We start from the raw sequence: 273,981 nt of genomic DNA on the forward strand, positions 1-273,981 counted from the left end.
ATAGTATTCACGAACTTTTTTAAAAAATAAATGATTATATTAATATGCTATTAATTTGATTTATCATATATTTAGTAATATCTTTGATTCTAAAGTTATAAAATTCAATTATTCGATTTATATCTATATTTATATTCATACGATTTGTATATGTATCTATTTAAAATAAGTATGTATATAAATTTTTACATCCGACTAATATTTATATTTATATCTATATTTATCAAATAAAATAAATATAAATATAAATATATTAGTATTTAATTTTATTTAGCTCTGCCTTGACCGTGGGTTTGATACTCTTAACTAAAGTCCGGACTCAATCCAACCAAATGGCGTCGTTTCCTATTTTAAGGTTTATCTGACGCAACCCATCCACTGAAAACTATTACGTTTCTTTCATGAAAATAAAGAAAACTATCTTGCTTCGTTCTTCGATGGCCTGATTGGATGGTCCAGTGACGTATTCTCCACGGAGAGTCGGAGAGCTCCTGGGCCGGCTGGCCGGCGAAAAGGATCTTTCATCTCAAGTTTCCCCAATCAACTTTATTTACGAGCGGGTCCATGTCCTGTGTTATAAAGGTATAGTGAGCGGTCAAGCGTTTTGCAACCAACCAAAGAAAGCAAAGCTCGTGCCATGGCGAAAAGCAGGGGCTTCCCTCTCGACCTCATCAACGAGACACTCCTCAGGCTCCCCTCGAGTTCCCTCGCCAGATTCCGGTGCGTATCCAGACGATGGTCCTCTTTGATCTCTAATCCTCTCTTCCTCCGAAAACATCACGATCGATCCCGAGACAAACCTCTACTTCTCGTAGCCGAGATCCACGGCGGCAACCCCTATACCCTTCGCCTCTCCACGCTAAGCGGTGAAGGAGATATTCTGAAGTATTTCTCCATGACCGTGCCGGAGTACGTCAAAATGGAGCACTCCTCCGGTGACGTTATATGCTTGACGAACAACAGCAGCGTCTTCTTGTGCAATCCCGCCACCGGAGAGCTGGTGGCCCTGCCGGCTTCCAGAAGGAACGCCTATCATCGATTCGGCTTCGGATATGTGCCTTCCCTCGGGCAATTCAAAGTGGCGAGGTTTGATTACGGGCTGAGCTGCGACGTCTTCACCGTCGGCACCGACCGCAGCTGGAGGGCGGCGGGGCATCCTCCCTGTCGGGTCGACGGAGGCAGAGGCATGCCTTTTCTCAACGGCGCCCTCCATCTGCTGCCGGCGAGAGCTGGCCCGGCCGACCAGCCGGTTTCGGTCGAATTCCTCCTCGACGACAATGGGACAGCTCAGTATGTAGATGAACTCGTACGAGCTGTCCTCTTTGTCGGCGACGGGATTGCAGCATTCGATCTCGAGCTAGAGGCTTGGAGGACGGTCCCGCTGCCGAGTTTTGACTGCGATGAGATGATAGAGCTAGGCCGAGGTTGGGAGATGTTCCTGCGAGAGCTGAAAGGCTTGCTATGCCTGGGAGTAAGCTTACCTCATAAGTTGGACCTGAGGTTATTGAAGGACTATGAGAGCGGACGGTGGGTGAAAGAATACAGCATCAGCTTCTCCTTGTTGCCGCGCGCTTGCCGCTGGCCGCAAGCCGCTCCGGTGGCGATTATGGATGATGGAAGAATATTGATGGATTGTTCGGAGCTCGGATTGCTGTTTTATGATCGCCGAGAAGAACGTTTTACAGAGATAGAAGGTAGCAGAGAGTGCAGTGCGAGCTTATACGTGGAAAATATCTTGCTTTCCTTGAGAAAACCTTCTACCATATGATTCCAACGCGCCATCAACCTTACCGTCTTTTCCCCTCCAATTAGGATACGGACCGCTATGACTACTTTCTGAGGTAGAAGCATACATCTCCCTTTTCATGCAATGTGAAGTTTGTCTTTGATTACTTTCTTCTTATGAGAGAAAATTCCGTGACGAATTCTCTTGGTTTTGCTCTCTTTTGATGTGTAAATTGGACGAAAAAAAAAATTTGTAGTTTATCATGGACAACTCAAATAGGAAATTGAACATGAAGTAGAAAAAGGTTATGTAAATTATTGTACACTATTCCATATATACTTAACAACCTGAAAGGTGATAAGGAGAGAACAAGAGGATGGTGATTTCAAGGACTGATGAAGTTGATGACCGCTGAAAAAGGGATGATAGGCATACAACACAAAGCAGAGCATCTGATCTTAGAGCTCTATAACAAGCTGCTTCCTTGGAAGTCGATTGAACACTTGAATGCAGGTCACTAATATCCGATAGCCAGTGAATTTATCAACTCAACCATTTCATACGTCCCACCCATTTTGACCATGGACTTCCAATATCTTAGTCAGAGCCATTGAAGGGATCGGGCTGCCCCCAGAGAAGAAGTGCCATGGGAAGTCGGAGCCAATGGATCTAGATTAGGGAACTGCTGAATGTTTATGACAATATATAATAATCAGTATCCATGCAGCAAGGTCCAAAAATTCCAAAATGTCATTTGCTTACATGTGATCTCAACAGCTTCACAAGTAAAAATTGTTATGGTAAGGGTCTTGCTGGTACAGTGATTGGGATGAGGCTAACCCATAACATTTTTGCCTCCCAGACTATATCCATGGTTGCCCTGCTGAAAATGATGAAATGGATGGACGAAACATGACTAATTTGAACATAATATAAATGAGCCAACAGATTCAGGTATCAAAATGATACAACTAGATTACAAACAAATTGGTTGCGAAGCATGTAGAGAGAAGTTTCAGCAATGAAACTTCTAATTATCGATATTTCCTGGAAGGAGCTTTCTTGAAGATCGGAGAGCCGTCGGGTTGGTGGTACCAAAACGAGTTGCAGCTGCAGGGATGATCCGTGAAGGAGATATAACCTCTGCCAATGACACATTATATGAGTCTGTCCCTAAACGGCTTTGCAACCACCCTCTTCCCCCAGAGAACCCATCCGACATGATCCAACAGTTCTTAAAGCCTAGACTTGTGAGCGCCCTTGCAACAATCTTTGCACTGTCAGAATACCTGTAAATTCCGATTGGATACTGTAACTTAATAATGAGAAAAACCTGACTAAAGGATAAACTGAAAGTTCATAATGAGAAATAATAAAGTTGTGTGCTAAAGGAACCCACGAGTCCATTATAATGACGTTGGAACCCTTATTAATTCTCTTGAGGTATGAAATCTTCAGTGCAATTATCTCTGCTTCTACTTTCTTTGCATTCCTCACAAGACCTTTTATCTTGCTAGGGAGTTCCTCTAAACTACAAGAAAACAGAGCCGTCTGCTGTAATTTTTTGCTAATTTCATTATAGTAGACAGCCATAGCAAGAAAAAAAAAAAAAATCTTACGGCACTGAGATCATCTTGTTCTTAGCACTGGAGGGCAGACGAGGAACTCCTGCTTTATTCTTGTCCTTCTCTGATCTTATATCAACCATAAGATAATTTCGCGAAGAAATCAGGTCAAGAGCCTGAGCAGGGCTGAGATTGCCTAGCAAATAAGTTAATAAACTGAAGTTGCATCAACATGAAATAAAGTGCCATCAATTCTGAAAAATTGTATATGTTTCTCCATCAACACATGAAAATTAAAATATGAAATCTCAAAACCTTACAAGTTATTTATAAATCAGTAATCCATGCAACCAATTGAATTCACAAAGGTCCTTACATGTGATAGTAGTGTTATATAACCAAACAAAGAGACTTGGATTTCACCAAATAAAGTAAATCAATTTAACTTATTTAAATTGATAAAATCAAGCTCTCAAAATGACCAAACCAATTTACACAAAATGAACAACAAAAGCATCAGATGGGATTACTAAAAAGGAGGTACTTGGATTCTTATATAGAAAAATCCAGGTTACAAAATTGTTCTTAGCACAAATCATATTATTTTTTTCTTTCGATTCACACAAACATAAACATCCACACAAACACAAAGTTGGGTATACAATTTGAAATGGTATTTGAGTTATTGTCCAGGCTTCTACACCATAGCAGTGATACAGCCACTTTTGCACCAGGCTTTCTGTCCAAATGTTAGAAAAACAATGTTTAAGTGATCAAACATGTATCAGGGTCCTACCTCAAAACCCAGGCATTTAGATGGATGGGTCCAAGAATATATAAGGACCACGAAAGTCCTTAACCTATCTAATGTAGGACTATTATTCCTCAATACCCCCTTTCACATGTAGAGCCCGAAGGATGGAACCGGAACGAGAGATGACGTGTAGATTAGTAAATGAGAGTGTGGAGATTTCAGTAGGTAAGAAGGATCGGTGGGCTTTGATACCATGTTAAGATCCTATCTAAAAACCCGGACATTTAGATAAATGAGCCCAAGAGTATATAATCATCACAAAAGTTCTTAACCTATCTGATGTGGGACTATTATTCCTCAACACCTCCTCTCATGTGTAGAGCTCAAGGGACAAAACCTAGAACGAAGAGCAACATGTCGATTAGTAAGCAAAAGTGTAGAGGTTTCGGTAGGCAAGAAGAATCGGTGGGTTCTAATACCATGTTAAGATCCTATCTAAAAATCCAAGTACTTAGATAGATGGCTCCAAAAGTATATAAGCACTATAAGAGTCCTTAACCTATTCAATGTAAGAAGCTTGCCGAAATCTATAGACTTACAAACCCAGATTTTACAAATACTCTAGATTAAGTGTTAGAAAATTTGTATATCAAAATCTTATTAATCTACAGTTTAAATTTTCTCCAAAAAAACCCTTCTAGATCTTGCATTCTAAATTATATGATGATTACTTGATAAATAGCCTAATTCCCCATATTAATACAGTTTAATTTAGCACCCAAGGGCGGCTTAATTATAAAAAGAAACTAATTGCTTTTGTTAAATTATGCTGGGGAGAATGGATTTATGCATAACTAAGAACTACTTTTTCAAGGTCATATCAATTTCAATATATGTGTTGTAGAATTTTTGAAATGTAGATTGAAAATTAAAGCTATGCTATTAAAAGAATTTAATGTGGAAGGCTTCAATTTGATGCTTATGTCGGAATACTTCTTCTACAACTTTAAGAAAAGTAGCATATGCCATCTGTCGTGATCCATTTAATAAGATACACAGTGTTCCAACTGTCTAAGTTGGGGAAGTCTCTTGTGTTGATACAAGAGACTTGGGTTCAATCCTGCCCTCACTCCAGTATTCAGCCAGGCTTCCACCCATCCTAGTTTCAAAAAACTTGAAATAAAACTAACTACGTACAATCCCATTACGTGATCAAATTTATCTTATCTTCTGTACCACATTCATTTTCTTTTTCCTCTCTTTTCCATACCTAATTTGAATAATAAAGATACAACATGATTCAATTGCAATAACCAACTGGATATGAGCTCAAACCCTTATAAGCGTTCTGAGGTCAACTAGTAAGATTTTTGTTGTCATAGCGATGCTCTTGGCCTTCTCGATCCTTTTAGTTGGATAAACACTTTAAAACTTTTCTGCATCAGTATAACTTGCCATGTAAAAACAGATTTAGATTGTCTGGGAACCACATGACTTACCTTTATAACCACGAAAGTTGAAAGAAATGACCGACCAAATTGGTGGAAGAAGAAGGTATGCAAGGAATAATGATCCAGCTGAGACAACAATCACTGAAGGATCTGAAGTAATTGTTTCCACTGTTCTTGAAGCAAGGGGTTTTGCCCCTTCTATAACTTTTGCTGTCTGCTGTGCTGCATCTGCAACTGTCTATTGACATAAAACACTGTCAATCTTAAGGCACCAATTCTTCTATTTACAATCATGGCACTGAAAGGAACATGGCTCTTCAACATTACACAAACTAAAATATTCAAGACTATGAAGTACTTAGCATCATAGTCTCATAGTCTAAGAAGTTCAGAATTGCCCAATTTTTTTCTTGAATTATTTAGAATTTATTAATATCAATTTTTTTTAGCAAAAAAAAAAAAAAAACCTATTGGCTCTACAAAACTTATTTTACTAATCAGTTTTCTGATGTTTCGATTTACATATTGACAATATGTATTCTTGATTAATATTATCCAGACAAATTGTACAAGGAAAGGGGACAATTTGAAAGAGCTGAATACAAAAAGAGAGAGAGAATGAAGAAAAAAACCTTAGCGGCAGATAGGACAGGGCTGGGATCAACTCCGGCACTCTGGAGAGCTTCTTTGGCCTGCTTGGAAGCGTCAGAAAGCAGCGGCGAAGCAGCCTTCAGCGCCTCCTGGCGAGCACTCTGCAGGACAGGAAGCGCCGCATCTACTCCAGGCTTCAGAGCATCAGTCAAGACCTCAATTACGCTCCGGGATAAGTCCCAAACTCTGAAACCCACATCCCCTACCCGATCAATCGCGTTTTCTACCTTCACCAAAAAGAAAGGAAAATGTCACAAAAACTTAGGCAAATCTACAATGACTTTAAAAAAAAATGAGTTTTGTCGGGGAAAAGAGGAGAGAGGAGTGGTGCCTTCTCGAGGGAATTGAGGATGTCATCTTTGGAGAAGTCGAAGGCCTTGGCTTCGCAGTGGGAGCTGGGGGCGGAGAAGAGGGCGAGGAGGGAGAGCGCCGTCGGTGTCGGGGAGAGCAGAGGAGGAGAGGGACCGGGCTGGGACTTGGGGGCAGGTTTGCGTGGGGGCGGTGGTCTGGTCACCGCCGCCGCTCGGAAGGCCATCGCCATCTCTTCTGCCCCCTCCCTCGCTGGTCACTCGTGGCTGACGAGAAATGTGATAGGACGCTGAAGTCTGAACCATAACAACGGCAGAGTATTAATGGCTTCGATGATTTATTCATTTATTATGTATTTTGTGTGATGGATATCGAAGTAGGACGAGATGGACGAATACTTTATCCGAATAAGAAAGCCTTGGACACCATGACGTTTTGAGTACGAAGTCTCTTCATTTGGCACCTGAGCTGGGATTGGCACAGTAACTGGATGATCTTCGTCCATCTAATCAAGATCATCGTGCTAAATATGGATGGACGTGATTGAAAAATCCACCTTTTTCAATTCAAGTATGAAACAGATAAGATATAAAGCCATGAATTTTTCTTATACCTAGGGTGTGTGAATTCTTTGCCCAGATGGATCGCACTTTTTCAGAGAAAAAAAACTATGAGAAAAATATTATTTCTTAGATCAGAATATTTCACAGTCCGATGTGGCGCTAATAAATGGACTAACCAGTGAAAAAAAAAAAAAATTACACCAATCGCCGTTGTATAAATGCCCGTTTCATCAAAAAAAAAAAAATTACACCAATCTGCCTATGCCACCTCCAATAAGGAGCTAGTTGCGTAGATGTTTACGTGAAAAGTCATAAGTAGAATGTGTTGCTGGAAATTGGACCCAGGGGCGGTCGTCGGTCGAGAAGGGGGAGCGGCAGGTGGACACAGGGGAGTGGCGGTCCGTCGGCGGGCGGCGTCCTCCGTCGGGGTGCCTGCAGAAAAGCCGGTGGCCGGGTTTTCCGGCGTCGGCCCTCCAATGCTTAAGTCAGAGGGGGGCAATCTGTGTTTAAAGGAGAAAGAGGAGAACAGTATTTTTAGAGTTTTCTGTGTCCAACCCCCCCTTTGAGAAGCAAGGGTTCCCTTTTATAAGGGGGGTCGGTTTACCTGTGATGTGATTGGGCGAAACCGTCGTACGGCTCGGCATGTTGCTTGGATTGGCACACGATCGGGTGAATCATTGCATTGATGTCGGAGGTGAGGCCATCGTACGACCCGAGCCGGCACGCGATCGGGTGAATCATCGCATTGATGTCGGAGGTGAGGCCGGGGTCAGAGACTTATCACGGCTGACAGGACTCTGCTGAGCTGATTTGCCGTGGAGAGCTGAGGATCCGTAGATAATGGGAGCCATGCGCATTAATTGTTGAGTAAGCCGGAGGTGCGCATTAATTGTTGAGTAGGCCGGAGATTCGCATTAATTGTTGAGTGAACCGGGGATTCGTATTAATTGTTGAGTGAACTGGGGGTTTGCAGACATCATGCGTAATAAATGCTGGGGCAGTGGCAGGATATGGCCCTCGGCCGGACCTCGAAAGGGTACGGCCGTGGTAGGTGGTCGACAAGGACAGACCTCCGAAGTCGGAAATTCTCTAGGTCGGAGGTTTCGAGGTCGGATGTTCCGAGGTCGGGCGCCGACCTCGGTCGTCCAAGGTCGGCAGCTATGCGGCCTTCTAGATGCAGGGTTACTATATTACTGGGGGAAAACCGTATTCCCCCAACAGAATGCTATAATGCTTGTTGGGATTATACATTGCCAAGTATTTCATATGGTATATATTCTTCTGCCTGATCTTAGCAGCTGGCCGAAGTGATGGCCTTAGCATAAACCAAACTGCCGGACTTAGCAGCTAACTGAACCACCAACCGCAACAGTTAATCGTATTGTTAACTTCTATATTGGCCGAAATGCCAACTGGAACCATCGAGCCAATCGAAGTAGGATGGCTGGCCGGTGGCAACAAGCCATGTGTCTCCTATTCAAGTATTATTTAAAGCAATTAACGGCCATTAAAGGTATGATCACAATTCCATTAATAAAGGAGTGATTACAACTCATCCTGAGTGGATCGACTATTACTGCACGATCAATACAGTTAATATTCTCCACATACATAATGTAGGGACCATACCAAGCAATTAAGACCTACTTTTGTCTTACTCTGTAATGGACATTGATAAAAGAAATATAGTTATCAAACAACAAATAGTTTTTTATAAAAGCTCCGCAAAACGGATCCAGTGAAGTTACTGCCATAGAGCTAGTTTTGGACTTGACATCGGGCTAGGTTCGGGTGCATGCTCGAGCCAGGCTAAATAGATACTCTGAGTGAGTCTGATCCTATGGAGCTGCAACTTAAGTTCAAATTTGATCAGAATTGATTCAGGCCTAGCTCATAGCGTGACCGGAAGCCGGCCTCGAGCCGACCTGGACCCATTCCAGCCCTATCTAGCTACGAGTCTCGTATAGGTTGCGTTAAATCCGGGTCCCCATTGTCCACTCGTGAAGCAGCCCCGACGCTTCTCCATCCAGAAATCGGATAGGACTGTCACGTTAGTTGAGCTCACGAGCCGTACCAACCCAGCAACCAAAACCATCGTTTACATGGGCCTCAACCCATCTCATCTAAACTGCACCCATCAATAAATACAAACTCCAAGAGGCTTCACCTCGGCACCAAGCGACGCATCTCCCATCCAATCTTCCGAGATACACTTTTAACTAAAATGTGCTGGAGCGACAACATCCGTCCGCTGCGGCCGTCTTCTTTGGGTCCCAAGAAGCGTCCGATCCTTCTAAGACAATAGGAAAGAAAAAAGGCTGGCGCCGGTGACGGAGAAGAACAATGGCTTACGAGAGCTTGGATCGGATCACAGCCGAGAAGATCTCGGCCGTCGGCATGCCATCGGACGAAGCGGAGAGACTCCACGGTGAGCTCGCTCGGATACTCCGGGACCACGGGAACTCCGGCCCGGAGACGTGGAAGGAGATCTCGAGGCGCCTCCTGAGCCCCGATCTCCCGTTCCCCTTTCATCAGATGATGTACTACGGATCCTATGAAGGCTACGATTCCGATACTCCTCCTGCTTGGATTCCGGACAAGTGAGCTCTTTGATCCTTTGTCTCTTTCTAGAATCAACAAAAAAAATAAAAGAAAAAAAGAAAAAGAAAAAGGTATTCTTTTAAATTCTGGGGTTTTGGTTATTGCATTTCTTTTGTTCAATTATTTAATTTTGTTTATATTTGTTAAGAACATAGAAAGTATGATTTTTTTTTGACAAGATTTGATTTTGCCTTCGTTTTCTAATAAAATAAGTAAGTAGTACAAAACCATGCATAGAACTCCGAATAAAATGAATTGATATTTCTAGTTTCGTAAAGTTGCATATTTGGGATTCTTGGAGGGAAATAAGTAACTGGAGAACTTATGGTTTTGGTGTAGTTCTTTTTTAAGGTGTATTGGATGAGGGCAAGATTAAAGTAATTGTGGATGTTTCGGAATTGAATTTCTCCGTTATCCAAGAAGAGGCAGGAACTTAGAGCGATAAAAGGTAAAAGGAAGGATCAAACGTTCAAGAACAGTAGTGAATAAGGAAAAGTAGAGATTTTTCGGTTTCTTTTTGTACTTGTAGCTCTCAAACCATCAACAATTCATAATATTGTTGGGTATAGATAAAAGAATAATCTGAATTGTTATTGTCATCTGATGCTCATATAAAGGTAAAGTTGAAATTAATAATGAAAACTTAGAGGAGTGCCCGTTGATATGATTGGAAAAAAAAAACATATTGATTTGTCAGTTGATATTGATGTTTGTAGTTTCAGCTGAAATGGATTGATTCTGGCTGAAGGGAATTAGCATTTCCATGAGTTTCAGTGCTCAAATGGCTCTGACTGATACAGAAGTTCACATAGAGGAAAATCAGAAAGCCATTAAACAAATTATAAAATGGCTAGAATTGCATTTCTGGACAGAAAAAGGGAAAAAGAAAAGTTAAATGAGGACAACAAGAAGAAGAAGAGTCGAGGAAGAGCTACAAAAGAAAGTCTTTATATTCTGTGTATTAGAGCTACCAAATCCAGTACATTTGTATATATTCCGCAAGATCATTACCTCCTTGATTAAAAGCGAAGTGACATCTTGTCTATCCTTTTGCTGTTTGAACATGGCATCAAGTCATCAACAAATGAGTGTCAGTGATGTCCTCTTTAACTATCGGTTTTCTAATACTTTAGCATAAGTACATTCACTGAACAACTAATAAATTATAAAAGTGGGCAAAAACAGAGAGAGTGCAGTTTTGACAAACATTGGTCGGGTATTAGAGAGGCACGGAAAAGAGTTCCTCGGTTCAGGATACAAAGACCCAATTTCAAGCTTTTCTGACTTCCAGAAATTTTCTGTCTCAAACCCTGAGGTACTGGTCAAAGCGCCTTGATATCTTTCCTTTCCTGTGATGTGAACTTCAATTTGTTTTGCATTAGTGCTTTGGTTTACATGTAATGGTTTATTTCACAGGCTTACTGGAAAATGGTTTTTAAGGAAATGAGTATATCATTCTTCGTGCCTCCATCATGTATTTTACATGAACATACTTCTTATCCTGGAGGCCAGTGGTTACCAGGGGCTTATCTAAACTGTGCTGCCAATTGCTTGAGTTTGAGTGATAAAAGAGGCCTGGATGACACAATGATTATTTGGAGAGATGAAGGTTATGATGCTTTGCCTGTCCAGCAAATGACACTAAAGGAACTGCATGCAGAAGTCTGGTATGCTTTCGTGGTCTACATAACTATTTGCTTTAATATGGAAGTTGTTTTGCCTTATAGTAGTAGCCCGACTGTATCTTCTTCTTGTTATCATATTCTTTCGCACACTATTTCTTATTTCTTGCAGCAAATATATACTATACCTATTTGATTAGAATAGAAAAACTGATAGATGCATATTTTATTCAATGGTTAAATAAACACTAATGAAAAAAATTCTTTTTTATCCATGTTCGATGTTACTCCTTGGGTGAAGACATATTTTCTAGTAAATAATTTCTTCTAGCAATTTTACAGATTAATGTTATGATATGTCAGTGAGGAGATCCATTACTTGAATGATTTTAGTAAATGAACATTTATGTTGCGAACAAGTGTTTTAAAGTATATCTCAATATGGCTAAAAGCTTTGTTAGAAAAAGATAGATGGGTGAATCATGCATAGGGTTCAGATGCATTTACTCTCTTTTATCATTTTCCTTTTCTTTTCTTTTCTTTTTGAAAGAAGAGTTAGGGAATCCTAGCCCAATTGTATTGAAATAAATTTCAAAATTACAAAAAGAGGGGGAAGAGATATAGTTAGAACTAAGGATGGAGAAACAGTTGAGTATATATATTTAGGAAGGAGTGAAAGTAGTTGAGATATGGGATTATGAAGTAATGAATAAATTCTCCAAAAAATCAAAATTTTGAATAGACCATCGAATTCTAGTTTTTGCCAAATTGTAATGAGTTTTGAATTACCCTTTTGCTTGAAAATTTTAATCTTTTGTCAGGTTGTCATCCTTGTTCTAGAATCTCACTTCCATTCTCAGTTGCACCAGCTTTTTAATACCTGTTGTCCTGTCATTCTCTATTACTATATCCAGATAATATATGCTTATGGACATTGTTTTTGTTTTCTATTAAGAAAATGGGGGATATGTGGAAATAGGTAGGAGAAAAATACACCACATGGTTAAACTCAATCACTGAAGATCCTTCTTATTTTATCAGAATAAGCTAGAATAAGTAGGTTGTAATGATTATTAAATGCTCGTATAAGATTCCCCTCTCCCTTTTCTCAGGCATGCTTAGGTGCACTGGTATTAATCATGTGCAAGTTATTGTTTCATAGGTGAAAGCAAGTCCATTCAATTTCCTGGGTTGAAAAATCTGTGAAGTACGAATAAATGGAATGCATTGTGATCTCTAAGGATGAGAACTGTAGTTTAAATTAATGTCAATCAATTGTAATGTGGTTGACGCTGATGCTTCAAGCACTAATTACCAGTAGCATTTTTCAATCAATTGTTACATGCTTCTATAATTCGAATGCTGGATTACTAGGATATATTTCATCCTCATTTTCAAACCACAGATTGAAGTTTTGTTTGCCATGCTTGTGTTGGTTACAAAGACCAGCTCAATATGGCACCATATTATGTTATGTCAGTCATGAGTCAGGGAATCATTCACGTAACAGGGCATGATAGAATAATGTAGACTCTAGACCATTGTACAATGCACCATCTGGACAATATTGTATGTGCTGTAAGGTCTAAACTGGTGTGGTTTATACCATAAGATGCACACTTATGCTATGGCTTCTTGACCATTGCTTCAAGAAACAGCAGAAGTGAATTTATTTTTAAATCTATAGGTGTAACTCCTACTTGAGATCAACAATTGCAGAGAGGAAATCTTATCAGAGTTCATCTTCACTATTGGACCAGACAATTCTAGTTAATATATTCGTCATAGAAAATAAATAAATAAATATATATATATATATATATATATCTATATATATATATATCTATATATATATATATATATCTATATCTATCTATCTATATATATATATATATATATATATATATATATATATATATATATATATATATTCGTCATAGGAAACAATTAATTTATAGCTTCAATTTAGTATAAAAGAAAGCTACTAATTTAACGATCAATGTTTTTGAACACTGGATTAATTGAAACAAACATTAACATCTAGATGTGTCTTACAATGCAAGGTTGTGAGTTCGATATTGTATTTTATGTTATTTCATCTTTATATGAATGTGTCCAAAAAGCATGCTAAGGTAGTTCCTCCAGAAAAGTCATTGAATAAATTCCCTTAGTATGCTTTACTTAATGCTCTTGCACCAGTTTTTATATGATGAAAGTCAGATGATGCTTTTCTTTGGTAAGGATGGAGTGATGATGCACCTGAATTGTTAGCTAGTTCTTTTCTGATTTTCTGTCTCAGTTTCAAACCTACTCTTGCTTGCAATTAGATTAGCATCTAATAGTGCAGTGCAATCAAAAATATAACAGAAATTTGGCTTAGATGCCGATTTAGTGGCACTTACTTTGACATCTTATTTTGCAGTATGGTTGCAAATGCAATAGACACAATGGGCTTGACAAAAGGATCTGCTGTTGCAATAGATATGCCGATGACTGTGACTGCTGTGATTATCTACCTTGCTATTGTTTTAGCAGGCTACGTGGTTGTCTCGATTGCAGATAGCTTTGCTCCTACTGAAATATCAACGAGACTCAAGATTTCAAATGCAAAGGCAATTTTTACCCAGGTTGGTGCTTATTTTAGCATAGTCTACTTTTGTTGCGACTCATGTTTGAAACTTTGAATGACTCCAAGTTATGCAATCGTGTCTAAGATCTAACTCATGACATCACTGACTGAAATTTGCTTATTTTGGTGCTATTTTTACTGCAAATGAACCTATCACATAAACCACTAATTATCACAAATTTATATGCTCTTATTAAGATCATGTAGAATTAAACTATGATTGGACAGTTTTACCATGCAGGAGTGATTTCATATTCTTTTTTTCTAATATTCTCGACTAGAAAGGCACGGCTTTTCTGCTCTTCTTTAAAAGAATTAGGGTACTTGTCTGCTTTCATGTGATTTAGATCCAGTATTTGCATTTAGCCTCGTAATATTGCTGGTTGCTGCTGCAGTCACTCTTGCTTTGCTAACCAGTCCTGCATAGCATACTGGATAAGGAATTTTCAAAACTTGAGGGTGGCTTTCTAAATCCATGCATCCAATAGTTGCCTAGAAAATGTTCTCAAAGTGCAGGCATAAGAGTATAAACACAGCCTATGCATTTGCTATTTTACCTTAGCATTAATAGTGATTCTATTGCAATCTATTGCCTGAATCTGGGCGTTCATTAAGAAAAAGAACTTTTTTTCATGGAATCAGGGAAACTGTTTCAAATACAAACTAAATGAAGCACCATGAGTATTGTTTGAGGAATGAGGCTTCAGATTGTCAGTGGGAAGCTTGATTGTTCATGTTATAACAGTTGGAATTCTATATTATTCTAATTTGCAAGCAGCATTCATGATTTACTTCAATTTTTTTTCTTTCTTTTTCTTCAAGGGAATGTGAAGAGGGACCCAACCAATGAAATTATATAGGTCCATATACTTGGAGAAATGCCTCCCAAGTTTTGAAACCTGAACCTCCCCATTTGGAGGGATGCATTCACTGGGCTGTCACCTCATTCACATACCGCTGAAAATTGTTATTGCTTGATTTCAGTATGTTTGTTATGAGAGCATTTTTCAAGAGAGCACCTGTGAACCTACTTGTTGTGCAGCTTGGGACCTGTGTTAGAGAGAGTGCAAGCAATGTGGTTAGGGTTGTCGGTGTCCAATATCATGCCAGCCGTAAACGGGTGTAGCTGGTAATCTCTTACAGTATATCCTGGCCTCCTAATGAAAATAATTGCTGAAAGCTTTGAAACAACTGTGCAGCATATGTCATATCTCCTCGTGAAAATAATTGCTGGAAGCTTTGAAACAACTGTACGGCATAAATATGTCTTCTGCTTTCTACTATGCTATCTTTAAATTCTGTTCTTGTTAAGATATTTGAACATAAGTGGTACCTCCGTTTACACTATGTTTTCAATATAGTGCATCTGTATAGCACTTTAATGTGTTGTGCATGCCAATCTGTTATTTACCGCTCTTTCTTTTCTTTTGCCAGGATTTTATCATTCGCGGCGAGAAGAAACTTCCCTTATACAGGTGATGTTAATGATTTTCATGGTGGAAGTGTAAGATTTGCTTGTCCTTGCAAATGCATTTTCTCATGTTTTAACTTTGGTTGTTACAGTAGAGTTATTGATGCTGATGCTCCTTTAGCAATTGTGGTCCCTACAAGAGGCTCCTCCATCAAGGGATTACGTGATGCTGATATATCTTGGCATGATTTCTTGGGAAGAGTGAAGCATACCAAGTATGATATCTTCTGTGTATGTTTTTTCTTTTCTCTTTCCTTTTTAAATATATGAATATACTGAAGCTCCTTATACTATCAGTCTTGGAATGCCTTGAAATCTATTTTGCTAGCTTGTCTGCATAGCGGCTGTATAAATATTATATATGAATATTTTGGAAAATTTTGAATTTTAAAACAAGAGGTCAAGATAAAGTGAAGCCATTCAAATTCTCATATCATGTGAAGACACTCTAGTTAATCAGAATACTGTTTTGTTATAGATTATGTATGCATATATAATTTTGCAATGCATGTGCGCAGTACCTTTATGATTTGCAAAAGAAATTTCTCCATCTAAAGGAGCTATATGTTATGTGAGATCAGAGGTTGCATAGTAAAAACAAATTCATGAGGGGTCTGTGAGGGCAATGAGAAAGGGAATCTATGGTTGACTGATTAGAAAGGAAAGCTGGAATTAAGGGTATAAGAGGAAGGAAGAATCCATGTTATTAAAAGCCTCGCTGGCATGCAGAGTAGCTTTACGCATGGTGTCTTTTTGTCCTCCACGAAACCTATCAATGCTTATTCATGCTCCTATAGCGTCGACAAACAATCCTCCAAGAATTTGAAAGCAATATGTACCAAGGAAGAATCTCTTATCAATATTATTATGACTGTAAAATTGGGTACAGGGCCTGTAATTTTTATAGGCTCTAGGGCTTTCAAACTGACATGGCACTTGTTAAGGCCTTAGAACTCCTAATAAACAAGACTCCAGAAATCACATTTTTCAGCCTGAATGATTATCTTTATGGGCAAATTGGCAAGATCATAACATCCAACAGTTCAGAATCTTCAGTGACATGACTTTAACTTCCTCCATTCTCCAACTTGTGTGATTCATGAGCTGTTGGGAAACTTGTTAGGTAAAGTATCTAATGACTCTTTTCCTGCCTCTTGATTGAATTTGATGATATGATCTTTTTTAAGCTGCTTGCCCATAGACATTTATGAAAATGTCAACTCCTAATCAGGCTGGGACTTTGATTCAACTTTCTAAGTTATAGACAATACCCAGGATCATGAGCAGTCAGCATCATATCAACTTGGTGCTTTCTGGGACACTTCAGTTACAGAGTCTTTCTGCAATTCCAGCTTCATTGGTTTTGATTGGGTAGGAGTCAGATTGCAATCTGATGCAAAGTCCTCTAGTGTCTGGATCATGAGTCAGGCCTGAAGCCAGTGTGGATACCACCAATGTTGCGTCCACACTGGTTATTTAGTGGACATTTTAATTGGATGTTTGATTGCTAGATGTTGGATATTTGATGGAAGCCTACATGATGTTAAATGCTTTCTGACATGGGGTACTCCTATATTGCACTTTTCTGTAAATAGCTGAAGCTCAGGATCCTTTACTGGCCATTTAGTGACCATCTGGCATGAGCTTTGATGGGCACCGCATGATGTCTTTCAAGTAACTGATGCACATCAACTAATTTGAAATGGTGAGTTGGACTCCTAGCATATGAAGTGGGAGCTATGCAGACTCTGCTTAGTCTATCTTCTTGACCTCTTCATGTGGATATTCTTGGAGGTTTTCTTCCTTTCTGCATTATTTGAAGCTTTTTCATGTCTTCCATGCAACTGGATAATCTTTTAGCCATTAAGGACAAACAAATAAGCTACATTTTATTCTTAGGAAGTTACAGAGCAATCAAACAACCACAACTGCTCTAGGAGGTGGGTTTGGGTATAATCAAGAGGATACAGTAAGCCTTTTTCATTTTCTTTCTTACATTAAGTCCACATAGAAATAGTCCTCTATTCCATGTGGAAATGGTTCTTCTGTTCAATGGATCACCAAATTCTAAAATAGTGCTTCAATTTCACTTCAGATTCACATAAAGTATGTATTATGTACACAAAAATTACAGAGAAATAAAGTATGAGGGTATGAAGATGCATATTACTAATCTGAAACTTATAGTTTGTTCTGTTAAATGTGATTTAATATTCAAATAACTATTTTTTTTCTTAAAAGATCATAAAAGAAAGCTGTTAGTATATATTGGGGGATCATTTGTTATCATCCTTGGAACCAACTCTATTCCTTAAAAAATTATTAGAGATTGAGATTATCTGTTTATGTATAAGTAGCTAATAGTGGGTCCACATGTGAGTATATATTCAGCTGTATTTTATGGAATGATTGGATACTAATGTTCAGAAAGTTCTCAATTTGTATTATTATATTGAAATTGCAGAGCGAATGATTATATTGCAGTTGAACAATCTATAGAGGCATTCACAAACATCCTTTTTTCATCTGGAACTACAGGTGACATTCGTGGCCCTTAGTAACTAAAAGTTCTGCTTTTGCATCCTGTTGATACATATAGTTCCTCATAGAAGTCATGGTTCTAGTGATGTTACTATGGTTATGTGATGGCGATATCCTACGACCTTTAAACCATTGATACGTTGCAAAAAAACACTACTATCAAAAATTTAAAAAGTCATAAGCCTTTTTTAAGTTAGAATATTGTGAATAATGAGCGGTTGAGGGCAAGCTATTAGAACGGCATGTAGTGACATAACAGAAAATTAACGGTCGCACTAACCATTAAATGATGATGTATTGACAGTCTTAAAGCATATAAAGCAGTCATTTAAATACAATATTTGTGCACATCTGTGCAGATTAGGACATTCAGTTGTAGGTAACTATAACAACTCTTAGGAGTTCTATCTCCCTAAGTTAGCATGTCTAAGTTTCTCATCAAAAGAGACTTTTAAGTTGACCCTGAGCTATTTCTAGACCAATATTATCACCCAAAAATTGGATATCCATTTTGTCTTGATGGATCCACCAGATTAAGTTTGCCTTTGCTTAGAAATTTATGATTTTGCACATCATTTCCAACCTTTGCAAATGAATTACTCTCTCTGATTACTTGTGTGCAGGAGAACCAAAAGCAATTCCATGGACACATGCAACTCCTCTCAAGGCTGCTGCTGACGCATGGTCTCATATGGATATTCGTAAAGGAGATGTTGTTGCATGGCCTACTAATCTTGGTTGGATGATGGGTCCCTGGCTTGTTTATGCTACTTTACTAAATGGAGCTTCAATGGCACTGTACAATGGCTCCCCCCTTGGTTCAGGGTTTGCAAAGTTTGTACAGGTACTATTAGCTTTGCTCGTATAAGTTTTTTATTTCATATGTATCTAAGAAAATCTTGCTTTTGATCCCTTCAAGTTTTTTCCCCCATACGGACAATTCAAGGATCTAAACAATCAATTTTTATCATTGAAAAATCATGCTTCTGTGGACATAATTTCACACACAAAATTCTGTTTCCTTCTGAAAACAGTGGAAGAGGCTGTCTAACAAAATCTAGTAATTATTTGCTAACAAGTGTTCAAATTATGCCAACCTTAATTCATGGCTTTTCTTTTAAAAGAACAAGCTATGAGTTTGTCATGAATAATTTCATGAGTGCCAGCAGTCCTTTCAATTAGCTGTATTGTAAGAATCCTTCATGACTCATGAGTACAATGGGAGACATACCCAAGCATGAAGCAGTAGCTATCCTCCTCCCGGATGATGTTCATCTTTGATTTCCATTTCTTCCTCAATGAGTTAAATAAGGCTTTACTTTTCTCCTTCCCTCCTCAATGTCCTAAATAAGGCTCAGAATACCCAAACAAATAAACAAATGTTTGAAATTTCAAAGCTGTTATTTCTATGGTGCTTAGGAAAATTATTCATTCAGAGACAAGAGTTTGTTTTCTCCTGAAAGAGTGTATCATCTATATGCAAACATAAATCTGTGTATATAACATTGATTGCATGATTTATTATGGGCCTGCTTGGTTCCAGGTTTTACTGAAATGAGCTTACACATTCTAAAATAATGGCCTTTTATTGGCAAATGTATAGAACACATGTTTGATTACTTTCCACAAAACCTGTCTTGGCAAAGCAGGTAGGTCATAAAACATTTAAAATGAGTTTCAAGAGAAACATGCTTGCCATTTTTACATAAAATCTTACTTAAAAAGAGGGTTTATGATAACTGCATTAACAGAGTAAAAAACAATTTTACAATATGCAGAGGAAATCAAGGTTTTAAATGTTGGCAGGAAGGCAGGGCATCCCACCATCCCATGTGTCGGGATAGTGTCTTAGAGTGTTGGGATAAGTCAGGAAATGGACTAGGATGGGATGAGACATCCAATGTCCTGAGTGTGGGCATGTGGGGGACAAACATCCTGTTCCATAGAAAAACCAAGACACCCCATCCTGCGGACTTAAAATCTTGGGGGGAATGATCACATTACTAAAAATAATCCAATTACTAAACATAGTCACCTTACAATGGCCTTAATTTCCTGTATTATCATTCTTGTCTTCTTCTCTGACTATTTTTTAAATATTTTTATTGATTAATTAGTTTATTAAGATATGGGTTCTTTTAATTAATTTTTTTCAAGTTTCTGCTTAGAAGTTCCCAATACTAAAGGATTGCCAAGTATATGTACCTGGAAATTTACATAGAGGATATTCAGGAGCTTTCCCCAAGTTTGCAACAGTTTAATCTTGGTTTTTTTTTTTTTTCAGATTGTAGCATGATATGTTACATTATTGTTCTATATTTCAAGACAGACATGCAAGTATGCATATCTGCATGTGCATGCTTATTCCTTATTCTGATATCTTGGTATTCCAGCACCTTTAATTGGTGGCCTTGACATCCCTACCAATTTCTATGTGACATAGTATTTCTCTTGTATTAGTGTACTGTAAGTCTTGAAGGCAATTTTGGTTTGATCAAAGAAACTATTCTCTGAAATGGGTATCACCTACTTCTACAGATCTTGTCTTTCGTAGTTCACCATTTTACTCTCTTTTAGGAACTTCTCCTTGTCCTTTTCCTCATTGGTGACCCTTGTTTTTTCTAAAGCAGCAGTCATATGATCATCACAAATTCATTCTCTGTACAAAGCATTGCCAGTTATTCTCTCTGTCTGTTTGTCTCTCTCTCTCTCTCTCTCTCTCTCTCTCTTTCTCTCTCAGTGGTATGCATGGTGTAAGTAAAATGAAAATTGTTTGTTTTCATCGTTTCAACAAGCAAGTCTCCTTTTTCTTGAGGTAAGTGGGTGGTTCTTGATAGTATTTTGTCTCACCTCTTCATTGGTATGTGACAGACCTAAAATATCCCCAATTTTTTATAATTGTTTCAGGAAATTGCCCATAATCTTTTTCCCTATCAAACATGATATTCAATTTTCATAAGACCCATGCCTTTGTACCAAAAAAGGCTCCATTTTTTTTTCACTTCATGACTGCGCCACCCAGTTTTCCAAAAAAAATATTTTTCCTCAAGTCTTCTTACTTTTCTGCTTCAATCCAAATATTATTTCTCATATACTCTTGTTCAAAGTTCAACAGCCTGTTATATTAATCTGTATTTCAGCTGCAACAGTTAACTCCAGTTTTTACACTTCTCTGGAATTCTTTTCCATAACAATATGAGAAGAGGATGATGTTCATGATCATGATGAATTCTCTTTTGTCCTTCCCAACTCTCTTGCCAGATCAATTTAACTTGAATTCCTCATGATATCTTGAATTTGTTTGAAGAGTTATCTTGCCGTATTTATGCAGTAGAAAGGTATTATTTTATCTGATCATATATTATAGCAAGGTCCGCCGAACTTGTACCGGGGCTCATATCGGTCGGTGGGCGAGTCATTACGATACCGGTTTGGTACTGTATTGACATAAGGCGCGCTTGGGCATGTCAATTCAGAACCAGCACGTCCAATTTTTTTTTAAAGTTTTTCAAGTTTGATTAATTGGTAATCAATTTTTTTAATTTTTTCAATAATTTTAATTACGATTTGATGGTTTTTGATGTTTTTGATATTTCTATGATCTCGGTATAATCTAAATGATGCATCTTGTTGTTTTAAAGTAATACAAAACATAAAATCATTAGTAAGATGTTGCATGCTATAAGAATCCATATGAAATATCCTAAAATTAACAAGTGAGGTAGAAAATATAAAATAATACAATCAATTACATATATTTAAAGTACAACATACATATTGATATCTAAAATTTCGTCGAGTGGTGCTGCCTCTCATAGATATCCGAATCATTAGCATAGTCAGGAGGCACATCAGCCCAAATTAATACAATCAATTACATATATTTAAAGTACAACATGCATATTGATATCTAAAATTTCGTCGAGTGGTGATGCCTCTTATAGATATCCGAATTATTAGTATAGTCAGAAGGCACATCAGCCCACCCCTCTAATCAAGCGGCATTGTAGTCTTATATGTTCATCCCATAAGGAATGCCGCTCTGGGTTATATCACTCTCGGATCTCTCGCCGAAGCTCTAGCTCCGAGAGGTATCCTCTGGCTCATAATATGGTTGTGGATGGTCATAGGCTGGCTGTGGTTATGGATAGGGTAGTAACCATCGGAAGACGATACCTCAGATGCACCATATCCATATTCGTGTTCATATGGGTCATAGGCTGGCTGTGGCTACAGATAATAGGATCCAATATATGAGTTGGAATCTGATACGTTTATGGATCCTACTCCACGTACGAGGTCATCTGCAGCTACAGTGTGTTCTCCTAAATGACCTCGAGGAGCCCATCTCCTATATACAATCATATCCTCGCGGGCTCTACCAAATCGTGCATCGTGGTCTCTATCCTATGTAGCATGTATAAACTGGGACTCACCGATGAATCAAATTCCACCCCACGACTGTCTCATGTCCACTTTCTGGTCAACAGATCCATGACCATTATCCTCCACACTCTCCTTGGGGGCTACATGTGCCTTTTCTTTTTTTTTTTGGGTGTGTTAAGCAACTGCATGCTTATCCTTCATGCTACTCTACCTGCTTACCCTTCGTGCCCCTCTGTCTAGCAATGTTGGGAGGATGGATGTCGCTTTCGTGACCGAGTCGACCGGATAGCGTGGTGGCCTCGTCTAAGCATCTCTCGATCATATTTCTAAAAGAATGTTTCAGACAAGGAGGGATGTGATGACCGGCTCCCCAGTGACCCCTATGGTTGTGGCTGATCAGCTAGAAGGATGCATGGAATGTTGCGATCTACTTATTGTCTTGCATCGATTATAATCTCACTAGCTACAAAATTGGCCGATTGTGGAGACGATCCTTGCTTATCAAGCTCCGGCTCCTATTCCTGGCCCATAATTCATCTGATCATAGGATCATCCTTATCGTTAACAAAAGCATTATGAATCAGATCTGTGTACTTTAGTTCTACTTCCTCCTAAATGCACTTTAGCCTTAATCTCAAATTGTAGTGAATATATATAAGATCATTGAAGCACTCCTGTCTTAGACGGTTCCTCTGTTTGCATGGATTAGGGCGAAGATGGACCAGTGCGCTCAGCCACTCGGACAAACTAAAATGAATCCGCCATTCAGCTGCAAAACATTGAAGAAAATTATATATGAGATAGTATCATATTAGTAACCATCTAACGCCAGGTAATAGTTATTGTTGATGTGTAAAATATCTGGATTTATATTTTTCTTATTTACGACAGCTGCTGAGACTCCAACGCTGTCAGTGCCCTCTCTAAATATTTTGGTCTGTGAAAAAGAAACGTGCTATAATATGTTAATAATTGTAGATAGTAGTTAACTTACGCATGCCACTTAAATTAACTTACCTCTTCTAAACATAGGACCGCGACTTTTAGATCAGGATCCATCTTGTAAATCATATTACGTAAAGCGGCCAGAAGTTCGACATCTATATCGATTTCAGGTACTGTGTACTGAAACTTCGGGTTTAGGTAGTATGCTACAGATATAATTCATAATTGTCTTAGTAAAATTGTACAAATATAGGAGTAATCTAATTTTCAATGTTCTTGCTTACCTGCTAGATGCAAGTTCCTACCCATCTGGTAGTCCCACCGCCACTCAATGATACAGATATACTCCTAGGCATACGTCGAATCTGCCTCCTTGATTTGAATCTGTCCCCTCCATTATATGATACAAGAAGCCCATTTGGGGGTATCTCTTGTTGTTCACGATCCGAAGCATTTCATACAATGGTTTAATAGCCTTCGCTATCTTCTCGGCCCGCTGCTAGAATGTTTGCCTTGTCCCTAAGTCCTCGATAGTGCCGGCTCTCGCAAATCTACTTTTCTGCTACTTAGGACTGACAAACATCTGATGTAGGCTGCTTTCCTCTCAAGAAAGCTATGTGCAACATAGTTGGTAGCAAACCATATCACTCTATCTTAAGATCTTTTCCCCTACATACCTCCTCATCAGTGATAGGACCCATGGATGGTTATAAATATATCTGGTGATGGTTTAGGCTGTCTCCACTGTCTGTTGCACTCTATGAATCTTCGCCATGTCCATCAACATGAGGTCAATACAATATGCAACACATGAGGTCCAAAAAATATGTGGGTACCGCTTCATCAGGATCTCTCTGGCGGCCTTATATTATGGCCCATTATCAGTGATGACCTGCATGACATTCTCCTCTCCAAATTTGATCAATCATCTCCTCTATCTATCAGAGGATGTATATGGCGTCGTGCGCCTAATCGGAAGCATCAACCGATTTATGAAAAGTCTTCGTATCACAATGTGTCAACAAGTTGATAATGCTTCGTCTAGTAGGACTGGTCCAACCATCACACATCACCGTCAGTCCATATGTGAGCTACTTGCTCTTGTATGAGGCAATTTCACTTCTCTTGCTTCTCAATATTATGAGCTTATTGAGAAGCTCATCGTAGATGTCCTTCGGTCTTGGAGGATCTACACCGGGACTGGCAGCCTGTATAGAGAAAATGATAGACCTATATCGAGAAGCTCATCGTAGATGTTCTTCGGTGTTGGAGGATCTACACTGGGACTGGCAGTCTGTATAGAGAAAATGGTAGACCTATAGTACGTATTGTCTGTTCCATTTGCTGGAATGTGGCTAAAGTAAAATCAGGATCCAATAGCTCGCCATATATCCTTCTTCTTATTCTTCTTTAGTATTGTGTCAACCCTCTGCTGCTTGAAATCCTTGTCGAGGAAGGCATGTGGATCTAAATCATGGATGGTGACTCCTAGTGGAATCTTCTTGGAAGACTTCTTTCTACTACCAAAAGATCCCAACATAGATGCAATACGTCCACCGCCTCTGTTGATAGCCTCCCTAATTGGGGAGGTTTTTCTGAACTCTGAATTTGCCCTGCTGCTCGTAGAACCGGAGCCCGATTCGCAGTATGAGGGCCCAAATCGAGCTTTATGTCTGGCCACCTCATCCTGCTACCACTGAACATCCAGGCTTGCCTGAGTGATAGCCTGGATCTGTCTCTCCTCGTCATCTGAAGCGAATGCCTCCTCTGACTTTCTAGAGTGATAGGAAGGTGGTTCTACCATTCGTCGGTGCACCTCCACTTTCTTCTTGGAAACCATCTCCTTTGCTGCTTTCAAAACAGCGAAGTGTTTCTCCATCAGCTGTCGAACCTCTTGTGGGCACGTCTGACATATAGATACATCGAGGTAACCACCAACTAAGTGCTGCTTCAACTTGGTTGTTTCTCCCTTTTTGAACTCTGTGTTGCACCAATTGCACTTTCAATGGTGTCGACTCGAGAGCATTTGCTCATGATCTCAAATGATGTCGCGCTCTGGTCTCTTTTTTTATTGATGGTTCTATTCTTACAGATTTATCAAGTACGTTAGTTTATCAATTATTTAAAAATAGATTTTTTTAGGATTAAGATAATATTTTTTTACTTCAAAAAATACATCTTATTTACCTAATATATAGTACTAATTTTTTATATTATATATATATTAATAATTTTTAAATTTAAAAAATATTTAAATACCATAATTTTAGAAAAATATGTTTTTTACTTCAGAAAATACTTGTGAAATATGTATTACATACTACTAATTTTTCATCATTTTTGGTATTAATTTTATATTTTTAATTATTTTTAAATTTAAAAATATTTTTTAATATAAATATTTAAAAAAATAATTTGAGCAAGAATTCATGTAGAAAAATATAATTGATGATACATATATTTTTCTAAGTATGTGCGCATGCATCAAAGGCTACTTCTTTCTCGATTTTTTTTAAATTTAGGCCGAGGCTACTATATGCAAGATCGCATCAAAATTCGAATAAATAGACACCAAATTTAGCTAGAGAGTAGCTTGCATGTCCCTAAATACTCTTCTGATTTTACAGTTTATATTTTAATTTTATTTTTTAAAATCTAAAAATATATTTTTAATTTTTAAAATTATATATAAGCTAAAAATTAAAATTTTTTATTTTATCATGTAGATCATTCATAGATCTACAACATATCATAAAATCAAATCCAAATCAAAAATTTTGGTATGATGTCTCTTATTTTGCAAATGTTAAGGTATTTTTTGGCCTAAAAAAAGAGAGAAAATGAGATAGGAGAGAGGAAGCATCCCTTATTTAGGGTTGGATTTTTCTTCAATTGTGTTGAATCAGTGTATTTTTCGTCGTAGAAAAACGAGAGGGGAAGTATTCAGATAGGTTGGAAAGGCCTGAGAAACTTCTCGGGCCTTTCCAATCAACCTTTAAAACAAAGGGAAGAAAGGTTGGGGGGGGGGGGGGGGGGTCAGTCCAACTCGGTGCGAACCAGACGGTTCGCATCAGTTCCGCACGGAACCGGCCGGTTCAAACCGAGTTCGGGCAGTTCGCGACCGGTTCCGGTTAGTTTCTATCGGTTCGGAACCGGTTCCGGCTGGTTCCTATTGGTTCGAAACGGATTCTGGCCAGTTCTGAGCTGGTTCCGAAAAGAAGAGATGAACCGACCCGGTCCCCCACCGGGTCGGCTTGCTACAGGCTGAACCGGGCAGTTCGGCCCGGTTTGGCGGACTTTGCATTATAGTGTTACAAAAGCCTTGACCAATGAGATATGTGGTCTCCATTTGCTTAATTGTTGCATCTTGGTAAAGGTTTCTTGGTAAATGGTTCTGTTCTCTCAATTACTCACAGTGACATGTTTCCATTCTGAATCATTTCATTAATTTGGATGCAAAGCATTTGTTTGATGTGAAAACAAATTTGGTCCCTAAAATTCTCTGTTTGGGTGTCATTTGTGCATCTTATACTCGGAGACTGTTATAATCATGCAAAACATTATTGGTAGACATGTTCTGTGCTGTCTGTATTGACTCGTGAATGGTCTAAGGAACATATCAATTTTAAGGCTATTGCATTTGTCTTTCATAATTAAAGTTATTGTGAACTAATTAGTACTCTAAAATATCCAGGATGCTAAGGTAACTATGCTTGGTGTAGTTCCAAGTGTTGTCCGTGCGTGGAAAGATTCATGTTGCACTGCCGGCCTTGATTGGTCGACCATTCGGTAAGATCAATTTCTGGATTATCCTGCTATTCTTGTTTATGTCCTTTCTGTTATAAAGTAATAGAAATGGTGATATATCCAATGTCCGTCTGATTCCTAAATGAAGAAATGTTCTACATCACTATGCAGAATGAGTTTGTCAGCATTTTTATTTTCACTCGAATTATGATAATATGTAGATGCTTCAGCTCCACTGGGGAGGCATCTAGTGTAGATGAGTATCTATGGCTGATGGGAAGAGCTCACTACAAGCCTGTCATTGAGTACTGTGGTGGTACAGAGATTGGAGGTGGATTTATCTGTGGATCATTGTTGCAGTCTCAAGCATTGGCTGCATTCAGTACACCGGCTATGGGTTGCACCTTATTTATCCTTGATGGCAATGGAATTCCACTAGTAAGTATAATTTTAAGTTTCTACTCATGATATGAAACTTTCATAATTTTGTACAAGTTCATCTCGAATTCTCAATAGTTGTGGCATCTGGAATAGCTCGGAAATAGGAGCATGCAACTGTTATACACACAAATGCGCATAAGGACATAAATGCCCTCCCTGCACCTGCCTGTGGATCACAAGCCTCTTATGGCCTCTATTCCAGTTCAATGAAGGGATGATATCCTGCATAATGAGCAGCCCCTGTATCCAATATTTGTGTTTTTGTAATTGATATGGAACTCCATTGCCTAAGTACAAGATAAATATAGCCAATCCCATCACCCTGGATTGAGAATTATAACTGAGCAGGGAGGGATTCACCCCAATCATCCTTACCTTGGTGCAACCAATAACCTGCCTTTCTGCCAACCAATCAGCTGGCTGGTTCCCTCTTATATCTAATTTTTCACCTAGCAGATTATCTGCAACTGATCATCCTGTTGCCAAAGAGGGGCCTCCAATCTCCAAATTGAGTCAACAGATGCCTTACAAAGTTACAAGAAAATGCTGATGGCAATGATTAATGGCTATCTGCTGTAAAGATATTAACTGGGTTAGTCGTGGCATTAATAACTCCTGATTATCTTTGCTTTCAATAACAGCCACAAAGCAAAGCTGGCACTGGAGAGCTAGCCCTTGATCCCACCATGTTTGGAGCATCAACAATGTTATTAAATGCTGATCACTACGATGTCTACTTCAAAGGCATGCCGGTTTACAATGGCAGGGTAAGCATTTCTTTCACACTTTTAATTTGTAATAATGCAACCAATTGATATGTTCTAATCTAGTTTGGCAATGCAGCACCTTCGAAGGCATGGAGATGAATTTGAGCGTACTCCTGAAGGATACTATAGGGCACATGGTCGTGCAGATGACACGATGAATCTTGGTGGCATTAAGGTAAAGAATCATAGCAAGTGATTTTAAATCAAGAGTCATGACTTAAGCATTCTAACCAAATTGTCATAATTGGTTCATGCTCAGGTAAGTTCCATCGAGATTGAGCGTATCTGCAATGGAGTTAATGATGCTATCCTAGAGACAGCTGCAGTTGGGGTGCCACCTTCTGGAGGTGGACCTGAGCAGTTAATTGTAGCTGTTGTCTTCAGAGATCAAGATTTTGTAGAAGAAACTTTAGACCAGCTAAAATTAGCATTCAATTCTGCACTGCAGAAGAAATTGAACCCTCTATTTAAGGTATTATGTTTTGTTTGCTGGATATTGTTCCATTTTTCCCATTTTGGAAGCATTTCTGCAGAGATCTAACTAAATATTCTCTCATATTATTCTGCCTCTATGCAGGTTTCATCTGTTGTGGCTGTCCCATCTCTTCCTCGAACTGCTTCGAATAAAGTCATGAGAAGAGTTTTGCGGAAGCAATTATCCCAACGTAGAGAACGTGCCAAGTTCTAAATCATTAAGGGCTTGTCCATCAAAGAATTAAGAGCATCTAATTTCTTCATGACTGTCCACCTTCTTGTGAAAAATTTGCCGATCTTGGATCTCCATATTGTTTGTTGTTTTCTGTTTGTTGCCTTGTGTCCTCTATCATAAATATTTGTAATACCTTCTTCAGAGGAATTATAGTTAGTCCACTCCAATATATCTTTTAATTAAAATTGTAAAACCTTCAATGCCGAATTATTAAAGCATAATTTAGTAATAATGGCAATTCAACCAGAATCCGACATGCCAAATCATATAGGTCAAATATATTAAACTGTTCTCTGTAGCGTTATCGGGTATAACTTATAGAACTGTGCACTGCCAAGCATGCCTTCATTTTATTCATAATTTAAGAGAAAAGACAATGTTGGATTAATATCAATTTAGCATGCAACTCTATTGATATGTTTGAGTAGAGCAAGTAGAAATTATAGCATCATTATATGGACGGGAATGGGCTCTTTATCTGGCCTGCTTCCAAGCAAATTTTATCTCCTACTTTAGTCCTAATCCAGCACTTAGATACTTAATCTTGCTTTCCTTTTTTATTTAATGAGATTGATAGTCTTTGAATACTTCATATTTATCATCATAAGTACGTGTTAATTAAAAATTAGTGTTAATTATAGAGGGTATTTTAGATATTTTGCTAGGTAAGTGTCCTACCAAAATCTGGAGAACCAAAATCAGGATTGTTTGCTTTTAAGAGTGCTATGGATATCCTGACGCGGCGAGGAGTTGTAATATTAAGGTTATACAAGGAGTCATATGTAAAAATGTGAGTACTGTCAAATATCAGCATACAAATTACATTTACTCTGCTATGGGACGTAAATATCTCATAAAAGTTTATTATTGTTATAGAATAATAATATGTGTAAATCAGGTAAGACATTTTATATTAAGATCAAACAATGTCACGTCGGTATAGATATTGCCGACATTAGCTAAACTTGGCAATATTTTTTTATATTTAAATCTGGACATTACCAAAAAGGTTCTTAGACAAAAGAGTATTTAATTTTAGTACATGGTTAGCCGATTCTAGGGGTGCAAATAGGTTGGCTTGGATCGGGTCATAAGTGATCCCGATCAGATCCGATTTCTTGTTTCGATTCTAATATTGAACCCAAACCCAACCCAATAGAATATTGGGTCGGGTCCATGGCTAAAATTTTTGATCCAATGGGTCATTTGGATCGGGACCATGTATAACCTAGCCCAAACCCAAAAAACTTGGGTCCAGGTCAGGTCCGAATTAGGATTGGGTTGGATCCCTATACTTGTCATTCTCTGTAGTTAGTTTTTTTTAAGCCTTAATGTAAAATTTATGGCATGTAACAATACATAAAGACGGTCTCTTCCGTTCCTCTTGTCCCTAAATATAAGAAAAGATTAGAGAAATAGCGAGTTAGGGACCCTTAAACACCCCGTGGGCCTTAACGGTGTACCAGGTTCGGGTCGGGTCGAGTCAGATCGAGGCGGGTTAGAATTTAATAAATCTAGACCTGACCTAAAAAATGGAACGAGTCTAATTTTAGAACCCGACCCGACCCCATGGATCCTTTAAATCGGGTTAGATTGAGTCTAAGCGGGTCGGGTCGGGTCGAGTTGGGTCATGGATCAACCCGACCATTTGCAGCCCTAGCCGATTCCAATTCAAACTCAGGAATACATTTTAACAGACAAGTCCTAATGGAACACAAATATTACCTAATGTTTTAGGTAAACCGTCCCAAAGTCATTGGCATGGACTATATATATAGCACATGATGAAATCTTACCTTTTGTATGAATTTGCAAATACTCTTCTGTATATCTAATTGATGCAATATTAACTATGTGTTTGTCGCATTGTTGCAATGTGGCACACCCTTCTCCCAATTGGGATTAGAATTAGTCGAAGGTGCATGTGTCTGCTTGTCTGCCGATATGGAGGCCAAGATTAAGAGCATATTGAACAATAAAAAATAATATAACAAATTAGTTTTATAAATGCCACACCCCAAATTCGGGATATAATATGGCCTTGCTATCCAGAGGTACAACCCACGATAACACGAAGCTAAATATTTCATTTAACTTTCAAATTCATCTCAAACAAAGTATAATAAATAAAAGTCAAATTTCATTATCCATTAAATGCAATTAATACTGGTTCAGAGCATCTAAATCCAAACATAAATACCAAATCCATAATTCTCAATATTCAAAAAATTATTAAGTACAAATTCATAGTCAATTTAAAATACTAAAGTTCTTCTACAAAATCATCATGCTTGCTAGTACGAACTCCAAGCCTAGACCATCTTTTGTTCCTATCGACCCTATTCGTCTGATGAGAGAAAAATAAAAATAGAGATATATGAGTAACATGGCTCAGTAAGTAAATATTACATTACCTTATCGGATTAGGCAATAATTTTTCCATGTCAGCGCATTATTAAAAAAAAATAACGGGTATCAAAAAAATAAAGCATTTTATAGTACAATATATCAAAACAAGTCATAAAGCAAATCATGCATGAACAAATCATCCATCTTCCAAAAACATAGTTCCAAGTTTATATTGCAAATAAATTCGTAAATCATTCTTCATGCTATTTAACCCTATCACGAATCAAAACATTGCTCACAAATATTTGTACTATGGTCACTATAACCCGTGATAGGGTCATTTCATAATCAACAAGATATCATAGTTCATATTCGTTACCACTTTAATCCGTTGGTAGAGGACCATTTTTGTTAGATACTAGCTCCAGGGTATCGTTTTTTTCAATTTTAGGAATCATACATAGCTATATGAGAGCTTTTAGAAAACTTATATCTTTTTCTTAAAACATACGCATAAATAGATGAAAAACACTAAATGGTATGATCAGATTCATATTTCATAATAAAGTTATTTTCATTAAAACATTCATGGAACTATTTTTTCATAATAAAGCATGATTTTCATAATATATATGCTGATACATAATTTTAAGAAAACATGACATCTTTGTTGGCAATATTATATGCATGAAAAATATGATAATTTGAAAAACAATAAGGAGTGTGAGATCTACTTACCTATTTTGTTTTAGACTGTCAGACTTTGCTAGGCGACTCCGCTAGACCTATTTGAAATATTAATAATAAAATTAATTTTTAATTAATAACTTTAATAAAATAATTCGAGAAGACTTGATAGATTGTACGGTGGTTTCGTGTGGGTCAGGTCTAAACAATTCACTCAATGAATCGAACTCAATTAGGGCCAAGATTAATCAATATGGTTCATCAACAAAAATTATAAGAACATTCAATAGGACCGAGTTGATCAGTCTAGTAGGCAACCCGGGCACCAAGGCGGATCACGACTCTTTGCAGGGTCAATTCGAATTCGTAGATCAGGTCGACAAGACCCGATACTGGATTCCATAGATATTCTAGAGAGAGAAAGTAGAGAGTAGAAAGAGGAGAGAGAAAATAGAGAAGAGGGAAGAATCCTTCTTCTTGTGTCTCTTCTTCCTTCCCCCTCGCCGGTAATAGGTGGCAGCAACGGCGACCCAACTGCCCACCTGACGGCAGTCTCGGACGGCCGCAACTTCGGCCAAACCCAGCAGTCAATGGTGGCTAATCATTGCGGAAGAAGACCAAAATAGAGGTGCTCTGTTTCGGATGAAGCTCCGGCGATTGCCGGCTCAAATCAAAGGGAACGAATGCCCAAAACACTAAAGAAGAAAGAGGAGGAGATGAAGAACTCATATCTCGGTCCGACTTGGCTTTCCAACGACTCCTCTCAGCGGAAGTTGAAGGAAGAATCTCGAGAAGGAAGCTTGAAATCTGGAGAAGGGCTCAAGCAGATATCGGACCACATGTCTGGCTGCCAAGGCCTCTCTTCCCACAAGTAAAGAGCAAATGCCTAAGCTCTTACTGCTGCAAGGGTCACAGTGCACCTCCCAAGCCACCAAGTAAACACCTCCCCTTCCGTCTTGCATTTTTCGAAGAAATTTTCCAAACATCCGGACAACAACTTAAGCAGATTGGTATTGGACAAGAGATAGACCATGACTCAGCTGAGGACAATTCTCACCAATGAGGGATGTGAAATAGAAGAAAAAGTAAAAAAAAAAAAAAAAGGGAAAATTTTTTGTGGCCTTGCTGGTGCCATCACACAAGTATCTCCTTGTTTGCACCTCGAAGCCGTGATATCGACTGCAACGGTGTTTGCGCCTCAGAAGTGGGGATCTGCTGGAATATTAGGTAGGCGTTACTCTGGAGGCCCTCTCCCATTTCATCGTCCCCCATTAAGTTTCCTCCTAGATGACCCCATGAATGCTACCGTTACGAAGGTCTTTAGGCACAAGTAAAATGTTCATACTTTTCTTTCATTGCTTCGTAGCGCAATGAATGCCACCTCACATACCTATATATGGATGGAAACATGCAAAAATTAACTGTATATATAAACAACAAATATCTAACTCGTGCTTAGGACTTGGAGCAAGCATATTAAAAATGATTCCAGTCGTGATATCTACTTGTTCCTGGCACCTGCTGCCCGAGATACAGTTGAAATTAATATATTAGCTGTACCATGGCCCAGAGCCGATCAGATTGACTCTTCTAATCATATTGCGTGTCATCACTATGTGACAGTCATACGAAAGTCCACGAACTAACAGGAGCACAGGCTCTATCTCGGTCGTAAATGGCTTGTTTCACATATTTATGCCCTTGTCGGCCTCGTTGCTAAGAATTAAGATCCACTGTAGCTTGCATGATGTACATTTTGCCTTGTGGTGTAGCTGGGTGCTACGAAGGCGTGGAATTATATCCAAAGGTCTTGGACACCCACGTCAAGTTGTGTATCTAAATTTTAAGTTTGCATTTTCTGTGGCATGGCTTTTATACTTTAGAATTTTATTTTATTATAGATAGCCACCACATCATTTATCTTGAAAAATAAATAATTTTTATTTGTCCCATCGGTTGTTGTCACGGTTTTGGCCTTCATAATAGAATTGTCAATTGATCCCCACCTTATGAACTATTAACTAAGCAATGAAACTTCAACCCACCCACCCTTTCACAAGCTCTACGGTCTACGCCATGTGGTCCGAGATATCTGTACGGCAGAGCAATTCGGTTTAGACTTAAACGTTGTCAAAATTAAGTTTAATTGTTTACTTGAAAAATAACTATGACTCGTTTTTTCTGAGAGACGAAAAATAACTATGACTTGTTGGACATTTTTTTGTACGTACCTCGAAGAATTGAGGGTACCGTTGGAAGCCGAACTAGTATAAGAATATGACAACCCCGAGCAAGTTCAGGCTCTACCTTCCTCTCCCTCTTACCTGGTAACCAATCTCTCCTCCATCTAGGTTCGCCTCTCTCTCTCTCTCTCTCTCTCTCTCTCTCTCTCTCTCTCTCTCTTTCTCACCCTCTCTCAACACACGCAGACACATCTTTGTAATAAGCTTTATCACTCATACCCTTTCACACTCTTGGTTAAGCTCACATATATTGAATCATGTGTTATTACCACAGGTTGGAACGATGGTGATGATGGGCCACCAACTGGAGAGGCTGGTGGGCAGTCTCAAGTCGAAACTGAAATCATTGAAGGCGAAGAAGCCTTATGACAAGATGGACAAGACAGACAGCATGAGGGTGGAGATCCGAAGCAGGAGGGCTCGGAAGCTCATAGCCAAGAACCTCAAGACGGCCGATTCCCTAGGCCACAAGGGTTATGCCTTCTGATCTACATGTGTAGCTCTGTACCTGTTTTGATTTGCACACAACTGTGCACCATGGTCCCTTTATCTTTCCCCACACACCATGATTAGTTTCATGTTCCATGGAGGTCATGAACAAGTATGGTGCTTTCTATGTATAAAAAAAACTAGTATAGTTGTATATTTTATCTGGGTTTTATTAAGATTCAGCATGTGATGCCAAGAATCTTTGTTCTTTTTGATTTGCAAACAAAGAGTATGAGTAGATTGGAGGTCTTTCAAGGATCATCATATAATTTGATTAGATCAATAAAAATTATATGCTAACTCGGCTAATATTAGCATGTTTATATTCACTGTCATTTAGCAGCTTTTTTTTTGAAAAAATATCGTTTTTTCTTTTGAATTATGTTTAATAAATATAACTCAACTGCTCCAAGGCTCATACGTTGATACAGGCTCTGGAAAGAACAGTTCTTAAGGGGAACCATGCACCAGTGCCTCTTTTCCTAGCTTATTTTGCTAGCTACTGAGCTGCAAAAAGTAGGGCTCCTATCTTAAATGGCCACCGTGATTTTTCTGGCTTACCCTTTATTCTCCGCCAGTAACAAGATAGATAAAGCAGGGAAATGGAAGCTGCATATCCACTCCGTTGCTTTCGGGGACTCGGTCTGGAAAGATAGATCTTGAAAATTTAGGCCAACTTTTAATGTTAGTCGTCCTTTTGTCTGCGGCCAGAAATTTATGGTGGCCTGAATATCGATAACGATTTCCTTGGGGCTATCACTATCCTCCAATTTAAAATGAAAGTCTAATACGAAAGTTCCGGGTCAGACATCCGCATCTGGTCTTGTTTGAATGTCCAGGCTAGAATTTATGAAGTTTTCTGACTTTTGTCTTATGAAGTAATGAAGTAGTTAAAAATTGTGGGAAAAAAAAAGGTCCAAACACAAACTAGTTAGTTATGTATGCTTTTCCTAATTGATTGTGACAAATATATTATTAAATTTCCTAATTGTACTGAAGTATTTGATTTTTAAAAAAATCCTCTTTTTCTCATACTTAAAATTTGGATGCTCTGCTTGTCTATTTTAATTAGATGTTAGACTGAGGAAAAAGGGAACCCTAATACCAGTTGCTAGTTGAAAGATGTGTAGAACAGCGTGCTATTCGGTGTAGATCGAATGTATCGGTCTAGGATTTAAAAAAAAACATCAAAACAATAAGAAAAGATATTGGAACAAAAAATTAGGAGAGAAGAAAACTATTTTACTAAAAAAAAATTATGCCGAGATTCAAACTTGGCTCTCTCACAAGCAAGGAAGCCACAAGCTCTCTCTCTCTCATGCCTCGCGCGCGCACGAAGTTGCCTCACATTTCTTAAGAAGAGAGCCCCTCATACTTGCTCAGTTCCCACCCAAATTCAAAACCCAATGGGAGGCTAACGACCACTTTCCAAGCCTTTGACAAAGTCAAACTTTAATGCTCAGCCATCCACATAAACAACCAATACTCATAGGTATATTGAGCCTAAGCCTCAATATAAGGAACCTAGACAACCGCAATTCTTATAAAAGAAAAAACTATTTAATCCAAGAGAAGTTTGTAATGACTTCACCACTCTTCCTCATTACAAACTCCATGCTAGCAATGTCGAGCTTGTTGCGTAAATCTTCAAACCGCTCAACCACTAATCCTTTAGTAAAGATACGTACTAGCTGATTCTTTGTGGAAACTAGAAGCAAATCAACAATTTCTCTTTAATGAATTGATAATGAATCTCAATGTGTTTTATGCTTGTATGAAACATCATATTTCTCACTGAATAGATAGCACTCTCATTATGGCAATAAAGAGAAATAATATAGTCGGTATCCTAACCTAAATCACCAAGCAACCTTGTGAGCCAGGCCAACTCTTGAGCTGCTATCACTGCAACATAATACTCTATCTCTATGGAAGACAATGCAATAGTAGGGTGTCTTATACTACACCAAAAAACTATTAGAAATTGTATCCTAAGAGTCAATCATCAGTGTGCTGATGATTGACTTTTGTAAATGAATTGACAAATTAATAAAATGTTATTTAGCATTGTTCATCATTTCATTGTACATCTTCAAATAAACTCTTATATGATGAAGTCCTTAGGACTTGTTTTATGATAAAGAAGGATTTATCTTCAAGTCCTTAAACCTGTTTGCGACCAAATAATTTGCTGTTAATAAGACGATAGCATTGTCGAGATTAGGTCGTTTTGAGACATATACGTTGGTACGTTGTCCTCTTAACCAAGGAGTGTGGAGACACTGATATATCGCACAGGTGAAGTGTAGAAGTATATTTCATAGAACGTGACCAATTCCGAAACACTCTACTATCGAAAGATGTTCCGAGTGGATATAGGTATAAGTATGCCTCAGACCTGAGATCACCACAGTGACTAGTAAGCAACTCGCTGTACTTTGGTACCGGACTAGCAGAATTTCTAATTCTGGAACGGAAGGTTACTGGGTGCAGTCAAGTACTTGCGAAATCAGTGCGTGAGTCAAGATGAAATTGACCCCTTCTGAAAATAGGAGATAATGCTTTGTGTTCAATTTAGCAAAATCTTGACCAGAGTAATCCTTGTGAGGAGTTATAGGATTTCTAAAGTTGATCACATAGAGGATGTACTTATTACAGAGTTGACAGAACTCTGAAGTTATCCTGGCATTAGGAGTCGAAGGGATAAATTATACAGTAACCATAGTCCAGGATTTCAGAATATTTGCTTCGCATATATTCGGCCTATCCGGACGTCGGGTACCATTGTTAGATGGTCATTTCGATTAGTACAAGAAGTTATTTTGTGCTACCGGCTTAGGTTCGAACCTATGAGGTCACACGTATAGAAGTTTCTAGGTTGATCAAATGGCCGATTGATGATTAAGAATCATTCAGGGATAATTTAGTCAATTCAATTGACAAATTATCCTAAGCAAAAGTTGCATTAAAATAATTATTGAATTATTGGAGGGTTAATTAGTAATTGAATTACTAATAAATTCAATTTGATTGAATTATGGGACTTTAATTAAGCCAAATTGAATTAGATTCAATTTAGGCTAAATTAGGGTTTGACCTAATTCGATCGGATTCGATCCGAGCCGATTGAGCATAACCTAATTGATCGGACTTGATCCAATTGGATTGGGCTTGACTCAAGTCAATTAAGAGTCCTTATTTGATGAGGATTAAGAGTCCGAATAATCAAAATTTATTATGGAGAAGAATTCCTAAAATTTAAGACCCTAGTTTTCTTTCTTGAAGAAGAAAGACACCTCATCCTTATCCCTAAAAGAAGTGGTGCCTATCCTCTTTATTTTGGCCAGTTTTTGGCGTGAGAAAGAGGAGACGTGGGGCTATTTTTTAGAAAAATATGGCACCTAAAATCTTCCTAAAAAGATAGGAATCAAATCCCTAATTTGTAGGGACTGCATGATGCATCAAATAGGGTGGCGTGCAGCTGAAATTTGGGGTGCAACAACCTCCTGATTTTTAGGGATGGATTCTTAGCACAAGATTAAAAGAGAATTTGTTCATCTCTTAGCTGCCGATTCACTAGAATTTTTTGAAAATTTTATCAGCCAAATTTGTCGGCCAAAAGAGGTGTGAGGCGTGGGGGATCTTTTGGCTATAAAAAGACCCCCATGCCTAGGGTTTGAAAAAGATGGTCTTTAGAAAGGGTTCAAAATTCTGAAAAAATTCTGAGAGCCAGTCACTTTCTCTCCTCCTTCTTCTCCTTCATCTCCATCCTTCATCCTCTCGAAGAAGAATCAAAGTTGAGTACTTCGAGGGAGAAAAGTTCAGCCACTGCAGCACCTCTGCACGAGCTAGCACTCATGCCGTTGTGGATCTTTCTAGAGCTTTGCGTGAACTATCCGTAGAAGCCGGATACGTGTGCGGCTATACAAGGTAATCAAGGCATCATCAAAGTTCTCAAAGCAAAAAGGTATGAGATCTAATCTCATTAAAAATTAGGATTAGAAATCAACTAGGTTGCTGAAATTCTGCATGACTACATGTTAGACATGGAATCATGCCTACTTATTTAGGATAAATGTTTAAAATTCTGGATCTATTTTTGTTGTAGAGATATGATCTCTAGCATGCATAGAAATTAAATAGTTTAATTCATGATTCCACTATAAAATTTTTAAAAATATATGTATGCGACCACTAGAGTTCCCAACAAAAACAATGCTGGATCTCAAGCTGAAAGAATAACCAGTGGTAGATCTCCATGTGTCCACATTACCAATATAATTTGTATTCTGCCAGCCTAGATAAAGAATTATTAGTATATAAAATACCATAATCAACAATCTTAGCAATATACCTCAGGATCTGTAAAATTGCATCCAGATATGGCTACCTAAAACTCTGCATATATCGGCTAACAATGCCAATAGCATAAAAAATATCAGGCTTGGTGATAGTCAAATAAATCAAACTATCCACAACTTGTCTATACATGATAGGATCATTAAAAAAAATGCATTGCTTTTTGCTTAACTTTAAATTTGATTCAATTGGTGTGTGCATATGTTTGCAATTAGCCAAAGATGGAGAAGACTCTGGCTATTGAGCTGCAGAAGAAGAAGAAGGTTGACAATTTTTTTTTGGGGCAACATCCCTCTAAGACATGGTCTTCATCAACAACTGGTTTAAGTTTACCGATTGGAAAAGAGAATCCATCAGAACATCAACCAAAAGAGCTCTCTTGAAAATAGTATGTTTGGAGATATAAATCTTTATTGTCTTAGAAATAATGCATCTCCAACCTTTCCTAATCTCATCATTGCTAAGAAACATGCATCGGACATACTTCTTATCTAACTTATTAGAGAACTCATCATAATCACACACAAAGTACATGAAGATGAGAAATATTAGGACGCTTTCCAAACAATTTTTCATGGGTAGTCATGTGGTCAATAGTTCTCAAAGGTGTTTTGTTAATAACATATACTACTATTTGTATGCATTCTATCCAAAATTTTTGCTTCATATTCTTTGCATGAATCATACTACAGATAGTCTGAAATAGATGCATGTTCTTTCTCTCCGCCATACTATTCTGATTAAGAGCATGTGGGCAAGTAAACTGTTTACATATACTATAGCTAATCAAATAGAGAATTTGTTTGAAACATATTCGCCACCTCCATCGATTCTTAAGCAGGTAATTTTTAATTTAAAAAGATTTTCAAGCACATTTTAAAATTGACAAAATTTCTTAAACACTTCTGATTTTTTTTTAACAAAATAGATCCAGGTATAATAAAGATAACTATATACCTTAAACAATGAAATATAAAGTAGTCGTCCTACCCGTGAGATTTGAATGTATATATTGTAACAGCCTAAAAAATCTTGTTTGGCTTTCTTTAAAAGATAGCTTGTGCATCTTTTTATATTGACATCCAGTGCAAATAGTGCTAGTATTCACCTTTATCTTGGAAAGTCCATTAATCAGCCCCTTGGTCTACATATCTTGAAGTTTATTATAATTCATATAAGCTAATCTAGCATGCAATAAATCAATAATATCATTTTTAAAAGTTTGATAAACATAAGAATTGCTAGCAAACATAACATAAAGCTTGTTCATTTTCTTACCTTGAGTAATAAGCTTTCTAGAAGCTTTAATATTAGCATAAATCTCCATAGCATTAGGCCAAAATAGAACAGAATACCATGTGTCCAAGATTTGTGAAATAAAAATCAAATTTTTCTTCATGCCAGGCACATAACATTATTTATAAAAATAAAAAAATAATAGGATGTAAAAGATAAATCACCAATATTTTTGACAGGATAAAACGAATCATTAATAGTAGAGATAGCATCAGAATCGATATAATCATGTAGATAATTAAATATCTCTCTAGGGTCAGTAAGATGATTAGAATATCCAGATCAATAATTTAATCACGACCAAAATCAATATTTGACACATCCGAGAAAATAGAATCACATACATGTTGGTTATCAAAACGATAAGAATCAACAATAGAAATAGTGAAAGCCCAATTATCAGTCTCTTCCCCATGCTCTGATGTAAAGGACACAACATTAGATTGCTTTAGCTTCCCTCTACAATCTTGAATTTTGTTTCCAAATTTTCCACATCTATGATAATTCTTCTTGAATTTGTAATTTTTTTCTTATTAGAATTTTTATTCTTCTTATATTCTCCAATTAGCCTATTTTTGAATTTTTAAAATTATTATTCTACTTCTTATTTTTATTTTTACTATTGGAAAATAAGATCTCTTCCTTTTGAGGGGATATAATCAAATCATGTATCAAAATATTAATTGTTTTTTAATTAACAAATATATTTTCTAATTATACTAATATAGATTGTTTAGGCTATCCAAAAATAGCAAGCATATAAGCACGATACTTCTTTTTCAAACCCTGAACCAACATTTTACGTTATTTATTTTCATCATAATGAGAATTTCGATCAAGTGTGCGGAGCTTATCAAATAATTTTTTTATTTAACACAATATTTGGAATGTAGTAAGATTATCTTATTTGAGAGCACTAAACTTGTTCTTTAAAAATTAAACCATAGTCTTATTAGATTTTGAGTGGAGCACATCAAAAATATCTTGTACCTTCTTCATCTTTTCTATATCTTGAATATGTTGATAATTGTCTTCATCGATATTCATTATGAGAATATGTATAGCTTTTCTAGCTTTGATCTTCCAATTTTTTTCTCTTTTATGCATTATCAGAAGTTTTCGATGGCAGCGCCGTATCTATGGCGTTCATGATAAATTATTTTATTAAAAAAATTATAAATCAGGATTCAAAATTAGTTTTCTCATAAATAAGAAAGCTACAAGCTCGAGCGCTCTCTTTCTCACGCTTCACACACAAAGACAGCTAACGTTTCTTAAGAAAAGAGCCTCTCATACTTTTCGGTTTCCACCCAAATTCAAAAAATCAATTGAAGACTAGTCATTACTTTCCAAGCAAATAAGCAGTACTCATTGATCTACCGAGCCTCAGGCTCAATACAACTACCCTAAACCACCACAATACTAAAAGAATTTATTTAATTCAGAAGAAGTTTGCAATGATTTCAACAAGATTGGTCACACTTTGAAGCTTTTCTTTCCGTGCAAAAGTAGGCAACAATTCTACCGGTTCTAAAGGACAGAGTTGAAGTACAACCGTTCGAGAAAAGTTTGTGCGCAATTGTGAGAGACGTGGATAGGTTCGAGGACAAAGGAGAACGAACGGCGCGCGCGGATTAGCTATGCTTTGACATTATGGACGCATTGATATTAGACATGAGTGTCTCATCCTTGAACTCAGACGTATTGCCAATGTCCTTTTCTGTTAAGGTCACCTGACCTTTCAAACCCATGACTCTTGCGAGCGGAAGGCATTAGAAGAATCAAAAGATATATAGGAGCCACCATTTTGCTCAAAAAGGTGGGAAATCTATCAAGGCATCATATCAGGTCCAAGAATGTAGGAAAAATGCCTGAGAAATTAAATAAAAAACAGCAAAACCAATCTGCTAGAACATGGTATATTGGGAAAGCCGAAACCCATAGTTGGCAGGACGGATTACTTGGAAAAAAAAACATTTAATAGTCTATAAAATAAGCACACAAATTATATACTATATAAATATAGAATACTCAAAGCATATAACAATTTAGGACCTCACCCAAAATAACTATAGCTGAAAGATATTTTTTAGGTTTCTTTTTCTTAATCCAAGATAGACTAAACACATGCTTGTATGGTCCTCACATACTATTTCTATTTAAGCCCCGACGTTCTTGTCAGACTAAGAGTCTAAATCTATTCAAATCTAATCACAAACACCACGATCAGCTCGTGATCGGCCTCAATGAATCCATACTGCAGTGTTCTTTAGTCCGCTCTGATATCATTTGTAACAACTCAGAATCTCACCCAAAATGACTAGCCAAAAGATATTTTTTAGGTTTCTTAGTTCTATATAAATACCCAAGATCTCTCCATCTATTTTAGGTTTTTTATTTTAGTCCTAATAGCATATCTCCCTTTATTTAGGTTTCTTACCGCCACCGCATTTTCTTTTATTATGATTTTGAATCAATGCATTCCAAATCTCATAAGTAGAACCGCCTATCACTTGCTCATGTGGTATCACCTTTTGCCACTTGGGCAAGTAAACGAGGGTTTGATGCTTATTAAAATTGGCCCTTAAGGGTGAGGCGGATACATGAGAATAGAAAAAAAAATTATAAATAAATCAAGATACACCATCTCAGTTCCAAACCTCGTACCAATGCTATACTGTCACTATGTCGATACGGTATAGAGCCAATTTAGTGTCAGTACAGTATAGAGCCAATTTAGTATACTGAATATTAGTACGTTTTTCGTATCATGTATTAGTATCAAACTAATATGAAGAAAAAGAAGAAAGAGTAGAAGAAGAAGAAGGAGAAGAAAAAGTGATGCCTCACACTGTCTGATTTGGTATGGTGCAACATACCATAAAGTGAATTTCTTGCTTTCCATTATCTCCTTTCTTTTCTCATCCTTTCTTACCGCATGTTACCGCTGGTTGTATCTTCATAATTTATATATATAGCATGTGCCAAAACTCTAGCGATCACTCAAACTATTTTGGATCATAAATTAAAATTGAAAGGAATCCTTCAACTCTGGGACAAAGAGAATCACACCAGCATTTGTCTGGCGTCTATGTTTGCCTGCAAAAGCACATCATTAGCCATCTAAGTAATTTACATGAAATTAGCATCGATAAATGACAAGGCCCTAATCTCAACAACACGTGAGAGACCTTTTTCATATAAATAAAATTACGATCCTATAAGAGTCCCATCGTTGTGGAAATAACTATAATATTGAACAGAAAATATAAACTTCAAATTGTTGATTTGATTCCAGATCTTCTTGAATTGAGTTCCAAGTAGATCCAAACCTTTGATCAATTTGGGCGTACAAGGGTACAGCAAACTTGCACAAAATCAATTTTGATGAAGCAACCAAAACAACGGTAAAATACTTTGGTTACTTCCCTGCCTCCTAGATTGCAAAAATCCACCTTAACTCGATCCTAACCTATGACCGTTCCCCTTACATGGCCCGCAAATTATAAGCCTCGGAATTCCTTCGACGTATTTGTACCAAAAAAATTCCTTCCGATTTCATGAAATAGGATGGGGATGGAGTACCTGGACACCAGCCTCTTCTTGCTGGAATTTGAATTGCATCTTTTGCAGAACTAGACATATCTATAGAGAAGAAAACAATGAAGCTAACAAAGAAGCTGATTGAATGGCATCATTTATGACTAATCATGGTGGAGCAGTGCTATGGACGGCGGCATTGTTACCTCAAAAATTGAAGAACATTTCGGGAGGCGAAGAGAGCTGCTGACAGGATCGCCTCCTTTGTTGCTCATCATTCTGAAGAGATTTTTTGGACCCGTTGTATACTTGTCCCTCCACCACTATGGAGTATTTTGTTTTTTAACTTAGTAGGCAATACTCACGCAAGATTAGTGTGACCTGCCGGGGTACTAAAAAAATAATATAAAAGAAAAAAGAAAGAAAGAAAGATTGAAGCACATCTTGCTGCGAGACGGGTCTGGACATCGGGTGGAAGGTGAGCCTGCCATTCGACAGATTCTGCTTGATTTTTTCCGCGCCAGATGGACGGAGGATGAGAATTCCGGCGACGGAGACCACCCCCCGAGGGTGGATGTGGGAATCAAGGACAATGAGAATGCAACCCTGGTCCGACCGGTGTCGGCACAGGAAGTACAGGAAGCAGTCTGGGCTTTGGCTCCAGACAAGGTCCCGGGACCTGACGGCTTTCCCCCGTTTTTTTTTCGACAGTATTGGGGTATCATTCGGACAGCGGTGCTAGGGGATATTTAGTGCTTCTTCTCTCAGGCGGTGATACCGGAGGATTGGAAGGCTACCTTCATCACGCTCATTCCGAAGCGTGAGGAGGCGGCAGAGCCCTGTCGCTTCAGGCCCATAAGTCTGTGCCACAATCCTGTATAAGGTTATGGCAAGAATAATGGTAGGAAGGATGAAGTCCCTTTTGCCTGGCATCATTAGCCAGGAGCAAGGGGCGTTTATAGCTGGCAGAAACATTTCCCATAATGTTCTATTGGCCCAGGAGATGATGTGGGATTTTCAGCGAGCATCGAAGCGACGTAGCTTGATGGCTATTAAGCTGGATATGGAGAGAGCTTACGATAGGATCAGATGGAGATTTCTTCAGCAGGCACTAGAGGCGTACGGATTCCACAGGCAGTGGATCGGTTGGGTCCTGGGGTGTGTTAGGGGGCCAAATTTTTTTATCTTAGTCAAAGGCACACCGTCACCTTTCTTCGAGTCCACCATGGGGTTGCATCAGGAATACCCTCTATCACCATATTTGTTTATTATTTGTGCTGACATTTTGTCTCGTGATTTGCAGAGGGTGTGTGCCCGCCGGGAGCTGGAGGCCTATACCCCGCCCTGGGGGCTAGTCCTCTTTCTCACTTACTTTTCGCTGACGATTGTTTTCTCTTGGCCAGGGTGCGGGTTTCTGATACACGGGTCCTTCGTAGGGTGGTGGCGGATTACTGCGCGGCGTCTGGTCAGAGAGTTAATTTCCAAAAGTCAGCTGTTCACTTCAGCCCGAGCATGGAGAGCAGGATCAGACAGGAGATTCGAGGGATTCTGCAGATACCTGAGCAGGAGGAGACATTGACCTACCTGGGAGTTCCCATCACAGGCCGCGGACTACGGGTGGCAGAGTGCTCCAGTCTGGTGCAGCGGGTAGAAAGCAAGTTGGGAGGATGGAAAGCGGCCTCCCTGTCTATGATGGGGAGATTGAAATTGATCAGATCAGTGTTGGGGTCCATGCCAGTATACCTCATGGCCAACACCGTAGTTCCGAAGACGACCTTGCTGAGGATCGAGCGACTGCTTCGGTGCTTCTTGTGGGGGTCACACGGCGGAGGCCGCGGGGTGCATTTTGGTAGCCTGGGAGCAGGTCTGCCGGCCTACCAGTGAGGGTGGCCTCGGGGTGCCGTCCCTACTGGAGCGGCGAGGTTTTTATCGCTCGGCATGCAGCTCGATTCCTGTTAGAGCCACACGGATTGTGGAGTCAGGTGATGGCAGCCAGATACGGCCGCGAGGGCTCAGAGGAGGCATGGAGTGGGCGGCGAGTCTCCTTCATGTGGCGTGAGATTGGGAGGTACTTGCTGACGGTGTTGGCAAACACCAAGTGGCTGATAGGTGATGGGCGGAGTATTGATGTGACTGCGGACCCATGGGTGGATACCGTTCCACTGAGGTGCTAGCCGTCTATGGTCGATGCTGAGGCAGTGGAGGGGTTGCGGGTCTTCGATCTTCTTGCCCCGGGAGAGTCAGCATGGGATGACGCCAAGCTACAACAGTTGTTCGGAGGATACCTAGCTGAGAGGATCCGGTCCCTTCTGGTGTTAGGATGTGGGGGGCCAGATATCAGAGTTTGGGGCACCTCTTGCCGGTCCAGTGTCAGACTAGGAGACCTTTCCCGTGTTATCCAGCGGGAGCATGAGCCAGGGCAGGACTGCACTTGGATCTGGAGGTCGGGGCTTCACCCGAGGGCGGCACTCTTCCTATGGAAGGTGGCGTAGGACCGCCTTCCGACGAGAGTAGTGCTGAGCAGGCGAGGCTGGGGGATCCCAGCGGAGTTCGGGACATGCAGTGCTGAGGAGTCGGTCGACCACGTGCTCTTCCAGTGTATGTGGGCGAGATCGGCATGGCAGTGGGCAGGGATCCCGCAGGAGGCCTGGTGCGGGAGGCTTCAGTTTCTACAGATAATACGGAAGTGGTTGGCACGCCCTCGGATATGTCAGGAGGCTATCAGAGCGACCCGCACAGCACATCAGATCTGGATGGCAAGAAACGCCCACACCCTCGGCGAGTGCAGGGTGTCACCGAGGTTTATTGCGGAGTTCGTTCGAGTACAGGCATTGGAGATCAGGCCCTCTTCAGATGGACCTTTGATAGCTCGGGACACCTGGGGTTCCCTCTCTGCTCAGGCAGCTCCTCAGATGGTGTTCTTCACCTGGGAACCCCCACCCCCGAGTTTCCTCAAGGTCAACTTCGGCGAATCGGTTCTGGATGGAGGCGTGCGGGGTGGTGCGTGCTTTGTGATACGGGACCCGCACTCTAGAGTAGTGGCAGCAGGTGGCTGTCAGTTGTTCGGCACGTCGGTCCCTGGGGCAGAGTTGCGAGCTGCCTAGGCGGATCTTCGACATGCGTGGCAGGTATTGCGGGCTTGCTTGATTGTCCTGGAGGGCGACTCGGCCACAGTTATTGGATGGATCCAAGAGGGGCTGAGGGGTGAGGGCACAAACCACCCCTTGGTTCGGGATATAGGGATGATGTGCAGGGATGGGGTGGCCGTCCAGGCCAAACATGTATTCAGAGAAGCCAATGGGGTGGCCGATTGGGTGGCTGCCTTTGCAGCTCATCATTCAGGGTACACCCTTTGAGTGGGGGAGAGGGAGCCGTGAGTTAGTGTTTTTGGACTTTATTGGATGTATTCGTACATATATTGTATGAAAACCCATTTTTAGCCACCTGAAGGTGATCCGTGTGCCTATTCTGGAACCGTGCAAGCAGCCAGTTTGCCAAAAAAAAAAAAAAACCTTTGGCGAACGAACAGGATTCATGTTGACCCGATTTAAATGGATCTGAATCGGGTTAACTCGCTTAGACACCCGAATTCCTCCTTCTCGCTCATCCCAGCCGGCAGTGCTGGGCCTTATCAGAAAAAACCCCTCCTCCTTGCTCTCTCCCTCTTCCCTGGGTTCCTTTAACCCTGTCGGTTCCTTTCTTTTACACGGGGGGTTTAGGGCTCAGGGACCTCGTCGGGGAGATGAAATTCCCCCTCGCCGCCAATTCGGCGAGCTGTTATGTATCCCTCGCCCCCTCTCATTTTCTCCGCCACAATCGCCGTTTTTGGTCAGTACCTCCCTTTTTTTTTTTCTGAATTCTTGATATCTCTATCCCTAAGATGCTCGTGTCATTTTCTTGCTTTGTTGATTTGTGGAATCGTTCTTATTTTTTATTTAATCGTGACAGGAATCTAAAGGAACCGAGGAGGGTAGATGGTATGGTTATTAGAAGTCCAAGATGTACGATGGATGTTTCTCTTGGAGGCAGCTATAACTATGGTAAGCTTGGAGATTTTCCATATAAATTAAGGGAAATGGAAAAGGATATACTGATAGTGGTGGATTTTTACTTCCCTCTTTCATTAGGTAACATTAAGTTAGACAGTTTTAGGTCTAAAATTTTGCTGTCTTTGATGAACAACTTGGTGTGCGTCTTGTTGTCTCGTTGTTGAATTTGTTGGAAATCATGTTTGTTTGGCTATGTAATGATGCAATGAGACTAGTTGTTAGATTATTCTCTTTTTTTCAAAAAAAAAAGGGAAAGAACTACAAAAAATTAACAAATATATGGCATGTTTTTGGAGGGTACTTCCTCAGAGTAGAATTTTCCGTTCCCTTGTGCCAATATATCATATAGTGGACCTCTCTAGGGTTGCATTATATATGCTCTTATGGGTTGCCTTAGAGCAATTACTAATCATTCTGTAAAGAGAGGCAATTGGAAATGAAAGAAAAATAACTCTAGAAATATAGATGAAACTTTAAATGATGATATCCTCATTTTGATGTACTAGAAAGTTCAGAAGTGAGTTCTTGCTTGGTAGGTTTAGAGATCATTTTTGCTAAAACTAGTTAAGTCACTGTCAAGATTTTTTTACTATCTCTCATATCTATGAGAAGAGTTCCTTTCATGTTTATCTATGACTTATGCAAGGCTTGCTTTAAAAAATTCTAGGAATGGAAGTTTTTGAATGTCCCTCTGACTCATCCTTGGAGAAACACATTTTCTTGTTAGATGTATAGACACCCCTTCATCACGACTGCAGGTTTTGGAGACATCTCGGTGAGAACATCTACCTAGGAAATTAATCGCTTGGGGAAAGTCCAAGATCCCTTCAGAAGAAGAACATAAAAGGAATTGAAACACTAACTAGTGACTAATAATTTACTTAACAAAAGTATTAAATATAAAAACAATAAATAAATTCTAAAAGTCCAACACATGATTTAGACCTTGAAATCATACTAAAGGTATTCATGCAAGCAAATATTACTTCCAATGGCTGAGGTTACTGTGTGGATTTGAATCTTTACTTAATGGTGAATTGTTTTATATGCAAGAACTCATAGTGAATATCTTGAAATTAGGATCTTTGGCGCAGAATTGCATATTTCAGAAGCAACTTATGTAGGCCTACTTTGGGTTAGCATGGCGTTGCATTAATTCCTTAATGTTTTGAGTGTTATAAAGATAGGCCAATCTCGGAAGTTGCAACCTCGCAATAACATTGATCAGTCCATGGAGGGTGTGTTGTATGTAGAATAATACTTGACTCAAATGACCTTCTCATCGGGATTAAAAATCAGTTGGTTGGAGTGCCATTCGGGGATGATTTATCTCGGAAAACAGTCCCCTTCTACTTGATAAATATGTTACTACCCTTCTCGCAAACCTCACTAGATCTGTAATTATTTATATAAGAACTGATATATCTCATATCTATCCTTTTATTTCTCGAGATATTTAACATTTTTAATTCCAGACTTGTGTCTTCGTGTCACCTTGGCTATAGCTGCTTGATGTATTGATATAAGGATTTAGCAACATCGCTTATCTAATGTGGGAATTTTTGTCAATTCCCAAGTAAAATATGGCACTATGTTATCCATAACAACAAATGTCTCCACAATCCTTATAAATTTATTGATAAGGATAAGCAATAATTAGATATATAGTTCACATTCTCCTTGTCTCTTAACATATGAACTGTATAATTTAGGGCCTTTTTGCAAACATCATTTATTGGATGATTGGTGTTCAGTGCTTTACTTTGGTATTTAGTTAACTTGAAAGTGTTTTAAAGCTTCTTAAATGCAGCACATTCACGAGGAAGCCAACTTAAATGTGCATGTTTAATCCAAGGAAGGTTTTATCTTTGATATGATAACTAGAAACAGAATACCAGAATTATTTTGAATTTGGTATTCCCATTATTACAACGTATATCTGAGAGGTATTTCATCATGAAACATTCTTTCTTCCTTTTCTGTTCTTCTCGTTTTGCTTTTATTATTCGTTTTCTTATAATTTTTGCATACTTTTGTTTATCTTGGTACTACATAATAATTGCATTTCTATTGATAAAGGAAGAATTTCACTTGTACATGAAGAAATGGTGAAGATATATGATACTTTTAGCATTTCCTCTGTGGAAGAAGGCTAGAGAAACATTAATTATTGGGCAGTTCATCAATAATGAAATTTGTATTAGTTCTAGTCAAGGTTCTGCACCTTGGTATTGGATCATGTGCTGATACCTTACAAGTATGATACAGCATCATACTAACACAGGGTAAAGGTGCCAAGTTGATATGCTACCTGTACCATGTGTTAAGCCCCGGTACTCATACCGGTTCCCTACTGGTATAATATCATATGCCTGGTATGGACCAGTGCAGTCCAGTATGTAAACCAAGGTTTTGTCCCCTGAATTGATCAAGCAAATTTATCAAGTTAGATGATTTTCATAACAGACATTTATTATGTGAATACTTTAAGGCAGGTTATGGCCTGTTTCTTATTCTCTCAGTTATTTGCATTTTGGGTACAAATGCTAGTTTATACTATATAATGCAAATGCAGGTGTATCATTGACTGTTTTTTAGGCTCCATATCTAGATTAACTTTCTAGAGCTATCAAACCCATTATATGATGGAATTGTTATCATAAATTAGCTAATCACCTATATGTACTGGTTAACTAATTTTTCCTGTATGACATCCATCCAAACAAATATTCGACTTCTACGTCCTCTCTATCTCCAATTGGAGCTATTTGTTAGCTTCTTGGGGCGGATAAACGAACCTTCATTTAAGCCACATGATAGTTAATAGTTAGATGCTGTAAAATAAAATTAATATCTGATTCTGCCCTGATGTTCGGGAGCCAACATTCAAATCATGTTGTCAACACCAGTGATTGGTACTTCTTAAGTCACAAGCTCCATTCTGTCCATTATGAGTCCACTATTCATTAGGTTATTTAGTCCAATCTTCTGAATAGGTTTTTACAACATGGACTTAGGTCTCTGTAGTTCTGATCCAACTTACATGCCTTCATATTAGCACATGAACATACATAATGATGAAGCAAGTCGCTTCCGGCGTCGGCTTGTAGTCTCTGCAGTCGGCACACGCACGCGCCCGCCGGGATATTGTCGCTTTCCCCATGTAAAGCTTCGGCCGCAGCCATAACATCTTCGGGACTCCTGTTAATCATCAACTCCCCAAATTTATCGTGTATATCAGATTGAAAAAGAGTTCCAAATAAAACTTGAGTTGATTAGTGGAATCATAAAGCTACTTATATGATGTTGTTTAGTGGAAGAATTATGCTTTTCCTTATGCTTTCTTCCTATATTTCTTTGGAACATAAAAATGATTTTGGTTAGATAGTAATCCTTGATATGGGATCATTTATAACTTGCCCTTCTTTTATGCAAACACCGTGTTCTTTTTTCAGCAGAGAACATTCCTAAATTTCCTCGTATGAATGTATGGGATCCTTACAAGCGTCTCGGTGTAAATCATGATGCTTCTGAAGAAGAAATCAGAGAAGCAAGAAATTTTCTTTTGCAGCAGTATGCTGGGCATGAGAGAAGTGAGGAGTCTATTGAAGCTGCTTATGAGAAGATACTAATGGCGAGTTTTAGAGAACGCAAGAAATCAAAAATTAATCTGAAAAGCAAATTGAAAAAAAAAGTAGAGGACTCACCACCATGGGTAAAAATGTTGATTAGCTTTGTTGAACTACCTCCAACTGACATTATCCTCCGAAGACTGTTCCTCTTTGCTTTCATGGGGGCATGGAGTATAGTGAATTCTGCTGAGAGTGGGCCTGCTTTCCAGGTAAGCTTTTTATCTATCTGTTCTATACTTTCATCTGAGGAAGAGAATATGTTATACATGAATGAGAATCCATAAAGCTAACCACAGATAGTCGGGAAAAGGCTGGATGGTTATGGTTTAGCAACATGCTATACACAAATTGACACTATTGTTTGGAACTCTTGCTATTGTTAACACTATTGTTTGAAAATTTTGTTGGCTTTTTTTTTCTTTTGCTAAAACGGGTATTTCATACATTATGAGTATGGATACACCCAATAAAATCAGAAAATAACATGTTACGAGGTGCCCCAGGCAACTCCCCCTTCCTAGCCCATAGAGTGCCCCGGAGTGGCTGGCCACTTAAGCAGCCACTCAGTCCACGGCCTCATTGGCCTCTCTGAATACATGCTTAGCCTGAAAGGCCACCCCATCCCTCACCATCTTCCAAATGTCTCGAAGCAGGGGGTGACCCACTCCACCGCTCGAACCCCCTTGGATCCAATTGATCCAACTGCATAATTTTTTTTCAGGCTTATTCTGACTCGAACTTATAAGGACGAGGTCATGTGCTTCATGTGCTTTTCATTTCCTAGATTGGAAGTGACTATGGATGCAGCATCATTAAACCTTACTAGATATTATTTAGTGGATTTGATGCTATTTTTTGGTTGGTATAACCATTGTTTTGATGGTAATTGGGATCTCTAATTTGTCATAGTAGCTTGATATGAGATTGTTGGAAATCTTTTTAGTTGGCCAGTGCTATGCACTAGTGCCTTTTTAGTCTTTTGCTTTCCCTTCCATACTCATTTTTGTATTTAGTTCAGGTATAGGTTATGTTATGAAGATAATCCAAATCTTCCCTTCAGATAATTTATACGTTCAATAGTCATGAGGTCTGCATCTTATTCTAATTAAATAAGAAAAATAGCCAATATTTATTTGCATTCCCCCTGTATTTTGGTAGTATTCATGGGTATTGTTATATATTTTAAAACCATTTAAAGTTGTATGCAGCTTTGCATGGTTGTTTCTTGCTCCATTATTCTTTATCCCCGCCACCCCAACCAAAGACTTATTAGGTCTCCTCTTCAATGCATGGGGGAATGAGTCATAGCCATTTGTAGTATCTTGTCAATTACTTTTTGTTGGCTTCCATATGACTCTTATGACCTACAAAGCAAAGATGAACAAAGCTATTGCCTTTTGGAGTAATTGTCACTATTTATTTGCTTCAAAGAGTGATCAGTATGGTGCCTATTTACACAGTTGTCAGTAATTTATTCTAAATGACTCTGGTTTAATATTATTATTTTATCCTGTTGGTGGAGTTAAATAAAGTGAACATGTTCTTCCTAACATTTATCTGCCCTAACCTTTCCATTAGAGGTTCAGCTAGGCTAGTTAATGTTTTCACCTATAAAAAATCAACTATGTTGCCGACCTAAAACTTTCTTTTGGCTCTACATTATATCTTCTCAGGGAAGCCTCATTGCTGACCTGAGTTTTTAGTTATTTTGGCTACTTGGACAAGATAGAGGTTCAGTTTTCATTACGTTTGTCCGCTATTTTGTGGTCATGCGCACTTGACTAGTTCCAGATGTACATATTATTGGTTGGTTATTACTACTTTATCATGTGTTGGGTATTAAAGCTGACATTGTTCTTCCTGACATTTATCCTCCATAACCTTTCTCTTAGGTGTTCAGCTAGGCTAGTTAATGTTGATCAACTTGGAGAGAACTTGTATTCCCCCTTAAAGTATGTTCGTTTCAGTTATTTTGAAATCTGACTTAAACGGAATAATTTTAGCCTATGAATGATCAGAGCCTACCTCATGCTTTCCTTTGGTTCTATGTAATATCTTTTCATGGAAGCCTAATTGCTTTGAAGTGAGTTTGTCATTTTTTTTATTTGGAAAAGAAAATGGTTCGGTTTTGCTTATGGTCGGTTGCTATTTTTTGGTTATTTGCACTTGACTTGTTAGAGATACACATATCTGTGAGATGCAGATATTTTTTTAATACTGAGAGCAACTATTGTAATTTTAACCTCAGAAGGAGAAACTACTATCAGAACCTGCATTTACTAACATACTCTGATTGACTTGTGTCCGCAACAGGTTGCACTCTCACTTCTTGCATGCATCTACTTTCTTAATGACAAGATGAAGAATGTTGTCAGAGCTTCAATAACTGGGTAAGTGAAAATTTCACGGAAGTAATCCACATTATGGCGGCAAAACATATCTAACTTCTGTTCATTCGCAATATCCTCTTATCCAGATTTGGTGCACTTGTTGTTGGCTGGGTAGTTGGTTCCATACTCGTACCTGTGATTCCATCAGTTCTTCTGCAACCAACTTGGACGCTCGAACTCCTGACATCACTGGTATCATATGTTTTCATGTTTTTAGCCTGTACCTTTCTCAAGTAATTCTCTTGTCTTTCATGCCAATCCGTAGAATGGATTTGAATTTGCATGTAGCTTCCATTGAGATTCAGCAACCGTTACAGCAGCCTTCCTGTTACCAACAATTTTGAACCCTAGGGGAATTTGCTTATCTTAATTTGTCATGCTACAGGCCTAGATATATGAATCCTGTGAAATACAGTTTTATACCATTTATCATCCTTTTTGTAATCTCATATTGTCCTCATGCAGTAAAATTATAGGTCTCAGTCTTGCCGATTGGTGAATGCCTGTTACTCGAAACTCGTGAGGCCCCTATTTTCATTTTTCGTGTTTTCTTGCCTTGCAGGAGGGTTGCAATCTACTTCTATATATGAATAAATATGCCCGCAGTTTAGTTTATATTTTATAGGGTTTCAAAAATAATTGGGAACTATTTAGTGGGTATAACTAGGGCTGTTAATGGGTCAGATTTGAGTCGGATTATGATGTATCCATGCCCAAACTTGATAAGAAACATGTTAGATTCAAGTTCGGATCCATCAAAATGAGTGAACTCCGAACTTGCATCCAAACTCAATTAATAATTGGACTCCAGTTTGATATCTATTTTTTTTTGGGGGCCAACTAGTCAAGGGTTAATAATTTCCAAAAAAATTAAAAGGATTCTTACCACAATAGTCTGTGGCAATTGACTAATCATAAATTGAAATATGATTGGTTTTGGAAAAAATTCAATTACTTTTTAAACAAATCTAAATTTCTATTTATGATTAGTCTAATTAAAATATAACCACAATCTAAATATTAGCTAGAATTTTGGAACTAAAATAGCAACCGGCAAAAATTAAGGAGCGCATGAGAAGAGTCGGTGACTCCAAATTTGAAGAAACGAAGTTAACGCAAATCATGAAGCCAATTTTCTTTATATTCATGTATTTATATATAGTGTACTATATATATCTGTTTTTTTTTCAATATTCGAGTTATTGAGTTTTTGGATTCAAACATAGCTAAATCTGAGTTCAGTCCAAAAGAAATTGGATCCTATATAGTTTCGATTTGATCCAGTAAGGTTATTGAAAACTTAATTTGGATCCTTACCCAATCGTTATAAAATAATCAGGTTGGAATATAGGGAAGTGATGAATTGATTGGCCAACTAGGGATGTGCTTAGATTGTTTGACAAACTCAAATCAAACAGAAAAGCATGACATTTAAAAAAAAAACTGTGGGTAAACTAAATCCGAAAATCAAGATTTATCAAGTTTCATTAGCTTGCATATGTTATATTCCATCTTGGAAACACTACTTGCTTCTATGAATAATTAGGGCTATAAAAGAGTTGGACTTGAGTTGGATCTGCTATATCCACATCCGAATATGATAAAGACAAATCAAGTTTGGATTGATGGATCCGTTAAAATAATTAAGATCGACTCTGAACTCGATTAATAATTGGATTTGAGTTCAAATTTGAGCATTTTTGGGATTCAGTTCAACTCATGATTTTATCTTATGCTTTGTTCTCCTTCCACATTTATTAAAAGATAACATTTAATAAAGTTATGGTTTAAAAAAAAAAAAATTCACTATTGCAAGCATAACAACTATTATGGGAAGTGAACGATTGGTTTTGAAAAAAAAAATCAATCACTTTGGAATAGATTTAGGTTTTCATTTATGCTGATTTGATTCAAATGAAATTAGAATTTAAGTGTCAGCTAGGGTTTGGGAACCCCGGTGTTCAGAGACCCCGGCAGGTTGACTAGGTCCTGCTACCAGACCCAACACCTATCATGGGGCAGGTTGTGTAAAAATCTATATACTAAAGATCGCTTGACGTAGCGACCTAGGTGGTTGAACTGTTCGAACTGCCGATTCAGAAAAATTGTTGTTAAAAAAAAAAAATCATGATTTCTCTTTTCGAACGAAAGCGAGACCTGTTTCCCTTCTGACGGATGTGAGGAATATGTGGCAACTTGTTTGGAAAGGATCGGTCATCACATCTGGCGGAAGCGATGCGGCTAATTATGGAGGAAAGCCGTGGTGGTGTAGTTAAATCCAAAGGGAGCGGAGGCGGAGGCGACAAGGCCTCATTCAGGAGGAACGAGGAATGAAGGTGGTGGTGGTGGTGGTAACTATTCGGCACAACAAATTATGATAAATCTTGTCTTCGGTGTAGCGTAACCAAACTAGAAGATTTAGATGCTAGGAAGATCACTCTGCTGGAGATTTGGGATGAGTAAAGGTAATGATTGGCTTGATTGGGGATAGAAGGAAATCATTGATTAAGAGAGGAAGAGTATATGTTTTATTAATGGTTCCTGATCAAACCATGTCTGGCGAAACGATTGAATTGGAAACCCATGAATCAGATGCTGAAGCAGGTCATCCTAGTTTGACGGGTTTCGAAGATTGCTAGGAACTGAAATGGCAGCGAGCAAGAGTGAAGGAAAGCATGCATGTGGAGAAAAACAATAGTCTAGATAGAGAGAAGAAGGAATCAACACGTCATGAACCGATTTTCTTTAGCTTTCTACATTATATATGCGACAAATTATGGTATTTGTTTACATATTCAGGTTATCATGTTTTTAGATTTGAATATAGCTATAACCAAGTTTGATCAAATAAGAGACTAGCTCCTATGCAAGGAAATTCGATTTCAATTCGAGAACAATCTGCCTCACTTGTGGGCACTGGGCAACGAGCAGTTCAACCTGCTCATTCAATAGGCATAGGCGCTGATCGCAGCGGTCCAGGGCCTACAGAAGGCAGCGGCACGACCGAAGCCAATCTAGCCAGAATCCAAGGGGCCACTTACCACTCTCAATCGCCGACGCACCAAATGCGCTTGGTCAGTCACCGCTCTCAACACCAAGATTTAGAGTGGTCTCACCAGAGCTAGTATACTCGGCAGAACAATTTCTGCTGGGATGAGAAACCGCATACTCCAAGGCCCCATTTCGACATGGACTCTGTCAGAGCCTCTTGCCTGAAACAACCCCGGGGCCCCCAAAGGGGAATTCGACGAATGCCTGCCGACGTTCAGATAAGGGAATGCTTCCCAAACCACTAAAGGAAAGGCTCGACGAAGGGAGGGAGATGCGGCGGGGTAAGGAAAACGCTTTCGGAGATCGAGATGTCCGCTCGTAGAGCTTCTACCCCAACAAGACGCCAACCTCGATAGAAGAATTAAGAAGATGGGCCGACAGATTCAGGCCCTTATAGGACAGGCTCCAAGGGAGAACAACAACCTTGACTTCTCCTCGAAGCCCCCATTCATCAAGCAGATTATGAAAGAATTGATCTCGCCTCAGTTCTAGATGCCTCAAGTGGAGCCGTACAACGGCACCACAGATCCCCTAGACCATCTGGGGTGCTTCAAGGCTCTCAAGACGTTGCACGGAGCCACCAACGTCGTACTTTACAAGGCTTTCTCTGTAACCCTTCGTAAGATGGCTCAGTTCTGGTTCTCAGGGCTTCGACCCGAGTCCATCTACTCCTTTAAGCAGCTCACTCGCCTCTTCGCGACGCACTTCATCTCCAGTAGAAGACAGCGTCGTGGCTCAGACGCGCTGCTCGACATCAAGCAGAGGGAGAAAGAGTCCCTCAGGGACTATATTAGCCGCTTTAATATGGCAACGCTGGAGGTCCACAACCTGGATCAGTCGGTCGCGATGTCAGCGGTAAGATAGGCTAAAGCTCCATGCTGCCCTTTTATGAACAAAATTAAACATGGAGGGAAGAGTTGGGCATGACAAACCGAACTTAAACCAAGAAGTGAACGGTAATAAAAATCGAAGTCAGGTACATCAAAAAAAAATTACTTTCACTATCTTTTTTATATACATTAATCTCGGCAAAAGCCACGAGTCATTATCTGACCACTAGTGCATGCCACATCAGCTTAGATAACAACAAATCTAGCTCCCCTATATAAAGGGGCGGCCCAAAGGACCTCAAAAAGGATATTCATTAGAGCACGACACTCTACTTAATATTTCTTTCTCTTACACTATTGTCTTTCTATTCTGACTTAGGCATCGAAGGGTCCCCGCCGAAAACTCTCTAACAAGTGGACTTTTTGCAGGCCATCTCTGAAAGAGACCGACGCTCGACACCACCAGCCTGCTTAGCTTGTCTCCAGCCAACCTCAGGGTCGTCTGAGCTGAACTCCGACCTTGGTCTGGATTCGGCAACAATGGTTAGTATACACCGTACACGATATATAAGATATAGTTTCTTCTTCTTTTTTTTAATTATTCTTGAAATACAATATAGCAATATAATAAATTATAATAAATAGAAAGCTTCAATAACTAAACTTCTATTGCATATTAAGCAATGAACTTTGATAATATTCGATTTGAAACCCCCATCATCAATGCTAACATCCACAAGGTAAGCAAAAAAACTCAACACAAGTTGAGCCTCGTCGATGGAGAATTTTCTTCTTAGCGCACACTTTTGTCAATGGTTTCATGTTCAACTCAAAGTGCAACATTCTTACCCTATTTCATTTGAAAATTGAAAGAAAAAACATCCACAACATTACATAAGTATATGTGTTAAAAATAAGTTGGAAACATTAGCAATTATAAAATAATATTTTCAAAAGCACATGCATATTATGTTCTTATGTAAAACTCATAGTAGGAGTCGATGCAAACAACTAATGTTTTACGTTAATAAGGCGAAGTATCATCATGAATTTGAAAGCTAGAATTAACAATTGCAACAATAGATACAGCCAGCAAACAGAAACAAATACATCATTCTGCCAAATCGACTCAGCGATATGGCCCTCTGTAATAATAACTACTGCTATACTTTCTATGGTGCTTGTTATTTCGCAAGGCACAGCACCCAACACAGTAGACAATGTTGAGGAATACAAGGAGGGCAATGTTGAAGACGGCAAACTGCTTCCATTTATCCTTAACGGTTTCGAGCACTCCTGCCTTGCATGAGTTACACCCGTAGCACAAGCGTTGTTCATCATTGTTCCACATCTTACAATCAACATCCGTTGATTTAAGCCCGGATTCTGGGATTGTCCAATACGTAGCGTTCTTATACACGTATCCGCAGTATGTCGGCGGTTTGCAGCAGCCAGACTGCAACATAAAATTGGTAAGCAAGGTGAGACAACCATCAATTAACTTAACCATATAGCAAATATACTGGTTTATCAATTTAAATAATTAAAAAGACTACTGTAGCTTGCGAACATACACACGTATAGTTGTATTGTAAAAAATACATGCATGTCTACTAATTATTAAGACTGGTATGCACGAGTATGTATGCTCGGCCTTTGTATTTTCAAAAAAAATTAAAAACTAAAACAGGAAAATGAAATGAAAATATTGAGCTCTCTTTGTAATGACTGAGCCTGGATTTTTTTTTTTTAATTTTCTTTAAAAACTGCCTCCAATGAGTAATAAAGAGTGTATATGTTTCTTTTTTTAAAAAAAAAATAGTTTTTATTATATTTTTAAACCCATCTAGACTGCCGGTCATTGTCCCAAAGAGTTTCTTGGTCGTCCCGCCAATACCAAGTTTTTCAGGTAATGAGTCCATGACAGGTGGCATCGGAGATGGGCCCAATAAATAAACGGTCTTTTGAATTTGGATTTAACCAATCGAGATAAAGATAATTAGGATCTATTAGTGAAATTATTGATAGCCAAGCTAGAAAGAAATAATTTTAATTCTTCAATTAAAAACATTGTCAGAAAATATCATTACAAACAGAACAGGTCTTTAGATTGGATACGAATATGAATTCAAAGAGTAAATCCAATAAGGAAAAAAATCCAAAAAACAAATCCTTGATTATCTTATCAATTTCGTATTTGGATCTTTCTCAGATCCAACTTAAACCCAGCATGTCTATACCCTCCAACCGTATCCTTTATGAAATGAAAGAGGAAGGAGAGAAAGCTCCTCCCCGACCCTTGCCAATTGTAGATAAACCTATTTTTCAAATAGATCCAATTGGAACTACATACTAATATACACCTTTTTTTTTGTAATAAGAAAAGATTCATCAATCTGAAAGTGCAATGTGAAGCACCTGTAAGGGTGATAGGTGTCGCTTGTAGAACTCATCAGCCTTCAATCCAATTTCAGTGTGGAACCCCCCGCACACCTTGACATCCTTCAGGCAGCTTTGAATATCCTTCCAAACGTCATCTTCCCCCACCTTTTTCTGTAGCCAACTCGAGTAGTCCCCAAGCTTGTACTCTTTGTACCCCGTCCCTGCTATGACCTGCCCTACGCCCTTATTCGTGACCATGAAAGCAAACACCGTGAAGCCAAGCATCCCAAGTATCAACACAAACATCACAAACAGATAGATCCAGAGAAGGAAGGACACACGACAGCATGAGCCGACCATACCAAAGAGAGACACCACCATTAGAAATATGCCAAAGGAGAGGACCGGCAGCTGGAGGAATTTCCCGCACTCGGTGGACGAGATGAGCTTGAACCATAGCCCGGCGCCGATGATCGGGAAGGAGACCAGAAAGGTGACAAAGTTTAGGAGGCCCAGAAGGCTGTTGCTGAATTTAACCATCGTTGAAGCTAGCTGGTAGACCTCAAGCAATAATACTAACTTGTGCTATATAAAACAAGGATCCAAGCAATGGATCACAAAAGAAGCACCATTAGAAGGAAGAAGGCAAGAGATACGCAAGGAAAGGAGATGATGAGAATCTTTCTAATATTTTTCTCTCTCTCTCTCTCTCTCTCTCTCAATATTAGTGGGAGGGACGGGAAACAAGGAGACCAATTTTCCATACCATAAATAGGGAACCAATTTTGATAGGGTTTCTCTTTTCTAAAAATATCTTTTCTCCGTGGAAACTAGTAAGATTTTCTCCTACATCGTTGGAGCACAATGTAAACGTCCGGTGGTTTTGCCGTAAAACATGGGCGTAAAAAAGGGAGAGGCACTAGGAGTAGTGAAAATTGTTGGAGTGCAGCGAGATAGGATAAAAGGGGCAGTGGCTTGGCTGAATTTTCTGAAACGGTTGGCAACTATTGGAGCAGGAAGAGGGAGAGAAAGAGAGAGAACTGTTGTAATTGGAGCGGCTGCACTGGCTCCCTTGGCAAAATAGCTCGCTGCCTCAAAAGCTACGGTACGTATGACCATAACAATTGGTCCACCAACAGCTATGTCCCCCATACCAATCGTAATTCCATGCCATGAAGAAGCTAAGGTTATCATCATAAATGGGAAGGATTAAGTTCACCGTCACCACACTAGTTCTAGTTTTTACGTCGGGATGTTTCCTATATTCATGGTCGGATACGCCAAGGATTGAGTTCGCTGGTACACTAGTTATTGTTTTTACGTCCAGATATTAGCTAGGTCATGAAGACACAACTATCTCTCTCTCTCTCTCTCTCTCTCTCTCTTGTGTTTGTGGTGTGAGAGAAAAGTGATGGCTTCGAATCATCCGTTATATAGCTGTTAGGGAAAACTCTGGCATGTTGTAGATGTAAATAGCAGTTTATACATAAACATATACTGAACAAAACTTTATGATAATAAAAATAGCATGATATGGTGATTATGATGCCTGTAGCTAACATTTCCATCGTCCATAAAATTATAACATTACCTGATGGAGTAGAATCTAGGCATAATATATCGACTATTAGTGTTTATTTTGAAAAAGTAGCATTTTAGTATCGTATCCACATTTATAAGATATATGAGTATCTCACAAATCTTGCTACAGTGAGACAACTTTGATAATTATAGTTAAAAAGAAACGAAATATTTCATAATTGAGCAAGAGATAAGAAAATAAACAAGGATCGTGAATTAATTTCCCCAGGGAAACTAGCTTCTAGTAAGGCATTGACCTTACCTTTTGCTTGACACAGATGGTAAGTTCATTTAATCGTTCACTGCGCACTATGAGAATGCAAGAGAACAATTTAATGCATATGGAACTGCAACAATTTATAATGCATATGGAACCACATCCATCCATCCCTAATTCTCAGTTCTCACAGAGAGCTTGCCAAAATCCATTCTTTCAAGAATAGGAGTATATGATGGAATGAATAATTTAATAAATCATAAATCATACTTTGTGTCGCCATATCCATCCGGATTAAACTTTGGAATGCGTGCGCAGCCTCGATCACCGATGATCTGAATAAAGATTAGCGAGAGATTTTCTGGAGAGAAAGCTCTTAATGCGTGCTTTAGAGAAGGGGTCTAACAGGCTATTTATAGCCCTCTCCAGGGACCAAACGCTGTAGATGGTTACACCCGTGAAGAGTCACCCCCCATCAAGGTAACCCTTCACTACTGTGAAAATACCTTAATGCCCTTGTGATTATCAGGATTTACGAAATTCAAGGGACACTTGTCAAATGTGGGTTTTAATTAAACGGGATCAAGGTTTAATTAAACGGGATCCAACATTCTCCCACTTGGACCATATTGACGTCATTTGTCAATGTGGGCCACAACTTGACGAGATCCCAACATTCTTCCACTTGGACCATATTGACAAGTGAAATATCCTTAGCACTTGAATTTTATAATCTGTATACACGTGTTCTTTCTATCCTGATATCAATTTGGGCAAACTTTATGTTTGATTACTTTGAGAATAATAATACGAACCATGGCGGAAATAACACCTATTTGATCGGCGTATAACCTTCCATGATCACTATATTACTAAACCATCATAACCAAACCCTTATGAATGAACTTCTCATAAAATTCATTCTTTGGTCACAATTTCTGCTACCTTAGTATGCATAAACCATATGAATTCATTAAAGCAGAAAATACGATATATGTGATTTACAACCATCTAAACTGTGCACAATAATACATCAATTAATTTACACAGAAAAGTCCCATTTGACTGACATGCTCCTTATGCAATCCCGGGGTTATTGCTTTGGTCAAAAGATCTGCCAACATAAACACAGTATTGATGTATTGAACTGAAACTTTATGGTCATCACATTTTTCTTTTATAACAAGATATTTCACCTCCATGTGCTTATTTCCATTGGATATCTTGTTATTCTTTATTGAGGAAACTGCTGCTAAATTATCACAATATAACTTTATGGGCCTTGAAATAGTGTCCACGACCTGTAGGCCTGCGATAAAGTTCCTCAACCAAATAGCCTGTGTAACTGCATCATAGCATGCTAATAACTCAGCCTCCATTGTTGAAGCAGCTGTCATCTTTTGCTTCGAACTCTTCCACGAGACTGCACCACCAGCTAGTAGAAAGATATAACCTGATGTTGATTTTCTACTATCTGGACATCCCGCAAAGTCTGAGTCTGAGTATCCAACTATCTCCAAAAGATCGGATTTGTTGTATGTGAGCATATGATCTTGAGTTCCTTGAAGATATCTCAATACTTTCTTTGCAGCTCTCCAATGTTCCATTCCTGGATTAGCTTGAAATCTCCCCAGTAATCCCACAACATATGCTATATCAGGTCTGGTACAGACTTGAGCATACATTAAAGTCCCAACTAGTGAAGCATATGGAAATGCTTTCATATGCTCCCTTTCAATTTCATTCCTCGGAGATTGTGATTGGCTCAACTTTTCACCTTTAGTAATAGGCACTGGGCTTGGTTTGGAATTTTCCATACCAAATCTCTCCAACATTTTCTTAATGTAGGCTTTTTGAGATAGACAAACTTTTTCCTTAGATCTATCTCTATGAACCTCAATGCCGATGACATATGAGGCTTCACCCATATCCTTCATATCAAAATTACTGGAGAGAAATTGCTTAGTCTCTCTAAGCAATGCCAAATCACTGCTAGCAAGCAAAATGTCATCTACATATAGGACTAGAAAAATAAATCGACTCCCACTGATCTTAAGATAAATACATCTATCAACAACGTTTTCTACAAAGCCAAATGTAGAAATGATGTTATTGAACTTAAGATACCACTGTCGGGATGATTGCTTGAGTCCATATATAGACTTATTTAGCTTGCAAACTTTTTGGCTCTGACCTTCTGAAACAAAACCTTCAGGTTGTTTCATGTAAACTTCTTCCTCTAAATCTCCATTAAGAAATGCAGTTCTCACATCCATTTGGTGCAGCTCTAAGTCAAAATGAGCCACCAAAGCCATAATTATCCTTAAAGAATCCTTCTTTGAAACTGGAGAGAAGGTTTCATGATAATCAATACCCTCCTTTTGAGTAAATCCTTTGGCAACAAGTCTGGCCTTATGTCGCTCTACCTTGCCTTTGGAGTCTCTTTTGGTTTTAAACACCCATTTGCAGCGTACTGCAGTAGCCCCAGGAGGTAGTTCAACAAGATTCCAAACATTGTTTTTAGCCATAGAATCTATCTCATCTTTCATAGCATCTAGCCATTTGGAGGAATTTACTGAATTTATGGCTTGTGAGAAATTTATTGGATCATCTATATTTCCAATGTCATAATCATTTTCTTGAAGGTATACTATATAATCTGGTGGAATTGGAGATCTCCTTACCCTTGATGACCTTCTTAAAGTTGCTTCTTGATCTACTGGTTCTATAGGTGGAGCAACATTTTCAGTGATAACTGGCACAGATTCAAGTGGTACATTAAAAGTAGACTCATCCTCCTCCAAACCATTATTAATGATAGGTAGAGAAATCATTGGCTGCTTATTTGAATCTTGCATACCATACGGAGTTTGCTGTTCCTCAAAATTAATTTCTTGAGGTGTTATACTCCCACTGATTTGGTCATTTTCAAGGAATCTAGCATTTCTTGTCTCCACAATCCTCAAAGTATGATTAGGACAATAAAATCTGTATCCCTTGGACTTTTCTGGATAACCGATAAAATAACAACTAATGGTTCTAAAGTCCAACTTTTTCTCTTGTGGGTTGTACACCCTTGCCTCAGCTTGACACCCCCAAATGTGTAGATGTCTTAAACTAGGTTTCCTACCTGTCCAAACTTCATAGGGTGTTTTTGGGACAGCTTTAGTAGGAACCCTGTTTAGAATATACGCAGCGGTTTTTAAGGCATCACCCCACAGAGAAATTGGGAGAGTTGAATGACTAATCATACTTCTTACCATCTCCATTAATGTTCGGTTTCTTCTTTCCGCAACTCCATTTTGATCAGGAGTACCAGGCATAGTGTATTGTGCAACTATACCTTGCTCTTGAAGAAATCGAGCAAATGGACCTAAATGTTGTCCAGTTTCAGTATACCTACCGTAGTATTCACCACCTCTATCTGATCTCACAACTTTAATCTTTTTATTAAGTTGTAACTCTACCTCTGTTTTGAAAAGCTTAAATGCATTTAATGCCTCAGCCTTATCGTACAACAAGTAGAGATACCCATAGCGTGAGTAATCATCAATAAAGGTGATAAAATATTTATGACCAGTAAAACATGGGATCGAAAAAGGCCCACATATATCTGTATGTATGAGATCCAATAAATTTGTACTTCTAATGACACCTTTCTTAAACTTGTTAGTCTGCTTTCCCTTGATGCAGTCTAAACAAGTTTCAAAATCACCATAGTCAAGAGTTGGTAAAATTCCATCATTTACTAATCTCTTGATTCTTTTTATGGAGATATGGCCTAATCTTCGGTGCCATAACATAGAGGAATTTTCATTTATTAGGCTACGTTTTAATCCATAATGATCTTTATTTTGCAGGGATAAAAGGGATAGCTCAAAGGATGTATCAAGGTCTAATTTAAATAAACCATCCTCTAACAAGCAATTACCAACAATAATATTATTCAAGGAAAGGTTTACAAATGACCGTCCAAATGAAACGGTATATCCAAAATAAACAAGTTTTGAAATAGATATTAGGTTTCTAGAAAATCCAGGTACATAAAAGGTATTTTCTAGGTACAAAATTTGGCCAGTCTTTAAGGTCAATTTGAACGTTCCAACAGCTTCCACATGTGAACGCATCTTATTTCCCATTATGATGCTTCGCTCACTTTCCGTTGGAATTCTTTTGTTCAACAATCCCTGCAAAGTTTTACATATATGGATAGTAGCACCAGAGTCAATCCACCATGTGTTATGAGGTACATCAATAAAATTTGATTCATAACACACTAAGGAAAGAAAAGTACCTTTCTTTTCGAGCCATTTCTTGTACTTGATGCAGTCCTTTTTCAAATGTCCCTGTTTCTTACAGAAGAAGCACTTTATTTGCCTTTTGTCAGTCACTTTGGCTGACACTTTCATTTTCTTCTTCTTAACAGGAATAGGATGACTGGTACCGCCGACCTCTTTATGTCCTTTTCCCTTATGAGAGGTGAGATAAACACTCTCTTGCCTCTCTTGTTTTATTCTCTGCTCCTCATCAACACACATGGCTAGAAGTTGATTCATAGTCCATTTTTCTGTATGTGTGTTGTATGAGATCTTAAATGGTGCATACTCCATAGGCAGAGAATTAAGGACAAAGTGTACAAGAAAAGTTTCTGACATGTCTACTTCCAATGATTTTAATTGGGCAGCGATGTCACGTAATTCCATAATGTGCTCGCGTATGCCACCATTATCATTATACTTTAAGGAAGCAAACCTTGATATTAAGGTGCTGGCTAGGGCTTTCTTTGAACTCACAAATTGCTCTTCTACTGCTGTTAAGAATTCTTTTGCAGTTTTGCAATCTGGAATTGAGCCCCTTATCTTTCTGGAGATATGATTTTGTATGAGTAAAAGACTTAAGCGGTTTGACCGCTCCCACCTCTCATACAACTTTTTCTCCTCTGGCGTAGTTTCCTCCGTGGGGACAGGTGGCATGTCCTCACGAAGTGCCAGATCAATATCCATGCACGCTAAAGTAAATGTCAGCCTTTCTTTCCATTCCGAGAAATTTGAACCATTAAGTATTGGGATGCATGATGTAGATTGTGAAAAAACTGTCGGAAACAAAGCTGCAAAACATATGCTTACTATCAATATGCATGCTATAATTACGCTAAAACCTTATCTAAATCACTAACCCATATTAGCAATTTAGTGAGTAAATCAAAATTAACTTTACATGATTTACCCCTTTAAGATAAAACTAATGCATTAAGTATGATATTTAATCAACTTTATATATCTAGTTGAAAAAATCCAAAGAATAACAGCCAGATCAGCTCCAGATCGGTGGTGGAGCACTAGGCTTACTTAAGTACCAGCCTTTCTTAGGCACGTATACCTTTTTGATAAGCTTTTCTTAGACACCGTTATTCAATGGATAAAATTTTACTAGATATTGTTCAATGTTAATGAAGAATTCAAGGCCTTTGGGCAACAAGATTTCATCATAAATATCATACTAATAACATTATTTCATCCCACCATTAACTTTGTATAATGATTTCCCTTTGAGGCCGGTTCATTATATATGATGCAACTATTCAATTTTATGAGATGATGATAAAAAGACTCTTTATTGATTAAATTAAACTAAAGCATTCTAAAATTTATGGGATGCTTTGGCTCGTCACCACAAATATGCAAAAATTTAATCATTTATATGTCTTTTCCTACATAAGATGCTTTGGCTCGTCTCATGCATATATCATCCTTTTATCATGAAAAATATGAATAATTTAAATAATCATGTATCATCATAAGAAAGCATATAAATTGATCAATTATGCAATAAATTCATTACATGGAGTAATATATAATTGTCAAAGTACTGTTCTGTAATGAAACTTTAGCAAAGGGACCACATAAAAATATTTTAGGACCCTTTTGATAATTCAACTTTCGGCTGGGGACTATATATGAATTTCAAAAGCCCCTTTTTCAGAATAACATATTGTCAGGGGTTTAACTGTAAAAGGTCCAATTTAAGCCAAAAGGATTCGGGTTTCGGGTTGCGGGGCGAAGCCCAATAACCCGAAACCTGTTAATCCCTTCTCCTCTTTTCGTTTGGGGGAAGATGAATAGTGTTGGGTTTCGGGTTTTCTAAACCCACTTGAACGGGATCAGGGTTTAATTAAACGGGATCCAACATTCTCCCACTTGGACCATATTGACGTCATTTGTCAATGTGGGCCACAACTTGACGAGATCCCAACAGTATAACCTTTTTGCTTCTTATAATACCATTTCCTTCGCTTAATGGATAACCATTTGCCCCCAATGGGGAATTGCTTTTCATCTCAAATCTAGGTGAATCTAACCCACATTGAGCAGGTCCCTCAAAGTTATTGAGAATTTCAAACTAGCATCCTCGAAGCCCTAATTATACTGCAGAAACTTGTTAACTGGGTCATATTTATGAAACTTCGAACCTAGGAAAAGTTAACAAAATTACAAAAGTAGAATTAATATGAAAAGATTTCTACCACCATCTACAAGAAGGGTATCTTCTTTCATTTAAGATGTAAGCAATCAAAATCTATATGTAAAATGCCAATGCAACATATATTGCCACATGATCAAGATGGACTAGAATATGGTAAACCGGATTTTAACTCAGATACTATCAGTCCTTACCCGATGATAGAGATTCGATACTGATGATCTAAGTCATTAAATGTAATATACTATCTCTAAACTACTTACTAAAAATCATATGATTTTTGAGATTCCTAACCTATGTGTTGAGGGGTCAAAAATAAATAATGCAGACAATATAAAATATGCATGTTTGTTACCAATTGATATATAGGCTAGAAATCTCCAAATCACATAATTTTTGATAATATAAGCAGTATAGAAATAATAGATCACATTCAACAACTCTGATTGTCAGTATCGGGTAACTATTGTCCTATCAAGACTGACCAGATCCAAATTCAAATCCAGTCAACAAGATTCTCATAACTTACAAACAAAAGCATTAAGCTTGAATTTCTTTCCAACATTTTTACTCTCAATATATTTTGGTGATAGGATTGGCTGTCAAATATGAAAACAGTTGGCGAAATAAATCGGGTAACATTTAGAAAAATATGATTTGGGTTGCAGATGAATCGTTGCATTTGTATTGAAAAAAAATCCACATATTAGCGGAAACGCTGATACAGCATTCGGAGATCCCTGCAGTGCATGCATGTCCAAGGAACCAATGGAGGGTCCAAACAGCAAGAATGTACCCAGTGCGTCTGGCATATATGGCAGCTTACGAGAAGATCAGCAGGTTCATGATTGTGGCATTGATAACAAACAAAATCTGAGGTCTTCAGAAGTTGCACAGAAAACAAAAGGCAGGTTAGTCATAAAAAGAAATTGCTACGCACTGGACGCAAAATAGATGCATACGAATCTTCTGTTTTTAAACAAAAAGAAACACTGTAGATCAAAATCAAGAAACATGTCTTGTTATCTGTTAGCTTATAAAGAGGCATTTAAGGGGATGAGTTCTCTTCTATTAACACAAGAAACCCAGTTTTATTTGAACAAAATATACCGGTACCCTGATATAGATGAAGATCCAAAGTTTTAGATCATAACAGTCATACCCATAAATGTAAGCCTCCACAAGACTAAATTGCATATTGGATGCATAAAAGATGTCCAAACTGAAGCTTACCAGTGTTTCCAGGTTATAATTTCCTCTATCAAATAGCATGAAATCCATGTTTGAAGACCCACAAGGAATAGTTTGCGAGTATATCTTCTGGTCAGGAGAACCAGCCTCCTCCATCTTTCTAATGCTTGCGAAACTAGCTTTGCAAAGAGGGCACGTCGAAACTTTTCCTTTTGATGCCTGGAAAATCATCATATAGTTGTGAGGGCAGAGAAACATCAAGGCATAATAAACTCAAAAAATGATTAGCATAAATTGACACATTAACTAATGTCCATGACAATGTATGTCCCATGCCACTAGTCATACTCCGCATGTCCTTTTATCCAGGACAAGTACACAACCAACATTTATTTCATCAGTGTTTGAAACTAAGATATCATGAACCAGGAAAAAATACACTACATAACAGAACAGCTTTAAACAACAAAACTGAGTGGAGAAACTGATTTAGAAAAAAAAACATATAATTCTACATTGAAGTTGCTTGCAGAAAAGCCCCAGCTTTACATAGCCTACAACAATAATGATGAAGGTTAAAAAACATGAACTTCAATAATTCTCATTGCCTCAATCATTTGCCAATGGACAATCAAAAGATCATGAAGCGCATTTGTTCATGATTGAAACCTAAAAATTCTCACCTCCTGCACAAGTATTGATGGTTGATAAATACCTCTTTGGGCTCGTTTGGTTCTTGGGAAAAGGAGGAGGAAAAGTGTGGTCAACGAAAAAGTAATGAGATGCCTCTTGTTTGGTTGAAGTTTTCAAAGGAGAGAGATAGCAAAGTTGTATTTCCATGGGAATATGATTCCCACATTTCATGAAAAAGTCTTTCCCATGAGAAACATGGAAAAGTTACTTTCCCATAAGGCGGGAATCATTCCATCTTTATTTTTTTCCAAAAAGGCCCTTCAGCATTAAAGAGGCATTAAAGACCTAATTTTTATTAAGAGTATAATAGGAATTACATGCAACTTTTTCAAAAAAGTGGATAGTCAACCAAACATAAGCACTCTGGAAATCTGTCACTTTTTCATGTTTAACCAAACATGCTAAAAGTACATTCCAAGGCATTCTCTTCCTAGGAATCTTCCTCCCATGAATCATATTCCTAGAAGGAAAAATGCTTCCCGCGAACCAAACAAGCCCTTTGTTACAAATTTATGGTCAACAGGACCAAAGGCTTGAATAGATAAAGAAGTTAGCAGATCTTGATCTACAAGAAAAGAAATTCTTTTCAGATATCATAACCTTGAATTCCAACTCAAAACTTTGAAAAGGAAAAAGATCTATAATTTGTCATATTATACAAATTTTTCCCGAAAAGCAGCTCCAACTGCATAAATTTTGTATCTCACTCTGAAGAGTTTAGGGTAGGGGGAAGAAGGAAAAAATAGATTCATCTCAACATTTGAATTATCTCATACAATCCTATCATCTATTCATCTTCACATTTCCAGCATGCAAAGGTAGATGCCTGTATTCTAGATGCAAGGGGAAATGCAAGAAAACAACCTGTAACTCCCTGAATTCGAAACCACGGACTTTAACCCCAGGCAACACCCACATCCATAAAGCATATACCAGAATGGAAGGCTTGTCATCTATGATTACAGTACATATTAGAAATCTGTCAATGCGAAAAATTTAGCTACACATGCATTACTCCTTATGCACCTCAAGGTACAAACAATAGAGGGATATCATCATAGTAGTAAGCAAAGCTACAAGAGCACCTATGAGTGCTAACTACTGCTATCTCCCTAGATTAATAACGTGAAGATAAGCACATCTTAATCAATTGTTGTAGCCAAAAAAACTGGTTGTGTGCATAACTGCAGAATGCCTGATAACATTAACTCATTGTACTAACATTAAAAGTCCTGCTCGTATTTAGATCATGTTTAAGGCCTGTATTGAACATATTTAAAGTGAAGGATACAACAAAAGCTTTTGTTGATGCAGATTCTGTAAATTTTTCCCAAAAAGCAGCTCCAACTGCATAAATTTTATCAATCTGAAGAGTTTAGGGTAGGGGGAAGAAGGAAAAAATAAAATCATCTCAACATTTGAATTATCTCATACAATCATATCATCTTCACATTTCCCGCATGCATAGGTCGATGTCTGTATTCTAGATACAAGGGGAAATGCAAGAAAACAACCTGTAACTCCCTGAATTCTAAACCACGGACTTTAACTCCAGGCAACAGCCACATCCATAAAGCATATACCAGAATTGAAGGCTTGTCATCTATGATTACAGTACGTACTAGAAATCTGTCAATGCGAAAAATTTAGCTACACATGCATTACTCCTTATGCACCTCAAGGTGCAAACAATAGAGGGACACCATCATGGTAGTAAGCAAAGCTACAAGAGCACCTAAAAGTGCTAACTACTGCTATCTCCTTAGATTAACAACATGAAGATAAGCACATCTTAATCAATTATTGTAGTCAAAAAATTGGTTGTGCACATAACTGCAGAATGCCTGATAATAGTAACTAATTCTACTAGCATTAAAAGTCCTGCTCACACTCAGATCATGTTTAAGGCCTGTATTGAACATATAAAAAGTGAAGGATACAACAAAAGCTTTTGTTGATGCAGATTTCGTAAAGTAGAGATAAAAGTTACATACCATACAATCAGCCCATCCTAGAATGCACAAATAACAGAACCGGTGCCCACAAGGTAGAACACCTCTCGTTGAAGAAAAGTCTGTCCAGCATATTACACATGACAACTCAGCTTGTTTATGTACACTGGCCGACTCAGATTGATTGTCTTCTTTACTTTGCCGATCATGATTCACTCCAAAATCAGAAGAATCAATATTTTCCCTTGTGTATTGACAATGCTCGCACTTTGAATTTATTTCATGCTCGGACAATGCATGGCAACTTCTTGAACTCTTTGGCTCTTCCGAAAGAGGATGGTTTCTTGGCCTTTCTATGTCCTCAACCTGTTCAAGCCCTTGTGTCCTACTTCCCTCATAATCAGGCAAATCAAGATGGTTATTGATTTCTGTTAGGCAAGGTTCTTGCCTGGAGCCTGGTATGATATCATTCAAATGATTAAAGGATGCATTTTTCTTCACAAGGCGACGACTTCTGTGAGCTGGTTCACCAGTAACTTCATTTTGCGTAGCATGAAACAGGCTCCTCTTCTTCCTTGATGAGCACAAAGATGGGAAGGAACTAGACTCTTCAGGCTGTGTCCACAAACACATATTTATAATCATACTCAGTGAGTTTTTAAATCAGAGAGCAAGAATTTTCATGGAAGAAATAAAGCACAGTTCAACTAGATTTTGTTAATGATAGAAATCTACGATGGAGTGCAGCTCAGAAAATACCTAACTTTTGACCCAGAAGTGAATGTAATACATGAATCTCTTATCCCAAAATATGTCAACCTAAAAAGCAATCAGGATCCTTCAATACTATTATGCTAAAGAAACCATGGAATTTTGACAAAGGTCTAAGGCAATTTAACACATGTGGCTCCTCATTTGATAATATAGCCTATTTATAACCAATATAACTGCAAAAGTATTATATGCTGTCTATAACATTTTATATCATTGAGCAATAGCAAACAGTAGCATTCAAACAGATTAGAGAACTGTGGCCTAAGACATTCGGGGCTATTGCTTACCAGGCAAAATTACAAACAGTTGTTATGTTCAAACTGATCCATAGCTAACAATGGTCAATTAATTTATTTGAGGGAACTTCAAAAACGACTGTCTTAAGTTTCTGTATATTTTAAGCTCTTCCAAATCCTCTATTCCAACTTCCATCCATTTTAGCTCCAATATTTCCCTCCTCTATCAAGAACCCATTGTAGCACTTCTCTGTAAAAGGCCCCCAAAAACTACGCTGCACATGCCCACACCTAGTCAACCAGTTCTCCTCCAATAACTTCAAGTAGATTACCTAGGTCGGACTTTCACCTCACTGCCAAGAGGCCTTGAGTTCAAAATCATCAAAAGTTAAAACAGAAAATATCACCAAGCCACACAAAAAAACTATGGCTTAAGTTCCCTTATCAGAATGCATTAAGTGCTAGGTGAGGCAGCTCAATCAACTGGATCTAGGAACTATTAGATGCCCGATCAGCAAGGATATGTTTTAAGCCTGGCCAGAAATCCCTAAGATAGGAGCAAACAAATGTTTATCAACAGGGTTTTTTTTTAATCTAGAATATTATGCCTGGTAAATCAAAAGATAATTTGCTTCCATATCAGTGTGCTCTTTAAGAAAGTTTGTTGCATACAAGTAGACTAGTAAATAGAGAATGCCACTAATGAATATTTACCCCTTTTTACCTGTCAAAGGAAACACTCACTGTCACCTCAAGCGAGAAAACTATAAATCATTACCATAACTCCCTATCTTGGAATTAAATCTACAGAGTAATCGCTTTTCAGATTGCTGGCAATATTCATAGTACTCAAATGTAAAAAGCAACTGTTCCCAATGGCTAAATTTGTTGACACAGGAACAAATATTTTGACTTATTTCAGGTTCTAACTACTTTACATGGAGTGGTATTAAAAGATCAATTTTATGTATTATTTTAGGGTCCAACTGATTATTCGAAGACGACGTTTTCAGATGAAAAGCAAGTGATAATGTCTGGGTAATGGTGCCTCTATAAGAAAGCATTGTGCAGACTTGTTCAAAGTAATCTTGTCTGCTGTGGAAACTCCTTACAGAAACTTAAAAGATGTATGCAGCTTCATCTTTGCTCCTAATTTTCTTAGGCAGAAATTTGCTGAACAATCTATTTTTCCTTTGTTGCTTTTTGGAGTTGGTTAAACCTAATAGTCAACACAATCAAAGAGTAGAAAAGATAATTTAAGTCCAAGCCTAACAATACAGACACTGGCATATATCCCAATATTCATGAAATGTCCTTGTTATTGCTTTATTATTTGGGAATCCGATAACATTCCAGAGTCAATTTGAAAAAAATATAGGCACACATAACCCTTAACACTGAACTATGAAGAAGGATGCAATGTGAAAAATAAATTAGCATATCACCTGAGGATATAAACGAATATTAGGTGGACCAAGATGGGCTTTATTGCTTGATGTGCAGCCCTGCTTTGAAGCTTTTCTGATTTTTCTAACATTCTTGGAACCCATCATCTCAGTGTCCCAACTTGGAAAAAAATTCTGCACAGATAAACAAGAATTTTTATAGAAAATGGTGACTATAGAGTTCATTTAGAAATCTAGAAATTCATTAGCCTATTCAGGTTAGCTATTGTCTTTTTGAGAAGATCCAAGTAAGCTAGTGTCATGGTTTAAGCAGCAGAAACTTGAGCAGGCGGAAGCATATTTTGCAGTAAACCAGTTCATTCAACATGATGATATTTTGGTGCATGCCAAAAGGTCATTAGCTAAATTTGCACATTGCCTCCAAATGGAGGACATTCAAGGTTCATAACTTGGGATCTGTTTCCCTTGAGTATTTGGACTGGGGTGACTCCACCAGGTGGACCTTCCCTCCCTTTCTGCATATACAAATCTCTACCACTACAAAGCAAACACTGGGTTTTGGACTCTACCCAATCTTCACTTGTTTTAATATTTTTTCCAATATCAGATGTATACTGCGTGCTCTCTTTTCTCTTGAGCTTCCTGGACTCTATCCAGAACGCTCAACTTAATAGTTTATTGCACTCATGGTTTTCCCTTTCCAAGGGACTCTCTCTCTAAAAAACCTCTTGATTCTTCATGTAGTTCCCATTTCGCACAGGGCTGTCTCCCTCTTTCAAAACAGAAAAAAACTCAGGTCTTTTTTTGCTACGGTCGTTGAGTTTTATCTTTATCACAACTCCTGTGCTTCTTCTCATGGACCATATCCAATGAGGTATTCATAATCACAGGCATAACAAATGCAAAAGTTGAGTAAAATATAAAAGAACAACTATGTAGTATAAGGAAATCTGCAATATCTCTTGATTTGGAGGAGCACTTTTCTGAACCGATATATTTTTTCCACGAAAGTAAAGTTTTTCATATTGTTATTTCACTGAATGTTATAAATACGAAGGAAACCATTATACAGCATAAGGAACTTGTAATATGGCTTGATGTGAGGGAGCACTTCTTCTGAACTAGTATAACCCCTTCCCACAAGAAAGTAAATTTTATTATTGATATTTCATTGCATATTACCAATACAAAAAGCATCACTGGTAGAGGAAATCTGGACTATAGTCATATTTGGAGTAGCACTTTGCTGAACAATTTATTGTTTTCCAGCAAAAGTTGCCTTTAAGCTTTAACATACTATGATCGCAATTAATTGAAAGAATAATGTCTAAAGAATGTATTTTACAGCCATATATTTCAGTAAGATGTCAACATGATACTGGAGTCTTGCCAGCATATTATGCATTAGCAATATACTTAGAACCTTTGGATGAAACATCAAGTACTGAGAACCACACATGCAGAGAAAAGGTGTTAAACTTACTTCTTTTAATAAGTGTGTATCAGACCAATTCGAATATTCTACATCAAAACACCTTGCATCAATCTCTGCTGCTCTGCTACAATTTGAAGCATGAGACTGATCAGATAACACATTCCTTTCTCTGGTTACAACACATTTCTTCTTGTCATGAGTATCCAAAACGGCAGGCACTTCCCATGATATTGGTCCTGCTTCCCACCCACTGCAAATGGCCACAAAACAACAGAAACATATGTATGTAACTATACATCACAAAATGTTATATTTCTAGTATGCAGCTTGAATAGCCATAGCAAAACTAAAATAACCATTCTATGTGAAGGTTAAATCAATTTGGTAGTCTCTTTGTGGCTCATCATTAGATTGGAGAAGAAAACCCGAGGTAAGCAGAGATTCATCGAAAGAAGTCCAAATCCCGGAGCTGATTACAAATGGAATCACTGCATGAGTTCACAATAGACATACTTCAACTTGTCTCTAAAAGCATCACCCTCAGGCAAAATGGTTCAGTCATGGCATGCATAAATAATAACTGATGACTCCTCGACCACTCTGACATAAGCCATGATAGATAACTAAGGCTTAATCTTGTATGAGAGTTATCTGCAATCTGAAGGGGTAAACAAGAACAAGTTGCATCTCTACTGTTACACATAAAGTTTCAGTAAGTTGAAACTATACCAATCTATTCTCACATAAACACTCTACTGCAATTAGGCAAAAAAAAAAAAATCCGTCCGGAATTTTTTGCTAATCACCAATCCCTGAACCAAATTATACTTTTTGATGAAAGCCACATAAGATATCACAATATAGATTTCTAAGATTTTTAGAGAGAGCATGAAATAGAGTAGAAAAAAAACAAGTGATGGACCCAATAAAGAATGCCGTGCTCTAGAATCTAATAACAAGAATTAAAACAAAAGTTCTAGTTTTCCGTGATACTAAGCAAACGATAGAAGTTTTTCTTGAGAAAATGGGATAAAGTTATAAACCTCTGCATGGTGTAAGGTCCCTCAGGTAGGCGTTTCCCTTTCTTCAAGCAAGCCTCAAACCAGCGATGGCTGATTATATGTGCTCCAATATTCCTTGCCAATTCATATTTTTTACCTTCAAACTGCCAGCATACCTGTGTAGAACAAAAAAGATACAGTTAGGATGTATCATCTTATTTTTGAGCATACACGTCTCCAATTGAACGCATAGGATCTCAAGCAAATCGATAACCAAATCTGAGACTATGAATCCAAGCACACCAAATGAGTTGTGGATCTCCCCATAGCTCCCACATAACTAGCACCAGTTTGTGCAATAAGCTTGATGAGTTTGAACCTCTCGGTACCATGGTATCCGCTCACCGTAACGATAACAGACTCCATACCTGGAATTGGACGGATCCCATCACCTGAAAGAAGAATATGATACGCGCTCTATCAGCGAATGAAAGGAAGAGAAAATATATTACCATCAAAATCTGCATTTCTAAAACACACTGTAATTTTTTGAATTTAAAAAAAAAAAGAATGTTGACGAAAAATAAAAGCGGAAAAATTAGCATTATCTGATGATCGCAGATGCTGATCAATTTTAAGCATTGGTATGCACTCAAAACCATGGATTGGAACACTTCGTATGGTAAAATTTCAGTAAAAAAAAAAACATATCAAATTAACAAAACACCGAGTGTCCGACGGGATTGACTTGCCGAGCTATGAAGAGAAATTGAAAGGGGAAGAGGAAATTTTCCCTCTTTCTCGCGAATTTAGTTGTTCCGTGAGTAAAGAATAAAAGGGGGGAGAAGGAAAGGAACCTTGGGAACGGTCCGCGGAATCGTCGTCTCCGAGCATGATGGGTTCCATGGAGCTGGTCCTCGCCTTCTGCTAGCGTTAGGGTTTGCCGGAAATAGAATTTTTTGAATCGGAGGAGAAGCGACGCGGACACGAAGGGAGGGTTTCTGATTTGAAATTGTCCGGGTGGCAAAATTTGTCATCCGAATTTTATTGAAAATTCAAAAATTTGCCGCGCTCTAGGCCCAGGGTCTCGCCCGACCCGGTAATCCATCCGAACCCATCCCAAATAAACTCCTGACTTAGTTTGGTTCTGAAAAGAATTTTCTCTTATATATATAATATTTAAAAAAAATATTTTTATATAGTTGGCTCATCATAGGAAAGTGGCATATTACATATCGGTTTATGTTTAGTTGAAAATCTACCTTTTTTTGAAAAAGTTTTGTAAAACACTTGTTATAGCATTAACATAAGAAAAAAATATTATCTCACCCTATCTAAAAGCTTATAGACATTTTTGAAAAAAAATTATCTCAATTTTTAGTAAGTGAGAATTGTATTTTTCATGTTCTACATAAGTTTTTCTTTTTCATGTAGAAATTTTATTCCTATATAAAAGCTACTTTCATATCTCGCTCCTTTGAAAACTTCAACCAAATATGAGCTATTTTTTTAATTTTTTATTGACCATATTTTTTCTTCTTTTCTACTAGACGAGTCCGTCATAATTGTATCATGTCCAGATTAATTGTAATCCATCCAATTATATAATGATAAAGAAATAGATTTCACCCTCATTAGGGTTCAACGGATTTTTAGAATTTAGTTCTCAAACTTCTAAAACAGTGTTGATATGCAACAAGCCATGCCTTAGTCAATGAATGGTTAGAATGATGGATGTAATTAGATGGTTGTAAATCAAAGTAATTTTTTTTAAAAAAATACCAATTCCTTCTAAAATGAAATTTTCAAAAATATTTATTCTGAACTTTTATTAGCCAATTTTTTAAGAAAGAAATATTTTTTCCTTGCCTCTAATTTCTTTCCACCATCCAATTTGGACAATGACCTTTTGTACTTGCATTATTCATACATCCGCAATAAGTTTTAAAGATGCCTTTTAATCCTGTTATTGTTTTGCATATATTAAAAATAACTTAATATATATTTATCGTATATAGATTCATTATAAGGTTTAATATGCCAAAGCCAAGTCGAGATGCTTATACTTTGGCCAAATCTAATAATCAATCATCGGCGATCATACATTTTGGATGACTAGTCAAAGAATTGGAAAAACTCTATGAAAGAAAGCTACAAAAAACACTAATATCATTAATACAAAATTAAGATTGAAAAATGAGACAGATTCATGTCATATTTGTAGTTGTGATTTACAATAAAAAATAAGTTCAGATTCAGATCCATTGAAATGGATAATATTGGAACCCATGTCCATTCTCTACTAATTATGGTATTTGAGTTTTATTGGGATTCAATATAGAACAAGATTTTAGTGGGCTAACAAGTCAAGTGATGATCCCATTGGATAAAAGGAAATAATTTCTTCAACCCACTGAACCTTGATCTTAAAATTTATGAAAAAAATAGAAAAAAAATTGACAAAAATAAGGCTTACATATGGTCTTCTTTCATTGATAATTCGCTAACTAGGTTACGTAGACTCAATTTATGATAGTATGATTCGTCCGAATATAATTTGGATTGAATTTATCTCCTAGTTTGAACAAAAATTAGCTTTTCCAAAATAGATATGACTACTAAAAATAATTACAAAAAAGCTAAAATCATACAGAAAATAGATTTCATCTTCAGTCGCTCCATCTAAGCATTCCTGGATTAAGATATACGCTCTATCAAGATCTTTTTTGAAAGAAAAATTTTGGTTTGATCAGACTGTTTTGGAGCCTACATGATAGAATCACTAATTATGCCTCACCCTGTGGGTGGTGCCACGTTATGTAGCTCAAAAAATTACTTAATTAAAATAAAATATCATCTCAACCAGACATCGTATGGCTAAGTTATAGCATCCAAAAATTTAACAAGTGATTTAGCTTATCGGTATGGTGGATCTTGCTTCTAAATTCTATCTAACTTTACTTGTACTAACCAAAGTGGTCTACATCAAGCCTAACTAAAGGGGTCTCTTATCATGGTGGTCCTCCATATGTAATAAACTTATAGCAAACTGTGATAGAAAAAGGAGTAGGATATAGAAAGTAAATGGTTAAGAATGTCAAAAAAAAAAAGAAAAAACAATTGCTTTTGAAAATAGATTTTAATTTATATATATGTTTAGTTTGACTAAAGCATCATCAAAATCAAAGTATTAGCCGAGATTTTGAAACTAAAACAGCAGTGCGTATGAGAGTTAAGAAAATATATACAAGAAACGTGCATAAACCTAAACTTGAAGCAATTTAATTGATACAAATCAACAGCCAATTCTCTTTATATTCCTATATATACAAGGGTTATTGGATTCTAACATAGCTACATCCAAGTTTAACCATTGAAAATCCAACATTTAATATAGTTTCAAATAATCATATCAGTTTATCAAGTTTTATGCATCATTTACACCCATGTACATAATGCCATGTGCAACCATTCACTCTCATATTAATAGTAAAGCTTTTCTTTATAAAACATGATCGTTTAAGAGGGGTGGAGATCCCACTTAGAGCCCGGTTAGAAAATTGGACTGAAAAATTTATGAAATTGGTAGCTTGGACCAGTACAACTAGTAACATCATAAGATCGCAGGTTGTGTTAGGCTTATATTTATAAATACCCAAAAGTGGCTTGAATCAATGAAAATACCTCAGCATTGTATTCTTGCACCTCCATTGGTTTTTTATCATCATCATGTTGGGGCTAATTTGCAGGGCTGATAATACCGCCTGCATATAATCTAAAATCTTAATAACTACAAAGGCATCAACAATAGGAGAAGCAAAAACAATATAAGTTATAGGGGCGGAGCTCAGAGCAACATAGGAAGGTATCACCTATGCGAAACGTATTCTAGGGCTGGTAGCATCTACATCGAAGGAGATTTAGCTACAGTAATCGAGTAGATATGGGATGAGGACTGGTGGGAAATGGACACTCGCTGCTTAGCGACATTCGCATGTTGAGAAAAGATTGCAGCTTCTTTTAGGCGATTCATGTGTACTGAGAGGCGAATAAGGCTGCAAATTAGGTAGTCTTCTTTGTTGCTCAGCATTTGGAAGAGGTCATTTGAAAATATTATGCAGCTACTCCTCCACTCTTACACTATCTTTTTTTTTTTTTTTTCCTCTACCCTATTAACTTTACTCATGCAAAATCTTTGATAGACGTTGTTAAAAAAAAAAAAAAAAAAAAAAGCCAATGGCAACAAAATATTAACGCACATCGAATGCTGCGCGGGGCTCGACATCGGATCAGGCTATCGAAATTTTCATACCTCGGCGTATTTAACGGTTCGCTGTCTATAAACGAACAGCCAAGACGCACAAATTACTTCAGGTGGGCGACGGTATAAAGAATCGGACTGGTCCTCACCTTAGCTTGATTTCTCTCCTCCCGCTTCCCATCTCATATCCGCTCCCTTAGCAGCAGAGACAAAGCCGAATCCCCCTCGCCGTTCCGATCCAGGGTTTCGTCTCTCGCGCCATGGCTGCCTCCAACCCTGGGAGTCTCAAGGTAAGTCCCGTCCAAACCCTAACCCTGATCTCTCCTCCGTTGCCCAATTCTTTGATCGATGGATCCTCGAGAAACCCTAGAGGATTTGATGAACTCTTTCAAGAATATTTTGATTTTTGCCTTTCGCTGTCCTGCTTCTTCATATCATTCTCCTTATTGCTGTCTTGCATCTGAACTGTTATGCCTTTTTCTATCGATCTCTAACATCATGGTTTGCCTCTTGTGGATCTAATTCTTGATCAGATATGTATCCTCACATTTTCTCAAGAAACATCAAGAACCGTGAAAATGCATTTTAGTTGGCTGTCGTAGTATTGCGGTATAATGTCGAGGAGTTTGGACTTTATTTTTTTTAGTGTGTTGAATAGTGGATTATGGATCTGTCTGCTAGCATCTGTTCTTCCAAATAAGCTGTATTTTGGGCATTCTTGGTGCTAGATTGATTTTTTTCTTTCAAGTGGAACATTAGATGATGCTGGATTTTTGCTTGCCCCATCAGAAGCGAGAACGAATAATTAGTATGGCAAGCTGTTAATCAAACATCGTCAGTGCTGTTAATTGTTCAATTAGAATAGATGGATTGTATCTGGTTTGTTACACACCTCTTGTTGCTGCTGATATTGCAAGCCTTTTTTAAGTAACCGGCAGAAAAATTCTTGTTGAATCAAGAAATTAATTCAGTAAAATTGCAAGTTATGAATATAATTTTATCAAGAGTAGCAGAAGGGTAGATATCGCCGGGAGTCATTTATTTAGCAGCTCACATGGAACCTTAGGTAGGAGTAGAGCTGATCAAAACCGGGCCGGGCCGGGCTCGGGCCGGGCTCTACAGCAGAAATTAAGCCCGATGGCTATGCCCAGACCCGGCCCGGCCCGACTGTCGGGCTTAAATTTTTGTCCAGGCCCGACCCAACCTTATAAATCTGGTCCCAGGCCCGACCCGACAGGCCTGACCCGAGAGGCCCGACCCGACACCCGACCCGACAGGCCCGACCCGACAGGCCCAATTTTTTTTTTTTTTTTTTTTTTGTTTGGAATCTAGAAATGGGCAAAAATGGCCCAACAGCTTAATGGGCTCTCTAAAACTAGATGTATTTTTCTATCTTTATTTTGTTTCTCCAATGATTAATTGGTTAATGTTAAGGATATAACTAGCCTATTTCAAATAGATAGTGAATAGATAGTGTTGGTGGTGGTTTTAAACTTTGAAATTTGGATATATCTACAAACATTAAAAAAAAAAATTGCATTTTCAAGCCAATAGAAAGAAAATAAAATGTATGAAATACTATTGTCCAGCTGAAAATTACAACCCAACAATAAAAACTACAAACTTAGACAATTACATATTTAGACAAAATACAAATTACATTGTCCCATTAACATTATAACAAACATGCATCTTTGTGCATTCAAAAGTAAATGTAATCATAATTCTTGAAGCCACTTTCATAATAGAAAACTGTAGAAGAACATCCTTGCATCTTCTAACTTTCAAAACCTACAAACACAAAATTGAAACATTAGCTATTGTTAATGATTGAACATGAATAATTAAAAAAAATAAAGTTCCATCCAACTGAAAAAAAAAAGGATCAGAAGTCCATCTCAGGGAGAAGAAACCGAGAGGAGAAAATTAAAAGAATCTCCACCCTCCAAGAAATCCACCTCCAATCCCTCGATCTTTCTTCCTGATGGCCCAGCTGGAACTGGAGCAATGTGAGGGAAGGAAAACCAAGACCAAAACCAAAAAAGAGAAGGAGCTGGAGCTAGAACTCGTAGCCACCTCCCTCCCCCCCCATCTCTCTCTCTCTCTCTCTTCCATCCTGGAACTCGTAGCCGGGATCGAGCTCGAAGAGGAGGAGGACTGCCGGCTCGCACTCGGCCGTCACGGCGGCGATGGTCTCGCGGAGGCGGTCCACGCAGTCGACGAAGTCGAGAAGACGGGGTAAGGAGGAGGTCCTGGATGAGAGGCGGAGGAGGCGGCGCTGGAGGGACTCCACGAGAGCGAAGCTGCGGAGGAGGGAGAGGGCCGGGGGGACGGCGCGGTTGATGCGGGCGTGGAGGGCCTTGGTGGCCATGGCCTGCGACTGTAGCGGTGTCACCGCCTCGGTGACCGCGTCCAGGGAGTCGAGGCCGAGGGAGAGGCGGGCGTCCACGGCGGCGAGGCCTTTGTCCATGCGGGCGGAGGCACGGAGAATGGAGACGATGTTGGAGCGGGAGGCGCGGAGCGCGGCGATCACCGCCTCGTCGTTGTTGTCGACCGCCATCGTCGCTCCCTGCTCCTCCTGGTGCGGCGGCTCTCAGCGAGGGAGGGGGGGTGCGGCGGCTCTCAGCGAGGGGGGTGGTGGTTTAGGACTTTAGTCTTTAGTCTTTAGGGTTTCTCAAAAAAATTTTAATATATTATATCAATGTTTTATGGTCGGGCCGGGCCGAACCGGGCTATTTTTAAAAGTTTCCAGGCCCGGCCCGATTTTTTTGGTCGGGCCGCTTTTCCTGCCCAGGCCCGACCAATGGGCGCTTTTTCAATGCCCAAGCCCGAAAATTTTCGGGCCGGGCTGGGCGGGCCAGAAGGCCCGTGATCACCTCTAGGTAGGAGGCACTTTAATGGTCATATGTGATAAGTTGCTACCATGTCTAATAGGGGGCATTTAAAGTAGTCGTAGGATTAGCATTCTTGAAATAATTGATTTCAAAAACCAAAGATGCTACGCAATAGTTCTGGAAAAAGAAAAAGAAAAAGAAAAAGAAAGAGATGCTACTCAATATGACTGTTCCTAGGGTTGGGGTTGTATCTTTCATGCCAAAGAAGGTTCACCTTCCTTCATTCAAATCCACCACTGGATCACCACATGGTCGCTTGGAGGTCTGTGCAGGTGGATAAATGGTAGAGTTTGGAATGCTTTGAGATTTGCATGGTGGGTGATCCAATAGGGATTTGTGTGAAGGAAGGTAAATCCTTCTTTTGTGCGAAAGATAAGACCCCTATCCTTGTTCCTAGTAAATCCAATCAAACACTAGTTGTCAATCAATGATGAAAATAATCATGTGGATTTTTTTAAAATAAAAATTGCCATCTTGTAAAAGAAAATGGTGGATTTACGGGTAATACAAAGTACAAGAGAGCTGGAATTTTGTTATTTTCTCACCTCTCTTTCCATATTCATCACCTATCCTGGAACCTCCTGAACTACTGCCCCAACCCATATACTCTAAAACGTATCAGAGGATCATCTTTGCTCCCTAATATCTCGAATGTTCCATCTTTTTCATTCTCTTTGATAAGACCATATAGTTTGGTTGCTGAACTGGTACGATCCATTATTATTGAGGCATGCTTTGATTGTGATTGAAGGTCATCACCACCTTCACCTTGTTGTTGTTGTTGTTGTTTATTGGGAGCAATATTGATGCTTTTCTTATAAAATATGCGGGCATATATGAATATGAAGTTAAAGGTGCATATCATATACATGGTTATATGTTTATAAATATATTAAAATATGGATCAGTACTTCTAGGATGCCATGTAACCTTCTATTTGCTCTTGCTGGTAAGCTTGTACCAGCACCAATAATGGCAGTGTTTTCTAGAAGACTTCTTTTTTTTTTTTTGGGGGGGGGGGGGCATTTAACTTCTTGCACCTTTCTCCTTTCAGCACCAACCTGTTTCTTTTTCAATACTAACCTTGATTGTCAAATGGGGTGTATAACTTGGCAGAATATGGGCTTTTAACCTTCAAAGAGAACTTTTCGGCCTTGAGACTTACCCATTTCACGTCATCATCTCAACTTCACCTATTGTCCGGCTTGGGTCGTGATGCTCAGCAAGTTGTACTAGCACCTCCTTTTGATGCTAAATAGAGGCCACAAAGACACAATATGTCCTAAGTCTTTGGCTCCTTTCTGTGGCATGAAAGTTAGAGTTAAATTCTTCTGCTCTGCCATGCTAAAAGATATAGTTATCGATTGTCCAGCTAAAAGAGAAAAACATGATGACTTGATGTCGTCGGTGAAAATAGTGGAGTCGTAATAATACAACTATATTGCAAACTCCAAGCACCCATTTTGTTTTCTAAATCTGAGTATTCTGTTGTACACACAATGCATCAAATGATAGAGACTTGCGCATAGTTTTAAAGCTACAAGCAACGGGCTAGACAAATTGAACTCATTTTGTAACCCTTCAACATTTCTTCAAAATTAGGTCTGGTACTCTATTTATCATGTCCCTTGACGAACGAACTCGTGTTTCTGTTATATATACATTGAGTAGCTACATAATATCATATGTAAATGATATTCAAGATGGGAAAGTGGTCTCCATCTTATAGTTTTGATTTGTCATTGACATTAAGGGGAAATTGTGTGGTGCAGCTTGGAATTTCAAATGTGACCATTTGCGTCTTGCTGTTCCTTTTATGGCATGGATTTTTAATATTGGTAATGGAGCTAGTAAGTATCAGCTATTTGAAGACATGTGATGTTAAGCAGGTTCTCAAGGATGGAAAGTTCAAATAGCTGTACCTTTAGTGCATAATGCAACTTAGGTTATTTCATTAATGATGGTGGATGAAATTTTGTGAAGATTACTAGTTTTCATGTAATTTGCGGTTGCAATAACTCCTTCCTACAGCGCATGATAATGGAAATGGCAATGGTTGCATTTTTTGAGAAAAGAATCAGGGTAGTTTATAGTCTGTCTTCGAAAAAACCTCAGGAAGGAGTGGGACAATTACTTATTGCTGGAAGGTGATAAGAGTATTTTTCATCATTACAGGTTTCCTTTTAAATATTTATTAATGCTCCTCTCTCTCTTTTAAAGATCTATTATAGACAAATAGGAATGACTTATTGAGAGGAGCGGGAATAGACTCGTTAAACTATTACAGTTGGGGCGTTGATGAGTAATTCCAGAGTTTCGTGGTTAGTGGCGCATCAAGACCACAGTTAACCATACTATAATCCCAATTCTACATTACAAGCATCTCTTTTCAAAATGGACTGAAAGGAAATCTTGTTGACTTTGATTTGTTTTATAAGTAAGATATATGGAGTTTGCTAGTCAAATCTTCAAGAAACTGAGAGGAGTGGTGATGAGCACTCTTTTTTTAGTTGTTTTCTGAAAAGAGAAAAAGACAATTGGGCCCTTGTCCACCTCACTCTGTTTTTTTAGATCTCGCTGGAGATTTCGCTCTGGCTGGATGGGAGGGATGAAAGTTGGGAAAGGGAGGACCAGACAGCTCTATAGTCGGGGTGTGAATATAGTAGACAGCACCTCAATCCCTATCACATGAGAACATATAACCCCACATCAGCTGGTTTCATTTTTCAGAAAAAGTGAAAACTTATTTTTTCAGCTTTCGATATTTTCTAGAAATTTTAACTCCATTTTTTATATTGAAATAATGTTACAAAACAAGTTTTAAGTCTCAGTTTGCATGTTTTTCTTTTTCAAAGCTAAAAATTGGAAATGGGAGTGATGCCCAGCATACCTTTATTATTTGGTGGGATTTAGTTGACCTGGTCATCTGTAAATCAACAAAGTTTTCATTGGTTATAATATCTTGTGTTTAGAAGATAACATAGAACTTGCGAGCTCTGGTTTATCTAATTTTGTTTTCACTGCTTGCTTTCTTCATAAGTGGCTTTAGTTATCTTGTATCATCATCAGTTGTTGATGACCTATGTCATGCAATAACTGTACTTCATCAATGTCTTGCTCATATGATGTTCAAATCATGTTTGGACACTAAGCTTTTTCAACTTCATAACATGTACAAACTGAAGATGTCATGTCACTGATGTTGGAATGTGGCTTACGTTATACGTTAGCTTTGCTTTTTATTGACATCTTCTGTTGTGATGGCTTCTATCTGTTGATACTGATGGCAGACTGAACAAGAATCTGAAGGTTCAACACAAAGTACTGCAGATATGACAGCATTTGTAAGTTCTATTTCTGTCACATTCTTGATATTTCAGAAAATGAGCATTAAACTTATAATTTCTTTTTCTTTTCCATGATGATGAAACAATTTGCTTAAAGTTTAGGAGCTTGTTCCAAAATCAAGCTCTTAATTGAACAATGAAAATTTTAAACCTGAAGATGCATCCCTCTCATCTGGAAATGTTTCAAGGATTCAACCACCTAAACATGCATTTAGCTTCATGTTGTGGAGGTTTCAACTTTGGTTTTGATGTCATAAACATAATTGTAAGTTCTTAACAAGAATTTAGCCCTTTGCTAATTTCTTCTTCTACCTTCTCAGGTGCAAAATCTCCTTGTGCAGATGGTGAGTTTCTCACCCCTATTTGGCAAGAATTCCAGTTTCACTTTAAAGCATATAGCCTAGCCTCTTTTTCTAACCTTTGTTGTTTGTTAAACCATCTGCAGCAAACCAGATTCCAGTCAATGTCAGAGAGCATTGTTTCGAAGAATATCCTTTTTTCACCAGTTACTCTCAGTGGCTACCTTTGATGTTGAAGCAGGTTTATGATGGGCAAATATGATTAGTTGGTCCAAGTGCTGTGTCTAATGTGCGTCATATGGTGGCACTAGAATTGTTATGTGCAATTATCCATGTCAGTAGGTAGTCTAAAATTGTTTAAAGCCAAAGGTAATTGTTAAATAAGTGACTACCTAGGTACTGGGATGCAGTAATTGAAGAAGCAAATTTCAGATTCTCAGCAGGAGTTAGAGCCAACCTTTTCTGATCCTAGTTCATAGTAGGGCAAAACAAAGAGTCCTATGCCTGCTGTTCTGATGATATGGATTCGACTTGTCGGGCACATTTTCTGATTGCTTTAACTTGCCTATAGCAGTCACCTATTAGCATTACTCATATTGTGCTTTCTTTCAAGATTTATAAACCTGTCAAATTAAAACAATTACACAATTTTATAGCTTCAATTTCATTTTTAATTTATTTCAAGTTCTATTTTTGTTTTGTTTTCCTCTGATTTAGTATGAAAGCTTAGCTTGAACTCAGAACTCACATTTTGGTGACATACAAGAGTAACAAGAGCCATGCATGCATTATGTATAGTTATAGGGACAAAACATATATATACATATACCCGAGTATGCAGATATGCACTCCCTGTGATAGCAACTATATTTAATTGCAAAGAGTGTTCTTAATCACATTTCTTTGTTCTTCACTTGAAGTAAGTCCTGATTGCAACCCAGTTGTTATTTGCAGGTTCCACAATGGGAATAAGTTGGCCGTATGTTTAGTTCTGTACTTTAATGTGAAAACAAGGGCTTATTTTTGATCAACTCCATAGTCACTTTATGCTTACTCTTTATGTTGTGGATCTAACTAGAATGCTGACAAAGTTTGGCTCTTCAGGAAAATGCAAATATTTGTTCTTTATTATTTGTTCCTTTTTAAAACAATTTCTTGGTATCTTTTTGTCTTCATGACTTGTTGATGCATGACATACTGCATATTTTTTTATTTTTATTTTTTTTAATGCAACTCTGGGTTCTGTATATCTTAACTGCAATGCACTAGATGAAATGGGAAGCAAGATTGACGAACTGGAGCAGAGCATCAATGACCTCAAAGCTGAGATGGGGGCAGAAGTTGCAACCAAGCCAAAATCTGAAGAACCCAAGCCTCCTGAAGAGTCAGCATAAGCTACAGCAAGCAGGTATTTGTGGGATTCCGTGGCAGCTGTTAAATTTAGTCATAGTCCCTTTTGTTGTCATTTTTATCTACAGGTGTTACTGAGATCATGTAGATATTGAAATCATGATGGTCCTTTTCCTACAGAATTTGCAGGTGCCTCTGAGGCCGTACTGATACCAAACTTGAGAGTGGCTTCTTATTGTGATCATTTTTACCAATGTTGGTTTGCATAAGCTTCCTTATTTTTCAGATGATAGGACAAAACAGAGATTAGTGTGTTTACATGTTTCTGGACACTGAAATAGTATGCTCACAACGCTTTATTGCTAAGTTTCGGAAGGTTTCTGAAGGGATTATGTCTTAGTACTGCTAATTCTGCAAGACCAGCTACTCAACATATTATGTGATTGTCATAGTGAATTTGGAAGATCAGAAGGCTCTTTATCCTTGCCATGTGCTTCAAAAAAGTCAACTTTTTAGCTATATGAAGCTTTGCTAGGAAACTGGTTTTATTGCATTTGTATTGATCTCATTTTTCTGAGTTGTTTGGCATATACTTAATCCTGTGTGAGCTACTCTGATTTTTGAAGGCTCTTTTCGGATATTTTCAACTCGTGATTTTTTTTCTAACCCCATCTGTTTTTTTTTTTATGGAATTATTTTTGAAAATGAGAGGAAAGAGGAGGTGAAGATTTGAGACACCATATTTTAAGATCTCTACTGTTAATAGAATCATAAGCAAATGGCAGGCTGATGCAAAGCCTTTACCCTGATATTATAGGATTATTGATCTGATTTTTATGTAGTGCAACTAGGATACCAAATTTGTATGCTTATAGAACAGCATTTGTTGAGTGATTCAGTTGTGCAGGCGGGCATGCTAACACTGCTACAGATCTAACACATCACTATGCATATTCCCCTTTGGTATGATCAGTTTCTCTTTATTCTTCAGAGTTGTCATCATCCTGCTTTCAACTTGTCTCATTTTAGCACAAAGTACAGATTTTCACCACTTCATTACTTATATTTTATCTATGGATCTCTGCATCCATTTTTCAAGATGCAGGGGTATGGAAATGGGACTAGTCTTCAGGATTTGGCATTTGTAGATTTTATTTTATTTTGTAGCTGATGGTATTGATACTATTGTGATGACGAGAAGATAGGTATATCTTGGCTTTTTGAAATAGGCTTGAAACTTTTATCTTTCTAATGTATTTTAAATCTTTTGGTGTATTGCATTTCTTTTAACTGATGGTAACTCGATTGACTCTTATCCTAAATTTTTTTATTAATAGTTTCTACCATGAGTTGGATCATACCATAGAATAGCAAGTAGTGGAGGCTATTGGAAGAATACTTCTGTCCATTTTGTGAGCAAGTAGTGCCTGAACAAATGCAAGAGTTGAAATGATCTAGCCATTTAAGATAATGGTAAATGTGGTTTTAATATCATGCAAGCTAGAAAGCAAATGACATTGGGGTTGTTTGGTTTGGTTGTCAGGTTTAACTAGGATAGTTTTATATCAAATTTAAGTAGAGTTTTAGCATATTCATGGTTGCTTTTGTCAGACCTGTCTTGAAAGATATGATAGGTTGTCAAACTTGGAAAATAAGTTTATATAGCCATGTCTCCTGTCTTATACAAAAGCATGTTCTATGATTATTCATTCCTGTGCAACCTCTCTATAACCAAACAACTGCAATGTCTCTCAAAAAGCTTGGCCTAATAGCCTGTATAAGATTGTTAGGATGCATAGGCTCTTTTTCTTTCTTCCTTGTAATTAAACTTGATGAGGTAAGTACACTATTAACTCTACAATTCTTTGACTTTATTTATAAATAACCAACTTGTTTTGGGTGAATGTTCCAAGGCTTAAAATTCTGCCCAAGATGCTGTCTAGAGTACCTAATAATGGTCGCATACCATGTTGTAGTTGTATCATATTTTGCATTTTTTCACCATATAAGAATATCTTTGACAATTCCATGGAACCATAATCCTTTGACATTTTGTAAAAACACATTAACAAAATGAGTCTGAGTGATATAAAATAATATTAATGAATTCGGTTTTAAAACAAATCATGCTAATATGATTCAAAGATTGATGTCCACAATCATAACTATAATGCTTGTCCTACTTGGGGTTTGCTTGTTTGCCAATAATTTCTTTATGAGTTATAGATGGTACTCCAAGCTTTTTAAAAATTCTTCTATCTCGATTATTACCCAAGTTTTTGCCACCTATGCATATATTCTTCACCATAAATTTAAATACCTTAGCTTTTACTGCATATGCTTAGACCATCTCAATTAAGTCTTTCTTACTTTTTTCACAATTGGTATAAGTCCAACCCAATCGAAGTATCTGTTTCTCATTTTGTCCTTTCTAACTTTACCACAAATCCTTCTGAACATTTCAGTCTCCTACATCGTTGTATTTTCTTGAGCTTTTGCCTAAATATTGAGTGGTTCAAGTTCTATTGTTTTTAATTTTCTTTAAGTTACCATTTTATGCATCAATTAATAGCATTTATAATCACTTTCCATTACATTAACATTGAGTAGCATTTTATTTTACTTGTGTCAGAGCGCGATAAATGTACAATTATTTTGACTACCAAAAAAAATAAATTTTTGTTTTACTTTCTTTCAAAACTTTATCCTCCACGACTTCATAAATCCAACTTAGCGGGCAGTCTCATACTCTTCTTTACACCTAACGTTATATAACTTTCTTATACCCATGTCATGATAATCTTTGTGCACGTTAACGATGAACCCATCTGTGACTAGCGTGTAGGTATATAGCTAGTTCTCAGTTCATTCCCATGACTGAAGTATAGTTATCAAGCTATAAGCACAACTAGTGCTTGTGATTCCTCCAGCGTACAAATTTTCATAAAATTTAGTACTTTACCACACACTTTCATAATGCCCTCCCCGCCCCATATCGATTAAAATCTTCACACATGATTTTCATCTTAGTATACTCATTTTTCTTATAATTTCCTATCGAACTGTTCATGTTGATATCCTCCATTTCCAGCTCTGCACCATAAAGCCTAAATTTTGTTTTGTTTGCCGTCAAATTTTAAGTTCATGCTAGTCAGGAACGTTTTGTATTTCATCTTTTTTACTCTCATAAGCAGTACTCATTTTAGCTTTTAGAACTTCATTGAATAGGTTGATAAACCACAACAATTATCTCATAAATTCCAAATCTCAATTGGTAGTTCATGCAATTTTAAACCTAATTCTTATGCATCTTTTGCTCCGAACAATTACCACAAAGTTCCCAGGCGGCAAGATTATATAAGCAAATTTTGGTAAAATTTGTTGTGACTAAAATATGATTTTATGATAAGAAATTTTGTTTTACGATGACAATGATTGTTGTCAAACAAGGTTTTCATATTATTGTGGCCATAGTTATCTATCATGATGAGATCTGTTGGGATTAAATATTGGAATCTTCTCGCTATTTCTAATAGCGAAGTAGGCAGATATATATTTAATGTGGCAAGATATATATATTTTACCAGCAATATTTGTCGTCACGAGAATAAGAATGTATTTGGGACGGAAAATTGCATAATAGAAGCCTTCAAAACTTTTGTAATTATATCCTTTTGATCGTCATGAAAGTTTTGCAACCAAAATCTTGTCGCTAAAATTTTTAATGATGATATTTTTGCTTTGATTACGACTACTATTATCCTGGAAAACATGTTTTCCTGCTCTAAATAGAATATTTGTCTCTCACTTTCTCAAATATCAACTTCATTACTTCCACTCACTTACTAGTTGTCTTTTTAATGTTCCCGTCAACCAAACAAGAAGATATGAGACAACACATGGGAAGTAGTTTTTGACAATGTCAAATGTTATTTGAATTTGAATATGATTCACCCCTTTATTATTCCTATACCATCCCTTGGCCACCTACCATGTTCATCAGTGTACCATCTCTTGCTTCCACCGACCTCAGCCTACCTCCTCTCAAAGTATGCTTCTAATACGCATTCATTGCCCTTGCTCATTACTTTCTGAACATTCCATTTTCATCCTAGTATTGTCACCGTATGCATCAGTACCAATAGAAAATCTCATTCAAGCCATTCTTTTCTGTGTGAAAGAAAAACAAAATTGTAATATAGATTTGCGTATCCTCAGTCCATCTTAACGTAGAAACTTCTAGAGCTTAAATGGCTAACCAAAGTCTTAAATAAGATGCAAACAAATGCATGATTGAACAAGCTCCTGCGTAGAATGTTAGCCTTAGATTTGCAGGCTATTAATGATGATAGAAAATTTACCGAAACATTAAAAGACAGCAGTAGTTCGTTTAAAAATTATTAAATATCTATCCATGTAATATAGCACGCGTTGGCTGAATTTCCTATTAGATTTGTGAATTGAAAGCCTATTTAAGCATTTGCCCATATCAATCCAACACCCTTAATCAAATCCCGTAGGAAGGTGAAAAAAATCTCAATCCTATTTAAGCATATGCCTATATCAATCCAACACCCTTAATCAAATCCTGTAGGAAGGTGGAAAAATCTCCGAAGACCTATTTGGATATTTCTACCGTAAAAAATGGACATATTTATTTTTACGGGATTAAGCTGAAAATTTTGTTAAAATCGGGCGTGTCAATCCATTTAGCTTATATTTTGAAAAGCCTGTCCAATCCAATTCAGATTCTAGCTTTTAGATGCACCAAAAAAAAATGTATAAAGATAGATTGGGCAGAAATTTTTGTTGATACATGATCATGCTTAAATTGATGGCTCAATCTCTAATTTTGTACAATTTTCAACCCAAGATTCGTGGATTAAGCCCAGCAAGATCACAATCTAAATACTGAATTAGGCATATATTCATAAAATATCTAAAAATAGTTTGAGCGAACCAGCCTAGGGAGAAAAAAAAACTATAGAATTCGACCTAGCTCACTCCAATGCTATTTCTAGACATCTTTCCTACCCCGTAGCCAGAAGTTTCAACCTAATTCTATAGAAAAATTCAAACAGACATGAAGACTTGTTATATGATACGAGTGAGATTGGACCAGCACAACCAACATGGTAATAAAATTACATATTGGGCTAAGCCTATATTCATAAATATCCAATTAATGAGAAAAATCTTATTAATGTAGGCTATGCTCGGTCTACTAAAATCCTATTCTAATCTCATGGACCAGCACAACCAACATGGTAATAGAATTACATATTGGGCTAAGCCTATATTCATAAATATCCAATTAATGAGAAAAATCTTATTAATGTAGGCTATGCTCGGTCTACTAAAATCCTATTGTAATCTCATGGATCCAATGGGATTATCCAAAATGGAATGTATTTTCGAATTGGGAGGAATTTTTTTTTTTTTTCTTGGTGGTTGGTGCCAAAGGCTAATCTGCACTTACCAATCCATACTATCATATCTTACATGCCCCCGTCAAACATTTTCTTAGCCAGTGGTGCCTTTCTGTCTCAAACTCAAAACTCAACATAGCCTCACCGACCTACTAAAAAAGAAACTTCGGCAAGGTGAACAAATGATATTTACTCATAGAATAGGGAAAAGTTACACCCAGCACGGTCCCGTGATTTTTTAAAACTGCTTCACTTGCTTAGAACCTTTTCCACACCAGATCTCTGTGCATGTGTTAGACTCTGCAGTAATTAATAAAACAAAATTATATCTTTTTAGGATTATAAAATCATCAAGGCGGAGTAATATCCTTCCAAAGAAAAAGTAAAATGCAGTGATGCGCTGATCTACCTGGCAAAGATAATTAAAAAGAGATCCATCAGTACTTGATAAGTTGACAAAGAAGTTCGTGAGGAAATCTGCCAACTTGATCTGCCAAACAAAATTGAGTTACACCACCAAGGAAATAGCAGATCTGATGATTTACATGTCTAAGAGATTTTCTGTTCAAGAGCAAACCTCATTAAGAGGATCAACTTTTGTAAGATCATCATCATAGCTATCATCGTCACCCTTGGTAGTGTGGAAAGAGTGGGGGGAAAAGTGTCAAATAAGTCTGCCGAAGCTCTAACAAAAAGCTCAGAGAGAGAGAGAGAGAGAGAGAGAGAGAGAGAAGGGGAGAAAAGGCAATTGCTTCATTACCTCATCAAGAACTTTTGCCATGGCATCAAGATGTTCAACTGAAGGACTCACATGTGATGGGACAGTTGATGAATATAATATTTCTCGTCGTATGCCACCATGATCATCTGGAACTTCTTCCCAGTCACTATCCTGTCATGGTAATTGGTGTGAGTGGAGATTCAAGTTACAATTTTATTTATTGGTTTGTTATAAGATTAAAATTGTATGCAATACCTCATCATCATCATCCAAAGCTTGCTCTTGAATCTCAACTAATGTATCTGATAATAATGAAAAGATCTGCAAAAATATCATATATCAGTTTAAGCGCCAAAGAACAATAATGGTACCTGCTGATCAGTTCACCGGATGGGCAAATCAAGTTAGCAGGTTTAGCAAATAACCAGTCTTAAAAAAAGGCACCAAGATCCAATCTCTCTCCCTCCGGATATAGTTTCATGAAAGTCTGTGACTTGAATTAGATTAAGCAAAGTGCCTGCAAGTTTTCTTGTGCATAGATCTGGTGACTCTGGTTTCATGAATTGTGAAGTCTTACAATATAAGCATTTCACAACAGCTCCATTTTTTCATAATTTTCGGTTGCAAAAAATGCCTAAATCCAAATAAAGAATTTCAACATTTTTTTTGGGTGTGGTGATCAAGAAGCTTCTTTCAAAGAGCTAAATTAAGAAAATTGTCATGCTAAGACCAAACAGCCAGATGACATCAAAAAATTGTAGTAAAGATGTCACAGAGTTGAAATTGACATCGACCTGGTAAAAGTTGTAGAAGTTATCCAATACCTTTGCAGGAAGAGGAATTATGGTCCATTGGTCGGGGGCTAATTTAGCTTTTGAACGAGTAGTTATACCTGCACCAGACTGGATGAACACACTAGGTAAATCCTTAAAATACTTCACTGAAATTCTTGTTTTACTGCATCAGAATCTTCAAACCTTTATAAGATGGCCTTGGACATTAATTTTTGCCAGCTCCACATGACGTGTGGATAACAATAAAGCCAGTGCAGTTGTTGTAACCTTTATCTGGTAGGCTCCCTGGATTTCACCTACACTCAGAGAATAAGAATAAATTTAGATAAAACGAGGAAAATATTTGTGCTCTAAACAATTATTCCTCTCTCTCTCTCTCTCTCTCTCTCTCTCTCTCTCTCTCACTCACTCACTCTCTCTCTCTCCACACATACACCCTCCTAGTAGGGTCCTACCCAACAAATGGTTCAAGACAGTGCTTCCCCTACAAGTTAGAACAACAAAAATAGAACTCATAGAAAGCTTTATTCCATCAATTTGTGAGTAATCATGTGGATCCTAACCCAACACCTAAAAAGATGAAGTGCCAATGAAGTGCAAGAGGATATAGGCTGCTCAATTACCCAAAAATACTTCTTTTGACAACACCAGGACAGGTTAATCATATGCAGACATAAGACTTCATATGACTAGCATTACAATCTTGTCTGATAAATGCACAATTATTCTTTAACCAGTTGCTTCTTGGAGTCTTAACTTTCCAAAGATACAACCAAATACATGACAAAGTTAAAAAAACAACGATGAATCACAAAGGAAATTTGCAATGTGAACTTTTTACAACGCAAGCATTCAAAATAATATTCTCTTGAAGACTGTTCTAGAAAATTTGAACTAGAAGACTGAATTATCAACAAAAAAATGCTTACCCTGTAGTTTTGTCCATTCTGACATCACATAAGCAAATGAACTTTCATAGCCTTTAGCAGGAATTGTAAGCAATAAGTTAATGAATTGATCAACATCTGGGGAACTGAGATGTACCTGCAACAAAAGAAGTATTGATTTTGATCTGATGATACAAGGACATCGGCAGCATCAGAAGGTTCTATTGACACTGGTTCCCAAAAAGTGAGGCATACACAGAGCAAAGTATTTCAAGGAATAGAAGGAAGCAAAGCAATGGACCCATGAGGCCCAGAAATGTTGGAAGGATCCATGGTCAAACTCTTTCGACAAGGATAACCTTGTGAGTTATTACAGTTCCTAGCTATTCTAAGACAGACCTAAAATTTATGGCCGAGTCTTGATGTCTTTAATCTTATCAGACAGAAAAAAATAATTTGCCACTTCTAAATGTAACTTCAACAAAGAACATAGAACTCAATTACCTGCATTCACCTGTTGTCCTCAGGAAATATCTCAATTTTCTTTACCATTGTTCGATAACATATTTCAGCTCCATATGCAATTTATTTTGCCAGCTTATCGATAACTGAATTAAGTGGATCAAAATGATATCAACTATATCATTTCTGCAAGTTGTAATAAGATTGGTTTGGGCGCCTGCCATTATGGACCCAGCAGCTGATATCATCGTACATCACATGCCATAAGCTTCATCACCATTTTGAAAATAGGATCCCACTTTGGAGATAAAAACTCAATTGCTCACCAGTGCGACAGATATATATACCATGTAGTTGATGAGAAATGATGCCATTTGACCACAGAAAAATGAGTTGTGCAAATGGCAGTGAATTATTTATAGTGCTAGCCAGCAAAATTCTGGAAACAGCACCATCCAACTAATGGGATTCAACAAGAGAATATTCATGGTGAAATATAATAACAAAACTACATAATAAGCAACTAGTTTTCATTTTTCTGTGGCTTTTTGATATTTTTTGGTACTTTGTCACTTTTAGATATTTAGTTTTGCTGTAATAACTCTACTCAAAGTTGACAAAATCAATTAAAAAATGGTCGGATATTCAGTGTAGAATTGGCGAGATTAGATCCTTTCATCTTTCCAATTTTCCTCCTCCAAGAGGACCACTTTGCGGCAGTTATTTAGTCAATTTGGACATATGCTTTGTAATAAAAAACCAATTGATAAATGATTAATAGATCCCTTTACACTTCTCAGAGATAACTCAGGAAGCAAATGCCTAAAAAATCAGTTATAAACTACTATACAATGAAGAAATATTACAAGTCAGCATCCAACTATTTGCAACATAGCCAGTTTGAGCATGTGCTTTATACTAAAAACCTTTTAATAAAGATCAATGAATCCCTCAAAGGTCTTCATCGATATTTTCAAGAACCAAGTCACTGGCTATTGTAAAAGAAAGGGATAACAAGTTATTATCCATTTACATTTTCTACCCCATATGAACCTCGTCTAATTCTAGCAACATAAAGCTGTTAAGGGATAAATAATGGAAGATCAAGTCATTAAAAGTAAAATTTATACAGTCAAGAAAGATCAGAATGAATCCTTTAGTAAGACAATATATCTTTTTGCAACATAGTGGATTAATGTAGATAAAAGTGAAGAAGTAAAAAGAATGGGATGCACAAACAATAAAGTACTTTGGCCCTTCCAGAAACCACTGCTGTTAGCAAACAATCTCAGAAGTTCACATAATCAATGGCACTTTTGTAAATGGTACATGCAGAAGAAAATACTGAATTGAACATTTAAGTCATTGGAATCAACAACGGAATTGATTGAGAAAAATTCCGATTGTTTGCAAGATAACTCAAGTGTTGCATATCTCAAAAACTTTCTAAGTTAGCATGCCTCATTTAGTGTTGCATTTAATGGGCCTCACAGCAAATCTGAAGCTAAAGTGACAAAACAGATAAATATATGTTTAGAAAATATTTTCTTCCAACATAATAGAGAATCATCTACATAAAAAGTACAACAAAGCTTAAATCAACAAAAACTTCTCATTTGGACTCAATAGAAAAACGTACATAGAATGAACTCACAGGAAAGGAAATTACCAGTCTAGCAAGAATGACAATCAGGGAACTTTTCAACCCTGCTATTTCACAAGACTGCAACCGGCTCACAACAGCAGCGACAAGCTCGCGAATGTGCATGGACATTTGTGATGGCAAATGTAAAATAAGTTGCAAAATATAGCTGCCAACAAAAAGTGATCCTGAACTTTCTAGGTCTGGATCCAAAAGTCTGCAGGAATCAAGAATTAGTAATCAGAATCCAAGGGTTGTCTAGAGCAAATAGTTAATCATCATGACACACTATAGCTGACAGAATATCAAGACTCAGAGTACCACAATGATAAAATACCACCATGATAAAATTACACTACTCTTGGTCTATCAAAGAGATTAACAAACAAGCTTCACCTCAACTGCATTACGATCAGAAAAGAAAAAGATTTATTTTATCATCCTTTGGCAACGTAAACAATCAAGATTCTATATGACTGCAATCTGACCTCCCCCTGCAGGAGAGATTTAAAAACCTAACTTTCATTTAACCTTAACAAAGGAAAGAAGACTAATAAATGCTTGCACCAGTTTCAGTATAGGAGGACTCTGAACATGTTTATTCCTGGATAATCGAGGAAGCCTATTTCTGGTTTTCCATTTAACATGTCCAGATTTCAAGATATTGATATTTTACAAAGCCAACATGAAATTCTCTCATAGCAGGTGATCAAACAAACAAAACAAGGATTTGAATTTCAAAACCTTACAAAGATACAAAATACAGTAGTTCATAGTAACACCGATAATGGTTTCCTTCATTCTTGCATAATTAGATACATGCATAGTTGACCAATCCAGCAAACACTAATTATTTTCAGAAAAGTTTGACATGATATGCCAGTATTAGAAATATTGTAAAGGTCAATAAAGCAATATCAGATATTGGATATACATTTTGGCAAATGTTAATGCTCGAGTTGTTCAAGAAAAACTGGCATCTATCAAGGATTATAACCTTATAGGAAAATAAAGTTGCCCAGATATTTCCATTGAATATATGTCTATCACAAACTGCTACGACATGATACACCTAAAAATATGTCAAAGACAGGCTGTTGCTGCCATGCCATTTCAAGCTGTCAAAAAAAAAGTGCTTAGAAAATGCTTTTTAAATCGTATTCTGTAAACACTGTGCATTAAAATGTCTTCTTAACGCCAGCGCTGATTAGAAAATGCTCACTCCAAACATAACCTGAATTTTGACCAAGCCATGAACATATAAAGCCTATGAAACATGTTTAAGTTTGCACGGACCAACTAGAAATTATATCAAAAATAAAAAAATTAAACCCACTAACCTCTATACCGTTGCCCCACCTCTTTCCCTCTCAACTGGCCCCTTAACCTCATCCTTGAGTCTGGCAGAACCCTCTAACCCACTTCACCAAGTTGTCCCTACTAACATAGATACAAAAGTGCATTACATCCCTCACCTCCATTCAAAGCTGCTTCCCAATGTCATGCACCTGGAGTTTCCAATTTTCATTTTGAGAACTCTATCTACCTCTAAAGAACCCAATTTTGTCCACATAACTCTAGCATCATCTGAAAGTCATATCTCAAGTTCGTAGTGCTAACGCGATGCTACAACTACCACATGGCATCACCCTTACAACCCCACTACCTCAACAAACAAAGTAGCCAATATCTATCTAACCCCTTCCCAAAATCTCAATAAACCAACAATTTCATATCTTGGCCACTTTGTTCATCTTATAAAGCTTATTCAGATATAAGCAATTGTACTTTGCATCTTGTGATCCAACACTACAATGTTATATGATGAGAAAACACCCTTGTCCCCGTTCTGCCTCTAAACCCTAGGAGCTGTATTGCAAAAGTCCAATATTTTGACATATATGACACCAAGTACCTTGGTGCTACCATCACCTTCACTAGAGCTAGCCCATTTGATGTTGCACCAACAATCCAATTGTGCAGCTCCTCTACACCACCAAGGCCAACCCTCTTGAGTCCACCTGGATATATATCACACAACTGTACAACGATCTAGGCCCTGTTTGGGGGAGCTGTTGGCAGTAGAGCTTTTAGAAGTAGAGCTGTTGGAAGTAGAGCTATCTGAAGTAGAGCTTTTATAAAAAGCTGTTTACTGTTTGGTAACTACACTTTTAAAGTGCTGTGGGACTTTAACATGTGTTTGGTAAACAAACTGAGAGAGTACTTTTGTGTGACAAAATGACCATAAAGGACATTACTAGTATTATACAACAGAGCATAATAAAATATAATGTATTAATACATAAATATATGATATAGTATAATATTAATATAATGTAATATAATATTATTATAATATAGTACTATAACATTATGTACTATAGAATAATAATTTAATATAATATTAAATTATTTAACATAACATATCAATGTATTATGATATAATATAATATAATATTATATTTATAGTATAATACAATAATAAATGTATAAAATATTATAATTATTAGTGTAAATTCATTGTTCATCCTTCTGACGACCATTTATCTCTCTAACAAATTTTCTAGTTAGGTGATAAAATTAGTTAAATAATTACTAATATTTTTATTTATTTATTATTTTATTTCATTGAAATATATTTATATATTATCTTATTTATTTATTTATTCGTTCATTTATATACATATTTATTTATTTGTTCATTTATATACATATTTATTTATGCATTTATTAATTTAATTATATATTATCTTTTTCTTTCCTTTTCTTTATTTTTTCTTCTCTTTTTTTTCTTTCCTTTTCTTCTTTTTTTTCTTTTCTTTTTCTTTTCTTTTTTTTTCTCTTCTTCTCCTTATTTATGCATTTATTTATTTATTTTTTCTTTTCTTTTTCTTTCCTTTTCTTTTTCTTTTCTTCCCTTTTCTTCTTTTTTTTCCTTTTCTTTTTTCTTCTCTTCTCCTTCCTCCCTTCTCTTTTCTTCTCCTCCCACGAGGCCGGCGGTGCTGGAAGGGGCCCGGGCCGCAATGGCCGCGGGAGGGGGTCGGGCCATGGCCGGCGGCGGCTGGCCAACGGCAGTCTCGGCGGAAGGGAGCCGAGGCAGCTTGCCCGCCACCACCGCGGGCACACGTCACCGCGGGCGGACGCCACCGCCCAAAAACGCACCCCACGGCCGGCCGCCATAGGAGCTTTGCTGCGGCTCGCCTCCCCGGTCCCGCGGCTGGGACGTCGTTGTCCCAAGGCTGGCGAAGGCTCGGCCACCCCACGGCCGAGCCCGGCCGCTCCACGGGCAGGCTGCGCGCCACGGGTGGCGTCGCGACGACTTGAGGAGGGGTCGCCGGCCACCACCAAAAAAAGAAAAAAGAAAGCAGGCAGCGGCGTTGAGAAGGAGGAGATAGAGAGGGAGAGAGAGAAGGAAGGGTGAGAGAGAGGAAGAGGCGTGGGATGGAGGATTTTGGGAGGAAAAATGAACTTTTAAGTAGAGGTATTTTGGTCAAAAAAAAGCTTCCCGACAAAGCTGAAAACAGCGTTTTCGGAAAGCTCCAAAATGGAGCTTCTTCCAGAAAGCTGTTTTTAGCTTTTTGAAAAAGATAAAATAGCTTTTCCAAATTTTTACCAAACATCCTTTTTCATTCAAAAGTACTTTTGGAGGGCCAGAAAGTGCTTTTTGGCCCTCCAAAAGCTTCTCCAAACAGGGCCTAAAAGTGATCCTCCTTACCCCTACAAAACAACATGGTAAATCTAAATTCTTGTAACAACCCCGAATGCTCATAAACAACTTGACCATGAGTCAAGTAGAAAACCGATGTGCACTTTCATCTAATAGAATAAATCTCCTTAACAGCATACCACACCAAGCAAAGTACCCTCCATGCCATGATTTATCAACTACTCCACCAATATGCAACCTACCACCGCGTTGAAATATCCAGACTCCAAATCCATAGAGCATGGCCATGCAATGTCATGACTCTATGCATGGCTCCTCGACAGGCCTAATGCAAATGTTGCAAGGGCAACAATATACCAAGTCCACATGAGCTGCAACTCCTCAAAGCCATGGAAGATCGCTCGCATCCAAACACCCTCAAGCACTAATATCACGATATCGCTCGTGTTGTTGATATGCTTTTCTCCATAGCCATACCACTCAACACTTCAACGTTCATGACCTGTTTGCACAGACCTGTACACTGTTAGGATGCTCTGCAACCAAATTTGCCCACGAAATATATGTTAACCAAAATTGACAACATCTCTACACGAATCTCCATTCCTTGGAACGATCCACTAAACATCCAGCCACTTGGCCCAACTCATGGCTCAGGCTCACCATGCTAAAATGTCAAGAATTCACTAGCCATACTTTGCTTCATGGACCCCTTCATAGCACCACAATAGTTCACAAAGTCATGATTGTTGCCTATTAAGGTAGGCCAAATCCTTATTTGATCATCTCTTACCTTTTTGTACACTTCGGCGTGCATAGGATAGCTAGAGTAAACTCTGAGGAAAAAAACCCCCCTCTACACCATACGGCTAACTACCCAACCGATATAACCCCATTTGTCTTCATGCAAGCATGTCCAGGCAGCACACCATCTTGCCTTGCAAGCATGCCATGGTGGGCTCATCTCCTACGAGCTTTAGAGAGCTGGGCCCCATTTTTAGAAGGCTTGAACACAATGACTTCTATGCCAGTATCGAGACCAGGAATGCTTGCCTGATGGCATAGTTCATCACGCCCTCGTGCCGTTCTGTGTCAGGCCCGTACTAATACAACAGAGAGGGCGGGAGAGAGGAAGAACAGAGAGAGAGGGGATGGGAGAAAGAGGGAGAGAGAAGGCCGGGGAGTTGCACAAAGGGGTGGAGGGACTCTAACTTCAGTTCTATTTCTAAGGCTGCAATTGGGTCGGGTTGACCTGTGACTCGACCCGACTAAACCCGTTTAGACCCGACCCGATCCGTTTTGGACCCGTGGGGCTGGGTCGGGTCTTAAAATTGAACCCGTTCTATTTTTGGGTCAAATCTGGATTTACTAAATTCAGACCCAACGCGATCCGACCGACCCGTATATAAAATATTAAAATATTACTATAAATAATAACTCTTGCTAGTTACAAGTTCCAACCTGTAATGTAATAAATGTAAGTATTTATGGCTACCGTTTATTACACGTAATGTAATAAATGCATAGCAGGGGCAAGTACAGGGGCATTTAGGACCCATTTATTACCATTTATCACACCTATTTTGCTTGTTCTAAGTATCTTGTTCGGTCTTGCCGGGAGATTTTTCCCCTACGGGCTTAGGGCTAACCCTTCCCCCCTCTTCCTAGCAAAAAAAAAAACCTTCTTCCAACTCTCCACCCAGCAAGAAGAGAAGTCGAGAGCGAGAGAAAAATAGATTTGGCACCGCCTCCTCCGCCAACTCTCCTCTATGCTCTTCCTCCGTCGCCTCCCCCTCGCTGCCGTCGCCGACATCCCCTTGGGCTCCACTCTCACCCCCTCCAACTCCTGGACCTCTGAGAACTGAACCTTCTCCCTTGGCTTCGTCTCCGACTCCGAGAACCCCTCCCTCTTCCTTACGACCATCACCTACTCCACTGCCATCCGCGTCTCGACCCCCCGCTGCGATCGACTCCGCCGCCTCACTTTAGCTCCGCTCCGACGGCAACCTCCGCCTAACTAATGGCTCCGGCTCCATCGTTTGGCAGTCCAACACCTCCAGCAAGGGCATCACAACCGCTTACCTCAGCGAGACCGGCTACCTCATCCTCAAGAACGGCGGTAGTCGACAACCTCTCTGGCCACCTGCTTCACCAGCTCTCGAATTTTTTGGGTTGGGATCGGGTTATACATAGACCCAACCCGACCCGAATGACCCATTGGGTCTCATGTGGACCCGACCTGATCTGATTTTCTATTGGGTCGGGTCTGGGTTCAAAGTTAGGACCCAAACAATAAACCGGATCGGATTGGGGTCACTCAGGACCCGGTCCAACCCGAGCCATTTGCACCTTTACCTATTTCATTCAAAACAGGGATCCCAGAGGGGGCTCCTTTTTATTTTAAAAAATTTCAGTGAAGTCGCCAAACTCCTTGCCGACTTCACTTAATTTTTTTCAAAATTAAAGGAGGCCCCTCTCGGAAGCCCCTGTTTCCAACAAAACTGAAGAACCGGAGGCGAAGCCCCTCCTCCGACCCTCCGATAGATTCCCTAGCCCTTCGCAGACCTCTGTCAGCCGACCTCTGCCGGCTATCCTCCATCCTTCCTCTCCGTCTCCCTCCCCCCTCTCTTTCCTTCTCCCTCTCCCCCTTCGTTGTCGATTTTTCGTTTTACTTGTTGGACCGGTATGGCTTAATACACCAGGAATAGGGTGGTTCGGGATGGTTTCATGTCCTTGCTTGAATTCATCCTTAAAATCCAAATCAGCTTAGATTTTGAATAATCCTTATTGTTGGTCTCTAAGCCCCAAAAGATGTTCTATAAACCACCATTTTCCTTGCAAGCATGCTATGGTGGGCTCATCTCCTACAAGCTTAAGGGAGTTGGGTGCCATTGACCAGGGAAAAGGGAGAGGTGATGTGGGCCCCCTCAATTTGACGTCCAGCCTAGTAGGCGTCAAGAAAGATTTTACATTCCGTAAGTAACTCTGTGATTTGAAAACGGAGGAAATGAAAGCAAAATTCGTTCTCTCCTCCCTCTCACATGTTCAATCTTTTTTTAGCGGTTTCCTTCCATGGCATCAGGTACGTGGCGGGGGAATTGTGCAAATTTAGCAATTGCACCGACAAATAATAAAGAGGCGCACAAAGTAGCAAATAAGGAACTGACCTCGTTATTATAGATCAAGTTATTAGTTATTTCAAACAAATCCCAAAATTCCAAACTATCTGTTATCCAATAAAGACCTAAGATTCTTAATAATAAACCAAAATCTCCTACACCATTAGTTACAAAAGCTTTTTGACAAGCACTTGCGGCAATCGATCGTGTGAACCAAAACCCTATTAATAAATATGAACACATTCCCACTAGTTCCCAAAAAACATCAATTTGTATCAAATTAGAATTAGTAACTAATACCAACATGGAAATATTAGAAAAATTCATATAAGCAAAAAAATCGCAAATATCGTTAGGCTTGCAACCCATCCAGAAAAACCTATGGTCAGCTTAGATCTCAAATAATCGTAGTTGTTGGTCACTATAAGCCCCAAATTTAGTTCCATGAGGCCACGCACCAAGCTATAGAACACCTCCTTGCTACACCAGAGCATTTAATACCTAGCACTTTGCCACCCCGAGGTTCAAAAGATCTTATGGAAGTATATGCACTTGACATGATGGCGACTCAAGCCCCACCACTCTAGTGTTAGGTGGAAACATCATTGCTACTGTAATCTCCTTGGCCACGAGACAAACTCTTTTGTCCACAATTTTTTTGTGCTTCCTATGGTCACCAAATAATCATTTGTCATATGGCAAGAAAGTAGGAATGTTGGTCTATGGTTCAACTTTGAAAAATATACTTACAAACTCAGCCATGTAAAACATGAAGAGCCAAAATTTTGAAGATGGACATATTTGAGTATAATATGGAATCACTTCAAAAGTTCAAGGCTAAATTAGGCATATACACATATATATGTGGGTGTGCGGGTGTGCATAGGTAGAGATAGAAGTTAAATTTATTCATGAGTCTAATTTTAGCTTCCGAATTATGACAATTATCCATATGGAAGAAAAGCTGATGATAAATTCAAAATTTAAATTCTACCTTCTAACTAAATCATCAATTACAAAATGAGTAGTTTAATAGCATCAATTTGCAAACCAATATAACCTTTTAGCTCCCAAGATAAAAGGTAATATTAACCAAGTAATACAAAAGTATGATGAGAAGTCCGTATGCATTGTCTTCATTATTTGTAGCCTCTATTTTATGTGAACACTCCTCTTAACCATTAATAATGTTTTGAGAAAACCATTCAAGTTTATCAAGATTTATCACCTAGGACTCTCGCATTGCACGATCTTGGGCCTTTTCCATTATACGAGAGTCCATTCTTATATACACCAAGTTTCCAAGCATACATAAAGATGTAGTACCCTTTTTTGTCTGCTTATCTTCAAACACATGAAGTCCATTACTATGGGAATGAAATTGGAATACTTTCGATGTTGAGCAAACAAAGAACACCAATAAAGTTTCACCAGATATGCTTGAAGCCTTCATACATATAAATATGAATTTACTTATATGGTTAAAATTCGAGGCCTTGCAAAGTGATATCCCAAGGCAATAAATCTTGACCAACTTGAATAGTCTCCTAAAGACATCACTAATGGTCCAGAAGAGTTTGAATATGAAAGGGAAAGATAGACAACACATGGCTCGATGAAGTACTTAGAATAGATACCTTTTCTCATTAGTTTTTTTTTTCACATAGTTTATGTTACTAACTATATATTGTGGGAGTGGCATGATCCTCTTGGATTTCTTATTGATGCCACTGAATTTACTCGTATTTGGTCATGGACAATTTAATTTGAATATTGAGTAACCTACTCTGAATTTATTATTAGCTCTACATGGATATCTTAATTAAAAAATTGAAATACGAATTGTGATTTTGACCTATTTCTTTATTTATTTAGATGTGTTCATGAAATTATGTCCCCGTACTTTTGAAGCCATATCATACTATACTTTTGAAGCCATTCATATTTTATATTGCTACACTTACATTATATTCTTTAATATAAATCAAATTATACATGAATGTATCTTATACCAAATACTTTCTGAATTCGTAGTCAATCATCTAGCTAGTGCTTAAGATTTGATCAATCACGTATCTCACATTATTTTACACAGAATTTGTTATGATTGTTGTTATAAGGATCATGTTTTTGTGCATGGAAATGTATTTCGGGTATCTTGAGCAGTTGTATTGGGCATTATGCATGTTTGTTGTTCCACTAATGGTGAAGGATAACTGGCGTCATATAGTTAGTATGCTTTACCTTGTTATCTGAGATTTTGAGACTCAAACTTGCTTTTACATCAAACATTTCTATACATGCCATGGTACATTAAGCTACATAAATAAGCATCTTTCAGTTCTCGTGTGCAATACCAATGCAAAATATCCAGGCACTTACATAATGCAAAATATTGGCTTAAGGATTAATTTCTGTATAATTCATTTTATCATGTATGAGGTTGAAATTCATCCATATTTCATTGGCTCACCATGCAAGCAAACATCAAAATTAGAATCTTGATATAATATGCATCAATAAGAACCTTTCATGAACTATTCAGGAACAGAACAAACTAAAACACGCACAAGAGTAAAACAATAGATGTAACAATTAAATCATAAGCATGAAGGAACAAGTTCGCATAGCAAACAAATACTCCACAAGCTACAAAAGAAAGATAACCACCAAAATCTACCTAGAAGCAGCATCAAGCAGACTTTTCATTGTAAGCCCTGGATCACCACCCCATTGAAGCAAGTCTTGCCTTCCACCAGATAGGAATGCAGCCAAACATTCTGTTGCATTCTAAATTTCACAAATGGAGTATTAGAAAGCAAGATGTATTGATACGCATCTACAACACAAATTCAATGCTCATAAACTGACTGCACCATCAACAGGAATCGTATAATCAAATTTTACCTGCATCTCACCGTGATCGTCGCTTTGAAGGATAATATGGATGGTATGATTGAAGCAGATGTCAAAGACTGCCTTCACTACATCAAGAGGAGCATTCTGTAATATATTAAGTTCAAATTAATGTGTGCCAGAGAGGAAGGATGTAATACTGGACACAAAACATATAACATTGTATAAAATCATCATCATACGCAAATCAGGAAAATCAGAAAACATACTTTCAGTATCATTGTCAAGAGGTCCAATGAGCCAGCAACTAATCCAGCAGGCTGCGACTGTGGCTGATGCATTCAGGGAGAGACAATACAAGTATGTAATCCGATAGAGATAAACTCTGATCAGTGATAACATTTCCTTAACTGACTCAAACATAACTTACTTTCTCTAAAATAGATCCAACACATGGTAAAATCCGAGACACCAATGGTCGTATACATCCAGGAGCGTTCTTGATAGCCTGAAAAGCTAGAGAAGTCAGCGAGTGAACTAACTTTAACTGTTTCAAGTGAACATACAAAAAATACATGAGCAACAAGTTGTCCTACAACTTAAGAAAATAAAAAAAAAAAAATTAAATCCAATAATATATAAATGAATAATGTATCCATGATCCCTGCAATAGTGCCTTTTATTAAATGCCACCACTGACCATCAATCCATCAAGAATGAATGACTAATCATTCAATGCTTATGCACATCGCTCCAACATATCAACACCTGCACTTCCTTTACATACTGCTTTTCAGAAGTTTGAACAGGAGGGATCTAGAGACTTGTTGATCCCAATGTAAGTTTGGGGATCTCTGTCAATAGATGTCTCATCTCTTGGAACACTTCAAAGTAATATATTCCTGATACATTAGGAGATGAAGCTACATGCCTTATTTCTGTTAATTGGGCAAAAGTTAAACACTAATAAGTGATCATATAGCTTAAGCATATTTTGCATATGTTGTATAATCATTTCTCACCACATAATCTTGTACTAAGGTATGATGGCAACAAAAACATCAAAGAACCCTGTACATTAATACATAGCTAAATAAATTGAGCATGATCGCCACTCTGTTTTGATGAAGGCTGGAGATCACCGTTCATCTTTAATTGTTGAACATATTAGTAATGTCCGGCAAAGATTTCGTAGTTACAGAACATGATTTCTTAATCAAATCTCACAACACATGAATAATTTGACTAGAGAAAAAGATATCAGATGTACAGTAGATTCATAAACCCACAGCCAAACTTTTCCACAATCTAAGCTCATTCCTGTCAAATTACTAATGTGCTCCATATGTACTAACCGCCACTGATATTAAAAAATACAAGGATTTTGATCAATATTTCTAACTAATATCAACATTTACAATGAAAACTTACCTCCAAGACCTCCACAGCATCGATACTGGTGAATGGATCTGAAACATTTTGCGCCCACACATTGAGGATGATAGGAGAGATAACTGGCTCAATGGAAGTTGATTGTTCATGACCTGTAATTCCGGCAAAAGACACAAGTAAAGGTCATAGTATCACAAATACATCCACAAAAAGGGGGAAAAAACTCAAATCCAAAAAATCCCATGAAGTTGAATAAACAACTCAGAAAATAAGATCAAAACAACTTAGCTAGGTACAAACCTGCTTTGATGGCTGCTTGAAGTGTATCTAGAACAAGATATAGTGTTTCATCCGATGCCTGAGGAGATGATTTCAAATGCTAATGATGTTCGTTTTAAATGACAAATAAGATATCTTAAAATTTGTGGAAAGCATAACTACCTGCCTTAGAAGTTCTGTAAGAGATGAAAGTAAACCTATTATGTGCGGTTGAATAATTTCATGATTAGATTCTGGCAGGAGTTGGGATAATGCCCTACAAGCACCAACTTTAACTGGTGGTGGGCTGCCAAATGACGGAATATAAGTCCTAAGCAGTAAGGCTTTCCTATTAGAAATAACATGTGAAGACTGAAGATGGGGACAAAGTCCTTACACATCTAAAGCTATAGCTTGAGTAGCACTGTAGAGATATTGTTCACAGATTCTCCGATTAATCTACATATTTCTCCAGAATAGGTCAGTCCAAAAATGCAGCAGAAAAATTGGAACAAAATGGAGAGGAAAGGCAATGGTAGATACCACTGAAGAAAACTTGGCCACCGTGGAGAATACACGTGCATGAAGAAATGGATATTCATGTATCCCTGGCATTAGGAAATTAATATTGGTAAATATTTGTACATTACTAGTCAACAAATGTTTAGGTGGATGAAAGCTTCAATTACCCATTCCCATGTCTTCGGTGATCATCTGCTCAAGAAGATTTCCTAAATTGAATTTTGTCAATCCTGAAGCCTGGAAATATATCGAAAAATTTATTACCAACAAATATCAGAGAGAGAAGGGAATCAAGAAGCACAAAACAGTTTCGACTTAAAAAATAACCAGCATTAAATCTTGAATATAAATTTACCATTAAGGGCCTGTTTGGACACCCCAGCAAGCTATCCATGGATTATACCATACATGGTGGGGCCAGGAAGAAGTTAGTGGGGAAGACAGGGAGATTATTTTTTCTGATTTAGGAGGCTTATGGGTTCTGTTATCCCTAAAATTTAGTAATACAGCAGATCACTTTTTTAACCAAGCGGATCATCTGAGATTATCAAAATTGGCAGGACTCTTGGCCATCATGAATCTCTTAACTTCCTCTCTCCTAATACTCTCTTTGCTCTAACCTCTTGAACATCTGGAGACATTATCGTCAGATAACATACTCCAGAATCCAAACAGGCCATAAATGGCGTATATTGTCATCATAATTATGACAGTACCAAAACATATAAATTTAATGAAAATGTCATTCACCATCAAAACCAGAAAAGAAACAGACCTGTGCTTCAAGCAACTGTTCTGATAAAGAAACCAGCACAAAAAGAGATGCTTCACGTAACTGCCACAATGAACTTTGCAAGTTAAGTATAGATGTGCAAAAGGACAGCACAAATCATATAACTTCAGCTTCAAGGAGAATTAGCAAGAAGGAAGCCCATTAGTAGAAAAGCATGACTGCAAGGAATTCCACACTTATTGATGACAAAAATTTCAAATGCCAACCATGGTTTAAGATTTGGTCTTGAGATTTGTATGGCAAATCCATAACAAGATTCGATAAGATTTGTTTTCAAATGCTAACCCATTTCATTCTCCATATACAGCACACCCATTTGGACCAAACCGATAAGTCATAACAACAGACACATTTAATCTCAAAATTTGGATCAAACTGAAGATATGTCATCGAAATTCAACAACCTAATTGATGAGCATGGTCATCAATTAATCGAGCTGTCTGGGAGCAACTCTTTCAACATTAAGTCGCTAGTTGCTAATCAATCTATGTTGGTAATCCCCGGTAGGATGCAAACAAGCCAATTCAAGCCAAATAGTAGGCTGCTCAGACTCAGCTTGCTATAAGAAATACAAGCTTGACATAGTATTTTCAAGCTTGGTTCATTTATCATTTGAACTGAGCTTGAACAAGAATTTAGATCAAGCTGAGACAAACTTCCGCTCGAGTTTGCAACTTAAGGATTTCAATCTCAGCTCATTTACAAGCCAAATTTTAAAACTGTCCATCCTTGGTTCATATTCTAGTCGAACTGAGCTCAAGTGCACCATTACCAAATTGAGTCCAAGCTATTCATGAACAGCTCGGTCCATCAGCAGCCCTAATCCCAGCCAGCATGCATTTTACTTCATACATGCATGTGTGCATACATAATAACAACTTATTTTAAAAATAAAGATTGGAGAATATATCCCAGTTGCTAGAAATCTCCAGCAAATATTTCAATCATTAGATCAATACTCAAAAGCCAAGGTTAGTTGTACTCTACAAAAAGCTCAAAGCCTTGACTCCGCTCCTTTAAAAGAAGCTATCTTAGTTCTTAGTCTCAAGTCTCAACCCTCATCAGCTATCAAACTTATTTCTTTCCACATTTCTTTAACATTGATCCTAGTCCACCTAGTAACATCATCGCTCAGCCTTAAGACATTCTCCTCGCTAGTATTAGTCCTTCTAGCAGACCCAAATATGACCATGATACAACATTGTTGGATATCTGAAAATTTTCAAGGCCATCGCCAGCTAGTACTAGTCCTCACAGTCACTCATTTTGGACTTGTCAACAAACTCATATATATACAAATAAATAGATAGACAGACACACAGAGATACATAGAGAGAGAGAGAGATTGTAGTGATAAAATTTGACCTGAATTCTATCAGTGCAAAATTGATGTTTGGCGATCTAAAAAGAAAGTCCTCACTTTGAAGCAAGATGTACAAGATTTACAATACATGGAAATGAAAACATACTCTCCAAAGATTTTGTACCTATCATAAATGACAAGATACATTTGACTTTATTATGGTTTACAATCATCCAAAGACATGACTTTTGGTTTGTACTTATTTCAAGACGTCTAAATCATGACGGACCAGCAAAGGTTTTGGCATGCTACCCTATTGACACCATCCTTTTGTAAGTCTATGTGGTGCACAAGTGAAAAATTTTCAAACGGTGTGTTTCAATTTGTTAGAATTTCCACGTTAGAGATCATATTCAACAATTACTCACCACTAATTTTGCACTTAAAGGATTTGGAATATCATACCAATAGGATTCTAACTTAATTATCTACATACATACAAACACATGTACATACATGTAAAAAGAAAATGAAAAATAAGGACTGGTTGGAGGGTTACTGGAGGAATGCAGAGATGTGAGACTAACTATAGTTATATTTAATTAAGAGAAGCACTGTCTAGCTTGACACATCGGCAGAGTATAAAAACATCATAAATTGCTCTAACACTGCAAGACAAGTGTTACTGGCTGAAATTTTCTTTGAATTATTTTATCGCCGCATTATGCCAATAGTAATCTGTTATTGTGGATTTAAACAACAAAATAATAGTTTTTGGGACATAATACATATAAGTAAAATATTTTTTGTAAATAAATACTACATATATATATTTTAAATAAATAATAAATATATTTTTTTAGATATAAATGGAAATTTTCAAATGGAAAAAATGTCAAATTTTTAATCATTATACAGCATTGGTGACAGAGGACGAGCCTTGGCGCAATGGTAAGGTTTCTCTATTATGATCTAGGTGTCATAGATTTGAAACATGAAAAGAGTCTCTTCACATAAGAGGCTGGCTGTGTATATATATCCCTCCCCAGAGCCCACGGTAGTAGGAGCTTCATGCATGTGTGACACCCTTCATGCAATATTGTTAATAATGATCAAGACATTAACATAAAGATATATGTGCAAGATAGTACACATTTATAATGTGATTAAGGTTCCTAGAAAGTATAATGGGCATTATAATAATCTAAGAATTTTATTGCCCCTAGTTAGTTTTAGCAACCCATTCAAAGTGGCATACATTCATCCATCATAGCGACCTCCAAATTTCAAACAGGGCACTTGTGGAAATACAAGGTTAGCTGGTAGAGACAAACTGATCAAGATGAGTAAGGGTCACACAGCAACCCATTCAAAGTGGCATACATTCATCCATCATAGTGATCTGCAAAATTCGAACAGGGCACTTGTGGAAAATCAATGCTAGCTGGTACAAACAAGCTGATCAAGATAAATAAGGGTCACACAGTCTCTAGTGTCTTCTTACCTCACATTTTATAACTACGGTGTGTTTTATTAACCAAGTTCGGCTTGTCTTTGGATTGCAGAGCCGTAATCATAATCATGTTGGCAATAAAATGTCCATGTCATGAAAACATCTTGGGCCATTGTGCCATCACAATGAACCTTTCTTTGGCTAAAAAATTAATTAAAGATAAGAGGAACTTTTGAATTGCTGCATTATATCTAATGTTATTAGTCTATATTGATATGTAGTGGATTATAACAAAAAAATAATAATAATACTACCCTTACTCTATAGAAAAAGAAGCCACTTAACACCAAATGCAATAGATATTTCTTAAAAATATATAAATAGTGATAGCATCAAATAGAAGCTGCTATTATTCTATATATTGTAATAAGAGGAAAGCTAGGGAGCCATGCCTGGCTGTCTCACGTCACTTTTCTATGCCATCGCAAAACGGAGAAGCCAATATCAAGAGGGATTATTAAAACTATACCCCTGGAACCCTGATCAGCTCTCTCTCTCTCCCCCTCCCTGCTATTCAGACCTATATATTTCCAAGAGAATCAACCTTCTTTCTCCCTCCACACCTGCTCAGCCCATGCATCTCCAGCAGACCCCTCTCTCCTTCCTCTCTGGTCTCTACTACAGACCCAAAACACCCATTTTCAAGACCCCACATCCACTTCTCAATGTTTTTAATTCCCATCTTAAGGTCCAACTTTTGCTCCACAAAACCACTAAAATAATTATATAAGGCTCACAAAATATAAATATATGGTACTTGAAGCCTAGGAGTTTTTTTTTTTGTGTGTGTGGGGGGTTGGGGGGTGTGGGGGGATAGAGAAAGAAGGGAGAGACTATCTGGCTTATTTCCTTGAGGCTATGAAATAAAAGCTACAAAATAGAACTGACAGGAATGTCCAAAGAAGTGCACCAGTTGTCACATCCTAGACTAAAATAAATGCCAAAATTTCAAATGCAACAAGCAAACCTACATTGAAAACACCACAACCTTACAGAGATTACAAGGCACATTTGCGCTTGACTCCTGTTGCTGCTAACCATTGTTTGAAGAAACACTTCGAGATCATGTCCCATTGCCTCCTGTAACTTGCTGCTATCGAGAAGGGACCGAACTCACAGCCTACAGCAGTAGAGATTGTAGTATATTGCACTTTTGACTCATCTGCAGTTCGACATTAGCAATGCACCAGTTGCCTGGCTGCATAAACCTTCCTTCTCTTTGACAAATGAAGGAAAAGAAACTGCATCTCCCATGGAACCACTAGCTTTCTACAATTAGAGATGGTGGAGCATTAGAGGAGATGGGAGGTGGAAAGAGTGCAGGGTAGGGAGTAGAAGGGAGAGGGGAAAGGGATGGGGAAGAGAAGATAGAGAGAAGAGGGTAAAGAGATAGTGACATGATAAGATGTCAGTAGAAAAAGAGAGAGAGTTGCCGGTTTGATGTGGTTATAGGAGGGTACAATTGGGATTCAGTTTTTTATGTGTTTGGGTCTCCTCTAAGAAAGCACAAAGGTCAGTTCTTCCAATTATTGTGTTATCCAGGCTGGCAATAGCCAATCAAGGGCATGGGAGACCTGGGCAAGGCTGCCTAGCATTCCTCATGTCATTGTTATGGCCAATAACATATTTGTAGTGCCCGTTAAGCATAGGCTACTTTAAATGCTCACATCACAGCTCTCACAACTATTATTCAAAATGACACAAAAAATGACATGTAGGTAGGAAAACCAAATCAGATTTGGGTTGGCTGATGAAAGGATTTGAGTCTCAAACCCGAAAAGCTTTATGCAGGATCCATATCTGATCAGGAACTTGGTGAAGCATGGATCCGTTGAACCTAGACTTGACTGGAAAGTTAGGATTTTAATTGGATCAAGTTTTAGTCCTTAAATTTCATGATCATTGCAACGAAAGTGAATGAAGGACAATAGACTGCAGTATTGCACATTGGTGGTGTGCCGACCTAGAATTAGCATCTTATATACCATATCATGGTGTGCCTTACCAGAGTTGCATGCAAAGCATTGAGCGCCAAGCACTTGCACAAAATTAGAACTATGCCAATGCCATGTGCCATGTATAACAACCCAGAACCTCATCCAAAAAAACTAGCTAAAAGGTATTGTTTAGGTTCATTGGCCCTATATAAGTGCCAAGATCTTCCCAGCGCACAATCAATGCAGAACTAAATACACATTCACACAGGTCCTCACACCGTGTGCAAGCAAGACATTCCCACAGTACATATGACGTTGTGTGATGCATGCCAAATGGCATTTTTAACTATCATAAGGCGACTCAATAGAACAAGTGAAAGAAGTAGGATAAGGGAGAGGACTTGGTGGTGGACAAATGGTAGAAGATGTTGTACCTATTGGAGCAAGGCATAAGGGAAACTTGATAATGTAGTATGGAAGAAAGATTATTGTGAATCACATGCATCACACAATACCTATCATATGTTGGCAGGAAAGGAGCATAACTCAATTTTATGTCCAATTTAGAAAAGGAAAATATTCTCATCCATATCAAGGATATATGTAGTTTGGTGCATGCAACACAATAGCCCATTCATTGTCCAGACCCACTCAAAGTAGATTACTGACACTTAGGATGAAATAATGATAACCAAAATCACTACAATTAAAGAAAAAGAACTTTAGTAGTATTGGATCTAAACAACAACGAACTGAATTCAATAAAGCCTATCATTAGTAATCTCACCAACCATGTCCATGCAAACATTAGTGAAAAATTAATAGCAAACAGAAAACATATATGACATATTCATAAACAGATACCTAAAACTAATTCAAAACATCGAACAATTAGCATAAAAAGTTTCCAAAACCTTTAACTGTTTGATTAGTTGTTCATTACAAGACATACATTGTTTGGAAATCAACAACTTGCATGCTTAGTTCAAGCCTTGGAAGTTGGAATAGTAACGGTTGATATTTACTAGATATGTTCATTACACGAGGAAAAATAAAAAAATTGGTAAAGTTTAATTCAAGCAAGAATAACTTTAACATGTGCCAGATGGCAAGAGCACCATCTTTTTACCCAAGTGTCAAAAAAAGGCATTTGTTTCATTGAAAGAATTTAAGTTAATATATAACCCTCTGAGTCATTAATTTTGGCTCAAAAAACATTAAAAATTCAACACATGATCAGAAAGGAACTGACTATATTTGTCAGATGCATGGAAAGAGAGAGCTAGCCAGCAGAAAAATAAGAAGCGCCGGATCATGTAAAAAAAGCTGCAAGCTCCATTTACTCACTCTCCACCAATCTGCAGAACCAGCAACTTTTGCTTGACGTGACTCATTGAAACGTTTTTCAGAAGCCTCAATTATAGAATCAATTCCTTCTCCATCAAAAACATTAACTATCTCTTCCAGCAGGAGAGAGCCTGAAAATATGGTTAATTATTAAGGGCATAACAAGAAAACAGTCGATATAATAATTCAAAGAAAGTTGACAAAATCATATAAATTCCAGAGGAGAATGGCATTACAGTGATATATGAGGCAAGTAAATATCAAGAAGCTACACATCATCATGTGCAAGACAAGAAAAGATTCCAGCATCTGTGATTAAAAGTCTCCAATTTTAAAATCCAACCAAATTTACTTGACTGGCACACGAATTCCTCATGGCAAACTCATTGAAATATGAGATCAGCTAGGATTGAGCCAAAAAAGAAAAGCCAAAATGTCACTTCATCCAACTGGTTCAGCAAGGGGCAAGAGCTACTTCTATGGGGACACAAGATAATGCAGTTCTAAGACTCCATTTGGTGTCAATGATACAACTTGACAATATGAGACTAAATAAAAAGTCCTTTATAGCATGCATCAAATTTTGATCGAACTAATAAAAGACAGCCATAAGAATATGAGATTAACATGCTAGTCAAAAACATGAAGACAAACTCTGATAACAATGAAAGAATAGAATCCATTGAGCCTTCAAGAAATGATAGTTAAAAGATATCAAAAAAAAATTGAAAGAAAAGAATGATAACAGATGCAGGAGACAGTCGAGAACATCTAGTTCATTTTAATGAGAAAGATTTTACTGCCAGTTTCTATTTTGCCCTATCAAGTAAAAAAGAAAAAACATACGGCAAGGTACAACCAAGCATAAGCCCAGGGAAGACAATGAACATGGTTACCATGCACAAATTGTTACATATTCTAGGGAAAGAAGGTGCCGTATACAAGAGCTGATAGGTATGAAACACTAGTACATTCAAGAATCAGCTTACCTAGGGCACAAAAATCTTTTGAGCTCGTATGAGCATCAATATATTAACCATTACATCTAAAACAATGATAAATGTTCGCATGAGACACTCCAAAGTTTATTCACCAAATTAGTAAGACAGAAAGTAGAACTTCTGATTTGATTTAATTAACAGTAGTATATCAAAGAAAATCATCATATGATAACATAGCAAGTTCATGACCTATTTAGGTTACTCGCAATTACCACAAGCATCCCACTATCTCTATCAAACAGAGGGCCCATGTCGAGAATATGGAAAAACCAAATAAGGTGAGATGCCCTTTTATGCTCCTCACATTTCAGATAGAAAGAAAGGCCACAAGCAAACTCATCAAGATTGATAAAATTCTTTTAAGCAAGCAAACAATCAGCTGAAAAGCTGTTCTATACACATGAATACATAGATAAAACAAAACAAGATTGATAAATTTAGACATGAATAAAAGAAAGTAACAATTCAATGTGGCAACATTATATTAACATATACTGCATGACTAGATGGATTTGTATGCATGTACTCAAATAAAGGGGACAAATAAATACTATGCTCTCTGAAATTCTCAAAGAATACAACCATCTAATGAATGACAAGTCATCTCATTTTAAGCCATGACCTCATAAAGTTCAAATGAAAGACAAATATATTTCATGCAACCTATTAAGAATCTCATGAGATAAAGAATTAGTACCTGACACACGACAACTGTAAGTAGCATCATCCTCATCGGCAACATACTGGTTAGCATCTAACGACCATGTATGTATCTACAAAAAGAAAAGAAAAAGTTGGTTATTACACTGAGAATGCTTAGAAATGAAGAACAAGAGAACAACATAATGAAACTAACTAGCCCGATTCGATGTTTCAATTAACTTGAGATAATTAGTGATAGCAACTTCAGTTTTAAAATCTTAACTATGGGTGAGAGCTTGCTGAAGGTGCAAGTACTATAGTCATTGGTTTAGATTTATCATCCACCACCTACAATTGTGATGAAACAAATAATAATTTTTTGCCGGAACAAATCAGGCATTTGTGCACTAAAAGTTTCACATGTATGTATCAACAAAGTATCAGTATGAAGTTGAACCAATACTGCTCATACCATAATTCCATGTAATACATACAGTGTTAAATAGCAAGTGCATATGTTACAAAAGGAAATTGATATTAATCGAAGTTTTAATTATTTATAAACTCTTTTCATTGGCCTTCTTTCATTTCTTCCAAATCAATAGCACCAAGTATCTCCAAAACCAAAACAAACAACTTATCAGTGTTGATATAACAAAGCTTGTAAACTAATAGCCCAATCAGATATCAATTCATTATATTTTCCTTCCTAGCACATCTATAGTAGGTCTGTAAGTACCCATAAACCTTCAAACAAGTCAATCAACTCTACCACCATCTACTCTGGTAGCCAAAAAAAGTCATTCAGAGAGATTTCACCAGAAGTAGCAATCCATGATTTAGATCTGCATGCCTTCTTCAGCAGAGATTCGAAGTAGCAGAGAGTTGACTTAATGCGGAAGAAGGATAAGAAGAAGGATATGTAGCGAGCTATTGGATTCTGGTTCCACTTTAGCCACATCCCAGCGAATATGACAAACAATACGTACTACATGTCTGTAATTTCCGCCATACAGGCTGCCAATCCCAGTGTAGATTCTTCGAGCCCAAAAGACATCTACGGTGAGCTTCTTGACAGCAATAAGGAGGAGCTAGAGAAATGGATTGCCTCCTACAAGAGCAAGTGGCCCACATATGGACTGACTGTGATGTGTGATGGTTGGACCGGTCCTACCAGACGGAGCATCAACTTTCTGACATACTGTGATACGAAGACTTTCTTCCACAAGTCGGCTGATACTTCTGATCAGGTGCACAACTCCACGTACATCCTCAAACATATGGAGGGAGTGATTGATCAGGTAGGAGAAAAGAAAGCCGTACAGGTCCTCATTAATAATGGATCACAATATAAGGCCGCCAAGGGATCTTGATGGAGCGGCGGCCACATATTTTTTGTACCCCATGTGCGGCACATTGTATTGACCTCATATTGATGGACATTGCGAAGATCCGTAGGGTGTAGCATACAATGGAGACAGCCCAAATTATCACCAAGTATATTTAGAACCATGCTTGGATCTTTTCACTGATGAGGAGGTTTGCAGAGGAAGAGATTTGAGATTAGAAGTCACACGGTTTGCTACCAACTACGTTGCATTTGATAGCCTTCTTAAGAAGAAAGCAGCCCTATCATATGTTTGTCAGACCCGAATGGCAGAAAAGTAGATATGTCTAGCACGACACTGAAGGGAGCAGGATTGAAGACTTGGTAACGAGGAAGACATTCTGCCAGCGGACCACTGTGATAGTAAAGGCTATCAGACCATTATATGAAGTGCTTCGGGTCGTAGATAGCGAAAGGTGCCCTCAGATGGCCTTCCTGTATCACATGATGAAGAAGGCAAAGGCTCAGATCATGAAGGCAGATCTAGCTCATGTTCAGGAGTACATCAACATCATTGAGTGGCAGTGGAACTACCAAATGGATAGAAACTTGCATGTAGTAGATAAGCAAGAACATTGAAAATTAGACTGCTCCTGTACTGGTATAATTTTAATAAGATGATCTTCTCTATGTGCAGCATACTATCTGAACCCCCCGTTCCAGTACAGTGTAGCTGGAATTGGTATAAATGACGAACTTCTGGCAGCTCTGCGTAATGTCATTTACAAGATGGAGTTTGATTTAGAAGTTATGAGTCATGACCCTATGTCTAGAAGAGGTAAGTTAACTTAAGTGGCATATGTAAGTTAACCGGTATCTTCTATTATTAACACAGTACAACACAGTTCTTTTTCACAGACCAAATTATTTAGAGGGCAGCAACAACTTTGGACAGCAAGCAACTGTCATGAGTCAGACAACTATGAATCCAGGTATGTTACACATCAGAAGGACATTCAACTGGCATTAGATGGTTACTATGTGGTAATATCTTATATCTATTTTTCTTCTATTTTTGCAGCTGAATGGTGGATTTATTTTGGGCTGTCCGCGAAAAATCTTAAGCGACTAGCTATTCGGATCCTCTTTCACATGGTCTCCTCAAGTGGCTGTGAGCATAACTGGTCCACCTTCCCCCTCATCCACATTAAGCAGAGAAACTGTTTAACACAGAAGTGCCTCAACGACCTTGTATATATATGTTCACTGCAATCTGAGGTTGAGGCTAAAGTGCATTCAGGAGAAAATGGAGCTTAAGTATACAGATCCGATCTATAGTTCTTTCATTGATGATGACGATGATCCTATGATTGGATGGCTTATGGACCAACAGCAGGAGCCGGAGCTTGATGAGCCAAGATTGCCTCTACGACCGGCTAGCTTCGCAGCCAGCAAGACAAGGATCGATACAGGACAATGGGCTGAGCACAATATTCCATGCATTCCTACAGTTGAATAGCCATAGGAAAGCCAGTCACCACATGACTCCTTGTTCGAGACATCCTCTCAAAGATATGATCGAGAAATGGTTAGACGAGGCCACTACGCTTTTCGATCGACTCGGTCAAGAGGATGACATAGCCAGGCAGAGATAAGCACGAAGGGTAAGAAGGCAGCTGCCCAGCACACCAAAAAAAAATACCTGCAGCCCCAATGAAGAGTGTCGAGGAGTCCTGGAGCAGCAGCGATGCCAGTTCTGATGGTCGTGAATATGTTGGCCATGGAAGGAGTGGAGGGAAGAAGACCACTGTTTATGAGACAATCACAAGATGGCCTTCGATGCACCAGTGAGTTCCAATTTACACAAGCTATATAAGATCGAAACCACGGTGGACGATCTGGCAGAGCCCGCGAGGTTACGATTGCATATAGAAGACGGGCTCCTCGAGGTCATTTAGGAGGACACGATGTAGCTGTAGATGACCTTGCATGTGGAGTAGAATCCATAGATGTATCATGTTTCAAGTCTTATACTATATCATTATCTGCAGCCACAAGCAGCCTATGACCCTTACGAATACGGATAAGGATATGGTGTGTCTGAGGTATTTTCCGGTGGCTACTATCCTATGTAGCCCGGAATATCTCATGGGTCGAATTTTGCTGCCGAAATATTCAGATGGGCCCCTCCACAGTCGTACTATCAGCAAAAGGACACCTCTCAGAGCCAGAACTCCAGCGAAAGATCCGAGAGTGCTTATAATCCGGCGTGCGTTCCTCATGGGATGAACATACAAAACTACAATGTCGCTTGGTCAGAGGGGAGGGTTGATGTGTTTCCTGATTATGCTGATGATCCGGATATCTACGAGAGGCATCGCCACTCGACCTGATTTTAGATATCATTATGTATGTTTGTTGGACTTTAAAAGTATGTAATTGATTATATCTTGATTTGGAGATATTTTATGTTGTTCATTTTATGATTTGTATCATTTCAAAGCAATAAAATGCGCCATCTAGTTTAAACCGGAATCATAGAAACATAAAAAAAAAAAAAAAAATCAAATTAGACTTAAATTTATAGAAAAAAATCGAAAAAAGAGAAAACTTTTCAAAAAAAATTAGGGCATGTTGGTGCATGAACCAGCGTGCTGAACCGGTTTAGTCCGAATCGGTACCGAACCGTACCGAACGCCGACCAGTATGGCACCCAGTACCGATTCGGTGATCCTCGTCTAGTATGCACTATTCCTCGATGAACATCAATTATTTTTCTATTCTCAAACAACCTTTGACTTTTATAGCTTTTGCTTGCTTTCATATGCCTCAACTCATAAAAGTTGACTCTAGGACGTCTTAACAACTAACCACACTGACCTATACAGACATTGGATGGAAGTTGCCACCATGCTCTAAACCAACCTCTTGTTCCCCCAAATAGACCCTGCCACAAGCCATTACATGCTAGTCTTATACATGGCTTTTATGCACTAGCAACCAATTCCTAAAACGTGCCAGATGGGCGACCAACAAGATCCTAAAACTAAGGATTAGACAGAGCTTTGCCTCCATTTAGATTTGAATCTACCTATGCCATCATAACTAAGCATTTATGGCTATTCTATCCACACTTGTTTTACATGAATAAAACAAGCAAACAGCCTTCCAGCAACTCTATTGAAGCATGGGTTCATGTGTGTGTGTGTGTATGCATGTATGAATGTATCCAACCTTCATTATCTAAGGAGAAAAAACTAAAGTCTGCTGATTAATAATTAAGATATTTTTGAGGTTGCCTGTCAAAGATTGAATGACTGGACACATGTTAACAAGTCCGACAAATCCACAAAACCTAGTTTAATAAATCTAGAAAATCTTGATCATGTGCAACCCAATATTTTTTGACTCAATCATTTAAAGATGCATCTTATACAACATGACACAATCAAGCAAATTAAGCAAAAAGAAAACCACCATACTTGTTCTTCAGTCATCTGCAGAAAAGCTATAGTGTAATACACCAGCTCTTTGATGTTCATCCTGATGACCTACAACAAGCAATCCCCAAAACATTATTTCATTATATGGACATGCAAAGAACAAACCCGACTATACAAAGCATTCGAGCAATGTACCTTTGCCAATCTAGAGGTTCCCACCATGGTTAACAAAAATTCGAATAACTAGGATTAACGACAACATGTCAGTGATGAATCATAAAGTTCTTAAGGAATTTTTAAAATTTAAAATAGAAGTAACAGAGAATACTTCATGTTGCAACAAGTATATACATTAATATCTTCAATAAACCTTAAAAACAAATAATGAAATTGTCATGAGTTCACATACACAAACAAAACAAAGGAAACTCATTGATTTGGCCTAGATTCTAACTTTTTTTTGAAGACTGAATATCAAATAAATAGGATAAGACTAAATATACAAGAATGAATATAAATGAAATAGAAACGTGTGCGCGCGCGCGCATATTATAATCACTGAGAAACTCGAAGCATATGCTGAACTTTGTTTCTCTTAGTGCTATTAACTTAAATTCATTTCAGAAATTTAAAACTTTAATTGATAAAAAGACAAGCTGCTAACAGATTCAATAATGCAAAGTAACTTAACCAAATATAAAATAAGAACAACGTTTAAACAAATAAGTTAAACATCTCAACAGTCGCAATATTATTTATCTATTACATGTCAATAAAAAATCTTATCAAAACTCGTGGCAATGGATTTCAAAAGAATCAAAACCATGCACCCTATGTATAATGTAGGAATAAGATTAGTATCACTTTCTATCTACAGTGAGCAATATTCAGTGGTTCACTATTTTTTGATTTAATTAAAAAAACAAATTAAAAAAAGTAATATGCTTAACAAAACTGCAATAAAGTCATTTGTCGATACTTTAGCTGGCAAAAGCTTGAGTCCCAGCAGCTTAAATCATGAACAGGTTATATTTTATATTGTGCAAGAAAACCATTGGCCATGTTTATATTTTGTAAACAAGGAAAACCTGAATAAAGTTGTTTTATTGCTCTATATTCTTTTTTTATGCGACTTTATCCTGTTTTAACATGAATAAATTTGAAAGTCTGTTTGGTAGGAAATTGCGAGTTCACAGGAATACTTACAAAAGATACCATAATGCTATTATTTTCACACTATGACCCACAATCATTGAACCCAGAAGCTAAAAGCATGGACTGAAGTAGGAGTTTGGAGAACAATCGATTTCGGGACTCAAAGATATTATGATGATCACATTTCAAAGAAAGATGGAGCAGAAGAATTTGTCAAGCAGCATTCCTAAGGTAACAACTTTTGCCTATATTGACAATGCCTGGATACTGATTTTGCCCAAAATTTGTTAGCAAAAGAAGTGATATAACTCACTTTTGTTGCACAGAAAAATATTTTACAATCCAGGAACATGATGGAGAAGAGCATCAAAATAAACCCATTAATTGTATCAATGGCAAATAAAGACCTTGATATACTAGGACTAGATCACGAAACAAAATTGCAACAATTAGTTTTGAGTGTTAGTTTTGAGCATCAAAAGAAATCACCTGAAACTGTCAAATTGAGGTTCAGGGAAAAACTCAAAGTTAGATCGACTCATTGCTCTTATTAAGAGAAGAGCAGGCTATTTTTCTCAATTAACAAAGGCAAAAAGATGAACATGCAAAGGAATCATCACAAAAATTGATTGTTTAGTTAACGTCCTACATAACTATTTGACTCATCATTTCTGTAAGTTTTGCTTCAAAACTCAAACAGGTACTTGTCTTAATAAGAGTTATCTGGATGATAAAATAAGAACTTGTTCCCCAAAGGATACTAATACCTGAAGGACAAATGATTCAAGACTTTGTTCAACACCATCAGAGTCATATCTCCCAGAATGGGAATCCTCACTACCTTGGATTGAAGATAACTGATATACTTCTAGAGAAGAAACAAATGTCTGCCACAAAGGTGCAACAATGACTGGACCAAAACCAGATGTCAATTTTCCAGATAAGAAAACATGGAACCTACAGAATAAAAAAAAGGAAAAAAAGATATACTTGCCAGAAAATTGTGCTTCAGTGAGGCTTGGAAAGTTCTGAACAAACTGGAGTAAACATTTGAGCACCTGATGATACAGGAAGAATACATATCAGACAGTTTTCTTTCTCCCTGTTTTGAGGAATGATTAAACAGAGCCTGATCACCACATAGCAGCCAATTTTCATTTGAGCAATGATTTGAGTCTCAATAGATCAAAAGATGCAGCTACCTCCATTCTAATGCTCCAGTCATCAGGATCTTCAGACCGCACTGGAGGTTGTAGAATGATGGAGAACTGCTCCATCAATGAACTAAGCATTGGCATAATCAATGCAATAGTTTCTGACTGCACCAGCAAAATTTGAGTCACTTTATAGGAACACATGCAAAAACATTCATAATACACAAACAAGAAAGAAAGGAAAAGCAGACTACCTTGTATACACCACTCATTGACCCCAGGACAGAAATGCAGGAGTGGATTATTGAAAGAGCTTTTGCACGCAGAGATTTTTCATACAGCTGCTAATAAAAAATAGAAAATCATGCAATGAAGTAAAGCAAATAATAATGCAATTTTAATATGTTGGCAGCCAATTTCATGCTTCATCACAAATAACAAACAAGAAAAAGAAGTGTATGAAGCCAGTTCACTCAGATGATTAGCATGGTTATTTTTTTAAAAAAATGCCACAGAAACTCACATGAGGGGATGATAAAATTGTATTCAAGTATGGGAAAAGAGTGGGGACTAATCTCGGAACCAAACTATCATCCAAATCACCAGAGAGAAGAGCTAAACATCTTAAAGCTCCACGAACTGCAAAGAAGAATGATAAAAAACAGTAAAATAGCCATAATCAAAATTTTAAAAAAACAAAAAATATAATAGATAGATGTTTCTTTATTAAAGATCCATAAGATTCAACTCAAGAAGACCAACATACATTATACTGTGCATTTCACGATGATTTACTATTGTTTACAGCTATTCCAACTATGGACCTGATGAAATTTTGAGAATTTACCTCCACTGATGTTGCTCTGGTCACTTATCAACTTCAGGAGAAAAGGCAATAATTCAGGCCAATCCTCTGGCCAATCACATTGTGCAATCGATACCACTGCCATGCCAACAGCAGTGCGAATTTTCCCATGAGAGTCATCCAATGAGGGAAGCAGAAGTTGACGTATAACTCCCTGATATTTTTTATAATTTAGAAAGAGATCATCTGATGATATATGGAAATTAATGCCAATAATATTTGCAAATGAGCTGATATATAGCCCGAAGCATTTGTTTCTCATGAAACTGAAAGCAGTAGTAAAAGCTTCAGCAAAGCAGTGACCACATGCAGAGAACTACATAAAGTAGCAATGCCAAATCCATAGTGTCAAGAAGTTCTACAAAAAAACAAAATGGCATTGATCATCATATGATCATCATGGGGTCAAACTTTTTCAAAGATATTTTAACATTAAAGCACATTTCCAAATGCTCAGCCCCTTGAATTGGTATAATATATATCATAAAAACAGAAGGAACTGAAAACAGACCTTTTCTGCAGCCGAAACAACAGGATGTATGAAAGTCTCTTCATCTTCCTGCCAATGCTGTTTTATGAACTGCTTTAGCAAGACAGCTGCCAGGTAGCGAATGTTAAGTCTCACAATGAACAATTCTTTCTTACAAGGTTTGCAAGGTATGTTCACTGCTAACATGTTTGTACAGTATCAATATGCCTAGTACTGGGGGCGGTTCAGCGTATCGACACTTGGTATGCCCCCTGTACCAAGTATCATTTCAGTATGGGTACAGTTCGGTATGCCCGGTCTGTAGCACTACACATGAATACTGCAAACCTGGCTTTCTTAGCACAGCACATCAAAAACAATGTGTTAGTCCAAGCTCTGCAGAATTCTTAACGGAATAAGAGGATGAGATGTATGTGCATGCATGTATCAGTATGCATATATAATCTCTATGTACTTCAAAGACCAGGATATCTGACGTAATCCAAATGGAATTTTCTTGTTCACAGTGATCTTGGCAAGCGCAGCTCCAAATCCTTCAAGGAAACCAAAAATATAATATAGCACATTGTATGAGTTTGGGACTTTCGAGCACATAAGGAGACAAAGAAAATTTGAAAACAATGTAGCCAACAAAGGGACAAAGCAACACTTGTCATGGAGCAAATATAAGGAAGAACAGACACGAATACACGTGGTTCAAAAGTTTGGAAAACAGGAACCGAGAATTAACAAAAGAATACCAGCTAATCAACGCTTGCCATCCAACAGCACAAAGAAAACCGCAGACTTGGATGGTCCAAGCCAATCAAGAAAACAAGTCGAAAAAAAAAAACAACCAGCCATTGACTAAGGTATCAATAATCTTGTGTTCCGGGAAAACAAGAACCAAGATGACATTAGAACCTCACAACCTGGCCGTGAGCACGGCACATTTTTTGCCAAAAAAAAAGACGAAATTGCCAGAGAAAAAGAAATACCAGGAGGGTTCTTGTAAATTACCAGCAATATAATCAGGAAAAAACAATCTAAGTGGGGGGCGAGTAATTATAGCATTGGAATTTCGAAGTTTTCTTGATCAGATAATCAGGAAAGTATTTGATGTTGGAGGAATCTTGACGGACATATGAGCAAAACAAGAAGAAAAGGATTCTTGGACATAATCACGAAGAGGTTCTTGAAAAATAATCAAGAATCGTGCCTTCCGGGAAATATTAGGAATTTGAACTTTTCTTGATCAGAGAATCAAGAAATTCAAGGTTTCTTGATTGAAGGAAGCTTGAAGTATAGAAGCTAAGAAGACATACGAGCGAAACAAGAAGGAAAAGATCGAGAGTGAAGCCTACCTGCTTGTAATGAAGCTTGTTGCAACGAGGCCTCGGCGAAGGATCGGACCTCGCGGTTGGTGTCCAGCGTCGCCGTCAAGCAGTCGATAAGCCATTTCTGGTCCTGATCCACGATGGCTTCCATCCAGAAATCCTAACGAGAGGGCCCAAGAACACGGAGATCCCGGTTTCGAGATCTCCGGATCTCGTCGTGGTCGGGATGAGGGGAGGAGTGGAGGTTTTCGCCCGGAGAATTGCGGAGCGAAGTCGCGGAGGGGTTTTAGGGTTTTTATACCGCGTGGGGTGGCCACGGGGTTTAGTTCACCGAACGCACCCGGGAGAACGTCGCGAGCCAAGTCGGTGATAGGGATGTCGATGGGCCGAGCCGGCCCAAGCCGTTAGAATACTGTTTGAAACAAACCGAACTTGGGCACATGTTGAGGCCTTAGAGTCGGCCTGAATGTTGGTACCCTGAATTGAGAGGCCCGGTTCGAAATAACTTCCACCTGTACCGGACTGGGCCAGTTTTAAGCTTTTTTTTTTTTTTTACCCAAACCAAAGTTAGGTCTGCGCCTGACCAGCCTGGCTCGACGCTTCTCTTACTTTCTTCTTCTTTTCTTCTTCTTTTTTTTTTAGCTAAATCGAATGATTCATACAATACGAGTACAGATACGCCCAATAAAATAGAAAAACAAAATATCACAGAGCTTCCAAGGCAGCTCTCCATCCCCCGTCCACATGATGTTACTGGCATGATTAGCCACATACGTGGCCACCCAATCCGCAGCCCCATTGGCTTCTCTAAACACATGCTTTGCCTGGACAACCCCTCCATCCCTCATCATTATTCAGATATCGTGAATCAAGGGATGGTCAGCATCAACAACTCTCAAACCTCTCTGGATCCAGCTGATGACCGTAGCCGAGTCACCCTGCAAGATGACTGAACTAGCTGAGAGCACACATTGAGCATGTCGAAAACCCGCCCAGGCAGCTCTCAGCTCCGCACCAGGAACCATGTAATCAAATAACTGACAGCCTCCTGCTACCACAATTTTGGAGTTTGGACCCTTAATGACGAAACCCGCTCCATCCTTAGTGCCACCATCCAGCACCAATCCATCAAAATTGACCTCATGTATGAAACTTGCTTCACAACACTTCCAAGTTCCAAGCTTGACTTCAAGCTTTTCCCAGAATCATTAGGTATAGGGTCTGAGATTAGCTCTACGGTTGTCTGCTGGTCCTTGTGAGCTCATGTATCAAATTGCGCACTTGGGCAAGGTGGTGGATTCGGCTGAAGTTGGAGCTCGAGCGATGGATACAGGGTTAAAAAAAAAATCCATATCGATCCTTTTAATCTCAAAAAAAAAAGAAGAAAAATCTCCATCCTATATATTAGTGACAAAATTCCTATTTCACTTTTTACATTTTTGTTCCGTATGATTCATTGATTTCAATTGAATCTCGATGATGAGACATTTTTATCTCATTTTAAGTTCTAGTGATGGGTATGGCGTGAATTTCATATTCTGAAATATTTTATAGAAATGTTAAATATTTCTAAATTGTAGAACAATTTTATTGTTCTATATTTTGGATTTAGAATTTTAGAGTTTTTATTTTTATGAAAAGAATGATTCAATAGTTAGGCCAGTTTCCTATGTAAACCAATAAGTACATCCTATAAAAACCAGATACTTGGTTGAGACTTTTTTTGTTCTGTGATTGATTTGGTCAAATTTTTGGTTTTGCATTTTAGTTTAGGCATTATATATCTACAATGCCACAGATTTTCAACCAATGTCACTCACTATTATAGTCCTGCTACCAAACAACAGTTTTGTTATTCTTGGTTCTGGAAATTGATTGCAAGAAGTCTGATTCTACTTTATTTATGATTGGATTTTCAAATTAGACTTATTTGAAATTTTTGAATATACTCTGAACAATATCTTGCTGTTGGTCCAGTTGTATTGAGATTTCTTGATATTTCATATTTTTAGTACTTATTAAGCATAACTTTGTAATGTAGAATATTTGGTATGCAATAAAATTATCAAAAAAAAAAATCTTAAATCATGAAATTGAAATATTTTATATCTTTACTATATTTGTTTTTTCCTTTTTATGTTTACACAACTGCATCATTCAAAATGGTTGTTGAATCTGGGCCTCATGCTTTTTGTAACAAACCAAGACCTCATCTAAAATGGGGTCTTAACATACTCTCTTCGTTTAAGCATTGACGTCCTCGTCGGACTAAGAGTTTAAATTTATATAAATATAAGCACATGCGCCACGATAGATCTGTGGTCAGTCTCAATGGTTCCGTGCTGCAGTGTCCGCTTGGATGCCATTTGTAACAACTCAGAATCTAATCTAAAATAGCTAGCCGAAAGGTATTATTTGGGTTCCTTGATCCTGTATAAGTACTGAAGATCTATCCAGTGAATAATCGATATGGGACTAAATATATGTCCGCACAGATCCTCACACTTTTCATGGTATCGTGAGGGCAATGGCTTTTAAGGCTTGCGAGGAGTGTAAGCGACTGGGACATGTGAACGTACCAGCTTTTTTTCTCGCTGGTTGAACTAGTTACAAGGGTTGGATCTGACTTGCCCTTGGATGAGCAAGCGCCCATTAATAGAGCTATGGACGCGAAGTTGCCTTATGAAGAAGAAGATGTTGAACTTTATCCAAAAAATGTATGTTTTCATTCTATTTTATTTTTCGAATTTTTATTTTATATTTATTGTAGTCAATTAAGTGTCACACCGATTTGTTCAAAAGTTTGTAATCCTCACTTGCTACTCATGAAAAAAAAAATACTCAGACAAATCAATTGAAAGCTGGAAATGCAAGGATCATGATATTGTTGCGACCACTTGGGGCTAGATCTTTGAAATTGTCCACCCAGCATTCTGCATCATCCATGGGGCTATAACAGCCAGTGTTTTGGGCGCTCAATCCGACTTGAAACGTGATATATATCAAGGATTAGACCGATGAGTCTAACATAGTCAGGAGCCAAGAGCGAGATTACCACTTACTAGCAATTACAGACGGAAATTAACCTAAAATTCCAAATATATCTGATAATCTTTAGTGTAGAAATCCTGATTCAACAACTTAAACCTAGGCCAGACGTTAAAAGAGAGATTTGACCCAATCTGAACTATTGACTAATAGGTCAGTTCGACTCGATCCAGTCGCAGGCAAGTTCAATTGGTCTATTGAGTGGTTGAGTTGCCCACTACATGCTTCCAGCTCCAGGCATTGTAGCTGTAATTTGATGACCCAAAGCTGATTCCCCTTAATATCATATGTGCAGAAGGCTCCGAAGAAAGTAAGTTCCCTGCAAAATAACTTTGTTCGATGGAAGCCTTCCTCCTTTTTCAGCACAATCAGTAGGCAGCAGCAGCTGGACTTTGTGGACTTCACGAGTGCTAGACTCGCGCTCGTAGACTTTGGTATTAACATTAGTAGTTTTTTTTCTTCTCGGGACAAATAACAAAAGCGTGCAACATAAACATGGTGAACATAAACAGATACAAACAAACTTTGTTCAGTTTGAGGTCTTGCACGGTCTGATGGGTTGTTCTATTGATTGGTTGGACCCGTCTCTTATCATAGCTACGCTTGTTGTGGCGCAAACCATGAGAAATCGTGCACTTGAATCCATAGCTGAACGTTCTCATGGAAATAGGAACTAAACCGCAGATGTATGAGCTGGAGGTCCAGGTTCAACCAATATACTCGCTTAATACATTGGATCTACTGACGGACTTAAATTTCGGAGCAACGTGACGTGATGACGGCCCTTCTCGTCAAGCACAGCCGGGGACGAGCAATCCTGGTTGAGTCCCGACCCACATTCTTCTCGTTACAATTTTTTTTCTTTTTTTTTTTTGGTACACAGACAGCTCACACTAGTTACATATGAGCACTGTCTATACTTCGTAGAAATGAAGAAATAAATACAAAATGTGTTCTAATTTTTTTTTCAAAGTAATGAACAGCAAAGAAATCAACAACTTTATTCGGCTGCATGATAGGAAAAATATCACACTTCCATGGTAGTTGCCGTGCGTCCTCTAAAAATGGATAGCCGAACACCTCCGGCTCCTGTGAAATTCAAACCATCTTCTTCACCGAGTCCTCCAAGGTGATGTACCGGGCCTCAAAAACTCCCCTCGTTTCTTCACCTACCCATTCCTTTCTGGTACCGTCAGCATCCTTCCACCTAACTACCACAATACAACGTACTTCGCCCAAAGCAAACGCCAGCCCCTCTGCTATGATCGCCCGTTGACGGACCTATCGAAGCCGCCGCCTCCCCGGTTTACTTCTCCCTCTCTTCCTACAAAACAAAACGATCCCAGCTCTCTCTCTCTCTCTCTCTCTCTCTCTTTGTATCCCATAAATCCTATTCTTCATTCCCTCCGTTCCGCCCTCGCCGATGGCTCTCACCCCATCCAATCTCCTCCAAAACCCCTTCCTCTCTTCCAAACCCCAATCCCCCTCCCCCTTCCTATCCTCCTCTCGCTCCTCCCTCCCGTCTCTCTCTCGCTCCAGATCTCGCCCTCTCGAGATCAGAAACTCCATCGCCGCTGCCCCCTCGCCGGCCGCCAAGGCCGTGAACGAGTGCGCCATCAAATCGGTGAAGGCGAGGCAGATCATAGACAGTAGGGGGAACCCCACGGTCGAGGTCGATCTCGTCACCGACGCTCTCTACCGCTCGGCGGTTCCCAGCGGGGCTTCTACTGGGATCTACGAGGCGCTCGAGCTCAGGGATGGCGACAAGAACGTCTATGGCGGCAAAGGAGTCCTCAATGCCGTGAAGAACATCAACGAAGTCCTGGCCCCGAGGCTCATCGGCGTCGATGTCAGGCGAGTCTAGATTCATAATCTATCTTGAATTATTATTATTACGTTACCAAGAAGGGAAGATGGAACATGAAAATAAAATAGCTCCAAAGATTCTTGCTTGATTACAAACTTGAAAATTGTTCTCAGCTTGAGTTTTTTCCCCCTCTTCTTCTTTTGTTTTCATTTCTTTTCTAAAGTTTTTTTTTCTTGCGCATCCTTATAGGAACCAAGCTGATGTTGATGGGATCATGCTTGAGATTGATGGAACTCTAAATAAATCGAAACTGGGTGTTAACGCCATTCTTGGGGTTTCTCTGAGTGTGTGCCGGGCTGGCGCAGGGGCCAAGGGAGTTCCTTTGTATAGGCACATTCAGGAACTGGCTGGAACGAAGGAACTTGTTATGCCTGTCCCGGCTTTCAATGTGATAAATGGTGGTAGTCATGCGGGTAACAATTTGGCAATGCAAGAGTTTATGATTCTGCCAGTAGGTGCAACTTCATTTGCCGAGGCTCTCCGTATGGGCAGTGAAGGTAATCAAGTTTACTTCCATGTTATACTTTAATTCTTCATCGACTCAATAACATCCGTGTCAAGAAACAACAAGTGTTTATTATTTGCTTTTCACATCATCCCACTAATTTAGTCGAATATTTTGTTATTTTGCAACTCTGCTCATTGTCGCTTGGTTAGTTCTTTCATTGAATTTCAGCGGTTGCTGCTGAAAAGCAGCCGAAGTAGTAAATATATTTGTATACTTGTGACAGTTTATCATACTCTGAAGGGCATTATTAAGGCAAAATATGGGCAAGATGCTTGCAATGTCGGAGATGAAGGTGGCTTTGCACCCAATGTTCAAGACAACAGGGAGGGTCTGGTCCTGCTTATAGATGCTATTGAAAAGGCTGGTTACACTGGAAAGGTAGAAGCACGATAGTATGTCTTGTCATCTAGGATGGGTGGTTGATATTATAGCAAACTTTTCCTCTTACCAGTTTTTTTCTGCTGAGAGCAGATCAAAATAGGAATGGATGTAGCAGCTTCAGAGTTCTTCACAAAGGATGGGAGATATGATCTGAATTTTAAGAAGCAGCCAAATGATGGAGCCTATGTTCACACGGCTCAAAGCCTTGGTGAACTGTATAAAGAGTTTATCAGAGATTTCCCTATTGTATCTATTGAGGATCCCTTTGACCAAGATGACTGGAGCTCTTGGGCATCACTGCAGTCTTCAGTCGACATGCAACTAGTGGGGGATGATTTACTGGTTACCAATCCGAAGAGGATTGCTGAGGCAATTCAGAAGAAGGCTTGCAATGGTTTGCTATTAAAAGTAAGCATTTTAGATCTATTATATAACTATCGAATCAAGTTTCTGATTACATAAATGCGTATATTTTTAGCTATACAGGGATTGACCTGAATTTATTAATATTTGTTAAAAATTGCAAGGCTTTGCTGAAATATGTGTAATACCTAAGTTTAATTTGATTGCTCGGAAACAATAGATATGTTGTGCGGCCCCCCCCCCCCGGGTCAATTTTCTTCGTTCCATTCTTTTTTTCTCTTAATAATTTCAAAAAGAGTGTATTGATCATAAATTTGCACATGTTTGTATCTAGAAATATAGGTCGGTACAGGACCTCTCTAGAAGGTTTGTGCTACCAAGTAATGTAACATTGTGTTGCACATAGTTTTTGGATTTGAACAAATTTACAGAATGACTTTCTATAACTGAGCAGTCCCTCCTTATACTTATGTTTGATTTTGTTATACCTATGAAGTGAGTTGAACAGTTTATTCTTTGCCATTAACAAATGACGCCTTGCATTGCTGCTCATCTTTATTGTACTTGTAGTAGATAAGATATTCGGTAAAGGAGAGATTTGTTGTTTTTGGAAACAACAACAAATGAATACACTCTTGAAACAGAAAGATTAGTGGTTATTTTATAATATTAGATAAATGTGGTTGAACCTTGGTGCAACGGTACTTAGAGGCCATGTTCGAAACATGGAAATGACCTCTCTTCACGGGGGTAAGGCTGCACATACTTGACTCTCCCCAAATCCCACAATAGCAGGGAGACTTACGCACTAGGCTGCCCTTTTTTTGTAATATTAGGTAAATGCCTGCTCAGATGTTCATGGTATGTCTGTATTTAAAGTCTAGTTACTCATGCATTGAATAATTATACTATCTCAGCCTGGGGATAACTAGCCAACTTTTGGTTCTTAAATATGATCAATTACTTGGTGTTGAGCACTTAAATTCGATATACCATACAGGTTAATCAGATTGGCACTGTTACCGAATCCATGAAAGCTGCACGTGATTCAAGGGCTGCTGGCTGGGGAGTAATGGTCAGCCACCGTAGTGGTGAGACAGAAGATAATTTTATTGCAGATCTCTCTGTTGGGCTGGCAAGTGGACAGGCATGATCTCTGATACTCCAGATCTTTGTTAAAAAAATATCTTATTGTTGCAGCTGATTGTTTCAATGGTTACACAGTTTGACCTTTGCTTGCCTCTTCTGACCTACAGATCAAAACTGGAGCTCCCTGCCGTAGTGAGCGGTTGGCAAAGTATAATCAGGTAATAAAGATATTGCTGTTCTTTTATGTGATTTTCTCCTAGGAGGTTGTCTATTTTGTATGAATTTCTACACTTAAAATGAACACCTGGCCATACTAGAGTAGATTGGTAGGAAGGTATTCACTGTCTTGCAAATATATGTGGGTGCACAGCATGGATGTAGACATATATAAGTATCCAGACTGATGTATTCTAAGAGGTTATTTTACTTCATATGTTGTAAGAATTCCACAATCCCCTTGCCCCACCAACCTGCTGTGCTATCTTTTAATTGAGTAGGCTGTCTGAAGTCCATTTTAAAGATTACAGACTTATAGTTTCTGAAGCAAGTAGGAGGAGCCTCTTTGTTTGTGTCAGTAAACTGTAACACAACTGTAACCAATGCCACATTCTTTTTTATTTCCATCTTGTAAAATACAATTGTATTTTTGTTGTGTAGCTTTTGCGCATTGAGGAGGAGCTCGGAAATGTGCGGTATGCTGGTGCAGCTTTCAGATCTCCATAGCTGCTGATACAAGGAAGTTTGCATTCTGAATGGAAATAAGGTACTGGACCAAACTCATCTCAAGTAAGAAGTCTGCTGTAGGTCTACAAGAGAGGCCCAAATATTTTGTGGCTTGCCTTGGATGCATTCTGAAGGGGTCATTTCTTGCTGATTGCTGAATTCTTTTTTCTCGAGAGATAGCTTGAGTGTTATCATATTTTGTTCCAGTCTTGCTCGATGAAGTTACTAGCTGGAATTGGGCTCCATTGCTTTCTGTTTACTGTGTGCTGCATCTGTTTGTAACTTTCGCTGGCAATTTTGAATCCTTTACTTGAGATGGGAATTTGGATTAAAGTTGATCAACTGTAGCTCGTCTTACTGGTGCTTATGTGTTACACATAGTTTGTTTCATCCAGTCCGTTGTTAGCAATCTGACAAAACAATGAAATGAAGGTTTTAGGCTAGTGGATGTACCCTTTTCTAAAATCTGACCGAGGGAAGGTCACATACTTTCCCAGATAAAACAAAGACAATACATTTTCAGAGTTTTATCAAGTAGAAAAAAGTAAAATGCACTTGCCAGAGGGAAGATACCTGGTAACAGTGTTGAACAAGTACACCAAGGCAGACCTACACATGGTCATCATGGTCTTAGAAAAGTAAAAGAAGACAAATGACAACATCTTTTTACAGTTTTTAGACTGGCACGGGAAGTGCCACCCGTGATTTTTTTCTTAAATGCATCATCTACTGTCATTGGTTGTTAATCCCAGCCTAGATTTAATTAAATTAATGGTGGGTATGTGATGCAAATTACACATTTTTGTCAAGACATGAACTTCTTCCATCTAGCATCTGATTAAAATTTTTTTTCTGATGTCTATAACTTGATGAATATGCTTCCAGTTTTAAGTGGTAAAGCTGCTCTTTCCCTTGAACCCAGCAAAAATGAATAAAGGTGGGTATATTTATTAAAGATGGAAGTATTCACTAGAATGATGGTTAAAGAATGGTGGAGTTGGGGCCTTGGAGCTTGCAGATACGGTCCTCAGTCCTTCCCCATTGTATGTTCGTAGATAAGTAGAAGTCTATTAGGTATATGTTGGTGTTAGCTTGGTTTTGTGGATGCTGCAATTTACTAATGAATAACTCCATGCTTTTGGATCATTATTTAGAGTAGCTGGCTGCGTTGTCTTCCCAATAGCATCTTATTTTTAAAGGGGATATCCTCAGTCCTTTATCAATCTTTTAACATGTCCGGCAATTAAACGCACAGTTCATTGAGTTGACTTTCATTGCTAAGGGCTTCAATTCATCTAGTAACAGATGGGAAGCCAAGGTAACACAAGGAGCTACATCATGATACCCGATTTCTTGTTTTATGGAACATGTTTCTCTCGTAGATACGGTCATGAACATTGTCTTGCACAAATTTTCTTTTTCTTGATGAGTTGGGGAACTTCTTGTTTTGCATAATAAAACCTTACCTTAAAATCGAGTCTCCTAGTCCATGTACTAATACAGTGAACCTTTGGTGATGTATCTTGCCCTGGTTCATCCTACATACAACTAAATCTCGATGATTTCTTTCTTTCTTTCTTTCTTTCTTTTTTGATTAAAGAAAAGGTTCATAGACGATGCACTGCACAACGAGGAATGCTCTCCTCTAAATACCGATGATCGCTTAAACCCTGTTGAAGGCGGGATTGAATCCCAAATCATTGGTACAACCGCCAAATGTTTTACCAACTCCCAAATATGTATTAAAGTTCTGGATAATCCGTCCTGGTTTAGTAACAAAGCCGACAAGGTTTAAGTTTGTTCAGTGTGCGTAGCCAAACTCAAGTCATTAATGCGTAGAGATTTGTATTCGCAAGCTGGACTCGAATCCTAGATTTGATGATCATAGTCAGAACTGGCTAGTAGGTTGGATCAAACCATGATCCAAGACCAGGATCTGACGTGACCTGTCCTGCAATGCTGGGCCTGTAATCAGACTCCCATCTTCTTGTTCTTTTTTTATTGTCAGAAACATGCTGACGGCCCTTACAATCCATTATTATTTTTTTGGCCTAAGTTAGTGTTGTCCTCATTTCAAGTAATATTTGGGTCGGATCAGATCCTGTTAGGATCAATTGCTACCGTTATTTTTTTTTTATTTGAACAATTACTCTACACAAAATCGAAATAAGTAGTCTCTGAAATCAAAGATCAAATATCCTCCGGGCCCTGTTGCAGCACAGAATGATCTAACCAACACTGGTTTCTGGTTGATCCCGTCGAAGAGGGCATTCGGCGGAATACGACGGGCAATAGCCGTCCTGCAATGGTCCGGCTATCTTTTCTTGGTCTGTTTCAATTTTATCAGCCTGGACCCCTAATTTGAGAATAGGGTCAGGTCCCAGTTTGGTACAAGATCGGGGCTGACCCTGTTTCACGTGCGCCCATAGATTTATAATTATTAAACGCAAAGTGCCACGAATAGAAATGGCATGACCCGGCTGCCCGATCTAGCAACCGACCCAAGATGAGCGGGCTTGGATTTGACATAAATGAATCCAGGCCCTAAAAAGATTGACTTGATTTATTCAATTTGTTAAATAGGTTAAGTACAGATTCCGAATTCTAACCTTTTTAACTCGTTTCGACCCATTTAGACATTAGATCGTGTCAAAATACTTACATTTTGACTTGTTTAGCCTAAAGTTTAAGTCCCGTCTAACCTATTATCATACGCCCTATCTGATTTAATTTCTTTATCAAGTAGGTTACAGGAACAAGGTTGGATTGCTTGTTTGTAAATTTAGCTGGAAATTTTTGATTTGTTTAATAAATAAGATGGCTTCTCTATCCAATAATCTGGGTCAGTCAAGGTCTTGACACAACTTAACCTATTGCTATCTCTGCAAGTCTAGAGTTTTATTGTGTCGCAAAAAACCAGGTGTGTACACACCCACCAGCATTCCACATGTGCAAAAATAAAAATATTTTATACAAAATTTTTTATTTAAATAGTAATATATATTATTTGTATTTTTAATTCATGAATCTTTTGAGTATAGAAGCTAGGTTCTAGTCAAAAAGAGTTTTCGATAAGTGAAACTTTCGATTAAAAAACATATATTAGAAAATTTTTATTTTGGTAGAATTTTAGACAATATATATTTCTTCGTGATGGGATTAGGAAAGAAGAACGAAGTTATTAGAAATTAGTGACGTGTAATGCTTGCTTATTTTTTTATAAAAAAATATATAGAATTTTTGTAGTTATTGGAGAGGATAAAGTTTTCTCTATCTTATCCATTTAATAGGTATATATAAAGGTAGAGATTTGTAGGTCGAAGATACTCGCATGCGCCATGAGCTTTGGATTGCATAAAGGCTTCACGTGTGAATCAGATGAGATCCGCAAAAATATTGACGCGCATGTGTATGTCCTGAGAAATTAGTTTCTTATGTACTTTGTAATATATGTAATACCATGGCAAGTGCAAAAATTGGAGCAAAGCGTCCTCTCATTTCGTCCAATCCCCTCCTGCCCCTTCAGCATCTCTCTATATACGTACATACACATATATAATGAAGAGTTGAGTGCTAACAACTATTGACCTTAAAATATGGACATGTTGGGTGATCTCATGCATGGTGTGCCTGTTGCATAAACCCAAAGTGATCTTCAATTATGTCTTTCTAAAATTTCAATCATTCATACATCTTGTGGCATCCAAGTTTTAACTAACGAGGCGTCTGTGGTTTTGACATATAGAATCAACTATGGGGAATAGAGAATTTTTTATTCTTGAATGCCTCCACTAGTCACACGTTTGGGAGCTTGGGTTTCTTATTTGGAAGATATCTAATAAGTCTTTGTTGAAGTAAATTAGTAGATTCTCATATTATTTTTAAAGCTATAAATAGGTCCGGTTGACTCGTGATCCGACCTGATCCGTTTTTGGAAGACCCATAGAGCCGGGTTAGGTCCTAAAATTGAACTCATTCAATTTTTCGGATTGGGTCTGGGTTTACTGAATTTAGACTCGACCCGACATGAGCTACTTGAGATTTGGATAATTTTCGGTTTTCAATCCTATGATCCAATCCGACCGAAATCTGTAAAATTATTTGGGCTCATAGTCACAGCCCGCGGGGGTGCAAACAAGTTCTGAATCTATGGATGAGTTGAGCCGAACCGGACCCGAATTTTTTTGGGTTGGATCCGGGTTATACATGGACCTGACTTGACTCGAATGACCCGTTGGGTTAAAAATTATAGTGGTGGACCCGTCTCAACCCGATTTTCTATTGGGTTGGCTTTGGGTTCAAAATTAGGACTCAACAAGAAATTGGGTTGGGTCGGGGTCACCCATCACCCGCCCCAACCCAAACGATTTGCACCCCTAGTTATTTTGAAAGATTTTATGGATGAATGGAACAATTTCAAGAGGAGGGTGCCAATGGTTGAGTTGGTGAAGTAATTTAGGGCATCTTTGGATATTTTTATAGGATTGGACTGAAAATTCTATAAGATTTATGAATTAGGCTACCCATTTCTGTATATGACTCTATATCAACTAAATACCATCCAACCTAAATCTCGTGGGACAAAAAAAAGATCTTCATCCTACAGCCCAAAGGTTAGAACTTGGGTTAAGTTTGGATAGGCTCTTAAAGTGTAAGCTAGATGGGCTAATAGTTTCGGCTTCTACAAGATTTCAGCTCAATCTTATATGAATATCCAAATAGGCCCTTAGTGTTCTAATATAGGTTTAATCCCAAACTTACCTTGCTTGCTTGAGCTTCCCCCTATCATGCTTCTGAAAAATAAACCCATTTCAAGTGTGTGCAGGCAACAATCCACTCAATCAATCACCTAATATATTGTTATAGGCTCTGTTGGTAGCGGCTATCCGCTTTTAGCCTAACCTGGTTAAATAATTTATCCTTTGCATGCTTGCATCAACTTCTCTTTGCTTAATTCTTCCATCATCGATTTAAAAAATGAAATATGGCGTGCAACTTTATCATAAGGGTCACATTTCTCATGACGAACTAACTAGTAATTGTTTGCAACTTAATTAAAGAATTCAATCAGCTTCATGAACTCATGAGAGCATCTGGTTCAATTCACACACCAAGATATGTAGGATATTCGCATTTTTTTTAAAAGAAAGATTTGCATATTATTTTAGTTTGGCGAAACTACGACGAAAGATGAGATACTTTGAATGATAGGAAGACGTAGAAATTGGAAGTATAAGAATTATCGGGGGGAACTGCAACTAGGCCATTAAATGACACAGAAGAGTTTCCTTGTATGCTGCACTGTAAGATCAGGAAAGAGCAGTTATGTCAAAACCACTATCAACACTTTGGTGATGCGATCGTCCACAGTACGCTAAGAGGAGATGTGATGGCAAGCCTTAACGTCTAAGAATGGACATGCAGCAACTATTGAAACTAAACTATTGATTTGGTTTGATACTTTTTCAAAATATCTAAGTAGTTTAATTGCTAAAGATGATAGCTCTATTGTGACGCTCTTAAGTGGACAGCAACTATTGACACTAAAATATTGATTTGGTTTGATACTTTTTCAAAATATCTAAGTAGTTTAATTGCTAAAGATGATAGTTCTATATGAACAAAAAAAAGAAAAGGAAAAAGAAAAAAAAAATCTCTGTATGTACTTTTTTTTCCTGTAAATGCTGTAATGTACTTTCGAAACAGCTCCAATAAAAGACAGATGAGGTTGTAAAGCAGCAGAGGTTGAATTAAATTAAACTACCTTTCTTGGCCAATGAAACCGCATGGATACTTCCCTCAGGAAATAAAAAATAGCCTCAGTAATTTTTCTTTTGACCTTTTTCCTTGACATGGGATTCCATCATTTGCTCTTTCTTCCACTGGTGAGTAGATATATGTTAATGGAGAAGTGCCTGCACTTCGAAAGAATCTCACAGCCCACAATAAAAAGGGCGTCATCAAACCTTTGAAGACACTTAATGATTAAGGTTCTAGTTATATAATTTAATAAGCAACGTGATTACACCAAGAAAAGATTTAAGTAATGAGTAAACAAACAGGAAAAGGCTAAAGGAAGATATTTTGCCGTGATTTCCTCCGCTAAGTGCCGTAAAGCAATTAATGGATCTCAGCAGGGCTTTAAGATAACTAAAAGGAAGACAGCTTGCATTATATGCTGAAAGGGGAAGCTTTTGGAGAACACCAACCCAAACCCAACGTTAACCAGCTAGTGCTCAAAAGCACAGATTCAAAGAGAACCTAAAAGTGGCCTTTTGACCAGCTTTCCTTTCCCATGTAAATTACCAATGTGTGCATGTCCATAAGAAACAACAGTAATATCTTAATCAGAACTGTACAAACTTTAGTGACCCCAAAATATATTAGGTGATAATTGCACCTAAAATACAGCAAGTATTAACAGCACATTATATATTTTAACAAAGTTAATTTGTAGGCAAGTGAAGGGTCATAAAACACATTCTAGACAACCAAAGCTTCTTGCAATATTCCTATGGTGTTCAAAAGCTAAAAGAGTGGTTCTAACATTGTGGGTTGCATGTCTCAAAGATGTAGGACTCTTTTTTTTTTTCCCAATACAAAAGATATAGGACTCTAGATTCTTGGACCATAGGGCATAGCAGCCTAGCTACAGCCGTTGCAAGCAAACGGTTCAAACACATTGCTCTCATTAATCATTTTTACCACATTATTGAAAGGTCATCGAGCTCACTCATCCATATTGACCTAATTTGAGATGGAAGTTTATGACCCAACCTGCCAACTTAACTCGTAGCCGACTTGCTTTAAACAGATTTAGGTTTTGTATTAATGGGTCAAAGTCATACATGGATCAACTCATCTGAACTTGTTTAATAAATGGACTGAGTTTAGGTTTTAGATCTCTGACTCATTTGATCTATTTTTGATAATAGGGCCGTATCATAATCCAACCATTTAACCTATTTAAAATCCTCTTAATCCATTTAAAACCTACTTAACCCATGTAAAATCCATGGCAACCATTTTAACAAGTTTAAGATCAACTTAATCCATTTTAAATCAATTTAATCAATCTAAGATCCATTTAATCCATTTATCCTCGTTCGACTCATTTATTATACTAGTTATGCTGGTCAAATTACATGTTTAATAAAAAGTTCAGGTTTGAATAAATGGGTGAGGTTCGAGTGAGTAAATTTTTGACTATATCTGCCCCACCGTATCCAACCCCATGGACTCAATTGCCACCCCCAGTTAACCTCGATACATAATCCTTGTACCACAAGCCTCTATAGAAAGCACAAGAGGAAAGCTAGACCGGAAATTGGGCATAACGCTGGAAATATACTGTCCGGGCACCAGTTCAAAAGCTTAGGGGCTGGCAAACCATTTGGCTCCTCGAATGGTGTTAACCACCCGTTAAACCATGCGTCAAATCAAAAATCTGCGCCGTTCATTTGGCTTTGAATGGTGTGGAATCCAGCAAAGTTCCCACCACCCCATGAGCTCGGGGAGTTCCTTTCCCTATAAATTCAGGAGCGCTGTGCTCTCTCCCTTCAAACAAAGAGAAGCTCCTCACTCTCTTAACAACAAAGAGGAAAGGGAGGAAGAAAAGATATGGGTGGGAGAAAGTCCTCTTCCTTCTTCTGCTTCTTCTTCAAGTTGTGTGGGAGGTCGCGCTACAGGGACGACGATGTCGATTGGGAGCCAAGGTACACAAGAAAGATACGTCCCAGCGACGAGGACCGGGAACGATGGGTTGGTGAGCCAGATGTCGACGAGAAAGCTTCAGACTTCATTGCTAGATTTCATCAATCCCGTACTCATGTGTAGCATGAATTAATTCCCAGTATCATTTGTTTTGCTTTCATCTTTGAATAATTAGCTTGTTGTGTGCCATGTAGTACTGGTATGAGAAGAATAAGATGACATGCGCGTTTGTAGTATATCCTTGCTTTAGTTCTTATATATTTGGCTTTCATTTCTCTACAAGATCCTGAGAAACATAGCACAGCCACAGCCACTGTTACGTGATGCTATGATCTCCTTCAAATAGGACTTCATATAGATGACTACTTGTTCGGATAGCAGCACCTCTTCCGTTTCCTTCTTTGTAGTAAATGCAAGTACCTTCCTCAATATGACAACTTAAAAGAAGATGATTATCTCATGCGACTTATTCCCTGAGCAGTGCAGAATAATCATCTTTACAAAGAACCAATTTCTCTTTTTTCCCCTGGTGCTGGTAATTAATGTGCGAATACCCTCGCGCTACTGATATTTCTGCTTCAGCTGGTGACTTTCTTGCTCAACTTGCTTCTCTCTGGTTTTAGGGCTGGTTTGAAAGAAATGATGTCGAACGCCACCTAGAATGCTGTATTGATCTATGAGTTGCCCTCTGCCTAACTAATTTGCCCATGAAATATCAGCTCTTCTCATTTCACTTGACGAGTTATGTAATACCAGTCTATATAATATAAAACACAAAACGGAGATCATGAGCATGAGCTATTACGTGCGTATCAGCATGCTGTTATTAAATCAAGGAGATCAAGCCTCCATGCGATATGCTTGTTGTGGTGACTTCAGTGTCAGGAAGAGGGTGTCGGACGTAGAAATCAAAGATCTTGGTGGGCTATGATATATGAGTCTGACGCTCGTCTTGTAGGAACCTCCAACCTTAATTATGTTACATCAGTTATGAACACATTCTTCTGTCTCTGAAATGCTTCCGACCTTCTTGAACTTTGTTAGACTAGCTACTGCCATAACTCTAATTGAAGGACTCACGTATACGAACCAACTTTATATTTCTTAAACAACTTACCGCGGCTTTAGTTTAGATATCGATAATCTTCATTAAAGAAAACATGATGCATAGTCAGTAGAAAATTAAAGACCATCACTTCCTTACCAGCATTCACTTCAATGCTCATCTTTCAGCCCTCAGCTTTGTGCAGCAATCTTTTCTCCGTAGTTCTCAAGAAAAGAGGCAACAATCTTGTATACTTGAACCCCATGCTTCATATGCCCTTCTCCTTTCTACCAGCCTCACTTGTCACCTCGATTCTCTTTTCCTTCTGAGAATTTTGTCAATTGTCATCATAGTAATCATCAACTCTCGTAGCAATTATTTTTTTGCCCGCAAGAAAAACGGTGAGGATCTCCGATCTCACCACCATAAATGAAATGATAACGCTTGCAGTACTTCATTACAAACAACTCGGGAGCTTCAACTTGGTTGGAATATATGCACGTATAACCCTACGCATTAGCCCAAAAAGAATGGGAGAATATGTTTGAAATGAGTAGTTGATGGGACAAAAGGAATGCAGTTTGGGCGGCTTCCGTCGGGTTGCAGGCCAACGTCCAGTGCTTCCGTTGAGCTTGGATTTTAACCAGAGCAACAACGTAACCATCCAAATCCGATTTAACCCGTCAATGAACCTATATTTCGAAAACTCTAGTTTAGTACGTTGAGATTTAGATTTCAATTAGAATCTAGTAGGAATTTGGGTTGGGCCGACAATTGTATCCAAGCCTGCTAAATCAAGCCTCATATTGGCCCAACCCAACCAAGACACTGCAAGTTGCCATCCTATATATATATATAGAAATCTAAACCAATTTCGTAGCTGCACAATTTTCGGGTCCATCTTTGGGCGTAATTTCTGCGCCCCTCTCCAAATCAATTTGTAATTAGCAGGGGCTGTTGATCCGATGAAACTTATAAGGAGGCCATACTGGGCGGTGTCGAGATCCTCTGTGGTATACATTTTGCATTATAGAGAGCTGTACATACCTCAATGGCCACTACATCAGATGATTATGGAGATGAATAGCCATCAAACAGGAGGCATATTGCATGCAGGCACTGTAGCTGATCTTCTCAAATCGGATTTCTACTGCAATATGCAAGAGTGAGAAAATCCTATTTTTAGAAGTTTAAGTCGACTTTAAGAAGATTGGGCTGGAGACCACATGCACGGTCGGTCGGTATATTGCTTATGAAAGTATATGTTCAAGTAAGCATCTCAACTCCACGGCTCGTCGTCAACCACCGATCCTTCGTTAATTGTGGTGTAGCGATGGGTCGAAGATTCCCAACAAATCAACGATAAAGGGAGCCCCGAAGAGGATTGGAAGACTCCTTTTTCCTTCCTCCCTCTCATTGCAATGAAAACAGGGAAATGATAGGCCAACATGGCAGCCTCCTTTGAGGGATTCTGTGGATTGCAAGCCGGTCCAGTTCATTGAATCCACACGCAATGTCAAAAATCCTTGCTATCGGCAGCCAAGAATTGGGAGATTGGAAACTGATAATCCTACTTTGGTAATAGTTAAAGACAGATGCTGGTATCTCAACCTATATAAGTTTAGCATGCGTGAGAAAAGGTAAAACCAAAAAAAAAGCTTTTGATGCCTAAGGCTTTTTTTAATCATGAAGAACAACGCAATTGTATGTTTCACGTATTTTGCATCTCATATACAGGATAAAATGCTACAATAGAATTAGCTTGCCCTGGTAAATTGCTTGGGCCCAAAAATTTAAGCTACTAGAAATTGAATCTACAATGTACATCAAACTTAAGCACCATGCGACAATAGATTTGATGAGGCAAAGAAGTGTTTATTATTATATAGACAGCAAGAGTATTAGGAGAAACACCATTGGGAAGTCCTGAAGTGTGCAGTGCTGCAGGATATCAGTCATCGTAGCCCCAGTGAGCTTTCTAGGAGTTTCCTATCTTATGCGTCACTCCTCCATTTTCTTTGGCCACGCTTCCACTCTCTCACCACGTTACAATCTACGGCCGATGATGCTATTTTTCATTTTTTTTATGTGTTAACCATGTGTGGCCGTGCACTAGAACTAGATCAATCGTGTGTAGTAGGAGTAAGCCGTAAACATGCTCTTTCAGGTTTGATCAGGAAATATGCATCTACCATCATATTCATTGATTCTTCCCCATGACTACGATCTAGGGCGGCAAAATTTTGTAGACACGGATCCACACAGTATAACTCATATATGAAAATTGGATCTCAACAAAAGGTTTCCTAATTCAAAACTTGGTTCAGGGATGTGAATTAGAACAATCTTGATTCATATCATAAGGGTTTTGGATCAGTTTCGAGTCCAGATTTCCAAATTCAGACAATCTTATATTCTAACTGGGCTTTAAAAGTGGGTTAGAACCGGGTAGGATCCAGGTCCCTAAATCTAGACAATGTAAGTTCTTGCTATAGAGCATCAAAATCAGATCAAAATTGGGTCAGTCCAGGGTTGACCAAATCAAAATCATACAAGTCAACTCAATCAAGTCATAATCCCAAACTAGTTGGATTTGGCTGTATGAATCCCTTTTCTCCGATTTGCTCCATTTAGGGCAATACTTTCTTAAAGAACCAATTTGAAATTTCTTTCGTCTTGGTCTTATGCTTTGCTTGCTGTTTATGTCAGTCACATTGGGTCAGGTTTAGAACAATCAGCCTAATTAAAATGTCTCTGGTTTCAAACATATAGTGTCATCCTACATTCATGTTTGGATTTGGTTGAAGGTCGAACAGAACTATAACAGGAAGCTCCTGTCCAACCCTAACTCAAATTTCTTTTTCGATGCTGCTAGGGCTGTACCCAATCCAAGGTAGACCAAATGCAGGTTGACGGATCGAAAGTAAACATGATGAAAAATAGCCTAAACCAGCAGCATTAAACACTACTCACAAGGTTTGAAGGTTTGCTATTTTCTATATTACACTCAAATATTTGTCAGATTTTGAAATACATAGTCACAAGAAGATGGATTTTACCATTATTTGCATTTCTATCATCATGAAACTCAATGCAAATCTCTACTCATCCCCTTTTGCCCATCCCGTGATGTTAATATTTTATGTTAATTAAAAGAAAAAAAAAGATAGATACAGTTTAAAATTTCCTTTACATGATCTGACCACTCATTGAGGAAAGTCCAACTAAGCAAACTATATAAGGAAAGACGAGATACAAATTAAACATTTATGCCATTTGTGAGAGCCAAAGAAAATACGACAGACAAAAAGTAATCTACAACTTGACAGATTTAATATACACACATTTTCAGTCTATGAGCCACAACATAATTCTTTGCATATGGTATTTAATCTTTCTACGGGAGCCTCAATTTAATCTTTGATAGCAACCAAAAGATATGGGTCAATAATTTATGCAACATAACTTTCGAGCTTACTCACTACTTAGGAACTTGCAAGCAAGGCAATAACCACCATTATTCATATCCAATCTACCATGATGCCTCGAAAAAATTTCTTTAGACAGAACTGCAATCCTCAACAGGCCCAGGTGAGCCCAAAGTCCAGTTAATCCTCTTCATAATCCTCAAGAGGCACGTTGCTAGCTACTTTTGCATGCATCTTTCTGAGAAATAGAGAATATGTTAATCAATATTAGATTTCTTTGTTCAAGATTTCTTTACTCGCTTTACACCCCCACCAGCGCTGTTGAATCCTCTAGATCAATTGGTTATCTAACAAACCAACTTGTTCTCCATCCAAAAGGGCCCAGAGTTCTTTCATCTCTAAATCCTCGCATATATTAACACTCTCCTGTTCTTTGCTTGATATGATCCGTTGCTTAGCAGCTCTTTCTCATTTTAAATTTCCATGGAAAGGTCGACAACAAAAACAGAATATGGAGGGACAACATTTCTCAAATACATCCTAAAGGACTGCCTACTTGCAACTCTCTCTTTTTCCTCTCCATGGATGCCTTGCATTGACCCTCGTACTCATCCTGCTACCACCACATACATCTGAGAATAACCTAATGAAAACTGTCCGAATCCGACCCACAAGACATGCAGTGTTATTATGTTAAAGTCCGTCTTTGACAAGATATTCCCACAAAGTAAGGTGCTGGAGATAAGCTCGAGTACAATGTTGTGTTGATGTAGATGATCATAAATTCATTTTACCATTATTGCATGGGATCACTAAGAGAAGCTCGTAGACTGGCCTTGTAATCGAAATTATATCATTGTTACGAATTTAAAATGGTTGTTGGAAGAATTATTTTCAGGATTTACAATTTTTACTCTTTTTTTCCCATTTTGCTCAATTTGAATGCACTCATATTTTGCAAAAGCTAAGTGCTTCTGTGGAATTAGATACAAAATCCCCAACTCCAAGCATCTACAGACCCATGCAACTCTGAAGTATCCTCCTCAAGATAAGGCCAACAAAAAAACAAGCATAACTTTCAAGCATCCTCCTAAATATTAAGACATCGACACAAATATATATGTGCCTAAGCCATGCTCGATAACTCAAGAAACTACCTTGTTCTTTTCTTTGGATTAATTGAGTTAGACTAGCTAACATTCAAAGCCTAGTTTAACATCCCAAGGACATATATACCCCTATAATTTAGAGAATATCATTAGCAAGGTTCATTGAACCGTCCCGAAGGGCCTGGTTTGAGGCATACCAAACTGGCATAGTTTCTGGTTTTGTGTAGAAACCGGTACAAACCGGTGCAAACGGAGCCAAATTGGGCTAAAGTAATTGGTTCTGCCTTGTATTAAGGCAGTACTGATCTGATTTGGCTGGGCTGAACTAGCCCCCCTGTACTTATAAAAAAATCTTGTCCCCTCTCACCTGTAATTCTATCATGATCTCGGACCAACCCTTCTCTTCCCGTGTCTCTAATTGTCAGGCAATCCCTACCTCAATGCTGTCCAATGGCTCAGATCTGATGCCCACGACTATCTCGACCACAGCTTCAACCTTGCCGAGGTTGTGTCCATGATCTGTGATCACCCTTGACACCCTTGATCTCCATGGGTTCCACCATGTTTGTCACCATCAGCTTCCTTGCTAGCCACTAGCAGAACCTGGAATCCCATTTTGGTGATGGGGAAGGAAAGGGCATCTAGTAGTGCCTCGACAATTTAAGTAACGAGAAGCCTTGACACATTGACCTTTATGAGTCGCTTGAAGAGTTGCGACAAAAATCTAGTAGTGCAAGGAAATAGTTATTTTTAAAGCAAGCCAGAGATAACGCACCAATGCCTTTTTGCACAAACATAAAGACCCTATTTCCTTGAATAGGGTATCTGATATGACCTGAACACCGGCCTACTTGAATAGCCTATCTAGAAAGTTTATTCATCCTACTTCATTAGCATCACCAAATGTCAAGCTAATGCTTTTAATATCAACTCTTTAGATATGAACTACATGTTGTATGCTTGAATATTTAAATATTATGTTCATCCTGCTTCCTTGGTGTCATCAAAAGTCACATGATAGTCTATCTACTATTTAAAAAGAAAGCTAGAATTGGAATAGTATGTAAAAATGATTACAAGTCAATATTCTTCTCAATCCGACTCAATAGTTGTCAAATTGACGAAGCATAGAAGTGATGTAAGCATCATGTATACATAAAAGATATACACATGAATGCACAAGTCAAGCTTGACATTACTGAGCTTCAAAACCAACTAAATTACCCAGGAATCAAAACCAAAGATTGTTACATTCAATGAATTTACTTACAAGTTGTTTTGTGTAAGATCAGCCCAAAGAAGAAATCGTCTAGGGCGACCCAAAAATCTTGCTTGCCAAGCAGGTTCTTCATTTTCATAAACAAAACCGCTTTTCTGATATAACTTTTGAGCAGCTTCATTGTCCACAGCAACATGAACATATAGATCGCCTATGCCTGAAATGTTTAGAACATCAGTCGCAAGAACAGGCAACACTAAGAGATTTTAGAATCTAAATTCAACTGCAATTATAATGCATGGGCATTGCACTGAATTTAAGCTAGACAATTAGATACAACTAGAGTCATGTACTATCTTTTCTTCAAGTTTTGATCAGTAATCATGGAACTATGAGATTTAGGATATCGGCACAGAAGCATTGCACACTTTTCCCAAGGTAAATGAAGAGACGTTGTGTTTCAAAAGTTCAACCTTTTCCCAGAAAAAGCAAGGGAATTCGCTCTAATCACGAGCTTAAATCAAACAGAAGATTTGCCTTGAATTTCTCAATAATCATCTCCACTCTTAACTGGTTTCCATGAAGTAGAAAGAAACTTGTCACATGGAAAAAGTGAGTAATTTTTAAATAACTTGTATCTGCTGTGTCCCGGGAGGCATAATTTGATGGCTATCTGTTCATTCTTCCTGTACCAGTCCTAGTTTAAACTTACGAAATTATACTTACCATGATGCAACAAGTGCATTAGCTAAAACTGAAGGAAGGAGTCCAACTAGGAGTTCGTTTGGATGAATTCTAGGTTTAAGGTGTTCCTTCTCAAATTTTATAATTTTATGTTTCTGAAAGATGTCTTACATACTTTTTGAAATTGGAGAAGAAAGCTTTGGTTTTATAAGAACAAGTTACAGAGGGTTTAGGTTGCAAGTTAACTTAAACGCACATGATTTTTACAGGTAAAGAAGATGCACTAAGAATTGTTTTGGTATCTTCTTATACCAGGTCTTTGAATAATAGCAATTGTGATAGTATTCTGCTTATATAGATCAGATATGAACAATAAATTTATCTCCTGTCAGGGGTTAAGTGGCAATTAAACATCTCTCTTTGATTCTACTTCCATGAATCAGCATCCTAGAAGCACCATTCATGCAGCTGACAGCATCATTATGGAAACTAAGGGTACCTCCAACTAGAGCCCTAAGCAATGATCAATTACCATGATGGCTAAAAAAATGAATATAGGATAAATATGCCAAAATGATTACAAAGAGTAATTTGATATCCAGCTGTCCTTAAAATTCATATAATTTGTGACAATACAAACTGTTGATCAGACTCTCCTAGATATTATCTAATCATTTTTATGCTCAACTTTGATCTTAAAAGAACTATGACTAAAATGATCCTTGGTAAGAAATTTCTCATTCTCCAATTGTTCTGCAAAACAATCAGGGAAACAAATGTTTTGTTTTATCCATGTTTATAATGACAATTGAAATGATGCAGTAAATATGAAAATTCTGGACCAAGATGTATTAAAAGAAGAGGTAATTACCCCATTCACGAGCAACTTTCTTAGACTTGGAAACTAATGCATAGCCCAAACCATTCCTCTGCAACTCCTTAGCGACACATACATTGCTCAGATATGCCCTCATGAGGTCAGATCCAAGTACCTATCAAATTGTTTGCTTGTAAACATCTAGAACTAAAATTCTATAAGAAATTAATTAGAAAAATCATAGCAAACAATATCAAGTTACTAGTATAAATGCAATTATAGCATTTGAGAAAAACACATAATGTTTCTTTTTTACTTAAGCTTATAAGGTCATAATGAATATGTAGATACAAAAATCAAAAAGGCAGGCTATCAAATATACAAAAAGCAAGATGATCTTTTGATGCGTAATTCTACCATATTTTTATATTTAGATTGATCGATACTACCGTATGTATAAATATAAGCATGTGTTTCTGTTTGTGTGTGTGAGAGAGAGATGGGGAGGGGGGGGGGGGGGATGGATATAAGCCTATGTCTTCATAAGAAATAAAAAGCATAGCATGGAAGGTCATTTTGCTGCTAACAATACCACAGAACTAAAATATCAGTTGAAATGAAATTGCACGCCAAGTAGTCAAGAGTGCAACCTTAAGAAGCTTGTTTCTTCGCTAATATATTGGAGCATGTACTAATGATGCGTAAGTTACCAAACTCCTACTCATATTTATTGCTGGCAGAAACCCAATTACTGATGATGTAGGCCTGTCGGGGATGCAAAAGATTGCATCTGATATATAGTCTTTAATTGGACACTGGACATTTAGACAGTACCCAAGCGAGGCTAATTTTCAGAGGTTCTAGTAAGCCCCAAAGGAGTTGATCAGCTATGTGAGAGAGAATATATCAACTTGGGTGATAAGCTACAAGCCTAGGTGTCAATGTTAGTGCTAAGTTTGTTTCTTATCCAATGTAAAAGAGACTAACAAATTTAGTTAAGAGTTAAGATCCCTAGAGCATCCAGTTATGGGAACATGACAAACGAGAAAAGGTGGCCGTGAGAAAAAAAACAAACTGATATGGAATTGGCATTGTTGCTAATCTTGGCTTTCCTTTTCAATTTTTGAAAGAAGTAGCCATTTTCTCTCAAGTTTCCCTTATAGCTTGCTTCTCCAGGGTTTAAAGTTGACCGGGGCAAGTCAACCTTCTGGGAGAAAAAAATCATGGAAGGGGTTAATGAATAGTATAAGAATTAGATGGACAGTCAATACTTGTATTTTGATCCTATAGAAGGTCCAAGCATATAAGGCGAGTATGGAATGTATGTAATTGATAAGGTGCATGTATAGAAAAACTAGATGAAAGGATAGGAGATAGTTGAGAACAGTTTTTTTGATGTAAGATAGCAAAGAACAGATTTAAATGGTGTATGCAAGTATACAAGAATACCAAGAGGCCTCGGTGAACAGAGGGGGAAAGATTTGTATCGACATGTCAGAACCAAGATTAAAGGATGGTAGCTGCACAAAAAGAGCTTGCAACCAACCCCCCTCCCTCGCCCCCCCCCCCCCCCCCCCCCCCCCCCTAAAAAAAAAAAAACCGGTGGCATTATGAATAATATAAGAATTAGATGGACAGTCAATGCTTGTATTTGCCCCCATAGAAGGTCCAAGTATATAAGGCGAGTATGGAATGTATAATTGATAAGGTGCATGTATAGAAAAATTAGATGAAAGGATAAGAGATAGTTGAAAACAGATTTTTTGATGTAAGATAACGAAGAACAGATTTAAATGGTGTATGCAAGTACAACAAAAAAACCAAGAGGCCCCGATGAACAGAGGGGAAGATTTGTATCGACATGTCAGATCCAAGATAAAAGGACGGTAGCTGCACAGAAAGTGCCTGCAACAACCCCCCGCACCCCCCCCCCCCCCCCCCCCCCCCCCCAACCCCACCTAAAAAAAGGGGGAAAAACATGATAAGAAGAAATTGAGCCCTTAACCAAGATGGATGACAAAGAAGACCTTATAAGTCGAAGTAAAATAGTTAACATAAAGCTTCCATTTGCCTCCCATTTTGTTAGCCTGTCCCATAAAAAGAGTTCCCATTTTATCAATCACTAAAGCACCAGTCCAGGGAATGCAAAATGCACTTGTAGTTCAAGAAGACTTCTTTCATTTGGTGTTTTAGTAAAAATTAGTTCACAGTTAGACAATATGATCACCATGATAGCTGGTAAATGGCTCACAATTTGGCTATGCACATCATGAAGCTAGAGAGGATGAGGGTTGTGTATCACGTTAGGCAGATAATTAGGGCAATAAGGTCACCTGGCATCTCAACTAGAAGCTAAGTTGCTGAATCTCTGCACCACACCAACTCCAAATTTGATTAACAAAAAGATTTGGTTCTTCACATGTTAGCATACATTGCTATCCAAATCTTGTAGTGCTTCCAATTCAGAAGGCTCCTTTTTCAGAACAAACTTTCCCATGTTCAACCATCATAAATTTGGTAAAATTATCTAGAATTATTTAATATACCAGCAGTCTAAACCATTAAATTAGAGATGAATCTGGTGTAAAAATTTTAAAAAAATAATTCATGAATATACAGACACCCTCTTTTATGATAGAATTTGCAAGCACATATATATCTTTTATGAGCTCAACATTAGTATAACAAATACAGAGATGCAAAATTTGCAAGCACATATACCTTAGGCCTCTTTCCAGTCAACTCGTCAGTCAGCCCAAGACATTGATTAAGATCTAAAGTCCCAACCACTACTCGTTCCTCTCCATTATCAGAAAACTGCATATTTAGATGCTTCCGAGTTAATCACCCATAAATGACAAAACAACAGTAATAGCTCTTCATTTTTCTTTTACATTGTGAAAAGGTGTTGGCAAACCAGCCGACTTAACTATGTACAGGTCCCCGATTCCTGTAGGATAACAAATGTAAAAAACAGGAACTAACCAAAAAGGCATTTCATTAACAGAAATCCTAGAATAAAAATGATAAAAATCCATTCCTTCCTTTCACATATTTTAGTAATTAATGATGGAAACAACATTAGCATATAGTCATCAATGACAGAATTTCATTGTAACTTCAAAATTCATCAAGAGTTTTATACCTTACATGCAGAGCATAATTCATCTGCGGAGCCTAATAATGGGGATAATGGCAATGTAGCATTTATGCAAGAAACTCTTTTAAGTCCTATCCTTTTCCCAGCAATGCGATCTTTCAATGCTTCAAATTCCCGCTCTGTTAAGTACCTCCTATAATCCTAATAGAACTTGACAATAAATAAATACCATCAGTACAATATATATGTGAATGCTGGAAAACAACAGATCCAAGAAAGCAATGGACTAATAATTTGGGACGTAACCAGGTTATAATGCAGCCCTGCAAAAAGATGTGTGGACTAGTCCCTCCCATTACATGTAAAAGCACAGGAACATATAAACAGATGGATCAAAATCACCCAAGCCTTTTCCATAAATAGGGAGTCTGCTATGGAGCATAACTTTAAGTTTAGAAGGTAAAATTAAGAAGGATGATGGACAGAAGTAGCAGATTTTTGCAACCTTTCATTTATCTGATGTCAACCCTCAGAATTCTTATGAATAAATGACCACAGGAATACATGCAATGAATCGTTATTGGATTTAGTCTTTGAGGAAAACATGATCATACAATTGAAATTCACTTTCTAAACCAGAACCCCCTAAACCTACATTAACAATGCATATCTGTGCAAAATGCAGATAATAAGATAAATTCGGATTAAAAGGAGCTATTTCCTGAGCATTTTGAGAAAGTAATACCAAAATATGAACATGTTAAAAGAGGAACTTGTTTTAGTCTAGCTCTTGGGCTTATAACATGTGGCTCAAGAATAAATTCATTTCTTTTCTTGAATTGCCAATTCCCCTTTTCCTTTTAGACTACATCCAAGTAAAAAGGAAACCTAGGAGTGTCATTTCCCTTCTCACATAAGCTTTAACAATGATGACAGAAAGATAGGAAACCCAGAGTTCCCTAGCTTAGGAATACACAAATAAATTCAAAGGGTCGATATCATGTTTATAGTCATCGCTAAAATGTTGCTAACTTATGATGGTTCATATCTTAATCCATAAAACAGAGCCAACTTGGATGAGACAGATTGATGTTTTTGGTCAGAATTTATCTTTTGTTTTCATGAAATAGAGATAGTTCAATTGGCACTAGTTCTAAGCATCAATGTACGCCATACCGTACTGAACCGGATGGTATAGGGCATACCATATTATACCAGTTCGGGACCAGTACACGGTACGAGGGATGTACCGACACTCGGTATGCCGATCCGGCCCTGTACTGGGCATACTGATACTCGGTATGCCGATCTGGCCCCGTACTGGGCGTACCGACACAATAACAGAGTGGCCTAGTACGGGGCCCGGCACCAAGACGATATGCCTGGCTAAGCATAGTAAAAATCATCAAAATGGTAGAAGATAGTGTAAACACCACCCTTCAATATTCTCATCAGTTATCAACTAAAATTGCAAGCATCATCAATATACACCATACTATACCAAACCGGATGGTACATGGCATACCATATTATACCAATTCGGTACCAGTACACGGTATGAGGGGCATACCGGCACTCGGTATGCCAATCTGGCCCCGTATTGGGCGTATCAACACAGTAACGGGTGGCCCGGTATGGGACTTGGTACGAAGATGATATACCTCGCTAAGCATATTAAAAATTATCAAAATGGTAGAAGACACCACTCTTCAATATTCTCATCAGTTGTCAGCTAAAATTGCAAGCATACTGTCATTTGTAGAGGTGCACATTGAGCAATTTTAAAATAATAAAAGTATGTGGAATGAGGGGTGGTTTAGGGAGCAAGGGTTTCATTTTTTATAATCAATGAAATCAAATATAGAGCATAAGTCCAAATTTAGAATTTTCACAGAGAATTAACAGAGTGACGAGAGGTGAACCAAAAGTCAATCCTCTATGACGCGGCGCTCATTCCAAATAAATAAGTAAATAAATAAACAAACAGGGTGAGAGGGCTATCTCAAAAAATCCTATAAGGAATGGGTAGGGAAACCTACCTTCTTGGTCATATAGTTAAAGATTATAAAATCAAGAGTTCCCTTTTCTGTGATGCACTATTATCAAAATAGTGAAATATTGAATATGATTTTTGATTTGTTAGTTATGGTTATGTTCATGAAACTAGAACCATTTCGGATGATCTTTAAAATTCAAATAAAACTCATCTGAAGTTGAGATGAAATTTGTTCCCCATTAAGATCCACAGCGAACTTGTCAGCTATTTTCCTTATTCTGCACTGCAATGCCTGCCTATTTAAAAAATCAGTTAAACCCCTAGCAATTAAAGAAACAATTTCGAAATTTTTTGGAGACTAATGAGTTCTTATATCTTTTCACTCCATCCAATCTTATACTATATTTGGAGGACTCCAATTTTAAAATCATGAATTGTGTCATCATCCTAGATTTAAATCATAATGAACCTTGAGAGTCAATAGTTTCTTTTATGGAGATTTTGGGTTGTTAAAATAAGGAGGTTGTTAAAGTCTAAGATGATTAGGGAACAGCATAAGTTTGGGCTTTCAAATCACATATGATTTTGGAAACATATAAAATCACAGAGTAGTGCATCCAAATGCACTCTTGGCCGCTGCTCTCATCAGATGATTTAAAAGTTATATCACTACGAACTTTTTCCCCCCAATTTATGCTACTTAAACAGAACCTTCGAGAACCTGTTTGTGCACAAATAATGTCTGGAAGATGGGTTTTGCAGGTTAAGAGATAAAGCCAACAAAAGCAAATATACCCTATTCTTTAAATACCCGCTTTCCCATTCTACTGTAGGAAGCAGTAGTGCATGCCATAAATCAAGATAATAAAATGGCCTTCAAAAATAACTTTCTTTCCCGCAATCCTCTGTTAGATAAGACAACTGATGCAGAACACTTCAACGGCGTTCAGCATTCATATGGAACGCAGCAGTCCATCAAGAAAAGAGATTAAAGGGGGAAAACAACAAAATTTCTCAAAGAATCAAAAACTTTGGAAAGATTCTTGGCCGATCTGGACGAGGCTCACCTCGATGCCGTAGGACTGGGTGTTGAACTCGTAGAAGGTGCGGACACGAAGGCGGACGGCAGCCCACAGTTCCTCCTCCGACACGAATTCCTTCACGGAGAGGGATCCCCCATCCAGCGTGAGGGCCTCTCGCTCGCAGAGGTGGGAAGCGAAGGAGCCGGGGCGGAGCTCCCTTCTAGACGTAGAGCATCTAAGGTTAGGGTTCGAAAAACCTCTTTGGCTCCGGCGATGGATCGAGGAAGGGGAGAGGAGATGGGCGGAAGGGAGACGTACGACAGGGCGAGCGGCGGACGGGGAGAGGAGCGGGGCCATCATCTCTCCGTCCGGTATCCGCATTGCTTCCTGGGGCCTTTCCTCCCTTAAATGTTTCAACGCCGCAACGGTGTACAAACTCGCGGAGGCGGTTAAGCTAATTGATTTCGCGGATCGTTCCAATTATTAGGAGAATCCTTGACCGTCCGATAGGTGGTCTTCTCGACGGCTCCTGTATATGGATCGAGGAAAATCATTTGGGAAATATCTCCGCGGGATTTTGGAACGGGATATCCTCAGGCTTAGGCTCTTAGCGTGTGGTAGTTGGTGGCCAGCAACGGATAAATTTACGGATGCCGACCCTGCCGTCCAATATTTTAAGCAAGCAAAACAACTGCGCAGAGATTTAGTATGTCTGACCCTTAAAAACAGGCATGCCTTCATTTGAAATATCTTAATCTAGCCTTCAGCTAGGATTCAACTTCACCAAAACCATACTTGATGCAATGTGCAATGCAGATCTTGCTATAGGATTCCAAATCCGAACTAGTAAGTTTCATGTTCTCTTTCCAATAAGTTTCTGTTCAATACATGCACACTTCATCAACTTCAGCCTCCAGCAAACACCATAATAGTTAGTATTGTATATAACTTTCTAGCGATTTGCCGACTTTATTTAAAAATTATGAAATTAGAAAATGACCGGATTCCTGTTTCGTTCGAAACAGGAGATTTGGCCATGGCCTCCACCTCTTGCTCGGGCATCCGTCTCTGCCGGTCCTCCACCATCCTCCTCTTTTCTTCTCTCTCCTTCCTCCATTTTCTTTTTTTCTTCTTTCTTCTCTTTCTCTCTCTTCGGCAATGAGTTTCGTTTCTATTGCCGATACCGGAACGGTTAGTACGGCTAGAACCATCTGGTTTGGGATGGTTCCGCCGACGCTGTACGTCCTCGATGAAGTAAGCTTGAGTCCGTTGATATACATCCATGTAATTGTTTCAAGAAACCTAGCACAAAAGAATGGGAATGAGGATGAAGCTACACCAAAAACTACCAAAAATTTGAAGATTTACAAAAATATTCAAAGGAAAACTATAGCTCTTTAACATAATCATATCAGAACCAAAACATATAATCATCATCTTATACACCGCGGAAACTTCTAGTGTTCTATGATCCATCCTCAATCTCTGGTATTATCAACAATGGTGTTCAAAATCTGTTTTCAGATGCAAAGCATTAACCCAGAATCTAGTAACTTTGGTTTGCAGGTTTAAGATCCACTCTTCATCTGAGAAGTGCAACAAGGCTTGCCTAAATTAAATAGTCTTTGATAGGCGAGGGGAGATTATATATTCTTTTCACGTGCTACTATTGTCAAGAACACATATTTGACCAATCACTGTAATAGCCTTGCAATGCTCTTTTCCTTTTTTTTTAATAGTCAACATTTCCATTTCAATCATAAAATTCTTTTGCTCTCATCTTGGTGGGAGCACTAGGATTACACTTGAAGGAACTAAAAATTAAGAGGAAGAGGAGGAGAAAGGAAGAAAGGGAGAAGGAATGCAATGAGGCTATTGTTTATGGTCAATGGGTATCATTACATGCAAAGTAAAATTATCCTTCTGATTAAATGAGAATATTCCTTCTAACAATCAAAATATCTTGCACCTCACAGAAAAATGGGTTATTAGCCTAACAAGTTGAGCAACATCAATATGGTTAAAACAAAGTTTCTGGCATACAAGGATAACGGGCAGAGAAAAGTGCCAGCATGTACAGGGACGTAGTCACCTGCATGAAATCATTTTTGAAGATGAGTCATTAGAAGATTGATAACTATATTAATTTAACAAATAATATTATGATCAAGATCGAAGAACCAGTACCAGGCACCGTACCGATTCTCCGGTGGCACGAGCTGGTACAGGCCGTGCCGGGCCTGTACTGACAAGCGAGGGCACGATACCATGGGAGAGAGAGGAAAAAAGAGAGAAGGGGAAGAGAGGGAGGGAGGCAGACGCCGTTGGAGGGTGGCGGATGTCGGCAGAGGCCGCAGGGGGCCAACGGAGGTTGCAGGGGGCCGGCGGAGGCCACAGCAGGCGAGGTCGCGGGGTTCTCTTGTTTCGAATGAAATAGGGATCCGAATGCTACTTAAAAAATTTCGTGACTTTTAAGTGGAGTCGGCCGCAGCTTAAAAGCACTTTCTCATTCTCATTGTGGTTACTAAACATATGTTAAAGTTTTACATCAAAATATAGCTGTCAAATATCAAATAGTTTTTTATAAAAACTCTACTTCCAAAAACTTTATTTTCCAAAAGTTCTATTGGCATTAGTAACCCCAAACAAGGACTACTTTTTTATGCATATTTTTTATTTTTTTCTCTCTTTTTATTGAAAGTACAAAGTCATAGAGATAATAATTTATTTCGTTCTATCGAACATCCGATCCAACCCGATCCGAATGGTATGAGTTTTACCCGACACGATATAGATCCGAAGAGGATATGCGTAATGATAAAATCTGCCCTGAATCCAACTTGAATATATTTATATATCTCTTTACAAATTTCTTCTCCAATATAAAAAAAAAAAATTAATATTTTTTTAATAATAATTTTTATATTTTTACTCGATCCGTACCGTTTAAGTGTATCCATTCTGCCTTGCTCCGAGACTTTATATATTCCACCCAGCCGCAAAGCAAATACGGAATGCCTCAGGAAAAAAAAAAAGCAAATACGGAATGGGTACAAGCCATGGTCCACCCAACTCATACTCGATTCCTTTACCCTACGCAAGCATGTCTCTGTGATGGAGAGAGAGAGAGAGAGAGAACTATTGTGTAGTCCGGGGTCTAAAGGGTGTCATCAGATCCTGACCTCACCATTTCCTGTGATCATGTGAGTCTTACACATATTAATCAAGTTGTATGAGCAACCCCTTCCATCCCAAGATGGTAGATTCCATTCTTCACAGGGTTAGCTTTCGTCTAACAGATGTGGTCCACAGGCCAAAAGGAAGAATTGGGACTTTTTTGCTTTTGTTTCTTAGCAAGATTGGCAAGGGAACAATGGCCCTATTTGTTACAATAATGTCAAATGGTTAATGTATTTATAAGCTATGGATCTATGTAGTAAAATGCATCACAGATGAAATATGTGTGCATATGTGGGGGCTGGGTAGAGAGAGAGAGAGAGAAAGGGTTTATTTTGTTAAATACTTTTTAACCATCTTATTGTGTTTATTAGGTTTTCTTTCCTTTTCTTATGCATAAATTATCAAGCACAAGACATTTAGAACAAGTCCAAAATACATTGCAATTTGCGGAATAGAAACTTTTTAGAGAGTACAGATTGATAGATGATAAATTGCATACTATTTCATAAAGTCATATGTGACAACTAGAACTTCTCAAAAAGTATAAGACAACTAGAAAATGATGTTGCCCTAGTTTTAGGAAAATTTAGATTTCCATCTAGAAATTTATAACATTTGATATTTTAAACCTATTGTCTTAGCTTTTTCTTTCTGGACCCTTGATTTTGATGTACAAAGCAAACGAATTATATACAGAATCAAGCATAAGTGCATAACTATATGCACAAGCAAAGCCTAACATAGAATGCAAATGCTTTTAGAAAGGTTAAAAGAGGGATATAAGCTTTGATATGGGAGAGAGCCAGCCACAAGTTTGCATAAGAGCTGGTCAAGATCAGATGCTTTTTTTTTAATATTTTATAACTAGGATGAAGAAATCCTTACCAAAAAAAAAAGAAGAAATCCTTGACTAGCCAAGACTAACCAAAAAAAAAAAAAAAAATCCTAACCAAAATCTAGGTGAGGGCCAACTCCTTGATACCAATTTTCAAAACTTTGCCAATTATAAAAGTTGACACTCTCCTAGCCAAGACTAAGTTATACTTGGAGTACACAAAATTAACTTTATTAAAGGAAAGAGACTAAAAGATCAAGAAAATAAATGTCACATGTGCAAATGTCATGGCAGTGATTGATTTGAAATAATCTATCATAATATGATAATTTTGGTAGAAGCCAATAAAAAATCAACCATGTTTTAAGCAATCTAATATCACCAAATATATTTCTTCAAGCATACCCAAAAATAAATTTAAAAAAACTCAAACAATTCCATTCATGTTAAAATCAATTTTCTCGATAGATGAAGAGGTTGTATACACTGCAATGCAATCAACTATATCGTACAGAACAAAATTAAATATTTCTCATCAATTTATAACTATTAGTAACTTCCATAAAAGTGATCAAGTAAATCAAATATGCTATATCTTGAGCCTACATCATTAGTAAGAGAAGTATTCAATGTACGAGTTTTAAATTATGGATTGGTTAGAAAAATACTAACCATAGTCCTATTCTTGATCAATCACTAATTAAAAATTCTTTTGGATATATCAAATTAAAATCTTTTAAGCGGTTCCTGTTAAAGAGATATGGTTCCTGGCTAGAAACCAGATATATACATCCAAAAGACTGTATCTCACACAGACTGCCTCAGATTTTTTTCCCCCTACTTTTTGGTAAATAACACCGCCTAGTATTCACCTCCCCTTGAGGATTTGTATCTAATCATCACTGGAGTTACAGTATTAAAACCTTGCTTATTTATCATCCCAGCCCATTAATCCTCCTGCATCTCTTTTTATTTTCCTTGCTATTTCCTCCTTAACTGAAATGGGCTCATTCATTTATTCCAATCGGCTGGCATTCCATCCGTTCGTCCACCTTAAAGGGTCTCATCTCTTTCCTCTCCCTGTCTCTCCCTTCCTTATTTATGTTCATTTTTTTTCCCTTGTTCTTCTTGCAGTCCATGGAGAAGAACTCAACCTTGGATTCCACATCATGATATGAGAGCCCGAAAGCTGTCCACGTTCGCTTGTTTGGGCTTCCCAAAAACCGATGAGGCTCCGTGACTGGTGAGTCTCTCTCTCTCTCATTCTCTCCGTGTCTCTCTCTGCGCGCGCGCGCGCGCGAGTGCAAAAAATGGACATTGTTATGCTTGGAAGTACCAAAGAGGAGGACTTGCTTTCTCCAATTCCACACCCATCGCAGCCACGACTTCCTGCTGCTCCACTGCCTTCTAATTCAGAAACTGATTCAGGGCACAAGATCAGTTCCACCATCTTTCTCGTAATGTTGTTATTAGCAGGGATGGGCTTCCTTGTCGGGCTCTTCCACCTCCTTGTGAAATACGTCAGATACGTTCGGAGACCAAATGACAGGAGCCCAGAATACAGAGACAATGCCACAGTTTTGCAAGGCCAACTCCAACAGCTCTTCCACCTCCATGACTCAGGGGTGGACCAGAGCTTCATAGATAGCTTGCCAGTCTTCCCTTACAAAGCCATCATAGGCCTCAGGGACCCATTTGACTGTGCTGTGTGCCTCTGTGAATTTAAGGCGGACGACAAGCTAAGGCTGCTCCCGAAGTGCAGCCATGCCTTCCATTTGGACTGCATCGATACTTGGCTCCTGTGCCACTCCACCTGCCCTCTCTGTAGAAGAAACTTGTTGCCGGGATTCTCTCCGAGCAATGGCTGCAGTCCTGCTTGTTTTTCTCTCGAGTCCCGGGGTGAGAGCTCAAGAAGAGAGTTTGCTTCTGATAGAGTGGAGTCAGGGCTAGAGGCGCCCATGGATTTTCCTGGAGAAGATGGTCTTGGGACTTCTAGCCATGAATGTTCTCAAAAACCATGGGAAACAGGGGACAAGGAAGACTTGGGCTCAGCTATTTCAGAGGCCTCAGAGGAAAAGGTGGTTCCTGTTAAGCTTGGAAAGTTAAAAAATATGGATCTTGTTGCTGGTGGGGGAGAAGGTAGTAGCAGCGGCAGCAATAATATGAACGAAAGAAGGTGTCTTTCTATGGGATCATACAAATATGTAGTGGATGAGAATTCTCTGCTTCAAGTAGCCATTAAACCGCAGAAACAAAAGACATGCATCACAAATCCTGAGCATGGTCGTTCCATAAGTGCGAGATTTAAAGAACTCGATCCACCAAGCAAGTCAGAATCCAGTGGTTATGGTGGAAGCGCCAGCATCAGTGCTAATGCACACAAGAAGGAGAGCTTCTCTTTTTCAAAGACTTGGCTCCGGTCAAAGAAAGGGAAACTGATTGCTCAGGACTTTCCAAGGCGGGCATCCGCTTTTCAGCTGCCACTGTATCAACCAAGTGCTGTGCCAAGGATAGAGCGTGGAGGCAGCTCGAGGACGGTGTCGGAATTTGATATTGCAGGGTTGTGGCAGTGAGATGGGTTTGGATGTGGAGGTTGGGAGCTGCAATAACAGTATAAAGTCTTGGGTGGAGGAGCCACCATCTTTTTTCAAGAAGGACACTTCTTTGGATGATGGGGAGGCAGAGCAAAGTGATGAACCATGTTTGAGTTGGATTAGCTTTTTTATTTCATTTAAGAAGAAAACAGCAATATACAAATTCCACACAGAATTTTTAAACATAACTTTTGGGTTTTTTTTTCAGTTGATGAGTGAATAGCAGGCATATTCCTCGAAGACCAAAAAACCGGTGTAAATTTTAGATAAGTTTAGAAGTTTCTACTTATTGTTATTTCAAATTCATGCTCGCTTATTTTGTTCTTGCCTGGGTTTTTGGAAGGAATTGTTTGCTTTTGTATGTTTTTGTCACCGTAAAATCTTTACTGAAAAAGAAAGTGATCAAGCTATGAGGCTCTGGATTGAAATGCTCACTTGTATTTCTCTTTGCACTCTAGTAGGAATTTTAGTCTTTCAAATACTCTATTTTTGTGCTGAGTAGTCCAAATAGATAAATGGGTGCACGGAAAAAAAATAAATACTGGAACAAAAATTAGTTTTTCTGTTTCTTGAACAGACTTTTTGTGAAGCAAAAGAAACTACTGTTTTCCTCTTCTCAAAAAAGAAAATTTATCATTTTCCATTTATTAGACTGAAACATGGAGAGTTAATAGGCAAGGAAATGTTCGTAAAGATTTTCAATATCTTTGTTAATTTTTTGCTTTTCTCCCCCCCATGAATGATGATTCTTCTTCCACACTTGCAAGTAAATATGTGCGAATACAGACCATTCTACTACAAACTTTCTCATGTGGAAACTGAACTGTATTTGAACAAATTTAGTTGCTCCAAAACTCCTGTTTGTTGCTCCTGCCACAAGTTTTCATAACTGAAAAAAAAAGAAAAAAGAAAGGGATTTCCTACTTGTTTTAAACTTTGAGGTTTGTTAAAAATACCAATTGCCAAAGTGTCATGCGATACAGCAGAAGTTTTTTTTTTTTTTTTTCTTAAAAAAAGGAGAAGGGGGAAGGAAGGGACAAGCCTACCCCAGCGTAGCAGCCTCCACCCCGCCAGGAGAATGTTCGATGCGGGCAGAAATGACCGTGTGTTGGGCACTTCGGCCGGTTTTACTCAAATCCTCCCCACCCGTGGCCCGGCTCGATTACCCCTCTGGGCTCCAGTACGAATACCACGTATAAGTACGTCACACCTGGCACCACCGAGGCTACCAGCAGAGCGATACGCCCTTCCAAACCCCGTGTCCGAGCAGGGAGCATACGGTCTCCATAATTTAATTGACGCCCGTGCGTTTCGAACTCGGAACCACTTGGTTGGAAGTAAGGCCACGCTCCCACTGGACTACCACCTCAGTGGTATACAACCGAAGTTTTCAAATTCGAACTTCTGCATCTGTTCGCTTCTGGGGTTTGTTTTCATCTTTCACTTTCAGTGATCTCCAAAGGTGAAAAAAATTCCAAGCCTAGGAGAGCTCGGTTAGAGGCTGTTGGAGTCATTGCTAAGCCATCCTTTTTCTGAACATTAAGGAAGGATGTTGCTCTTTCATAAGAGTGATTTTTTGGCTATTATTTTGGTGAAGGGTTCACAACCTGCAATACTAATAGAGGCCACGAGCCCGGTGGCCATGGCGGTGCCGTCGTGGTGGCTGTTATGCGAACCTTGGATCTCTCACAAGGTAACATTCATCATCCTCCTGTTGTTATTTTCATGCGAACCATGGCGGTCCACACTTTGCCAGCTTTGCTGCTCTACTTAGGCTTTATGGTTTTGTTTCAGGACCTTAACCAACCTTGGAACCTTATGTTTGTTTGTATTTGACAACCACTTAGATCAACACAAGGATCTCGTGTCACTGGGGCCCCATGCAGACTGCGTCGGTGCATGAACGCAAGGTCTCGGATCTCATCTAACAAGGTCACAATGGCCGGAACTAGGTAGGAAGTAGGAACTTTGATCATGCCAGCTCGGATGCAACACTTGCTCGACTCAGTTGCCGACCTGTTATAGTGTCTCCAATTGTCTTTTTCTTCTTCTTTTTTTCGAGTTTTCTTATATGAGTCTAGTTTCAGCATTCTGATTGAGCCTTTACGCAACCTACAAACAAGTCCCCATATTCTATAAGCATAAACTCCATTAACTCACTTAGGAAATGGATTGAGCTGCCACGAGCCTAAGGTCAATCATTATGAACCGGGTGAAGTTTCAAATCGTCAGCATCATCTCCATATTCTCCTATCAAATTGTGGTGAAGTACAGGGCACAGCCTTTGACACCATCAAAGGATCAAGCTGATTATTACCGTCAGCTGCAACCTTCTACTGGAACTCTTGTCAAACTGGTTAGGTTTATCTTGGTTCAACAATGACTTGGCCTAAACAAACATATGAATCTATCTTGGTTCACTCGAATTTAATCCTCCTATTAACAGACTGCTTTGATTCGTGCGAACTAGAGCCAACTACCAATTGCCAAACCGATTGTGAGCAGTAGTTTCTACAAAGTATGGCCTAGTGGGGCAGGATCATGAAAGGGACGGGTTGGTGTTAGATCATCATCTCCTCTGCTGATCCGAATGATGTAAAGGACCACTGACATCAATGTGGAGGCCATTTAATCAACCACATCATCCCATCATGGCTTATGTAATGACTTTGCCAGCCCTCAACAATACAAAGGGCAGCTTTAGCAAGGAGAGGAGGGAGATCTTAGTGATGCCTGATGTGGTTGAACTCTGTGTTAAGTGGTCGATCTACCAGTGTCTCATCAAGTTAGTAGATTCATAAACTCAAGTTGTTGGGCGAGTTACAACTTACAAGGACAAATCCGGATTAAGTTAATGATTAGGTGATAATATAAGCCGGTAATGTCTTCTTATTGACTTATTATTAGTGTCGGAAACCACCATTTTGAGCAGTTTCAGTATGTTTAGGTAAGCTGAAAATCGATCAGTCTTAGACATTCAGTTAAACCAAAAAAAAAAAAATGATGTAAATCATAGGGCGCAAGCATGATGATAAACCACTAGATGACACGACCTCTTAATGACACAAACCGAGAAATGAACTGAGAATTTTCATATCATTAGGTGGTCATATCTTCCTCATAATTCAAGTGAGGTTATCCAGTCCCACCTAACCTACCAAACCCACTCACCAGTTCCCTTCCAATACATGCTATAAAAGGATTATAAAATAAGTAAATGATTGGTTTGCTATTAAAGAAGCAGTTGGATTTTGAAAGCTTCCGGCTATCATATTATGCAAAAGATATGAATATTGTTCGTATTAAATGCTGAAGCTATTCAATTATAATATATCGACTTGTCATCCCTGGAGAAACTGTCTAGATAAAGATGGGAAATATATAATTGCTTGCATATTAATGGTGACCATAACACCTGAAAAGAATACAAAGGTTCCAATGATTTGTCAGAAACTGTGAACTGGAGATGTGCCTTAATGTTCACATACCTCTCCTTGGAGGAGGCTGTGTGTCAAAGTTGGTGTATTCCCAAGTATTTGGACCTGATAATTTTCTTTAGATAGCTCTTCCCTCCTTTCTCTAAAAAAAGATTTACCAGTCATCAATTTTGTAATGGACAGTCATCTGAACCATTTGATTCTACCTGGTAAAGGGCTTTTTCAGGTATCAAAATCCTAAATACAGAGTAATGATGGTTCAAGCTTTTCTCTCCTTGAAGTCTGTAGACACTACCCAGTGCACCAGCATTTGGATTTGGCAAGGCGTAGAAAATGCGCTGAATTCTTTGATGGACAAGTGCCATTGCACACCTTCATATATAGAACATATAAAGAGAGATCAGAACAGATCCTAATGTGTGAATGCTGCAATTTAAGACATAGATATCAGAACATATACAAGGCAAAATATTCAAAGACAAACTCAGATAAAGGCTAGGAGCCAAAATAGTGTACTGGAATAAAAATTGGAAAAGAATCAGTTTGGACATGCATGACATGACCAGAGCGTTAATTTAGTTTTTAGAATAGAATTGTTTAGCATTCTTGGTACTCAATCATCCAATTCACATTTAAAGCCTCGGAGTAAAAGCAAGATATGGAAGAATCAAAGCATATTTCCAATCTTCATTTAAAAATTTAACAGAGGGGATCATACAGATACTGACGGGCAAATGTTCAATGAAATGATAATAAAGTCGTTACAATTTGTATATAAGTTCATGATATTTTGTCTGAAACACATTGATCTTGATGAAAAACAAAAAGATTTGACTGAAACTAACAGAAATCATTCACAGGCAATCGAAGACTATTGCTCAACAAGTGAACTGCAATATGCTTCATGCCAGATTACTGTATAAGCTTCAAAAAATGGATTGGGAACTTACATTGCACATGGCTCCCATACGAGGTAGATATCAAAACCAGTGCATAGATAAGGTCGCGTTGTTTCAGAAGACAAAGAATTGGTACCATCTTTGTTGACTAAGCTGTGCTCGTTCTGGAATATAATCAAATAAAATTGAGTCAACAAACAATATGGGAATCAACAAGTAAGTATGGAACACGAACAAAAAAAGGATCTGAGGCCTTAGACAGAATGCAGAAATATAACTAGAAATGCTGTCAGCCATTTACCTCCATAAACTATTGTGAAAAGTGAGTTCTAATGATGTTAGTAATGGTCCATATCAAGACATTACCAAATGTCATACATAAGATCAAGTGAAAAGATTAAAGCTCACTTTCAAAACCTGGGTCTTCTGTCGCTTTGCCAAACTGCTATCAGAAGCAAACTTTAAATCATGATCCAGAATAGACAGATTCTTTGAAGATCCTATGCTGGGGAATAGCTGCCTATCCCTTTCAGCAGCTTTTTCAATAGCAATAAGAGCAGCATGCCTCAAAGGATGCCAGGGATAGTTGTTTCCACACTGATGTTCAGAGTGTTGATGGTGTGGTCTTTGTTCTGCCCATCCCCAAGGGTTTAGACAAGAAACGCCAAAGTACAGGTCACTGCATTTATCAGGTGAGAAATTTGGAAATAACCGTTCTTTACTGCTTGCCAGTCCATCTGCATCAGATTGAGTGGAGGTGGTATTTGCCTCCCGTTCAATGCAACTGACAAGTTTTGAGCCAGTTTCATTTGTCAATGTAGACCTTGGGCATGTTTGGTCACAAGCACTTGCGATAATATGCCTACATGAAGGATCAACTATCACAGCAGCATTTACAACCTAATACATCAAAGAATTTAAGTTCCATGAAGTGCATTTAACATCAAATTGAACACAATATAAACAGAAAGAGCTACATGTTAGGTTCAGATGTACGAGTTCAAGTAAAATATCAAAAAAAAAAGAGATTGAACATGCTTAAATTTTGATTGCAAGAAGATATTCCTACAATACTATCAGCTTGGCAACTAATTGTAACTTTATTAATCAATAAAGCTCCACTTTCTTTACTTTTATATTAACATGAAAAATATGGCACAATGTAGTGACGACGTGAAGTGTTTATATAGGCAGTGTTTCTTCAATCGTCAGCTGAAAGCAAAAGTACCTGAATAAGTGAGTAATGTGAAAAATGGAGCTAGATATGGACATATAATGTGAGTCACAGAATGTGAGTTCAGTCACCATATTGAGAAAGCTAAAGTTGGATGCATGAGAAAATCAGGAAGGATAGGAGGGGATCTTGGTGCATATAGGAACACATAAATCAAGGAAAATATCATGGGTTGGCAACTGAAATATCAAGACTGTATATGGAACAAAAATTAGATGAAGTCCTTGCTAGAAGAGTTACTAGGCTTTATCCAATGGCTCATGTATTGAAAGGAAACGCTGATAATCCTGGATTATGTAGTGAGAGTAGTGAGAAAAGATATACAAATTGCACTCACAGAGGAAGATGAACTTGACAAAAGAATGAAATGCAAAAATAGATTTATATAGGTACAGCTAAACATTACATAAGCCCTATTTTTTAAAATTATGGTTATAAAAAGACACATCCAGTTAACAATTTTTCGAACATGAATGAAAAAACAAGGAAAAATCAATTAAAAAAAATAAAGATAAACCTGATAGAAGAATGTAAGAAGATGTTAAGTTTGAACAAAGAAATTTCCAAGTTCCCTGGAGAAGCATGACATATGAAACACAACCTCGAAAGCATCATATGATGAGGTACTATGCTAATATCAAAAGAAGTTCCAAAATTTCTAAGAAAAAAGTTTATGTTAATTGCATAAGCTTCTCCAAGGATGGTGTCCTAGAGGGAGAGTGAACACAACTTCAAAAACCTTCAAAGATCTTTCAAAGAAAAACATGTACCACACAATGCTCTACAAAGTCATTAAAAATAAAAAATTGAAAGCACGGCATTAGATGATTGGTACCATTTTAATTGTACAAAAATAGCTTAAATTTCTTGCATCTTCTCATATTGTATTCAGAACGTCAGAAAGGAATCAAATCTTCAAGCCAAGGAATCAAAATGGACCAATGCAGTAGAAGTGAGAAGCATTATATAAACATACCTTATCACCATGGTAGTGTGTTTTTGCTAAGTCGAACGCAACTTTCATGCATTTGAAGACATATTGTGATTCCTCTTCATTAAACCCAGTGACGCCATCAGCACTGCTATATTTGCAAAGAAGAAAAAATAAATACTGGACATTGATATATAGTTTTCTGTTATATTATATAAACTAAATTCTTCAAAAGTAATTGGTAAACAAGAATAAATGGCATTTATGCTTCCTTTCAGATCATGAAAGCCTAGCATCTGCGTCCATCCTAGAAGCCGAGCATAAAGTTGTGAGCTATCTTTTTCTCTTGGCTGGTTCTTTATTGTATCTCTTAATTTATCCACCGATCAACTTGTCATGCTTTTCCTATTTCTTTTCAAAATTTGTTGAAGACTAGCAATCTCATAACATCTGAAATGTAATTGCTGAGATTCCAATTCCCTGGATAAGTTCTTAAGATAATATCTACCAGCCCCTTAAAAGGATCATATAAAGGATATATCAACTATAATGTCACTAGTCAGAAGAAAAGGTTATAGTAGTCGAAGGCACCTAAAAAAAATAAGGACCTGCAGAAGAAATTGTCTTATCTTATATAGTTAGATGACCATGGAGTAATCAAGTAACCAGCATGCCAAGCATGCTGGCCCAACTCTTTTTTCTTCTGTGTACATTCTGACTCAAATATATGAAGGCCAAACTTGAGCTCAATAACAGAACTGCATGAAAGATACTCCCAATAAAGTCTTATAAATAACAAATAACCACTGTTATGGCAAAATCTTCTCTTTTAAACTATCACTCTAGCTACAGTATAAATATTCAAATGAGAAAACTTGGAAAGGAACTAATGTAATCTGGCCCATCTAAGAATTTACATAAATAATTGTTGGCAACTTAATTAGAAGACTTAATATAACAATTACAAACTTAGTTATAAGGCTTAATTTGTTAATGCATAATAAACAGGATTATTTATTATATCTTGTGAAGCTTAGTTATGATTACACATTTTTACCTGGTTATCCAAATTAAACATTCACCTAAATGAGAAATATTTTTAACCAGGATAATCCATAAGCGTTCTTCATAGCTTGATATCCTGCTTCTTCAGTAGAATAGATAACAATACATTACCTTTACTCTTCAATGTTCAATACAGTTGTTGAGAAATATAAAATATCACATTAAAGCAGCTTGTATAGTGCATGATGAACATTTTCTTCCCAGAGCTGTTTTAGGATTAGAAAGGTAAAGCTTTCAGCATCTTTACTTCAACAACTCTTTAATTTAAAATTACAATTAATTTTTTTTTTTTTTTGAGAAAACAGGAAGACCAGGCGTGTCTGTATAACACAAAAACCATGTACACAGAACCTGTGAAAGCAATGGCTACACTATAACTTAAACTAATGTTCATGATGCACAAGTATAGAAAGGAAAGAAGCAAACTTGGTTGATGGATGGTAGGATGTTGGCCAAAGTTTGCATTGTTCTTCCCATTCTTCTTTTGATGCAGCAGCATACCTCGCAACCTGGAAGCACTTTCCAACATCAATGCATGTAACTCTACTTGTTGTAGAGTTGATTCAACACTCAAATATCATAAAAGCAACACTTACAAAATACCATTCATAACTTAAAAAGCAACTGACTAGTAATTAGTTTTTTGTCGTATAATGTTACTTGTAATAATTAGAAGGAAATTCAGTGGTACAGATACCATAAAACCAGTTTTCCATGGTTTACTAGCAACTTGATAAAACCAACTTAGGAAAAGCTTCTGTAATTTCATTCTCTATCATCCAATTATAAATATCTATCTACACCTAAATAAACATCGCATTCCATTATTTCTAACTTCTTTTTTGCAAAGATTTTTTAATATTAATGGTTAAGTACCAAATAATCTGAAAACCTGAAATCTGAAAGACTTTAACCTTATAATTTAATCATTGCCTATTTTTTATGTGACACCAACTTTGGATTTTTAGAATTTGCAAGTGAAATCCGTCATTAGTTAGTAATTCAAATATAAAAACTAGGATTAGAAGGATTGCTCACTTTTGCATTGAAAGGACTCAACTGGTGGGCGTTTATAAGCTGAAGCACATCATTTGGTATGTCCTCCATGTGGTTTTCATTTTCACTGGAAAGACATAAAATCACTGACAATTCAATTTTTCCTGCCAAGAAAGCAAACTATCACCATAGCCTAGGACAACACCATTACCTTGAATCTTGAAAAAGCAAATCTCTTGTTTTCAAGTTGAGAAGACATAAGCACAATGCAGTCTTAATAATTCTTCCCTTATAAAAGTACATTATGTTACAAAGAGTTATAAGCTAGAAGCTGCAAAGCATGGTCACACATTTAGGCAAATTTTATCACAAAAAAGGAGTTCAGTGAAGATGACAAAATTTGCATGAAATAGGAAAACTCTCCTTCATTACAAGTAATCAACTTCAAAGAAAGAAGTAAAAAAAAAAAACTGGATAAATGGCAAATATAATGATTACCTAAAGATAAATCTGAAAGGAGCTGAGAAGTGAGACAGTTTTACCCATCACAACACGGTAAAGAATAGATTAGATTTTGATGATAAAGTACTTTTATCAAAAGGACAAGGTAGAGCTGTCAACTAAGCAAGCCATTCATAAGCATATGAGCCAATCTGAAAAGTCTGAGAACTGAACTCAAAATAGTTACAGGCCAAGCTTCAGATTTGTTCACCCTGCTCATTTTTGACTTGATTAAGTTTGATAGATAAATGCATAGATAGATATGACTCAGTCTTTCTTTTTTTAAATATATGTTTGTTCAATATCAATATTAATTTAATGGAAAAAGTACATCTAAGTCAGTAAATAACTCAGTTGTTAAATCAAGATCCAACAACAGAATTAGCAGAACGTACACTGTCTGGGGAGTCTACAACTCTCAAAAATCACTTGAACGAGCCATTTGGAACAACAGAGAATATACTTGAAAATAAGACAGCAAAGCTTAATCCTGGAAGTTAGTCTTGAGATTTGATCAGGCTTAGCTTGAGTTCCAAAACGTTACAACACTAAGTTGACCATTGTCTAGCTCACCCAATCTCAACTTGAAAACAACTCTCATACTCAGAAAACAGCCCTAATACTGAAAATACCTAAATGCACATATGAACAATTTCAATAGGGTGCTAGAAGCTCTGTCACTAGGCGAAATAGAAAGACAGGTAGAAAGGCAAAAATAAGGGAAGCTCAGGCAACGATCGTTAATTTGCATAAAAGATAAGGTGAGGGAGGCTAAAAAGGTCACGACTTGGTACTCGAGAAATGCAAATATTTCTTGGCCAAATTCACTGACATCTTCCTCTTAACATGTCACGGTATTTCTATAGCACCCTCCATAAAATCTAAAAATAACCCACCTGCTTCATTCACCAACAAGCAACAGTAGAACTGGATATAACACTTAGTAATATTTTGATGGGAAAAAATTGCACCTTCGACAGACCTCCTTCGGACCCGTTTCACATGGCGAAGATTCTCAAGGGGGCAAACCTGGTTCAGCTGCCTGCCCGATCCAAAAAATCAAGAACACCCATCACAAACAAAGCCCACAAATTCCAACTTACTAAATCAAGAAAAGGAACTTGCAAACTACAATAAACTTTGCTCTTCTAGCGATAGAAAAAAGAAAAGAAAATCCTTTTTTCATGAAGCAATCAATACAGGTGATAACATCTGCTGACCTCACAAGGCTGTTTGCAAGCTTCGGCTCAATATTAGAAGCTAACACATCAACTGAAATAGATATATATATATAAAAAAAATTAAGAAAACAAATCCCAAAAGAAAATTTACTTAAAAAGTCCAGCGAAAGGAGGAGGAGGAGAAGAAAAAGAAGAACGAAGAGATACCGGTGGACTGTTCGAAGGAAGATGTAGGCTTTGCGGGTATGTGAAGGATCTCCCACTGCATCGCTTATCTTCTTTCCTAGTTCTTGCCGGCCGGATTACCAGAAGAAAAGCTAGGGTTTTTTCGCGGAGGACGGGGCGAGAGACAAGACCGAGAGTTCAAGAAACTCGAGTTGGGGAGACGAACGGTCGGGCAGTGAGGGGCCTAAACTAGCGGGCCATCTTCGGTTCCGCGCACGGTCGGCGCTAACTCGGACCGGGCCGCACTCGCTCGGACCACGTTGGGTTTATATAAGGTTAGAGGGAAGGAAAAGGATCCCGTTTACAAACGAAAGAGCTCGGTGAGGAGTTCCAGTAGGGATGAGGTTTTTATTCGGCAAAATGTATAATATTTAAAAAAATATTTTTAGTATATTTAATTGATCATAAAAAAAATAATATATTTTAAAATAATTTATATTTGGTTGAGCATTAATTTTTTTGAAAAAATTATGTAAAATATATATTATGCTCTTAATAAAAAAAATTATCTATTCTATGATTTCTATCTAAAAATTTGAAGATATTTTTTTAAAAAAATCCTAATTTTCAACTTATATAAATATAATTTTTTCATGTTTCATATAATTTTTTTATAAAATATAAAAAATTTATTTCTATAAAAATATTACTTGTTTCAGGAGCCGGTTTTTTCCGGATTTTGCTGAAAAAAGAATAACTGAAGCAGCGTGGGAGGGAAACGTGGCTAGCCCCAGCGTTTGCTGAACATCACCGAGGCTAGGCCTGTTAACGAGCCGAGCCGAGCCCGAGCTTGGGGAGGCTTGGGCTCGGCTCGTTTCACAGAACTCGGGCTCGGGCTCGGGCTCGGGCTCGGTACCGAGCTTTGTATTGAGCTCGAGCTCGGGCTTGTTTGGTAAAAGAAAAGCTCGGGCTTGGGCTCGTAAAGCTCGTTTCGAGCTTGGGCCCGAGCCCCATAACAAAAATTCATATTAAATACCACAACAGTGAGACCTTTTACGAAACGTTACATCCTGTAGATGGTGATGATTATAGTCAGATCTGGGAACAGGGTGGTTCATTCAAACTAAAAGAATATATATTAGGATTTTTATAGTATTATTGGCCATGTGTCGCGACCCAATAGGAGGAGCCTAATACTGACCGAGGGATAATTACTGTTAGCCCTTGTCCTTTGCAAAAAAAGGGCACGAGTTACGGGGTTAGGTTGGCTTGCTGGGGGTGCAGGAGATGGGATGGTGCAGTGCTACAGCTGTGACGCTGTTAAGGGGGCGGCGACGTCTTTTCAAGGGGGTTTAATTGCTGCGGCTGAGTAACAGTGGCTGATTTTTTGCTTGAGGGAAGAGGAAAACTGGTCCTGTACGACATTCTGTATGGCAATGGGGTGTGGGCTTTTAAAAGCTGGCAAGTGCGGGTGAGGGGAGGGAAGAGGGAATAAAAAAAAAAAATAAGATTGAAGCAAATCCAAAGCACAGAGCCCGGCGTGCTCCGTGCTTGATAGCAGACAGCATTAAATCACGAGCTTGTTTGGGCTCGTGAGCTGTTCGGGCTCGAGCTCAGGCTCGAGCTCAAATTTAAACGAGCCTCATTTTAGGCTCGGGCTCGGGCTCGTTTGACTAACGAGCTGAGCTCGAGCCGGGCTTTTAACGGGCCGAGCCCGAGCCAAGCCCGAGTAGCTCGGCTCGTTAACAGGCCTAACCGAGGCTGATGCTTGACGAGCATTGGACGGTTGAAGGTGCATCTCGAGATATCGTGATTCGTGAACGATTGGTCGCATGTAGAATAATTTGTAGGCATATCAGCCGCTGGATCATTTTGGCTGATTTGGTGGTGGGCCCAGGCACCAAATCTTTCTGTTCACGGATTCCATCGTGCTCCGCGAGCAAGCGTTAGGCGTTCTTCAGAGCCGGAACGGGTACAAATTGGCTTCAAGATCCGTGTATGTATAGCCGATAGTACGATTCTTCCGAATCTTAAAGTCCACGTTGAAGCACCCGTTCTGTAGTTGCAACACTGTGTCGTCGTCGTGTCGGAGCTGATCCTCGCCTGCTGACGAGAGCTTCCACTCCCGCGGTATTGCTTTCTGACGAGCACCGGCTACTGACCTCCGACGGCTGAGATTCCTCCACGTGGCACCAATGGGAGGTCACTGCAGCTTGACAGCGATTCGCCGATGCCGACCCTTCTCCGCCCTTCCCTCCTCTCCTCCATTTCACTGCTGCTCCCCTCACCCATGCGCTCCATAGAAGAAGGAAAGATTCGGAGGAGGAGAGAGTAATATATGTTTACCAGATGAGTACCAGTCCCGATTTCTAGCTATCTTTTAGAATCATTTCTCAGTGCTAAATTTATGTTTACGGTCCTTTAATTCATGTAAAAATACCATTCTTGTAGGGAAAGAGATTAGTGCTGCGGCACCATAATCCTATTTCCTGCATTAGAATGATTCAAAGATGGAATTTTTCCACCCAAAGTGCCATCTTTTAGAGGACCAATGCTTTGATTTGCTTTCGAATCCTGAAAGATGACACCTTTTTTATTATGATCGCTGGTTTTCCCCTATATTGGGCGGCCAGTTCTCGTTCTTATAGCCGATGGATAGCGCACAGGGGGGCATCAACCACCTCCCTGCTGGCCCAGGGCATTCTCCTGTGCCGGCACCAAGGGGCCCGGACAAGGGGAAGAGGGACGAGTGGAGTGAGAGCGGTGTGTTGTGCTTGCTAGAGGTTTATGAGTCAAAGTGGCTCCTTCGGAACCGGGCGAAGCTGAAGGGGAGCGACTGGGAGGACATAGCACGCCAGGTGTCTGCTAGGTGCTCGGGAAGGAAGGCGCTTAAGACCCCCGCTCAGTGCAAGAATAAGATTGAGTCAATGAAAAAGAGGTACCGGGCAGAGTCGGCGGCTGCTCATGAACCAAAATCATGCTCTTCGTGGCAGTTCTATGCCCGTATGGATGGCTTGCTGAAGGGGCCCCCAGATTGCATGGCTCAGACTAAGTCCAATCATAATATCAACCTTCAAGCTTTGCCAAAGGTGGCGGCGGAGGTCGAAGTCGAGGGGCGCTTGAAGGATAGCAACCAAGATGATGCGTCAAACGCATTGCCAGTTGATGCTAATGCTGTCAACAAAGACAACGACAGTAAGAAAGAGAGTAAGGGTGATAGCGATGCGAGTGCCCCAAGAAACAAGGAGGCGAATGCCGAGGATGGGGCAGGGAAGGATGGGAATCCGTCCAAGAAGAGGAGGAAGGGATCAGGAGATGAGGTGGCAGATAGCATTAGGTTGCTGGCTCAATCGATTTTGAAAATTGAGCAGGCAAGGATAGAGATGTACAAGGATTCTGAAAGGATGAGGGTGGAGGCAGAGATTAAGCGTGGGGAAATGGAGCTCAAGAGGACAGAAATTATAGCAAAAACCCAGCTGCAGATTGTGAAGCTTCTCGCAAAGAAGTCTCGCGGGAGAAGCAATAAGAGTGAGGGCTCATCTTCAAGAATTGAACTCGATATGCTACCAAGGAGAGATGGAATGGTCAGTAATATCCTATGCTCCTTTCTTGATGGTTTTTAACTCTTTCAGCAGCTGTCCTCTTTCTAAATCAATGATAATTTAGGTTTTGGTTTTTTAAGTATTCTAGTGAGTTATGCAGTACAAAGCTTCCTTGTACTGCTGCTTTCAATGTTTTCCTTATTATGTATAATTTCTGCATTCCATCTATGTTCGAGGGGCTTGTCTAGAATCTTTGATATGAATTGTGAGAAGTAGCTTTCTCAGTTTGTACGATGCAAGTGATACAAGCATGTCAAGGTTGAGTTATAAGATGCCCTTTTGTGCATCGTTGCAATTCAACAAGGAAAGGGCTATAATCTTTATACATAGTTTACTGACAAAACAGAAGCAACAACAATAATCATTGTGACAATTACTTTTTGTACCATTAAATCAACAAGTTCTTCTTGAAAATTATTTTTTCGCTAGTTCTGATTACCAAATACCACTACTTTACTTTCACTATCCTAAAATAGTCTATTTTTTTGCTACACTTAGTTTGAGACTCTGAGTGCACCTGATAACTTTATCCTCATACGTAACCAAGAATGTTTACACAAAAAAGCATGAAGGTTGACTATGGATAGTCTCTTTGTTTTGCAGGGAGTTTGAGGACTGAGTTTTGTATCGTGCCTTATTTTCATCAACAGTTGCAAACTTTTATAAACTTTTATGAACTACTTTTCTGGGTTTGCTACTGCTTGCATTCGAAGTTTTTTTTTTTTAATTTATCTATATGGTTCTATGGTCATGCCTCTCTTTCTATCAGTATATCTAAAGGACTTTACATTAATATAACTTGATGACAGATTCACTAGTTTCTATGAGACACAGATGTTTTCCTGGTTGCATGAGTTTTTAATTAATTAACATGCTACTCCATATGAAATATGGCTTTGAGGTCTCCAGTGTATTCATGTTTATAGACCAACACATAATATCTCGGTATTGTTACTACAGGATTGCTTTTTAAAAGGAAGAGTTAGTAACAGGAAAGTATTGCCCATAACAAGGCAGCAAGCATGATAGAAAAAAGAGAGAACAGAAGAAGACCAAAATAAACAATTTGTAGAACCACATGTTGTCTAAGAGTTATCTTGGTGTGTGTGTGTATATATATATAATATGAACATGTGTGTCTATCAAAATAGGATTCTTGTTCATATACTAATGTTTGATTGATAATTCCTTACTAATATCCTTGTAAAGTTCCGTTACCCTGCCATATAAAAACAGCAGCATGAGCATGTGTTTCTTCAATTATTAGGAGAAGATTGAACAGTAAATAAAGCTCAACCTTCTATTATGCTTTACTAGAAGGGTGAAATTTTGTGCATGGCTTAGAAAAATGAGAAAGGGTTTGATGGCTTAGAGTCAACGATGGCCATAGTTGGGTTTCCTAGGGCTCAGACCTGAGGGCCCAAATAAATAAAGAATGCCAAGAGTATGAAATCAGCAACAGTGAGATAGTATTTAGAAAGCTTGAATTTTGAGTTCATGTCCCCTGATAGAAAGAGAACTTGTGCAGCAGCTGCTTGGACAAAATGCAATATGTCATTACAGCTTTTATGGGAACTTGGTACATCAGCGAAGGCTCATTCTATATTAGCTGAACAAACAATACATGGAGGATTATATAGGAAAAAAGAATGCAAAAAGTAAGTACATTGAATTTGTTTGTGTTTGTAATGTATATGCATTATTATAAGCTGCTACAGATTTTCTCTTTAAGGCTGCCCAAACACATCTCAGTTTGTATGCCAGGAGTTCGCAATGAGAGAGATTGATTGATGGCCATAAGACATTTCAATAATTTGGTTGATGTGGAAGGGAGGATGTAAGAGGACAAGCAGATAAGATGGGACCATGGAATTTATTCTAAACGGTGTGTTGAGCTGATACTGAAGAACACATAATCATAAAAGAGAAGTCACAAGCACTAGAAAGGCATGAAGCAAAAGCTCAAATGTGTGATCTCTATGATAACATAGGTCTGTTAGCAAGCTAAGATGTTCCAAGAGGAAACTTCATGGAAAATGTCCTTCAACAACAAGGACGCATACTATGATAAGGGCCATTGTTTCAAAACGGGATCCTGCTTTGAATAAAGCCAGAAGAGGTGGGTTGCAAAGTCAAAGTTAGTAGATGTTGAAATAGACTATGTTTTGAAGAGTGAAGCAGCATGTCAAGTTGCAAGGAAATGACAGTTTAATATGCAGTCAGGATTTGTTGATGGGAAACAGGTTGTTAAATAAAGGCATGCGTGGTAAAAATGGCATTTTAATCTCATGGCATGGTTCGTGATTTGATTGAGGATGTAGGTAAGAAAATGAAACTAGCATGCATGGAAAAAATGTGGTAAATCTCTCTAGTACTTGACACAGGCATGCAGTGTCTGAAATTATAAGCTATGTTGTAGACAACTGAGGTGAAGCTGATTTTTCCAGCCACCGATGGTAAAGATCCACTTAACAACAATCAGCTCTGTTGAACAAAGGCAAGATACGTTGAGCAACAAAATTAACACTGTAAATGGTTATCATAAGCTAATGGTAGATAACTGAAGCTAAGCAGGTGCCATGAGAAATTCCAATCTTGAGGAAGAAATGCGAGAAAGGATGTACAGCACATAGCAAGCTGAATTGAAAGGTCAAGGTAATGGATGGCATGCTGAATGGGCTGTGAAGCAATAACCTGAAGCAAATAACTTCGGGAATAGCAAATATTATGCAGACTTGCTTGAGGTACGCTACATTATGAAATATGCATATGGAATCAACTTATTATGGTTTTTTTAAGTCCAATCCTTCATCTCATCACTCATACTCTTATGAAGCCTGAATTCAGTGTTGCGGGAAACACATCATTTTAATATTCTTTGTATTTGAAATTCAAGTTTTAGTTCCTAGAACATGTCCTATGAGCTCAATAGACAACCAAAAGTGGCTCCACATTCAAGAGATAGAATGACGAAGCTGTATATCTCAATCACTTGGCTGCCCGATGGTAATGAAACTGGGCTAAAAGCATTTCATTTAGGCTTAGATTCGGCGAGCCAAGAATGAGAATCAACAAAAGAAAGTTCAAGATAAGCTTTTAGATAATCGTGAACTCAAGATAATCTTGTGATTTTACCTAAAGAACACTGAATAAAGAGTGTTGTTTGGGCATCTTTAGAAAATTTAATACAGACATACATATGTATACATGTATGTGTATGTATCAGAGTGCGTCACATGTAGAATTGAGAAGGTATATGAGTAAATTTCATAGTCCAAACTTTCTTCCTTCCTCTCAACTTACATGTTTATTGCATTTATCTATTAAACCAAACATGTACCTCCTAATTTCAATTTTTGTTTTTTTGGGCAATATGAAATGATAGGCTCCTGATTTTGGACGTAAAAGCCCACAATAACACCCTAAGAAATGAATGGAAGTTTGAAGAGAAGAGTAGAGGTCTTTTCATTGAAATGATGAGCCAGGACATCTGGCAAAGTACCAAACCATCAATTTGCAAGGGGAAAAAGGTGTAGGAGATCCATTCAACCAGTAATTCAGGGTAAGTAGGTGAACCTGAGTCAGATTAAGCTGGTTCAGAAAAGTGTCAATTAACCCGGATAATGTGGAATATGGGGGAAAACGATATGACGCTCGCTGTAGATTTCTGGCTCCTGTGAACCCAAATGTTTTCTGAGATCTATATTATAAAAAAAACACTAAGCACTATATACCAAAACAGAGGTGTTTTAATCAGTAGATAAGCAGTAGTCTAGCGATTAGATATGAGACCAAGAATTCTAGCTCTTTCAATGAAAACCAATAAAAATTCACGACCTGACACGAAATGCAAACTTGCAAAGAAGATGAAAACTGATTTTTCCGGTGCAAATGACAAATGGTTGGCAGATTAAACATAATGCTTTCGAAGTTGCTTTAATGCATACGCTCTAATACCATGGAACTTAAGGAGCAACTGCAATATCTTGTTTTTCATTTTGATGATATATTAACAATGACCAAGGATAAAGAACTCTATTTGCCAGACAAAACATCACACTTGATGGAGCAAGTTTTTCTTGTATGAATTCTAGCTAATAAAGTTCTTGTGCAGACTCAGAAATAAGGAAAAGAGAATAGCAAATGCATGTGCTGTATTTTTATATGCACTCGATACACTTTTCTGCTAGCTCTTGTAATAGAAATAAATGTTGAAATTGGAAGTGAATCTAAATATAAATTGGTGGGACAGGACATAATAAATACAGTTGTTGAATTGCTCAAAATGAGATATTATGTGTTTCTTACATGATTATGTTATGGCATATGCAACATTCAAGATTTGTATTCTTTAATTCTTAATTTATTTTAGGACCTTATCTTGTACCTTGTCATTCTTTTTGCGACCTAATAGGTCTTCTGTACTACGAAAGATTCGTCCTTTCGTATGCACTGCTTCTTCCCAGCTTTCAGTGCAAAGCTTTTCTTGCTTCCTATCTCAATACAGAGGTTGTCCATGCCTATGGCTATGGTATTGAACATGGGTGCACTGAGGTTCCCCATTCTTTAAAATCATTATTTCACCTTTAGATGCAGCTTGTTCATGGACTTGGACTGCATTTATGAGCATGTGATTTTGCTGAACCTTGATCTTTGAGATCAACAAGTGAAAAATTTGTGTCCACTCCTTTTCAGATCAAACGAGTTGTGAACATTATCTTGATTCTGTTAGCTTGAAGAACTCCTTGATTCTCTATTTGTGCCATAGGTTTGTTGAATCTCTTCTATATTGTATGAAGAACTATACACTCATCGGTCTGATGTGGAAATGGTGACATGGGGTGCGAATATGTTTCAGGATGATTAGCTGCATGGAGTGGATTATTTTCAAAGCAAAGGTTCATATCACGTCATTCTCTGAAGCACTAATATCCATCGATCCAATCTCCAAAATTCGTATGCTGTATCCACCAATGTATCAATCAGTGTGTACCATCAATAATTCCAAAACTGAGGGAGAATTTGCCTCCCCTCAAAAGGGATCTCAATTGGAGCCATGAGTTGAATAATTAATATAATGGGAGCTAACCCTCAATTGCTGAGAACTTTTTTTTTGGCTCTCAAGAAATGCAGGTAATTGGGGTTCACATCTACAGTCACTTATTGTTGTACAATTTTATGTATCTTGAGAAAACAATGGCAGGTACCTGTTTACTTTATTATGTCCCTTGATTTAGTATTGATCACCTGTTACTGTCCCTTTGTGTAGTGGTTGTTGCAGAAATCTCTCTCTTACTTCTAAAGAAGTGTTCTTCTAAAGAAATAAATAGATAAATACATAACTTGGGCCACTCATGGGCATGCAGATTAATTTCTACTTTACAATTTGTGATCGTGAGAAACAACTATTACTCTGCCCTCAGATTATTGCCCATTTCAGATCAGTTGATTCCAAGAACCGTGCGGCACTCATAATTCCAAGCCTTAAACTTCTGCGTGAACACAGGCGCAAACGATTCCCCCTTATGAGTTGTTGTCTTCCTCTAGTCAGCATTTTGCCTCTCTAGCTTTGTCTCTCCTAGTTTCAAGATAAATTCACCTGATGCAAAACGAAATCATACAATGTTTGCTCTCATAAAATATTCACCATGGCTTAATTAGCATCAGAAAATGATCAACTTAAACCAAAGCTGCAATCTTGAAGCTTCATGCCAAGCTGAGGATCAGATGTTTCCAAGGTAGGACAAATGTCACTGTATTGGATCAGATGTACCGCACAGAGGCCAAATGACAAGGAATTAACTAACGTGATCTAGTGTCAAGCATCTAAGCTTCATCGGTTTGCTCAAAATCATGTTGTGCCTGCAACTAAAGACGGGAGCAACGACTTTATCTGCTGCTGTCCTGCGACTGAAGTCGTATTTCACCCGCTTGTAGCATCGCCATTAGCAAAATCTAACACGAAATCTCGTTAACAACTTTCTCGTGTCCTCATCCGCGTGACTGGCAACTTTCTCGTGTACTAAATTTGCTCTCATCTTTTTTGTCTTTTAGTTAGAGCGAGCGACTTGGAGGCCGGTACCTCATCAAACCAATGGACACCTTAAACCGTTCCCTTTGCCCACTGAAAATTAGAAAACCGGTGGCGCGTGTCGGCAAACCCGTTGACTCGGTCTACAAGCACCTCTCTCGTCCTGCTCCCTCCCCCGCACCGCCTATCAGGAACCATCCATCACGATCAAAACCATCTAAAATGTCTCCACGCTGCAATCAACGCCCCTGATCGAGAAATGCTTTTAATTAAATTACTCCACCGGAGGCAGTCAAAATTAAAATTCCTCGATTCCCAGAATATCCCGAACCTTAGAGGCCGGGACGGCTCCATTTCTTCCTCTATCTTGCTTTTCTTCCTCCTCATCCTTTCCGTCGTCCCGTAACCATGCCGCGATTCGATCGCGACCGTTCGATCAGTGCTCCCCCGTCCGTCGCGATGCACCCGCACCAGGCGCCGGCGAAGCCCAAGGGGGGCGCCCGCGTCCTCTCCTTCGTCCTCCAGGCCATCGTCATGGCGGTGGCCCTCGCCCTTTTCTTCCTCTTCGCCGGCGTCGCCGCCGTCGTCCTCCTCCACCTCTGCGTCGCCGGCCGCGCGCTCCGCCGCCGGCGCCTCCAGTCCCGGAGCCTCCACCCTGCCGATTCCGCCGCCCCCGTCGCGGAGCCTTCCGGCCTCTCCCCCGCCGACTTGAGGAAGATCCGGTGCTTCGAGTACGGCGGCGGCTCGGCCTCGTTGCCGTGGCCGCCGGACTGCGCCGTGTGCCTGGAGGGGTTCCGGAAGGGGGAGCGGTGCCGCGCCCTCCCAGGATGCGGGCATGCGTTCCACGCCCCGTGCATCGACCGATGGCTGGTGAGGTCGCCGGCGTGCCCGATCTGCCGCAGGGGGGTCGCCGCCGCCGCGGTGGTGCCGGATCGGATGATCCGGCGGCCTGTGGGATGGGCTTGATCTGTGGATCTCCTGTAAGTTATCTCGGTTTCTTGTTAGGGTTCGTGTACGTGTACAAAAGACGTCTCCTTTTCATCAATCTAGCTATCTTCTTCTTCTTCATTTATTTCTGGCTTTGGTATTTTGATTCTCTTTGGTTGGAAACTACAGTCAATGGAGAGCAATAACCATTGAGAATAGAGAAGTATAAGAAAATAAAGTACTTTTACGGTTTTACCAAAGGACAAGGCACTTTGTTTGTTCAAGTTTCAGAAAGAAATGGAAAAGAATTTATTTATTGGTGGTCGAATAAGTGATGTTATTGCGAGCAGTTGGCAAGAAGGAAAAATGGTATAGCTTCAGATTCAGAAAAGGTGGTTGAGGCCCATTCAGGATGGTTCATTGGGCATTCTTTTTGTTAATGCACAGTAAGAAATTAAATATAATAATTTGAAATATTTAGAGGCAACTGCTAATATTGGTCATATATCCTAGTGTAGCAGCACGTTAGAGGAAGACATGGAATAACCTAAGTTATAGTAGGATAAGTCATATAGCAGCATTTTTATAATGCTAGTGAAGAGAAATATATGTCTATAATTTAGTTGTTTAGATTTTAGATGTGTTGAGTATTGAAAATGACTTGCATCTGAGGTAGTTGTATTGGTTTTGGTGGTTAAGAATTTGTGTTAAATGCATGATAGCAAAATAGTAGGAAAAGATGTTGGCTGTAAGAAACCATTGGGGCAGAGTTTGATCTACCACAAAAAATGAAACAGTAAAATGTGATTATTGGTGGAGCTTATTGTTGTTGATCAGCAACTGCTAAAATGTGATATTTTTTTTTTTTTAATTTTTGTTGCTATAGGATTCTCTCCAACTATTTTGTGATTTGAATCTCTTGACATTTCAGAGTATGTAAATATAAAACAGCCAGAGGAGTGTAAGATTTGGTTGGTGCGTTAAATGCTCCTTTAACTGATCGAGGTCTAATTGTTATTGGTTAAGGTTCTACCACAAAAAATGAAACAGTAAAATTTGATTATTGGTGGAGCTTATTCTTGCTAATTGGCAACTGCTAAAATGTGATAGTTTTATTTTTTTTTTTTAATTTTTTCTGCTATTGGACTCTCTCTAGCTATTTCATGATTTAGATCTCTTGAGATTTCAGAGTTTGAAAATATAGAAACAGCCAGAGGAGTGTAAGATTTGGTTGGTGGGTCAAATGCTCCTTTAACTGATTTAGGTCTAATTGTTATGTTTAAGGATATAAGACACATCTTTGGGAAGCATATAAAAATTGTCAAAATATGGAGGGAAATGCAGTGGCTGTTAGATGGTTAAATGATATTATACATCATAACTTTGACACCCGTAGGAATTAAGTGCAACATGAACAAGTCATGATTGTTTCCCTAAAACAGAGAAATCCTTGTCTTAAACGTTATTCCCCCATTACTTTGTCATCGCAAACATAAACCCTTTTCTTCTAGGTGTAGTTACAAACATAACTCAAATTTGATATTATTATAATCAAACCGTTCTTGATCGAAGTTCATTTCTTTCTTTTCTTAGGTATGCCATGTCCATTGGACAACTTCTGGGAGCTCATGGCCATGCACGAACAGTATTCTGCTACTAATTACAGTAATTATGACACATCAATGACTACTATGCACCATCACCTGTCAATAGAAGAAGAAGATGTGGCATTTGATGTAGGTGGGAAACTTAGTCAGAAATGTTGGACTAGATTTAGAAAGTTGGCATACAAATCCTGAAGTACTTATGCAAAATCTTTGATGGCAAGGATTTTTATCTCTAATACCAGGAACAAAAAAAAAAAAAAGAAAAACAAAAAGCTGGATCATTTGCCCAGTATATGCATTTATGAGGTTGAATCTGAATGAAAAAGGAGGACAAAGAAGTGCATGGAATTTGGCGAACACAATACATGGAATTTGCTTTGGTGGCACACTTCTTATCTCTGCTATTAAGTTTATGGCTACTCCACCATGAGAAATAGAAGAATAAAAAATTACTTGAGAAAAGTAGGGGTATTTTCCCCCTATCTCTCCCTTTCTCCTTTCATATTCTCTTTTGCTCTGTCATATTCTCTTTTATCCTTACATGAAGGCAGGGCATGTTGTCTTCCATTTACATTTGTTGGATGTATTGTTTGTGGATTCGATTACTGGGCTTTGTCCTGGAATTCAATCTGAAGAACGTTTTATTCTGGTCATGTTTGATTCTGTGAATTCTATCTATCAACGGTCAGCCGTGCATTTACGTGTGGAGGCTCAGTTAATCTCATGAAATTTATGTGTGTGGACAATCCTGTTAGGTAGAAATTTAAATTATCTCATGAAATTTATCTGCATGGAGAATCATGTTAAGCAGAAAATTAAATTGGTGAGCGCATCTGTGCTCCTCTCCTTCATGATTAAGGAAATTTATCTGTGTGGAGAATCATGTTAATCCGAAAATTAAATTATCTCATGAAATTTATCTGTGTGGAGAATCATGTTAAGCAGAAAGTTTAATTTGCGAGTGCTTCTATGCTCCTCTGCTTGTTTTTGGTTTGGTTATACTCTTTTCTTTAAATTTGTTTAAAACTATGTGCTAATGTTTGTAAGAAATATAGCAAACGTTTCAGATTTCAAGTTTGTGTTCAGGGAATTATCATGGATGGGCAGAGTTACATAACTTTTACTTATGACAGGCTTCCATGTGTTGGAAATGGAATAAAAGTTATCACTCTTTCTAACTTGTACTGTTATCTGTGGGCCGGAACTGGAGAAAGAATATCCAAACGATGGAATATGTTTATCTGTTGACCTAGCTCTTTCAGTTCCGTTTTCAGTACACCTAGTAACAGGCAACTCCAAAGGTCAGGTCAGGTTAAACGAGTTAGGCCAATTTTTTAACAATTTAAATAGATTTAAACATGTTAAAAAGGTTAAGCATGTCGGATTAAATATAAGTTAAGTATGTTTTAAACAGTTAAAACAGGTTAAATATATCAGATCATAATTCGATCTAATTATCAAATAGATTAAATAGGTTAATCCAATTCATTTAATAAACATATTTAGGTAGGATGTTTTATTTACGATTCAAATTTATTTATGTCAAATCTAAATTTGCTTGAAGCAGGTCATTCTTAGGTAGGTTGGGTCCAAAATTACCACTTTTAGCCTGAGCAAGTTTCGGTCACATGGCATGCCGTCGGTATTCGATGATGCATTTTGGCAACAAAATGCCACAGCAGTTGTTGCATATGCTTTGAGCGAATGCTTGGCGAGGGTCTTAGCTATTGGAGGCAAATGTATCTCCCTCTTTTTTGTGGGGTTATAATATTGGACTGCCAAATTTGTGTGTGGAGGTAAACTTCCCCGTTCATTTATTGTCACCAGTGCCCGGGACAAGGATTCCTGCCTTTTTATACATGGTGGCCCCAAATTTGCAAATGGGTCGGATTGACTCATAATCTGACCTGCTTAGATCGGACCTGATCCATTTTGGAAGACGGTTAGGTTTTAAAATTAGACATGTTTCATTTTTTGGATCGAGTTTGGATTTATTGAATTCAGACCCGACCCGACTCATTTGAAATTAGGATAATTTTGGATTTTCAATCCTACGATCGACTCGACCCGACCTGAATATGTAAACTTATTTAGGCTCGTGGGCTGCAGCCTGCGGGGTGCAAACAAATTCTGAAGCCATGGATTGGTTGATTCAAATCGGACCCGACTCAGATCCAAAGTGGATTTAAATTTTTTGGGTTAGATCTAGATTATACATAGATCCAACCCGGCCTAAATAACTCGTTGGGTCAAAAATTGTAGCAGCTGATCCGATTCGATCCAATGCAATCTTCTATGAGTTGGATCTGAGTTCAAAATTAGAACCCAAACAAGAAATCGGATTGGATCAAGTCACTCATGACTTTGATTCTATCCTTTTCATTTGCACCCCTAGCCCCAACTAAGAATTCTACATGTACTCGTGCTCTTTCCATGTAGGCGTCTGATCCGAGTCCACCACCAATGGCCGTCCCGAACCATGCGCCTTGACCAAGAAAGGTTCAAAATAGTCACACAGCCGGCGCAGACCAAATTATTGGTCAAAGAAAACGAAAGGATAAACAAAAAAAGCCTCTCCCACTTCGATTCTCTCTGCCGTCCCAGCCACCTCCTCATCTACGCAATGCGGAAATGTCGCAGCCAAGAAGAAGAGCCAACTATCTCTGAGACCGCAGCCATGAAGTCCTTAGGCATTCACCGGCTCCATCACCCCCTGTGGGGCGCCCAGAGAAATGGAAGCAACTCCAATGTCTCAGCCACCCTCCTGGTGCTCATCTCATGCAACTTCGTCCTTCTACTCTCCAAGCTTAATCCCTCACCCTCAGCTGATAGCAAAGAAATGGCAGTCGAACCCATTAGCTTCCTCGGCTCAAGGCTCTCAGCGGTAGTCATGGCCTACTTATCAACTTTTACCTACGTCGGGAACCGCCTGTCTCTCCAAGAACTATTCTTAAGAATGCGGCACACATGGCGGAGGCCTGCGATCACTTTGATGTACATCGAGCTCTTTGCCACTGCCTCGGCTTCCCTTCTCTTGTTGCTTAGAGCCTTCGCGGGGGCAACAAGAGGCATGTTTTTGGAGGCTCTGCTCTTTTCAGGCTCTGTTGCTTTGCTGTCATGCTTGGGTCCGGTCTTGTTTGCTCATTCTGAGATTGCCTGCAAGCTGAGCATAGTAGTTTCGGTCGTTGAAGAGGATTGTGAAGGGATGCATGCACTCAAGCGGGCCCAAGAGCTAGTTAAAGGGAGGATGCTTCAAGGATTTATTCTAACAATTGCTATGGCAGCTGTAGAGCAAGCACCATTCGTGGTGTTTGGGTTCGAGAAGGGTGGTAATTGGGGTATCTTGATGTTCATTGTTGCTGGCCCGGTTCTTCTTGTGACGAAGTTTGCTACTTATCTTGTTTACACCGTATTTTACTATGAGTGCAGGAACTTAACAGAAAAGGAGTGTCTACTTCAAGGCAAGAATTGTAAATTTGATTTTGAAGTATCGAGCAAGAGTGGTGGTGAGTTTTTATAATTTCATGTTACCATGAAACTTAAGTAAACAAGTAATTCGAAAGGAAGGTCTGAGTTTTGAGTTCAAAGTTTCGTTCTTTATTACTCAACCAGCTTCAGGTATCAGAGGAGGTAACTGAGACTGTTGAATTGCGAGGAGATTGGATAATGAAGCCACTTTTAATAAAATATCCGGGAATTCTTTGATTTGCTATAGTCATTTGCCAATTTAGTCTTTTATGTCTGAAAGTTGTTTAATTGGCATTGTTAGTTTGGTTCCTCTGAAATTCCCCCTCATTGAAAAGCTCAAAAGATGGTTGGTACAGTGAGGAAATAAAAAAAAGAAAAAACTAAGGGCTCTCCTTGTTTTTTTTCTTTTTCTTCTTCTTTTTTTTTTGTTTGAGCAGAGGAAAAGCAAGTGAAATATAACAATGATAGAATGCCCTTCTGTGTTTTGGAATTAGTTTTAGTTGTTGGGATCTTCAATCCATCATAAATAGTGTCAAGAATCGGGAAGTTTAAACCTTGATGGGTCAAGTCGCCCACGGAGTGACTTCAACATCCTTGTGCTATGTTTTATTTTGTGTCATGGTTTCATTTTCAAGCGCTTCTTAACCCTTGAGCTGCTATAATACTCTCTAGTTCTAGCATGGCGATATTGTCAGATCAAAATATGCTCCGATTCGTAGTACCTAAATAATCTAAAATGCTTCTAAGTGAAAATACTCCAGTTCAATGACCCTTTTCTGAGAGGATGCTACTTAAACAAAAAATATGGCATTCCCTAATTAGCAGCCCAAGGGAGCTTAACAATTTTTCACATTTCAAAATCAAGGCTCAAGCTAGAAGTAAATATTCTGTCCTCCCCATAAGAGTATAGTCCATCTCTTTTCTGAGAAATGCATAGTCCATCTCTCTAAGTAGGAGGCAAGCATTCAACATAGGATAGTACCAAGCAACCAATCATTTTAAAATTATTCTTAGTTTCTTACCAATGAATCATGTGCTTAAGAAATCCCGTTTACAGTCAATAAGCACCCAATTTAGCTAAATTTGAGGATGAATTAGAGGTTTAGCTAATGACATTCACTGGAGCTAAGCAGCTGCTCGACTAGGTAAGGAGAAGAAGTGCATAATATCCTTATGATTCCCCTTTCATTTAGTGGTCTGTACTGAAATTCCTGTAATACCGTCCTCCCTCCATTTAACAGCAACAATAGACATAAGAATCTGGCAGATAATGCAGTTGTATCAAAGTTTTTGGGCATTGTATTACCATCCGAAGAATTACTGAAGCAGGGAATGAAGGAAAAAGTAAATAAGCATGAGTTGAATTTTTTTTCTTTTTCTTGCTATTTGCTTTTCTTTGACTATGAGGTGGTTTATGCTGTTGCAATACATTTTTTTGCTCAATAAAAAATGCTATCATAGTACATTTTATTACATGCAGTATGGAATATTGAAATCTTTATCAACTAGTCCTGAGTTGAATCTGGAACTATATATAAAACACTCCTATAAATTTCATGGAAGGAGAAGCCGTTCAGCTCCACCTCAAGAAGATAGAAACTGGAAGATATGTCCAACCCAAAGGCAATGGGTGTCCTCCGAGCATTTTCAGAGGCTTTCAGGCTCTTACATACAAATCTGAAGCCTATGATTTCAAGCATGCTCCTTGTGCTTGTACCCTGTGACCTTCTGTCATCATTAGCCCAACAATACCTCCCTCCGCTCCTTGTCCTGGATGTAAACCTTCTCCTTCATGAAACCGTTGCTATCCCTCCAAACAAAATTGAAGTCCAACCAGTTAGTACCATAATCTCAAGCCTCTCGCAGGTAGTTATGGCGTACTTGTCCATCATAGCCTGCTCCGGAAGCAAGCCATCACCTGATGCATTGTTCCGGAGAGCCGGAAAAACATGGCGGAGACCGGCCATCACCGTACTCTATGCCAGGCTCTTCCGGCTGCTGCCTCCTTTGGTACCGACCTCTTGTTTTTGTGAAATTCTAAGCCCATCGGTGGTCATGGGTTACGTCTCGGACTGGATGTTCTTATTAACAAGTTTTATGCTGGTTTTTGGAATGCTTGCATGAATCGCGGTTTCATCTGTGGTGGAGATGTGGGGTCTTGTGGCCTCGGTGCAGGAGGAAGGATGCTACGGACTTAAAGCTCTTGGGAGGGCTTGGGGTTTTATGAAAGTGAGGAAGCTCCAGGTGCTCGTTGTGACTCTGGCAATGGTTCCTCTGGAAACGGGGATCTCCAAGGTGTGCAGCTTTATAAAGGTTGACAGGCGGGAGGAAATGACACCGGCTATACTTGCAGATGAAAAACCAGCCATACAACTGCAGCATAAATAGTCACTGACGAGTGGATAGATATCCATGTGACTACTTTCTTTGGTCACGCTCAGTACCTTATTCTCTAACAAGTACTTGCACAATCACTCCAGTGTCTCTATACTGTGGACTCGAGACTCATCCATCTGATTAAGTGATCTGTGCACTAATCCCAGCGGATCGATCACCGCCCTTGTGATGGATCTATCGATCAGGGACGTTTAGAAATTAATTCCTAATGACACATGCCTCAAATTCTCAATCCTTGAGAATATGTGTCATCATCTTATTAATTTCTTAGGCGATTCATGGACACATACAAACATTAATGAATAACAAATAAATTGCCTAATCTTATTAATCAATAAGAGTTAAATTACAAATTTATGCCCTAGATTACAAATATGTGTCAGCCACATTAGCTTTTAGGGCATACTTTTAACACGAACACCTCGTTCCGCTAGCATCCGCTTGGACAGCCCCAGGCCACCTTTCATATGAATAGTGCCACTCGTGGGTGAATCCAAATCCATCCAGCATCGATCTGCCGAGTTGGATTTCTGCTGAACAGTGCATAAAGATTCCTAGCATGCACCCTAGATCGCCCTGTCGGCACCCATACCAGTCTGTCAGGTTCTCCTCGGAATGGAACAGGAATGACCAAGATCAACTCCGCTAATGCTCCCTGAAGGCCTCTCGGACTAGCCCCTCCCTCCATCTACCCTCATAAGGAACAAGCAGATTACTAACTCTGAGTCCAGCTAACCTGGTCGTATCCACCATGGTCGGTAGTCGACATATCGGCATCTCTGTCACCCATCTATCCTCAAGAACATCCACGGACCGACTATTACTAATGGCCCATCTGATCGCCAGAAGCACTAGTGGAGCTCTGGCACACATCTCCCTCCAAATAGGAGAACTATGACGTCGAGTTCGGGTACTCTCTAATGCCAAAGTGGGCCCATACTTGGCCTTCAACAATGAGGACCATATGCTATTCGGCTCCAACAAAAATCTAGCAACATGTCTCGCAGCTAGGGCCTCCCTCATCGCAACTAATGATAACACCTCCAGTCCGCCCGTCCTGGTTGGCTGACACAGAACCTTCCAAGATATACAAGGGAATACATTTCTCATTTCCAACTCGAACCACAATTATAAGCTAAAGAGTCAAATTGCTCAAATAATCTGTTTTTTTTTTTGAGTAAAAATTAACATTTGTAAGGCACTTGCCCCAGATGTCATTTCTCATGCTTGTTTCTAGAAGTGCATGTATGTTTTAACAGCGGACATTGCATCAGATAAGGTGTGCCTTGCTGCTACGAGGCAAATGGTGCACCTGTAAATGCCTAAAAACTTCTACGGTTATACCAATGACTCTTGTGGGTCCAACCCTGTGAGAATGGAACAGGCCTTTTTTGAGCAAAATGTTTTGGAGCAAGTCAGCTTGACTCTCGAGGCATTTTCTTCTCCTCCTATAACAAACGGCCAATAGAAGGCCGGGACTCTCAGGTCATTCAGGACAAGAGACAGATTTCCACCATATCATGTAAATAAAAGTTTGTTTAATTTATAAATACATCTCATGTATATATTAATTTTAAACATAGGCTTCAACATGATTAATACTATATGCATCTCATGCATATTTTTCAGATCTGAACCTTTTAATCTATTATGCTATTCTCTGAATTTTAGATTATGCATTACTTGATTTTAAACATTATAATCTAATTGCAATTCTAAAAACAAGTCGCAAGATCAAAGTAAAAGAAAAATCTGAATGCTAAAAATTTCAGCAACCTGAAATTTCAGCACGCAGAAATTTCAGTAAGCATAATATTTTAAAATCAGATCTAAAATTGTGTTTAATCAATCCTTAAATTCTAATCTTACTTCCAAAAATCTGGCTCTGATACTACTGTTGAGTTACGCCCCGTGCGATGTGACGATCGCAGCGGAATATCGCACAGGACGTCGTTCATCATATGAACGCGCCACGGATCGTACAGTTCAAAAAATATTTCTGGATCCAAATTCAGAAGATCTTTGAACTCATGAGGGAGGGGAGATTAGGATCTAGAAGAAGTTGATTAAATATCATAAAAACTGAAACAAAAATTAGAAACAAAGATTCGAAGATCCCATCTTCAAACTTTGTGCGGGTGGATAAACACCGCAGCCTGATGATCGTTGGAGGTTCTTGTTGGAGCCGCACAGGCGTCCGGCCTCTACAAGTATCCATATGAGGAGTTAACTATCTGAGATGAGATCTCACCTGTAATGCCTAAAAACTTCTACAGTTATACCAAACACTCTTGTGGGTCCAACCCTGTGAGAGTGGAACAGGTCTTTTTTGAGCAAAATGTTTTGCAACAAGTCAGCTTGACTCCCGAGTCATTCTCTTCTCCTCCTTCTATAATAAATGGCCAACAGAAGGCCAGGACTCTCAGGTCATTTAGGACAAGAGACAGATTTCCACCAAAAACATCTAGCTCATAGCAATGATCACCTTATCCATGACCATGGCAAATCCACCACCCAAGCCTTCTGGCACTCTCAAATTCTCCCCACTTTAAGGACTTAGCTCTCTGACTTAAACCTCATCGCCATTATCCGAAATGAGATTAAAGAGCTTTTAACAACCTACGATCTCATCTAAAATGGCTTGCCGGAAGATATTATTTGAGTTCTTTGATCCTGTATAAGTATCCAAGATCTACCTAGTGAATAATCGATATGAGACTAAACACATGCCCGCATGGGTACTCACATACTTCTCCCCCTGTTTAAGCTATGATATCCTCGTCGGGTTAAGAGTTCAAATCTAATCACAAGCACCATGATCAGCTTGTGGTCGGCCCCAATTGAGCTGTGCTGCAGCGTCTCGTAGTTCACAGAGGTTATGGGTCGGGCCCGCTCTAATATTATTTGTAACAATTCAGGACGTCACTCAAAATAGCTACCTAAAAGGTATTATTTAGGTTCCTTGATTATGTATAAGTACTTAAGATTTATCTAGTGAATGGTGGATGTGGGACTAAATACATGCCCGCTCGGCTACTTACATACATCATGGAAGTGATCTTCCCTATCATTGCCTTCATCATCACTACCCTCCTAATAACTGCAAGCATCCATGAAATCACCGTCTGCAAGCTTCTGCTGGCACCGAAGGCAATGCTCTCTAAGATGAAATGGGCATCAGTAGGGCCTGTCATCATGCGACTCTTTGTCACAATCTTACACTTGGGCTATGCCATTTTATATATTTGTGGTGTCGCACCTCAGCTTTTCATCCTTTCAAAACGGTCGATAGTTTTCTTCTCTTCGTATGCCTTTGTATCTGTGTGGGCACCTTTCCACTACATTTATTTAGCTACAATTTGGCTTTTTAAGTGTGGTGGTTTCGGTCTTAGAGGAGGGTTGCTATGGGATGGGGGCGATCAAGAGGGCCGGGGAGCTCACCAACGGGAAGAGGAGGCAAGCTGCTTTGATCACTCTCTTCCTAGTGGTGATAACAAGTGCTGTCACAATGGCTAGTAGCTTTGTAATGGCTTATGCTAATCGCTATACGGCAACGAAATTGGTGACGGGATTTCTTTATGTCTTAATCGGTGAACACGGTTTTCTACTATGCGTGCAAGACGAGACAAGGAGGAGAAGAGAAGATTGTGATGATGGACAATGACTTGTGAAGGCCTGAGCCCAGGCCACTTGACCGGCCCAGGCTCGGCCCAGGCTCGGCCCAAAAGAGCTGACCACATGTTCACCCCACGTACGTACCAACCGAGAGGAGAGTCTTCCTCCTCCCTGGTGGTTTTGTCGGGGATGAGGAGTCCCAAGGTCGTAGGGACCCTAGGGCTTCTCTGTAAGAAAGAGCCTCCACTTCCATAGCCTTTCACCTCAAGCAATACCATATCTTTTCCTCTCCTTTTTCCTCCTTTTTTTTAGTTGAGTTCATGGTTGCTCGTAGGGGTGGCAATCGGGTCGGATCGGACATAAACGGGTCGGGTCAAATGTTAAACGGATCAGAAAAGTATAAATTGGAATCCGATCTGTTTATTAAACAGGTCGGAAAGTACAAACCCGAACCCGACCGGTTTATTAAACAGGTAACCCGGTTCCACCCGTTTAACCTGTTTAATAAACAGATCGATTAAACATTTAAACGGGTCGGGTTTCCTTCTCTGACCCGTTTAACCAAATATATATATATATATATAGAGAGAGAGAGAGATGGGAGGCCAGGAGGGTGGGCTGGTCACCCTGTCGTCGATCTCGGTCGCCGGTGGGGTTGCTTCTGGCGAGAGAGAGAGAGAGGTGGGGGGTTCGACGGAGAGAGAGAGAGGTAGGGGTTCGACGGAGAGGTGAGACTGTGGTCTGTGGGAGGGTTCGACGGAGAGAGAGAGAGATAGAGGTGGGACTGTTGGAGGGTTCGATGGAGAGAGAGAGAGAGGTGGGTCTGTGGGAGGGTTCGATGGAGAGAGAGAGAGAGGTGGGACTGTGGGAGGGTTCGACGGAGGAGAGAGAGAGGTGGGACTGTGGGAGGGATCGACAGAGAGAGAGAGAGGTGGGACCGTGGTCTGTGCCTCTGTGGGAGGGTTCGACGGAGAGAGAGAGAGAGAGGTGAGACTGTGGGAGGGTTCGACGGAGAGAGAGAGAGAGAGAGGTGCGTGCTTCGATCGATAGGCCACCCCTACTCAGGGCTTGAGGTTGAGGGGGATGGAGTGATAGACTGGTGGTGGTGGCGCCGGAGGAGGGTTTGGTGGTAGGGTTATGGGGTGGGGGGAGGATAGAGGGAGTGAGGCATACCGATTGAGAGGGCGCCTCTGAAGTCAGCAGCGACGAGGTCGGGGGCGGCGATCCTTGGATCTCAGCGGAGAGGGTGAGGCCGAGATCGACGACAACGGAGATGGAAAGATTAAGTTCGGCAAGGCAGTGATTCGAGAGCAAGGTCCGCCGCCACCGCCGCTGGAGCCATGGCCTTGTTTCCCATCTCTTCCTCTCTCCACTCCCTTGACATGCGGTCCCTGATCTTCTGAGGACCTGAGCGAGGCGGCGACTCTGCGAGGGTCTTGAGGGAAGACGGGAGGGAAGACGGGAGAGGAAGAGGGAAGCATGAATCGGTGAATCCCTATTCCCTGAATCCCTAATCGAGTGATCGATTCGTGCCCTCGCAGGCTCGCGGTGAAATCGGGCCGAGGGCCATGCGGGCCCATGCGGTCATGCGGCAGAAAGTTGGGCCGCCCTGAGCCTTTGTCTCTTGGCCCTTATCTACCACCAGCCCAACAGATTATACGGGTTATATGGGTTAAACGGGTCGGACGTCTAAAATCCGTATCCGACCCAATTAATAAACAGGTTAAACGGGTCAACCTGTTTATGACCCGAACCTGTTTAGGCCAAACCCAAACCTGTTTATGGCAGGTCAAACCCTAGTTGGCGGGTTGGGTCATATTTTGCCAACCCTAGTTGCTCGTCATTGTGCTCGCAAGAAAACAGGGTCGCCGATGTTACGCCCCGAACCCAGCACCCGGGTCCGGTACGCGACCGGCCGCATGAGCCCTAGAGCAGTGCCCTAAAGATCATGCAAGGCCTAAGATAAACAAAAAAATTCAATAAATTCACAACTAATTAATTACTTAAATCAAATAGATAAATCCAACATGTCCAGATAATCAATTTGGTTCAATTACAAGATTTTCAAATGTTCATCAATATCAAAGAAAGATACACTAACTAACTAGCTAATAACTTTGATAGTCGCGCTCCGCGCCCAACCCATCCATGTTTATGCATGCTGCAACTCTGAAAAGAGAAAACGAAAAAAAGGGGGGTGAGCTTTACAGCCCAGTAAGAACCTCTACACATCCACACCAACACAATAATAATATAGATTTGAAAACCACGACAAATCGATGCATTTTACGAAATCATAAATAGTTTTCAAAAGATTCAAATAATCAATATAAGTATGTATATCAAACATCAATGAAAGACCAACCACACAAGAATGATATAGCATATGATAGCTCATAAATCTTCATTACTGTTTTCAATGCTTTTTCTTTTCATTCTATATTAACTTGATCCAGATCAAATATCTTTCCGACTTTAGGCTACATGCCGATCACGTTTTCGGCCCGTGACAGGGCAATCGATAGTATCACATTTCCAGCCTGTGATGGGGCAATCGATAGTATCACATTTTCAGCCTATGACGGGGCAATCGATAGTATCATATTTCCAGCCTGTGATAGGGCAATCAATAATAACGAGATAAGCCCAAAGTCCCTGTTCATTTAATCAATTTACAAACACACATCAATCCCTTTTTCCACTTTATTTCCGACTTAGACTAACCATGGTCACGTTTCCGGCCCGTGACAGGGCAATCAATATAACATGGTTAGTTCATACCACCATATCCATTAGTCCAATTATATAAGTGTAAATCATGCCCAGGGTTGTATCCATCATACTATCAATTACAAACAAATATGATCAAAATACGGTTTAATACCCTCATATCATAAGAACCACATTCATAAATCCAATTATGCAGGTGTAGGTTATGCGTAAGCATGCATCCATCATGATACCAATCACAAGCAAAGACGATCAAAATACAATTTAAATATAAAAACTATTTTGCTTTGTCTGGATCATAGCATATCAAACATATATAGTGCAAAATATTTATATCATGTAGGATTGGCGTACAAGGATTCTTACATTTTGTTGAAATGCTCAGACAAACTAATCACCCGTCCTCACGGCGATCTATGAACCGGAATGCGCAGGACTCTGCTCAGCGTCCTCTCGTCCAATAGATTGTTCTCCTACATAACCAAGTCAATATTAAAAATTACCTAAGATATCTGACAATCCAAGACCCCTGTTTGATCCTCTAAAGAGTCCTCTAAAATCTAGCATCTTAGGACTACCCAGGGTCCTCAACAATAATGACCTCTAGATCCAAGTTTAGAGAGAGGGAACATAGCAATAAGAGAGAGACTAGAGAGAGGAGATAAAATAATAGAGAAGAGAGAGCGTTGGTTCTCTCTCTCTCCCTCTCTTCCTTCCTTCTTGCTATCTTCTCCCTGTGGGCATGCTCGGCGGCAATGGCCGCCCTTGGCCGACGACCCCAGCAGTCGACGGCCCAACGTGGTGCCGGCCACGCGCCATGCCCGGCGACGTCGGTCAAACGAAAGAGTGAAAGATCGAAATGGGGGAGTTCAGTTCACATCGATCTGGCAGCTTGCCGGCCGGATTTCCAAGGCGACGGTGGCCCAAAGACAAAGGAGAAGGAGGAGAGGGTGCTTAACTTGCCTCCGGTGAACTCCTCGGGCAGGCTAACGACAAACAATCCAAGCATCTCACGGATCCCCCTTTTTTTCTTTCCTTTTTTTTTTTTTGAAGGGCTCTCGGTTGATTCCCAAGGAAGAGGGGAAAGAGGTCTTTTATAGAAGAGGATTGGTTCAATTTAGGTAAGATTTAATCCCAGTTTTTCCTCTGTTTATTTTTTTTTTCCTTCCTTCCGATGGATTCGGGGAGGAGTTGAAACAGGGGAGGGAAGACTCTGTTCGGGAGTCTCCCTCTCGTTTCATGTGTGTCGGGCCATCCCAACCCCCCAAAAAAATGTGGGCCCTTACACGCTTAGTAAAGTTTGATAATCTAAAGCGGTAGAGGTAAGTAAATCTTATACTCTTTATTATTTTTTAAATTATCACATTTTCTATGCATAAAATTTGCTTGTGAAGATATGATTTTTTTTTTTTAAATTATGGATTAGCATATGTATTATAAAAATCATACTTTATTACGAAAAATAGTTCCATAAATACTTTTTTTAATAAAAATAGCTTGTTTATGAAATATAATATGATCATACCATTTAAAGTTTTTTCATCTACTTATGTGTATATTTTAAGAAAAAAATATGAATATTTCAAAGGCTCTCAGATAGATGTGTATGACCCATGAAATTAGAGAAGATTGACACCCAGAGCTAGCATCTATATGAACACAGGCCCTAGTAGTAGGTATAAAGTTGGTATACGAAACCTGAATCTTTGTCGATTATAAAAATGGGCCCTGTCATGGGTATAAAGTAACCGTGGCACAAATATTTATGAGCAATATTTTGAGCTGTAATGTGGCTAAATAGCAGAAAAATGATTTATGAATTTATTTGCAATATGAACTTGGAACTATGTTTATAAAAGATGGACTATTTGTTCATGCATAATTTGCTTTATGACTTATTTTGATATATTGTACTATGAAATACTTTATTTTTGTAATAACTATTATTTTTTGTAAATGATGCATTGACATAGAAAAATTTATGCTTGATTCAATAAGGAAGAGTAATATTTACTTACTGAGTTGTGTCGCTTGCATATTTTTATTTTTATTTTTCTCTCTGTAAACGAATAGGGTTAGTAAGGACGAAGGATGGTCCATGCTTGGAAATTCGCGCTAGCAAGCTTGGCAATTTGTAGCTGAATTTTAGTTCCTTAGTTGATTATGAGTATGCAGCTTTGTAATTTCTAAATATTGAAGATTATAAGTTTTGGAATTTATATTTAGATTTAGATGCTCCAAACTAATGTTTAATTTATTATTTAATAGATGTTGAAATCAGATTTTTATTTATTATATTTTGTTTGAAATAGATTTGGAAGCTAAATATAATGGTTGGCTTCATGTTATCGTAGGTTGTACCCCTCAATAGCATGGCCGTGTTACGTTTAGGATTTGGTGTGTGATACTAATTTGCCTAATGGTGATCATCATGGAATGGAACTGCGGTGACGGGGTTAAGAATTGGCGTGCTTTGTGTTGCTTTTATCTTTATGTTTTCTTTAAGATCCAGCGTCAATTGGTGTTCATTCTTCATAGCTTATACGTGAATCCAATAGTTTGGGAGTGTAAAACATGGGCTTCTTTCATGCCCACTGTACATGGAGCTTCGACGAGATCTGCATTTATGGTGCTGCTATTCGCATGTTTTTAGTTGAAAACTGACCGAGTAAACTCGACAGACCTCCGAGAGTTGATCGATTCTCACTTAGCATCGTGAAGTTTCAACCAAGGGTGTCCATAATTTTTTCTCTGAAGAATACGTTACGCGCAAACCTTAGAAAAGAATGCGCCCTTGAATTTGTCTTTATGGATATTCTCAGTCATTTTAAAGTATTCTTCTAGATGGAGAGGGCATACCTACTTCTGATGCTATCACATTCCGTGTTTTACTGCCCTTTATCACAAAACATTTGCAGAGAACTCAAAGTTACGTGGAGATTCAGATGTAAACCAACTCACAGATAGAAAATGCCTTTTCAAAAATGGCACCAAAAAATTCATTCAACATCAATGGATTTATTGTCCGATGTTAACCATTGCATCTTTTTTGCAAGTTATGGAAAGCCATGCATCGTTTCCAGCCGTAACAAAATCCGAACCATATAAAGACAGAGACAGCAAAGATTACCTCATCCCCTATCATATGAGATCTAGTACCACTATCTTCAAATCAACCTTGATTATGATCTGTCACAGCTCATGACCTCACCAAAAATGGTTAGCCAAAAAGTATTGTATAGGTTTCTTGATTCTGTATAAGTACCTAAGATATTTTCGGTGAATAACCAATGTGAGACTAAACATATATCCGTACCGGTGTCACATGATTATCAAATAAAGTCACAGCAACAGATGCTTTGGGAATATCTTCTACTTGGAACGAGCAACTGAATAGATACAATGCTTGAAAGCCATGTGCCCAAGGTAAGATTATCAATAGTAGTTGATCTCTTTCCTCGAGATCTGGATGCACTTAATTCTTGCCCATCATTAGAAGAACCGCCGAAAGCATTTCCATTTCCTTGCCCTTGTTGAAGAAAGCCCCTTTCTTTAGATGAAAAAGGAACCTACCCAGATTTTTGATTTCCATATTTCTTATTGCTTTTCTATCTTTGTCCAAGCTAGGCGCCATGTTGTGAAGCTTCTGAAGAGATATAAATATTTTCATATCTTTGAACGAGCGAAATAAACTCTACATAAGGTGGCATGGTAGTCGCAATAAAAACTTCATACTTGCACGCAAGCCCTTGTGACAACCAACAGCTTTTGGTTCTATCCATTACCGCACGGTCCATGGCACTAACTAGGGTGTCAAACTTTGAATTTGCATAAATAAACAAGAGTAGAGATATTGTCACCGCACAAATTTTGTAATCTTGACCAAACAGCAAACTCTCTTACTTTAGAATTTTGAGCAAAATGGTTTTCTAAGGTTCACCATGCTTTGAAGACCCAAAGATCTCTTCAAAGCGAGAAACCTCGAACAAGTCTATCTGACCGCTTCCATGAAGCATCGTCTAGATTGGACATCTTCTGCTTTGCCATCAGGATTACCATCTGGGGTGGAGATGAATTAAATAAGTGCAGACACGCTTCAAACAAGAAAGCCCATCATATCAACTCCTATACTGGTCTTCGATTTGTTTTCTCCAGCCCATGTAGTTTGTAAGAGAGAGTTTTATTAATACAAAATTCTATACGTTGATGACTTGATGTTTAAGGGATATGGAAATTTGGTGAAACTAGCAGACATTATGGAAAACGATGTAGTCATTAGCAGGCTCCGATACCACGGGAAATTTTTATAAAATTTCTGATTTCATTCAATATTTTTTTGGAGTACAATATATATAATTTACAAGGGAAAAAACTTTGGCAAGAGGCTACTATCACAGATTTATGGAAGCTCAAATCAGATTGTAGCCTGAATATCTATTTTTGGTCATAAGGGAATCGGAATTTACATTTTGAATTTTTGAATTTGATTTTTAAATACTCAAATCTTGATCCAGCTCGACTTCCTTGTCGATCACTTGAGAAAATCAGAATTCTCAAAATCTTGATCAACTTTGTTTCAAGAGGATCATATTAAAAGTTTGAGTTTTCCTTTTTTTTGAATGGAAGGAGACTAAGGTTAGAATATAGTCAGCTGAATTTTATTAACAAAGAAAAAATATGTGCAAGAAGAAGGATATGCAGAAGAGAATAGAAAATTTTGTTACTGAAGGGAAAATTAGGAGCCCGATTAAGAAACAGCTCCCAAAGAATAGACCCCAGTTGAGAATCGAAAAAGGAACCACCGAGAAGCTAATTAGAGGAGGCGGTCGCTGTCAAGATGCCTTAGATCCTGTTCCATACTGAATGATAGTGTCATGCCCAATGCCCAATGCCCAATGCCCAAACCCGAGATCGCAAGTCAGGAGTCACAACAGCGGTCGCATACTCATAAAAAATTCTCTTTATCAGCATGTAAGACATCTCATCACGATATAGTAATTAAACAAGCAGCGAAATAAATTTAAATAATCAATGTTCAAACCAATTTTAATGTCTCACGACAATAACACTATTCAAAAGATTTTTCATCAAACTCTCATCAAATCCTAATCTAAATATAAATATATCAAATTTTGCCTTTAGCCACTCTCTCGATCATAACCCCGTGTCATCTTGGTTCTTATAATCTGTAAAAGCAGTAAGATATGGAATGATGAGCTAGACAGCCTAGTAAATAATGAATACTTTAGCTAGATAAATCAAGCAATAAAATACTAAAAATAATATGCTGAAATTAAGTGTTCAAAATATATTGAATTCAAAACCAAGTCGATACACTATCCGGTCATTGTAAATTTCAAATCTTGTTCATAAATCAATTTCTTTCAAAATATCAAATTCATCTCGACATCTATAAACTATGACCATATTTATGCCCTGTGGCTGGGCCAGAATATGAGCTCATCAAAGTACCAACTTATAACCTCCACTAGCCGGATATCGATAGGCTAATGTATAACCTCAACTGATAGGGTGTCGATATGCCAATATATAATCTTTACTGGCTGGGTGTCGATATGCCAATATATAACTCCCATTAGCAAGGTGTCGATAGGCCAATGTATAACCTTAAGTGGCAGGTGTCGGTATGCCAATATATAATTCCTACTGGCTGGGTATCGACATGCCAACATATAACTCTCATTAGCAAGGTGTCGATATGCCAGCGCATAACTTCCACTAGCAGAGTGTCGATATACTAGCGCATAACTTTCACTGATGGGATATTGATACATAGCCGAGTTGCAAGACCAAATCTATTTCGAAGCAAAATTCTTTTTCTTAAAGTATATTCAGTGTTCCAAACCATAAGTTACATAAATCATACGATATTGAAATTAATTGAACATAATCCATATTGAAACTTATACGTTCGATCAAGAATTATACATATTCCAAAAAAAGCATATATAATAATAAAATATTATGCATAAAGTTTATAAATTATGAGTAATTCGATTCAAAAAATATTTATAATTTGCCGATAGATTTAGAAAAAGAGTTACCTTGCAAGCGCAATCCAACTAATAGATCCAATCAATTCTGAAAATTTCTCTTGAAGCCTAATATTCAAAAGTTATATTTTTCATTAAAATTTCATCATAATTATTTTAAAAATTGAAACCCTAAATTTCAACATCCTCATAGGGTTGACCAAGTAGAAGTGCCCGGCATCCCAGTCGGTCCGATTAAGATGAAACTCAACTGATTATATTTGGATTAGGATACAGATGGTTCAATAAAAATCAGGAATAGCTAAATCTAACGATGTTTAAGGGCTAGGGTAGGAGCTGGCACGTTGCCCGACGACTCTAGATTAGGGCCATTCACTAGGATGATCCAAAACTATTGTGAAGAGTCCTTACTGGATCCAACTACCATAGAGAAAGAGAGTAGGGAAAGAAAGTCTAGTGGAGAGAGAAATAAGAGAGAGAAAGGATGGGAAAGAGAGGGAAAAGAAGAGAAAGCAAGCCTCTCTCTTTTTAACTAAGGAAGAGGAAGGAAGAGGGTGGTAGCGATTGGTGCCCAAGGTCATAGACCCATGGCCGACCAACAGGCGGTTGGCGGCGACTGGCGGCCAATAGCACCAAAAAGCATAAAAAATAGGGGTTTCAACCCCTTATACCATGGATCTAATGCATCCCGTTGTCTAGAGCTCCTGCTACAGCTTCCAGCCATCATGAGGGACCAGAGGTAGACCTTCGCAACGAACATCGGTGGTGGGAACAACCGGAATCGAGAAGAAACAAGGGTTGATTGATCAAAATAGGGGAAACAGAGTATCGCTCTTTTTCGTCAAAAATTCAGCGTTTATTGGCCGAAATCAAGCTTCTAAAGATCATGAAAGAGGAAGAGAAGAGTTATCCAAAGATTATCAGGTTCTTACCTGGCTTCTGGCGGCGTTTGGCCACAACAACGACATCAATAGTGGCCGACGTTCTTTGGTAGGATGGATAGAAGGATGGGAGACCAAGCCTTATTTTCTAGGTTTTACAGGTAGATAAGCAAGAGGAGCGCCGATTTGAAGAAATACGAGCATTTCTTTCCTTCAATCAGCACCAAATGAAGGCAACAATGAGTAATAAGATAGGTTACTGCAACTATTTCCAAAGAAAGATACCTTCCAAAAGTGGATGAGTTGGTTCATAACCCTCTCAGAGCTTCTGAGAGGTGAAAGATCTTATAAAAAAAACTAGCTAAAAGATATTTTTTGAGTTTTTTAGTCCTGTATAAATATCTAAAATTTTTCATAAATAATCGATATGGGACTAAACATATGTTTGCACAGATCCTTATAACATATAAATAGCATAGAAGCAAGTAATGATTTATAGATGCCATGGGTTCATCATGGGTAGTTCTATATACACCCCCCCTATTGCTCAGGACACCCCCCAAAAACCAAAAAAAAAATACCCAAACTAACCTTTAGTGTAATTACCATATTGCCCTTGAAATTTTCTCAGTACACCCCCCCTTCCTCCTCCTCCGTTTCATTTTGAAAAGAAAAAAAAAACCCCCCCTCAAACCCCCCTTAAATCCCTCGATCCATTTACATCGTTTAGGCGATCTTTGAAGGAGATTTAAGCCCCATTCGAAGCATGGACAAGCAACTAGTGATTTGGGACGAAGAATCGGCCGCAAAGGTACGTGTTCCACCTTGTTTCGAAATTTTTTTTTTCCCGGTTCGTGCTCCGTTCGGCACTGGATCGCCGAACAAAAGGCTTCTGTTCGGCTGAACAGTGCCGAACAGAAGCCTTCTGTTCGGCTGAACAGTGCCGAATAGAAGCCTTCTGTTCGGCAACCCTCAACCGAACAGATCTGTTCGGCTGCACAGTGCCGAACAGAAGGCTTCTGTCCGGCACTGTTCAGCCGAACAGAAGCCTTTTGTTCGGCGATCCAGTGCCGAACGGAGCACGAACCGTGAAAAAAAAAATTTCGGGAGAAGCCGGCGAGGTGGTTCCGGGAGAAGCCGGCGAGGTGGTCGGAGATCGGGAGAATGCCGGCGACGAGAGGGAGAAGGGGGAACGGGGGGGTTTTGGGCGTTGGCGAGGTGTTTCGGAGGGGAAGAGCGGGGTGGGGGGGGGGGTTTGGGGGTGTAGAGAGCAATTTAGGTGAGGGGGTGGGGAGGGTGGGGGGTAATTTAGGAATTTTTAATTTTTTAGGGGTGTCCTTAGCAAATGGGGGGGTGTAGAGAGTATTTAATTTTTTTTTAATTTTTGGGGGGTGTCCTGAGCAATAGGGGGGGTGTATATAGAACCACCCGTTCATCATGGGGTGGTCACCCACCAAGATACCTACCTACCCATCTTTTTATGGATAAGGTCCCTCATGTCCAGTCTTTTGAGGATGGCAAGCCACAAAAAAACAAAAAGAAGAACCTTATCCTTTTGAATTTTAGAATTTGACTTTTGAATTCTTGAATTCAATTTTTTGAATTTTCAATATTTGATCAAACGCGGTTCCTTAGGAACCACCTGGTCAACAAGTGGGAACAAGTAGCCCGCATTTTAATTCCCGGCATCCTCCATGCAGCAGGAAGTCGCTGGTGACCATAAAAATAACCTCCCTGCAAATCTTTGGTTAACCCACAGCAAGAGCAGAGTTATCTCCCAACAGCAAATAGTTCATAGCACAGATGGGCTTCACCCCCATGGCCATGGCCAACCCTCCAAAGCCTATTGGCACCTGCAAAATCCTACGGGAGGCCCTCACCCTATCCACCAAAAACGTGAGGCTTATCCTTCCCATCCTCCTCATCTCCATCCTCTCCACCTTCCTCCTCGTCCTGGGCAGGTACCTCGCCTTCCGCCCTCTCCTCGTGGATTTGTTTCTCAAGTCCACCTCCTTAAGCAATTACAAGCCAGGGAGCCCGGAGTTCTCAAACCTCCTTGCCGCCATCCAAAAGGACGGGAAAGAGCTGGCTGCCGAAGGAGTCATCTTCTTCATAGTCGCCTTCTTCATCCAATCCCTGCTGCAGATCACAATGATTCATGCCATCACCACAACGTACTCCGGGGAGCTCTTAACACAGAAAGAGCTGTTCTTAAAGGTTAAACGGGGACTGAAAGGGCCTATGATCACCCAAGTCTATGCTGCCTTGTTGAACCTGGGCTATCTTCTTATACTACTGACCTTGGTGGTGGTTTCAGTATTCATGTCGCAGCTTTCAATTGCTTTGGTTATCTTGGGTCTTTTCGTAGTTCTCTTGGCACTGGTATTTTTTCCATATTTAGCAACGGTGTTGTCATTAAGCGCAGTGATCTCGGTAGCGGAGGAAGGTTGCTACGGAGTGGGCGCAATCGGGCGTGCCGTGGAGCTCATCAAAGGGAAGAAGAAGCAAGCGATTTCGATCATCCTTCTCTGTTCTGTACTTGAATATGCGATCGGTAAAGCTCGCATAATGGCTGTAGCTTCCTGTCCTCTGTCTACAGCAGCTCAAGCGGCGGCAGGATTTGTTTATGCCGCTCTGCTCACGGCCTTGACGTTGTTCACTTTGTCGACGATCACGGTGCTCTACGATGAGTGCAAGAGGGACCATGGAGAAGTGACGATTGGAATGGCCGGAGACTATGCGTATACTATTTTGTCTACTGCTGATGCTCCCGTCAATAAAGAACTTCCATGACCGGCTTGACTAGGTTATGGTCGAAACTACTTCGGTGTGTGTCATCCCCCTTCATCTTCTCCTAGTTTCAGACGTTCTAGATTGTATGAGTTACGGTACTTCCTCCACCCCTCCTTTTCTGTGTAACATGGAAGACACCATAAACTATATTATATGTGAGCATGTTGATAAAGAACTACCATGACTGGCTTGACTAGGTCATGGTAAAACTACTTCGGTGTGTGTGTTATCCCCCTTCATCTTCTCCTAGTTTCAGACTTTGTGGATTGTATGAGTTACGGTGGTTGCTGTTCCTGGGTAACATGGAAGACACCATAAACTATGTTATTTGTGAGCATGTCCATGACTGGCTTGACTCGATCATGGTTCATTGATCTTCTTCTAGTTTCAGACGTTGTGGATTGTATGAGTTACGGTGCTTGCTCCGTCCCTCTCTTCCTGTGTAACATGGAAGACACCATAAACTACATTATTTGTGAGCATGTTAGTTATAAGAGTTTGTGTTTTATTGACAGAATGATTGTGATACACATGGGATTTGCATCTCAATTAATCAACTTCTGAACTTACTTCAGAATGATATGATCATTTCAGGAAGTGCACTAAAATCAAGCTGGAAGTAGCCTTTTACACGGAACTAGCAAAAATTAAGAACAAAAAAAAAAAGTTCTACAAACATTACATTTATCATTTCATTAGTATTATTTACAAACTATTCCATCAGCACGTTCATTTCTATCTTTTTTTCTTTTGTTGTTTTGGACCATTTGTGCCGTTCGATATTTGTCATAGAATTAGATATAGCAGAGATGATCAATCAGGTTGTTTATTTTTGTTTATCTTTTTTCACATACGGCCTTCCAAAGTCATTGATTATAGACAAATCTTTCGCTTCACCCTAAAAGAAAATTAATTCTTTAATGACCGTTTACTTATTTAAAAATTATCCAAGTCGTTGTTCTTCCACCGGAAGCTACCACGAACTTTTGTGATGGAAAGTATGGCACTTGGTCCCGCCAATTATTTACGTTCGGTGCTGAACTTTTTTTTTTTTCTTGCTACAATGGGTGATTATACAATACATGTACAAATATATTTAATAAAATTAAAAAATAAAATATCATGAAGCTCTCGATCAGTACTGGATTTGGACTTGGACCGCATAAAAATGGATTGTCAATTGAGCACCGGCTGTTGCGGGTTCTATGAGTCCTCGCAATCCTTTCTTTTTTTTACCTCGACTTTTTTTATGTATTCATATTAGGACAGTACGGTGTATCCCCTTACGAACAAAAACAAAAAGTCAAACCAGAATTCTCGTGTTTTTTACTCTTTTCCTCGGGAAATCGCCCGAGATGTCTCAAAACGTAAGCATCCATCAATCTATTCATTTCTAATCCTCAAATTATTCATATAATAACATGGCAAGGCAAAACAAAGAAGAGAGCGTGCAATGGAGTAACGTGCGAGAAGCCGAGACTGATGGGGAGCAACGCATGAAAGCTTCCCTTGTGAATGCCGAGTCAAGAGAGAGGGAGAAGCGAGGAGAAAAGGTCACGAAGGAAGATGAGAGATTGGCGTGGCTCTGGAACGAGTCTTTCGGGGATGACAGAAGTGATTACGAACTCCACTCATCTTCTATCCACGGTAACATATAATATACCATCCTCCATTGGCCACCGCGAGGTCTCCGTGCCCATCACTCTCAACATGCATCGGACTTCACAGCCGGCATGGACGAAGATAACAAGAGTTGTTGGGGGATCAAAACTGATGGGGTCACCATTGGCTTCGGTTCTCCGCTGGAAGGGGTGACTTCTACTCTACTATGTCCAGACGGAACCGGCAGCGTCCCCACTTTTATTTCAATAAACTATGAGGTATTGATATTGAGGACTCTCTCCATTCGTGGAAAGAATTTTTTTTCCTTTGAATATTTTTTTTTGAAAAATTAATTCATGAGAATATGACATCTGAAAAGATAATTTTAGCATATTTGATTGACAATAAAAAATAGTTATAAGTGACTTATATTTGATTAAGCATGTACTATTCTAAAAAAATTGTATGAAATATGAATTATATCTTTAATAAAGAACCATAGATTTCGATAGCTTAAAAATAGTTTTTTAAAAAAATTAATTTTTAATTAGTAGAAAGTAGCTTGCACATGTTTTTTTATATTTTTTAATAAAATATAAAAATTTTAGTTTCATAAAAAATATTATTTTTTATTTTAAAATTTTTTAACTAAATAAGAAGTTTTTTTTTGTTGGTAATATTATTTTCCTGGTGTGTAAACAAACAAATCCTCATGTATAAACCGATTTGTTTTTAATGGGTCCTCTTTCAATCAGCTCTTCCAAGCTAGGGTTTTGGAAGGATTCTAAGCTTCTAGAACATGGCCAATTGGCAGTCCAAATCAAGGAAGACTTGGTGTCGATCAATGCGCCATCACAAGCATAAAATAGCCACTGCACGACGGTGGGGTGTAAGTACTTTGAAAAATCATTGGTATAAATTAATCACTTTGTTGAGAGATCTTTTATCGATGAGAGCGACGTATTAGAATTGTCATTACAAAAACTAACAAAATAGAACTTGGATGCATACCGTGGCCATCACATATTCACATTTGAACAATGCACAAGAGGCCAGAATACTTGGTTTACAAGTTCTATTATTATGCTATAGTATACAATATTATATTACTATATTATAATAATATTATATTACATTACAGCAATATTATACTATATTATATATTTTTGTATTAATATATATTATATTTTATTATACTCTATTGTATAATAGTATGCAATGTTCTTTATGGTCATTTTGTTATACCAAAAGTACTTTCTCAGCTTGTTTTCCAAATATATTAAAATTTCACAATACTTTAGAAATATAGTTACCAAACAACAAATAATATTTTATAAAAACTCTACTTTCGAAAATTCTACTGTCAATAGCTTTGCCAAACGAGGCCCAAGATGAAGAAAGAAATGTTGAGATTAGAGATGGAAGATTACAAAATAATAACTGTTGCAAGTAAAAACTAAGGGCCTGTTTGGTTTTGCTATTCGTTTTCCTTTTTTGTTTTCAAAAGCACAGTAAGAAATCTGAAAAAGACTGAACAACATGCATGATTTCTACATATAAAAAAAAAGAGTACAAAGAAACCTCTGTTTTTCCAAACCGTTTATAAAATCTTTAGAGATTTTGGTACTGAAGATTTATAGTTTTGAGAAACAACCACAATTTCTATGTAGTATTTTACAAACTTGTATACCAAACAGGACCCAAGTTATTCGCCCATCGAGAACTTCCCATTTCACACGCGGTGACATCACGAACAAATATCACCTCTTGACATCATATACAAAAGCATATGGAAGAGTTTGGCCTGACCAAGGTGAATAACATACAGGATAGAATCAATACGAGTTAAGCCGGACAACCATATGCATTAATGCATACAATGTAGCCTTGTCAGAAAAAAAATAAAATAAAAAAGCTTATACGGAAATTCTTTTGGAGCCTGATGAACCATAGAATTTCTCCTCCAAAAAACTGTAATTGGCTAGGATAAAATTCTCAAATAAGGGATTTCGATAGACAATGCAGGTAGGCAAGAGTGGAAATTGTTTACAAGAAAATTGTGTGCAACCGTAGTCATTTTGATATTTTTCAAATATCTGTGGGTAAGGCATCCTTTTCAAGGTTTGTCGATTATTTCTGATCAAAGAAAAAGAAGTAAAACAATGTTGGCATAAGATTGCGGGAAAAATAAATTTGAAGATAATACAAATACAATGCCCTTCACCAAATAACTCAATATGATATTATGCTACTGACGAAATTACAAGAGTAAAAAAAAATCATAAATAATCGACAACAAGAATCCACACTTCCTGCCTTATCTTCTCCACGCATGTCACTTTCTCAAAATCTGGAACAACATAATTCTTCTCAATCTCCCATGCAAGATGAGACATGGAATTAAATGATGATTTCACACCCTTTTCATCTGCAACTTCTCTAGGAAAAGGGATTCGAGCTGCAAATACTCCTTCCCCAGAATAAATATGCGAGTCAAAATATTCGAGCTGCAAATACTCCTTCCCCAGAATAAATATACGAGTCAAAATCTAGCATATCAACCCCAATCATCTTTGCATCTGTTACCTGCCATCATGAAGACTCACAGATATACAGGAATTGATCAAGACTGCAGGGAGATCGATAATTGACTCATCATGCAATCCTAAGCTACAAACAGTGGTCAGAATAAGAAACAGAAGCATTAGAATTAGCAACGAAGTTCAAATAATTCTAACATCTAACAGAACACAAAGTTTATACATGGAACCAGATGAAAGACCTGGAAGGATGTGAGTGTTTAGGGAATCCATTATCTACTGAAATTAAAATACGATTTTCCTTTTCTCACCAAATGATAGGAGAATTTATTAAACATAAGAAGAAGATATAGCTGATCAAAGCTAGGTTCTCAAGGCAGCGTGATTCCCTTTCTTTGTGTCTGAAGCAAGAGACTTCACACTATTTGCCTGCTGTAGTACAAGACAGAAGAGACCAAAGGAGAGACAATGATCCCACTAGCTTAATATGTAAGATAACAGAGTTTATTAGAATATAGTCTACGCAGCAGTGATCTTGAAGTAATGTATATCAACAATTAAGTGAGCATCATATCTTCATGATAAACCACCTAATGAGGAAATATATAAAATGATGCCACATGGATGGTTACAGGTTCTTGTCTTTTGCTTTTATTATTTTAAGCATGTCTGCTTCTAGTGGTGAAGTCACATTTGGGTTTATTCTATGTAAACAGTTCTCTGCGGCTGACGGGGAAGTCATAATACCTGTTTAGATCTAGGACTTAACGTCAAGTGAGAATGATTAAGTTGGGAAAATAACTGAATTTAGCACATACCACAAAATGTTTGAATCAAATCTTTGCACTTTTGCTAGAAGGAACATAGATGTACACAAGCATACCTAGAAACATTCAAGAATCTATAGAGTTGTTAAGAGATTTGAACCGGAAATCCTGAATCCACATAAACATTGCATAATCGCCGAACATCTCCAGCATGTTGGAGATTCATCTCGTCCATGATTTTTTCAGCAAAGTTCCGGTTAGTATCAGGGTCAGCATTTATATATTCTGAAGAGGTCACCCGTACACCAGTCTGGAAAGAAAATTTATGAACAATGTTTAGCAACTTAAGTTTAAGTTCATACATGTTGTCAAAGTAATTCTGGTAATTATCATGCAGAGAAACATGATTTGAATAAAATATAACCAAAAAATCATCAGTGATTCTAACAGTCAACAGAAGATGTGTCCAATTTGCACACAAATGATAACGTTGTCGCAAAAAAAGAGTAGGTGCTACGGACTAATTATTTAAAAGAATTGACATGCATTTTGTACCCAATAGGAAATATGATGCCCATGATGTAGAGACAATAATCTTTATCAATAATGAAGTCAGACCTTTGTAGAGGAATTCACATAATTTAATAATAATAATAGCAGCAAGTATGTGCTGGAGTCTACACCATCTACGAATTCTAATTAAACGAAACTGTTTTTTGCTAGAATATTGAACACAACTGTGAAGCATTGTTAATGGCTTTGCAATAGGGATTAATAATGAGAACATTAGGAAACATCTAGGAGTAACCATAGGAATACAATGGCAGGGTTTGAAAGATGTAGTGGTGGTTTTAGATCTATAGGTGTGCAATTCTAGTTCAGTAAGTGTGTCTTGCAATATTTTCCTTCTATAATCAAGATAACATTCTGGATGTCGGCTTATAAACAAGGAGAACAAGGCAAGTGCTCATACACTTTGGATTACCTATTCCAACTAACGTCAACAATTAAGTATTGATGAACGGTTTAGTATGTTAGAGTTTGTATTCAGAGACTGAAATCACCCAGGCAAAAATACAAGCAAGTTCCAGAAAAAGAGGAGACTAAGATAAGGTACAAAAAAATAAAAATTATGTTGCAATGTCATGACAAAATAGCATCAAGAAATTCATGTCATTAAATGAACAAATGCAAGCATACATATCAAAGAGCTGGAAAGGTAATACGCTAGTAAGAAAGTATATATGATGCAGTCAAGATTTTTGTTGGACACATGCTCGTTGGTTATATTTTCATTTGTTGATCAGTTCTTTTTTCATTAAGCTTACTACAATTATTTAAGTATATAGAGAGGTTATAGTATTCCTAAGTTAGCACGCTGTGCACACTCTAACTGAAAGGTGGCCCCATATATACTTTGGGAAAAATCATAGCAATTGGATAGAATTGCTAGGAGCATCCCTGAAGAACTAAATCAGATTAGAAGTGAACAAAATAAGAGTCAGCTTCCATGATTCCTAGTTTGAACTGCCCTTTAGGACATCCAAATTGTTTTAGGTCATATTTCGGTACACACAAAAGCACATAAATGCAGACAAACAGGTGCAAGCACATGTACATACATGTATACACAAATGCATGAACATAGGAATTCATGGATGGAGGGGAATCTTAAGATGAAAGTAAGAAATTGAAACTTTAGGGCCTGTTTGGTAGGAGATATAACCGTGGAAAAAGGCTCTTAGCCTCCATTTACACTGCCAAAAACCAAAAATCGGGTAGAGAATAGAGTCTATACACTGTGGAGGTACAAGTAGATCCACACAGCATAATTCTCTTCCACCAAAATGGTGGAGTAGAGTTATACCATGGAAAAGGTGAAACGTATCACCTCCAATTACCTTTTTGCTCCTATCTACTCTTTAACCTAACCAAAAAGTGGGACGGCAATTTCATCTGAGATAAAATCCAAATCATCGCAAAGCCCAATGCACCTTACACTTATCCCTCCACCACGTGCCAAAAAAATCCTGATTTCACAGATTAATTTATATTCCTCCTTAGTGCACAGTCAATGAATCAACCCTTCAGAATTTATTCTGCTTACCCAGTGCTACCTAATTCCTCCAAATTTCCAATTCATCTTTATTTTCTTTGAAGAGAAAGAGAAGGTTGAGATGTGCCCTAATGGATTGAGAAGTCCACTCTCTGCTCCATGAACTAAAGAGCAGAAATACATTACATACCTAGATCAAATTGGCAGCTCTGAACTAACAAACAGGCAAATTCGTTATCTCCTTTGATCTAAATTTGTTACCCTCTGTTTCACTAAGGCCCTGTTTGGGGGAGCTTTTGGAGGACCAAAAAGAATTTTCTGGCCCTCCAAAAGCACTTTTGGATGAAAAAGGGTGTTTGGTAAAAATTTCGTGAAGCTTTCTCAGGAAGTTAAAAACAGCTTTTTGGGAGAAGCTTCATTTTGGAACTTTTCCAAAAAGCTGTTTTAAGATTAAATTATTAAATTATTATGCTATAGTATACAATGTTATATTACTACATTATAATAATATTATATTACATTATAGTAATATTATACTATATCATATATTTATATATTAATATATATTATATTTTATTATGCTTTGTTGTATAATACTATACAATGTCCTTTATGGTAATTTTGTCATACAAAAGCGCTCAATTTGTTTACCAAACACATGTTAAAGTGCCACAGCACTTTAGAAACATAGTTACCAAACAACAAACATCTTTTTATAAAAGCTCTACTTCAGAAAGCTCTACTTCTAACAGCTCTACTTCCAAAAGCTCTATTGTCAACAGCTCCCCCAAACAGGGCCAAAGTTTTTATCTTTCAGGGAGACCCTAAAACCTAATATTATTCATTTCCCTCTTTGATGTTTGCAAAACAGTCCAAATCTGTTCCATATTTAAATCTAGATAGGCAGAAAGAGCTTATGAGTCCAGAACATTGTGATCCGTTTATTGGATAAGTAAGAAAATTAAGATTACAGAATAGATTTTTCAGCATGCAAGTCATAAGCTAAATACTCTAAATGTTCAACTATAACAATGCTTTAATTTTGCATAGACATTTTATCTCTGAAATCAGTTATGATCTACATATCAATATTGAGCAATATAACGATTGCAGTGTGGAAGTGGAACATAAGATGGACGAGTGGCAAAACTGAAAGATGCCACATTACAAATTAGTATCTAAATGCTAGTATAGAAAATAGAGAATAAATTGATGGATAATTGAATTGATCTTTGCCCATGTAAAGGTGAACAATAGACATTTAAGAAGGGATCACCAAGTTATTAAGAAATTGAGATGAGCAGAAAACCTAATAATGGGTTGGTGGAAGTGGTGAGAAAGACTGGATACCGTAAAGGTTTCTTAACATGTGGCCCCTATGTGGGTACTAGGTGCCTCACGTGCTCCGCGTAGGCGGGGGCGTGACATGATGAACACTCGGCCAAAGCTCGTCGGGTACAATTATCATATAAACTACATAAATATATACATACATACATATTCATGTAATGTATCCTGGGTATATTATTAGCCAAGAACCAAGGGATATCCAGCGACGGAAACTGACAAGACTACTAGAATCTTAAAGAATTGGCCAACTCATGAAGATAGATATCAAACCAGGGGTGATAAACACTGGAATAAGTTTTTTCTTCTATGAGGATATCACTTGCGATTGTTAACTTGAGAGTAAGTCAGTTCTTTGTTTTTGTGGTCAGCAAAGTTGTACAGCATCTTCGACGAGCTACTGTAACAAATATGTTGAAGTGTGCCAACTTGATATGGAGACAGGTAAAGTGATTGCTGAATTAATATGGTTAAGAGAAAAATAAATATTAATCTGAATGCACTGCAAAACAATTCTCTGCAACTCCAATCATATTAAATTAAAAAGGTGGTACTTCATATTAGACTTAAAGAACACTACCGATTAGAAGAAACAAAGGAATCCACTCATACCTCACAGAAATCTTCCATGTGGAGCACCCTTTCTACAGAAATTAAATATACAAGGTCTTCATCCACTTCTTCTCCCATTTCGTACAAAGCTTCTACAAAAATACAATCAAGTTTTGAAAAATAATTTATTAAGAAGATTTCCAGGCTAACATGTAATGCAGAAGCCATAAATGGCACTAACAAATGACAGAAGAAATTTGATGAAGTTATCTCAGGTTCATGTCCGATTAACCTTCTAATAGGAATGAAATGACAAGAGAAAACAAATGACAAAAGAAGCAGCCGATATACATTACTGATATACCAGGTAATGTCATGCGTGCAATACTGAACAGCTCATAGTTCAAATAGCAGAAAGGGGAGGGTAGAAAATGATACCTTCAGAAGCAATTCATCATCAGGTTTGCTCGGACTCCCGGGCAGCGTGCACTGTGGAGTCCGTGACCTGCTCTGCCCAAACCGTCACCATTCCGAAAAGCACAGAGAAACCATCAGACACACAGAGAGACCTACAGTTACCACAAGTCATTACGCCCTCATCTCCGTACCAAATTACTCCATCTAACACCAATCCAGAACACGTAAAAATCCAAGCGTTCGGCCAAAGAAGAGAGCCCATCACTTGTACACGGAAGCTGGAGCGACCGCCGGTGGCGAGCAAACTATCGGGCTGGTTCAGGCACAGGGCGGGGACACCCTGGGCATCGACGACGAAGCGGGCGCCGATGCCGAGAAGCCACCCGTCGGGGGTCTGGATGGAGAGTGTGCTCGTTGAGGAGAGCTCCATGATGGCCCGAGGTCCCCCAGGACTCCCCCGGGAGTCTGCTCGGGCTGGAACTCAGAGCCCTTGTTTTCGACAAGTTGGCCACGGTTGGCCTGTTTGGAAGAGTTCTTCTGAATGTAAAGCTCTTGAAAATAAAGTTTTATGAAACAGAACTTTTATAATATTTTGTAGCTAGTGGTGCAGCACCTTAATATGTATTTAGTAAATAAATTAAAAAATATTTTTGTATGATAAAAGAACCATAAAGAACATTGCATAGTATTATACAACAGAACATAATAAAATATAACATATATTAATACATAAATATATGATATAGTATAATATTATTATAATATAATATAATATTATTATAATATACTAATATAACATATTATACTGTAGCATAACAATTTAATATAATATTAAATTATTTAACATAATATACCAATGCACTATGATATAATGTAATATAATATTATATTTATAGTATAATAAAATAATAAAGGTACAAATATTATAATTATTAGCATACATTAATTTTTCATAATATAACATAATATTAAATTATTTAACATAATATATTAATGTATTATGATATAATGTAATATAATATTATATTTATAGTATAATACAATAATAAAGATATAAAATATTATAATTATTAGCGTGTTGCCCAAGGTGACAACCCAAGAGGGGGGGTGAATTGGGTTTTCTAAAAATTATGTTCCCTAATTTTTACTTTGAATAGAATGCAGCGGAATAATAAGATGTTAATTACTTAAGCTCTAGGCAATTACAAGTAAAGCAGTGGAAGATTAAGCTAGAGCAATTATACTATGGCTTTAGGGTGCAATTGATCTAAAACTAACTTATAGTTGTATGATCAATTTTAATCTATGTGTATGGTAAGAATGGAGTGGAAGCTAAGCAAATCACTTATAACTCTATAGAAAACAAAGCTAGAGATATTACACAATCAAGCATGAATGGAAGGCATGAAATACAAGAGATAAGGCATCACAAACACAAAGATGTATAGTGGTTCGGTGCACCCCAGCACCTACATCCACTCCCCAAGACCTCTTGGGAATTTCACTATAATCCCTTAGATTACAGTCGGTTGTTTTACAAGCTCACAACCCAACTTGTTGTTTTGCGAGATCACAACGAACTCGGTCGGTTTTCCCAGGCTCACCGACTAGAACCAACCTCGATTGTTTTCCCGGGCTCACAATCAAACCCTTACACGTTGGTTTTACCCTAGGCTCACCAACAAACCTAAACACCGTTGGTTTTCCTTTGGCTCACCAACAAACCTTAACCTCTTGATTCAATCCCTTGATTGAATCAAGTTACAAGATATTTGACTAAGAATTTAAAGCAAGTACAAGCTTCTTAACTAAGCAAATATATCAAATATAAACAAATGGAGTAAAGAGAAGCTCTCAAACGAATTTTGAAGATGAAGGAACTCGGCTTCTTCTTTACTTGACCCTCTTTTGATTTGGCACGAGGTAGAGGATGATTGAGGCAGCACACGGATGGAGAGGAAGCTTTGGGATTCACTTGGATGCTCTTCTTCTCTCTATTTCACTTTGGATGGCCCTTTTGTGCTTATGGGAGATTTCCCTTGTAATCTCTTTGAAATCTCTTCCCTAAATATTTTCTCCCACTTCCATACCTTCTCCCCTAGCTCTCCTCTTGATTTTATAGCTTTAGAGGGAGTCCCAACAAAAATCTAGCCGTTAGAGACAAAAATAGAGCCGTTGGAATCAAGAAAAAACTAGCCGTTATGCCTCCCAGCGTGCTCGAGTCGACTCGGCTGAAGTAGGAGTCGACTCGGCTGAAACAGGAGTTGATCTGTGAATAGTAGTCTGCCGGCACTGTAGCTGGGAGTCGACTCCTGAAGTTGGGAGTCGACTCCTGAAGTTGGGAGTCGACTCCTGAAATTGGGAGTCGACTCGAGATCACTGTAGCGCAGAAAATCAACTCTCTGTCTTTTTGTTTGTTCTCAGTCGGAGTCGACTCGTAGAGTCCCGGAGTCGACTCGAGCACTGTTCCTTGAAACTCTAGAGTGCCAGAGTCGACTCGAAACTTCCAGGAGTCGACTCGAGGACTATTCTTTTGAATTTTTCTTTGAATTTGCTCCTTCAACTTGAATTCTTTGAACTTGAAACTTGGGCCAATGAATTGTAGCTTTCTTCCAACTTTTCTTGAGAACTTTGGAGGCCTTCTTGTATTCTTCCAACTTGCTATGTTCCTTGCAAAATAAATATCTTTCTCCTTGCAACACAAACATTAGTATTTATACTTCAAGGTTTTGTGATCATCAAAATCAATCTTTGAATCAATCTTTGGGTCATCAGTCTCCCCCTTTTTGATGATGACAAAACTTGGAGTATATGCAATATAAAAGATATTGTTTTCTAGAAGTAATACATAGCAAAGTTGCATGAAGTAGAAAACATATATATTTAAAAAACATACTTCATGATAATGCTTTAGATTTAATCAACTTAAGATAATCAATATATGTCAATTCCAGCTGATTTGTATTCAATTCAAAACATAAAGCATTATGAGCATATACTTAGATATTTCTCCCCCTTTTTGACAACATCAAAAAGATAGGGAAACATTAAGCACAAAGATCAGAATACTCATATATTTCTTTTCCTTATTGTACTCTGATTTGAATGTTAAATTATTGCAAGGATATGAATCATATAACTCAAGGCAATAATATTGGAATCAGATTAATGAGCACAGATCAGAGCCAATTAAGATAATTTCAGAACAGAACACATTAAATGTGATTTCAAGAAGTTTTCTAATTTGATACCACAGATAGTTTTCTATTCAAGTGTAGGTGGAATCTTCCTTAGGTTAATTCAAGAAGTACTACAAATGATATTCAAAGAAAACACGAGTGGAAATCTAACCTCTCTTCAATAATAAGTATGAAAGCTTGTTCATTTAAGACCTTTTGCCCAATCTATTAAGTATTTTATCAAACATGAGAGCAATTTTAGTTAATTTTCAGAGTAAAAGATCAAAACTTATATATTTGAGAGACATATCATCATGTTGGATCATTAATTTTTAATGTCTTCAAAGTTCTTTTATTCCTTTAGAAAATAAGCACAATTTGATACATATATAAAGATATGAATTGGCACAGAATTGACGTTCTAAAGAGCAAGCTAATTAGGACTTATTAGTGAATTTCAAAATAAATTTTCTAAGAGATACTCAAGACCATTCAACACGTTATTCTCCCCCTTTGTCATTAAGTTAAAGGCTCTTAAGATCAACTTGCAATTTGGTTCATGATTTATGCATAAGATATACTAACCAAATAACACGCCTCAAGGTGTATCATAAAGGTTTTCAGATTTAAATTTCAGATGATACATATTGGAGAGTATTAGGATCACTTTTCATTTAGTATTCTTTCTCTCTCCTTTATAAATTTATGCAATTAAGTTCCATCAGACCTCTCCTTCTGAAATTTTCTTTCTCCCCCTCAATTGATCATTCCATCTAAGAGTTTTAAAATTTGAAGATAATGTTCAATAAAATCGTCAATCTCAAAAATATATTTTCTATAAGTTTCAGCTTATTTTTACAAGACTCAAGGTTTGAGATAAGACAACCTTTATAGAACTCATCTCAAGGTAATTAAAGCATGTCTTGCAATATAAGGAGGTTCATCAAAATCAATCCATAAAGTGCAAGGTATGCATCAAATTGAAGTGACTTTAGGATAAGATACTGAATATCTAAAGCTCCCCCTTAAAAGATGCATTCTTCTTTAATCTTTCTTTTCTTTTGTCGAATTTCAGATTTTAATGATAAACGTGAATAGAGCTGAAACTTTATGATATCAAGAATGTAGAGTGATCTAGAAATATTCACAATTTATAGTAATCACTCTTGTTAATCTTTTAAGAACAAGTTATGCTTTCTCCTAATCTTAGAGAAAATGTATGAAAATATTAATCAAAAGTAATTCATTTGAAGCTTAGTTTCTTTTAAAAGCATTTACATTTTCTTTCTTTTAGATCATTCACTCTATTGATGAAGGTCTTTAATGATATAGGAGAGAAAAACATATAGATGATCATGGAAGTATATGTATTTATAGAACTCAATTTCTTAATCACAATTTTTCAGCAATGTATACATGAAACTCAATAAATTTTTTAAATATTAAAATAAAGTCATATATTTTAAAAATATTTACTTGCAATCAAGATCATTGAAAGACACATCATTTAGACCAATATTGGTACATTTTAATGATAAGAAAAGATATGTTTCGGATGCGTATCGGAGCAATCAAAATAAATTATGTTTTTCTTACATTAACATTTTATTTAGTAATCATATGGAGTTTAAGCTTTTATACAAAATCAAATTCTGAATTTCATAAAGATTTTCAATAGAGGCCTTTTAAGTCATAATTTGAGATATGTATCTTTCACATTGTGGCTCATCTTAAATTATTATGATTGAAAAATACATATTTCAATACCATTAAAGCACTTTCAGAATCTTTGTGTTTAATTTTGAGTTTCGATACAAAATAAAGGATATTTTAACAAGTATTAGGACATTATGTATCAAAGTTAGGCGAGTAGAAAGATAGATCAAAATTAATTTATTTTCCCTAAATAGAGATATTCTTCTCTTCTCCTTTCTATAATTTTATTTAGCTTTCAGATTTTAACAATGATTGTGAATGACAAATCTGAAATTTCTTTTCAATAAAACTAAACAAAAGATGTTATGTAGCAATTCATGCATTCAATCAAATTGTCCAAGTATGAAACATTACAAAATATTGAGAACCCATAAATCAAGACATCATACTATATGCAAAATATATTAAGTGTTAAGTCATGCATTAAAATAATAATAACAAGCATGTCAAGGATCAAAGTCAATTCTTTTCAAATACACTCCCCCTATTTAAATATCATCTTGCATTGACTTCATCCTTATGGTGTGTTTCCAAGTGACTAATAATTAGACTTGATTCTTTTTATATATTTTCATTTACTTTGTCTTTCATTTTTAACTTTCTTATGCTTTATATTCTATTTGCTCCCTATCCGGTGGAGTTGGGAAGGGGCACGAGGTACTACCACTAGCCTCCCTCTTGTGCCGTCCCTAATATGCCCTACACCGAATAGTTGGGTCAAATAGTGCCGGGTACTACCACTAGCCTCCCCATTGGCACCATCCCTATGATGAGCAATATAGAAGGATTAAAATGTTTGCTTCGAATTCTCCCTGTTTAAGTGTAATTAATTATGGATTTTATCCCTTCCAAATGTGCCAAATATATTATGCTTGTTTTACTTTTCCTTGAGATTGGAGTATTTGCCTTTGCTTAGATTCTACACCTCTTGAATAATATTCATTTTCTTTTCTTTATCTCTCTCTCTTTTTGTTATTCTCAAGTAATTTACATGAAAGAGCAGAATAAAGAAATAATCTTATGTATCATATAGATGTATATCATGCAAACAACATTTTCATTGTGCTCAATGATTCATAATTTCTTACAAGTTATTTTAAATCAAAATTTTAAGCATAAACTTGTGTATTTCATGGTTATGATATAGGCAAAGAAATCATTTAGTTTAGGCAAACCATGAAACAATTTCTAAGAGCATAAGTCAATCAATATGTATAGAGCCATGATATCAAAAGTTAATAATTAAAGAACTTAATCATGCCATAATAAGACTTAAGTTGTTGACTTTGCTCAAGAAGTATCTAGAATTACCAATCCATTCTGCATTCTTCAGTCAAATACCTACTAGATTTCTTATGTATGAACCTTTGGCTGAAGAAGGTCCTCTCTCTTGTTTGCAAGTGAATGTTTATTGTATCTTACATGGAGATATCCTTCAAGTTGAGATCTCTCATTTTCTTGCTCAAGGATCCTGCATTATTAACAAACTCCTTTTCTTTCTTGAAAGAAAGTCATTGGTTTCTTCAAGATACAAAACATTCATCCAACATATTTTTTTAACTAGATGACTCAATATAAGATATGACAATAGTTGAATATTGAGTCACTTTACGCAAGAGATTGCCTAAATATAAGCAAGCACATATCACTTGAACTAACGAGATAGTTTCATTAACCAAGATGGTTCAAGGACAAGTATGTGAGGCAATAGGAAGTTTTATCAAGGTCAAATCAATTTCTCAAAAACGATTTAGTTTAGATTTTATTTGCTTAAGATAATTATTAATAAGACATGCTAGCTAAGTTTTAATCAACTTATCTTAAACAGTTGTTTCTATCAAAATTCATATTATGATTTATTTGTTATCAATAAACTATGATTCATTAAACTTAGATTGAAGGCTTGCACAAGTGCACATAATGAGCATATAATCTGGTCTACTAGCTGTATGATAAAATAATTATTCTATCATGCTTCAATACAACTTTAAAACAATAGACCTACTTTGCTCATTCTTTTCAAATTCTTCAAGATGGGATCATAGATATACCCTCTTCATGCCAATCTTCTATAAGTGTTTTCTTGTGGACTAACTTTGGTCAATGAAGATCCCCTTTCTTGTTTGTCTTAATTTGGAGTTTGAGAAAGAAAATGTTAACTCGTTCATTATACATATTTCAAACTCACTTTGCATGAGCTTAGTAAAATCTTCATATAACTCTTTATTAGTAGAACCAGAAATGATGTCATTAATGTATACTTTAAGCAAGTAAGATATCACACATTTTTTGATGCAAAGAATTATCACTATTACCTTATATCAAAGAGGTTGCTTAAGCTTTTATATCGTGCTTTTGATGCTTGTTTCAAATCATATATTGCTTTATCATATTTGTAATGAGTGTTTTCAAGTATGGTGGTAATTTAACATATATCTTCTTTAGTAAACACATAGGAGTCCTTATACACTCATTTGATATAATATAAAGCTCATAAAGCAAGCAAATGATAATGGTGATCTTTACTTTTAATCATGCAAGAATCTTATCAAGATCTATCTTATCTTTTCTTGATTTAGTCTTTTAATAGTCATCACTTTTTCCTTCATTAAGAGCATATCTGAAAAATCCAATTTGGTTCTAATTGTTAACAAGTTTTTCAGATTGTTATATGTAAGAGATTAACCATATACATACATAATTTAATTTTAGTATTTTGATAATAAATCAGTAGTCTCATAAAGAATAAGATACCTTGATATTTTTGCACCTAAAAACTTTTCATTGAATACTCTATATGCATTGCTTGATGAATGATATCCAAGGGTAGACATATCTCTATCAGATTTGGCATTATTTTCATAAGAGCATATTAAGCATAACATGTACGACTGAAAAATATGAAAGATATGCAATGGTTCATTTTCCATTTTTTTCAGAAGATCAAAATTTTCATCAAAAATAGATTTAATAGAAATCATATGTATGACAAGCAGTGATGATAGTCTTTTGAAGAATTATTTGGGTAGATGACTATCATACACAATTGTCTTTTTCATTTCTTCAAGAATTCTATTTTCCTCATGGTGTCCTTGGTGCTGAAATCATTGGATTTAATATTATTTTCTGAATAACCTTTATCAGGATTTTGGTTTTCAACACTGTGCCATGATACTCTTTATCTTCACAGTTTGGAAACCTTTTTCATTTGAAACACTTTTACAAGGTTTAGCAAATACAGAAAAAATACTTTAGTTTTATTTGTCAAGAACAAATCCAATGTAAGCTTTTGAGAACTTAGAGATGGAAACAACATCTTTTAGATTTAGAAATGATTTTTGTTTGTTTCCTTAGTTAGCATGCATAGCAAAACTTTGACCTTTCAGAGGATAATCTAAGTAAGCCAATGGCAAGGTCTTTTGAGATTAAGTACATACTAGCATGAGTTGATTTTATATGCCAAGGATGGTTTCTTTAATCTTGGTATTCATAGTGCATATATTCAAAAGCATACCAAGTACACATTATCATATCTATGATCAATAAATAATAATGCCATGGATAAAAACTCTCACTCAAGCATATAGAGAATTCATAGAGTTATTCTTAATAAATTGATTAATCATTTAGCAACTTATCCAATAGTGAGTATCCTATAAAATGAAGTGATTTGATTATATTTCCAAAAGTATTTTCTATATCACAAAATTGATCAACACATGTACTTCATATTTTAATCGGATACTAAAACAAAAATAATGATGAGATGCAAAGATTACTGATTTCATTATTATTATTATTCTATTTAAAATTACTTTTCATAAGTATATTTTAAGTTTCATTTTTGACATGTGTCTAGAGTACCCATTTGTATGAAAGTTCTATTTGTTCCATGGGTATCTTGGCACATCTATGTCTACATCCTCATATTTTCATTTTGGGTACCCAAGCTTGCTTGGATCCTTGAGAATTAGGACATATGGTTCCTTTTGGAATCCAAATCTGTTTGATAGTAATAACTTTACCATTTGATTTAATTGTGTTAGAACCATAGGTAAAGTTGTTATGCCCATTCTTTTCATGTTTGAGATAAGTTATCTTATTTAATGGTTTGCATGGTGAATTGATAACCTTTTTCTCTAGAGATTTATTGTTAAGTAAAGGAGTCAAGCCAAGTTTTGATTTATCATAAGCAACATATTGGCTTTCAAACATCATTTTCAATTGTTCTGAGCTTACGGTGAATTTGTTAATAAAAGATTTTAATTGATTAATTTCTTTACTTAAGTTTTGATTTTCTCTAATTAAGCTATGATTTTTCTGAATCAATTCTTCTGAAAATGACCTTAAGCTTTCATTTTCAGAATTTAGTTTCTTTTGTATTTCATCATTAGAATTTCTTTCTTTTGAAATTTTCAGATTTAGTTTCTTAAGATTTTTATTCTTTACAGCTAATTTTCTACATTCACTATACAAATCATGAAAAGCATTTAATAATTCATCATGAGAATATTCTTCATGAAATTCATTAGATTCAGATTCTACTTTATCTTCTAGTGCCATAAAACATAAGTTAGTTACCTTTTGTAGTTCATTGGAGCTAATATCATCATTATTGCTCCTAGCTTTCATTTTCTTGCTTGACTCTTCCTTGGTCAAGGCGTTCTTCCTTTTTATCTCTTTCTTTCTTTCTTCTTGCTTCCTCTTCTTCTTTGTCTTTAGGAAGCTTTTGAATTTTCTTGCTGTTCTTTCTTCCTCGAGTCGACTCGAGTTTACTTGGAGTCGACTCGACTGACTTGAGAGTCGACTCGAGATCTTCGGGAGACGTCTCGTTCTCAGAGGCCTAAAAGATGATTCTCTGTCTTTTGAATTGTTCTGCCTCGGAGTCGACTCGGCTAACTTGGGAGTCGACTCGGAACTACTTGGAGTCGACTCGTTCACAGGGTCTTCAAGACTGTGTCTCTGCCTTTCAGACTGTTCTTCTCTAGGAGTCGACTCGGACAAACTGGGAGTCGACTCGGCTACTGTGGAGGATTCTGCAATCTCATTGTTAGTACGCAATTGAAGCACAAGTGAGCTAATCTGAGATTTATCATAAATATTTTCTAAAGTATCCCAGATCTCCTTAGCAGATAAGCATGCAGAAATTTCATTAAACTTCGTTTCATGAATAGCACAATATAATATGTTCATAGCATTAGCATTCAATTGTGCTAAGTCCTTTTCATTAATAGTTTGAGAGAGTGTGTGAAGGTCATTTATTATGATTTTCCATAAATAATAGTTTTGTGATTGAATAAAAATGCGCATGCGTGCTTTCCAATATGTGTAGTCTATGCCATTAAACAGTGGAGGCCTATCAATTAACTGTCCCTCTCCTAGAAAACTATCTATTTGAGTTGTCATGATCTTTGGCTCTTGATCGTGAGATCAATAATTAATCTTGAGCACCTGCTCTGATACCACTTGTTGCCCAAGGTGACAACCCAAGAGGGGGGGTGAATTGGGTTTTCTAAAAATTATGTTCCCTAATTTTTACTTTGAATAGAATGCAGCGGAATAATAAGATGTTAATTACTTAAGCTCTAGGCAATTACAAGTAAAGCAGTGGAAGATTAAGCTAGAGCAATTATACTATGGCTTTAGGGTGCAATTGATCTAAAACTAACTTATAGTTGTATGATCAATTTTAATCTATGTGTATGGTAAGAATGGAGTGGAAGCTAAGCAAATCACTTATAACTCTATAGAAAACAAAGCTAGAGATATTACACAATCAAGCATGAATGGAAGGCATGAAATACAAGAGATAAGGCATCACAAACACAAAGATGTATAGTGGTTCGGTGCACCCCAGCACCTACATCCACTCCCCAAGACCTCTTGGGAATTTCACTATAATCCCTTAGATTACAGTCGGTTGTTTTACAAGCTCACAACCCAACTTGTTGTTTTGCGAGATCACAACGAACTCGGTCGGTTTTCCCAGGCTCACCGACTAGAACCAACCTCGATTGTTTTCCCGGGCTCACAATCAAACCCTTACACGTTGGTTTTACCCTAGGCTCACCAACAAACCTAAACACCGTTGGTTTTCCTTTGGCTCACCAACAAACCTTAACCTCTTGATTCAATCCCTTGATTGAATCAAGTTACAAGATATTTGACTAAGAATTTAAAGCAAGTACAAGCTTCTTAACTAAGCAAATATATCAAATATAAACAAATGGAGTAAAGAGAAGCTCTCAAACGAATTTTGAAGATGAAGGAACTCGGCTTCTTCTTTACTTGACCCTCTTTTGATTTGGCACGAGGTAGAGGATGATTGAGGCAGCACACGGATGGAGAGGAAGCTTTGGGATTCACTTGGATGCTCTTCTTCTCTCTATTTCACTTTGGATGGCCCTTTTGTGCTTATGGGAGATTTCCCTTGTAATCTCTTTGAAATCTCTTCCCTAAATATTTTCTCCCACTTCCATACCTTCTCCCCTAGCTCTCCTCTTGATTTTATAGCTTTAGAGGGAGTCCCAACAAAAATCTAGCCGTTAGAGACAAAAATAGAGCCGTTGGAATCAAGAAAAAACTAGCCGTTATGCCTCCCAGCGTGCTCGAGTCGACTCGGCTGAAGTAGGAGTCGACTCGGCTGAAACAGGAGTTGATCTGTGAATAGTAGTCTGCCGGCACTGTAGCTGGGAGTCGACTCCTGAAGTTGGGAGTCGACTCCTGAAGTTGGGAGTCGACTCCTGAAATTGGGAGTCGACTCGAGATCACTGTAGCGCAGAAAATCAACTCTCTGTCTTTTTGTTTGTTCTCAGTCGGAGTCGACTCGTAGAGTCCCGGAGTCGACTCGAGCACTGTTCCTTGAAACTCTAGAGTGCCAGAGTCGACTCGAAACTTCCAGGAGTCGACTCGAGGACTATTCTTTTGAATTTTTCTTTGAATTTGCTCCTTCAACTTGAATTCTTTGAACTTGAAACTTGGGCCAATGAATTGTAGCTTTCTTCCAACTTTTCTTGAGAACTTTGGAGGCCTTCTTGTATTCTTCCAACTTGCTATGTTCCTTGCAAAATAAATATCTTTCTCCTTGCAACACAAACATTAGTATTTATACTTCAAGGTTTTGTGATCATCAAAATCAATCTTTGAATCAATCTTTGGGTCATCATAGCGTAAATTAATTTTTCATAATATAACATAATATTAAATTATTTAACGTAACATATTGATGTATTATGATATAATGTAATATAATATTATATTAAAAAAAATTCTTCTAAAACGTGATTCAAAAGATGCATACAAAAATAAGAAATAAGAATATCTTTTCTTGCACAGAATGGAGTCTGATCTACAGCTAGATTCTTTGTTAGGACTCTAGCAAATTTTTAGGTTTATAAAGGGACAAATTAAAGTATGTAATTGTTATATTTTATTATAGGTATTTTGGTCAAAAAAATAACTTTCCGACAAAGCTCAAAATAGCTTTTTCGAAAAGCTCCAAAATGGAGCTTCTCCCAAAAAGCTAAAAACAGTTTTTTTTTAGTTTTTTTGAGAAAGCTAAAATAGCTTTCCGAAATTTTTATCAAATACCATTTTTCATTCAAAAGTGCTTTTGAAGGGCCCTCTAAAAGCTCCCCCAAACGGGGCCTAAACCTAGTTTATGTGAGTCGACCCGATTCAGGTTGTCAAACCCAATGAGTTGTTGACTCGGACTGGAACTCAGAGCTCGACTTGGCATGCTAACGGTGGACCGCTCCGCTGCCCCGCGGGCCGAAATAATTTTACAAGTTCGAGTCAGATTGAATCGGATCGAGGTGGACTATAAGGTTGGAAATTCAAAATTACCTAAATTTCAAACGGATCGGGTTAGATCGAATCGGATCAGAATTCAAAAAACTTAGATCCGGCTCCGAAAATAGAACGGATCCAATTTTAGAATCCAATCCGGCCCCATGGATCCATTAAAATGGGTCGGATTGGATTTAATCGAGTCGGGTCGAATTGGATCACAAATCAATCCGACCCATTTGCACAACTATAAAGAAGCACAGCTTCAGTGCTGATCTATTTACTGATTTTGATGGATAACATAGCATGGGGCAAGCATAAATTGGACCAAGGAAGCTTAAACATGTAAAAATAATGAGTCCAGAACCATGACAATAAAAACCTTGATAAATCTCGATGAACTGACGATCAGTTAAAAGTTAAAGCTTTCCTATATTGAGGGTAGAACCACAGTTTCAGGGTGGTGATTGAGATCCTTATAATTAACTGTTAAAACAAGGTGAATGTCATGCAAAACACTAGTATTTTCACACTACATTACCTTGCAAGAGTAAAAAATTAATCACAGACTTTTTCTTTTTTTCTTTTCCGCATATATAGTAAAAATATGGTTGATATGGATGGAAAATGCAAAAGATCGATATTTTTGGACCGGACCGGAGGTAGACCTCAGTGACAAGCACCGACAATGGGAATAACCAGAATCGAGAAGAAATAGGGTAGGTCGATCAAAACAGGAAAAATGGGGCATCGCTCTTTTCCGTCAAAAATTCGGCGATTGTCGGCCGGAACCGAGCTTCCAAAGGTCATGAAAAATGGAGAGAAGAGTTATCTAAAGATTGCCAGATTCTTACCTGGCTTCCGGCAGCATGTGGTTGTGGCAACGGCGTTGATAGCAGCTGATGTTTGGAGAGAAAAAACTAAGGAAATACTCCGATGATGAGCTTCGATCAAGGTTGAATCTCTGGTGGGATGGATAGAAGGATGGGAAAGTAGGCCTCGTTTGCTGGGTTTTATAGGTAGATAAGCAAGAGGAGCATAGGAGACTATATATACGCCTACATGAATCCCCATAATATATTAGCAGCATAGGAGCAAATGATGAAGAGATGATTTATAGATTCCATCAGTTCATCATGGAGAGGGTACCCACCAAGATACCTACCCCATCTTTTTATGGATTAGATCCCTCGTGTTCAGTTTTTTGAGGATGGCAAGCCACAAAAAAAAAAAACCCCTCATATTTTTGAATTTTCAAACTTTGATCAAACACGATTCCTTAGGGATCACTTGGTGAACCAGACCCTGTTTGGGGGAGCTATTGGCAGTAGAGCTTTTGAAAACAAAGCCGTTGGAAGTAGAGCTTTTATAAAAAGTTGTTTGCTGTGTGGTAAATATATTTTTAAAGTGCTGTGGCACTTTAACATGTGTTTGGTAAACAAACTGAAAAAGTACTTTTGTATTACAAAATTACCATAAAGGATATTGCAGAGTATTATACAACAGATCATAATAAAATATAACATGTATTAATACATAAATATATGATATAGTATAATATTACCATAATGTAATATAATTTTATTATAATATAGTACTATAATATTGTATACTATAGGATAATAATTTAATATAATATTAAATTATTTAACATAGCATATCAATATATTATGATATAATGTAATATAATATTATATTTATAGTATAATACAACAATAAATATATAAAATATTATAATTATTAGTATAAATTAATTTTTCATCCTTTCTAATGACCATTTATCTTTTTAATAAATTATCTCTTTACTTAACTAATTGCAATGGTGACAAATTCACTGTACCTATCAATATCATAAAGATCAGATTATTTTCCACTCACTCATTATATTCTTATTTATTTATTTATTATTTTATTTATTGAAATATATTTATTTATTATCATATTTATTCATTCATTCATTCATTTATATACATATTTATTTATGCATTTATTTATTTATTCTTTTTTCTTTTTCTTTTCTTTTTTTTCTTTTCTTTATTTTTTTCTTTCTTTTTCTTCTTTTCTTTCCTTTTCTTCTTTTTTTCTTTTCTTTTTCTTTTCTTTTTTCTTCTCTTTTTCTCCTTCCTTCCTCTCCTCCCTTCTCTTTTCTTCTCCTCTCATGAGGCCGGCGACGCCGGAAGGGGGACGGGCTGCGGCGGCTGCGGAAGGAGGCCGGAACGTGGTTGGCAGCACCTGCAGCAGTCTCGGCGGCCGCGGCTGGCCCCTGCAAAGTGTTCTCCTTCCGCAAGGCCGACAACGCCGGAAATGGGCCAGGCTGTGGCGGACGCGGAAGGGGGGCGGGTCATGGCCGGCGGCGGCCGCAGGAAGCGGGAGGGCTCCCCCTTCTTCTTCATCTTCTTCAGCACCTCCCCATGTGGGGGCGAAGACATCCGTAGCGACCGACCCCCTTCTTCTTTGGGACCTCTCCATCCGTGACGGGGACATCGTTGCCGGTGGCGGCCGCGGAAGGAGAAAACCGACCCTTCTTCTTCCTCTTCTTCAGTACCTTCCCATCGTGGGGGTGGAGGAATGGGGGGCGGCAGTGGAGGAGAGGGAGGGGGATGGGTGGGAGAGAAAGAGACGGTGAGATGGAGTATTTTGGGAGAAAAAAAGATTTTTAAACGAGAGTATTTTGGTCAAAAAAACAGCTTTTCGACAAAGCTCAAAACAGCTTTTTCGGAAAGCTCCAAAATGGAGCTTCTGCCAAAAAGCTATTTTTAGCTTTCTGAAAAAGCTAAAAGAGCTTTTCAAAATTTTTAGCAAACACCAACTAGGAAAAAAATCAGCCACATTTTTCTTCCGAGCGTTCCATGCGGCAGGCAGTCGCTGGTGACCATAAAAATAACCTCCCTGCAAATGATGGTTTGCAAGGTAAGACTTGCTTCGAAGCAAAGTTTCAACCCTGGGGTCTTCCAGTTATGACAGACCCATGGACTACGAGTGAGCTATTAATTACAGTTATGATAGTCTTGCACTGCATACTTGAGGGATGGAATGGCGTCTGGGTATTGGGTGGGATGACAAAAATGTAATTGTGAATAGCTAGAAGTGGCATTGGTTGACAAAATTGCTTGAGGTTGTTTTTTCCTAAATATATGTAATATTGTGCATTTGATAAATACGGTATATAAAAGATTTTTTTTTTTCTTCCACTTCATAGTCTACCAACATGAAATTCATTATGTCCCACAATAGTTTTGATGGTCGAAGGGGTAATATCAGTTTTGAATTCTTGATCTGGCCTTTACGGGTCAAAGCACATGGCACCAAGGCTTGTTGAATCCAATATTACTACCCTCGTATAAACTCCAGAGCAGATAATATTCTATCTATTATAACCAGGATCTGGCGAACCAATTGGTTTAAGATATACCAAAGCAAAGCGGCTGGTTCGAGATGCACCAAACCAAACCGATAATTTAGCCGATCGAAACGAGACATGGACTTTAGAGGTCTCATCTCTCCCCTCTGGCTTTTCAACATGTTTAAAGCCTTGCCTCCTCTCTCTTTCACGATCCGACTAGATGAGTCCTCTCTCTCTCTCCCTCCCTCCCTCTCCTCCTCTCCTTCTTTCCTCCTTTGATCTCCTTCTCGCTGTTTTTGGTACGCCGTGATTCGGTATAGTACGTGCTAGACTGCTAGTACCATATTGAGTCAATTGTCCGTTGATATACTGTAGGTACCGGCTCAGGAAATCTGATTATGGCCCATCTAATATTGTCTTCTCGCACATGCAATATACAAATGACTAAACTAAATCTAGTGCCATGTCGATTTCACTCCCACTTTTCAACGAAGCACTTTAGTTGTTCGTCTCTTAAAAAAGAGTAGCTAAAAGACAATAAATGCATTCACTTAAGAAATGACGCGGCAAGAAAGTCAATGATCATATTTCTATAAGAAGTCTTCCTCCGGGGACCTATGATAGCATCGTAATCCTCCAGGGACCCATGAACATATTAGAACGTTCAATAAGAAAGATGGATCTTGGCACCAGGGGCGGCCCAATGCATTTGGGGGCCTAGGGCGAACTCACTAAATGAGGCCTTTTTTTAAATAATAATAATAATAATAAATTTTTAATAAGTATAAAATACTTTAAAAATTTATTTAAAAATAATCCGTCTAGCTTTTTGAGATGCCTAGGGCGAACTCACTAAATGAGGCCTTTTTCTTTTTTTTTTAAAGTTTTTCATATCCACATTCATATTTTCTATTAGACATTTGAATATAAAATTATATTACCAAACAAAGCAATTAAGATAATTACTACAAACAAATTAAAATATAAAAGAGAAAAAAAAGAAGAGAAAATTTGTAACAAAATTATAGAAATTGCAACAAAATTAGAAAAATTAGACACTGGATGTTGAAAATATAATCAAACAACAAAAAGAGGGTTAGAAGGATCACACCATATGTTGTGCTACAGTGCCACTAGGCCCACTACCCACTGAGTCACTGTCACAGACTGACAGACTCAGTCTCTCAGTGACAACTGAAACCGTGACATGGACGTGAGGGCTCAGGGCTGAGGGGATGGCCGAGCCCGCCGGGGTCACGGGACAACGGGAGCCGGGGCCGGGGAGGGAGGCGAGGGCCGAGGAGGTCACACCGTCTGCCGTCACGGCCTCACGAGTCACGCCTCACAGGAGCCGGGGCCGGGGTTGGGCGAGGAGCGGAGGAGGTCACGGGCTCACGGCTCACGGCCACGGGAGTGACGGACTGACGGCCTGACGGTGTCACAGGCGGGGTCCGGCCGTCCGGGGACTGGGAGGCGCTCAGGCGGAGGAGACGACCTCGCCGGCTCACTGGATTGAGCCGGACGGGCCGATGGGGTCACGGCCTCACGGGAGCCGGGGGCTCGAGAGGCGGGAGGGAGGCGAGGAGGTCGCGGGCGGCGGGACCGCCTGGATGCCGGGGAGGCGGGGCGCCGGGGTCGCGGGGACGGTCGCGGGATGCCGGGGCCCAAGGAGGCGGGGAGGCGGACTGGCGGAGGCGCGGCCGCGCGGGGGGAGACGAGGAGGAGACGAGTAGACGACCCAGGGCCAGGCGGCAGGCAGTCACGCCTTCACGGCTTCACGGAACAGTCGAACAGAGCTGTCAGAGACTCAAAGCAGAAGAGGATTGAGGAGTGGAGGAGGAGTGGAGTAGGATGAGGATTTTAAAGAGAGCCAGAGAGGAGGAGTGGACAGTGGAGCACCCGCGTCTTGTCGAGGTAGCCGTTGGCTCCTGCGGCCTTACCCTCTGAGGCTCTGACACTGTAGCTAGCTAGTAGCTAGGAGCGGCCGAGCGGGAGCTGGGAGGCGGCCGAGCGGGGCTGCGGGAGCTGGGAGGCTAGAGCCTAGGATGCCGTCGCGCGGGGGCCTTCTCTCGAGCCGGGGCCTTGGGCGACCGCCTAGGTTGCCTAAGGCTTGGGCCGCCCCTGCTTGGCACAATGATAAAATTATTCCATTGTAACTTGTATGCATGAATTCGAAACATGAGAGCAGCCTTTCAATATGTTTGTGTGTATGTGTGTGTGTGTATGTATATATATGTATATATGTGTGTGTATGTATGTGTTGCTAGAATTTGGACCCGGGGATGACCGCAGACCGAGGAGGAGGAGCTCCGGCTGGCTAGGCGGTGGACGGTTGTCTCCGGCGGCTGTCATATATATATATATATGTATGTATATATGTATGTATGTATGTGTTTGTGTATGTATGTATGTATATGTGTGTATGTAGGTATATATATATGTGTATGTGTGTGTGTGTGTATGTATATGTGTGTGTGTGTGTGTGTGTGTGTTTGTATATATGTGTGTTGCTGGAATTTGGACCTAGGGGTGACTGCAGACCGAGGAGGAGGAGCTTCGGCTGGCTCAGCGGTGGACGGCTGTCTCCGGCAGCTGTTATATATATATATATATGTATATATGCATGTATGTATGTATGTATATATGTATACATATATGCATATATATATATATATATGTGTGTGTGTGTGTGCGCGCGCGCGCGCGTGTAAGTAAAACTATATATACTATATCATCCCCGATTTTAAGTGGCCAGAGTCGAAGTTGCCCTGATATGGTATCGTCGAAGATGCAAGCAGCCTCCACTGAAGTAGATGCTCTAGAAAGTGAAAGCTGAAGAAAGCATATGTACCGTGAGGCCAACGGGGCAGCAAATTAAGCAGCTTTTTACGTGGCTAAGCATTTTGGCGAGACCCTTTGGCTTGGGGAGGAGGATCTACCTGGAGCACTTCGGAAATTGTTATCTTTTGACTTTTTTGGGTGTATTCATAGCTGCCATGTATGATACTTCCATTTCAGCACACAAAAAAGGCAATGCGAAATTATTAGTGAACTCCAAAGAGGAGGAAGATGTAAAACTCACGACTAAAACTATCTTGTATCCTTTGCTCAAAATAAAGGATAAACCTTCCTTTGCATCCATCACCCATTGGTTCATCCCAATTTTGCTTTGAGATCTACAGAAATAGATGAACGATGGAGCACAAAATGCTTTAAACTCTGTATTTTATTTTTTTTTGGATAAAATTGCTGAATTAAAATTAAGACGAGTATGTATACATTCATGAAAATCGAAAAATAAAAATACCCAAAAATTGGCATGGAAGATGTGTTGAAGAATTCTATAGTGTAGATCCAGTGTAATTGACTACATAACTCGTCATTCAGTCTGCAGCACTAATAGTTTTCCGGTAGATACGTGAAACTTCAGTAGAAAGTGAATCACGAATCATACACCAACAATCATTTTAAAGAGGGAGGGTACTGCCATCAACAGATGATGGATCCAATAGCCATTTAATATCTCTCATGGAATCTCCCTCATAGTGAATGTACGAAGCACTCAACTTCTGCATGGTATAAAACAATTTTTTCTGTGCAGCTCGTAATTCCACCAATAGAATGATGGTATCAAAAATCTTAACACCTTCAGCAGCTATAAAGGTCCATTAGCACCCTTATGACAAAAACCTGCGCCACCAAAAGCTCCTCTCATTTGTATACCGCTGTCAAACTTGACCTTGATACAACTGGGGGCGGGCAAACAAATTTTCTCTTATATTAAAGGCCTCTCTAACGTCGATATGCGGGCAAACTCCTTAGCTTGGATGAATTCTTTTCACTTTTGTACTCAACTTCATACTTGGAAGATACGATCATTCCTAAACAATCAAAATAGATATCTATGATACTTTTGTATTCGTACCCGCTATCTATGATACATCAGTTTCAGCAAAAAAAAAAGACAATGCGAAATTATTAGTGAACTCCAAAGAGGAGAAAGATGTAAAACTCACGACCAGAACTATCGGACATGGTTGTATCCTTTGCTCAAATGAAGGATAAACCTTCCTTTGCATCCATCACCCATTGGTTCATCCCAATTTCGCTTTGAGATATATAGAGATAGATGAATGATGGAGCACAGAATGCTTTAAACTCTGTAATTTATTTTTATTTTTTGGATAAAATTGCTGAATTAAAATTAAGACAAGTATGTATACATTCATGAAAATTAAAAAAATAAAAATATCCAAAAATTGGCGTGGAAGATGTGTTGAAGAATTCTAAAGTGTAGATCTAGTGTAATTGAGTACATAACTTGTCATTCAGTCTACAGCACTAATAGCTTTCTGGTAGATACGTGACGCTTCAATAGAAAGCGAAGCACGAATCATACACCAACAATCATGTAAGAGGGTGGGGATTGCCATCAATAAACGATGGATCCAATAGTCATTTAATATCTCTCAAGGAATCTCCCTCATAGTGAATGTACGAAGCACTCAACCTCTGCGTAGCATAAATCAATTTTTTCTATGCAGCTCGTAATTCCACCAATAGATGGCAGTATCAAAAATCTTAGCACTTTCAACAGCTATAAAGGTCCATTAGCACCCTTATGACAAAAACTTGCACCACCAAAAGCTCCTCTCATTTGTATACTGCTGTAAAGTTGACTTTAATATATCTGGAGCAGTAGCTCCAAGAAAAATAACATAAATAAGAGGATGCAGAAAGTCCACTAAAAGAGCCACAAATTTTCTCTTATATTAAAGGCCTCTCTAACGTCGATATGCGGGCAAACTCCTTAGCTTGGATGAATGCTTTTAATAAAACCACTCTTGTATTCAACTTTGCACCCACGAAAATACAATCATTCCTAAACAATCAAATTAGATAGGTATAATATAATACATCAACACTGCTTCAAATCATCTATCTTTATTGGAGGACTTCTCTTGATAAGCTGAAGAAAACGATCCAGAAGACTAGTCAAGAGAATAGCTAAATCCTAAAATGGGGCTAATCTCGAAATCTAGGCCACCGATCTACTCTGAATTAGAACATGAGCTATAAACTCCTCCTGGACATATATCATAATGGCTCTCCATGGGAAGGCCTCTTTGACGAAGAATATTATAACATGGTAGCCGACACCAAGCTAATTTTTACATAAATAAAGCAATCCTAGGTTGAATATCTAGATAACATGAGCTTTGCCCACCTAGAGCTGGCATAAGAGTAGCACGACCTCTCATTTTCCTTGTGAAGCTTTCTTTATTGGGCTCTCCGCATTCGGATGCGTGCTTGTGTGAGGAAGGCTGCCATGTGTCAAAGATTCATTGGACAATTTTTCCTGGCTTCTCCTTTGGTGGACTCATTGGGGACAATGTCTTTTGAACTTTGCTGCTTGGAATTCACTACAGGCCATGGCTAAGTTACCCCATAACTCAATATCACATTCAAATGGAGTGGTTGAATATGATGGATGTAGCCCACAAGGATTTATTAGCATGGATGGTGTGCTGTTGGAGAATTGATTGTCTTAATCTAAGGATCATCTAGTGATGGAAACCATAAACAAAGTTTTAAAATATGATCAAATTAGATCATCTGACCAAGACTAGGGAGATATATTGAGATCTGATCTATGTGGCGTTTTCCAAATTATATCCCAGGGCTGACATGAACCCGCACTTCTAATTAAGAAGTCAAATCTAATTCGTTCAACCAACTAATCCACCGGCCATGAACTTTTCACCTATTTTTCCTTCATTCTATCTTCTACCTTTACGACTGAAAAAATATTGCATCATTAAGTCTATCAAACCAGGCCAATTAACCATACCAAATTGTCGGCCTTACGAGTACAGTGGGTGGTTCTGTTGTTACTATATCTCATTAAATAAATAGCATACTTCCATGCGGCCTAGCTTATTGTATTGTGACGTAACCTTATTCATCTAAAAAAAAAGAATGGCCATCCAACTGGTTTAAAGAAGTCTATGAGGCTTACGAAGAATTATAAATTGCAGGGGGCCTGCTTGGAGTTGGTCACTGTGGCCGAGAGCAAGCTATATATTATTGTCCTGCAATTCCATTGAAGCTTGTTAATTTCCTGGAGAAAGAGATATGCTATTCTGTTCGCTCGTTTATGGCTTCAAGAGTAGGTTACTACTTGTTTTCCTGTCAATCAATTTCTCTTAATAACTAAAGCTTATAAAGAATGGATAGAGGAAGTCTGCAGCACCTCATCAAATCAAGAGAGATGTCATAGGGCTCCTATACTTTAACGTTTCTTCTCACTTTTGGGATTCATCCTTTAAGCTGCTCACTTTTGCTTTGCTTTTGACCCTAATCTTGCCATCTTAATTATATAAACAACTTCAGCTATACTCATATGTTTAGGAATAACAAGATGTCTGCCACTCACTACACCTTTGTATGCGCATTTGCTGATGTATAATGATGATGCTATCACTTTTATATTTCGATAATGTGATCGCATAATGTTAGGAGCAGGTTTAGGTTTGCAGCCAAGTGGAAACAAGAATTTGGGATTTTCTTGTAGAAAACTTTAAAGATAAAGGTACATGATGCAAGCAAGAGTAATGCAGGTTTAACTAAAAATGATCATCACCTTGCATGAATTTCTACATCAATGTGGACAACATCCTGCTCTCATGAAAACTCTTTATTTCCACTATGTATGTATAGTGGACCGACATTGCACTCCAAGGAAGTAATCTTCCTAACTGTCACTTAAATAAATCAAATGGACTCGTGAAAACTAGTTAACGGTAACTTATGATGACACTTGCTCAGAGTCTTGATGGATGTTGATTTATATCTATAATGGTCATTGATCAATACGGTGCATTTAAAATAATAGATTCTATTAACATTGAAAAAAAAAATGGAATAGTAGGCAGCAAGTAAGCGTGGGATTAGAACCTGATAACTGGTATCGATGGCTTTACCAAGTAAGCTAGTTAGTAGTGATCTCAATTATCTTAGCTACATATAAACAAAATATTCTTAGATATTTCTCATAGGGATGCAAATGGGTTGGATCATAAAAACAACGTGTCCCGGTTGGGAATTGATTAAAAAGAATTTATAGACATGTGATGTGTCTGTTGCCAAACGAGATGATGGATACTGAAGATGCGTCTATTAATGGAGAATATTTCCTCAGCTAACTTCTGCCTCCAATTGCGTGCACGTGGGGTTTAATTATTGGTCCAGGGGTGAGCCATTATGACAAATGAAAGCTCGACACTTTCTTATTAACCCGCGAAGAGTTATTCAACGGCGTTGGCCCTCGTCACTCCCAAAATGCGCCTTCGTGGTCAACGCCCCCCCCCCCCTCGGTTCATTTAGTTCTAGTTTATTGACTACTAGAAAGAAAGCCATAAGCTTATGGAAGTTAGAAAAGCGTCTTCTTTGAAGCAAGCCATGGCCTCCCTCCCCTGGTCTCAGAGCTCCCATTCTGCTTCCAGAAAGGGATAAGAATTGGTTTTCAAGAGCTCGTGGCGATGCTTGATTCCTCCTCTATTCGACTCCCTGACGGTCGGAACTCGGATGATCTTTTCTCGGTGACACCGGGGGTTTAGCGAGCTTAAAGCTGCTTCCTTTCCATTTATTGGGTTAATTTCTTCTTTCGTTGAGACCCAGATCTTGGAGGGCGATCGTCGGTAGATTCTTTTCGAGTTTTGTTGGGATTAGAGCGATGTTTGGGTCCAAGGTCTTTCATGAGCCGGAGATGAACAAGGAGAGAACCGTAAGGCGAGTTGAAAGACTTTGCTCCGTCCCGTCTTGTAGATATAAAAGCTAACATAAAGATTCGATTTTGATGTGGGTTCTAAATTTTGGGAATCAAAACCCTTGAAAAAAAAAATCCATCTTGCTTTTAATTGTGTTGACGAAATCTTTCCTTCGTCTTCTTATATCTAGGATTTATAGGTTTGTCTCATAAGAGTTTAATTTCAGCCAACATTGATGATTAATCTTCTTAACTATATTCTTAGTGATGAGAGGCAAGACGTTGCTGATCCATTCTTGCTTGTGATTTTTGGGCATGTAGACATAGAAAATATTTTGGTTACTGTGTTATTCGTTAATTGTTTGAGTGGATGTTTTTTATATTGGTGCGATTAAATATTACGAATCTTTCATTCTCCTAAGAATTTTCTTACTTTTTTGTAAGTGATAATTAACACCTTGATTTATAACTCAGGAGAGGCAAACAAATCATTACTGAAACTCTTTTGGCGTTTCTTTTCTTTTTTTTCTGTTTGAGATGTCAACTTTGGCATATATATTAAAAGAGGAACAAATATAATCCTTAGGAATTCATTTAGACTAATCTATGTAATCAGAGCAGCCAGGCTCTTGTGCAATCCAGCAAAACTCCATCATCTCTTATAACTCCATGGACTTCGTTGAATTCCTTTAGAAGCTTTCTTTTTTTAACGTCATTTATTCCCTATGTAGGTTCTATACTGATGAGAAGGACCAAGGCAAACCCATGTACCAGGTACAAAGACCTGGTACGATTGATGCTAGTATACCATGGGGAAGAAGGTTTGGAAGGTCTAGGGTATTCCCTGGGGGCCGCAAGTCATGGCAAAAGCAAATACTAGATCCTGGAAGCTATGTTGTGCTGATATGGAACCGGGCTTTTCTTGTTGCATGTTTGGTTGCTCTTTTTATAGATCCTTTGTTCTTCTACTTGCCTTTGATCGAAACTGATAAAGATTACTCATGTGTTACAATGGACCGACGTCTGAACATTACCATCACTTGTGTACGGTCACTTGTTGACTTATTCTATATATTAAACATCGTTGTAAAATTTCACACTGCATTTGTAGCCCCAAGCACCAGAGTATTTGGGAGGGGAGAGCTTGTCATGGATCCAAGAGAGATTGAAAGGAGATATATGAGATCAGAATTCTTCATTGACCTCGCAGCAGCCTTGCCGTTTCCACAGGTACTTTCTCATTTCTTGAGATAAAAGAGTCTTAAAACTAATATGTTGTCTCATAGTTTATCTTTTTTATTGCCTAATCAAACAACTTGTATTGAAGGTTATAGTTCATGTGAATAACTGTAGAGGCAGTTCTGTAGATAAATGTATTAGATAGCTTCAACTTCACATAAATAAGCAACTACATGTGATATTTCTTCTTAATCCTGTGCCTCTAGGATATAGAGTTTGTTTCATTCTCATGAATGAAATGGGTGGGTTCCTATCTTTACTTTTAATAAGTGTGCAACAAGAAGTCATATCTGGCCAAGTTTTTGTTTGAAATGTTTCAAAGATTTTTTTAAACGTTAAGAGTTGAATTAGTTGACTAAAACAATCTTCTCTGAGGTGCAGATTTCAGATCATGGAACCTTTTTCAGCAAAAAAAATGAAAAAGCTTATTAGTTTAATATTGGCCTTTGAATGCTTGAAAAGCATGCCAGAGATCAACTTAGAGTAAAGTTTTTGGAGACAGGAGATATAACACAGATGCTGATGTAATTTGGATCTGATCAAGTCACATAACCAGAGACAAGGAGGTTTAGGACCACATCGAAGAAAAGATAGAACAGAAGCACACCATAGCTTTACTTCTTTCATTCAAAGCTCCACATAACCATAAACAAAATATCCATGAAACTATCCCCTGAACACAACTATAATGCTTTTCAACTTCCTGATTTCAACATTTTATGAAAAGTAAAACTTAATGAAAGGCTTCGCATTATCCCTTCATTTATCAAAAATGATTGATGACATTTAATTTTATTTGCAAGCTGACTCTACAGTATATATATGTGTGTGTATGTGTGTGTGTTTTATGTAACATTGGATTAAATCTTCATGAAGCTAGATAGGATCTAAAGGAAATATTCCTCATTCAATGTTAGTCACTTTTTACGAAAATGCCTTTGTTTATCAAAGTTTCCCATTTTCATCTTCTACATCACCACTACCTAATTCTTGTTTTTCTTTCCTTTTATCTAGTTTTTTTCCACTCTCTTTTTTGCAGTCCTATTTCTGAAATTCTGATATTAGTGTCCCTTGCACCTCATCCCTGAGCATCACCAGCTTCACTAAAACCAATGTCAACATCATTAGCAAAATGGAGTTTCTTTATCTTGTTGCAAGATGCTTGTTAACTTCTCTTGATATTAATCTCTCTTTCTTTAACTTTGTCCACTTTGACGTCTTTTTAGGGCATCCACTTAAACTGCTCAGCAAGTTGAGCAACGACAGCCAATAATAATAAATTGGAGAGCCCATGAGGTTCATCCTGGATCAAACATAGCAACCAAAGGTCTCAAAGACTGTCCTGCTTTTTTGACCACCTGTAGGAAGCTTTCCTGAAATGGCTCAGACGTCTACATTGAATACTGGAGGAGTAGGAGGAGGAATACGTTAAAGTGGTGCCAAAAGCAGCAACAAGCACGTCTTTGGAATACAAGATAAAACTTGTCTGGTAGTAAGCATTTAGCAGCATGCTGAGCAATTGTGGAAGGGCTCAAACTCAAAATCTAGGCAAATTGAGAATTTTGTCATTCATTCTAATGAATTAAAATTCAATTTATGGAATTCATAGAGTGACTCCAAGGTTTTTTTTGTGACCACGGGACTGTAAGTATGGAACTACTCTCTTGGCCTGGAATGCAACTCCATCTAGCCTGAAAGGTCTTTGATGCATTATTCTTGATCAAAACTGGGAAGCAAGAACCTTTGGTTATGTTAAAATCACCACTTATCCCAAAAGTTTAAGCTTTTATGGGCCAAACTTCCCTTTAACGGGTTAGCCCAACATGTGAAAGTTTTTGATGATGGGGTTAAAGAGTGTGGAGACAGAGTTCAAACTCAGAATCTCTGCTCTGATACCATGTTAAAATCACCACTTGTCCTAAAAGCTTAAGTTGTTAGGATTAGGTAGATTTATAGGTTACTCTTTATCTTCTCCAACAGAAGTTCCAATAGATGTGAGTATCAATTGCTCTTAAAGTCTCAAGTAATTTGGAAGGCTATTTTTCACACATCGATTATAGCAAACTAGAATTTTCAATTTTTTGGTCCTCTGTGCAACTATATAATCCATCAACTTATTTTGAACTAGCTCACTCAAAGAAGCCTTTTCTCTAGGCTGATCACAGTTTCGCTGTCTGTCTATAAATTTGGCAAAAAGCATTCTTCTTATACTAGTGTAATTTTCCCCACTAGTTTCAATTAAGAACCTAGTAAATTTAATATCATTCTCTGCATCAATGACTCCCCACTTTGTCTGAATACTATTTGTCCGTAGATTCTCCTGCAAACTAGTTAGCCTGTAATCTCCACTGGCTCATTATTGAAATAACCCTGTTGAATCACCCTTGATGGCTGTCACCTTGCAATCCTCCCACTCTGCCCCTGCCCAGCTTCTTTATGCAGCTCTTAAATGAAATTTCTTTCCCAGGACTTCTCATAAATCTCCTGCATAAGCTGGTTTCAGTTCCTTCTCAATGCTCCTGTATGGTTGTCCAGATGGCCATTTTCTCCTTCATTGTTCCACAAGAATCATTGTCGTAATCTTGAATATGGTCCCTGCTGAATTGGGAATCTTCGCAGCAGCTTCGTGCTTTTGCATGTGTATACTAAGAACTCAAATAATTGGAAATACATGGATATGCCATGTGAATGATCATATAATCATAAAATTGGAGGATGTTACTAGTTATAGCTAAAGGAAGGATCTCTAGGAGGCTAATTTCTGTTTCATAGAATAGGCTTAACCAGTGGAGCTGCTATGAAACGGGTTATAGACATAAGAAACATCATGAAGAAAAATGAGGTGACCAACTTCATATCTAATGTAATATGAACTACGGTATATTTTGTCAATAGTAATATTTCCTTTTTCCGCCAACTAGTAATAAGAAACCAGTATATTTCATTTATAAAATAAAGTTAGAAATAGATTGTTCGCTGTTGTTTATTGCTACTCTTGAGTAATGTAATAATTGAGCTGAAGATTAAAGATCTTAAGCTTATTAGATCTTCACTATGTGTCGTATCATTTGTGGTTTTACGCTGGCGTTTTACTTTTTTTGCTTTAAAACTCTTCCACATGACAATTTACGTTATTTTTTCTGGTTTCTTTCTGTTTTCAACTCTCATATACACTCTGGCCATTTAACATGGCTTTATTAGTAAGTCCTGGTCCTGCTGCCTGAAGCTTACCTCTGAGAAGGTGCAAGAGAAGAGGGAAGAGTAACTGTGGAGGAAACTTCTTTACTTGAATCATCATATCTAACTGAAAGCCGTATTTTGGCTGATGTTTTTGTGCTTCCTTTCTGCAGATTGTTATCTGGTGGGCGATGCCTCCCATAAGAAACCATTACGGCAGTCATAAAACTACTACTTTGGCACTGGTTATTCTTATTCAGTATATGCTTAGAATGTATCTTATTCTCCCTTTAAGCAATCAAATTATTAAAGCTGCTGGGGTTGTTACAAAAACTGCTTGGGCTGGAGCTGCATACAATTTACAACTATTCATGTTAGCGAGCCATGTACGTCATCTCACTTCACCTTCCTTGCACATTTCAATTGTATGATATTTTACAACAAATGCGAAGCACTCATAGATTCATTTCTAATCTTACCAATTGCATTCTAGTGGGAGTATAACTATTAAATGATGATCTATCTTGTAGGTCATGGGAGCGGTTTGGTATCTTTTGTCAATCAGCCGGCAGATTACATGCTGGAAATCAGAATGCCTGATGGAGAATAGCTTCAGGAATAGGACAACTTGTGATCTTAAATTTCTAGATTGTGACATTTCAAACAGGAGAGATCGCCAACAATGGGCAACTGGAACAAATGTTTTCTCAAACTGTGATGCGAATAATCAAAACATCAGTTTCCAATATGGCATATTCGCAATTGCATTGCAAAATGAAGTCCTCTCCGCAAAATTCCTTGTGAAATACTTCTATTGCCTTTGGTGGGGCTTGCAAAATTTGAGGTGAGAATCCCTTTTTTTTTTTTAACAAGCTTTAGTGTTTCTAATTTATTTTCTCTTCATGTATGGAATAAAATTACTTCTTCACTGGGTTTGCTTCTTTTTCTTCCTTCCATAACTTGCAAAATGAAGTGCTTCTTTTTCTTCCTTCCATAACTTGCAAAATGAAGCTTGACTTCGATTTGTTTAGTTATCGTGCTGCAGCGCCATTAGCTAGTCTGATGTGGTCAAATGTTATCAATTTCAGGGACCAAACTTTACATGACCCGATATATCTTTCTCTTTGTTGGCATGCTATTGTAGACTTTCATGGCATTTTCTGTTTCTTTTGTCAGCTCATATGGCCAGACTCTGATGGCAAGCGCTTTCATTGTTGAAACGACATTTTCCATATTGATAGGTCTCCTTGGTCTCGTCTTGTTTGCTCTCTTGATTGGCAACATGCAGGTATTTTAAATTTTATAATTTGCAGAAACTTTTAAATATCTTTTTTTGTTCCAGACAATATCCTGTTTATATATATATATATATATATATATATATATATATATATATATATATATATATATAGATAGATATAGATATAGATATAGATATAGATATAGATATTAAGGAACAAATTATATATGAATTATTTCTTTCTTTTGTTGATTATCTTTTAGAAATTTTTCCTTAATTTGGTGCTTGAAATTTGAGATCGACATCAATAATCAAAGAGGGAAATTTAGTTCTTGGAGATTTGTTAAGTTGATATCCAATTTATTGTACAATTTTCACTTTGGCTAGGAGATTACAAATCACATGCCTCTAGAAATTTCAAGAACTTGGCAGCGGACATTTTCTATCTCTCATGTTTGGCTCATGCAGTTCTTTTGATCACACCTAGTGCTATCAATCTGTTTCCATTAACTGATAAAACACTGGATATATTTTGGACTTGCCTGCAATCTACTACTAAAAGAGTTGAATGGTGGAGATGACACCTACTGCTATTCTGTTTCCATTGACTGATAAAACATTAAATATATTTTAGACCTACCTGCAATCTATTACTAGAAGGGTTGAAGAGTGGAGGCTGAAGCGAACAGACACCGAAGAGTGGATGAGACATCGCCAACTTCCTCATGAGCTGCAGGAACGTGTCAGACGGTTTGTTCAGTACAAGTGGGTTGCAACACGGGGAGTGGATGAAGAAAGCATCCTGCGAGATTTACCTGCAGATCTTCGTCGAGATATTAGACGTCACCTAAGCTTGGACCTTGTTCGCCGTGTAAGTGGTTTCCCCATACTTGATATAGTTTTTCTTTACTTCGCAATGACATTTTTTTGGTACACTCATCAAAATGATGGATATGGAGGCGGAAAAATGAAAATGAGATTTGGGGAATAAAGGGGGGCAGATCCAACATTCAAAATTCTTGCTTTCAGCTTTTTACAGGAACTGAAACCTCATAGGTAGAAATATTGAATTGAGGAAGAATACTGCAATTATGCAAGATGGTTATATTGGTCTCTCCTGAAACAAACCATATCTGCGTGAATCTGTAACAAGGCTCTGCAGCATTTTGGAAGTTCCCATTTTATTCGTGGAGATCCCTCATGCATTTGCCTGTTGACAGCCTCTCGTTATCGAAAGCATATTGTTTTCTAAACTGAACAATTCCATGTTTATTCTTCTTCATTGTCTTAAAACATAAACTTCTGCTCTCGCCATGCGATGACAAATTGGTTCTACTCTTTTCCAGATAAAAGTGAGATGTTTTCTACAGCGCGCTGGGAGTTCAATAGTTCATTGGAATTCTTATGCCAAACCTTTTTTTTTTTTGGTCCTGCAAGTGTAACTCCATAGATGTAGATCGACATTCGTTGCATTCGATGCTCCGAGTTCCAAGCCCGATTCTTTTGCAAAATTGCAGGTCCCTTTGTTCTCAGAGATGGATGATCAGCTCCTTGATGCCATATGTTTGCGTCTCGTATCCTGCCTGTGCACAGAAGGCACCAGCATCGTTCGTGAGGGTGACCCTGTGACGGAGATGCTTTTCGTTATCCGTGGGATATTAGAGAGCTCCACCACCGATGGGGGCAGAACAGGTTTCTTCAACTCCATTATTCTTAGACCTGGTGATTTCTGTGGTGAAGAGCTGCTCACCTGGGCACTGCATCCCAAGTCCAACGCCAACCTGCCCTCTTCCACCAGGACGGTGAAAGCTCTGGTTGAAGTAGAGGCCTTTGTCTTGCGAGCAGAGGACCTGAAGTTTGTTGCTAACCAATTTAGAAGACTGCACAGCAAGAAGCTGCAGCACTCATTGCGCTTCTATTCCCACCATTGGAGGACATGGGCTAGTTGCTTCATCCAGGCAGCATGGCATCGGTACAAGAGAAGGAAAATGGCAAAAGATCTGGGTAGGTGGGAGTCATTCTCCTCCTCCATACCAGATGAGCAAGCAACCAATGAGTCAGGGCAGGAGGATGAGTTCTCTGGCAGCTCTGTCGATCCTTCCCATCCTACTGCGAAGAATCTAGAGGCCTTGAAGTCAGCATCTAAGTTAGCTGCAAGTTTTAGGAAATCTCAGACGGTGAAGCCTATTGACATGGCCACCAAGTTCCTGAAGCCAAGTGATACCGACTTCACTGATGATTAGTGCCTCATATCATGCTCGTAATACATGATTACTAACGATCATAGCTGCTACAATTCCGCTTCGGCTTGCATTGCATTGGGAGGTTTCCAGGCCCAAGCCCCCCAACAAACAGTAAGATGTACACTGCAGTCTAAATATAGGAAACTGAAGGCTTTGCCGAAGGCCATGGTATTTGGTTGTGTTGGTATAACTTTCTTTTTGAGATTGATGGGCTTGTAATATTTCTGAATTTAGCTTTGTCGTTGTATAATATGGACTCATCAGTCAATGAAACTTACGTGATTATCTAATATCATCGGTTTAATCGAAGACCCTCCTTTTTTGTCAAGAAAAATTTGCATTGTAGATCAGCTTTTGTATTTCCGGAAGGCCAGATACCAGCTAGCTACCGGCGTTGTCGAGGGGAATCTTGACAGCAGAGCTCTCTGCAAAGAATTGTAGCAGGTGCTGGTGCAAGCATTTATCCTCAATCCCTGTTTGACTGCAAACTGGGAAGGCCGCCGGTTAGCAAGTTCAGATTACTAGGGCAGCTGAGCATCGAATTGAGGATCCTTTAAGGTGTCTCATACTGTCAGGAAGGGGAACCAGCGTGGGCTTCACATGATGATACGCTATGCTATTTAGGACGACAACTTTACCTCCTGAGCTCTCCATTCTAATCCTTGCTGACTGCATTGGGCTGTCTCTTTTCCTTTCCTGCAAGTAATTGAATACTCTTATGATGCTGGATCCCCTATTAAACTATAAAATGGGAAAAGATACCAACCGAATTATGGCAAAATTGAAAAAAAAAAACTTTCCAGGACCAATAGCAAAACCCAGAACAGATCATGTGCCAAAATTAGCGGCCATCATCCATTTGGACGGTGCAGAACCGAGATACACCGATTAGGGTAGCAGCTGCCGGAGAAAAGATGGGCAGGCCTATACAAATTCACTTCGTTAAGACCATGAACAGATTGATAACCAATAGAAAGTCGTACTGAAAATTGAACCCAGGACTGAACTTAGTGCCAGCATCGCTAACACAACATTGGGAAGTAGCTAGCCATATTAGTTTAAGATAACAAAACAAAAGCATGAACAAGAAGGCATAGTGACAACAGCAATTACAAGGCAGTGGTTGGTACACGACTACAGAGACAGAAAAATGAAGTTTTCCCAAAACATATATGGTTAAGGTGAAATGGAAAATAAAAGCTGCCAAGTCAAATGGAAAAGAAAGTATCTTTGGAGTAGAATTGTGATTTAGAAAAATAAAATCAAACTATGTGGCCAGCAAACCTATGACTCATCTTGCACCCACCCAAACGGTGACTCATTCTCGGTGTAGAAAGTCCAGCAAAGGCAATAAATTGAAAATTTATATTCCCCCAAACACAGGAAAGAAATATACAAAATGAGGCATCACTGTAGTAGTCTGAGCCTGACTATCATTTATTTAGTTCAATATAAACTTTAGGTGATGAAATTCGATAAGAATATTCTTACTAAAAACAGAATTATCAGGATAATGTCATTTGAGATCCTTACTGATACATCAGAATGTTGGATGTGTCACAACAGCTCTCGGAAGGTCCAAAGCATAATCAATACCTTGGATATTAGCCAAATCAATGACACTTACATGCAGGGACTCTAAAATAATTAACTTGAAGAGAATGAACTAGGGATTGCTCCAATCAAGATTTGCCATACCGGTACTACCCCATACCATACTCGTACCAAACCAATATTTAGTACAGAGGGCATATCAAGTGTCGAAACGACCCCCACATGGGACTAAGATGGGGTCCATTAATGAGATTGCCTACATCTTGGATGGTGCATCCCTAATTTTTGGACCTAGGTAATTAAAATATGGGCAGGACCCCACCCCCCACCCACTCCTCAAAAAAAAAAAAAATAAAAATAAAGAAATAATTAACTGAAAGAGTAGAAAATGCCAGTAGCAGACAAGTATATGTTAGGTAAAACTCCAAGGAAGTTAAAGCTGGTTCTGGAACAGGTAGGTTATCTTTATTAGTATGATTTATGAAGAAAACATATAGTATAAATACTGTAATGTATTATATGAAGGGTAACTCTGTTTCCTCTGAGGCAGTAGTTTAGGGTAATCTATTTTAACATCTTGCAAACTAGTATTTAAACTATATATACACACATTATACAATCAGATAAAAATGAAAATTTTATTTTGAAGTAGAGGATGGTAGAATATATGGACATTCATATACTGAGTGAAAATGCTCACCAGATGATAAAGTTTGCTTACTGTTTTAAGCAGATGTACTTTTTCCACATCAGACAAGTGGCATTGAAGCACCTTGGCGCATCAACTGCTCACTTACATCATCAGGATCTGATTGTATAGTAACAACTGAAGAAAGCTATGAGCAATATATAAGCAGGAAGATGTGATGGACCTATAAAAATGGCCACAGTGAAGTCCTAGTATTTTGCAACATATTGCTTCTAATCTAAAGCTTAATATTCAAAAATGATAAAGTATTTAAATCACCACCAAAAAGTAAATTTGAGGTTGTTCCTATTTGATGGCACCATCTCATGCTATATTTTAAGGGGCAGTTTGAATGCACGGACTGTTGTTCGTGCATAACCATCACATAACGGCAGGAATTGAGGAGCAGAGAGGAGCTGGGAAGAGGAATTTGAGGAATCTGCTGGAGGTTGTGGACACCTGCTTTCCCCAAAAACTCGGATAATTACTTCAAATCAAAGGGCGATTTAACTTATCCATTAAGGGATAATGAGTTCCTCAGCCTCATCCCACTGCTGCAAATGCCGAAGGTTGCTGCGTTTTTCCCTTCTCAGGTCCCTCTTTCATTTCTTTTCTTCCTGGCAGGTAGGTCGTCGCTGCATCCAAACAGCCCCTTAATGTATACCAAAATAAGCAGCTTAACAATGATGAAGTTTTCTCCTTTAAAAAGCACTCCGAGTAGAGGAAAAACCACAGCATGCATGATACTGCAAGGTCTTTCACACTTCCATCCCAAATGTCAATCCATTGGAATCAGTTTCAGCATGTAAATGTCCCTAAACTTCATTTCTTGTCTGTATTATAATAGTCTCTCTTATGATGTGATGCCAAAGACTCGTCTAACTATAAGCTTTGCTAGCATGCTCCATGCACTTTGATGCTTGACTTGCTCTATTTGATTCTCACGCAATAAATTTATAAACTAGACTGAAAGGCAACACTGCTAATAGACTAAAAAAAATTAGACAGTCTGCTCATAAACAAATTAGCCCCATAAGATAGGGTTTTTTTGTTTATGCGGGGCCATGACTTCCAACATGCTTATCAACTTGTTGTTATTACCCTTTGAAACCAGAGAACCTCTGATTCAGAGACCTTGATAGAACTGCCAGATAAAATGACAAAAAACATACCCTAATTTACATAAATGAATAAATTAATGCATTTACATTTTCTTTACATTGACCTACATCATAGATTATGAAGATGAAAAGGAAACCCAATTAAAGGACTCCAACATCCATTCTAATGCCTAGGTTATGGTCTTGGATGTCTAATTTGATTTAATTTGCCTCGCTGCGACATTTAGGTGTTTGATAGGTAGCGCCAGGTGGGAGATCAAGATCTCTTATTCCTTCTCTATTAATTTTAAAATGATTTACCTGGTTCATTCATTTAGCTGGAACAGTTCAAATGGTTCAAATGATTCAAACATCCAGTTGAATGGTCTAGAACAGTTAATTGGATCTCGACCTAAATGGAACTGTACTTGCTAATGGGCGGGAATAGGTTGATCTGTTCGACCTAGATGGATTTCATAACACGGTACTTGACCTTATGAACCCTAATGAGCTTTTCCAAATTATGTTATTGCAACCCTTTCCGAATGATCAATCAGTTATACTAAGGGCAATCTATTTAAGTTTTCACAAGCAATTTCAAATTCGATGTGTTTCCACTCAATTTTTATTGGAACATGAAGGTTTTCTCCTCCCACACCAAAGCTGCTCATGGATCCAAAATCATGCTTCAGATTATCCATCACATCTTCAATAACCAACCAATCATATCATGCATAAGCTAAGCATCTCCATCAAGTTAGCAGCTTCTGGCATTTCCTTGAACAAAAGGGTCTGAAAACAAATCAGCTAGTCAATAACAACAACCCCTAAACCCCAAACAACAACAGCAAAAACAAAAAAACTAACCCCGCCTTTATTTTTTTTTCAAGCAGAAAAAAAGAATTTTCATCTCTTATAAGCTCTTACGTACTCTTCTTTCAGTTGAACTGCAACACTTCACCAAGTCTAATAAAAGTTGCATAAGAAATAAAAATTTTAAAAAATATCTATTTAAGCCTTCAATCGAGTCATTGACGACCAGATGTCCAAGGACTCAATCTCAAAGCCAATCAATCAAGATATAATATTGAACTTCCATTACATATAAAATCTTTCACAATTTAAAGGCCTTGGTTTTCACCTAATGAAAATGAAAAGAAGATCAGGAGAAATACATTTTTCTTATTCTTATATTTTTTTCCTAAAAAAGAAAAATCTAGGATCCGACGAGATCTCATTACCTAGCCGGACCCGACGATGATGTTATTGATCGGGATAAAGATCAGCTTCACGAAGAAACCCACGAACCCCATTACCACGAAACCAATCGCCGTGCGGAAGGCCACCTTCGTGAACTCTGCAAGCGATCCATCAAATGCCGTCAAGAACAAAGCAGCAAGGATCGCAATAATCTAAAAGATTTAAAAGAGTCGAAAGATCGATCACCTATAAATCCATCAGGAATCGCAAGATCGCGATAGATCGATGGTAGGGATAAGCATGGGTGCAGGATCGGACGACTAACCTTTGCGATCGGGCTTGTGGCACCTCTTGACGAGGCGGACGCTGTCCTTGGCGAACCCCCGGAGGGGATCGACCACCGAATCCAAGGCGTCCATCGAGAGCTCGGAGAGGAGAGGCGGGAGAGAGACGAGCAGAGACGAAACCCGCAGAGAGAGAGGGACCCCTCGGCGAGTCCAGGAGGAGCTCGGATGGAATGTCCTAGTTTGCCAGCGGGGCCGGTTTAAATAACTCAGGCTGCATCGTCGCCCAGCTCGAATCTCGATGCTGAACGGTACTTTGTGACCGGCCATATCCGTACCATGCGGCTCTACTCCGGCCCGATCCACACCCCTTCGGTCCAGATCCCTCCCTCGCTCCCCTTCTCTCTCTCTCTCTCCCTCGCTCTCTAATTCCATCGCAAGATCTCGACCTCTCCCTCGCTCTGCGCAGATTCGGTGTGGCTGTACCGCCGAGCTAGCCTGGGTCGAGCCTCTCCCTCTCTCGGCCTCTCTATAATCGGTGGAGAAATTTTCCATTATTTTTGTCTATTCTTTATCTAGGAATCTTGCAGTAGGAGCAGGGAAAAGATTCATTGAAGCTAATAAGAAGTTTATGTTTGTTTGCAGTGCACCTTGGATCAGAAAGGGGAGGCTAGGGAATGTGTGTATAATTTGGAAATGGATTCTGACATTATAAACTAGTGATCCTGCTTCCAGATTTATTTCGTGGAATCTAGGTGAAAAATTCTTTTGCATTTTTGGTACATAAAAACTCCTTTTATTTATGATAGTTTTTCGGCTTCTATGTCTTTTTTTTTTGAAAGGAAGAGGAGGTAGCAGGATGCTATCCCCTTTTTATTAAAGATAATGAAAGGTTACAGAAGTACAGAGATTGAAACAGTACAGGTTTTCAGCTTCTATGTCAAGCCGATATCTGAATCTTTATTCCCATTTAGGAGGAGAGTCGCTTCTACTAAATTGAAACCTAACGAAATATTTCATCATGCACGACGGCTAGGACCTGTTGATAACTCTTTCTTCACTGAGTTTTGCTGCTCACATTTTCGACGTGCAGGCTTACAAATACGTGACACCATCGACAAAGGCATTACTTTGGCCCAACCCAACCCGCCGAACTGGTAATTTTATTTGTTTTGCTGACCTGAATGATGGGCCTCCTTCATAGTCATAATTTTAGCTAAATTTTTTAACTAATATAGTACTACTTTCATTTCTTTTTTTTTCTCTCTGATTTATTGTTATTGTGTAGCTTAGCAGATTAGCTTCTGTTGAGTCAGCAAATGATTTGTTAGATAGATAGGATAAGTGTCTCTGCTTCCATGTATATAAAGAAAAATTTTAGAACTATCCATCCAAAGCTTGAATTAAGGGGGCAGTAGGGTAAGCTGCTGGACATCTGTGCTTGGAGCCTCTTTATTGGACAACTTTATGATCCATGAGACATCTCGGTTTTTCTTAGTCTATCTATGAAGATTTCCCAAGTCGGAAAAGTCCAATATTCACCCTGCATTCTCTTCATGTACTAACCCATCCAATTATATTAGATTGTCTTGTATGTCCCAATTTTTCTTATTCCAATTAGCATAAAGATTACACTGGCTATATCTTCTAGCTGAAGCCTAATTATGTTTATTTTTCCACTTATTAACTTTTCAAATTTTTAGCCAGAATTTGCATGTTTTCTTTGAGAGATTTCCCTCATGATTTTAATTTAACATATAACTTAATTCTCGTTTCATTTCTGAACCATGACTGAAAAGTATAATGATCATCCTAAACTACCGTCTCCTTCATGCAATAACCCATCTAATTGTATAGATTGTCTTGTATGTCCCAATTTTGCTAATCCCGATTAACATAAAGATTACGCTGGCTATGACTTTTAGCTGAAGCCTAATTATTTATTTTTTCCACTTACTTCGCTTTTCAGATTTTTTAACCAAAATTTGCATCATTTTTCTTGAGAGATTTCCTTCATGATTCTAATTTAGCATCTCATTTCATTGCTGAACCATGATTGAGAAGTACAACGATCACCCTAAACTACCATGTCCTTCATGCAATACCCCATCTAATTATATTAGATTGTCTTGTATGTCCCAATTTTTCTAATCCCAGTTCACATAAAGATTATACCGACTGTAACTTCTAGCTGAAGCCTATTTATGTTTATTTTTCCACTTAATTAGCTTTCCAGATTTTTTAGCCAAATAGAGGTTCAGGGCCGACATTTGTTTCGACTCATAACAACTGAAAAGTTTAGGCCTTTAGCTCATAAAGTTCCGATTAATCTGCTTTATAAGTTGCTGTGTTTTCTTCTCCCTTACAATTGGAACCAGTTGTTGTTTTAGCTTTTAATGTTTATCTAAATGTAGTTATACTTACTGTCCGTTACATGCTTCCGTGAACATGGGCTGTGGTGATTTAACTTGTTGTAAATTCTGATTATGCTTCTTTGTATATCCGAATTGCTAAATGATTTCTTGACGTTTAGAAGCCGGTGCTGGAACAGAAATCCATGTTTAGAGTTGACAAATTATCATGAGACAGCACTCTATCACTACCACTGTTAGTGTATATCTCTGCCACGTAGTTAAAAATTATGAGCAAAGGTAACTTCTATCCTCACCGCCTTTCCGTTTTCAACCCTTGCAGCCAGCCACTTAGTTGGATCCTGCAATAGTAGAAGTTTGCAACATACAATGCAAGTGTAATACATTAAAAACAATGCAAGTGTAATACATTAAAGGTTCTACCTGTCTAGAACTTCATGGAGTTTTAAGGATTTTTTTTTTTTAAAAAAAAAATCTTTTGGACAGGGAGTTTGTTTGCTAGTTTTCTAGGTATATGAAGTAACTAATCACTGTGATGATGGCCTCTTCTTCAAATGTTTTTTTCTACAAATACCTTTGCAATCATGTTGATTTGGCTGCACTGATAGTTATATCAATTAGATTAGTTTGATTGTTAATTAAATTGATAGACAAGTCCTGTTTAACAATTTACACACCAGCATGTTTGGTACCCTAACTCTGCTTACAAGCATAATTGGTACCTGATTTCAATTAACAAACTAAAACTGATACCATGTGCCAGTCAGAAGCAATTATACGTTCTATCAGTCATCAATTATGATTGTTCTTTTGTATCCGTCCTAAACCAGAACCTATTCTCTGTCATCATAAGATATGTTTCCCTTATGAGTTTAGCCAAAAGAAACAAATATCAAGATGTGGACCAACAAAGAGAAATCGGCTTATCTTTCATGCCAGACCAATGAACTAAATTCAGTTGATACATTGTTGTCTGCTTCTAAATCAAATTGTGAATCAGCAAGCTTTCACTTTCAGGTTCCACATAAGTTCCCTAGGAACATGACTAGTTACTTCAAGCAACAGCCTTGTGTTTCTCCAAACCCTAACATTTTCCGTTGTTACCAGCCTTTTACAAGCATTTCTACTTGCCAGCAGGCATCGCCAAGAATTTCTACTGATTGTTTGGCCCCACCAATTATTTCTGCGCTACTGATCCATTTCCCTCATAGCCACCAACTGGTATGCACATCGTTATGTTTTATATTATTGCATAATTGTATTCTATTTAGAGTCGTAGTTTAACCTTATCCTTTTAAGCTTGGTATAAATTTTGGGGTGAGGCACTGTGTTTGGGCATGGAAATATGGTTCTCCCAACATTGCTTCCAAAACAACATATCTAAGTGCCGCAACTGCCATCTTTGAGAACTTTATTTTTCTTTTACTTTATCCTTCAACTTTCAACCTTCCATCTTCTCCTTTAAGGTTTCACCTGTTCACCAAATTGATCACATAAACATTCTAATGCAGAAATCTTAGTGTCCGGATATGATTATAGATTTTTGGAAGGTATTTTGAACTAAAATATGATGTAAATCAGTTTTAAAACCATGTGCATCTGATTGAGATCGATGCATATGGGTGCTGTGGAGTATTGGAGTCAATAGTTGGAACAAATTACTTGTGTTCTAATGAAGATTTGATCCATAGGAGCATAGTTTGCTGATTAGGTCCTTTACATGCAACTTTCTTATTCAATTCCTTTTATTATGCTTTTATTTTATATAACAATTTATAACATTAGTTGTGTAATAACCTAGGACCTCACCCAAAATGACTAGTCGGAAGGTATTATTTGAATTTCTTGATCCTATATAAGTACCTAAGATCTACCCAACGAATCACCGATGTGGGACTAAACACATACTCGCACGGGTCCTCATATACTCTCCCTGTTTAAGCCCTAACGTCCGGCTAAGGGTTTAAATCCATTCAAATCTAATCATAAGCACCACGATCCGCCCGTGATCAGCCTAATGAATCTATGTTGCAGTGTCCTCTAATCTACATAGGTTATGGGTCGGGTCCACTCTGATACTATTTGTAACAACCTAGAATCTCACCCAAAATGGTTAACCGGAAGGTATTATTTGGGTTCCTTGATCTTATATAAGTACTCAAGATTTAGCCAGCGAATAACCAATGTGGGACTAAACACATGCCCGTACGGATCCTCACAAGTTGAATCACTGAGATTAACACACAAAGATAGCACAAAGAACTCTCATAAACAGAAATTCATTCAACATGGTAGGGATTGATGTACTTGGGACTCAATTTTGGGAAATATCTACTAATGTGGTAAGGGTGCTGATGAACCTTTAATGAGGATAGATGGGATGCACACAATGATCGGTGATGCCATTCGATCTGGAGTTGCATAGCCTTCAGGTTTTTTGATGACTTTCTATTCATTATTTTCCTATTATATATCTTACTTCTATAAAGGATTTATGTGCTTTTGAGTGACCATCAGTACATCCGCTAGGAAAAGTATCATTAGTGATTTTCCAATCTTTTAGCAATAATATTAACCGCTGCTAAATCCCTTGTTTCCTGTAGTGCATGGAATTAGAAAGGTTTTCACAAAGTCCATTTCTACCTTATTTTGATTTTGGGGTCATTTGCAAAAGATTGCATAGTGAATTAATTTTTTTCTCCATCATATGTTCTGTTGTGGTTCAAATCTGGCCCGAGGGTGACCACGCCGGAGGAGCCGAGGGAGCTGCCGGAAGGTTGAGAAAGAAGGTGAGCCACCTCCTGCGCATTGGTGTACCTGAACAAAGCCTCACCAGTGGTTCCGATAAGGGCCCTCTGATGCCAAGTTAGAGTGGAGCTTAGTTAGTCCAAAAAAAGTCCCTTAGGCGTTACCTGATGGGGCTATTTATAGTTCCTATAGAGGTGTCTAGGTGGCGGAGGTATGACCCATTCTCATCATGAGAGGGAATGGCTTTAAGCCAGATGGCGCGTAGCTAGAGCTTACTTGAGGCGCACGGTACAGTCCGTTCTTGCGATCGATAACGCGTTGACAGTTGTAACATGATATGGCTGGAGTAGCATGGCATTGTCCTTGACTATCGTTGGCCAGCAAGCGAAGCATGGCGTGGAGAAGCTGTAGTGTACGGCCATGTAGGCGGGTATGGGCGAGGCCAAGCTCAATAAGGGGTCGCGTCATGTATTCGGCGAGGTCGGCCTCACTTCTTTGATTCCGAGGTTTGCTCGGTAGGGCACCCCGAGTTCAAGGGTTGGGGGGCGTTGTTAGATGGGGCGCCCCGAACTTGGCCGGGGCGTATCGTCGAATATTAAGGGCGCCCCGAGCTCGGATCAGGGCGTATTGGTGAAAATAAAAGGCGCCCCAAGCTCGGTCGGGGCGCGTCGGCGAATATATGGGCGCCTCGAGCTCGGGTCGGGGCATATCGGCGAATAGTCCTGTGGTCGAAGGAGCTTTTTGACTTGCAACTGACTCAGCAGGGCGTTCCGAGCTTGGGCTCGGGACGTCATTACAGGCGTAGAAAGAGGTTACGGCAGGTCGTAGTAGCGGAGAGATCCGGCTGAGGCTAACTGAGCCTTCGGCGGAGTCTGAGATTGGGCCAGCTCTGAGCAGAGTTGTGGTCCTGCCCGATCGGGATGGGATGATTCCTTGCACTGGGACAATCCATTTTGCCTCCCATCATTTGACCCCCGACTTCCGAGGTCGAGTTGCTCTTTGGCTCGGGTGAAGGAAGTAGTTGAATTGTTGGTCGTCCTGCTTCATGGCTGAGTGCTCATAGAGATGCGCGCGCCGAGCAGGGAACACTTGGTGTAATATTGGAGCTGGGCTTCCTGAGCCGAGCTTGGGTGGCTTAAGCTGCCACGTTACTCCAAGTGAGGACGACTATAAGAGCTCTTTAATGTGTTGTGTGCACGCATCCTTCCGAGGCACTGTTGGACGGGATGCAAACGGGGGCAATCATTAATGTCCCATCCTCCGAAGCACGTCGCATGATGGAAAACGAGGAGTCAACCATTAATGCCCCGTTCTCCGAAGCGCCTTCCATGACGATCAGCCTTTAGTGCCACATGTAGAATCTTGCAATTGTCTTATTAACTTTTATTGATTTTTTCTGACTTTTTGATTTAAAAAGGAAGGTTTGGAATTTGTTGTTCAATTCTCAATCATAGCAGATGCACATAAATTCCAAGATAGCTACCTCGTATTACCTTTATTTTGTTTGTTTTTATTAATAATCTTTTATGTCTACAATGTCCAATTTCCTTATTTATTTCTTGTTTTAATGGATATTCATCTGGCTTAACTGAATTCCCAACTTCTTAGTTTGAAAAGAAATTTATCTTGAAGTCGGGCTTTCGCCTTCTGTAGTGTGAGATCAGAAGTTGATCATCCATTGGATTTATGAACATATATTTCTGTTCAGCTATGCACATTTTGATGCTTTGCCTTCAGATCTAAGCTGCAGTCATGTATGAGAACGAAGTTATTATTCTGCCATACATTGCTTATCCTAGCATTTTGATGGCTTCCCAGAAACGTATGCCCATGTTCTGTTGATATCCTCACCCTGACAATTATAAGAATGAATATTTGGGTTGGTACAAATGGAGGAACCTTTCATATATTTATGGATAAGAGGCAGGTGAGTTGTTGACATGAACAGGTTGTTCTTTTCCCAATCAAAGCTAGAGGGTCATTGTAGTACTATTTTCGGTGAGAATCTAAAGATGCCAGCTAATAACTTGGATGTTTGCATGGGGAGTCCTGTCATCACAGTGGAAATGCTTATGTTGCTTTTAAAATATGTCATTGATTTGGGAAGCTGGGTTGTCAGTATGATATTCTTCAGCCAGAAAATTAAAGTATGTGGCTTGTCAACTGAATATGCTGTATAACTCATTCGCTCACATTTTGCACTCAGACTCATGGATAGTACTGTGCAGAACCAAATTAGTGTTTAACTGATTTGGGCATCTAACTGCTTTTTCAAGCAGGAGCTACAGTCCTCATGACCACCATCAAAGGCGTTACATTGTGTCATCTCATGGGTGCTGCCAATGTTTTAAACAAGGTTTTAAATCTCGTGAGACATGAGTGTCTCGGTTTCTCCACAAAACTGGACACCATGTTGTGGAGAAACATCCTAGTGTCTCGGTTGTCTTGGTCGAGCATCCTAGTTGTTACCCTTTATCTCTCTCTCCATATTCTTTTCTTTATTTATTTATTTCTTTGTTTTTTTTCTTTTTACTTTCCTTTCTTCCTTCTTTCCTTCATTCCTTCATTTCTTTCTTTTTTTTCCTTCTTCCTTTCATTATTTCCTTTTTCTTCTTCTTTCTTTCCCTTCTTCTTTCCTTCCTTACTTTCTACCTTTTTCTTCTCCCATCCTTCCTTTCTTTCCTTTTTCTTCTTTCTTTTCTTTCTTCCTTCTTTCCTTCTTTTCTTTCTTTTTTCATCTTCCATCCTTTCTTTTTCCCTTTTTTTCTTTCCTTTTTTCTTTCTATTCTTTCATCTTTCTACTTCTTTCCCCATGTTGGTGGGTTTTGGAATCTTTCCTCCATCCCGGTCCTGTTTTCTTACAAGAGCATAATAGGGTGGCCGAGACACCCTGTTCTCGCCGGGATTTAAAACCACAGCTGTAACGTCTGATTCTTGCAAGAAATGAGATTGGGACAAGAAAGGGGTTTCAAAATCAAGAAAGACAAAGATGAAGAAAGAGGAAAGAAAGAAAGAAAGGAAAGAAGAAGAAAAAGAAAGAAAGGAAGGAAAGAAGAAAAAAGGAATGATAGGAAGGAAGAATAAAAAGAAAGAAAAAACAAAAAAACAAAAAAAGAGATAAGGAAATAAGAAGGGAAGAGAGATGGAGGGTACCTATCGGGATGCTTGATCGGGATGAGTTATGAGACAATAGGGCATCCCATTCAAAGGAGAAACTGGGATACCCCTGTCCAATGATATTTAAAATCTTAGGCACAGCTATAGCAAGTCACCACCATACCATCATGGATGTGATGAATCACCAAATACTAGTGGGTAAGTCTTGCTGGGTTTGCTTTGGCTCAATTGTATGTGATTTATTTATTGCTTTTGGTCACCTATTAGTATTTATAAAATGAAGTGACTTGCGGCGAATGAATGTTATTCAGAAACACTGCTGCTAGTGATAGGCCTCGAAGTAGGAGGTATGGACCCCATTGTGCCTAGATGCATCATGTTACTATGGCTCTTGGGCTTTATTGGACCTTCTGAACTTTGTTTTATGAGCAATGCTTCGACTCATTATTGCTTGAATTTTGGATAATTGTATTTAAACTTTATATTCCATATCATTTTCCTGTTGCATTCATAGTTTCTTAGAGACACATTAGGGAAATTATCTAGTCTTATAGAATGTTATCAAGATTGATGCCTTCTTTTCTGTGTTGCGGTGTCATCTGTCTTAACAACTCGCGAGACAGCTCTGCTGCTTTGGTGTGCACACTTGGATACATCGAACAAACTGAGAGTTTCTTCCTTGCTTCTTACTATTTCTGCTTCTCCGTGCTTCACAGTTGTGATGGTGCGTCTCTAGAAACTTGTAACAGCTCTTTCATTCGAGATGAAAGGATTAATGAGCTGCTGCTTCTTCTACCAGGTCAGGTAGGTAACTCTATTCTGTAATTAAAAAGCAGTTAGGGGGCGTTTGGTAACCCCAACAAGATCACCACAGTGATCTAAGATCTCCGACGATCCGAATGCTGGGGTGATTTGATCCCAGTGATCTAAGATCAATGTGTTTGGTAGGCCATGGTCCAGTGATTAAAAATCTCCGGATATCCATGAGTAACTTGTTTGGTATGGTACCGGGATCCAAGATCACTGACTACATAATACCACAAATATCCTTGATATATCTTACATGGATTTTTTATGTATTTTTAATTCTCATGAATTAAAAATGTAAATCCATATACTAATTCCTATAATAGCTCCATAATTTTGTCACATATTCTACAATTAGTAGCCCTTATCATATATTTATTAATCATATAATATATATTATAATAAAATATTAATATATTTATCAATATATTAATTATTAATATATTCTATAAAAATATATTTATTACTCCTATAAATTATTAATCTTATAAAAATATGTTATTTTTCATTATAGAATTAATATTTTTATTTATACTTATAATAGATTTTTTAATATTAATAATTATTTTGATTAGAAAAATAAGGTAAATAGAAGTAATATAGTAATATATTAAATATTTTCATTATATAAATATAAAATATAATAATATATTTCTACTAGAATTTAAAATTATCCTTCAATAATAATAGGATAATAATATGATTAGTAATATATTATAATATAATATATCATTAATATAATATATAATATCAACATTATATATATATATATATATATATATATATAACATTGACATAATATATTGATGGTATATTGATATATTATTTTTTCTGCTAACTTGAGGGGTATTTTTGTGTTTAACTTTCAACCCAGGATCACTGCCCTGGGGTGATCTTGGATTTCCGACCTCAAGGACGGGTATCCCATCACCGAGTTGGGAGGTGATTTGAAGAGTGGAAGTGATTTAAGATCACCGCCACGTAGGATCACCATGATGCAACTAAATGCGATGATCTCATCACCTCCATCCACATCATCCTTATTCTAGGACGATCACCCCATACCAAACGCCCCCATAAGTGGTTCATATTTTCTTCTTTCCTGGAACTACAGGATTTGAGGGCTCCGCTGTTTGGTTACCCAAAGAAAACTGCCCTCGACTCGAGAGACTTCTGGCCGCTTGCCTCTTCGGCCGTACTGCTGGAATTAAATGCTTCAATGGGTTTGGGATGGAGAAATCGAGTTAGGGCAGTGGTTATCAGTGTTTTGGTCTTTTGTTTTGAACTCCTCGATTAGTCAACGAATGCTATCCTTAGGAGTTCATGCCCATATAATGGCTGCTGACTGCTGCCACCTCACCTCTTAGTGTCTTCTGGAATCCGTCCTTTGGATGTTTACTTGAGACTCTTTGGCGGCCATGGTTATGAAATCATTCTCTCTTTTTTTTAAAGCCTGATTTCTTCACTTGGGCCACTTTCCAACTTTGAAAAAATTATGTGCCTTAATTGCCCGTTCTTAACAAAAGTTTGCAGTCCTATTGCTTGCAACAAACATCACATATCACAGATTTTTATTAGGGACCATTTTGAAGAAAAGAACATGTAAAGATATGATGCTTCTATGTGGTATGCCAAATTTTTATTCAATTCAGGACGGAGTAGTAGCAGCAATTGGGCAATTCAGCCTTGGTTGCCTTTGTGCATGAAACTGCTTTGTGTATTTATGGCACATAAGTTGCGTTTTTGGGTATCTAATGGCTTCATAATTTGCCTCCTATGTTTTATTTAATGCATCTGTGGGTAATTGTTTGATAGTTTTTCCATATTAGAATTTGTCTTCATATGTCAATTGACATTAGAGTGGCAGGGTGCTTTTGTGGAGGCGATTCTTAGCTGAGAATCATCTAGTTAGAGATTTTTGCTAATTTAGGGGATATTGTGAACGCAGAGAGATTTTTCTCACTACATGACAAATAAATCTCACATTGAGTTAATTTCATCTGTACTTGGTTACTAGAAAGTGGCAGGTTTTCACATGAAATATCAGTGTGTGCTGATGTATTATTTACAGGTGAGAAGTGCAAAATGATAGAATAAAGTGACGAGAGCGATTAAATTAACACTAGCGTTTGGATTATTGATTCATAGGCTGCCAATCAAAAGACGTGTCAAATATTTTTGCAAGTAGGCTGAGCAATGGTCTCTGTGCTTCACTGGAAAAATTTTCCAGCAATGTGGCTGAAGCTTGCTAATGCATAGGCTTAGGTACATGTAATGGCTAGCGGTGGCAAATATTTGTTGTAAACTAGGTGCTTATTATGCCAAAGTTCTTGCATCCATGCTGTCTTAACCATCATAAACAAAATTTGCTAGGATTTCTGCCTTGCAAGTTGGCTAGCACTCTGTAAGGTAATGTTGGTGTTGCCATCTTCTAAATTTTACAGGTGATGGATTTTGTGCCTTCTTGGCTTGATTGGTACAAGAAAACCATCTTGAATCCTCGTCCGTCAAACCCAGGCATGGTACTGAGCACTTGGAGATCTTGGCCAACCATGTCAGTTATACTAAGGTCCTGTGCTGTTTGGTTTTGAGGAATTCTTCAGGTCTTCTGATGAATCAAGCTTAGCTTGCCTGTAGTAACAGTATTCTTTGATTGGTTGAAAAAAGGTTCTCAATTAATCTAGTTATCTCCTTGGCCAAAGAATTGGCAGATTTTTTTAGAAATAATTTTGTTATTTTGGTTTATTCATCATAATCTTGATTAATCAACAAATTATTCATCAGTACTTCAAGAAATTTTTATGATAATGTGATATATTATTATTGCAGGCAGCACTATTGTAAACCCCCCCCCCCCAAAAAAAAAGGGATAACGGGCCGGCCTGAAAAGACCGGGCCCGTCTCCCTTTTACGATCGTGCCCTAGGCACGATCGTGGATGGAAGAGGAGGAGGGTGCAAAGGGGAGGCGGCGGCGGCGTTGGAGAGGCGATTCGCCGGAGGAGACCGAGCGCCGGAGAAGTTCCGAGATCCGGCCGGCCGCGGAGGGGGGGGGGGGGGAGAAGCCTTCCTTTTTCCTTCGGTAAGACCCTCCACAAGAGAGGATTTTCTCCTTTGATTTTCCACCGGAAAGGCCGCCGGAGTATCCCCCACCGGACCAAGGTAAGCACGGTGCTTTTCCCTTGTGTTTATTTCTCTGGATTTTAGGTGGAGATGGTGGGATTTCGGCCGGCGGATCGTCGGGGAAGAGTCCGAAACAGGGTACCCCTGTTTCGGCTTCTCTCCCCCGGATTTTTGGCCGCCGCCGGCCGCCGGGATTGGCCGAGAACCATGGCATTGTGGTCGGTCGGGACTGTGAGAGAATTATTTTGGGATTTCTAGGGTTTATTGGAGAAGGGGAGAGATGGATCCGGGGTCTTCTTCCTCAAGACTCCATCTCCTCTTTCCTTCCCCTTTCCCTCACGTCAGCGGCAGCGACGGCAGCAGGCCACCGGCGGCGACGGCGGCGACGATCATGGCCACGGGGGTTGCTGTCGGGTGGGGGCCGAGCCACTGCTACAGTGGATTTCGGCTGATGATGGAGAAAGGGGGGGACCCCTTTTGCGGGTTCATGGGAGGAAGAAGAGGAGACCTCTTCTTCCCCTTTCTCTTGGCCGGCCACCATCACCGGCGACTGCAAATGTGGCGGCCGGCGATGGTTCGGCCAGTGGTGTTGTCGGATTGGGGAAGGAGAGGGCACGACCACCATGGTTGTTGCCCTTGGATCAAAAAGGATTTGAGGGAGGGAGATGTATTCCCAACCATGAAGAGGGACGGATCATCCCTTTCTTTCGGTCTCTTCACGGGGACTGGCCATCATCGCCGGCATGGCAGCGGCCACGGCTGGCGACGACATAGACCGGTGGTACAAAGGTGGGAGTCGGGCCACCCCGACTGTCCTAGATTTGGAGGGATTGAGATGTTTGGGGACCTGGTGATGGACCCCATAGTAGATATGAATTATGATTTAGAATATTTAAATATTAAATAATTTAGTTGTGATTTATAATTGATGTTGTAGAGGAAGAGTCGGCGGTGCCAGGAGATTTTGATCAGGGGACTCAGCACCCCAGCGCGTAGGTTGTGATTCGGATTCGTGTTTAAGTCAGTCTACAATCTCTGTAAGAATCCCTACAACTGAGCACTTTTATTTATGCATATATTGGATTTATCGTTGGATATATTTTATCATTATGTTGATATTTGTTTTTGAGCTTGTATGACACTATGAGGTGTGCATTTTGTTTATTATGAAAGTATTGGAATAATTAAATTGGGAAGGAATAACATATTTTGAGAATTTATGAAAATATGTGACGTGATTGAAATGTGATTAAACATGTAAAACTAGACATGTAAAATGGGTTGGATAAACCTTGTCATGGGATAGCCTCTACGAGCTTATGCGTAGGATAGCCTCCACGGGCTTACGCGTGGGATAGCCTCTATGAGCTTATGCGTAGGATAGCCTCCACGGGCTTATGCGTGGGATAGCTGCCACGAGCTTATGCGTGGGACTTGTGCAGTCTTGGACTGGGACATGAACTTGGTTAGTCCAAAGCCAGAAGTGAAAAGTCTGAAAACTTGAAAATCAGAGTAATACGGGAATGGATCACATAATGTGAAAAAGGATTTGTGTATATGTACTGATTATACACACTTGTTGTTTGTTGAGCTTTTGAAAAGATGAAATGACATTTATTTGATGTTTTGATTATTTTATTATTATTACTGTGTGTGTGGCTGTTGGGATCTTACTGGGCTGGAAAAGCTCATACCCCTTCTTCTTTCTTTTTTTTCAGAGTTGCAGGATGCATAGACATGGATAGGATGAGCGCAGAGTGCGAGTATGAGAGTCATTAGTTGCTTAGTCTATCTTGATATCAATGAATATTGAAAGCTTTTGTAAATGAACCAATTTGATTATCTGGTCATGTTGGATTTATATATTTGATTTAAGTGATTAACTGTGGAATTATCGAATTGTTGTTTATCTTAGGCCTTGCATGATCTTTAGGGCACTGCTCTAGGGCTCATGCGGCCGGTCGCGTGCCGGACCCGGGTGATGGGTTTGGGGCGTGACAGCTATTATTGCTATCGCTTATGCATTCTTCGCCATAAATAAATATTTAAATACTAAAAAATCTTGCCTTATTCATTATTGTTAAATTTCTATATCTTAATTACTTTAACCCTCTATCATCTAATTTTTGGCATGTTTTCTGCATTTTTTTCTGATTCGAAACGCTCGTCTCACTGTGTTCTCAGATTATGAGCTTTTGATGATGACCTCACGAAGGAATCAACAGGAAATTTCATTTCAGTAATGTGATGTAGCTGTGCTGGTTGAAGAATGTTTAAATATTTTTAATATAATTTAAATACCGTGGTTTGGAACAATATACATCGGCAGTTCGAGCTATATGTTTCACATACAAGTTCCAGCTAATTGCAACGAAAAAGAAGTTTAAACTGATTGTTGTTATTACAATGTCTGCATGACAGCCATCTGTGGATGTACTACCTCCAACCGATTCCTAGGTGGTGAGCTAATAGCTCAGTTGTCTATATATTCTTCTCAAGTAAGTTCATACTGTACAAAAAAACAGCTATTTCATCAAATGAAACCCAGCTGAATTCATTGGCTTATTTGGTACCATAGAGTAAGGCATAACGATTTAACTCTAATAGAAATGATGGTTTGCAAGGTAAGACTTGCTTCGAAGCAAAGTTTCAACCTTGGGGTCTTCCAGTTATGACAGACCCATGGACTACGAGTGAGCTATTAATTTCAGAACCTAGTCTTGCTCTGCATACTGCTGGATTGGAATGGCGTCTGGGTATTAGGTGGGATGGCCAAATGTAATAGTGAATAGCTAGAAGTGGCATTGGTTGACAAAATTGCTTGAGGTTGTTTTTTTCTAAATATATGTAATATTGTGCATTTGATAAATACTGTATATAAAAGTGTTTTTTTTTTCACTTCATAGTCTACCAACATGAAATTCATTACGTCCCACAATAGTTTTGATGGTCGAAGGGGTAATATCAGTTTTGAATTCTTGATATGGCCTTTACGGGTCAAAGCACATGGCACCAAGGCTTGTTGAATCTAATATTAGCACCCTCATATAAACTCCTGAGCAGATAGATACAGCTAGCTAAACTCATTCACAATAATATTCTATCTATTATAACCAGGATCTGGCGAACCAATTGGTTTAAGATATATCGAGGCAAACCGGCCGGTTTGAGACGTATCAAACCGAACCGATCGGTTATCAGCACAATTTAGCTGATCGAAACGGGACATGAACCTTAAAGGTCTCGTCTCTCCCTTCCGGCTCTTTCGACGTGTTTGAAGTCTCGTCTCCCCTCTCTTGTACGGTCTGACTAGATGAGTCTCTTTCTCTCCCCTCCTCTCTTTCTCCTTTCGATATAGTACATACTAGTACCATATCGAGCTAATTGTCTGTCGATATATTGCTGGTACCGGTATGGTAAATCTGATTATACCCCATCTAACATTGAGCTTATGCGATATACAAATGACTAAAATCCAAACCTAGTCCCATGTCGATTTCACTCCCACTTTCCAATGAAGCATTTTAGTTGTTCGTCTTTTAAAAAGGAGTAGCTGAACAACTATAAATGCAGTCAATGACGCGGCAAGCAAGTCAATGAACATATTTCTATAAGAAGTCTTCCTCCAGGGACCCATGATAGCATCATAATCTTCAAAACCTTTTATATTAGATCCAACAATATTTTTTCTCTTATCATATCCTAATAATACAGGAAGAAGCATGAGGTAAAGCCCTGATGCACGAAAGGAAAAATCACTGCGGAGGAGGCAAGAAGCATAAGGTTTGGCGAACCTTTTCTTAGTCGCCTTTCCCGTCCGTCTCTTTAAAATTATATTTGTTATTTCTTAATAAAAGTAGAGGAGGAACTTCGTTATTTCTTAATAAAATAGAGTGACTGCTTATAAAACCATGAAAAACTGTTGAGAAACAAGAAGTACAAACAATATGGAGAAGAAGATTCATTAACTTTGTCTTTGGATTTAGATATTAGAAGGTCCAATAAGAAAGATGGATCTTGGCACAATGATAAAATTATTCCATTATGACTTGTATGCATGAATTCGGAGCATGGAAGCAGCTTTTTTCCCCATATATATATATATATATATATATATATATATATATATATATATATATATATATATATATGTATAAGTAAAACTATATATACTTTATCATCCCCGATTTTAAGTGGCCAGAGTCGAGTTTCCGTGAGATGGTATCGTTGAAGATGCAAGCAGGCTCCACTGAAGTAGATACTCTGGAAAGTGGAAGCTACATAACTATACAATGAAGACAATGTGAAATCATTAGTGAACTCCAAAGAGGAGGAAGATATAAAACTCACGACCAGAACTATGGGACATCGTTGTATCCTTTGCTCAAACGAAGGATAAACTTCCTTTGCATCCAGCACCCATTGGTTCATCCCCATTTCGCTTTGAGATCTATAGTGATGGATGAATGATGGAGCTCAAAATGCTTTAAATTCTCTATTTTTTTGTGGATAAAATGGATGAATTCAAATTAAGATAAGTATGCATACATCCATGAAAATCAAAAAATAAAAATATCCAAAAATTGGTGTCAAAGATGTGTTGAACAATTCTATAGTGTACATCCAGTGTAATTGACTATATAACTCGTTATCCAGTCTGCAACACTATTAGCTTTCTGGTAGATATATAAATCTTCAATAGAAAGCGAAGCATGAATTATACGCCAGCAATCATATAAAAGGGGGTGGGTATTGCCATCAACAGAAGATGAATCAAAAAACTATTTAATCACTATCAAAGAATCTCTTTATAAGTTAATGCGAGAAGCACTCAACCTCTGCATAGAATAAATCAGTTTTTTCCATGCAGCTCGTAATTCCATCAATAGAATGGTAGTATCAAAAATCTTAACATCTCCAGCAGCTATAAAGGTCTCATTAGTACCCTTATGATAAAACCTGCGCTATCAAAAGCTCCTCTCATTTGTATACTGCTATCAAAATTGATCTTGACATAGCAGGGGGTGGTAGCTCCTTAAAAAAATAACATAAATAAGAGGATGCAAAATCTCCACTAAAAGAGCCGCAGATTTCTCCTTATATTAGAGGTCCCTCTGAAGTCGATATATAGGCATACTCCTTAGCTCGGATGAAGGCTTTTAACAAAATCACTCTTGTATTCAACGTTGTACCTTGAAAAATAAGATTATTCCTAAACAATCAAATTTGATAGGCAATATAATGCATCAACACTGCTTCAAATCATCTATCTTTACTGGAATACTTCTCTGTGATGAGCTGAAGAAAATGATCTGGAGGAGTGGTGGGGACAATAGCTAAATCCTGAAATGGGGCTAATCTCTAAATCTGGGCCACCGATCTACTCTGAATTAGAACAGAGCTTTAAACTCCTCAACATCTGGACATATATCATAATGGCTCTCTCTATAGGAAGGCCTCTCCGATGAAGAAAATTATAACATAGTAATGGAC

The 273,981-nt window shown here is 38.3% G+C and overlaps 18 protein-coding genes, 2 long non-coding RNA genes and 1 pseudogene across 65 annotated transcripts; 14 read left to right on the forward strand and 7 right to left on the reverse strand.

Annotated features, from left to right (window-relative positions):
• Nucleotides 1-587: 587 nt before the first annotated feature.
• Nucleotides 588-2,040, forward strand: LOC103701671 (F-box protein At3g07870). The gene has a single exon (XM_008783825.4). It carries the CDS (start codon nucleotides 638-640, stop codon nucleotides 1,766-1,768), a length of 1,131 nt encoding a protein of 376 aa, XP_008782047.1. The 5' UTR covers nucleotides 588-637; the 3' UTR covers nucleotides 1,769-2,040.
• Nucleotides 2,041-2,466: 426 nt separating this feature from the next.
• Nucleotides 2,467-6,787, reverse strand: CAS (calcium sensing receptor). The gene is made up of 6 exons (XM_008783826.4): nucleotides 6,479-6,787; nucleotides 6,129-6,374; nucleotides 5,545-5,734; nucleotides 3,346-3,487; nucleotides 3,126-3,257; nucleotides 2,467-3,015 (listed from the first exon to the last, which is right to left on the reverse strand). The coding sequence occupies exons 1-6, from the start codon at nucleotides 6,686-6,688 to the stop codon at nucleotides 2,757-2,759; spliced, it is 1,179 nt and encodes a 392-aa protein (XP_008782048.1). The 5' UTR covers nucleotides 6,689-6,787; the 3' UTR covers nucleotides 2,467-2,756.
• A 2,492-nt stretch (nucleotides 6,788-9,279) lies between these two features.
• Nucleotides 9,280-29,063, forward strand: AAE17 (acyl-activating enzyme 17). Of its 2 annotated transcripts, XM_008783828.5 has the most exons (14): nucleotides 9,280-9,619; nucleotides 10,806-10,935; nucleotides 11,037-11,287; nucleotides 13,665-13,869; nucleotides 15,306-15,346; nucleotides 15,435-15,557; nucleotides 17,807-17,880; nucleotides 18,507-18,727; nucleotides 26,909-27,003; nucleotides 27,183-27,399; nucleotides 28,044-28,169; nucleotides 28,246-28,344; nucleotides 28,429-28,641; nucleotides 28,747-29,063. In XM_008783828.5, the coding sequence occupies exons 1-14, from the start codon at nucleotides 9,363-9,365 to the stop codon at nucleotides 28,855-28,857; spliced, it is 2,163 nt and encodes a 720-aa protein (XP_008782050.1). In that variant the 5' UTR covers nucleotides 9,280-9,362; the 3' UTR covers nucleotides 28,858-29,063. The 2 variants fall into 2 exon arrangements, with proteins under 2 accessions (XP_008782050.1, XP_088572274.1); XM_088716148.1 differs by lacking the exon at nucleotides 10,806-10,935 and having other exon boundaries at nucleotides 9,315-9,619.
• A 5,050-nt stretch (nucleotides 29,064-34,113) lies between these two features.
• Nucleotides 34,114-34,845, forward strand: LOC148714775 (uncharacterized). Of its 2 annotated transcripts, none has more exons than XM_088716150.1 (2): nucleotides 34,114-34,241; nucleotides 34,432-34,845. In XM_088716150.1, the coding sequence occupies exon 2, from the start codon at nucleotides 34,441-34,443 to the stop codon at nucleotides 34,642-34,644; it is 204 nt and encodes a 67-aa protein (XP_088572276.1). In that variant the 5' UTR covers nucleotides 34,114-34,241; nucleotides 34,432-34,440; the 3' UTR covers nucleotides 34,645-34,845. The 2 variants fall into 2 exon arrangements, with proteins under 2 accessions (XP_088572276.1, XP_088572275.1); XM_088716149.1 differs by having other exon boundaries at nucleotides 34,129-34,265.
• Nucleotides 34,846-47,421: 12,576 nt separating this feature from the next.
• On the forward strand, nucleotides 47,422-54,356 carry CDF1 (cell growth defect factor-like protein (DUF3353)). 2 transcript variants are annotated; one of them, XM_008783831.5, is made up of 5 exons: nucleotides 47,422-47,669; nucleotides 47,790-47,881; nucleotides 51,346-51,731; nucleotides 53,836-53,912; nucleotides 53,999-54,356. In XM_008783831.5, the coding sequence occupies exons 1-5, from the start codon at nucleotides 47,584-47,586 to the stop codon at nucleotides 54,147-54,149; spliced, it is 792 nt and encodes a 263-aa protein (XP_008782053.1). In that variant the 5' UTR covers nucleotides 47,422-47,583; the 3' UTR covers nucleotides 54,150-54,356. The 2 variants fall into 2 exon arrangements, with proteins under 2 accessions (XP_008782053.1, XP_008782054.1); XM_008783832.4 differs by having other exon boundaries at nucleotides 47,426-47,669; nucleotides 51,349-51,731.
• Nucleotides 54,357-58,922: 4,566 nt separating this feature from the next.
• LOC113462371 (tetraspanin-8) lies at nucleotides 58,923-60,715 on the reverse strand. Its single transcript, XM_026802452.3, has 2 exons — nucleotides 60,212-60,715; nucleotides 58,923-59,249 (listed from the first exon to the last, which is right to left on the reverse strand). The coding sequence occupies exons 1-2, from the start codon at nucleotides 60,713-60,715 to the stop codon at nucleotides 58,923-58,925; spliced, it is 831 nt and encodes a 276-aa protein (XP_026658253.1).
• An 8,289-nt stretch (nucleotides 60,716-69,004) lies between these two features.
• Nucleotides 69,005-78,155, reverse strand: LOC103701730 (zinc finger (C3HC4-type RING finger) family protein / BRCT domain-containing protein). The gene is made up of 8 exons (XM_039129143.2): nucleotides 77,999-78,155; nucleotides 77,445-77,593; nucleotides 77,184-77,317; nucleotides 76,189-76,390; nucleotides 74,745-74,879; nucleotides 72,332-72,904; nucleotides 69,687-69,863; nucleotides 69,005-69,333 (listed from the first exon to the last, which is right to left on the reverse strand). The coding sequence occupies exons 1-8, from the start codon at nucleotides 78,045-78,047 to the stop codon at nucleotides 69,160-69,162; spliced, it is 1,593 nt and encodes a 530-aa protein (XP_038985071.1). The 5' UTR covers nucleotides 78,048-78,155; the 3' UTR covers nucleotides 69,005-69,159.
• Nucleotides 78,156-81,421: 3,266 nt separating this feature from the next.
• Nucleotides 81,422-89,776, forward strand: LOC103701676 (heat shock factor-binding protein). Its single transcript, XM_008783833.5, has 6 exons — nucleotides 81,422-81,692; nucleotides 87,587-87,640; nucleotides 87,964-87,987; nucleotides 88,089-88,131; nucleotides 89,209-89,350; nucleotides 89,473-89,776. Exons 1-5 carry the CDS (start codon nucleotides 81,663-81,665, stop codon nucleotides 89,334-89,336), a joined length of 279 nt encoding a protein of 92 aa, XP_008782055.1. The 5' UTR covers nucleotides 81,422-81,662; the 3' UTR covers nucleotides 89,337-89,350; nucleotides 89,473-89,776.
• A 346-nt stretch (nucleotides 89,777-90,122) lies between these two features.
• LOC148714776 (uncharacterized) lies at nucleotides 90,123-90,607 on the forward strand. Its single transcript, XR_015975375.1, has 2 exons — nucleotides 90,123-90,255; nucleotides 90,398-90,607. It is a non-coding gene; the product is annotated as an uncharacterized LOC148714776 (long non-coding RNA).
• Nucleotides 90,608-94,703: 4,096 nt separating this feature from the next.
• LOC103701677 (ARM repeat superfamily protein) lies at nucleotides 94,704-129,619 on the reverse strand. Of its 6 annotated transcripts, none has more exons than XR_015975372.1 (33): nucleotides 129,356-129,619; nucleotides 128,484-128,545; nucleotides 128,034-128,126; nucleotides 127,505-127,676; nucleotides 127,181-127,296; nucleotides 126,912-126,998; nucleotides 126,706-126,822; nucleotides 126,498-126,561; nucleotides 126,271-126,413; nucleotides 124,544-124,591; nucleotides 124,388-124,456; nucleotides 119,634-119,709; nucleotides 117,936-118,066; nucleotides 111,817-111,876; nucleotides 111,209-111,278; nucleotides 111,063-111,127; nucleotides 110,917-110,978; nucleotides 110,703-110,826; nucleotides 110,562-110,619; nucleotides 110,301-110,413; nucleotides 109,300-109,377; nucleotides 109,139-109,201; nucleotides 108,921-109,016; nucleotides 108,694-108,803; nucleotides 99,255-99,444; nucleotides 97,166-97,280; nucleotides 96,420-96,532; nucleotides 96,267-96,334; nucleotides 95,698-95,763; nucleotides 95,482-95,613; nucleotides 95,299-95,352; nucleotides 95,131-95,211; nucleotides 94,704-95,021 (listed from the first exon to the last, which is right to left on the reverse strand). XR_015975372.1 is itself a non-coding variant. In XM_008783834.4 (33 exons), the coding sequence occupies exons 1-33, from the start codon at nucleotides 129,477-129,479 to the stop codon at nucleotides 94,971-94,973; spliced, it is 3,081 nt and encodes a 1,026-aa protein (XP_008782056.1). In that variant the 5' UTR covers nucleotides 129,480-129,619; the 3' UTR covers nucleotides 94,704-94,970. The 6 variants fall into 6 exon arrangements, 4 of the variants coding, with proteins under 4 accessions (XP_008782056.1, XP_088572277.1, XP_088572279.1 ...); XR_015975371.1 differs by having other exon boundaries at nucleotides 126,912-127,001; XM_008783834.4 differs by having other exon boundaries at nucleotides 96,267-96,344.
• Nucleotides 129,620-133,372: 3,753 nt separating this feature from the next.
• On the forward strand, nucleotides 133,373-137,649 carry ENO1 (enolase 1). The gene is made up of 7 exons (XM_008783835.5): nucleotides 133,373-134,230; nucleotides 134,433-134,740; nucleotides 134,975-135,129; nucleotides 135,223-135,540; nucleotides 136,496-136,642; nucleotides 136,752-136,802; nucleotides 137,242-137,649. The coding sequence occupies exons 1-7, from the start codon at nucleotides 133,800-133,802 to the stop codon at nucleotides 137,305-137,307; spliced, it is 1,476 nt and encodes a 491-aa protein (XP_008782057.1). The 5' UTR covers nucleotides 133,373-133,799; the 3' UTR covers nucleotides 137,308-137,649.
• A 13,983-nt stretch (nucleotides 137,650-151,632) lies between these two features.
• LOC103701680 (Acyl-CoA N-acyltransferases (NAT) superfamily protein) lies at nucleotides 151,633-159,836 on the reverse strand. Of its 2 annotated transcripts, XM_008783836.3 has the most exons (5): nucleotides 159,486-159,836; nucleotides 156,468-156,623; nucleotides 156,044-156,139; nucleotides 153,377-153,497; nucleotides 151,633-152,038 (listed from the first exon to the last, which is right to left on the reverse strand). In XM_008783836.3, exons 1-5 carry the CDS (start codon nucleotides 159,819-159,821, stop codon nucleotides 151,869-151,871), a joined length of 879 nt encoding a protein of 292 aa, XP_008782058.2. In that variant the 5' UTR covers nucleotides 159,822-159,836; the 3' UTR covers nucleotides 151,633-151,868. The 2 variants fall into 2 exon arrangements, with proteins under 2 accessions (XP_008782058.2, XP_026658258.2); XM_026802457.2 differs by lacking the exon at nucleotides 156,468-156,623.
• Nucleotides 159,837-164,270: 4,434 nt separating this feature from the next.
• Nucleotides 164,271-166,477, forward strand: LOC103701732 (RING-H2 finger protein ATL13 pseudogene; annotated as a pseudogene). The gene is made up of 2 exons (XR_015975373.2): nucleotides 164,271-164,515; nucleotides 164,590-166,477. The product of XR_015975373.2 is annotated as an RING-H2 finger protein ATL13 pseudogene (transcript).
• Nucleotides 166,478-169,414: 2,937 nt separating this feature from the next.
• On the reverse strand, nucleotides 169,415-176,730 carry EMB2820 (Cytidine/deoxycytidylate deaminase family protein). Of its 13 annotated transcripts, none has more exons than XM_008783840.6 (9): nucleotides 176,501-176,711; nucleotides 176,333-176,384; nucleotides 176,084-176,154; nucleotides 174,654-174,775; nucleotides 174,042-174,124; nucleotides 172,596-172,698; nucleotides 170,794-171,285; nucleotides 170,437-170,549; nucleotides 169,415-169,858 (listed from the first exon to the last, which is right to left on the reverse strand). In XM_008783840.6, exons 1-9 carry the CDS (start codon nucleotides 176,559-176,561, stop codon nucleotides 169,651-169,653), a joined length of 1,305 nt encoding a protein of 434 aa, XP_008782062.1. In that variant the 5' UTR covers nucleotides 176,562-176,711; the 3' UTR covers nucleotides 169,415-169,650. The 13 variants fall into 13 exon arrangements, with proteins under 13 accessions (XP_008782062.1, XP_008782060.1, XP_088572281.1 ...); XM_008783838.6 differs by having other exon boundaries at nucleotides 172,596-172,701; XM_088716155.2 differs by lacking the exon at nucleotides 176,333-176,384 and adding an exon at nucleotides 174,823-174,942 and having other exon boundaries at nucleotides 172,596-172,701; nucleotides 174,654-174,738; nucleotides 176,501-176,697.
• Nucleotides 176,731-178,581: 1,851 nt separating this feature from the next.
• Nucleotides 178,582-185,318, forward strand: LOC103701682 (uncharacterized). Of its 8 annotated transcripts, XR_005512881.2 has the most exons (5): nucleotides 178,973-180,042; nucleotides 181,589-181,718; nucleotides 181,825-182,804; nucleotides 184,756-184,828; nucleotides 184,919-185,318. XR_005512881.2 is itself a non-coding variant. In XM_039129099.2 (3 exons), the coding sequence occupies exons 1-2, from the start codon at nucleotides 179,110-179,112 to the stop codon at nucleotides 184,795-184,797; spliced, it is 975 nt and encodes a 324-aa protein (XP_038985027.1). In that variant the 5' UTR covers nucleotides 178,730-179,109; the 3' UTR covers nucleotides 184,798-184,828; nucleotides 184,919-185,318. The 8 variants fall into 8 exon arrangements, 3 of the variants coding, with proteins under 3 accessions (XP_038985029.1, XP_038985027.1, XP_038985032.1); XR_015975377.1 differs by lacking the exon at nucleotides 181,589-181,718 and having other exon boundaries at nucleotides 178,730-180,042; nucleotides 184,919-185,165; XR_015975376.1 differs by lacking the exon at nucleotides 184,756-184,828 and having other exon boundaries at nucleotides 178,745-180,042; nucleotides 181,592-181,718; nucleotides 181,813-182,804.
• An 875-nt stretch (nucleotides 185,319-186,193) lies between these two features.
• Nucleotides 186,194-188,863, forward strand: LOC148714777 (RING-H2 finger protein ATL56-like). Its single transcript, XM_008783847.5, has 2 exons — nucleotides 186,194-187,071; nucleotides 188,612-188,863. The coding sequence occupies exon 1, from the start codon at nucleotides 186,500-186,502 to the stop codon at nucleotides 187,055-187,057; it is 558 nt and encodes a 185-aa protein (XP_008782069.1). The 5' UTR covers nucleotides 186,194-186,499; the 3' UTR covers nucleotides 187,058-187,071; nucleotides 188,612-188,863.
• A 2,093-nt stretch (nucleotides 188,864-190,956) lies between these two features.
• Nucleotides 190,957-192,295, forward strand: LOC148714778 (uncharacterized). The gene has a single exon (XM_088716162.2). It carries the CDS (start codon nucleotides 191,105-191,107, stop codon nucleotides 192,143-192,145), a length of 1,041 nt encoding a protein of 346 aa, XP_088572288.1. The 5' UTR covers nucleotides 190,957-191,104; the 3' UTR covers nucleotides 192,146-192,295.
• Nucleotides 192,296-209,245: 16,950 nt separating this feature from the next.
• On the forward strand, nucleotides 209,246-211,040 carry LOC103701684 (uncharacterized). The gene has a single exon (XM_008783848.5). The coding sequence runs from the start codon at nucleotides 209,534-209,536 to the stop codon at nucleotides 210,521-210,523; it is 990 nt and encodes a 329-aa protein (XP_008782070.1). The 5' UTR covers nucleotides 209,246-209,533; the 3' UTR covers nucleotides 210,524-211,040.
• Nucleotides 211,041-243,228: 32,188 nt separating this feature from the next.
• LOC103701686 (cyclic nucleotide-gated ion channel 17-like) lies at nucleotides 243,229-251,787 on the forward strand. Its single transcript, XM_008783849.5, has 7 exons — nucleotides 243,229-243,621; nucleotides 244,330-244,828; nucleotides 248,188-248,400; nucleotides 248,545-248,858; nucleotides 249,191-249,302; nucleotides 249,889-250,125; nucleotides 250,772-251,787. Exons 1-7 carry the CDS (start codon nucleotides 243,566-243,568, stop codon nucleotides 251,495-251,497), a joined length of 2,157 nt encoding a protein of 718 aa, XP_008782071.2. The 5' UTR covers nucleotides 243,229-243,565; the 3' UTR covers nucleotides 251,498-251,787.
• On the reverse strand, nucleotides 250,130-256,567 carry LOC103701688 (protein transport protein Sec61 subunit gamma-like). 7 transcript variants are annotated; one of them, XR_016399254.1, is made up of 5 exons: nucleotides 256,365-256,567; nucleotides 256,081-256,196; nucleotides 253,752-253,923; nucleotides 252,264-252,421; nucleotides 250,130-252,193 (listed from the first exon to the last, which is right to left on the reverse strand). XR_016399254.1 is itself a non-coding variant. In XM_008783850.6 (3 exons), exons 1-2 carry the CDS (start codon nucleotides 256,456-256,458, stop codon nucleotides 256,081-256,083), a joined length of 210 nt encoding a protein of 69 aa, XP_008782072.2. In that variant the 5' UTR covers nucleotides 256,459-256,567; the 3' UTR covers nucleotides 250,130-252,193. The 7 variants fall into 7 exon arrangements, 4 of the variants coding, with proteins under 4 accessions (XP_008782072.2, XP_026658273.2, XP_088572289.1 ...); XR_016399255.1 differs by lacking the exon at nucleotides 252,264-252,421; XR_015975378.2 differs by having other exon boundaries at nucleotides 250,130-252,421.
• Nucleotides 256,568-256,602: 35 nt separating this feature from the next.
• Nucleotides 256,603-272,549, forward strand: LOC103701687 (uncharacterized). Of its 11 annotated transcripts, XR_015975382.2 has the most exons (9): nucleotides 256,708-256,861; nucleotides 256,969-257,078; nucleotides 257,417-257,480; nucleotides 259,803-259,916; nucleotides 267,812-267,936; nucleotides 268,197-268,527; nucleotides 269,426-269,525; nucleotides 270,673-270,986; nucleotides 271,113-272,549. It is a non-coding gene; the product is annotated as an uncharacterized LOC103701687 (long non-coding RNA). The 11 variants fall into 11 exon arrangements; XR_015975379.2 differs by lacking the exons at nucleotides 270,673-270,986; nucleotides 271,113-272,549 and adding an exon at nucleotides 270,207-270,387; XR_015975384.2 differs by lacking the exons at nucleotides 269,426-269,525; nucleotides 270,673-270,986; nucleotides 271,113-272,549 and adding an exon at nucleotides 270,207-270,387.
• The last annotated feature ends 1,432 nt before the right edge of the window (nucleotides 272,550-273,981 follow it).

This window comes from Phoenix dactylifera, chromosome 2 (genome assembly GCF_051530095.1).
Source record: "Phoenix dactylifera cultivar Ajwa chromosome 2, Ajwa_hap1_PhDact_Kaust_v1.1, whole genome shotgun sequence".
In the NCBI taxonomy this organism is placed as follows: Eukaryota; Viridiplantae; Streptophyta; class Magnoliopsida; order Arecales; family Arecaceae; genus Phoenix; species Phoenix dactylifera.

What these genes read in the sequence shown, in the direction of transcription:
- LOC103701671 (XM_008783825.4), top strand. Translation starts at nt 638, where the DNA reads ATGGCGAAAAGCAGGGGCTTCCCTCTCGACCTCATCAACGAGACACTC.
- CAS (XM_008783826.4), bottom strand. Translation starts at nt 6,688, where the DNA reads ATGGCGATGGCCTTCCGAGCGGCGGCGGTGACCAGACCACCGCCCCCA. An exon ending in CAACTTTCGTGGTTATAAAG is followed by an intron (nt 3,488 to 5,544) that starts GTAAGTCATGTG and finishes CTTATTTGCTAG; the next exon opens with GCAATCTCAGCCCTGCTCAG. An exon ending in AACGTCATTATAATGGACTC is followed by an intron (nt 3,016 to 3,125) that starts GTGGGTTCCTTT and finishes CGGAATTTACAG; the next exon opens with GTATTCTGACAGTGCAAAGA.
- AAE17 (XM_008783828.5), top strand. Translation starts at nt 9,363, where the DNA reads ATGGCTTACGAGAGCTTGGATCGGATCACAGCCGAGAAGATCTCGGCC. An exon ending in AAGAAACTTCCCTTATACAG is followed by an intron (nt 15,347 to 15,434) that starts GTGATGTTAATG and finishes TGGTTGTTACAG; the next exon opens with TAGAGTTATTGATGCTGATG. An exon ending in GGTTTGCAAAGTTTGTACAG is followed by an intron (nt 18,728 to 26,908) that starts GTACTATTAGCT and finishes TAAAATATCCAG; the next exon opens with GATGCTAAGGTAACTATGCT.
- LOC148714775 (XM_088716150.1), top strand. Translation starts at nt 34,441, where the DNA reads ATGGTGATGATGGGCCACCAACTGGAGAGGCTGGTGGGCAGTCTCAAG.
- CDF1 (XM_008783831.5), top strand. Translation starts at nt 47,584, where the DNA reads ATGAAATTCCCCCTCGCCGCCAATTCGGCGAGCTGTTATGTATCCCTC. An exon ending in CGCCACAATCGCCGTTTTTG is followed by an intron (nt 47,670 to 47,789) that starts GTCAGTACCTCC and finishes TAATCGTGACAG; the next exon opens with GAATCTAAAGGAACCGAGGA. An exon ending in TGGAGGCAGCTATAACTATG is followed by an intron (nt 47,882 to 51,345) that starts GTAAGCTTGGAG and finishes TTCTTTTTTCAG; the next exon opens with CAGAGAACATTCCTAAATTT.
- LOC113462371 (XM_026802452.3), bottom strand. Translation starts at nt 60,715, where the DNA reads ATGGTTAAATTCAGCAACAGCCTTCTGGGCCTCCTAAACTTTGTCACC. An exon ending in GACACCTATCACCCTTACAG is followed by an intron (nt 59,250 to 60,211) that starts GTGCTTCACATT and finishes TTTATGTTGCAG; the next exon opens with TCTGGCTGCTGCAAACCGCC.
- LOC103701730 (XM_039129143.2), bottom strand. Translation starts at nt 78,047, where the DNA reads ATGGAACCCATCATGCTCGGAGACGACGATTCCGCGGACCGTTCCCAA. An exon ending in GGACCTTACACCATGCAGAG is followed by an intron (nt 76,391 to 77,183) that starts GTTTATAACTTT and finishes GGCCATTTGCAG; the next exon opens with TGGGTGGGAAGCAGGACCAA. An exon ending in ATACACACTTATTAAAAGAA is followed by an intron (nt 74,880 to 76,188) that starts GTAAGTTTAACA and finishes TTATCTGTGCAG; the next exon opens with AATTTTTTTCCAAGTTGGGA.
- LOC103701676 (XM_008783833.5), top strand. Translation starts at nt 81,663, where the DNA reads ATGGCTGCCTCCAACCCTGGGAGTCTCAAG. An exon ending in CCAACCCTGGGAGTCTCAAG is followed by an intron (nt 81,693 to 87,586) that starts GTAAGTCCCGTC and finishes TACTGATGGCAG; the next exon opens with ACTGAACAAGAATCTGAAGG. An exon ending in AAAATCTCCTTGTGCAGATG is followed by an intron (nt 87,988 to 88,088) that starts GTGAGTTTCTCA and finishes AACCATCTGCAG; the next exon opens with CAAACCAGATTCCAGTCAAT.
- LOC103701677 (XM_088716151.1), bottom strand. Translation starts at nt 129,479, where the DNA reads ATGGAAGCCATCGTGGATCAGGACCAGAAATGGCTTATCGACTGCTTG. An exon ending in GAACCTCTAGATTGGCAAAG is followed by an intron (nt 124,457 to 124,543) that starts GTACATTGCTCG and finishes TGCTTGTTGTAG; the next exon opens with GTCATCAGGATGAACATCAA. An exon ending in GTTCTGCAGATTGGTGGAGA is followed by an intron (nt 111,877 to 117,935) that starts GTGAGTAAATGG and finishes TCATTGTGGCAG; the next exon opens with TTACGTGAAGCATCTCTTTT.
- ENO1 (XM_008783835.5), top strand. Translation starts at nt 133,800, where the DNA reads ATGGCTCTCACCCCATCCAATCTCCTCCAAAACCCCTTCCTCTCTTCC. An exon ending in AGGCTGGTTACACTGGAAAG is followed by an intron (nt 135,130 to 135,222) that starts GTAGAAGCACGA and finishes TGCTGAGAGCAG; the next exon opens with ATCAAAATAGGAATGGATGT. An exon ending in TTGGGCTGGCAAGTGGACAG is followed by an intron (nt 136,643 to 136,751) that starts GCATGATCTCTG and finishes TCTGACCTACAG; the next exon opens with ATCAAAACTGGAGCTCCCTG.
- LOC103701680 (XM_008783836.3), bottom strand. Translation starts at nt 159,821, where the DNA reads ATGCGGATACCGGACGGAGAGATGATGGCCCCGCTCCTCTCCCCGTCC. An exon ending in CCCAGTCCTACGGCATCGAG is followed by an intron (nt 156,624 to 159,485) that starts GTGAGCCTCGTC and finishes AAGTTCTATTAG; the next exon opens with GATTATAGGAGGTACTTAAC. An exon ending in GAAAGTTGCTCGTGAATGGG is followed by an intron (nt 152,039 to 153,376) that starts GTAATTACCTCT and finishes TAAACATTTCAG; the next exon opens with GCATAGGCGATCTATATGTT.
- EMB2820 (XM_008783838.6), bottom strand. Translation starts at nt 176,561, where the DNA reads ATGCAGTGGGAGATCCTTCACATACCCGCAAAGCCTACATCTTCCTTC. An exon ending in CTTGCAAACAGCCTTGTGAG is followed by an intron (nt 176,155 to 176,332) that starts GTCAGCAGATGT and finishes TGGATCGGGCAG; the next exon opens with GCAGCTGAACCAGGTTTGCC. An exon ending in TGAGTCCTTTCAATGCAAAA is followed by an intron (nt 174,125 to 174,653) that starts GTGAGCAATCCT and finishes AAGTGCTTCCAG; the next exon opens with GTTGCGAGGTATGCTGCTGC.
- LOC103701682 (XM_039129099.2), top strand. Translation starts at nt 179,110, where the DNA reads ATGGATAGCGCACAGGGGGGCATCAACCACCTCCCTGCTGGCCCAGGG. An exon ending in TACCAAGGAGAGATGGAATG is followed by an intron (nt 180,043 to 184,755) that starts GTCAGTAATATC and finishes ACTCCTTTTCAG; the next exon opens with ATCAAACGAGTTGTGAACAT.
- LOC148714777 (XM_008783847.5), top strand. Translation starts at nt 186,500, where the DNA reads ATGCCGCGATTCGATCGCGACCGTTCGATCAGTGCTCCCCCGTCCGTC.
- LOC148714778 (XM_088716162.2), top strand. Translation starts at nt 191,105, where the DNA reads ATGCGCCTTGACCAAGAAAGGTTCAAAATAGTCACACAGCCGGCGCAG.
- LOC103701684 (XM_008783848.5), top strand. Translation starts at nt 209,534, where the DNA reads ATGGGCTTCACCCCCATGGCCATGGCCAACCCTCCAAAGCCTATTGGC.
- LOC103701686 (XM_008783849.5), top strand. Translation starts at nt 243,566, where the DNA reads ATGTTTGGGTCCAAGGTCTTTCATGAGCCGGAGATGAACAAGGAGAGA. An exon ending in TATTCATGTTAGCGAGCCAT is followed by an intron (nt 248,401 to 248,544) that starts GTACGTCATCTC and finishes TCTATCTTGTAG; the next exon opens with GTCATGGGAGCGGTTTGGTA. An exon ending in TCTTGATTGGCAACATGCAG is followed by an intron (nt 249,303 to 249,888) that starts GTATTTTAAATT and finishes AATATATTTTAG; the next exon opens with ACCTACCTGCAATCTATTAC.
- LOC103701688 (XM_008783850.6), bottom strand. Translation starts at nt 256,458, where the DNA reads ATGGACGCCTTGGATTCGGTGGTCGATCCCCTCCGGGGGTTCGCCAAG. An exon ending in CCACAAGCCCGATCGCAAAG is followed by an intron (nt 256,197 to 256,364) that starts GTTAGTCGTCCG and finishes GATCGCTTGCAG; the next exon opens with AGTTCACGAAGGTGGCCTTC.